General features: G+C 41.7%; 9 protein-coding genes across 10 annotated transcripts; 3 read left to right on the top strand and 6 right to left on the bottom strand.

Moving 5' to 3' along the window:
- The first annotated feature begins 70413 nt into the window (after positions 1–70413).
- Positions 70414–87146, top strand: AKIRIN2 (akirin 2). Its single transcript, XM_088519760.1, has 5 exons — positions 70414–70677; positions 81774–81917; positions 82504–82653; positions 86082–86153; positions 86465–87146. Exons 1-5 carry the CDS (start codon positions 70479–70481, stop codon positions 86473–86475), a joined length of 576 nt encoding a protein of 191 aa, XP_088375886.1. The 5' UTR covers positions 70414–70478; the 3' UTR covers positions 86476–87146.
- A 5293-nt stretch (positions 87147–92439) lies between these two features.
- ORC3 (origin recognition complex subunit 3) lies at positions 92440–125353 on the bottom strand. Of its 2 annotated transcripts, none has more exons than XM_088519762.1 (20): positions 125295–125353; positions 122116–122170; positions 119368–119465; positions 115427–115571; positions 114919–115023; positions 113970–114124; positions 113118–113251; positions 110732–110891; positions 109749–109862; positions 108334–108467; positions 107791–107854; positions 104334–104450; positions 103380–103459; positions 100720–100859; positions 97942–98021; positions 97390–97487; positions 96405–96546; positions 94318–94434; positions 93256–93335; positions 92440–92624 (listed from the first exon to the last, which is right to left on the bottom strand). In XM_088519762.1, the coding sequence occupies exons 1-20, from the start codon at positions 125316–125318 to the stop codon at positions 92519–92521; spliced, it is 2148 nt and encodes a 715-aa protein (XP_088375888.1). In that variant the 5' UTR covers positions 125319–125353; the 3' UTR covers positions 92440–92518. The 2 variants fall into 2 exon arrangements, with proteins under 2 accessions (XP_088375888.1, XP_088375889.1); XM_088519763.1 differs by having other exon boundaries at positions 97942–98024; positions 100726–100859.
- Positions 125354–125528: 175 nt separating this feature from the next.
- Positions 125529–153912, top strand: RARS2 (arginyl-tRNA synthetase 2, mitochondrial). The gene is made up of 20 exons (XM_088519772.1): positions 125529–125662; positions 126410–126483; positions 127074–127179; positions 128862–128945; positions 130983–131080; positions 132333–132388; positions 133691–133774; positions 136950–137026; positions 139593–139748; positions 141649–141755; positions 142203–142298; positions 142630–142690; positions 146178–146254; positions 147322–147446; positions 150454–150521; positions 150620–150729; positions 151202–151297; positions 152295–152369; positions 152818–152881; positions 153805–153912. The coding sequence occupies exons 1-20, from the start codon at positions 125624–125626 to the stop codon at positions 153889–153891; spliced, it is 1740 nt and encodes a 579-aa protein (XP_088375898.1). The 5' UTR covers positions 125529–125623; the 3' UTR covers positions 153892–153912.
- A 1223-nt stretch (positions 153913–155135) lies between these two features.
- SLC35A1 (solute carrier family 35 member A1) lies at positions 155136–167427 on the bottom strand. Its single transcript, XM_088519759.1, has 8 exons — positions 167397–167427; positions 165282–165459; positions 160525–160684; positions 160050–160202; positions 159317–159383; positions 156626–156802; positions 156114–156248; positions 155136–155298 (listed from the first exon to the last, which is right to left on the bottom strand). Exons 1-8 carry the CDS (start codon positions 167410–167412, stop codon positions 155168–155170), a joined length of 1017 nt encoding a protein of 338 aa, XP_088375885.1. The 5' UTR covers positions 167413–167427; the 3' UTR covers positions 155136–155167.
- A 2717-nt stretch (positions 167428–170144) lies between these two features.
- CFAP206 (cilia and flagella associated protein 206) lies at positions 170145–185902 on the bottom strand. The gene is made up of 12 exons (XM_010222648.2): positions 185795–185902; positions 183871–183954; positions 183448–183538; positions 182655–182843; positions 182242–182400; positions 180012–180220; positions 179026–179145; positions 176521–176719; positions 175623–175760; positions 174664–174860; positions 173503–173646; positions 170145–170395 (listed from the first exon to the last, which is right to left on the bottom strand). The coding sequence occupies exons 1-12, from the start codon at positions 185900–185902 to the stop codon at positions 170165–170167; spliced, it is 1869 nt and encodes a 622-aa protein (XP_010220950.2). The 3' UTR covers positions 170145–170164.
- A 15278-nt stretch (positions 185903–201180) lies between these two features.
- Positions 201181–207100, bottom strand: CUNH6orf163 (chromosome unknown C6orf163 homolog). The gene is given in 5 exon segments (XM_010222653.2): positions 201181–201717; positions 203206–203408; positions 205047–205154; positions 205701–205795; positions 206824–207100. Coding segments are annotated over 5 exon segments (1053 nt in total). The 5' UTR covers positions 206972–207100; the 3' UTR covers positions 201181–201218.
- Positions 207101–209318: 2218 nt separating this feature from the next.
- SMIM8 (small integral membrane protein 8) lies at positions 209319–211266 on the bottom strand. Its single transcript, XM_010222649.2, has 2 exons — positions 211126–211266; positions 209319–209671 (listed from the first exon to the last, which is right to left on the bottom strand). The coding sequence occupies exons 1-2, from the start codon at positions 211243–211245 to the stop codon at positions 209513–209515; spliced, it is 279 nt and encodes a 92-aa protein (XP_010220951.1). The 5' UTR covers positions 211246–211266; the 3' UTR covers positions 209319–209512.
- A 13976-nt stretch (positions 211267–225242) lies between these two features.
- Positions 225243–226046, top strand: GJB7 (gap junction protein beta 7). Its single transcript, XM_010211295.2, has one exon. It carries the CDS (start codon positions 225243–225245, stop codon positions 226044–226046), a length of 804 nt encoding a protein of 267 aa, XP_010209597.2.
- Positions 226047–230673: 4627 nt separating this feature from the next.
- ZNF292 (zinc finger protein 292) lies at positions 230674–283266 on the bottom strand. Its single transcript, XM_088519758.1, has 8 exons — positions 282964–283266; positions 257130–257284; positions 256530–256608; positions 255092–255227; positions 244849–245051; positions 241815–241951; positions 240426–240567; positions 230674–238813 (listed from the first exon to the last, which is right to left on the bottom strand). The coding sequence occupies exons 1-8, from the start codon at positions 283123–283125 to the stop codon at positions 231641–231643; spliced, it is 8187 nt and encodes a 2728-aa protein (XP_088375884.1). The 5' UTR covers positions 283126–283266; the 3' UTR covers positions 230674–231640.
- Positions 283267–288358: the final 5092 nt, after the last annotated feature.

Raw genomic sequence — 288358 nt, 5'->3', positions numbered from 1 at the left:
GACAACCATGCAGGCAAGCTCTTGGGGAGATGATGGGTCACTCCTAGGCCAGAAAGCATAGAGATTATATGGTGCTGCCTGAGGAACCTGCACGGTTGGGGCACAACTGCAGATATAGAGCCAGAAAGGCCAGCAAATCTGGATCCTGGAACTCCAGGCTGGCTTTCTGCAATGAAAACAGAACTTCTGCCCTACGACCACGGTGGACATCAGCAGCCCTTCCTCCACTCATTCTGAGTAACCAGCTGACTCTCTGCTTCCCTCATGGCCTTGGACCAGGTACTTACACAGACGACAATACCTTTTCCACCACTCTTTGAGTAGAGGTAGAATGAGGATGGAATGGGGAGCAATGTGCATCCCCAAGAACACCCTTTCAAGGTCATAAATTTACATGCCCTGGAGAAGGGTAGATTCACAGGAAAGCTCCTGCGGGTTAGAGGAGTGCTGTAGAAGGGAAAGTTCAGAGATTTGCTCAGTAAACATCATTCTTCACGTTGTCCTGCATAACAGAACTAATTGCAAGGCAAAACCTTCTTCCTTGGTTGAGGTGAACTAAAATGGATGGTGGGAAAGCTGGTGGGAGTAGCACATGAAGACAGCAGCAACTGCACACATACAAATGAAGGCACTGCTCAGTAGTGGAAGAAGACAGAAGGATGGACTGTGCTTTAAATGTGTATCTCTGGTGAGGATGTAGAGGAACAGGAGGCAGGCTTTAAGCACATGTGAACCTCTGCAGGCTGTTACAGCTTTGGAGGTTGATACTCTCAAGTGGGTCCTCAAAAGGCAGTGAGGAGTAGTTCATGTTTTTGAGCAGACTGGGAAGATGGGTAACACTGCTGCTTTCCAGGGAGGTGCTGGGCAGCTCAGGAGGGCACCAGGAGTGACCTGCTAGTTCCAAGGCAGGTGCAGACCAGGCTTTCTCAGCAGTCTGTGAACCAAGTACTATTTTTAGCTTCTCTTCTCTCTGTTAACACCTGTGGATCAGCCTCACAGGCACAGAGACAGAACACAGTAAATGTCACAACCCCTCTGGAAAAGAACCTGCGGCTTTTGAACTAATCTCCTTGTACTATGAGAAGACATCTGTGTGCCGCTGATTGTGGGCTGGGTGACCCTGGTGTGGGTCATGCTGGGGTAACACTGGCTACTTGTAGATACCGTTCCCTTGCCAGGCAGGTCTCTGCCTCTGCTCCTCCGTGCGATAGGGGCTTCAGAGCACCCTGAGTCAGGGATAACACAGAATATGCTCCTCCGAGCCAGCATCAGAGAAGGTCTCCAATCTTGAGGCCCTCAACTCATCTTCCCATCACCGTGGTGATGGATGATGCAGGTTCTCCCACCAACATCTCCAGTAAAACTCCCCAGTTTTACAATCCCACCAGCATCCCCTTTCCTCTGCAGAGGTCCTGGATTAGATTTTAGGGATCCCAACTCTCCTTAGTGTGTTTTTTTCTGCTAATTTTCTGGTAGACATGCCCAGTACTACAAACACACTTTGAAATATTCTTCTTCTCAGTATGAATTCTACGTAGGCTTGAACTGCACTCAGTTGTCAGCAGAGACTCCTTTAGGTGTAAATACTGAAGAACTGTGCTCTGAAATGTTAGATTTCCCATGCTTATTTCTTGATACCGCAGCTTCTATACAGCCCTATATCTCTACTCTGCATATTAAGTAAGTACAGGGAATAGGAGTTGCTTGATCACCATCATCTTGTTAAAATAATAGAGTCTCATTGAAGCCTTGAGTATTAGAATCCCCTTTAGTGTGCATTTTGGACTTATCCAGGGTTCTAGAAATAATGTTATCAGATACTATGGGACAATGACTTGAAGGAAATCATTTTTTATGACTCAACAAAACCGTTGGAATCAAACATATTGAGTTACATCAGCTGAAAGCTGATCCTATCCACAACTTTCTATGACCCACTTGTGAAAATAGTAAAATTGAAAATCTCAGAGTAACTCAAGCCTCTAGTATCTGGATGTTTTGTTTTCTCCGCTCATTTATTTATATATGTATGGCTCCCTGTTATAATTCCTCATCAAACTCCTCCATCTTGTGTACAGATCAAAAGCATCTTTCTCATCTCTTATTGATGGTAAAATGGTGTTCATACAGGTGAACTGGAAATGTCTGTCTTGTGCTTTAGAAATTTTCACCTCCTGAAGGTGTCTGTCAAACCAGTTAAGACAGTGTATCGGGGCAATTAAATCACTTGCCTAGAGCTTATCTGGGCTCCTCAAAACTCCTCTGAGGACTCTCCTAAACTGCATCCATAAATACTCCTGCATTGTCCATAAAGTAGCTATCCTGGGCAGTAGACCAGGACTTGCATAGAGGCTAAAGTCTCATTCCTTCATCCTGCGAGAAAAGGTGAGTTTAAATAGTAACAACACAACAGAAACGCTTTCTTTGGCCCAGAATCTTCCTGCTTAATTCCAGGCACTGGATGGATACCTCTGGATGAGGAGACTGGTTATCAGAGTCCTCTCCAACAACACAAGAGAGAACAAAAGAGAGCATCCCTAGCAGCAGGAGGGAGCTAGGTGGGTGACTAGTCTGGCAGTGAGACAGAGGACACTCTGGCACTGTCTCCTCTGCCTCAAGAGCCTAGCTGGATCACCCTCCCTGCTGGATCCTTCAGCTGGATCCTTTATCCACAAGGGACAAATCTGTAAGTCTATGTGGCAATGCCAAAGTTCATCTAACTGTTAAACGGTGATAAAACAAACCATCAAAACTCCTTTATGTAATGGCTGTGCTGGAAGGATTAGCTAGCTATAAAGCTAGATGAGCTCTGACCAAGTGTTTCCATACACAGTCGCTATGAGATTTCAGTGCATTTTGCCAGCAGCCTCCCTTGCTGCTTGCTCGCATGCATATTCATACAATGGCCTTTTATCAACACAAAGACTTTCAGAGAGAGCATTTCCAGGCTGTATGCATGTGCATTTCCTGGAAATAGAGCTTGAAATTGGGCCATGCAGGTGTTACAGCTCAAAGTCTGCATGTACCCTGGCACTGAACGAATGCCCCATGAGCTCTTCCAGACCCGGTTGGGCAATGCTGCTGGCTTGAGGAGCAGCAAATCCTCCTCAGGGTCTCTTTGAGATGAAGCCACCAGCACGGGTAAACACAACAGGCCTGGGAACACCTATGCTGAATGGTTTTGAGTAGCTGGGAGTTGTTATTGCCAGCACTGGCTGAGGATGGAGGATGGTTTGCTCCTAAATTGCTTACTGTATTTCAGTTCATCAGGGTCAGGGCATTTCTGGGTCATCTGCAACACACGGGTGAGCAAGGCTGTAAAGTTGGAATGATTTAATCATTTAAGGATCTCTGAGAAAAAAAAAAGAAAAAAGAAGAGCTAAGGCTTGGTAGTGGTGTATAGAAAAGATGGATTTTGATTGCGGATTTTGATTGCCTAATGAAGGTTCCCTGATGGATTTCACTGACTCTTGTGCTTCTTCATTAATGTCACTTTATTTCACATAGCTGGTCCAAATACTAACTAACCCAAAAAAAAGCAAATTAGCTCGGCCTTGTGACCCGGTAATACCTAACTGTGCTAATTAGATCTTCGCTTAATTTCAACCCCTAAGTAAATCCTCAATTTAGGGCGGCCCTTTGAAGTTGCACTGAGCAAATGAAAGTATCAAGTCTACTGAAGAGGAAAGTCAAGCTTCCCATTTGCAATCAATTGACCTTAGAAGCTCGCACTATCGAAGGCCACGAGTGAGCTCAGGAGCTCCATGTGCTTTACAAAACACCGAGTGCCGTCCTTAGGTCAAGGGGTGGCCTGGGATCGGCTGCCATGACTCCAGGCCCACATGGGAGCACAAGTCGTGGGCCGCCAGGGAAGAAGGACTGGGAAGGACTGCCTTGCGTGGGAGGCAAGGGAAGGATATTGGGTCTATCAATTTTCTCAGCGCAGAGCGGTAAGTCAGACGCTGCTAAAATGTGTGCTCAGTTTTAAATCCCAGCAAGGCCAGATGCTCGCTAAGTGGTTGCACTTCAGCAAGTGCCTGCGCATTAAAACGCAAAGTAGAAGAGGAAGAGCCAGCACAAGCGAAGCATTAAACGAATGCTGACAGGACGCACACGAGCGCACACAGACCGCTGTGCCCACGGCGCGGGACGCACCCGGTTCCCGTTCGCACACCCCTCATCGATCCGACCCAGCAAACACGCTGGCCCTCTCACCCACCTCGCTGCGGCTGCTTCCTTGTCCCGGCTGCAGCCCCTGGACGGCCCCACAACGAATTCCCAAACGGCGGCTGCCTATAAAACCCGGTGCTATCGCCGTCCGGGCGCCACTGACACGTCCCTCCAGCTGACACACCTCCTGCCCGCCTGCAGACAGGGGGGATCAACCACAAGCGGTTCTTCCAAATCCAATAATTCAGCATTTATGCTGCAGCTGTCAGACCACAAAACGGCAACAGATGTTACAGCAGGGCTACGGCTCTGCTGGCCCCGAAAGCAAAGCCCTATCTGGTCAGCTCTCAGCCTGATCGCCTGCAAAAACAGACACTAATGCCTATGTCTCCCACTAGTTTATTAGGCAGAAATTCCAACATGCTTCAGAGCGAATCAGCAAGATGGTCCATGCGGTCCCATAATGGTTGTCTCTTCTTTATCTCAGAGAGATTTTTAGACAACTTAGCTCATACTAGGTGTCATTACCACCTCAGTTTTGACCATCAATCTGAAGAGCATATTCCCTTTGAGATTAACACACAAGTTCTGTTTGCAAAGCTACTGAAAAGGCCACTTCAGTTGATTTTTTTCATATTGCTTTGTGTTTCTGCTTCACAGAACAGAAGGACAATAAAAATTAATTTCATGATGTAATAAAATGTTTGCCTCAGAGGTTTCTGGAAGCTGAAGCACGGGTATTTTATTTGCATGCAAAAATTCATTATGGATATAAAAGTATGAAGACATGGTGTGATTGTTAAACCTTAGGATATTGCATACTCAGAACAATGTAATCAACCAAATGAAATAGCATTTTAAACCAAACAAGGTTATGAACATTATCATTAAAAATGGTAATAAATAAGTGCACTATTTCCAACCCGTAATTGTTCTAGTCTTCATGGAGTGGGAATGCAAAAACATAATTACTGGCCCCAAATGCCTCAGGATTTGATTCCTAATTTGGGAGGTCTCTCTTTCCTGAGGTTACCAGATGTTCAAAAATACTTTCATATCATTACATGTTATCTTTGTTTCCCAAGGTTTTGTTTCCCCTTTCCCTAAATTATTTTTGTTCCATCTATAAAAACAGCTTGTTCCCTCTCTTACTGCCTGGCTTTATAACAACATGGAACAGCAATTCCAGAAATGAGACAAGTAGCATAGTAGGGTGACCCTCTTCTGAGAGTCAGAGAATTTAGCTGGAGAATGGAAAGGGAAAATAAAAATGCGGGTTGATTATTTAGTGTTACTCATTTTTTTCTTCATTTCCCGAGATACCAACTTCCTCTGTTTAGGTCATTTTGGGGTTTGTAGGAAGAGGCCATGACACAAGTCATTCTCTCTTCTTAAAAAGTTCCAAAAAGGTTCCAAAAGAGTGATTTTTTTTTTAACAACCGTTTCACTGGCAGCACAGGTTGCTAAAGCACAGAGCACTAAATTGCTGGCTGACACTATGCAGTGTTTACCAAAGCAACAGCGGGAGACAAACAACCCACTACAAGCACTCTGAAGTGTGAGGAGCCATCACCTTGCCACCTCCCATGGAGTTTAATCCAACATGCACAACTAAGGTTTACATTTGTTATGAGGAGGGCAGTAAAAATGAGCTGCAGAGCAAAGATACTGCTTTGCCATGGGCTCGTTAAAGCCCTTTGAAGTGAGTGGATGCAAGAACCACTCTTGTTGGGGCATATCACGGAGGCTGAAACACTCCCCTGTGAACTGAGATAGCTGAAGCTGCAGGAGTCACTGCCCAAGACACATGACGCAGGCAAAGCTAGGTGCAGGCAGCTCTCTGCATCCTAATGTGAATCCCAAGGGTTATTTGCTCCTTAACTAAGGTGGGAAGGTGAGGAGCCTTCGTGCCCAAGCAGAGATAGTGGGTGGAGAAGGCAATGGAGAGCCAAGGATGCAGGGAGAATGGTTTGCAATGAAGTCTCTCTGAGGGCAGACCTTTCTGCTCACCCTCTCTGAGAAAACCCAGTCCTGCTGTCCCAGAAAAAGGCAGAGATGGGAATCTCTGATTCCCACCAGAATTCCCACTGGAGATGGTGGAAAATGTCACAGCAGCAGCCAGAGAAAGTGGTGGAAACCCAAGAACCCATCAGAGAAGGACTTACAGAGTAATCCCCATGGGGAAGTTTGGGGGCCCTGAAAGTGTCTGTAAGGGCTGGGAACAGCCAGCAAAGAAACACTCTTCCCACTTTCATCCCTGCCAGTGCTGCTCACATGGACAGACTGGGCGCTGGGGACATTTCATAAACAACCAGCCAAAAGCAGTGACCGTATTTTGTGTCTCAGCAACTGCATTTTCAGTCTAACATTCCCATTAGCCAAGCTAACAGCTTGGGAAGGTGCTCAGTCCAAACCCGATGTCTAATTTTACTCATTTTAACACGGTTTCTGCATTCAAGGCCTGGCTACACAGGGAAGGCTCACCAAGTACATTAAATGTATTAGTATATGGTAATAAACCTGCTTTCCAAAGCACAGCTGGTTGGCAGCATTTTTAAAGTGTGACTGTCTTTATCTACCCCCCAGGTAAGTAGTGATGTTATAGCTGTGCTGCTTGTTTTCACGGTGTTATGTTATCTTGCTTGCTTGAGTCAGGCTGGTATGACTGGAAGCCAATAAATACTGTCCCCTGCCTTGTTTTAGCCACAAGCATTCCTGGGCAGCCCTCTATTTTGAGTATGCATCTTATGAACCCCCATGAACTTTTAGGCTTAGTGCTTTGGGAGCTGCATCATTGTTCAACCCTGCACTACCTTATTTATAGCTTAGGTCGCACTCACAGTCTTGGGTGTTTTGGGTGATTTAACTTTCCTCTTCCAGAGAGCTGCATGGTATTTGGGAGATATATGTATGAAAAGGGCCAAACTCTAGTTGCAGGTCCCTGTGGGAACGCTGGTCTACCTTACAGTTGCCTACAATTGCCAAGTGAGTTGCACTCAGTGATCCACGTGGTCCTTTCCAGCCCATGTTCTTCACTAAGCAAGAGGAACAGAGTCACAGGCAGAATACAATTACAGAGAGGTTCAGTTGTGCATATAAAAACATCTCACCAGAAGGAACAGTCTGGGAGGCAGCAGCAATATCAGGAGACCAAGCAGCGACAATGCTCTGGGGACATTAACCTTCAGTGAAGCTTGGGGACAAATAAAGATAAATACTGTTTTGGGCTTCTTCAGCAGAGACGTCTGGTTGAAGGACAGGATATTTTCTCTCTTTCACAGTAATGGCCTTTCCTCTCTCCTAAGCTCTTCCTACACATGAAAATTGCCATGACACTTGCATGCCTTGCACTGACAAAATGATACTCTTAATGCACCCACTTAGTGGTGGTCACTGCTTCTCTGAGAAGGTTTTTAAGTTTTCAGGAGTACAGAGAAGACCCACAAAACTAACGAAGAATCCAGAAACACCAGGGCAATTTGGTTATTTCCCGGCTTATGACATCATATACTTGGCACGTACTGACTTGGTCAGTGAAGGCAATTGCTGGCTGACATAGGGTGCAGAAGGATAAAGTCTGCCATAGATATTACCTAGGAAGGAGCCATCAGAGTTGTCAATGACTCTGCACAGAGAAAGAGCAGATTACCACAGTCTCTGAAGTAATTTTCCACCCAGTACAGTGGGTTGGAAGTGTCATCATTAAGGACTTAAGAGTTGACCCTGGATAAAACACTAATAAATAGTTCTATAGCGGCACAAAGGTGGACAAAATTACATAACTGGTCTTTTTTTTTTTTTAAATAAACCAAACAGCAAGAGCGATGCTAGGTATTTCTGTCTTTCTTTGAAAGGCTTGCCTAAGTAAGATTTCAAAGAATTTTCTTCTGAGAGTGTGCTGAAAATGAAGAATTTTCTTTGATAGCAGGAAAGCACATAAATGATTCACTAGAGTGCGGGAAAAAAAAAAAAAAAGAGAGCGAGGGTAATGAAGACGCTAAGCGAATGTCAATGCAAAGAGGTATTTCAGAAAGTTGGTAAACAAGGTTCCATCTCTGGAACATGCCGACTCACGAATTAGGACCTCAGGGCCTGACTTTCAAGTGAGGTTTAATCAAGTCTCTATCTCTGCAAGTGCTTATAAGAAACTGTGCCTGGGTACTGCCCTGCAAGTAAGTTTTGGCTGGAAATATCAGTAGCAAATACCTGCAGTTCTAGTCTGTGGGGAGAATCAAAAGGATGATTAACTAAAGGTGCAAGATGATTATCATAATGGTGGTATGCCGAGCTACCAGAGACTATTCTTTTTCTGCTAATTAAACTGGTTCTGGATTTTGGAACAGAGGGAAAAAAAAAAAAAAAAAAAACAGATTTCCAGATGGATGATCTCCAGATGGAGTTTTATATGCTACTTAAGGGAGATGTAGTTGCCTGTGACTGCAGGTGGACTGATTTGGTAGTCTATGAACTCACTTTGTGTCATGAGATCTTATATGCCTAACCCTGCTTCCTCCAAAGGCTGTGAGAAACACCTCATCAACTTCTATGGGGGCCGAAGGACAGGCGGTTGTCATCTCTAGGGAGGACACGGTGCTGCCTCCAGGCTCTGCACCCCTCAGGCCTTGAAGACAGCATTCAGGAAAGACTAATGTTGACAGAAGAGGTGAAATTCAGTGTGTCCAGCTCTGATCTCCTGCATATCCGTGCAGAAATGAGAGCTGGGTGTAACAGAGTGGCTCAGCTCAGTGCAGCCACCCCTATAGCTGCCACCCCTCACTGGAGCTGCTGCTCCACCTGCCTTTCTCTGCAGTGAAGGCAGTGTGAGGCTGTAAATGGGAATTAGATCAAGTCCCTGAGCTTGATTCCTATTTTCTGGGTTCAGCAAAATGCTCCATCAAAGTTTTGCCTGGGGCTTCTTTCTAGGTTTATGGCTGTTTCAGGGATGCAGCTGAAGAAAGATCCCAGAGGCATGGGGTGAATGACTGTCCTGAACCTACTAGCTGAGAGATGACTCACTCCTGTAGCTGGACTTGAAAAGAGAGGACTTTGATGTTTAATTATTATCTTCAGGTTCATGCCTTTCCCTGTGGTCCTGCTCTCATCCTGGCCACAAGCCACTTAACAACCTTTACCCCACCCTGCAACCTAAGTCCGCAGTGCTCGTTGTGAGGGAAGTGGAGGCAGCGAGCCCACACAGGCCCTGGCCAGGAATGGAGGAGGCAGGAGCTGCTAACGCCAGGGCAGGCGTCCGTTCCTGTGTAACTGGGCCATTCTTCACTGTGTTCGTGCCGCAAGGCATTGCCTTTACCTTTTGAACTTTCAGAGATGGGGAAAGGTGATAAACGCAGCCACAATTCCCCGTTCAGGGGCAGGGTGGAAGAGGCTGTTTGCAGAGGAAGTGCATAAAGACGATTAATGGTCCCTCTCTTCTTTGCACCACCAGATTAACAGGGGACATGCCTGTCACACCGGCGGGCTCCCTGCTCAGCCCCCTGCACGTGCAGCTGGAGCGGGTGACTCAGTCTCACACGCCACCTTCTGAAGGGAAGAGACAGAGCAGTGAGTCAGCAGGACGTGGTTCCAAGTGTCCTTGGTGCAGCAGTGCCAGCCTTACCAAGCGGCACTGAAGTATTTATCGAACACAAACACAAAAGGGATTGCACCTTCCTAATTTGGCAAAGCTGTCTGAAGAGTTAGAAGGCACTGTGCAGATCAGCTTAATTAAAATATTTCATTTTAGAAACTAATGATCCTCATCTAGTTACTAGAAACTCAATGAAGAAAAACAAACAAACAGAAAATAGGATGAATGAACTATTTCATTATAATGAACTATGTGACATGCTAGTAAGTACCAGTTTCCTTCTGTGATGCCCAATTCCCCTTTGGGTATGTGCCAGCCAGGAACCACATATCAGATAAAGCAAGTGATAGGCAAGCCAAGGAAATCTGGGACCTTTAGCTGGGCTAGTGGCCCAGCAAGCTTTATACTAGGAACTAAAATGGAAATGAATAATGACAGCAATAAATAACTAACATTTGGCCCTTAGGTAAGAGGTATTATATTTCTCATTGTATATGCCCATAGCTCAGAGTATTTATAAGCTACAGTAACAAATGACAGGTTTGGCAGACAAGATTCTCTTGGAAGTCTTTGGGCCAAATTCAGCAGCCACCTAGGCGGTACTTCAAGCTGAACTGTGTGGCCCCCAGCAGAGCAGCAGGATGCAATGTTGTGCTCAGAGCATTTGGAGGAAAGGACTGCAGATGAGGGTCATAGGAGGGTCTTGCTGGCCTCCCTTCTCTCTGAACAGGATGCCTTGGAGCAGTTGGTAGGAAACTTTGGGGGGGAAAGAGGCTGAAAATGGAGAGGTTTATGGCTCAATCAGGCAGGGAAAGCCTTTCCCAAAATCCCAATGGCCACAGCTTTCCTGGGTATCTGGGGCAGGAATCGGAGGGCTCATCCCCTTTTCCCTCAGACACGCCAAATTTTAAGGTGTCTTCCCATTCTCCGCTCAGTGGTCCGTCCTCCCCTCACCAGGGTATATTTGACCACTCTACAGAGGAGAGCTGTTCAGCAGATCTTCAAGAGTCATGGGAATGAACTTCCCAGGTGCTCAAGGGTCTGTGCAGATCATCTCTATGGTCACACTTAAACTGATGGTCATTCAGTGGCCCTTGAGGACTTGTACATACAGATTAAATCAGTGTAAACTGTTCTTTAAACCAAACAGCAGGTCAATGAGCCAGGTCTAACCGTGAGCCCTTTGAAAGTGCTTAGCTCTTTCCCAGGTAATTGGACTCCAAGCCTTAGCCCAAAACAGCTCTATGGATTGATTTTACCTGTTCCTGGTGTTCATATCTGTGTCATGTGCAAGGCAGAAAAATATGTTAGTAATATACTGGAAACAGTAAACATCCATTAAAAAAAAAAAGGACTGTGGATCTTTTGCCAACTAATTATAAAAGAGAGGGGTTCAACCCCTGTTTTTGATTAATTGTGGGTCCCTATGTAATTCTTGGGGAAGGTGCAGAACTCTAGAAGACAGATGCTCTACTACCAGCACCCAGCACTCGCTGGTCATCATGGGCTAAAAGTTACTGCTATGGTACAGCTGCTATAGAGAGCCTGTAGAGTCAATGTGCGTGGCCGCTTGTGTGGCTTTCAGGTGAGCATAGCAGGTCAGGAAGCTCAGAAAGCCAGAGTTGGTGGGGAACACTGCAATTATTTGGTTTTCATTCCTTACGGACAATGTGGCTCCCATTACCCTTGCGCTACACTGCTGGAGAGTCTGGACTCTCTGCCAGCCTAAGTTAGTGCTTTCTGTCGAGGGAATTTGGACCTTACTATTAGTTTATTTAGTTCTTAAAGGAGCTGCTGATATTTTTCCATAGGCAAAGTATTTCCACACAAATTACAGGCTTTCAGTGGACAGCAGTGCAGTTCCTGTGAGGGCTACACAAATGAAGAACTATCTTAGGAAACAGAAAAAAAAAAAAAGGAAGAAGAAAGAATTAAAAAAGGAGAGATGAGGAGGGAAGGGAAGGGAAGGGAAGGGAAGGGAAGGGAAGGGAAGGGAAGGGAAAATGAGGAGAGAGAGGAGAGGAGAGGAGAGGAGAGGAGAGGAGAGGAGAGGAGAGGAGAGGAGAGGAGAGGAGAGGAGAGGAGAGGAGAGGAGAGGAGAGGAGAGGAGAGGAGAGGAGAGGAGAGGAGAGGAGAACCCTGGTTTGCCTAGTGATTACAAGAGCATGCATTTCTAGTGAAGTCAAGAAGATATGCTCCTCCATCTCAGGCAACATTTACTCTATTGGCACAAGCTGCTGTAAATCTGCTATAGTGACCAAAGTATGAACACAGACCTATTGAAATGTCAAGCAGCAAAACTCACAAGCAATCAGAAGTGCAATTACCTGGAGAAGAAGTTCAATTCTTTCCTGAAAGCCAATTACTTTTCCTTCAGCACCTGGTCTCCTTGGAATTAACGCACTCTGTACCAAAAGTATGTGGCCATTGCACTCAGAGAGAATACAGAGAAGTGGTAAGTTATAAGCAAAGCTCGGCAAAATATGGACATAAACAACAGACTATGAAAGCAGGCAGGCATGTTTTTTGTGAGCAGCTTTAAGAGAGAGATGAGGCAGCATGGACGGGATATGAAAGAGTCTGAAGATGACAATACCTCAAGGAAACAGTGCCATGACATTTCTTCAGGCTCCCAAAGTCATTTAAAAGGTTAAGTTGAATTTATTTCATCAGACATTATACTAAGTTGAATCTTTACAAGTAAAATCACATCACTCTAAGACTGACCTTTTTTCTGATAAGGATTTAAAAATGTATTTTAAGCAGTTAGAAGGCAATATATTTATGAAAGGAAAATCAGCTTTTAAGACAAAATTATTTACATGAGCAATTTGGTTTATGGCAGGCCAGAATCACCAGTAAGTCAGCTTTTCAAGATTCAAATTCAGAAAAAACACATAAACATAGCTTTTTTTTCCAGAAAAATGTTTGTTTTCTAAAGGACAACTAAAATGCAATCTATTTATATATTTCTCATAAATTTCTTAGTTTCTTTCAATACTAAAAGAAGACATGTATCAATGATCCAGTTCTTCATAAGAACTAATTTTCCAAGACAAAAGAGTCTGAGTTTCTAAAAGCATTCCCCAAGAAATACAAACTTGCCAAACTGTTTTGTTTTGTGTTTTTCTATTCAAAAATATCTGCAGCAAATTTTATCAAATTCACTCTGTGAGAGGTCCTCTGAGTCAGGTTTCAGCTCAGAAGAGATTGTTTTTCCTGTGAAGAGAGTAAAGAAGCTAGTGAAAACAGAGCATAGCAATGGCCCTGTCTCCTGAAGTTTAGGAATATTTCCCGCAGGCACTACTGTAATGCGCTTTATTGAGGGAATCGGAGGACACCTTGGTAACCATGAGAACAAAGCTCAGAGGATTTGTGTGGGAATTTGAGGTGAGCATCCTTAACATGAAATATACATTACCCATGAAGTCAGGTCATTATGCATTACATTTCTGAAGGCTCTGCATGAAAATTCATGGCCGCTTCGGAGCAAGGTGGATTTTAGAAGGACAGAGTTGTCCTACCATAACAATCTGAGGTGGAAGTTCAGTGATAGAAAGACAAAGCAATTGGTGTTGCATTTCCTCGCTACCTGGGGTGGCACCAGGGACACATGGTGTGGAAACCTGCCCTCCGTGTCAGTGCTAGGGAAGGAGCACAGTACAAGCATGTCCGTGAGGCAACCCACCATCCACCGCTTACAACCTGCAGCAAGTTTCTGAAGAGAATGCTTCAAAGAGAGCTTCTGAGCTGTGCTGTCTGTTGCCCGAGGCAGCTCCAGTGACCCTTATTAATACCAAAAAGGAGAAGATGTGGAATCATTCAGAACCACACCATGGTAAAAGTCATCATCTTAGAGTAACTAAATGCACGATGTTCCTCTGCTGAGAAGAAACTAGTTAATGGAGGGAGCAATGATTTCTTCACTGGGTAGGGGTAACTGGTGGGAGAGCAGCATGGGGCAGCAGTAGCACAACCCTGGGTAGGGCCACAGCTACATTCTGGGGAAAGAGACTGAAAAAACACTGCAGTGAGTGATATGGATGAAGAGAGGCTGTAGGAAGCCACGTGGGAGTAAGAGAAGAACCACAAGGAGTTGCTTGTATCTGCTCTCACAACAGGGTTGAACTGGATGGAGAGAAGCCTGGAGAGGTGAAGATTTGCCACCACAATGCCAAGGGAAGGGAACAGTCAGGCACCCACCTCCCCAGCCCTCTAGTCACTGCTCAGCTGCTGTTGTGCCATGGGAAGGTGGGACTGGAGTGGGATGGGCAGGAGGTGAAAAAGAAAAATGTGGCTACAACAAGTCTGATTGAAAGGGGCACCTTGGAGTCTGACTGGACCTCCAACATTCAAATGTACTCTTTATAACCCTTGGAGAGGTACAGAGCCTTATCTTTAAAACATGGATCTGTGATAGATGCTACACATAGAATCACAGAATCATAGAATGCTTAAGGTTGGAAGGGACCTCTAGAGATCATCCAGTCCAACCCCCCTGCACACGCAGGGTCACCTAGAGCACGTGGCACAGGACTGCATCCAAGCGGGTTTTGAAGAGCTCCAGAGAAGGAGACTCCACAACCTCTCTGGGCAGCCTGTTCCAGTGCTCTGTCACCTTCACTGTTAAGAAATTTTTCCTTAAGTTCCTGTGGAACTTTTGATGCTTCAGTTTCTGGCCTTTTCCTCTAGTTCTATCAGTGGTCACCACTGAAAAGAGGCCAGCACCATCCTCCTCACTGCCTCCCTTGAGGTAATTGTATACACTGATCAGGTCTCCTCTCAGCCGTCTCTTCTTCAGGCTGAACAGGCCCAGCTCTTTCAGTTTTACCTCACAGAGCAAATGTTCCAGGCCCCTGATCATCCTTGTAGCCCTGCACTGTATTTTGTAGTATACTACACATCTTGTTCTCCTTCCCTTGAATACAGGATTTCTTGTCCAGGCCAACTAAAGTAACTAAAGCTAACTACGTAAAGCTTGGATGAGACTACATTGCAAACAAGCAGGCACTTTGTTTGTACATGTTTTGTAGAAATTACTATGGCAAGAGAACGCTCAAAATCAACATTAAAGCCCTCAGTAGCAACTAATGCCAAAAATTGCAGTTAATGTACCAGCACCCACTGAATTTAATACATCTTTCAGGGAAATGAGGAAAGCCAACTTATTGCACTAATAATATGCTTACATTACTTGAGCTTCTTTCATTCATCTACAAATATGCAGCGAGTCCCAGTGTCACAGCCAGGGGCAACAGAATAAAATATAGGCTAAAATTTGGACCAGTTTGTGTCTGATTTATCCCACCTGACATTAGCCATTTAAAAGTTAAACCCTCAGTCTAGTCAGTGAAGGCACTTCCAATTATCCTGTTCCAAAACAGATGAAATAACTTGCTCTCCAAGAGGTGGCCATCTCTCCTTGACTGGTGAGGAGGACAGAGGAATAGCCATTTACCAAGGAAGAAGCACCAGCTGTTTTGGTAGTTACACTTACATGAGAGGAATGTAGAAGTTGGTGCCCTTGAATTGTTGACAAGGCTGTTATTCTTGAATTTGTTGTTCAAAGCATTCCAGTTCAGTAAAGTGTACAGGATTTGGAAATCTATTCAAGAAAACAAGCTAAATAGTCTCAGCCAGGGTTAAAACATTTGTCATTAAATAGCCTTGATAGTTTCAAGCTGCAGCAACCTTATGCAAGAGGTCTCTGCTCTCTAAAAGCACATAGCTAAATGAGAGCGCGAAGAGATGTGAGCAACTGGTAAATATTCTCTCTGTCTCATTTAATCAAGATAGCAAGATTTGCTCTGGGCTGAAATGAAATCAATTTTCTGATGATAAAATGTTTGAATTAAATTTCTATTAAATATTTCACCAGTGTCTGATTTCCACAGAGATTTTAATTTAGTGTTGCAAAACCTTATGAGCAAACATAATATTCCTTCAGAGTAGAAGTAAGGTGTTTTGATTTGAAAATGCTGTTACAGTGTTGTACATAGCCTGTTTTCCTCATGTTCCTGGCCTTCCATATCACCATAGATCCCAGCCAGGATACCTCTTCCATGACATCCTGCAGACAGGCAGGGCCACACAATGGCCCTCATGCAAACAAGACCATCCTTCCTAGGAGATGTGGTCACATAACAGGCACCCAAATTGTGACACGTCATCTAGATTACTCATGAGGTAGCATATCTGATTTGAAATATTTCAAGTCTTTCTCAAAAGTGCAAGCATTTTCAGGAGATCAGTTTTCACTATCCCCCATTCACTTTCTTTGAAAAATGGCGTAGGAAAATACCTATTTTCTAGCAAGGTCTAATTTGTACACAGGACAGATCTCATTTTGATAGTAAATGTGAGAGCAGAAACCTGGCACCGTCTTTCACTGGATCCAATCTACAGAGTACTTTCCAGCTCCAGTTTCAATTAATGTTAGTAGAACCTGCAAGTACATAACACTAACAAGATTCAGGTCCCCTCAGGCTGACAAAGATCTAGTTAACTGAACAGTTAACTATGTATGGAGTTCTGGGAGAAATGAGGAAAGCTGGAGGACCATCCATTTCTAGGAGAGTTCAATTTTAAAAAAAGTTTCCAGCACCACCTGCCAGCAGAGTGCCATGTTGGCCTACCAATTTCATCCTTACTTTGGTATAGTTATAAAGCAGTTTCTATTACGCAGCTTTGAGGGGATTATAAGGAAATCATACGGCTGAGTTCTGGGTGGGGATATGTTGCTAAAAATAGCCCCCTGCAAACCTTTTGTCGTGGCCCTAATATTGTGGTTAGCACAGGTCTATAAATAATCTCCTGCGGGGAACTAACATAGAAATTTTCTTTTTGACTACAGCTGGGAGAACAAACTAGTCATGAGTTTTATGACCTTTTTAGTCTTCTTTCTTCCAGGAACTCAAGTTTTTTGCTCAGACAGGGAGACCTGCTCAGCATCAAAGCATGAAATGTTTTTTGGAATAGAAAAGAGTTTCTTAAGAAGAAATTCTAAGCTGAAGATTCCGTGAACATTTGAAAGCAATTTGAAGACAGAAGTAAAGATGCAGAGAAGTCCTATACTCATCAAAACATTTGTCCTTGGTACTGGAGTACACCATTTACTTGGAAACAAAACAAGTGGGCATGCAGTTTTGAAAAGAAAGGGGAAAAAATGAAAAAGAACAGAGCGTACTTGTGTAGGGTGAAGACACACATGACCTGTAGCTAGAATGTAGAACTAGGAAAAATTCCCCAGCTCCATTTTAGGATCTACTACAAGACCGATCATTTTTCAACCTGCATTCATGTTTTTTGGCAAGAGGACAAGTCCAGAAAAATGATTTGTGGGGTAGGGGTCTACTGGAAGGGAGTTTTTCTCACTGATGGGCAGCCAAGCAGAGCAATGTGCTCCCAATCCCGGTGGGTTTCCAATACCGGGGGATCTCATGGCATCAAAATGAGCAACCAATTCTTCAAGTCCCTCAACAGCTACAGCTTGCATCATTTTTTGTACCCTGAACACCTCCCAGAGACCAAACTGACACTTGGATACACTGGCATATATCAAGATACTTATTTTGGGAGCTTTGGTGGTTTCTAAGGAGTCACAGTTGTTAACTGCTGCTGACGATCACAAGGGCTTAAGCACGTAGCTGCCATTTGTAAACAATTTGCCAGACATAGGAAAACTTCAGCCTCAATTCTCTAGGTAAATCTATTTGTATTTGAAGAGAATATGGCAGGCGAGTGGAAGAACAGCTGCCTCCAGGAGTAGGTGCATCTGAAATCTGTGATCACAGCAAGTAACCAACTCTTGCTTGCCAGCTCCTGCATTTTCTCTGGCCATGGCATATCCCTGCAGGAGCCACACAATATTACGGAGGTGAGATAGGCTTGATGTGCTGGGACCACTGCACTGAGGATGCAGAAGCAGCAGGGTTGGAGGCAAACAACAGAGTCAGGGAGCCAGTGGAGGGCATCTGAGCTCTTGTTTGGGGATCTATGGCCCTCTCCATGGAGGAGAGAGGGGTTGGGTTAGCTTTGCCAAGGCCTCTGCAAAGACCTTGCAAACCATAGGCCTTCCATACTTGGAAAGCATGGTGGTGAGGCCAATGAAGACTGTGGGCTGAGGCGTGCATGGCCAGGATGCTTGGCCATGTAAAGCAGGCTCACAAACATCGGGATGAGTGCATGCATGAGTCTGCATGTATATCCCATGTGCTCAGACATAGTGCTGTTGTCACTCAGCCCACGGCATGACTAGCAGAGCCTTTAAAAAGAAACCACACACGCACAAATATTTTATGTGCATGCCTTATACATAAGGATGGGCCAAGCAACTTGCCCACACAGTTCTGAAATGTACCCTTTTAATCCCTCTGGTGCCAAGGAAATGTTATTGACTACAAATGGTGACAAGGAGAATTGCACAATCCAGTCCATACGTATGAAAAACAGCAGGCTGAGCATAAATGCCTATTTGAAGGAATACAGATGAATCAGTACTGATATTAGAGTGATTAGCCAACTGCCTTAATTGATATGTACAAAACCATATGTGCTTATAAGCTTACAAATGCTAACTCACGCTTATCACCATCTGCACAGAAAAGCCACAGTAAATTTCCTTTTCCTAAATGCAGGTTTGTCATTTTAAAAGAGATGGGCTAGCGGGGTAGCAAAGAGATGTGCCATGAAATGTCCATCACCACTGGTACATGAGTCTCTCTGAGACCAGATTCGTTTTAGTGACTATAATAGAGATTGGTTGCAGTCCAGGTCAGTGCAAAGACATGAGAGAAATTTAATAACCAGCTTGTCAAGCAGCAAAATAAAAGCAAGTTCTTGTGACAAATTATGAGGGAGGCCAGTTGTACACTGGCCCCTCTTCCTCCTGGCTTTCTCCTAGTTCTTCCCTAGTGTTGTGTGGAACCTACAACAGAAGGTCAAGAAAGAGCCATCCAGAAGTACCAAGGAGACTTAAAAGTCTACGGGCGTATCACTGGCCACCAAAACTTCAGAGGGGAAGGCAGTCATAGCAAGAAAGTGCCAGGCTTTTTTTCACAAAGTTACTGTGAGAGCAAAAGCCTTCAGCTGTAGGCACAAGTCATGGTCAGCACAACCAGCTGGAGTTCATGGTCTTTGCTGTACTACTGCAGAACAGTTCATGTCCTCATTCCTCCATCAGATTCAGGTAGAATAAGAAGGATTTGTTTAAAATCAAGTAAAGTGGTAGCTAAGCGATCTGCAAGAAGTAATCTAGAAAACCAAATATTTGCTAGATGAATCCAGGGCTGAAGATGCATCCCAAAGATGCATCTGACCTACCCCTCCATACCTGTAGTGTTGATGTTGCCATGTGAGTTTGCTTTCTTCCTGGTTGCTGGAGAACAGGTTGTTCTCAGCTATAAATCCTAAGACCTATTTTAATTTTATTTTAGGCTGAGGTGAGTCACAGTGGAGGCCCCATCAGCTACGTCAACCAGATCTCATTTGAGTATAGAGGGATCCCAAAGGGACTGTCTCTGGGCATTTACTCCGTCCCGCACAGGATGCTTTCCCTGCTATAATATATTCTACTCTCTGAGGCAGTACAAGCAAAGTTGGCAAAAGCAAGTCTTTTTGCTGTCACATCTTCACCTGCCTTAAGAGGGATTTGTCGATATGATTATAATAGAAAAAGTTGCATATGTTGGCAAAGTCCCGTTTTCAAAAGTAATGGGAGCTTAAAGCTGAGGTGACATATTCACTCCTGCCAGATTTGTGCATTTTTCCACCCCTTGGCAATAGAAATATGCTTCAGTTATCACAGTTACCAGGGTCAGAGGCAGCCATACTTCTGCTGATGTTAACAGAGTACACAACTACAGTGTTAATGTCAGCTCCACAACTTAGGCCTGGGAAGATAGCTGATATCCAACTTGGCATAAAATTCCCAGCATCATCTAGTTCTGCTACATGTAATGGCTTTGTCAAGTATTAGATGCTCTGAAACTCTGCAGGCCAGATCCATGCAGATATTTAGGAACCTGGAAGTGGAATCGAAATTCCACTTAAAATTAGGGAATAAAGGGGAAAGAATTACTCAGAGATCCCTGTAGCCTGAAGGCTAAATCACTTCCTTAAACAGCACAGCTGAAAGGTTTATCCTGGCTGTCTCCAAAGAAAGAGCCATCAGGTTTTCCTGTGCAGAAGTATGCCATTTTTTGACTTGGGCTTCACGGCAGAAGACTGTTAAGAGAGAAAAATTGATAAGGATTCTCCTGACACTTCCGAAACACAGAGGACATCCATGTGTGACAGACAGGTAAGTTACTTTCCTTTTAAAAATCCTGACAGTGCTGTGCATTAATAGTGCCATAAATATTGTATCTGTGCTGCAAAGGAAGTCAAGGAGTTGTTATAATTCAGTTGTCACCGCTGTGTTGTGTCTGGGCAACCTGCGGGTTCAGCATAATAACAAGGGCAATTCATCAGAGCCCTCTGGCGACAAAGTAAAGAGGGAGTATTTGACGGGTAAATGCTTTGATCATATTAGACAAGACCAAGTGAAAGAATGACTGGATGGGAAGGTGCATGTGAAAAGTATGATTTTTAACAGGTCCCAGCAGACCTCAAATGACAGTGGATTCCCCAGGTGCCAGCAATAAATGTCAGTCACTGCCAATTTAACAGGCACACCTGGAACAACTCACTCCTGAGGAGCTGGCAAGTCTGGCAAGGGAGCAAATAAATAAGAAATTGAAGGATAGCCTTGCATCTCATCTCATGTTTCATGTTTTTGGACCTCAAGAATGGCACAGCTTTAGTAGGAGCAAACTTCTGGCCATGGACATCCAGCTTGCATGCAGGTAACTGTACTGTGAGAACAGAGACACACAGTGACTGAGGGCATCATTACCTTGTGCATGATACTGAACCAAAAAAACTTGAATGCTTCTTGAGCCAAGCATATGCAGTGCTGGTTTGTCCTTTGGGGACTAGTTGCTCTAGGAAGCCCAAGAAGCCATTGTAGGTGGGAAACTGTCCAGCTGTTTTCTTCAGCTGGGTATCACACCTCCCCACCTCTCTGTGCCCAGCTGCCTCAGATTATGGAAAATTGTGCTGAGGAGGATTTCATAAACTTCAGAATGAGGTAGCAGGATGAAGCCAGATGCAAATGCTGTTTTGACAAGGAAGGATACTCACAGGTGCTGAAGAGAAATTGGCTTATATTTCTTGAAATCTATATACAAGGGAATTTATCCTGAAAAATATATCAGAATAAGTCAAGAAAAAAAATAATAAAAGATCTGGAACAGAGGAGTATTTCAGGAATTGTCTGTACCAGTACTCAAAGTAACAGGCAGATACAGAAGTATCCACACAGATATTAACACCTTGCCCAGTAGAAGCTGATGGCTAATACTAAAGCACAGAAAAGTGAGTTGTATATATCTATATATATTGACATTGCTCCAAGGCAGAGGTACCAGAAATGATGAATGTACTATATTTTCTCCCAACGCTGATGTTCAGTGTAAGGAGTCAACACATACATAAATCAGGGTACCACACATTAAATGGACTAGCAACTGATGCATTTGAAAATCACAGTAAATATAAAAGACAGAATCCAATGACAATCTCTAAAGACAGTTAGCAAAGTTTAGCTGTGATTTCAAAACTCAACAGCAGAAAAAGAGAAATATAGCAAAATAGATCAACAAGAGAACTACATGCCAACAATTGTACTATATAAAGAGAGGGCCAGAGGCACCCTGAGAAGTCACCTGAATCACCCCTACCTCAAGGAAGGATCAATTATGCTTTTATGTCCCAAGAATGTCTAACCTGTTTTTAAAAACCTCCAGTGGCTGCAATTTAAGCTCTGTACTTCTTGTCCTGTGGATGTGGCAAAGAGGTTATTCTCTTTCTCTTTAGAGATACCTTTTACAAATTTGAAGGCTGTTATCGGTCTTTCATTCTTTAGACTTTGCTGACCCAGTTAGTTTAGTCTGTCTGGGAAGCCTGTGTCTCCGAGATCTGTCAGTGTTGTTCTTCTGCTCTGCACTCCCTCCAGCTGATTCACATGTTTGAAATGCAGCATTCAAAACTGAACTTAGAACAGCAGCCAGGGCTGACCGGAGCAGGAAGGATATTTCATTTATGTTGCAGGCTAAAGAGCTGTCTATTTTCCCCAGTGTGACATTTACCTTTTTTCTTTTTTTTTTCTTTTTTTTTTCTTTTCTGCACCATATAGACATTGATGATTCACACTGAACTTGCAGATTAAAAACTCCAGTCTTTCATACAGAATTGCTGAAAAACAGGCATTTGCCATCAGATAATTCTGTAGATGGTTACTCCTTACCTCAAGTAAGCTACCTTGCTCTTTTCCTTGTCAAAACTGATCATCTTTATTTTCAGACCATACTTCTTATTTGGGAAGACAGTTTTGAATTTCTAGCCCTTTCTTCCAGCAGGTTAGCAATCCCTCCTAGGCTCATATCAGCTGCAAATGTAGAATCATAGAATCATACAATGCTTAAGGTTGGAAGGGGAACAAGCTTGCATACTGTAGTCTATCATCCAGATAATCTGTGGGAAAATAGAACAGACTTACAGCATCAATATGCTATCCCTTTATATCCGTTTATTGGGACACACCTATCATTTTAATCTGGAATGAAATCTAAAGTCATGGTCAGTAGTACTGGTAGTACTTGTATTTCCAAGTAGTGCGAATGGTGGCATGCTAAATAATAAAGTCAATTATACAAAGTAAGGTGGACCATTTTGTAATATGGCTTCATCTGAAAAGCATAGTTTTTAATATACCAGTAACAAAAAATACAGGTCATACACCTATGGGGTATGGAAATGTGTTTTGGAAATAGTAACACTCAAACCCCCACTGAACAGGGAACCTGAAGCAATAGAGCAGCAGTGCATGACAACGTCCTTGTCTAAGGAAGCAGTGGGTGGATCATGGGGTAGAAAAAACCTTTCAGAAGGGTTTCCCTTTCAAGGAATCAGAACATCTCCTACATAAACTATTTTCCAATTTAATCTTGCATTGACAATTCATTTTTTAAGAGTCCAGTGAGTAGAGCTCTTTCGGGTTTGCGCTAGGAGGATGTATGGTATGCAAGGTCAACATGATTGCCTGCTGAATGAAAACACATTTGCGCTTTCATTTGTAGAGACACATTTGTGCAGCTGCCAGATGTGAGGGTAGAATTTAGATTTGTGTGCTCAAGGCATCAGGCGGATGTGGGGAACAAGGAACAAAATGCTGTTGTCCTCAAAGGAGTGTGCAGTAATCTACTTGTGATGTCCAACGTGGTAGCTTGTAGGTGAACAAACTTTGCACAACCAGTACTTTGGAAAATTTTGAGCTGGGAGGTCTTCTTATGTATTCCAGTCTGCCACTATATATGATCACAATATTACTTATGAATTAGGGGCCAGTGCCGCTTTACAGCCGCAGCTCTGAGACTGATATCTGTTCTTCAATCGTTATTATTGTGTTATTGAATAGATATCATTGAGATGGAGTGACTTGCCCAGAGACAAATAAAAATTGAAGAACAGAACCAGGCTCTTCGGTACCTTAACCCAAAAGATTTGGGGCCGGACTATTGCTGGACTTTTAACACAACCTTTATCTGTTTTCCTGCCAGAGCAGTAGGAAAAAACAAACAAACAAACAAGAATGTATTTTCTAAGGGTTCATGAAAGAGCAAAACAGCCCATTTTAATTTCTTTCTAACAGCTTTTCAAAAACAAGAAACAAAGATTGCAGGAAGAAAAAGATGCAGCATCAGAACCCCATATGGCAATATTTTTGGCAAAAATGGAAGTTCAGAAGATGTTTGGTTTCTATCATAGGCTATCAAGGAGGTGATGACGAAGGGAGAAACTGCTTCGAAAGATGTGAGATACCCCCCATCCCATCCAGGCACTATCTCCAGCAATAACAGGTGTCAAATACTGCAGGGACTGGTGTGAGAATCATTCTTCATCCAAACTGCCTAATTGCTGCTCTGCGATACAGAGGTGAGACTACCACGCCAGTTTTCCTTAGCTAAGATGGAGCTTCGAGATCTTTATTTCTACTTTTTTAATGTTTAAACTTCTGTAGTTGTCTAATGGAATACAGTACATTTCCAGCTACTTTCTAATGTATTTAAATATATGCAATAAAAGTGTGGTTACAGTGCAATTAAACTGCTATTTCTGTTCATTTTAAATGTCAGTGTAATTAAAGTTCATGGATAATAATATTCATAAATCTGTGGAAGTTCCTATGGATTTTTTTCAGGTTCTCCATTTAATATTTCCTTAGATTTCCATATGTGAAAACTTCAGCTTCTGCTATCACTAGTGCTTGGTTAGCTGGAGCACATCTCTACTCAAAGAAGTACTGTCTTTGACCTAAGGCTTGTCTACACTGTATATCTGTTGAAAGTGATATCTAGTCTATCATGTGAAACTTAATTGATCATCATTTTTTTCAATCAGAAATCATCTGGTATTTTATAGCCCTTTAATCGCACACCCCCTCTCCTCCCAAAAAAAAGATTTCACTGAGATACAGAGAAAATGCATCCCCATGTTTACTGGAAATGGATGGAAATCCTTGAGAAACAGCAGCCGCACCTTCTGTGCTCTCCCTCTACTTCCTGCAGCATGGTCAAGCACATGAGCGTTATGGAAGCACCCTAGTCTGCATCTGAAACAGGTTGAGGCCTCCAGAGAAACCATTCCCCGCAGGAAGATAAGGAAAAGAAGTTTTCCTAGACGAAAATAGAAAGCAGAAAGAAAAGGAGGAGAGGAAAAATATCTATGGTTTTTGATACCACTCCTGGGAAGGGAGACCAAACAGTGCTTATCTTAAAGGACATGGCAGCTTTCTCATGACCACCCCACCACAGTCTGCAAGTGAAGCTCTGTACCTTTGGAGTTGCTGCAGTTCTAGATATATCCATCTCCAAAAAGGAAGCCAAGACATGGCTACATGTACTCCTGTAGACAGTACAGGTCATCGGAGAGTAAAACAAGCGACCACTTTAAGTCAATCATTAGCAGCTGACAGGCAAAGCTATAGCCACTGTAGTCCCCAGTGTAGAGAGATGTCCTGATAAACACAAGCAGAGCATGCTTTCTGTGAAGGAGCAAAATTTCCTCTACCAACATCTGCTCTGCTTAGAACTTAAAGAGCTTTTTAAACTTTACCCAATTCTGCGCACATCCAATATTTTTACCACTCACAGATTTTAACCTTGCATATTTAGTGCTATGTACCAAAAAAATCACTGAGAATATCCTCATAGTTTTGCTCATGAAACAATTAAGGATAATTAATTAAACCTAACCACAATCTCCCATAAAGTATGAAATGAGCTTTGTGCTATTGAATTTACATGCTGGTTTATGGGGGAGTTATGAGGATTGATGTCTGACATAAACCCAGTCAAGCACCTAGCTGACATATGGCTTCTGATTAGGGACACAGAGGTCCCCAGAACTGTTTCCTAGAGATATTTTCTCTGCCATATGCCTCCTCCTTCCTCTGGCAAAGGATCCCCACTCCGTGCTCTTAGATTGTAAAACACATAGGAAGCAATTACTGCATGAGGCAGACAACTTCCATTAGCCCACATTCCCCTTTCTGCTCTCTGACTGAGCCCCTAGTCATTCTCCAGGAACTCAGACATGAACAAAGAGATTCCTCCTTCCTCTCCAAACAGTTAAGATTAAAGACTTCAATTAACTGGAAGGGCAAGTGGGTTCTTCAGAGTGAACAAGCCATGGTATAGTGCTCAAAATGGTGATACTTGAATACAAAAGTTGCATTGCCCAGTTCAGAAAGTAGCTGATGTCCTGTTGCTTATGACTTTTCAGTAATATTCATATTAGTTGATCAGTTGATTCATCACAACAGTTGGGCAGGTCACCTTGCAGCACAATTGCAAAGTACTTTTATGTTGAGAAATTCCAAGTCCCTCCAGAGTGCACAAAGAAGAGGCACCCTGGGTCCCGCCAGTGCTCCCAAGAAGAAAGTATAACCCAGTCATACACACCAAAACTTTTTCCACTGGCATTTTCAACCCAAGTCTGAAGGACCTTGCAGAAACCCGCAGGCACTGCTAGGTCTCACACACCACAACTCAGAATCAGTCCCCCAGGTTGGCTAATGCTTAGAAGAAATATCTGCTTATTTTAGTCTCGTCCTCCTCAAGTGCCTGACTCTGAAGTCTCTACATGAATATATACACACTTGCAGCAGGCTGGTAATCTCCAGCTCCAAAATGCTGCCACTTTGCTACTGAAAGTGCTTGGAAAATGGCTGTCACTGAGTTTCAAAAAAATAGAACAAAGGGAAATGGGATTAAAAAAAGAAAGAGAGAGAGAGGATGGTGGAGATTATTTAATTGGGCCACAAGCTTCTTAATCTCATTACCTTCTAATACATAGAAATCACAGAAATCCAAGTTTTTTCAACCAGTGCAATTAACATGAAAGTAGTCTCATCAGCACCATGGGATTCATTTCTTCTGCTTTGTGTGTTCAGCTTTCCTTGGCCCTTCTATATGCTGTAGGCACACAGGTTCTTCAATATAGGTGAGACAGAGAGAGGCTTAAGGAAGGTGTTTTGAAACCCGATGTGTGAGAAACCTCCCTCCCTGCACTGACAACAAGATGACTCGTTTTTAGGTGGCAAAAGTAAATGAAGGAAAAAATAAATGATGATAATAATTAAAAAAAAAAAAAAAAAACTTGAGCTTGTACCAGCCTCCTGCCTCAGCTGCACTTGGAGCTAGCAAGGCCCCAGCGTGGCTGGGAGGCTCAGGGTTGACCTGAGTCCAGCTCCTGCCACTCAGGGCTGACCACAAGTGCTGAGCAGTGCCCAGAGGGTCTGGAAATAAGGAAATGCTGAGCTCTGCCTGCCTTGGCAGTGGCTCCAGGGGGCTATTGCTGCAGAGGGAGCAGGTGGCCATGGCTGCCCTGCTCGGGCTGGCGGCTGCCTCTCTCTCCCAGTGTCCTCCAAGCGCTGCGGTACCTTGGGCCTGCTGTGCATTAATGAGGTTTTCATAGCATTTCTCTGAGCTGTGGCACCTGGAAAACACAGGAGATCAGAAAATGAATTTAGGAAGTTGGGTCAACACCAGAAGGGAGGAAATGCCAGACTGTATGGGTTGAAGAGAAATACTCCAGGGATGCCTTTTGGGTCATAAATAATGAATGCACACCCTTCTACTAAAGCAAGTCTTTATGGAATAGCTCCACCTATAAGGCCTTATAATAAAAAATATTTTTATTAACCTTCTTTACTTCATAGCCATGCCAGAGGAAAAGAAACTTGTAGACAAGCAAAATGATTTGGACACATTTTTCCTGAAGACTACTAGGTCCCAAGAGAGTTTTTCTTTTTATTTTAATACAGAATGTCTGAGCTCATGAACATTTTCTGAACTGAAATTTCTACTCTACTGAACTTGCATTCACCTTCACTTCCTGTGTCTCATATCTTGGCTCATTTCATGGTTAATTCAGATGAGTCCAGAAAGAGAATCTCAGTAATTGCTTATGCAAAAAGAATCTTTTCTGTTTCAAGCACAAAGTCTGATGGAAAAGAACACACACAATTACGGAGGGCAAAATATATTTCAATTTTAAACTGGGGAAGAGTATATTACTGGAATGCTTGTTTGTTTGTCTCCTTGTTTGTTTTAGTCTGAAAATGCATCTCCTAAAACAATTAGTCATCTCAGAGAAATCAAACAGAGTAGTAAATATGACTGTGAAAAAGGTATTATTCATGCCTACATAAACCCAAGCATTCCTTTTCTTCTTAAAAGAAAAGAAAAAAAAAAAACTGTTATTTGATTTGAAAGTCTATTGGGACTAAGAAATGTAGATAACTCAAGGAGGTTCAACACTAATATGCCCTTCAGGGGTAGAGAAATAAAGTGCACATGCCAAGGCAGGAAATATATCCTTTTCATGTGTAATGTTGGGTGAAAATGGAATATTTGCACTTTCAAATGGTTGTACCATGGCACTGAATGTCAGTGCATTTCATCATAAATTGCAAAGCAGCACTCTTACAAACCTGACAGATTCAATATACTGATCTGATCTCAATTCCTACTTTATTCTAAAGCAACCAAACCAAAATGAGGTTATAGTTAAGACTAAATTTCTGTCTTAGGCCCCTAATTCTCTCACAACCCAAAATCAGAGGACTTCCAACACTAACCAATGCATGAAACTCCCCATCATAGAAAATCAAGCCAGGTAGAAGATGGGAAACCACACTGAAATCCCTGAGAAGGACCATGCACCCAGTCATGGCCCATGAATCCTCCTTAAATGTGCTCTTCATCATGCAGAGCTCGTATTCTAAAGAACTCTATTAAATCACACATAGGTTCTGACCACTGCTCTAAAAAACCCTACTTCTGCCCCTCCACCTGAGCTGATGCACAAGGCACACCGCAGAAAGCACTGACTTATCTGGCAGAAGGTAGCTTTTTAAGGAGCATTCAGTATCACAGAACTTTCTCTGAAAAAGAAACACCTTAGTAGTTTTGGTCATCTTTTAGCTTCAGCAGTTCAGCTCCATATTTTTCCTTTGAGTTATGTTAAAACCTTTACAATTATTGCTTTGGATGGTAAAGAGAAAATATCAGTCTTCAAGGAAAAAAAAAAAAAAGGTAACAAGCTTGACTCTTCCCTCCTGCATTTGAATTTTTCAGATGATGGAAGGAAAAATCTTGCCCTATTAGAAGGAGATGTCATCTCTTTAGGAGATGGCAACTTACCTCATATATACAACACTCAGCTTGAGGCTAGTGGTCACACAATAGGTGATATGAACACACTTCCTCATGACAGCAGCTGCTGGGCATGAGCAGCAAAGCATTAGCTTATGTAGACACAACTTCTAGGGCAGATTCACTACAATAACAATGAGTTGCCCTTCACAGGTGCTGTCACAACCATCAGTCTGCTCACAATCAGCCTGGCCACCAGCACCCCTGGCCAAGCCAGCACTTGAGAAGTCAACTTCAGTAGAGCAGCTGACCTTGCCTGGGTCAGTAAGATATCCAGTTGTCCAGATGACAATAATGCATGCTCCATGTAAGTATCTCCCATGAAAACATCAAAATAATTTGTCAGCTTTGAGCAGAAAAGCATCTGCTGCTGGGCATAGCAAGACAGGTATTTGCCTGGATGCTCAGGCAGCATCACAGAATATGTGACAAAAAGCCTTTCTTCATCAAAAGTCCCACTTGGAAAGATTTTCTTCCAAGGCAAATTCCACCTTCCTGCTGTAGTTTGGCCAGCTGTACATGGTAGAGAAGTCATTAAAGGTTACTTAGGAAATACTATTACTCTCTACTTTCATTTCAGAGGACAGCATGGCTAGGTAAGCACCATATACCCTGGAAGGCTGGAAATTGAGAGTTTGCTACATGCAAAGCTCAGCCCAATAACCTCATGCCTGTCCCTGCCAGCAGCCCATGTTTCACATGCACACAACTACAACCAGGCAGGTCCTGGAGGGAAAGGGCCCCCTGTGATATGATTTTAGAACCAAAACAAAAGATTTAAATGCCCAATTTTAGCAAGTAGGATCGGGAGTATGTGATGGTCCGCTTCAGCAGGCTCTTTTCAAATCCAGTCTGATATGGTGTCATTTCACTGGTTTGATGTCAGTCTGTGCATCCTCTGACTACAGTAGAGCTGTCTTGTGCTTTAGTGAGAGGTAAGAATCAAACCTTCGGTAGTCGCCTGCAAACATCAGTGCTGGAGGGATAATTTTCATCCTTAATCAAGTCTACAGAATAGCAGGGAAGCAGTTATGAGAAAGTCTCATCTGGGGTCTAAAGCCACTTGAATTGCAAATGGGGTCTGTTCTGTTCTCCTTCAGCAGCTCTTCGGCGTACATGCACATCTGTGGCTGGGAACAGAAGAGGCAGCCACACTCTTTATCAAAGATGACTGAATTCAGTATTCAGTTTAAAATATTAAAACTTCAGATGGCTTCCCAGGGGTGGCCTTTATGTGACACAATTGCGCTCTTACTGAATATCCTTTTTTTTTTTTCTCCCTATTCTTGCATGACTTTCACTGGGGAAAATCACTCTGAAAGCAACAGCCTATTTTACAAACATTATAGTCCTGGCTCTGGCTGTGTGCCAGGAATTTCCATTTAGTGCAGGATATGTTGAATATGTTGAATAAAAATACTGTGTTGAGGCCAATATATACCAGGTAGGGTTTCATTAAACATCTTGGATTTTATTGCCCTTGCTGTGTCAAGAACAAATAGCATTACCACTCCTTATCAGAAGATTTAACTTGCATACAAGCCTGCTTTGATTTTTATTGCTGTTCCTTTTAGGAATCTCTTAGTAAATTTTCAAGCTGTTTATATGTGTAAGCACCAGCAGAAGTATCAGCAAAGTGTGTGAGCTGCCTCACATGCTGCTGGGGCCGAAGGAAGGAGCAGTGGAGAGGGCAGTTCAGCTACAGCTGAAGCCAAGACATCCAAAACACTCATGAGAGGATGGAAAGATGCTAAGGGCTAAGGGCTACAGAGTTCTGTTTCATTGTTTGTTTATTTTCTTTTTTTTCCCCTGCTATTTATCTTTCCAATTCTCTTTCTTTTGATTCAAATCCTTGTTTTTCAAACACAGTGCTTCTGTGACATGTTTCAATGAAGAGTCCCTCTCCAAGTTAAAACTAGGCTGTTACTCCTCATGCCTGGGTGCTCTGTGTGTCGCAGTGGGCACACAAGGCCAAAGGCCAGACATGCCTCCTCCTGGCAGGATGTATGCATCACAGTCCTATAGGGACAAAATCATTCCTGTAAGCCTTTTATTGTTAACACAGGGTCCAGGATGGACCTCAGGGAGAGGGTTTCCTATGAAAGCCTCCAGGGCTTCTTTAATGGTCTCTTTGGAGAGCCCTGAGGCATGCTGCCAAAGCACTGTTTTTCCCACGTGGCTGAAAAATAGGCATGAGGGAACCATGAGAGGGAGGAGCTTGGTTGGTAGGGCTCTTACTTGGCCTGGGATATCTTTGTGTCCAGCCTCTTACCGCGGTCACAGTGATGGACTCCAGCATACCTTCAAGAGACGTCATTAACCTCCTGGTGGTTGCGCCATGTTGTCTTACACAGCTGCCCTTGGGGCACCAGCGCTGTGCTTTTAAGTTACAGACAAGTTACCTCAGCTGGAGCGGGCAGGTGCCGCTTCTGCACATGCCAACTGGTGAAATGTTCCTGTGGCCTATGATGGGCAGCCACAAGAGGGCAATAGGATCAAGCCTAGGCTCTCCTGGGCCAGATGTCCCCTTCAGCAGAGTCCACAGCCAGGCCGGCCTCGCTCATAAGTCACGAGCAGAAGCCGCAGAAAGGCCACATCCAGCAGCTCCTCTGTGTCCCTATGCTGGGCCCAGTGAGGAGGAGGCAAAGCCACAGGAGCCGTGGTGGGAAGTGCTGGCCCTCCTTGCTCTGTGAGCAGCAATCAGACATGCACAGAGGAGACAGCATCTCGTGCTTCTGCAAGCAAGAGCCCACAGGCATGTGGAATAGAAGATGCTGGCAACGTATCAAGATAGTCTTGTCCCTACAGCATACTAAAAGCTGAGGTGGTGGATTCTCCTCAGAAGGAACCCCGGTGGGAAGTGGATAAATGTTGCCTTTATATACGTTGGCACAGGGCCCAGCAAGTTGCTGCATCAAAATAATGAAGAAACCTGTTATTCGCATAGAGCGCTGCTATATTTTACTCCCGTACTTTCCATTTAACAACCTTTAAACCATTAAAAAAAAGAGACAAGGAACAGAGGAAGAACTGAGCATTTACACACTCTAAACACATTATGCCTTGAAAAATAGCAAAAGAATATATGGCTGTTGAATCCAGGTCAGGTCTGTGTGAGCAGTCAGTCTAATCGGCCTCATTACCAGAGAGAAAATTGGTTCTTGCTGTTGGAACTGTTATAAACAAGGGTTGCTAAAAGCTGAGTTTATCATTGTGAAGCTGGCCTGTGTTTAAAAACGTTATTGAAGGTCTTCCAGTCACCCCACAATTTTATTAGGAACCACTTAAATGATCAGCTGAAACCGTGGTAATTTCTGCATAATACAAACAAGACTTACTCTTGTGCAAGCAAACCTACTGCAGTTTTATATTTAAGGCTATGTAAAGCAGCAGTAAAGGTTACAGAAGCCTGAGACTTCTAAGAAAGCCGGCACCCCAATCACCTTTGAAAAGTCCCCTAGAAAAGTGGTGCATGGGGAACGTCATGTGCACCAGGTTAACGGGGACTGCAGCATCCCTCAGGCAGGTGGTTTTGCCCAGGCAACGGGCTCAAATCCAGACCTAGTCACTAGTAAACAGAAGTCGTTGCAAGGGATTAACGGTGCATGTTTCTGGGGCAGCTTCTGCGGAGGCCGGTGTTTACGGAGCGCTGTGGCTGACCTGGACCTTGCTCGTGTCTTGCCTCCAGGCAGGATGTGCCAAACCTGCCAGCGCAGAAGCTGCCCAAGTTGAATTTGGGTTTTGTAACTGGTTTGCAAGCTGAGAGGTGCCTCGGTGTTGCCAGGTCAAGCGGCCACGCTGATGCCTCAGCGCGGGACATGCCCTGTGCAGAGCCCTCAACCCCGGGTGCTGCATCCCCCTCAGCACACACAGCCCGCGCCACACGCGACACGTCGCCCTGCTGTAAGGGATACCGAGGGACAGCTGAGGAGGATTTTATTTCTTCAGCAGGATGAAGGGAGGTTAAGGCAGGCCACGGCTCCAGCAGCTGATTTCCCGGGAAAAGCGCCGGTCATGGCAGCACCAGGTGAAGGCTGGGTAGGATCCGCCAGGCACCCAGGTGCTGTTTACGTCTGCCTCCGAAATCCTCCGCAGCCCTGAGCTGCGTGAGGTTGTGCTCTATCCCTCTCTGGATCGTGTCAGCTCCGGGTAAACTGCCATGACAATTAGGGCGAGCGATGTGGAGACGCGACACATGTTCCTTTTTCTTCGGCTTTGTCGGGTGAAAACTGGAACTAAAAGGTACCAGGCAGCACTCCCTCGGCTTTGGAGTTTCACAGAGAGTGATTGCGAGGCACTAAACAGGCAGAAATAATTATGCTTTCACATATTAAATTAAAAACAATAAGATGATCTTGAGGATGATTTTCTTTGTGGCAACCCTTGCCTGCAGCGGTGCTTGTGTTTCGGATAAATAGAGTAGACGCTGCAAAACCTTTTGGAGGCTAATCAAAACCTCTAACACAACAATAAAATCTTCTCACAGTTGGAGCCAGAGAGCAGCATTAATATTTACTAACCAGTGGGTATATTTACTTGAAAGAAAGGATTCTAAGAGTATCTTCGATATGCAATTAAGGCAGACACATGGGCTGGCAGGAAAATTAAAAAAAAAATCTTTTTATTATGTCTATGTTGATACCTCTGATGATGGACTAATAAATATAAATGCACATGCAATAAATGCATGTCGCTCTTGCAATAGGTAGAGTTTTGCTGTAAACTTTATTTTTATTTGAGTGCATCTTCAGTTCAGCTGTGGCTTCTAAGTCGTACGACACAGGAACAAAAAGCATGAGGTTAATTACCTTAGCACAAATCTTGTCACCTAAGACCTAGTAGGAGAGCTGTGGATATATTTCATGAACAGCAGGATGACAGTAGTACTCTGTTGGTGTCCAAGGACAGAAGGAAAAAAAAATATTGGAAAGCAAAATATATCCCTTTCAACATGAGGTTACATTCCTTGAGGTCTACCCTTGACTCTGCAGTCAGAGTACAGATTGGGATGTGCAGTGATGAGCTGTGATCTGGCAAGTCTTGTAGCCCATAGGAACAACAGGGGCTCCTGTGAGGCTGAAGATGCCTGGGAGATGGGCCTGGGTTCTGTAGCACAGGACATGGGAGCACCCCACTTACACCACCTACCTTGTGGGGAGGCTCGTCTCTGCTGCACTGGCTTTTTCTGATAAGAAATGGCAAGTCTGTGCCAACTCAGAAGAATTAAAAGTCTCTAATATATCAACCCATCAGCCAACACGCTGTGGAAACCGGCACTCATGGAGGAGGAAGGAAGCTCCTTACATCTCTCCATCACTGGAACTGTTGTGAGTGGTGCAAACAGGACTTTTCCAAGAATTGCTACATTTCCAACCCTCTCCCCCTAGGGACCCAGTTATATTTGTTTTGTTTTGTTTTTCCATCAGATCTAATATGCATTAATGGGCTTATTTGTACACAGAGGCCCTACTGATGTATCTGAAGGTAAAAGTGATAGTGATATTTTGCACAGGGACACATCACTATAGCTGTAAAAAAAATAGCTTATGGATCATTCAGCCCTTGCCAGATGGATTTATAAACACGTTTTCATACAAAATGGCATCAATTTAATTATAACAGCATAAAAGTGCACATGACTTAGATACAGCATCTCACAGTTAAATGCTCTGGAGAGTCTCACTTGTGCCAAGAGGCGCCTAACCCCAAGACTGTTCTGCTGAGAGTTAATTAAGGTTTTGCTAGATCAGGACCTCAATTTAATCTTGTCACTCCAGGCATGTTGTTATACATGATTCTGTATTTGTTATTCATTTAAATTTGCACTACAGGAATATTGATAGAATATCCTGTATACCTCAGACCAAAACAGTAGAGAGATGGGAAAAGGAAACATCATCAGTGTTCAAAGCATGAATGATTTCCTACCTCATTGCCTTGAAATGTTCAAACTGTAAGGAAATAGACATCAGTCTTACCAAAAACAAGGGTATTGCATCCAGCAGTCATAACTCATTCCTTCTGTACTATTCAGGGCTCTGTTAGCAATACACTATCACCAAAAAAAAAAAAATTGCAAGTGAAGATCTTGGGCTTTACTCCTAACGAAGCTGACTATTAAAATGGAAAGAAATTTAAACATCTGATTTACTTACCTTTTTTGATTTTTTCTCTCAGCTTGACTAATGGAAAGTCACTAGCATCAGTTTCGCGTTACTGGAATGAGTTTCACTTTCATGTTGTCAGAGATGCCATATTACAGCTGCCAGCACTGCAGGGGGAGATTTATTGCTCGAAAAATAACAGTTCCCCCTGGATTTAGAAAACAATATAACTGGAAGTATTTTATAGGGCATAAGTTTCGTAAGCGCCTGAGGTGTCTGACCTCTCCCCCTGCCTTAGCATCCTTTTCCCTCTCTTCCTTCCCAGCCTCCACGGGTAGGTCTGGGACCTCTCCAAGTCAGCGATGGTCCCTGCATGAAAAGGCTGCTTATGCAATGAAAGGATAACAGCATTAACTGTCAGTCTGAGCCAAAAACTGCATAAGGGAATCTCTGAGGAAGGCACGGGGAGCAGGTACAACCAGTCTTGCCCCTTTGAAGTCAGGAAATGCACCAAATGTTCTCCAACTATCCAAGTGCAGAGCACCCCGTGCAGACCCCACACTGATCTGAGCACAGGACTCTTGTTATTTCTGTCTCCCCAGACACTTTGTTATTCAAACCTCAGATGCTAATTTTGATCGGGGCAAGAGACAAAGGAAACTTCTGAAAGACATTCACAGCTTTGGCTAGAGAACAAATAACTGACCAGGGCTGTGAAGTGCAGAGGAAAGGCAGCAAGCCGGCGTCCAGCTTTCCCTTGGTCTGTGATGCTTCCTTGTCAGTCTTAGTAACATTCCCAGCAAGCCACAACTTCCAGAAAGAAGTCAGAAAGATCTTTGGCCTACAAGGAAGCAGAACAAAGCAATCTTAAATGTACCCTAAAGGAAGAGGTGATGGTTGCCAGAGGACAGAGAAGTCCTTGTCTGGAAGCCTCTTCCCAGAGAAAGTTCTAAGTGTGGCTTTGCATCTGCTTGTGGTCAATGTTTGCAGCCAAAGAGGCGAGACAGCACCACCTAAGCTGATAATCAGCTTTTGCTTCTGACACAGCTTTAAAAGCTAGATGGGCAGGTTAGAGTGCACAAAAGGTTTGAACATCCCCAGGGCTGAATTTATGCTGGCACTAAAACGTGCTGTCATGCACACAGTGAAGACTTGAGCTATGCAGCTGCTACCAGCAAGCCCTCTGACCTGTTTGTTTTGTCCAGTGGTTATTTCTGATCTAGACATTCATCAACTAGGAGCTTCTTCAGTGAAGTGAGCTTGCCCAAAGTCACACTTCACAAAGAGTTTTCAGTTATTTTTAGAGGAGACCTAAGCAGGCACTGGTAGAGGGTCAGAGGAGATGTCATACCTACTCTGACCACTGACCTGGTCATCTGGTGGCATCAGACACTTTAACATCTGACATATTCTGGTTATGTCCTTGCTTCTCAGGATTCATATCTCTGTGATCTCTGACCTTATGGTGAAGCTGTTCATATCCAAGCCCCTATAGGTATGGATCTTTGAGACGACATCTTTACCTAAGATTTAGCAAAAAGTGAGAAAGGAGATCCCATTCTCCCAAATGACACACCACCTCCCCAACAACTTGATATTCCCCAACTAGAACATAGAGGATTTTATTACTTGTTGCCCGCATTTGGATAGCATTTGCCTAAGGTGCATTTGATCTCAAGATCAGTGGCCTGACAGTGAAATACATATATATATATATATATATATGTATACATATATATATATATATGTAAAAGACAGACTGAAAGACAGCTGCTCTGATCAGGTCCAAAATCCTAAGGTCTCTTTTTGCTGGCAGAACATCTGGACTGCAGAGTCCATCACAGCATGCTGGGGGTGCAATTAATATATTTCGTATCTACATTATTGTGCCTAATGCAGCAGAAAGATAATAAAGGACTAGAAAACACTGTCTCCCTGGTTGGTACACTGGATTAAACCGATCAGATCTGGGCCACATCACTGATGATCCTAACATCAATGGGACACTAAGCGGTAGGACTTGTCCCCTAAGAAGTCACATAATATACCACCCAGAGCCTATTGGACTGCCTTTCTGTAAAGGTTCATGTCAGGCCATATGCCCTAATATCATGTCTATGAGACACCATAAAGGAGCAGCTCACTGAGCATTGGGCAACATGTACATGTATGTGTTGCAGCTCGTGCCCTGGCTGGTTCACAAAGAGCAGCGGGGAGATAAGCCACTGTGCACATAATGCTGACAACACTAAGTATTTCACAAAGTCCTTCTTTACTTTCTTAGGAAAAGCTGCTTTCAAAGAGGTGCCAGAGGGGGTTTCCAGAGCCTTGCCTAAACCAGCACTTGCTTCACTCTGTGCTCCGGGCCATTCGGATGTGGTTTCTGGGAAGGTCACTTCCTTGCTGCTGCTCCAACTTGGGCTGGCAAGCCCAGAGTACAAAGCAGAAACCCAGCTTCTCCTTGCCTTCAGCTAAGTCATGGATATTCCAGGCTGTCCCCACCACCTTTGGACTGTCCCTGCCATCACTAGTACATTAGTAAGCCTCTGCGCACCTCAGTTCCCTTATAAGATTTATTGCTATTTGACTGCCTTGAAAAAAGTTTACAGGGACCCTTGGCATGAACCATTCCCTTGGCATGGACCTGTAGTTGTACTGTTGCAATTACAGGACCTTGGGGAGTCTGAACCAACAGTTCTTGCAGCCCAGAAGCATCTTGTGCAGGCTTTTTCCTGAGGCAATGAAAGAAGTTAATAAAATATCATTGCTTTTAAATGCTTTAAAATTACTCCTATATACACGTGCAATGATCACCAAAAGAACAGGCAAGAAGGGCTTCTTCTCCCCACCAACCACATGGAAAGGGTCTCCTTTCTTCCTAACAGACCTGCATGGGAACTGTGAGAGCAGAGGCACCTCTGAGCTGTGAAAGGCCAAGGGAGAGGAAAGCCATGGCTGGAGTCTCCCTGGAAGGAGCTGAATTCTCCAACCTGTTTGTGCTAAAATCTCAAGGGCCTTTAAACCACATGGGTTAAGGAACCCAGCTGTCAGGTGCCACTCCCGAAAGAGGTAATCTCCAATATTAATGCATATAATCCTGCTGTTGTGCTCATCTCTCAGGTTTTGCACAGTCACAGACACAGAGCTGTAGTGCCTATTGCTATCCAAGGGCTTCTATTGAGATGCTCCTCACACTGCCTGCCACACACCAGGACAGACAGTGACCTCGGATGTGTGACATGAAGGGCAGAGCTTAGACAGTCTTTAGCAGAGGCCTTCATGACAACAAAACACACTTGTCCATTTTTCTCTCTTCTTAAAACATGGCTGGTGAGGAGAAAAAGAAAAACAGAGAAAGAAAGGGAGAGAAAGAAAAGAACAAAGAAGGGATGAGTAAGAAAACAAGCAAAACAAGCTTCTTTTTCTCTTTGTAACTAAAGCTCTGTTTTCAATTTTTATGCTTTTTAGCCTGAAGTACTGAGTTCTTTTTAAAGGAATATATAAACTGCCGTTTGATAAAAGAAGAAGTTGCTCTCTAGTGGCTGAATGTAAAGAGCTCTGAAAACACAGACTGATGAAGAAAGGAAAGGTTTCACCTGATATAAGCTCCGTTGCTCATCTTTGTGCTATTAAATATTTGCTCTGTGTCAATATTTATTATTGAACAGCTACCTGTGATCAGTGTGTTTGTACCAAGGAAAAGCAAAGTGCACGGTATTGAGATCTAATCCCAGGGACTTTCTTGTTGCTTCTGGCTCTAAATGCTTCCCAACATGGCCAAGAGCTAGGATGGACCCGAAACATGAACTCAAGTCTGAAGGTATGGGGTAGCATGCTGCACAAACCGACTGTGACCTGCCATGAAAAGGCTATGGGGAGACCGCCGCAGGTGACTCCAGCTGCTGCCAGGTGGCCATAAGTCTCAGCCAAGCCTGCCCTCTGGGCCTTCCATGCAGCAGGGATGCTTTCGAGCTTCAGGAGTTAGGCATCACGTGCTGGACTGGCCTGTGCCACCAGGCAGGATGTTGAGGATGGAAGGGATTTGGGGAAGCCAAAATATTAGCTTTGAGCAAAGCAAGTGCCAAGGACTTCACAGCAAGAAGATCCAGTCCGCCCTACACAGCCACCCTCTGCCCTCCCATTTCCATCAGGAGACCCCCACACACTCCCACACCACATGTGCACCCCGGCACCTGGGATCAGGGCTGCGGGAAGAGCTTTTTCCAGGTAGCCCCACTGGCTTTAAGAGGTCAACCGCAGGTTGTCTGCTCGCCACCGCTGTTTGATCTCTTTTGCTTACAGCATGTCTGGCAGGAGGAGCCGGGCGCAGAGCAGCATTGCCGGCGTGATGGGATTAGCCACGGAGCAGCAATGAATCAGACATTGCCTATTAACAGCTAAGAGGAAAAGGGAAAACAAAGCCACAAACTGAAGCTACAGTCTCAGTGAAGACCAACATCCATCTACTTCTAATTTTCTTTTTTTTAGTATTATTATTTAATGGAAAAGCCTGTGAGATCTTATTCTTCAGCAGCCAGGTGGAGAAGGGGACAAGGCAGATGGAAATGCCAGCCAGGTCTCAAAGGCCCAGCCACTTCCAGGCCGATTCCAAGCAGAGTAATGCCAATCAGAAACAAACTACTTTGTAATTAGAGCATTGTATGAGCAAGGGGATGTCTGGGGCTTTTGTTTAATTGCTATATGTTACAGGCAGGCAGAGAAGCACGGAGAGAGGGGCCCAGACAGCCCTTGCTGAAACCAGTCAGGGTTTTGCCATGGAGCTAATCCAGAGCACAAGCAGAGCTAATGCAGGCTGAAGGATTAATGATCCTTCAGCCTTGCTTTACCATAGTGGATCCTCTGTGCAGTGCTCAGGGTGTCACAGTGGGCCTCTTCCTCATGGCACAACCAAGCTCTGAAGGATGCTCAAAGCCTCCACAGCAGAAGAGAAAAGAGAAGGAAAAGGGAGGTATGGGAAGCTACATGGTTATAAAATCCATGCCCTGTGTGTAGAGACCTCCTGCTTTCCTCTTCCAAATGCCGGGCTTAGTTTGGCCACGATACTTGACTCTCTCTGCCTCCTGACCTGCTCCCTCTGCTCATGAAATCACCCTTCATAACATAAAGCCAGAAGGGGACCACTGTGGTTACCAAATCTGATCTCTATAACCTGGCTCATTAGACTTCCCAGGACTGCCCCCTTCTTATGCAAAGGTATATCTCTGAGAATAGGTGTTTGCATGAGAAGGAGAGTGGGGAATAAGGAAAGCTCATCCCTGAGACTGAGAGATATACCTGGGAAAATCCTATCCTACAGAGGAGAAATTAGCATTTTTATTATTGGATATAATACTGAATTTTCATCTTAAAAAAATGCATATTTGTTTACAGAACAAAAACCATCATACTTCGGGCATATTTCATCATTATGGCATTGCAGCATTTTGGGTTTCTTTTTCCGAGTTTGAGGATAATAGTAGTGCAGAGGAAAAATGGAGAACCAACTTTAGAAACCAATTCTGAATGTTTAATCAGACTTCTATAGATGAGGAAGTGACTAAGTTGTTTCTGTGTCTGCCTCTGGCTACAGCATCATTTCCTATTATAAAGTACTGCACAACAGTGTGGCACAACATCAGTGGGAGCCAGATGCAGGTTTGGGGGCTCTTTGCCAAGCCCCATCATCCTCCACAGTACCTGCCATCCTCTTCCAGCTTCCTCTGGCACAACGCGCTCACAACGCGCTCTCTGCACCTCATCAGCTGGACCACAGAGAACTACTGCACTATTAATCTGACCCAGAAGGTGCCACCTTCTCGTGCCTGTGCTTGCACAGCAGGAGGTAGCGATAATATGATGGAGGATGGAGTTCAGGTCTAAACAAACTAGAGCTATTGCCAGTGGGACTGGTAAAAAAAAGACATTCTCCTTCTTGGGGGTCTTTAGTTCAAACAGGCTTGAGAGACAATGAAACGTGCATGAGCGCTGTCCTGCAAACATCAGAGCCTTTCCAGGGTGTGGGAACACCGCATATTGCCCATTCTTGCCATGATGCCTTCCCAGCAGCTAAGTCTAATTTGTGGCCAGTTTGGCTACAAAACTGAGACTTCCTTCTCCAGCTGCCCTCTTCCTCTTGCTTATGAAACAGCAAGAGTGAAAAGCCAGAAAGGCACCACTGTCATTGTGTTTTCTGATCTCCTACACAACCTGCCTCAGTGGGCTTCCTGGAACTGCACAAAGGTACATCTGAGAAAAACAGTGTGAATAACATGTTTCCTGTGCGGGAGGAATTGCCTCAGCCTTGATCAATTGTTCCAGTGACTATTACACTCATAGCGAAAGAGAAAAAAAAAAACTATTTTTTGTGAATTTGTTTATTTCCAGCTTCTACCCACTGATTTTCCTGTTTGCCTGCTGGAACTGTGAGCATTCTGCTGTCAAATACCTGTCCTCATGCAGGTAATTGTAAATAGACCAGCGTATTTCTTAATTTTCTTCTCAGTGAGCTAGGCTCTGGAGACTTCCTAGTATGTCGCAAGGAATATTTGCCAATCTTGTAATCCTTCTGTTGTTTCTTCTCTGAAGCCTGCCTCATTCTGTCTCCTTCTCCAACAGCAGTCACTGTCTCAGCGATGACCCAGACAGTGCCAAAGCTGGAGAGAACAGGACCTCCCCTTGTTCTTCTTCCCCTTCTGTCAGCTCTTAGCGGCATCCCAAAGATTGCATTAACCATTCAGGTCACTTCATCTCAGGGAAACGGTGTTCAATCCATCAGCCACATCCACATCCAGGCCAAGTTCATCAGTTCCCAGAAAGATTTTTTTTTCCTGTAGGCTGGACCTGCCTCTTCTATTCCCAAACCTGTGACTCCGTCTTAGACATATGTTGAAGCTCACATCATTTGTTTGCACCCAGCAGAACAAGCGATCACGCTGTGACCTGACCTGTGTTATCTACCACCTCAACATTATAATTCTCTGCAGATGTCGTCATCAGCAGCTCCTTCAACATGGACAACATGCTCAATAGTGAATACAAAAAAAAAAAAAAAGGTTTCTGGATAATGACTGAAAAGGTTTCTGGATAATGACCGATATCTACACTTGTGGATTGATGCTAGCCGTCTTTGGAAACAAACCTATCACTGATCATGCAGGTCAGGAACAAAGCAAGTAGGTCTTACAAGATGGAGGGTTCTTGTCAGGGAAACAGTGATCCTGGAAAGGACAGAGGATAAGGAAGCAGGTTGAATGGTATCCATGTGATACCATTACCATTATTGGCTGACCTGTCCCCTCTTCAGCGAGGAGAAAGGGCAGCTTTGCCCATCCTGGAGGCAGGAATCTGGCCCCACTGCCAGCACGCAGGGCTAAGCCTGAGCCCCCGCTCCCCACACGGCTTCGTGTCTGGCACAGCCGCTCCTGTACGCGGGCTGCAGAGCAGCCTCGTGCCCAGCAAGCCTCCTCCGGGCCTCGGGGTTGCACACACTGTTCCAAGTGAAAGGTAAAGTTGCTGCAATCTCCTGCATCTCAGGGCTCAAGGAGGCTGGCAGGGACGGCGCACAGAACGGGAGGGAGGGGGGTTCGTGCAACGTGACAGGAGTAGAAATTACATCGCACCAAGCTTTGATGTCTCCCCCAATAACCTCCCACAAACAGGGCTTTTTTTTTTTCCCAGATTTCTTTTCTGGCTGCACAGCTAAATTATTTTTTGCCTGCGGAAAATCCAATCTAAGCTTTACCAAAACCTAAGGCGCTCAGAACAGGACACACTGGAGTTAGTAGGTACAAGCTACGCTTTAGCAAAGCTGGACGTTGCATAAAGCTGCTACTTTTTAAAACAACTGTTGAATCTGAATGAATTCCTCTTTTGACCCAGCTTTCATTCCCTGGAATCTAAGGCCTTATGTCCCCTTTTCTTTAAAGGGACTTAGTTTCCTTCCCACTAGTAGTGAAATCAGGGCTGATTAATTCTGTTGACTTGCGTGTTGTGCTATGAACAGGAGATGCCTTTTAATGTAGCTCAAAATTCTTTTAAAAGTGTATCTAAGGAATAAAAGTGAATGATGAGGTTGTTCTTATGTATTCTTAGGGTTGCTAGGGAAACCATTTCCTGCCTCTATTTATCCCAATTCATCTCTCCTTTTTTTTTTTTTTTTTTTCAGGGAGGGCAGAAAAACCTTCCAAAATAAATAGACAATACTCTGAAATGAAGGTGCTTATTAATGAAACAGGATCCCCCTAGAATGCACAGCATGGGAGCTGGTACTTTTCCAGCTAGGGTCACCAGCTGAAATATATCTCAAATTAATAGTGATAGAAAATCTCTTTGATTCACTGAGTGGACAGTCAGTATTTCTAATGACCTGTGTGTAATCCATCCTAAACTGGGATGTACCTGGAGGAAGAAAAAAAAAAAAGCATTGTTTGCAGTTGGCTCTTGAACTCTATTCCCATCTAAAATTGGTTCTTCCTCACCAGACGTGACGCATGTCTGGAAAGCTTTGCCTGGGCCGTGGTAGTTTTGTGAACAGCAGGAGGAATTTGCTGTGAGAGCCCTCTCCAAAGCACCTTGCAGAGAAACTGAGCCCAAGCACAGATGCCCGCCACACGCTGATATAACATAGTCAGGATCCTTGTTCCTCTACCTGAAGAGGGGTGAACTGAATATATCCTTGGAAAAATAACAGAGCTGGAAGGAAACATGTGCCACTGTTGCTGGGTCAGTGGAAGATGAAAGAAGGCACCCATCTCTTTGCCTCTTTCCAATAATGAGTCCAATCCTAAAGAGGGATGGTTAAATCAACGATTATGCCATTAACTTAGAGCTCAGTTCTTCACTTCTCACATATTTTACAACCTCAGACTATGAAAAGTGGGCAATAGCTCTTCTCTAGCACACAGAGGGGTGAAGATTGCAAAAGATTGGGTAAAGATTGGGTAAACATTGTAAAAGATGGAAAAGAAATCTTTTAAAAAGAACAAGATGTGGAAATATCATCTTATTGAGGATTAAAAATTTAGTTTTAGTGACATATTGCCCTATGCTGTGAAAACTGACAAAATCGTATTTATCCTCCTGCTTTCTGCCCCTGACAGAAAACATATCACTCATTTTCATGGCGTGTGTTACAAATCCTTGACAGCAAGAATCTTTTTTGGATGGGATTCCCCATCCCATCTGGAGTTCCCCCTGTTCTGGAGATGAAACAGCTCTGAAGTCCTGAGTGGATTCAGGACTGCGATTCACACTAGATATGCAAGCCTGAGGAGCAGTGCTCGGGGTGCACATTTACCACCCGCATTTCCCCTGGTGAACACCACCATGGAGTGACTCTGCGCAAAAACTCAAGTTGACAAGGGCAGAGCAAGGGACAGCACAGAGGGGAACAGGTAGCTATGCTTGTCTGTCTCATGTATATTTATACGTTTACGTCTCGCTGCTATGTTTTCCACTTTGCTTTCTTAAATGGTCTTTGTCCGGACAGAGCAAGAGTTTAGTGGGGAAACCCTCATCAAGAAGATCATATGCAAATACACTAAAATCACAGCATATTGCTAGAGATGTATGTTTTGAGTCATGTGGGTGTGTTTGTCCTGTAGCTTTTCAAGCACAGAACATAGGTTGAAATCCTAGCCCTGTGAAAGAGAAGGGCATTCTCCAGATGATTGTATTGGATTCAAGAGGTAACTTTTTATGTTTATTACATGGGCATTTCCACTGATCTGAAGACATGCCTTGATGTCCTCGCTGCTTGCAGAACCCTAGAATGGGAAATGATGAAAGAGATGATTAAATTTTGGGGAGGAACTGGGCCTTCGCATGAGCACACAGAACACACTGTAATGTCTTCTTCTTTTCTGGAAATGTGAACCCGCAACCAAATTCCTGCTAGGCCTACGCGCTGCCTATCACCAATGTAACTAAGACAACTAGAGCAGTGTTTTGCAAAGGCTATGTTGTGAAAATGGTGCGAATTTCTGCAAAGCCTTTTTCTGTTTCTGAGAGAGTTTCCTTTGTTTGTCTCAATTGCCAGCAAACTTAGACTAAATCTCATTAAACCAAACAAGAATGGCAACAAAGGATTTAAATGATCAGCTTTTAAACCAACCTAAATGGAAAAAAAAAAAAAAAAGATAAAATGGTTTTAGGGAAGACAAGCCATCAGTCTGCAGATGTCATAGGCTGCGTTAAATTAGGCAGTTTCACCACACCCCTCCATTCGAGATAGCTCTGAGAGTCAGTTAAGCATGTATTTAAACCCCAAACTGCTCTAAATTCTGGGCAGAGGAGGCTGGCGCAGGGTGGAGCTGCCTCCGCATTTTCTTGGAGGGTGAGACTCCCTTCCCATGCCCTTGGCTAGTGATTGCCCCCCTGGGGCAGCGACTTGAGGCTGGGCTGGGAATGAGCAGCCAGGGGCAGGGGAGGCTGGGGAAATTCCCGGTCTGGCTTCACATGAAAGGGAACATCCAGGCGCTTCACCCTGCGCGTGGGACACATCAGAGTGAACACACAGGAGCAGAGTGGTTGGACTGGGAAAATGTCACTGCCCCAAGAGCTGCTTCGGCTCAGAGGGGAAACAAAAACTAATTGCATCTTCTAGCCCATGGAGCTGTCCCAGGAAAATTTGGTGTGCAAACACTTATGCCAGCCTGACAGAAGAGACCTTGACTGTGGGACAGCATAGCATGCAAGCACACCACAAACAGAGCTCTCAGACCCAGGAGAATGGGCACTGCCAAATCTGTGCTGCTTCTGCACAGAGCCAGGCTAGGCTGCCCCAGTGCATGTGCTGGTGCCAGAGCCGCTAAGGACAGGCTGGGCTTATAAACAGCCCCAGCATCAAGACAGAATTAGGATACCCAGGAGGAGAGTGTGCCAGAGCATTGCCAGGTAGATTAACAGCTGAGACCCGGAGGCAATCCTTGGAAAGGAAGCCTGACACGTCCTGAACCCCGGCAGTGACTTGGGGAAAGCCAAGGATATTCTTGTAAGTAAACACAATTGAACTAACTTTATCATACATTGCACCTCCTGCGTGTGGCAACCCCCAAGACACTCAAGTCCGGGTAGCTATTTGGATGACAAAAAAAAAAAAAAAAAAAAAAAAAAGGGGGAAGAAAAAAGGAAGGCTGCTAGTTGCTAGTGAGCATAGTATAGCATTGACTTTGATCCCAACTGGTCATAGTAAGGAAATCTTACAAATACTACTTACATATCTTGAGTATATAGCATGTAATTATTAAAAAAGGTTTCTATCTTGTGGTATATAAAACAGTTCTTAAATCATAACATAGTCTGTCTCTGCCAATATTATCCTCGTAACTTGCTGCTGCTCAGTGAATGGAAGGATGAAGCTGTTGTTGCTGCTTCTTGCCAATTTGCGGTATGATGAGGTTAATGAACCAGCAGGTTCATGTGTGAGGATAAAGATCAGCTCTGCAGCTCTGAATGCACACTGGCATTAAGTTAGCTGTGTAACAACGTGATGGTTTTGCTAGCTCTTTCAAAATGGCACTAATATAGTCCATAATAGTAAACAAATATCATGCTATGATGATTTATAATTCAGAGTATGTAAGCAGATGACTGTGATCTTAGATCATGAGGAGCTGAAGGGGATGTAGTGTACGGTCTAATACACAGGCCAAATTTCCAGTCATTTCATGATTTAATGACTTTGAAGTGCAAACCTGTATGGCCAGGCTTTGGCTTCTGGGTTCAGACAGGACACGTAGGGAGCCTGTGTTGCCAGCCCGAGTTGGTCTCCACAGGAGATGTCCACAACTGCACCTTTTTGGGTTTCGAAGTCCAGCGTGCGAGCAGAAATCTGTAGCTCTGTACTTGCTCAAGGTCTGGGGAACAGGAAGCACACAAAGCAGCAGCAGGGCAAACCAGGCCGTATCTGGCTGCCGGACGCAGAGTGTCAGAACAAGAATCCCAGAAAATGGGAGAGTTTCCAAGAAAGGGCACCAGCCGCATCATTCATTCCTGACACAGTTATGCAGCTGTTACTTAAGTCAGTCCTTGTCAGACCACAGTTCCCTGATAGTATCAGGAACTAGGCACACATTTGTCAAACTGGATGACATCTAAAGATAGCATTGAACCTAAGGGGAAGGAATTTAAAGGAAAACAAATCTCCATGGTTACAAGTGGGGGGTTTGAAACGCAGTGCCAATGTGTTCCCTGCATGTGGAAATCTGACTTCGGCGACCTTTGCTGATACGGACTCCTGGAAATGGTGCTAATCTGTGCAACGCCAGCAAAAGGGAAACGACGGGGGCCCGGCAGCAAGCAACGATATTTTAACATTCAAGGTTGCACAACGCAGCTGCTACAGGTCAGGCAATGCTGAGGAGTCCAAGGGCTTGTTCCCTGTCCAAGCCGAGCGGGAAGGACGGCAGGAACCGATCACACCTTTTGTAGCTGCATCAACTCTTCCTGCTGCCCCGAGCACCTCAGTGCTGCTCTAGTTTGTAGTTCACTTGGTGCTTGGTGGCCAACCTGGAGAAGCCTTTCCAGCTGCCTCAGTGGGTCTGACTGGGATATTACCTCTCACCATCACTTTTGGACCATCACAGCTACCACTGGGTGACCAGCCCAGACCAGAAGGTTCTGGGCCCCGACACAAATTATTATATTGTTGCCTAATATGGTACTATTATCAGAGTAAGTAAAAATAACATAGAAATGTCTGCCTGTCAGGCAAATCCAAAAGGGCATTCTCAGTCTTCACTGTGTCCTATGTGCCTGTTTTTCAGACCTCACAAGCACCCATTTTCCACCTCCATCTAGAAAGATGAGAAGCCAGCCAAACCAGAAGGATGTTTATATGGTGGGAATTAATATATAATCACAGAGCTCTATAGCTCTATATAATCACAGAGCTCTCCTGAGTAATGTGGCCAAGAAAACCCTGTTTTGCTGACTGGAATTCAACAAGGAAGTCCCTGCAGAATCCTCTAGCTCCTGAGTTTTTCATTTGATATTTTTGGGTAGCACGTCCTTCTTTCCCAAGGCAGCCTGTGAGAGGCCAAGGCCGGATGGAGTTTCCTACACTGCTGGCAATACTGCAGAGGGCAAATTTGCATAAGAGCATCACCTCCACGCAGAGCTTGAAATAGTGTCACATAACCAAACTGTGATGAACTGATGAAAGTTTGCTCTGATGATGTAACCCTAGCCATGTTAAGTAACAGCGAAGGGTGGCGTTTCCAGGGAAACAGAGATTTTGCAATTCTCCCCTTTCTAGCTTGCTCACACGCTTTAAGTTAACTCATCGGAGTGCATCCTTTTATTTTCAGTACAGTCCATCTTTGTTTTTCTGACTAGTCTCCAGCCGCCCACTACTAAGCCCCAGTATATCCCTTAAGATCCAAGTAACAGGCTCTGTATATAGCAGCAGCGATAAAACTTTCATACAGAATGGAAAGTTATAACTGCCTGTTTGCTCCAGCCAAGGATGGGATTTCCTCTGGTGTGAAGAAGGGCCGTAAAGATATTTTACCCCTCTACTGTGTACCTCTGTTAACATCAGCCTGTGCTGTGACTGCTCTGACGTCCTACATCCTTTCTCCCAAATGCTAAATTATCATTTCAGTTACATAAACATTAATCCAACTTTAAAAAACTCAACAGCACAAAGTATCTGAAAGTCCCTTCAGCTCTCACTTCCCACTTTTCTGACATCATCCTTTCAGTATCGCTGAAACCATCACAGATCCCGGCCAGAGCAGATGTAGAAACAGACCATGAACTTTCCCAGTATTTATCAATTGAAAATAAGTCATCAAGTATAAAGACCAACTTTTTGCTATGTTTTTAATTTGTTATACACCTCAAGACATGAGCTAAAATGACAAATGGTTACACGGTGCATAGCAGAACCAAATGCACGACTAAGGTTACAAACAGCTTCTATTGTTTACATGTGGCCACTGTGTAACATAAAGCACTCGTCCATTTCTTTCCCATAACCAGTTATATCAATACATCAGAAGGCACTGGGTACTTAGCAGTTAGTTTTCATGTTTTTTTTTTTTTTTTTTCAGAACTGTGTTGCAATACAATTTTTAGCAAGGAAATGTATCAAAAGTATTTACAGTTGGTGAAAGTTCAAAGAGGCTAGATAGGAATTCAGATTAACTGGAAAACTAAACAAATGTAAAGGAAAGTGAGGATCAGATTCCAAAAACCTTTACTTCTCATCTACATTGCAAGCCTGACAAATGTTCTTGATTTGTGCTGGTTGTTAAAGAAGTGTAAATTTCATGATAAATTGATGTAGCTCCTGGGATGAATAAAATCAATAATGTAATAACATTGACTTAATTCCTAGCTGACGTTGATTGAGAATGAGTGCACAGACTTTGAGGTCTCCTTCCATGTACAAGCAGATATTAGTAAATCAGAGCCAGATTGCCAATTAAACCCTGTTATTTCAGGGCAAACTGGAATAAAATAATATGTGATGAAGAGAGTATGCTGAGAGCAAAGCTGTTCATGTGGAAGCCGAGCATTCAGGGAGTCCATGACTCCTGAACACAAACATCTGAAGAAGTCAGTAAAGCTTTCAGAAAGGCTTGCAGAACCCGATTGATGGTCATATCTTTTCTGAAGTTATTTCTATACAGATAAAGCCAGTACAGATAGGTTAGAAGCCAAAGACCACCACTCCAAAGAGTAGGGCCCCGATTCACAGGTTAGTCTTCGTGATTCAGCTCTGATTTAGGTGTGTATTATTGCTTTCCCTCAGCACACAGTTGTTTTATGGGCCTCTTCCAACTCCCAGGAGACCTGTTCCCTGGATATGTTTTGTGTCCTTACTGCTTATATTTTACTTTTATCAGTATGGAGTCAACACTGAGTGAGTTCCAGTCCTCTCTGGATGCTCTGCCAAGAGAATCCAGGCTTAAGTATGGGAATTTTTGGTTACCGATGCACTAACATAGCCTTCAAATCACAAATAAGGTTTAGATAAGTAAGAGTTATAAGAAAATGAAATCAAAACTCAAAATAAAATTAATGTGCATGCAATGGACTGAATGAAAGAAGCCTGATCTCTTGCATGTCTTCATCTCACTCCTTATGTCTCCTCTCCCATTTGGATTCTCTATTGTCTGGTTAAGAATTTTCTCTCAGTGGAGGGTTATCTGAATCTTTCCTCTAATCCGCTCCCAATTTTCTGGTCATTTAATATAACTTTAACATCACTGCACAGAACCCTCAACAATTCTGTTATATGTAGTCAAAGTTGAGCATCTGGGTCAGAAGTTACCAGGAAGGATAAGGAGACCGATAATACATAAAAAGGGACATGAACTGTAAGCCAGGTATTTTTTTTAAATGTTCCCTTTATTATGATAAGTGGAGTGGATCTGTTTGAAGTAGGGGAGGGAGATTGAACGTGGAACTATAGGATTCTGATGGGTATCTGCAGTTATGTTGATGGATGAAAAACCCCAGACACATTGGACCAGGGTTTTTCACAGAGTAATCATTTGACCTTGGTTCCTCTTGATCCCCTGAATGTTTGCTCACCATTTCAGTGGAAACAGCAGATGAACCCTCGATGCTCCCCAGTGTTTCATGTCAGATACTCATGTCTCCTAATTGCAATCGGCTGCTGCATGTAACTCTAGAGGCTGATAAGTCATGAAGGAGAGATGTCAGACATGAATGCCCTTGAAATAAGCTATTCTCATGATATCACGCTGGGATCAAGGGAAACACATTATTCCCAAGTACATATCAATGAACTAGGGTTATTTGGCAGCTCTTTAATTCACTCATTTTTTTTCCTCAGAGTAAAACACCAAACTCATTCATTATAGTTGGCTTCAGGGCTCTTAGGAGGCGCCCTGAAAGCTCTCCATCTTCAGCATGGACAGCTAATCTAGACAAATAATTTTAAATAGTTTAAGAGACAGTTTGACCCCCTATGTAAAATAATTAAAGGTTAAAAGGACATCTTGGTGTGTATCTGTAAAGAATATAAACAGAGTTGTTTTTCCTTTTTCTCTGGACTCTTTGCAAGGTTCAAATTCAGTTTATATGCTTATCACCAAATTTCATTTTATACAGTACCTTAAACATAAACTCCCACTCAGTCTGATCAAAGCCTTTCCAGCATGAAGCGGCTGAGCTACAATCAGTTCCCTTGTTCACTTAGCCAAGTCAATGTTCTTAATCAGTATAAAAACATTAGAAGTCAAATGGTGTTTTTTAATAAAGCTGGTTTGATCAGCTTCCAAGGAGGTGGCAGAGGTCTGTGGAAAGAACATTCCTGCCAGCTCCTAGAAAATGCAGGCGAGCCCTGAAGAGTGCAGGGCATTGCGAGGACCCTGTGGCTCACTGATGACTGACCCTATTATCCCAGGAAAGAAAAGTCACCTCCTAACCCTTCACTCTAATCCACCACCAGCACTGAGTGAGTTCCTGCTCATGAAAACTCATTTATCTCAGCTTCTTCCACTGGAAAATAATCAAGCCCCTGGGCTTTGCCAGAGATCAAAGTAATGATTGCTCCAGTTGTCTCAGCTTCAAAATCTATTGCTTCTTTAGATGCTGTTGTCACTTACTCAGACAAAGCAACTTCATGCTGAAAGGAAAGTCCAGAGCAGCTGCGGATTAGAGTCAGGGCAGCATTTAGGAAGTGGCAGAAGCAGCACAGGATCCCTCTGCCTTTCTAAGCCTTCCCTCGGTGTTTTAAGGGAGGTTCCTCTGCGAGCACAGCAGGGGCCATGACTGTCCCCAGGAGCTGTTTTGTGGTAGCTCAGCGATAGTCCCCTTCTAACAGAGGGCACTCACTGCCGGGTGCCAGTGCCTCCTACCCCCCAACTTGCCCTGCATGGCAGCACATCTTGCTGAGGGTTCATGTTCTCTTCTGAGCTTACTGAGCTTTGATTCTCTCATGAGGAGACAGGGAGGTCCTTGAAGCCCCCTCCTCCTTATAGACAGACAAAAGAGCCACCCCCTGGGGTGTTTGGGCCAGGGCACTAGTCACCCTGAGCCTACTGGAAAAGTCCATCAGGGTCCAAGGTCACTGTGACCTGGGGATGTGACACTGTTCAAACTCCTCTAGATTACCAATCAGAACAATCAGGGTGGCACCATGTTGTAAATAGGTTGCTGGTGGTCTCCCAATCTTTTTCTAAGACTGCAACTAAGATTCCATCTCTTATTCTAAGAGTTTTCAAGCTCTGAATGCCAGAAACTCTCTTACTACATAAGAATAGCTTGGGTGTGTGCCCCTACGTGGTTGCAATGGAGGCCATCACCAGGAAACATGCATGGCATGGCCAGTAAGAACCACTGGGGAATACAAGGTTGTAATGATTTTTTTTTTTTAAGCTCTGTACTTCAAACATATAGAATCAGAAAATTAATATGAATTTAATTTACAGCAATTAAGTTACAACAAGAAAGAAGCAGGACCACTTTAGATTCAGGTACCACAAAAAAAAAAACACTAATGAGGATGCACTTCTGCAATCCCCTCCCTCAGAAAGGCTGTCAACAGAACTCAGTGAGGCAAATATAACTGAGAACGTTCCAGCAAGACATCCTCCTGGTGCAACCCACTCACATACACAAGTCATCAGCAAACACTTCAACTTGTAAATTCATCCAAGTTCAGCAGGAAGAGCCTTTTTCCCTTTGGGACAGTGCTTAGAAGTAATTGTCACTTGCAGGCCGCAGCCTTGTTGGGCTCTTCACCATCCCAAGGAGTTCAATCACTAAGGCCACAATCCTTCTTTTGGACAATTTGGGCAGACTCTTCTGAGAAGCCATAGGAAGCAGGAACGATATATTCACAGATGGATCTGTGCTGGGAGATGGATCTGGGAGCTTCCTGCATCCAGGAGGCACTTAGCAGAAAACTCTCATTCACAGTTATTTTTACCTTCATGGCTCACGAGTATGCAGAGAATTGATCATTTCTGAAGAACTTGAAATACAAGAAAGGAAAAGTAGCTGACCTGTCTCACTGGATTGTTCTGCATCCTGCCCATTCAGGCAAGCAGAGGGACTCTCACAAAGCCACTGGAAGGAGCCCTGGGCCAATCACAAAGCAAGAGCAGGAAGACAGGAGCACCTGAAAGCATCAGATAGTCTACACTTTTGGGGAAAAAAAAAAAAAGGCAATGCCACAGGTTCCCAAAGACAGATTTATGACCTAATTTTTGCATCCATTTGTTCAAACCTTTAGCTGATGGCCTACCAATACTCTGTGAGCAATCTCGTGAGGAACTGTATGGATCATCTCTGTTCTCAAGGCCTATCTTCATGTCACTATCATTTTTATGGAGAACTGTCTTGTGGTGGTTCTTCTCTTCTCTTCTCTTCTCTTCTCTTCTCTTCTCTTCTCTTCTCTTCTCTTCTCTTCTCTTCTCTTCTCTTCTCTTCTCTTCTCTTCTCTTCCCTTCCCTTCCCTTCCCTTCCCTTCCCTTCCCTTCCCCTTCCCCTTCCCCTTCCCCTTCCCTTCCCCTTCCCCTTCCCCTTCCCCTTCCCTTCCCTTCCCTTCCCTTCCCTTCCCTTCCCTTCCCTTCCCTTCCCTTCCCTTCCCTTCCCTTCCCTTCCCTTCTCCTTTTTTCAGCACTACAGCAGACATGGTGAAATTGAGGAGAGTCACATGAAAATGCACAAATCCCCATACTTCTGACTGCTTCCTGGTAACACATTCTCTTTCCAGCCAGATCAACAATATCTATAAACCTATGCAAGTCTAAAACGCCCAATTGCTGCAGACAGCGCGTTCTTATCCAAACTATTAAATTTAAAGGAAAAACTAAAGAATTACTGGTCAAAGAAACATGAAAAAAGCACCATTATCTCTCATTTTCACCTTGTTAAACATCCATCAAGCTCATACCTTTTGCATCTTCTATCTTTTCCTCCCCTTTTATCAGCAGGAAGTGATGAGTGACTCCAGTTTTCACCTTGAAAGTCTGCTCACCTTGCCTGTACCACTGATCTTACTGTAGCGACCAACTGTGCCCACCCACCTTGGAAAAGAGCCAGAGCTTCTCCATCCTGGTGCTTCTGCTCCACTTCTGCTGATCCCATTTGCTCATATTGCTAGTTTATGCTGTTTTTTAGTGTTCAGTTATAACTGCCATGCTGTTGAAAGACTGACAGATATTCAGGACAGGAGTTGAGTGAGGACATTTCTAGGAACAATACATCTTTCTTGTGCTACTGAACTGTCTCTAAAATGCCTGTAAATTGGAATCATTTTGTTATTGCTTTCACCAGGCAAGGTGTATTCTAATTCTCAGTAGTAAGATCTTATAATATAAATTCCTAAAAATAAAAATAAGTCTTATTCATTCACTTCTTTGTAATGTAATCAATCGTGTCTCTGTGCATGTAAAATAATTTTCATGTATGTTTTTCAGCTATAGTACAATCACAGAAAATGACTGTTCAGAGTTCTTGTATTATCATTGAAAAAGGCATTTCACAACTGTGTCTAGTCTAGCTGGCAACAAGACTTAAGAGATGACCAATTTTGACTTGTCGTTAGCTCTTAGTCACAAAATTTATTACCCTCTGTGTGAGATAGCGTCAGGCTTGATCCTGCACAATTGGGAACAATAAGGGTTTTTCCATTCATTCTAAAAAAGAAAAAAGAACAGGATTGGGGCCTCAGTTTTCTTCATGTTTGTTTCTTCTGACTGAGAGGAATCGTATAGAACAGCAACTGGAATACTCCAGGGTAAAGCCCTTACTCTTCCAAGCTTGCTAGTCACTAGTTTGTGGCATAGTTTACTCGTGATATAGTATCAGCACGATGGCAAGAAATGTCCACAGTGAGTTATTTCATTAATGTTCTCCTAAAGCATTTTTTGTATCTCCTTCTTTGATCACTGTTGTCCAAAGCAGAACACAAGGCTGGATTACTTTTTCTGCCCGCCAAATGGTAGGCACTGCGTCCCTGAGCACACTCACCAGATTGCCTCCTTTCCCTGTAGCCTCCACAAAAATAAGTCTAGGCTTCATATATCTGCAACGTGCCATGCCATGGACTGTCTCCTCCTCTATGAGCCCAGACTTCGTGCACAGCTGACTGGGCGCTCTTCGTTGGGCAAAGCAGGTGAACGCAGTACGGCAAAGGGGTGGAAAAACAGTGCTGCAGCCTGGAGAAGAGAGGGAGGTGGAAGGGTTGTCCCAGCTACTAGAGATGCAGATGCATCTATGTGTAGGGAGTAATTCCCTACCATGCGTTGTTGCCCCTGGGGCTGAGGGCTGTGCTCCTCCTGTCCTGCATCATGAATGAGTTGCCGCATGTATCATTGCCCAAGAAACTTGGAATGTCAGCATCTAAACTAGGCAGGGAATGAGGGCTGCGGGATCTCTGATGAGAGAAGGGAAAGAGGAGTCTGAGAACCAAAGGCTCAAGAAGAGGATCAGGTTGTGTCTATGTAGTTAGGTGGATAGGGACATGTGAAATGTGATTCAGACATTTTAATGAGATTGAGCTGCGTAACTCCAAGCTGGATTAAGCTGCCAGACATCTGTGCAGTTCTGTTGTGCTGTAGGGAACTCTCACACCCCTGATGCCGTGTGGCAGAGGAAGAAGGTGACTTTCCCCCCCTAGGGGAAGCCCAGCTTACCATGCAAGAGCACCCAAATTTTCCCAACTAAAGGCTGCAACAGCCACTTTTCTGGGAATGGTACAGCCACACCCCACCTGCAGAAAACAGAGGGGATTGCAGCAAACATCCCTTAAAAAAAGAGGTGCAGCTCATAAAGACTGCAGGCCACAGCAGGCCATCTTCTATCCTTCAATCAGTGATCTTCAGCGTGACTCACTAGTGAGCACTGCAGCAAGGTACCCGTAATCTGCAAAGGCCATATCTAAGTATGCATTGACAGGACTGGTAGCACCACTTTTTTTTTAAGATTGCCCAACTTCTCTTTATAGTATCCCATTTTCAGTTTGCTTACAGCTCTGCCAACCTTTTATCAGTTCCAGTGCACATACTCCAAGCTTAGTGCCTGCCTCAGGCTGATTGCTTGTTTGCTGGGCTTGGGGCTTTGGTTTGGCTAGGGAAGAGATCTTACTCTTCATTTAAATAATTCAGCTTTTTCTAAGAACAAGATTTATCCAAAAAAAAAAAAAAAGAAAACTTCATTTTTTTCCCCCTTGCAATTGTTCTCTGTAGCAGAAAATTGAAATGTGTCAGGCTGATGGTGTTCAGGTCATGGAAGTCCATTCCCAATGCTCAACTCAGTAGCTCCTGGTAGCAACCAGATGGCACACAAACAGCCTGTCACTTTTCAGTCTACGCGGTGGGTGAAGCTGCTCCTTGCAACGTCTCCTCCCGGCTGCACGGAGAGCTAGGCGCTGTCTGCTGGCACTCCAATAGCACAGAAGGCACAGAAATTAGGCTGACCCAAAAGAGCCCAATAAGAGAAGACTGGGGCAATCTATGAGACAAGTGCTAGAGCAGAAAGGAAGTGCTAGGTCACTCAGGACTTGATACAGAGGAGACCAGAGATTGACTACGTGAGTGTCTACAGATCAGAGAGTCCTTGGGGATGATGAGGACTGGTTAATCCCAGCCATTCCCAATCGAACTCCAGTTCAGCATGGTACCCACTGCCTCTTTGTGCAGCACTACACAAACATCATTGCTAACAGGGTTTAACAACCCAAGAAGCAAGTGCTCAGCTGAACTGGGCATAAGCACCAGGCCTAGGGAAGAAGGCCTGCGAGCAACCTAAAGTCAGAGTGCAGTTTTGGTCACTGAATCTAGGACCCACCCATTCACTATGAGGTTGAAATCTATTTGGATCAAAAATGAGAGACTGACCTGTGAGCCTGTCATTGTTATCTGCCTCTGCCATGAGTGTTTGTTTAGTTCAGAGAAATGAGTCCTGCTAATTTGTACAAACTAATTTAGAAAAGGCTCTAACTAATTTCTGGAAGTTAATACATTCCATATGCTCCAGGCAGATATGTGAGAATGACAGGCATGTAACTATTTTTTAGACTTGGGAGATTGTTACACCAGCGAGCCACCATCAATCAATCAATTAACATTGATTAATTAGAGGGGAGACGAAGGGCAGTGAAGATACTGTAATCCAATTTTCTGAACACTGGATCTGAGTGTGCACAAGGTGAAAGCATTTCTGAGCTTGGCAGAATAAGGTGTTTGGGGCAATTTGAGATTCTGAAGTGGACAAGTCTTGGGGAATGTGGTCAGAGGCTGTATGCGGTGGGAAGAGCATCCTAGGGAAAGAGAAGGTGTATCTTGGAGGAAGAAGAAAGGATGAGGCTTTCTGAAGCAAGAGCAGGCAATTACATGGAAGGAATTGTAATAAAAAAAAAGGGTTGGTGGTAGAAGAGGGGAAAGCTTTTTTAGCTAAAGCTAAAAAAATAAGAGCAGAGGGAGTAAAATGTGAGAGAGGCTGGGAGGTGGAGGAGGGACGGAGAGCCTCCCTGCTTCTCACTCTCCGCTGACTGAGTGAAACAAGACTTGATGGTGCTGCTCTTTCTGCCTCCCTCATTGCCTGCGCCATGGCATATTGGAGGGTCCTTCCCACAGACAGGGTGTGACAGGAAAATAGCAGAGATGGGTTCGTGAATCCCCCATCGTGGCACAGGCTGGGTCCCACAACCATCTCAGAGTTTGTTGGGGTACAGCCTGGATAGGTATTTGCAGCACCAGAGGGCACCAGACAGCAAGGAGCAGGTGCCAACCGGGCCCATGGGGCTAAAGAGTTAAGGTGTAGGAAGAGGCAGCCTCGATGCAAAAGTAGTATATGGGAGTCAGGGCGGAGATGTCAAGAAGTAAATATGTATTTTTCATTTACTCTTTGTAAAGAAGTCTCCAAATACACAGCTTCTGGAATCTGTCTCTCTGCTTTGCCAAATAAAATAAATGTGTCTATAATGCAAATTTGACTCTACCTCCTCTGAACTAGGCATGCCTGTAATACACATTCCCCAAAACTGCCTTTTCAGAAAGTGTGAAACACTTTCACACACAACCACTGTGTGAAACTACCAGAAACTATCAGAACCACTTTGCAAATGAAGCAAAAATTGAGCTGTCATCTGGATGGTCAAGACTCCTCAACAGCCCTAGAGGCAATCAGACACCTGGTTAACCTTTTAGCACTTGTACTGTGTTTTACAGCCCCCCCAAGCCTTATGCAAAAGATACTATCTACACTCCCACTAAGCCTGTCATTGAAACCATTGGCCTGGGTCATTTTCCACCTCTCTGTTAACAGTCCTGGTGGCAAGAAGGCCCGGAGGCACTCCTGGAGACACAAATCTCTGCTCTGATGTGACCACGTGAATGCTTGAAAAAATCAAGCTTCCTTTTCCCCTCTGTGTCCTTGTACCTCTGAAATTAGATTTGCCTAGATGTCGGGTAATTGCTGTGAGTCCTCTCTTTCAAAAAGGCACAGTAGTTGGCTGAGTAGGCAGCCCTAGCTCACGAGATGCATGACAGAGAGCAGTAACTACGTCTTTCATACCCAGCCTGCAAAACCCTGAGTCTTGGGACTCTAACGGAATCATGAAGGGAAGCAGCTGTTGCCAAAGCAGGTTCCCAGCCTGGGAAATACTCAAGGAAGAGAGTATCACTCCTGGCATGATTTATGGATATGTTCAGAGGAAAATTTTCACCCATTTCCCTACTACGCAGCCATCTTCCTTTTCCTCTCCCCTGTGAACAGCATCTTCTAAATCCCCCATCTAGTCTCTCTCACACTGAACTTTCAGGTCTCTTCACTTTCAGCCTTGAGTTTTGTCACACACACACAAAAAACCCTCAGACAAAGGAAGCCTCCTGTGTGGAGGCCTCACAGCAGCTTTCACTTAAATTAGCTGCTTAAACTCTGACAGCTCCTCACTTAAAGTCTCTTACTGTTCTGCCTGAGCTTTACAGCAAGCTCAGCCGCCAAGAGGGAGAGGATGTGGTTTACCAATCACACCAGAGATTAGAAACACCTTGTTTTGGAATGAAAACTTAAAAAAAAAAAAAAAAAAAGGCGAATGTCACTGCCTGAGAACAAATATTCAGAAAACCTTGATGTGTCATCTTAATCATCTCCCTATTCATGAACATGCTCTAAACCTCATACAAGGTTAAGATAAGGTGCCGCTCACCAGTGCCACAAGGAGACAAAGCGTTCTGGCTTTCCGGAGCTTCAAGTTATAACATGCAAGTGAACACTGTGCTCAGAACACTTTTCACTTCCATGTTCCCATCCAGAGCAGCATTTCCCCGTGCTAAAATGATGAACTATGTCCCGCAGCTGTGCTAGCTATGGCAGGAGAGGGACCACACTGATCGTAGAGCGCTGTCAGTCAAGAAAAGGGATTCACGCTCTGTCATGTGCTCTGTATTTCCTGTGGCCCTGTCCTTTCTTAGGGGACATAGCAATTTATGTACACAGCTCTGAAGCTAGCTCTGAAGACTTGGTCAGGTTACATGTTTTCTTCCTGCAGGTACAAAACATTACCTTGTTCCTTTAAACCCTGCTTAGCCCTACTTGGGTTCCTGTTTCTCTGCAGGGCCCATACACCAACAGAGAAGTGAAAGCAACTATTTCTGTTGGGTTCCACTGCTCCAAGTAGTGTCTGAGTGCCTGAAGATGAGCAAAGGGCCAGAGGAACACGTGAGAGGCTGAAGGAGCCTCCAGTTCCCTTTCAAAACAGAAGCAAGCTCTGAACTAACCTGCCAGTACAAAATTGCAGCTATTCATCTTGTACAAAGAGCTTGCTCTGCTGCCAGCAATGCATGGTCAGCTTCCAAGATAGCTGAACAAGTCAGGCTGGGGTTCATCTCACTGAATATTAGCTGAACTATGAAGTTCATATCATTATCCAGGCCTCCTAAGTATGAAATGCAGAGAGATGGGAAAAGAATTCCTCACACCAATTTTATACCTATTTTGGGATGGAACAAATTGTTCCCAGACTGTGCCTCTCTGCCTCCATAGGGAGTGGAGACTGACTTACGCTAGATGCTGAGCTATCAGATGGCTGGGGTTAGGTAAGATGAATCCAAGTCATCTTAAACAACTATGTTTATCTGGGTCTTTTGCCAGTCTGTGCATGTATAACTAGGATCTCCTGGTGTTACTTCCAAAGTATCCAGAGAGATGTTAGGTGGTGCCTCCAGTGACCCCATGTCTTTGTTGCTCTGTGGCTGTCTTCTCTGAAAGTTACCTCCTTTCAGTACTTGTATTTCAGTAGGAATCCAAAGGTGATGGGTTATTAGCATAACAAAAAGGGAGAAGATTACACCTTTCCCCCTTTTTTGGTGTCTGAAGAGCATCCAAGAGCAGCTTGTTGCTGTTCTTAAACAAGCAGTTCTGTTAGCAACCGAGCTAGTGACTCCTAGTTTCCTATGGGGTTGTGTTTACGGTTAAAATCCCTGATGCCTAGTAACATGCACAGGCCAATTACAGCTTCTCCTGCGCTCAGGGAGCTGATTAGGATGAACTCCCAGGTAAATTATCCAGTGGCAACCGTGAGTTGTGCCAGGGCCTCTCCTCAAGCAGAGACATGATCGGGGTTTGCCTCTTCTAGCCAGCCAGCTATTTTTCCTGCTTGGAACTGGTGCATGAGTTCAAAGGTCAGGGAGGCATGGCAGAAATATTTAGTCTTCTGGCAAATCCAGCAAGCCTCTTAGAAATACAAAGAGGGAACCCATTCATGGGTTTCTTCCTCCGCACGTTAACTTCCAGCACAAAGCTTTCTTCACCTCTGTCTTCCCCCGCTCCCCCGCCTTGCACCAAACCTTTGAAGGCACTGGTTCAGCAGGCAGTAGGAACAGAGCAGTTGTTTGGTTGCTGTTGAGGTATAGTGCATCTTAAAATATGCTAGGATCTGCTGAGTCTTGTGGAGAAGTCTTCCTAGTGGGGAAAAAAAAAAAAGTCTCCCTTCTTAAAAAAAAAAAAAAAAAAGTACTTGGAAAGATAAAGCACAATTCAGTCCTTTGTATGCTTATATCATAAAACTGAATACGAAATAATTACCATAAATGAGGCAACTAGTTCCTACGCCCTCTGCAACCTGGATGACATCCTTTTGTGTCATCAAAACAAAAGTATCTTGCACAAAACACATTACTTACTACCTTATCTCAGTTACCTGAGCTAACATGTACAAAAGCAGACAACCAAAGTCCCCTAAATCATCTCTATCTGTTAAAAAAAGGGAAATAAGAAGGTTTTAACTCTGTTCCCTCCTCCAAAACTATTGGCAGTAGGACAGCCATGTGATTTTATCCCTAAACAGGGTGTTCCTTAGGCTCTTTGCCAATTTAATTGGCTTATTCATATCCTTCCCTTCCAGATTACCTCAGGGCGATTTACATGTTGGAGGCCTATAAACACAGATGATTCAGTGCATGAAAACCAAAAACATTGTTCAGTGTCTGACAGGGTCCTTACTGTTTTTTGCCCCCAGACTAATTGCTCTTAATGCAGGGACTTAACATAATCAAACTCTGACGTCATCCTAATGTTGGAAAGACAAAAGAACTTCTAAAATACAATGGGACTGGTAGCATCTGCTTTTATTATGTATGTATGTACGTATGCATTTATTTATTTATTTATTTTTACCAGCATTTGCAGGTACTCTACAGGAGTAAGCAACAGGCTGGGTTTTCATCTTGGGAGATACAGATGCTCTCAGCCCAGCTCTTCAGGCTTCTGGCCATTTTGAAGACTCTGCCTTCTGCTTTTTCATGGAGAAACCTCTTGAAGTGAGCTCTAAAGAAATGCAAATACAGAAACAATTTCATTTCCCCTCTCCACAAAACTTTTCTTACAGCGATTCAACAGCTACTTAATATGGCATTAGCTAGAATGAAAAAGGTGGACTTCCATTGAATTCAGAGGCAGTTTCATTCCGTTGTTGAGTCAGAACTTTCTCCTATCCAGGAAATATTCTGCAGGTCAATTCAGGTCATGTAAGTTTATCTCCACCAAATAAAGCAAGCAAGTGAAGATTTATATTCATGAATAAACTGAATAGATTTCTTTTGCCATGTTGCTGATTAAAGTTAAGGCTAGATTAAATCTTTTCTTTCTGTAAGATATTACACCAGAAAACTGTACAGAACATATTTCTTCTCTATATTTTGGGTCATGATTTAAGATATTCTTGACTCAGATCTCTCGTCCCCCACCAGTCCCCCCCAAGAAAGGTCACTCAATTCCCTCCAGAGGAAGATTAGTATGCGCCGTATTCAGACACTTTTTCTCCTTAGATTGTATGACCCTGCAGTATCTTTTATTGGAAACCTCCCTGCTCCTAAAACAAATGCAATACCTACTGCAAAGCCACTAATAACAAATCCACCATCCTTTCAGTACATTTCCATTTTAACTTCTGAAAGAAGAATGTTCCATGCTTAACACACATCTCCCTAAGACTTTCAACCAGTAATTTTAACCTGTTTCACAGTAAGATTTTATAATATCCTTAAAAATATAATGTCTTTAAAAGCAACAAGTTGCTTTATATGGCAGTCCTCACCAGTCTCCTTCACAATCTTTCTGGAATCAGCTGCTAATGAAGTTTTAGTTTCTTTAATAACAGACTTTATACACTTTAATACCTGCCAGAGGATGAATACATCTCTGCCATTTCAGCTGAGGTATTTCAAAGTCCAGCACTTTTAAATCAGCACAGACACCTCGAAACTAGTTTCCCTGTTTGCACTGACAGTTGTGGTTACAGGTGTTATGCGTTTACAAGCTCTACCTAGATATTTAAACTTGCACACAAATTCATTCATATTTGCATTCACTGACTGAGGTTATCTATCTGAAAAATCTGCAGTACATTTGCAGTGCCCACATTGACTTTATATAACATGTTCTTACAAAAGTTCCAGGCAACATCACAGAACTATTACAGTCTGTGTATTTAAATGCGAATGAACCACTGTATGAAGCTTTTAATATATAATGCAGAGGGAGCAAGCATGTAATGAAACGGTGGGAAGAATGAGGGGTGAACTCCCTAGAATTAAAGCATAAATATATATCATTTCTATAAATGGCAGGAGCGCCTCACTCCTACAGAATACTTTTTAAACATTTATACCACAAAGAAACTAGCAGTAAGATTCAGGTCTCATATGAAGTTCATTATAGGGCCTGATCATTTAGAGTACTAGAGAAATACTGCCTAAACAACACATATAAACCAAGTATGATAGAATACAGTCTAACAACAGCATTGGTACTCCAGATTCACTGCAGGAAACAGGAAAGCTGGCAGCCCTGAGAATTTCCCTTCTTTGATCCGCAGGGAGAAAGGGGGGTGCGTGTACCACCCTCATCTAGATCTCACTTTCTTCAAGGCAAAGAGTTGTGCTGATTCAGGGCTCCAGCCACGGCCCGAGAGAATTTTGTTCTTATACTCCCCACACATCAGATCTCAAGATTTTCCGTCTCTTTCCCTAATTCAATTAGTTATAGTAACAGGCACCTCTTTGTTGCTTGTCACTCAAGTATTTTAAGCATTCTGAATCCCGTCTCATTTTATACGTGTTTCTAAAGGACTCAGTTCTGGCCTTCAGCTCTTTATTTTCTTTCAAAATCTTACTGAACGTGTTGTGCTCCACTGTGTTCACTTCAAGGACAGATTGCTTTCTTTTGTCATCGTAACTCTTACTCTGAAATGTCTGAAACTTATAATCAAATGCAAAAATGCAATTCTCTGTTCCATTTCTTTTCCTTGTTAATAGCATCACGATGCTGGGTGTTTCAGATAACCCCAGGCTGTGGGTCACAACGCAGAAAATGATGCTGAATGCTTGCTAGGGAGAGCTCAGACAAGAAAAACTGCTAGGGCATTTTGCTCGGAAACATCCAAGTTACAGCTATACTTTTATAGCTCTTGTTGCAGCAGGGGTTGGCAGTTGCAAAAGGTCTGACCCCCTCATGTTCTCTGGGGCCACCCTAACAGTGACAAAAAGTGCCTTTTCTGAAACATTAAAGGTAAGTGTAGGTATTGTATGGAAAACCTGCTCCTGCTTCCACTGAAGTCAAGAGGAAAACAGAACAGTCCAGGAGTCGGAGTTTTCCTTTCTTTACTTATTTAAGTGCCAAGCAGTGTTTTGTGTGGCTGTTTATTGAATAATAATAACAACACAATAATGCCCAGAGGCCTCAGTTAGCACTGGGAAGTCGCTGCAGTGGGATTGTGCGAACACGGAGGAAGGGACAGTGGGCTGGGAACGGGACGGCTCCGGGCCGCGGCGCCGGCTCCTCTGGTGGGCGGGAAGGGCTTCTCCCCGGGCTCCGAGTCACCCCGAGTAGATAATCCTGCTGTTTGCGTGGGAGTTTTATGTTACTTTGGTTTTCATTTTAGATTTTTTTTAATGTTAAGATATAGAATAACCAGGAAGACGTACAAAGAGGTTTTCTTCAAGGTAGCTGAGCATGCAAAGTGGGGGGAAAAAAAAGAGTGCATGTAGATGTGTATGCTAATTCTTATTAATTAAAACCAGAATGCCGTACAGGAGCTGTGCACGAGCCTTAATAGCTAAAATTAAAGCAAAGGGGTGATTGTCCTTTTATGAAAATTGAGCCTTGGCGAAAGTGTTTGCTGGAGTGAAGTCACTCCTCGCTCCAGAGGGATGGGAGCCCAGGAAGAGAGCGGGACCCCTCAGGATGCCCTCAACAGCCGGTAACAAAACACAAGGAGAAACACGAGGCATATGGGGAGGCCCATCCGAAGGAGCAGGATAAGAATAAGCTTGTTGCTCTTGGCAGAAAGCAACTGGCAAAAGTTAATTGCCTGGCCAGTGTCTTGTTCGGTTCTTTTTGTTTTGTTATGAAACAGGATTTGTTTTTATTATAGAGGAATGGACTATATCCCAGCCGAGAAATCTGTGCTAGATAGGCTTTATGGCAGAAGTAATTTTGTAGAGAGATCTGAATGAAGACAGCGTGGATTCGGTTCACAGGGCCGTTGTTCTAGGCTTAAGGCCTTGCAGCTCCGTAAGGAAATGGGGAGAAGAGGGTAAGGAAATATTTATCTATTGGAATGGGGAAAAGAGACAAAATAGGGAGTCAAAATGCGAAGGGGAACCAGGACTTTATCTATTACTGAACGGAGAAGGTAAGAGTAAATGGAAGCTACTGCAAGGGCACAAGTGGGCAGAGACGTAGAAGCAGATGGGGTGAGTTTATCCGAGGCGGAAAGGCGGGTTAGGAAGTAGTCGTATGTTGATGGTGCCAAGATCAACCAGAAAAGAGAGAGGGGCCCAGAAGTCAGATGCAGAGGGAAACAGGTTTGGGAGAACAAGACGTTGTCAGATTTTGTTGCATTTTGTCTCCTTTAGGCACCCTGGATGACAATAAGGATTCTGCAGCAGGAAATGAGTTAACAGCCTAGTTGAGGCTCTAGGAGATATTGCCCCTATTCTCAGCCCACATAATTAGTAGGGAATAGTTACTACATCTTGGTTGTCACTGTGTCTTGTGTTAGTTTGTTCATCAACATCCCGGCATGCAAGAAATGCCCCATCTTCACTACATCTAAGCCTGATAAAGCTGTGTATGTCCCCTGGGAACCTGGGCTCCAGCAGCATCTCGGTGGCACTCACACGACTCAAAGTCTGTTTGATTTTAATGGCTCTTAATTCACGTGTTTAATATTATTCGTATGATTAATATTTAGCCTGTATTTTTCCACCACTCCAGTTCAATGTATTTTAGGCGATTTGATTCCAATCTCCAGTTAGTAGAATTACACTGTTCCTTTACCAATGTAATCACATATTGTCCTAAAAAAAAATATATAGATATATATATTTTGGAAAGAACCTTTGTAGAAAAGAGCACTTTTTCTTTCTGCTAAAATTCTGTGGCAGCTTTTGAGGATCAAGAGGAAAGCAGTGTTTGGTTTATGTAGTGTTTTTCAAAAAATCCACACAGGTAACCTCATGTGTGTAGCTTGACAATGCAAATTCCTTGTAGGCTAAAAGTAAGCGAAAAGGGAGACAAAGTATTAGATAGGTGCCACGGAAGTTTTTATTTGTGTGTTGCAGTGGTCGAGAGGCACGTCTGGCAGTGGGGGGTGTGCAGGGAATGGATGAAGAAGGCATTTTTTGCGTTAGGTGGCAGCGACATTTCCAATATCCCGTGCGATGGCCCTCCCTGCACCCCACTCCTTTTGGTGAAGTGAGTCAAGGCTGTGGCTGACAGCGGGAGAGAGTGCTGGTCCTTGCCTAGCTGCTACTGACACTTCGCTGAAATTGTAGAGATACTTTCTGCAGTAGGTAGAGCAAATTTTACTCGCTGCTTCCTAATTAGTCTATATCCACGTCTGCTGGCACAATGCGTGCCTAAACACCAATGAATTTTCCTTTTATAGACTCAATGCATTGTCCTGGATAGAGGTGAACTGATGGAAATGGGTTATTGCTGCCTCACCTTCTTGCAAGGAGAAAGTTTAGATTCACTGTGACTTTGTGGTTGTCATCTTCTGCAAAATGACTACAAGGACTCCCTAGGTCTGTCCTGACCCCCTCATGCCACTGGAGGCAATCACATCATATAATCCTTTTTCTTAGAATATTAAGCATAAAGACCAGTCAGATTTGACTGTTTAGTTTATTTCTGTCCTTACTACTGAAAAGCTGCTCTGGAATCTTGTGCCTCTGATAGTTAGAAATCTGTCATTTCCAGTTTGGGTATAAGTAATTCCCAGTTCTTGTACCAGCATGGTCCTTAAAACTAAAACAGATCTTAAAATTCCTTGAACTTAACTGCCTCTTGTGCTTTATTATTTATTATGAAAAAAATACAGATATTTGGTTGGGCCAAACATTCCTTTAATTCCTTGCGTTAACAAAGCTTTCCATCCCTATTTTTTAATCAGCCTGGTCTACACAAATTCTACTTTGAAAGAATCTTTCTGGAATGGGTATGACTGAAAATGCCTGCAGTACTTCAGATGAAACACTGCTCCCACACTTCTGCACTTCGTAGGTCCTTACCAAGGACCCCACCTGCCCTACAGAAGGTCACCCCACGTTGCAGGTTCAGACTGTAATGTTACACATGCGGCAGCAGCGTAAATCAGTGCCGAAAGAGCTGCCCTTCCCTGACCTCTGGCTTTCATTCCTCCCCCTGTGCATCCCTTCCATTTTGCCAGCACATATTTGTGCTACTGTACAGGGAAGCAGATCGACAAAGTGATTGAATGTTTTTCTCTTGGCTGTTTTTTCCACCTGCACTTTCCCATTCCTGCACTAATCCCCATTTTCTCAGCTTAACTAATCGTTTTCCACTTGGCACCACACAGACACTTCAGTGAAATCCTGACAGATTCTCTCTGCTGCATCGTGCCTACAAAATCTGCAGGCACAGTGTGTGCCTAGCACACAAGAAAGAAACCTTTGATATGTATGACCAAATTCAAATGGAATGGCAGACCCTGCTAATGTGACTTTTCCTAAATCAGGGTGAAATGGAACAAAGCCTAGAAAATAGCTCAGCAAACTGGAGATCACGTGCAGAACCAGCTAGGGAGAAATGACCCACTGTGGGAAGCATCACCTTGCTCCGTAAGTGGGAGCAATATGGTCAGAGAGCATCAAAGAAAACAGAATGTCTGTGATGTGGACTCTGCATAAAATGAATGGGATGTCTCAAGGAAAAGGAAGAGGAAGCAGAATTAACAAGGGGCATGAAGAGAATGGGAGGAAGACAGCAAAAAAAAAAAAAAAAAAAAAAAAAGAAGAAGGCTAGAGGAATAGGGTGATGGCAGAAGGAAGGAGATGAGGACAGAAGAAAAGATGATGTATAAAGACTAGCATTCACACTGCGAGTACTTTCCTTATGGCCCCAAAGCAAAGTACTAAAACAGTTACTTTCCCACCCCATTCAAAACTGTACAGAGGCCATAATGTTGCCTACACCTGGACTTGTCCTGTTAACAGGTGTCATGCCTGAAGTGCAGATCCATTAAAAAACAGTACAATGGTAGCTCTAAACAAACTAGCCCAATCTCACTATTAACAAAATTACTTAGTGTTATTTTCTTAAAACTACGCTTATAATACACAGAATTCCAATGTCGCCCAAAATGGGACACTGCAAATTGGTTGTATGGTAAGAAAGTACAAGAAAGAACAATATAAACAGTGGTTTGCAGCCTTGACCCTATGGTGTTCCCTACCACAATGAAAGTAAAAACACATGTTCCCTGACAACCATCAAACACTTTGTCACTGCAGTTGGACATTTCGGTGCCTCGGGGCTTGTCTAGGGCAAAGCAGCCTTGGTTTAGCTGGGTTTAATTTGCTGCACGGGGCTGTGTGAATTCTGATTTTGACTTAAGTCAGACTCATTTCAGTTTAGCTTGACAAATTAAGGTCAGCTAAAGCCTGAGTAACTCTGCTGATTGGGACAATCATGTTTCTAATCAATTGCTTACAATTACAGTCCTACCTGCCTTGGCAAAGGGTTGTTTTCTAGCAGCTTATCTTGATGAAGCTTGGCCTGGCTCCTCAGACTGTCTTAATTGACTTCAAAATTGCACCTGAATGCTCCCTAGGACCTGGTGTGACTTGAGCTAACGTCACTGAATCTTTTCTGCTTCTGATGGCAAAAACAAAACAAAAAAAATAAAACAACAAAAAACCATAAACCAGCATAAATATGAAGTTCAATGGGAGAGTAATGATTACTCCAAAACCAAGTGTATTTTTTTCCCATTATTGCATCCAGACATGGACACATCTCAACATACGGATGAGGACAGAACTGGCTTAGTCCTGCAGAGCATTCTGAACTACCCAAGTGTGTCACACACACATCAAAGCAAGATTCCCTTAATTCAAAACCTCTAAGAGCAACTTCGCCTCAGTCTTCCTGGGCAAAGTGCTTGGTCAAAATACTTAAACTGTTGCATGAACACGGGGAAACCTATCTGCTTAGGGAAATCTAATGGAAATTATGAATTAAATGAATGGAAAATCAGTATCCGCAGAAGGAGTTATACCGGTATAACAATAGTAGGACAATTATAACACTGTAACAATGTCAATACACTTCCTTAGCCTCTTTATGGAGAACCTGAACTTGTCTTAGCTTTAGAAGGGCTTGTCAACTTCCTCCTTAGTGAGGAAATATTTTAAGTACTTCCTCTGCAGAGGGGAAAAAAAGATCAAGAATAATAATTTTGCTATTTTCTGTAATTAGTTTTAGGCCAAAGCCTAAATCAGGTAAACGTAAGAAAAATTTCTCCTAGCTGTTCCAACATTATCATGAGCTATCTGCCACAGAAAAAGCAAACTATTAATTTGCTATTTCTATTTTCTGTTGGGCAGAAGGGCTCAGCCAGGTCACCCTACCTCTTGGGACCCTGGCTACGCTGAAGAAATCACAGGCTCACAGAATGGTTGAGGCCGAAAGGGACCTCTAGAGATCACCTAGTCCAACCCCCCTGCTCCAGCAGGGACACCCACAGCACGTGGCACAGGGTGGCATCCAGGCAGGTTTTGAAGATCTCCAGAGAAGGAGACTCCACAGCCTCTCTGGGCAGCCCGTCCCAGGGTTCTGTCACCCTCACAGGAAAGAAGTTCTTCCTTACATGGAGATATAACTTCTTTTCTAACACAGGTGTAAGGTTTGTGTTCAGACTGTCTGCATATGACCAGGGTTTAATATTTGCCACACACATGGAACTTGTAAAGCACAAACTTCCTAAAGATGCTGAGGCTTTTTGTCTTTTCCCAAATGCCATTAGAGAAAGGCCAGCTTATTATTACTATATTTTTTCCTGAGGAAAAAGTAAATAGAGTGCAAGTGTCAATGCTTTCTGAGGGCACATTCCCTCTCTCACTTCCTGAAGAGCAGCCGCCTCGACGCTCACAGCTAGACCCACGGGGCAGGCCGAGTTGAGGCCTGGCCGCTGCTGCCGCCTCCTCCTCAGCAGCGAGCAGCTTCGAGCTTCGCTTCAACGAGGTGGCCGCACGGGCCCCTGCCCTTCCCACGCCAGCACAGCAGCTCCGCGGCCTCCGCCGCCGCCGCCACCTTCCCCAACGCACCGAGGTGACCGGGGGGGGGGTTGGGTCCCACGGGCTCTGCGGCCGCCGCGCTGTCGCGGCACCGCCTGCCCGGCTGCTGCCCGGCCTCCGCCCGCACCCCCGGGGCGCCGCCATCTCGCGCCGCCTCCCCTATCACCCCCATCCTCCACCGGCCCCCTCAGCGGCCGAGGGGGGATTTAAATCAGAACCCGGAAGCCGGCAATGCCGAGGCAAGGCACGGCGGGACTTGTAGTCCGTGAGCCCCTTGGCGGGCGCGGCGGGGCCGGGGCGCGAGGACCACAGTTCCCGGGAGGCCCCGCGGCCGCCGCCGCCCCAGGCGCGCAGGCGCGGTGCGGGGGGCTGGTTTTTGAATCCGCGGCGTTGTTATTGACGCCATATTGCTGGTGCGGGAGTCACAGAGGGGAGCGCCGCGCTGCCGCTGTCGCCATCGCTCGTCATCGGCGGCCCCGCGCCGGGTAGCCGGGCCCCGCTCCGCGCCCGCCGGCCCCGCTGCGCCCCCGCCACCGGCCAAGGGCGGAATTGGCCCGTCCGAGGGCGGCGACAAGAAGAAAAGGGCTCGCGGCGGCGGCCGAGCCGGAGGCGCCGCGGCCGGGGCCGCCGCGTAGAGCGAGGTCCGGCGGGGAGGCGGCGGCGGAGGCCCTGACGCGGCCGCCCCCTTTTCCCCGCGCCGCCCTCTCGCCCCGCAGCGCGGCCGAGGAGCCCCCGGGCAGGGCCGCTCTGCGCCCCGCCGCCGCCCCGCGCCATGGCGTGCGGCGCCACGTTGAAAAGGACTCTGGATTTCGACCCGCTGCTGAGCCCGGCGTCGCCGAAGCGCAGGCGATGCGCGCCCTTGTCGGCGCCGGCCTCGGCCGCCGCCTCCTTCGCCGCCGCCTCCTCGCCGCAGAAGTACCTGCGCATGGAGCCCTCGCCCTTCGGAGAGGTCTCGTCCCGGCTCACCACAGGTGAGGGGCCCCGTCACCCCCCTGCGGGCCCCCATGGGGCTGGTGCTGAGCTGGGCAGGCGGCTGGGCGGGGAGGCTCCCGCTTGCCCCCCTCCCCGTCCCCTTCCCCTTCCCTCTCCCGCGGCCATTTTCCGCGGGGCCGGGGCGCTCCCGGCGCGCTTGGCACCGCCGCGGCGGAGACACAATAGAAATGGCCGTTTGCAGCAGGAGAGGGGGAGGAGGAGGGAGGAGGAGGAAGGGGGGGCGGGTTGGGCCGATGCGGGCGGCCATGGCGAGGGGGTCGGCGCCGGGCGGGGCGGGGGAGAGCGGGGAAGGGGACCCGAGCGGGAGGGAGATGGCGGTGGGGGGCGGGTAGCGTGATCCGGCGCCGAGGGGGAGGAAAAAAAGGGGGAACTTTTTTCCTTATTCTTACCATGTTATTTTTATTTCTCCGAGTGCCGCAGGGGCGAGTCAAGCTGCGGAGGTGCTGGGGAGGGAGGGGGGTGTTCGTCCCGTCCCCTCCCCCCTGGGGGCCCCGGTCGCTGCGTCGCGGCCATGATCGGCGGCACCTCCTCCCCGCGCCTCAGCCAGGGAGGGAGGGCGGCCCGGCATCCATCACCCGCGAGACGCCGCCGGGGAGGGGGGAGGTGGGTAACACAAAGGGATATTCCCCCCTCCAGCCCTTTCTTGCGGCCTTCCTAAAGTTTCCTATAAAACGCGAGCGATGAAAGCGGGTGTGTGTGAGAGGTGCCTTTAGGGCAGATAAAATGGGAATTGGGAAGTGTATTCGTGTCGGAGGCATTGGGTGAGGAATAACTTTTTTTTTTTTCCTTCCTTTTATTCCCCCCCCCCCCCCCCCCCGCTGCTCTGTTCTGGTTCATGATTCAACTGGTGGCCCTGCAACCACCAGGGCTGCTTGTGTAATTGTGTCAATTAAAAATCAACCAGATTTATTTCACCAGTGAGTACAGAGGACAAAAAAAGAGGGTGGAAAAAAAAAAGAATGAATCTTGGCAGCACGCACAAAATTGATCTGCCCTTTCTATGGTTAGTGCAGTGGGTAGCTTCCAGTATGGCACTTAAGAGCGTTTATACAACATTAGGGGCCGTCCTCGTGATGAGGTGGGGAGCTGTGTCCTTTGTGTGCAGGAAAAAGCCCTCTGTGATTGTTATATTCGAGCTCCTCTTCCTGCTGCATTTGATTTTTTTTTTTTTAATATACAAAAGTTGGCCCTGGAGAATTGCAAGTATTTACCAAGCAGTACTTCCAAATGTGTTTTTTTTAAATTGCCATGTCCATGTAGCACAGTTCCTCATTTAAGTATTTTGTTCTGAATAGTATTGGGTAGCACGCTTTTTAAAAAAGTTTTTTTAAATGAAATACTCCCCAAAGTTGCTGTAGGGAACCATAGAAAGATACAGCGGACATAGGAAATACTGTTTTCTAGCCCTTGACATTTGTGCCTTGATATTTTTTTTTAAAACCTCTGGGAAAAGATGTTGGATGAGTCAGCGGTCAGGGATGAGATTTGTGAGGGACGGCACTCCCTAGTACAGTGAGGCATTGAGTGTGCTTTGAGATGCATGTTTAAAATCACAATTAATGCTTTTTAGAAGATGAGGTGTTTGCTGCACTGCAAGGATTTCTTGTGGATTGTTTCATTGGGAATCAGAGGACTTAGATTATGAATATCTAATAAAAATGAGTTCAGGCCAGTAAATACTTAATGCTGGAAGGAGACAAGACTTTCAGCAGAGATATTGTTTCAAATGCTGCTGTGGGTATTACCTACATCCATTTTAATCAGTGTGAGGCCCTTAAAATCCGAAAACATTAGTGAGATTGATCAGATAAAGGCCTCATAATGTCTTGGGAAAATTAGGGGTACAGGTTGGAAATGTGATTGTGCACTGACAAGGGTTTATTTTATATAAACCATTATGTAGTATAATGAAAAGTAAAGGATAGTAAATTAAAATGTTTCTTGCAATGCTCCCAGAAGAACTTTGTGCATACAGATTGTGCACATTTACACAGCTTTTGCATGAAGATCCCATTCAGGTATTTAATATATATATATATATATATATATATATATATATAAATAGTGCTAGTTATGTGACTGTTAAAAAAGCTTGCTTAGTTTTTAAAGGTAGTGATATTATTATATTGTGTATGTTGTTCACTGATGGTTGAAGTGAGAGCCTGTCATTTGGAAGAGGCCACTTGAAAGACTGCGTGGAATTCATCTCATCTAATAATTGCAAATGTACGTCTGAGCTAATAGTCTCAGCTAATACACCTTAGCTAATAGTTGTTTTCTCGATAGTTGGTTGGAGAAATAAATGTTTTGCTATAGGGCTTTGACTTGGGATGAGGCAAAGTGTGCCTCAGAAGTATGTGTCTATTGGAGAAATGTAAATGGCCAGTTTCTGCATAGATGTCTGCTTTGGAGTCTGATGAATCTCTCTCTGTGCCAGAAAAGAGTTCTAGTCTTATGTTAAAAGGGATCCCAAATGAGTTACTGTTTTGTTCAACCCTTATATTGAGAAATTTAGCAACAATAGCCAGAATTCCGTTGAATTTGCTTACAGTTTTTTCTTATATGACTGCAATACATGGACTTCCAAAACTTGAAAAAAACGTCTGCCTTAATTTTACTTAATGAAAATTTATGCTCACCTGAAACCAGATTTCTGGATATAAAGCCAGGTGCTGATACTTTATTATAAGCTCACTTTTTTTTTTTATTCCCTTCCCTTCTGCCTCATACTCTTGTGTCCTGTTTACCTTCGACCACTGGAGGATATGTTAGTGCCTCAACATCTGGTTAAACATTTCAAAAATGAATTATCTGGAAGCAGAATACACATTGACTGAAGGGGAGGGGTGAGAACTAAGGATACAGTGGATGTAGTCGGATAAGAAAACAGTTGTGTTTACAAAATGGTCATAGGCAAATAAACAGCATGTCTGTTCGAATGCTTATTCAAGATGAAATTTATATTTCACAAGAGTGTTTTAATATTTTGGTCTTATTTGAACAGCTGTTAGGTCACTTCCAGTTTCTCAATGAATTTGGCAGTGAAACTCTAATTGTGGCTTCACTATCTATACTCTTTGTGGACTTTGTACTTGAATTTTTCTGAGCACGATCAGTAATTTTTGGGTGCCATTGTTTGCCTCTAGGGTTATCTTTTTAAAACAGCGTTTGCTCTGAGCAATGCAGAACAGAGCTGCCTGATGTAAGATTGTTTTGATACTGAAATAATAGCTTTCTTAAGAAGGTTCCGACTTCATGAATATTACAGAAGAGTTTTACTTTCATGAACGCTTTAGTAGCTGTAAAGGAAACTTCTTTTTGGATAGGCGCCCTGGAACTAATGATGCTTTTAATGCCTGGGTTGAAACAGGAAGGTAGTTACAAATGTTTACCAGGTTGAAGTTTTTCCAATTCTGCAAATTGTCAGGGTGTGCGTTGTCGGTCAGTCCCACAAGTATGGGTGAATGAGTGGGCTCCCAAAAGGGTGGTTGGACTTGCAGCTGCATGCCTGTGGATAGTGCATTGAATCTTTACTGATTCCTCAGCAGTCTTGAGAATGTTATTTGTAAGCTGATAAATAGGTTTTAGCTAATGGAGGAGGGGAGAAATGGAGTAATTCTTTCTCTCATCCACTGGGTGTCTTAGAACACGTTATTTGCAGATTTACTGTGGAAGAGTACACTCTGGGCTACTAAGAAGAAAAAAAATTGCATTAAAGCTGTTATCTATGTTGAAAGGTAGTCAGTGTGAGAAAGACCACTGTCTGGCTATTTCTGATCCTGAGACTACAGTGGGAAATACTGTCCAAAGGAAAAAAATGTAATGTTGACCTTAGGGATTTAAATCACCTAATTCATCATGCATAGTAGCTGAGAAAACAAATTAAGATCAGTAGGTTTTTTCCATACTACTGATTCAAAGTCAGATTTGCAGCTAGTTCTTTGTAGAATCAGTGAGAATATTGTGTTTAAGATGGTGAAATCTCTTTAAAATCCCCAAGCAATCTCTCGCATCTGACTATGCATTTTTTTCTCCATCTGAAACAGCCATCTGCCCTGATGTTTCCTCAGTAATTAACTGATGTTGCAACCTCAAAGCTGCAGTGGGAAGGGCTGTTGAGAACAGTCCTTCACCCCAGGTCACTGATTGAAATCCAAGCAGAGATAATGTCAGACACTTGATGATATATGGAAACTTTTATGGTTTTGCACTATTTTGTAGTACGTTTTGCTCCTTCAATGGCAGTCTCAACAAGCGAGGCCACTGATTGGATAGGTGTGAAAAGTTAAATCTTCCTTACAGTCTTGGCTCAGAATTGAGGCATGGTGATTTCTGATGACAGAGCAGTGTTCTGCTACTGTGTCCGTTTTGTGGATAAGGCAGCAACTTTCAGGACTGCTGCTGCTTGTTAATTCAGCGCTGAATTATTAACTATAACACTCTTGCTCCCAGTCCTTAAAAAATTGCTTTCAGGGTAAGAACTAACAAGTGATAAATTCTGAAATAACAGTTTCAGTTTGCAGGCATGCATCTATCGTTTAAGGTGACAAATAGTTGATTTGAAGAGTCTCATCTTTCGTAAGCAATAATTCAATATTTGCAAACAAGCTAGTTGAATTTTTCTTTATTGTGCACTTTGCTCTGTCACAGAATAATCTGAAAAAAATAGACCCAATTAATATTATTTTTTTAAAGTTCTGCAAGCAATAATGTGGATCTGATTCAGTACGAAGAACTGTTAACTTGCCCCTGAGGTTGTCCTCCTTTGACCTTTGAGTTCCCCTCTTGAGGAAAGTTGGCTACTTCTGCCTGAAATTTTCAGTCATACAGTAGCCAAATACAGATTTGGTTTCTAAATGAACAAGCCTACTGGCTTTGGAATGGGATGTGTTAGTTACGCTTCATCTTTTTCTGCTTAATTTCTGTTTTGTTAACATTTATTGGCATGTATATCTGTAGCTAAATTACCTTGGCAGCATGCCAGATTTCTTATGCTCCAGTACTGCAGCAATCGTTAGGGGTTTAAAAGCAAAATATTCCCACCCCTTTGAAAAGGAAAAAGCACATAATAGCTGCATCTGGACTTGCTAATTTAATTTATATGAAAATTTTCTATGTAGGTGCCTGTGGTGACTATAAATGTCGAATGCTCTTGGTCTTGGATGTCATAAAATGTTGAAGCAGTTCTTTGTTTCAGTCGCAAGCCTGATAAATGCAATGTGACGTTTTTTGTGTGTGCAGAAAAAGACCTAATTGCTATGTCTAATACATTTTGCATTGCTTGATTTATCTTTCATTCCTCAATCTCTTGATCGGGGGAAGTAGAAATTCCTGAAATAATGCATTGATTTGCAAAATAGGCTAATGCATGTGTGAGTATCAGATTTGTTACAGAAGAACCACAACGTTCACCACTCTTGAGACATTTAGTAACTGGATCTCCAGAGGCGGCTGGTTCTGTGCTAGAGTTCATGCAGAGCTGCTTCCCTTCTGCGGGGACAAACATAATTTCAAAAGTTTAGTACCGAATTCTAACAGACTGTGTCTAATTAAGAAAGAAAATTACAGTGACTAATATCCATGAGCAAAGCAAAACAGAGAGGGGTATCTGGATCATTTTTCTGTCTGTGGATTGCCTGGTTAAGTAGGTACAATGAGTGAAGAATGGTGTTACCCGTTGCTCTGTCCCAGTGCTCCCTTTAGGTGAAGTTAGTGTTGTAAAATTGATATTGTGTGTCAGTGAACTGGTTGGAAAAACAAAATTAGGAATGTGGTAGCATCAAATAAATGTTGAATAAGGGAGGCTGCCTAATAAAAATGCTCTGCAGCTGAACTAGCACAGTTGTAACAGTTTCACTTCAAAAGGAGCTGAAATCCCTTTTGTACATTGTTATCTGCTGATACCAGAATAACACTTGATTGATTTGCTTAGGATAAATGTGTATGTCGAACAGTGACATCATAAACTGAAACCTGAGCTTTAGGTTCCATTTCAGGCCAGGAAAACTGGTACTCTGATTTCAGCCTATTGAGTCACCATTCTACTTGTTGCCAGAGTTTCCTTCAGCTAAATGAGGGAAGCCAAGAATTGGGATGTGAGATTGCTAGTTTAAAAATAAAGCCAGGAAAAAATCCTTCAGGGGAAACAATCAACACCTTTCTAGCTGATAAGCAATTATTAAAATGGAGAAAATAATTGTTTGCCTTGTTACCTTTTGAAATTGAAATGCTGTTTCAGTTGTACATAATTTCTAGATAATTGCAGGATGAAGTAATTAGATGATAGAACTTTAAAGAGAGTAACTTCTTGTCTCTTCCTCATGAATTGAAGTAAGAATTAGACATCATCTCTTGGAAATGAGTATTTGGCTTTGTGTGATCCATTAGTGTGACAAATCATATTTCAGGTGTCAAGCTGAGATTCGGAGTTGCCCACTTCAGGTTTCATCCTCTTTTCACTAGCTATGAAAGTAGCTGAAACATGTAATTTTAGTTTCCTAACTTATATCTTAAGTTCTGAAGGAAGGCTTGTGTGAATGCCAATCTTCGTCTTAATGCAGTATTTTATGAACAAATACATTTTTTGTGCTATCTTCATATACAGAGCTGTAGATGAAAATGAGTAACTATCCACTTTCTTATATTCAGATGTATTTAATCCCCCATGTCTTTAGCAGTCATGGTCACAGTGACACTTTCGTATATCATTCTTTATCTTAGTCTCGAACCTGACCTTTTAACTGCGGGAAGAGAAGGGGCATAGACTCTTGCCTTGCCTTCTGGCTTCATAGTCACCTTGATTTTTTGAAATGTCATTTATGAAATACTAAATCATTTCCATGTGTTAGCAGTGTGCATTTTTCTTGGTAGCAGCCTAGGTCAAGCAAGCCTCATTTTACTTCAGTCCCTTTGCCTGTTGTTTCCTGTTACCCCTCAGTGGGACCTCCAGCCAGTAGGAAACACTGAGCACAGTCAGTAAAGTGAAAATGGAAATGAAGCTGCGGATGGGCCACAGTGCTGCTTGATCATATAAGTATATTTCTTTCATTATCTTACAACATTATTACCTGAAATACAGTATCCAATCTGAACTTCAGCACCTGTAAGGTGTTGTAGGTGGATATGATGTATATATTTTTTTAGTGTTAAGATGCCCAGATGTACTTCTGTTCTCTTTAACTCCAGTGCAGTTAGTACAATTCTAGATTCTAGATTTTTAAATGTGATTTGTTAGATACACGTTTTATCTCAGTTCTAAATGGAGAGAGAATACTTAACTCCCTTCACTGTCAGTTAGCTTAAGAAACAACTGAAAAAGCAGGAAGATTTTCAGGAATAAAAAACTTTGAAGGTGAATGAGCCCCACTAATTCTAAGTTTTGTTAAATTAGGCTTAACCGTACTTTACAGCTAGATGTTTACCATATAGATGTTCTTCACAAATGGTTTGACTCTCATTGACTTAATATTTCATGGCTTCTTGGAAAGATGTTCTGGACAGAATCTGTTGGTTCATCAAGCATTTTTTTGTGGATTTATTAGAGTGGTAAATGCAGGAAATAACTTGGTGAATTTAAACAGCCTTTTTTTTTTAAAAAAAAAACTACAGAATATTTAAGGCAGATTCAAAAATAAAATTCATTTAATTCAGTTAGTTTTTCTGGAGATGCAGTATGACAACTAGAGAATACTCTTCACTGTTTTAGTAAATTAAGAAAAGGAATAAATATGTTGCCAATACTACTTATGTAAATTTGGATATACTGCACCTATATTATGCATGCCTGAAAATAACCCACTTCTTAAAAAGCATCCCTAATAAAATAGGAAAGATGTTTTTGAAAACAAATTTAATCCAAATGGAAATCCAAGTGGAAATTATTGTTAATTCAGTGTTCTTTCTTAGTGACTTCAATTTGTTATTCAGTTTTTCATTTAAAATCAGTCTTGGATGTTTGAAAGTTTGCACTTCACTTGATGGTGAAGTAGTTTTGTCTAAGTCATGTCATGGAGTGTAAAAATATGTGTATACGCTTACCTTTCTTTGATGCTGCAAGCATATGCCTGCTTAATTTGAAGCGTTAGTAGTCTGTTCATGTAAAAAATCTGTGAACAGTTTTATGTTAAGCTAAGCTAATGTTTTTCAGCTATTATGTGGGTTTTACAAATGGTGGAGGTGAGGAAGTGCAAGATGAGTCACTCTCACAGTCATCTTGTGTGCTCGCAGCTTAGGAGAGCTCTGATCTTCAGCTGCCGTCCAGCGCTCTGTGCTGGCCAATATTGCTCTACCTCCCTTCAGTTGCACTATGTATAGGCAGGCTGTTGACCAGAACAGGCTTCTTTACGTGCTTAAGTGCTTAGGCATGACTGCACATTTCAGCCTGGCTGTTTTGCTGATGGCTGTTTGCAATGTAGCTGCAGTGTCCTTTCTAAGCAGTATTTTCTCATGCAGTTGTTACAGTAGTGCAATCTGTCATAGTTTTTGCTTTGTTTTCTCCCCCCGCTTCTTTGTTTTCTCCCCACCTGCAATGTGCCGGTCAGTGTCTTGGTCAAGAGACTTTTTTTTTTGATTATCAGAGTAAGATTTGAAGATGGCAAATTACAAAATAATGCTAGACTAGAAGTAGATGGAATTGCGGTAGTATCACTGAGATTTATAGGCTCATAACTCAGTGTAGTTTTGTGCACCAAGAGTAGAAAATTTATTTAGATCTTCATTTTGTATGACAGTCATTTTTTTCTTTAATGCTACCTTTCTTTTGCTCTTAAGTGTGTTTGATTGGTGTGTTTACTCTTGTAACTTTGTCCACTGACCATAAGCTGTTTAGTTTTTTTTTTTTTTTCTTTGAAGGTTAATTTGTTTTGAAAATATTTTTACATAAAGCTAATATTAGGCAGAATTGTGGAGTGTTTATTGTTATTTATTTATCAAAGCTATTGCACCAAGATTTGTTGGAACCTGAAATTAGGAACCTGAAAAGTATGCCCAAGGTCAAGTAGTGGTGAAAGGTGCGTGTGGTGTGTTACAGTCCTCAGTTAATATAGTTTGAGCCTTTGCAGTCATGTATTCTATAGTGTAAGCATGCCTTAAGACAGATAATGTCTTGTGAGCCGTATGGGTTCCCTTGACAGTTGTGCAGTATCTCTCTGACTAGACCAACACTTGCTTCTGAGGAAAAATATGGTGTTAGTACGATAAAGCTGTTCAGAAAAGTGTTGCGATGCTGTAGGGTCCGTCTCAGAATATCCGACGTAGTATATCCATGTGACAGATTTTTCCATAGGATTCCAGTTAATTTTGGAAGTCTAATTGCACCTTGGTTTAACCTGATTTAAACATTTCTGTGGAGTATAGTAGGTATGTGTCTTACAAGTAGGACAAGTAGGTATGTGTGCCCGACCTACAAAAAGTATGAATTCTCCAGTCACTCTTCAATACTTTATTTATTTATTTATTTATTCCTCTTTGCTTACATTTACCCCCGTGCTTCTCTATCTTCTGCAGTTGCTGCTCTTTGAAACAGTTACTGATCTCCTTTTAGGGCTTTGAAAATGGTACAAGCAATGATAAGTATGTGACTGAACAGTATAAATTGCAGGGCATTTTATCAAAGGACACAATCCAAACAAGAAGCTTCTTTGCTGAGGATGCTGCTGTTTTGCTTTCAGACTTGGCTGGGAACAGTTTCCTGTCTTAGAAATCAAAAGACCCCAGGCTGCCTCCTGTTGATAAACCCTAGACTGGGAACTGCAGATATTTGCTTGTGCTTGGTCTGCCGTCGGCTTCGTCCGCTGCCGACTGCCGAGTGGAGTGCTGAAGTTGCTTGCTTCATATGGTGGCGTGTTAGCAAATGCTCTAATGTAGACCTTCCTGAGCTACGTGTATGCAAGCACTGACGTTTGGTTCAGAAATTCTCATGCTAGCGCGCTGGCAAAATGGTGAAGTAGGAAGGTGTTGAGCAGATTCCTTTGACACTCTGATGTGAACGCGTTGATCTGCATGGATGTGAGTCTTGGGAAGTTGCCTTTGCAGTGGAACCTTAGGTTCAGTTTGAGCATAGTTGAGCTTTTAAAAATAAGAATTCCCATCAGGAGGAAGTCTTTGGTGGTCCCTTCCTTTGAAGTTGTCTTGTAAAGCTTAGAAAATTCTAATTCTTTTGGTTTTGGAAATGTTTAATATAGCCAAAAGATGGCCACTTCGGCACTGAAGTCCTTGGGAGCTTTTTTGTGGCATCGAATTTCACAGGGCAAACACTTAGGACTGGCTATTTTATTGCCATATTTTTTCTTGTATTCCTACAATAGAGATAAAATTTATTTTTTTTAAGGAGCTGTATTTCGCCTGGTGCAATCATGCTGAATTACATGTTGCCTTAACTCCTTTGAAAGAAACTATTGATCTGACCAGTGGGTTTACTTAGATCTGAACCGTCAAAAACTGCTCTTTGTAGAAACCTTTGTGCTTTGCTTATCGAAAGTAAAGCAAAGGTTTTGTAAAGATTTAAAGCAGTAGTTGCTTTAAGAACATTCTGTCCATATTTTGTTCTGCCCACCATTTTACTACCTATGCGTCAGTAACTAAGCAGCCAGGATTTTTTTTTCTCTTTTTCTCCTTTGAGGTGTTTTATTCTGAAGCCTTCTGTCACCCTTAGTTATATGATCTCTAAGTGCGGTGTTGTGGGAGAGAAAAGAGGTAGCAATTGAAATCAGTGAAGGGGGGATGGTGAAACCCATAGAGATTCTAAGGCTGATGTTTTTATCCGTGTATATACTTGGTATTTCCCAGTTTTACCTGACGCTGCTTTATGTTGGCTGTATTCTGGCATTGATACTTCACCTTAACTAACACGATTTTTTTTGCTGTTTTGATAAAATCAGTCAGGATTTACCTTTCCTTTGGTTAGCTTCATTATTTGGCCTTTTCTTGCATAAAACTGGTGGTTTCTGCCAGGTGTATTTTAACAGCCTAACTTACAATTTGTTAATTGTCTGCAGTATTCAGTGTTTTAAAGGGAGATAAACTACATGCTGAAAGGTAATTATCTCATGCTTAACTGTTGTTGCTTGTATTTTAGAACAAATTCTGTACAACATAAAACAGGAGTACAAACGCATGCAGAAGAGGAGACACTTAGAAAATAGCTTCCAGCAGACAGATCCTTGTTGTTCTACTGATGCACAACCACATGCATTTCTTCTCACTGGACCAGCTTTGCCAGGTGCCTCAAAAATTCTGTGCAGTCTTGGTGTGTGTTCTTGGACTCTCAAGTGAATAATTTTTCTTAGTTTATCTGGTGTTTCATGTATTTTTATATTCTCCCTGCTCAGTGTTGCATTTTCGGCAATACTAGTATTTTCAGCTTGAAAATTCTACCTTCTTGCTGTGAGAGAGAGAGAGCAGGGCACAAAGTTTATAACACTTTCAAGAAACTGTCTCTGCCAGAGATCTTAACAGTAGACTTTGCTGAAGCTGTAATCTTTGCAAAGTATTTTACAGTAATTTTTGCTAAAAACAGAAGCCTGAATCTGTAAATACAGTACAGGGTTTGTGTCTTTTTGTCTGTCCTTCTGTCTATTTTATCATGTTTAATACACTTAGTATATACACTCTGTGCATATCATCCATTACAGATATCTTCCTTTTGAATATCCAATATTTAATAAGTGTTTAGGTGGCAGAGACAGTTCTCCAAATGTTTTGGGAAATTCCATCCATCTAAAATGTCAAGAAAATTAGATCTTAAAAAAAGTGTTTCTGAACTACTTCAAAATATTTGAGCATAACAATTAACTACTTAATCTTAGGTACTTCATCTGCAGCATCATCACCATTGAAAAAAGAACAGCCTCTGTTTACTCTCAGACAAGTTGGAATGATCTGTGAACGTTTGCTGAAAGAACGTGAAGAGAAAATCCGTGAAGAGTATGAAGAAATTTTGACCACAAAACTTGCAGGTACTTTTTGTTAAGATTAATTTGGAAACCTTTTTCTGATCCTAGTGTTACGCTGTGTGTTTTTTCTTTTTTTCTCCTCCTTCTTCTGACCTAATATGATTAAGAAACGAGATTGAATATGGGACAGAAAACCTGATGTGCAGTTTCTTTGATAGGGTGTTCTCTTCTGTGCTGCCTTGAGTAGAAGCTGTGACTCTTGAGTATTACTAATCAGTGGAAACAGAGGTTTTATTTCAGATAGAACTTTCTCTTGCTGCCGTGTTTGAATCGACCATTTCCTGCTTATTTTTTTTGTCAGAGAGACTTTCTATTTTACTGACTTAAGAGCTCTTTGTGAAGGACTTTTTTCTCCCCCCTCCTTGGGAACTGACTTCCTTTTTCTGGAATTTGGCAAGATGACAGTACCTAAGATTTCCTTTTCTCTTCCCAGCATTTGCCATTGCACTGCTGCCAGTGGTGGCAGGACTGCTAGAGTACTAGTACTTAGCTGCATTCTGAATTACTCTATTTCATGTGATTCAGCTGATATTTTTGTGCTTGATACCAACTCACCTTTCAGTAAGGGTGGTGTTAATGTGTTGTAAATGTGACGTAACTGTTAAACCCATAAATACCTTTTCCTTTTGCCTCTAAGCATCTTTCTAACATACGAGCAGTTAAGATCTGGTGCTTGCAGAGGTAGGACAATTCAGCGTTTAACTTAATACTTAGTAGTTAGTGTGACTAATAATAGTGAACACTCTGTGGCAGCAAAAAGGCTCTTGAATACATTCTGCCATTTCGCTTCCCACCCAAAACCACATGAGTTTAGAGTTTGCAAACCCCTTCAGGTAAGAGACTGAAACCTCTGCAGGGCCTGTGCCAAGAGCCACCAGGGCTTGTATCAGGTCAGGGGGTGCTTGTGAGCACCTGATCTCTGCTCTCTGGGACTGGTGATCACAAATGTACCCGCTCGGAGCTCATGATCATATATTTGTCCCAGGTGCTTCCCAAGTACAAACCCCTTCACAACAGCAGCCCTCATGGCAAGTTCCTAGTGTGCTCCTTGTCAGGCCAAAGGGAGCTGTTTTGCTGGGGGAGAGGGGAAGAGGAGGAGGAGGGACTTCTAATTTTTTTTTTCCCTGTTGTTGTTATTACAGTGGCACAAGGTTATGTTTACTGGTTGTGAGGGGCGGTGGTCACCAAAAACTTATTAAAAAGATAGTTACTACATCCCATATATCCAGCAAATAGTAGGTTTTCAGCAGTGTGTGGTAATCTAGAGAGAAACCGCCAAAAGAATTTGGGATAATTCCCTAAATAGAAGGCCAGTTATGTTTTTCTGCTGACGGAATGGTTATATTCTTTTTTGAACTATGTACAGTAGGATGATACTTGTTCTTACAGAATAGTGAAGTTATTGGAAATACAAAAATATAACTGCAAATTCTGCAATAAAATTTAAGTGAATGGCTTCTTCTAAGAGAAGTAGCTCAGTGCTTCGGTCTCTGCCGTCTTCTCCATTGCATTCTGACCTTGGGGGTTTCTTGTAACTTGCCAGATATCTCCTTTTTTTTTGTCCCCTCCTCTCCCCCGTTCTTTGTGAGCAGAGTTGCTTTCTATATGGAATGGGTATTTGAATGGAAAACACCAGACACTGTGGTGCCCTTATTTCCCCTTAAGCCTGTGCTGTGTGGAACCACCGTGTTAGCGTTAACTTGGTTTAGAAAAATCCTTTGCAGGTTTTAATACTGAAGGAGGGTGAGAGGCTGTGTGAAGCTGCAGCTCCAAGGCTGTTCTAGGATCTGGTTATAACAATAAAGGCCTTTGGTACTAGAGTTCAAGTCGTAGGGCACAGTAATGATATTTGTATACATGGTATTTAGTCATCTTTTGATTTAGAGATTTAGAGGTCATTATAACATCTGCAACATGGGATGCCCGCAGTGTAAGTAGCTTTACAAGTGTTCACTTACATTTTCAGCAGTTCACTGTAGTTTTCGCTTACCACTGGATTAACTTTCCCAAACTGAACACATGAAAATAGATTTTTAGCAACAATGGATTTTTTTTTCAAAGTCATATTTTAAACAAAGATTCTACAAAGCATCAGTGTGTTCTGACTTGCATCTTTAAAGAAGAGCTTGCAGATTGGTTTCTGGCCTTTAATCCATACTTTTAAGAAAAGTTTTAGTCACTATTCTTGGGAATGGCTTCTGGGTACCCAGTCTGCTCTGTTATTTGGTGGTGGTTCTGCTATGAGCCTCATGGCTGCAGAAGAGCCATTGGTGTCAGCTGCCCCGCAGCAGGTTGTGCCCATGGGCAGGGGCGCTGCTTGGCCCTGGGGACGTCTCCTGCGCACAAAGCTGGGTCCAAGTTGGGGCTGCTGCTGCGCTGCTTCCTGGTCACTGATGCACTGTCCCTGCAGGAGGATGGGCACTTGGATGGGGCAAATGTGTGGGCCCGGGAAGCACCGCCACCCCGACTGCGTTTTGGGTCGAAGGTGGCTGCCTTTGACCTTGCCCTTTTCTCAGACCACCCCACTTTGCTGCACGGGTGTTTTCCCGCAAAGGAGGAAGGGAATGGAGTGCCAGCTGGTAGATATTACTCTCCTTGTTCAGTTCCCTAATTCTGAGAGGTGATACCCTGCTGATGAGTGCAGTATTAAAGCTAAGTAAAACACTGCGAACGTTGTCTTTGTATGTATGTGCTGTACAGGAATAATAATCCTTGTGGGAAATAACAGCTTTTAGTTCAAAGCCAAATGAATAGTTTTCATGTCTAAATTTCATTTCAGACTACATGACAGCTGTTTTCATGAAGTCCAGAGTCAATTATGTCTCTCCTACTGTGGCTACTTTTGTGATTGAAATTAGTCAAGTATTAGTCATTTAGCCTTTCTTCCTTTTGGGTTCTTTTGCTCTGATTTCTGGCAGTCACCCAAAGAATCTCTCACTATGTGGCATATCCCTCTCCTGTACTTTTGTATTGCCATTTCACGTAATTAATTTTCTTATATTTGGTAGCTACTAGAGCAGGGAGAATTTTATTTCCACCCCAAGTGGTACTGTCCTTAATGTCCTGTCTGCTTATCTGTCCTGCGCCTGTTATGTGTGTGTAAAATGGGCGCCCTTGATCACTTCAGAGTGCAGTGTCTGAAGTTCAGTGGATGCCAGGCATATTGAGAGCTATGCATCCATGTGCAGCATTTTATCTTTGAGGTTGGTTTTTGTTACCAGTATTTCTAAGGGAAGAATCTTTTAATTAAGGGGCCATGTGCTGCAGTGTTCTTATGCATGTAAAGAAATGGCAGTTCTGAACTGTCTCCTTAAAATACTGCTAGCGGGGTGTGTGCTTAACTGATAAGACTTACATGGTATAAAAAGTAGCTTTGAATGTTTTCCAGCCTGTGTTAATAGAGTGATCCCTCTCCCGCTTCCTCCCTGCAGAACAATACGACGCGTTTGTGAAGTTCACGCATGATCAGATCATGCGACGATATGGAGAACAGCCTGCCAGTTGTGAGTAGCGCTTCGCTTCCCGTAGCGGCACTAAGCTACCGAGGGGTCGATAACTTAAATGGCTCATCTGTTGTTCAGCTTCAGCTAGGCCCCAGGCTAAAATACTTCTAAATTGACAATTTAGAAAGCTTAGGTTGAAAGGACAGTGATGTTAGATTAAAATGCCGCCCCTGCTTAAATATTTCTACACCCATCGCCCATAAAATGTTGGGTTTTGCTTTTGAAGCAGGCTTTAACATTGTCCTAAAAGATTTGACATAGACCTGGCTTTACTGATTTCCTCACTAACGTGTGTTTTCTTCTCTTTTCAGACGTTTCATGAATCACGTTTTCTGCATATGTGGGCTGCCCTATCCACCCTCTTTTATTGTTGCAAGCTGTCCCAGTAAAGACTTGCAGCAATGCCATATTTCTCCCCCTGTGAACACAGGTTATTTCAAGCTTTTGTCAGTGGCAACCACTCTTATGCAGCAACTGGTTTTGGAGTGCTCCCTGATGTCAGTACCACCTGGATGTGGACCTTTGCTACCTGTAATAATACCAGTGGCCTCATTTGCTGTATCATTACAATTTGGCTTCTTATGTTAATAAGTTTGAAAAAGTAAAGGATTAAAGCTGGTGTTCTAGAAGTTGCCCTTCACTGGTTGTGTAAATAAAAACGTAGAATGACACTTCTGACTGAAGTTAGTGTGGTTTTCATAACTGTGCACTACAACAAGGCTGTAATCACAGTTGAATTAGAATGTAATCCCAGGACAATTTTAAGCAAATAGCCCACAGTACTGCCTGTGAAATAGTGAAGGAGGGCATTTCTGTATTCCATGACTTTTTTGGGGGTTAAGAATGGGTTTATATGATTTCTCATTTTTGTAGTTTTTATTTATTCTATCAGTCTTTAACAAATGTTTATTGCTGCAATTTTTCAGTGTATCATTGTTTTACTGCCCTTGTAGTACTGGAATTTAGTTGGAAGAATAAAACATTTACTTCTAATCTGTTTGTTTTTAATATGCAGGTGGAAATTTGCTGTGTATGAATAAACTTAAATCTGAGTGTTTAAATGAACACTTTATTTGCTAGCAGGTGTGGGGTGGGCCAGAGTTTTAGATTAGCAAAGGGAGGTGGATGGAAATCTTGTCTAACTCAACAGAGGATGGGAAATCTTTGAGATTTGCATATACTGCTTCCTGTTGTGGAAGCATGTTCGTTACGTAACAGACAAGAAGCTTCTGATTTAATACATTGCAGCTGACTCGTAATACAACAGCTTCTCTTCAGACTGGTGTCCTGTCAGGGAGCCCTGCTTGTGGCAGGGCAGGCGCTTGCAGCGCGAGCGGGAGCTCCGTGAGCAGAGCTGCAGCTGCACAAGGCTGCCGCGCAGTGCGCAGGAGGCTGCGGCCAGTGTGTTCAGCTGTTCCCCCTGCTGTGTCGGGGTGGTCGAGGATGTCTCTGTAATTTTGAATACCTGAGATTACTGAGAACCTGCTACATGGCAACTGCAGATGCACGTGCTATAGGTAGAATTACTGGTTTTCAGATGACTTGGATTACATGATTTTGGGGCTTGGAGCAGTTTAAAGCAATCTTTTGGTTAAACTGTGCTTCTTCCTTAATTAAACTTGCTCACTGACAGCTCCTGGTTATGCAGAAGCCTTGTGTCATGTAGGTCTGTACCCTTTCAGCTGCATGGAGAAGAGTTTTACCTGAGATGCAAATGAAACCTCAAGTGGTGATGACTGTTGTTTCAGGGAAAGTGTGTGTTTAGCTCTCGGTGAACTTTTATTTGCAAAGCAGAGAGATACAGATTGAGAATTAAGTACGTAGGCACAGTATTCAGATAGACTGCTTCCCTGAAACCTGCCTTTTTTCAGCAGTGGGAATGTTTCTGCTGTACTATCAGAAATTTAGGAATTGAAAATCTCTGCTAGATTATCGTTGAAAGTCTTCTGTTGCTGAAGATGGAAGAAAAGACATAAAGGGGAGCTCTCATTTCTGCTCTTTCCTGTCTTACTCCCCTTCAGGGCTTCACTTCTGTTAATTTGCAAGCATAGGAAAGCAGAACGCGGTTGATCCGGGTGACCACTACTCAAATTCCAGCATCCTCATTGCATCTCCTGATCATGAGATCTTTGTTCTGACTTGATAAAAATGTGTGTTTTAATCATAATCTCAGAGTGGAGCAGAAGATGCCAACCAGCCTGGTTGTCTCTGCACCTTAGCTGATCTTATCTTTTGGGACATTAAGAGCTGCTATAAATAAAAAGTGATGTCATTAGCACCCAGTCACTCCTGTGCTGCTCCAAATTAATGCTTAATGAACAGTCTTCTGCCAGGTTAAATATAATGCCCCCATGGGTGCTTATGTATCATAACTATGGCATGCGTGATTGGTGCCTACAGTGAAAATGAGGTTGCATTTATTCATCAGGGGCTTTTTTAACTGCTGCTTGTTCTGTCTTCAGCTTCCAAGTGGCATCTTTCCCTAATCTGAGTGCTTTTGGAGTGAATTTCTGACATGATGACTTCTATGTGAAAGAAGTCTTCTTGTCCCTATAGCTGACTCTTTCCTTAAGAGGAAGAATGTTGGCTGTATAGCTACTGCTCAAAAATATTATGTGGAGTTTGGATTCTTTGAAGGCTGGAGGTGAAAAAATGTTTTGGAGAGCATTTTCAAAGGTTTTCCAGAGGGGTTTGAGTCAAGTGGAAATGGCTAAGATTTGCTAAATAACTTCTGCACTGTATTTTTGGTGGCCACACTGAGAATACTGTTTCCATTTATAGGGAGCTGGAGTTAGCCCAAAAGCAAAGTGAGTCAAGGATAGTTGATTTTACTCCATTAAGTGGCAGTTGAAATCTTGGTTAACCCAGTTTTAAGCTATCAATATGTAATTGTTTTTTTTCCAGCAGATCTATTAACTGTGAACTTTGAAAGCAGCCTAGCATATACATATTGACAGGCCTGCACACATTGATTCTTACGAGTAGGTATGAAAGGGTGTAACTAACTTCCAGCACATGACAAGGTTGCAGAGTGTAGCCTTGAGCGCTCCTGTGGGCCGTGCGTTTGCGCTCAGCCTGTGGGCAGCTCTGCAAAGCAGCAACCCCATGAGCAGCTGCCAGGGGGAAGCCGGGTTCTGTGGCAGCTCCCTCCAGCTGCAAAGGGCCAAGTGCAAGGGACTGGCTGCACGAGCCACAGCAGGGAGCAAGTGGAATGAGGCCGGTGACGCACACAGGGTTGGGGTTTTGTTCTGAATTGGCGCAAGGACCTTTGCATTGGGAGTAATTAAACATTTTTTTACCACTTCTGAAATTCTGAGATGAAAAATGTGAGGAAGAATGTTTGGCTCCAGAACAGGCAGCTGGTTTCTTGGATTTCACTGCTGCTCTAGCTTCCCTCATTTTTTTTTCATATTTATCTTGTCTCTGAAACAGTACTGTAAAGAGGTTTCAGAGTAGCAAAATAGTAGTAATACAGTAAATCAGTGTATTTGTAGCTAACTTATTAAGGTGCAATTTTTATCAGTAGTTTTACTTGGAATATGGGGGTCTTGAGAAGCCTAACTAGGCTTCTCTTTGCACGCTTTCAGGCATTTGGGGGAGCTTTTTTGTCATGTTCACATCTCATGAACACTGGAGACAGGGGAGTTGGGACTGAGCCAATTCCAATCTCTAAACAGAAAGCAAATTAGATATAATATAGCAAATTAGATATAATATTTATAAGCAGTTTTGTTGCCTGATTTTTAGCTGTTCCACCCTCCTACCCGCCTTGCTCAGGAAAAACAAATTATATGGCTGTCTTAACATTTTACACTAGTATATTGCTTTTATTATAGGGTATAGTTTATGAGGTGCCAGGTTCTGAACTAAGGGTTTGATCCCAAGAAACCACAGATCATGGAGTAAGTGTAAATGATGTTAAGCTTTAACATTCATGTTACTGGTTAAATGAGGGAGGGGGAGGAAGCCAGTTACTGTTTATTTTACTCATTTTTAATGCTATCTGCCCATTTTAATAGCTTAAAAGTCATGTGCTATTGAGGCTTGCTCCTCATATTTCCAAATATTTTACCCATAAAAGGTCTAAAATTTAGAGTTGGAAAACTAGCTCATCTTTCGTCTGCAGGGTGTAGGAAGGGCCAAGGGGACAGGTGTGTGGAGCACTTGGCTGCCTGTGCCCCTTGGTGAAGAGTGAGGCAGGGGGCTGGGTTGCTCCTCCTTTGATTTTTCAGCTGTATTTACACCATAAATAGGTCAGGTTCAGAAAAGGGAGGAGCTGTGGAGCTATACTGAAATTTCTCATTTTCCTCTCTCTATAATCTAGTGCAAGAGTTCCATGAGCAGCTACAAGGGAGGTATCCTAGTTAGGGCTCTGCCTCGGTTCTTGGAGATTTTTAGTCCCTTGTCTTGGTGCCCAGAACAGACAAATTTTTTGCAAATGCCTCCCTGGGATCCTCAGACTGTTGCTCTGCTCCTGTGTGACCTCCTGTCACTACTATTTGCAGTGGGTATGTTGAGACACTCAACAAACCAAGGCCAATAAACTTCTCATCTTCCTCTGATGCTTAATTTGTTTTACAGCACTTGGACCGGGGTCCCTTCTTAAGCTCAGCAGATGTTCATGTGTCTTTGCCAACCAGTACCTCTGCTGCAACTAGGGCACTCACAAATACGTGACAAAAATATGACTGAAGCCCTTATCTTACCTGATGGTATCTCTCAACCCCTTGCCTTTCTTGCATCTGCTCCTCCAAGTACTGTCAGGTTCTGCTCTAGGCTTGTTGTAGTGGGACTTGCACCTGTCCCATTACAGCCATTTGCTTTGAAAAAGTGATTCACCCTTTGGAGCAGCAGGCTGTAGTTTTCTATGGTGCTTTTCTTTGTGTTTTATGAGGGGCAAGGCTGAAGTTGAGGACAGCTGGGTCAGTGCAAGGAAGCAGCTGGAGTCTAGTGCCACCTGACTACAACACACTGAAACCAGTTCCTCTCTCACATTCTTTTTCTCAGCTGAGGCAGGCTGGGTTTGGGGGAGGTGAACAGTCTTCTAGAGGAAACAGAGCCCTTTGTCCATCTGAGCAAAGGGTTGCAGTTAGAAGTTCAGGCTTAGTATTTGTGCCCATAGAGCTGCAACCCATCTCGTAGCCCTCAAGGCAGTTTATCAAAGTATGGCAGGATAGAGGGGGTTGTGGAGGGAATGCAGCTTTTCCCAGGCTTAGGAAACATGGACATCAGGCCATCAACATAAATACGTTTGCTCTGTAAATACTGCAGTGAAGCTTTGAAAGGACTGGTTAAAAGCCAAGCTGCAGCTCAGCCCTGTTCTGTGTCCTTGGCTCAGGTGGGGGGGTTCCTTCCTGCAGCAGCCCTGTGCACGTGGAGCTTGCACTGTGCTGGGCAGAGAGCGGAGAAGGAGTAGCAGCTCCTGGGCTTAGAAGACTGTCCAGCAAAGCATTTTTTTTCCCCACTTAAGAGCTGCTAGAAAAGCAGCATTGTAACACTGCCAACCGCCAGTTACCTTGTTCTCCTGTTTCCCTTGTCCTATTGTGCATCACCAATACACGTTTTATTACCTTCTTCCAGTGCTCAAGTGCCATGTTCTCATTTAGCCTGTGCTGACATAAATTCTCTGGGCAGCAAGTTTGGCTGGTACAAACTAACTCTCTCTAAAAAGGGAACAGAAGGGAACAGATTAAACCCTTTGATAAGAGCAGAAGCAAAATCTGCATCTCCAAAATGGTTGTTCCTTTCCCCTTATGACAAGCCTTTCAGAGGTCTGCAGGCTGGTCTGTGTATAAAACACTGAGTGGAAGAATGTGCTCTTGCTGCTGAACATGGCCACTACTTACTTACCATCTTTTTTAAGCACAGGTCACCACCAGGTTTATTTTTAGGTATTCAAAGATCTAGAAGACGTTTTGTAATGATGACTCAAATCCCATCAGATTATGCACAAATTAACAGTGTTGCTTCATCATTTCTCTATCTTACATAGCCAGTGTTCTCATTTTGGCTTGGTAGCCTGCATGATATTGATATAGTCTTAGCTATCACACATCAAAGAAGATTAAAACTGGTAGAGCAAGCAGTATTTGAAACGTGTATTAAAAGAGCAGTACATCAGGTATGAAGGCTGTCTTATCAAAAAAAAAAAAAAAAAAAAAAAGGCATTCTGTTAACGGTTCATCAAGGCAACCAAATCTTTCATCTTATAACATTCAGCCATCTTTGCATACTGGGTCAAAATTAGAGTTACCAGAAGTTAATGTAGTAAGAACAAAGCCCTTGCACCAGGTTATAAAGAACCCATTTACTGAAGTTTGCAGCACATGGAACATCTCCGTGGGCTCCTTCCTTGGCTTGGCCACCTAACAGCCTCCCCATGTCAGCCGTGCCACGTGATCCGTTTTCTGTTTGCTGGGCTTGATGAAGCCCAGGAGCTCCAGTTCCGAAACGGCTCGAATGAAACGAGCACTGGGGGCTTCAGTAAAGGAAACTGCACCTGCATTTTAATCACAGGAATGGGTAACACCATTCTGTCCAGGAGGGAAGAGTTTTAAGTCACGGCAGGGACTGGCTGCACATAAGACATTAGATGCAATGGCAGAGCAGGGCCTGCAGCCTACAGAAACACCAGTATTCAAACTAATCAGTATTTTTTTTCTGCAGCCTGAACACAAGGCCCTTGACAAGAAAAGGGGAGGAGAATTACAAAGATTTTTTAGAGGTTTCACCAACACGGCCATGTTCTGTTTACTCACTACTGCACCTCTCACTGCATTCCTGACACACAGCTGCATATCTGGCAGTGAAAGAGAATTTAGTTTTGTGGTAACTACCAGTGGAACTTGCAAAACATGAATGGCCTTCTACTAAAGGAAAAATAGCTTTATCCATGTAGTATTAAATACTATGCTAAATACTCTTCCTGTAGTTAAACTTCCTTTTCTACAAGTATTCAGCTCCTCTCTGTGGCAACATCATTACTGCTGGAGTTAGTTCTTAATGCATTAATGAGGTATTTTAAAAATCCTAGTTCACTAATCCTGTCAGCATTTGAATGAAAATAAATACCATTTAAGAGAAAAAAAAAAAGGAAGGATACTGGATAACGTCATCCACTTGGTCCGAGACAGCTGCATCTCCATTTGGTCCCTCAACTGCCGTCACCACAGTTGAGAAGGCCTGGAAAGGGAAAAGCAGCACAGGTTTAATGCATTTTATGCACAGAGCTGCATGTAAAATGCTGATCCCCTCGCGTGGGAGGAAGGAGACGCTCGGGTGACGGTTGCTCCGCAAGAACCTCAGTTCAACAGCAGGCAAAAGAGCAGGCAAGGCTGGGTACTGTCAGGGCAGGCGTTCACAACAGAAGGGCTCACGTGGTGACCGTTTTGTGTGTCTGCATTTTAAATGCCAGTACTGTTTTGTTCCCTGACCAGTTCTCAGGAGTACAGAGCTGAAAAACATCTGCCAAGGCAGAGTGTTTAGTCTGGGGAATTAACATGGTGAGCGGTCTGTGAAGAGGCCTATAAAATTGCGAGTGACATGAGGAGGCTGTAGCAGTATCTTCTGCCTGCTTTCTTTTACAAGACACAAAGAAGGCAGCAACAAAACAGCTTTAGAATAAGGAAAAGGAGAGTGTCCTCCGCTCTGCATGTAGTTCAGCTACAGAATTCCCTCCCACAGGGGGAAGGAATTAGCTGGGGTTGCTAAAAAGTTAATTGCTCATGCAATCCAGTTGGGGCTACAAAGTGGAGAGACTACTCCAGTTTGATAATTTTTAGAGCTAACAGAGTCGTGTGGCTGAGGAGCACTTGCAGAGTGTATTACGTATCTGCACATCCTGTTCTTACACTCTGGTTTTGGTCGCAGTGAGAGGCAGGATGCTGGGCCAGAACACCTCACCTCGCTCTTCCCTAGCAGCTGCATTCTGCCCAGGAGCCCCACGCTGCAGCAGCAGCACTTGCCTCTTTCCACTGAACTGTCACGCAACAGTTGAAGTAAAAGGGAAAAGGGCAGCTTCGTGAAGCACAAAATCTGGTCTGCACTGAACACAACATACCGCGGCTGCCTGTCCTAAGGGGCGGCGAAGAGGAGCAGAGATGCAGCAAAGAGCCAGGAGCGGCGGCCTGGCAGCAGCAGAGCCGCAGTGCGCCCTGCCACGTACCTCCAGCCAGTCAACGAGGTTGATCAACCTGCCACACTCCAAGTGCAGCTTGTACGCGATGCAGACGTCGGGGGCTTTATTGGAAATGGATCCTCCGTCACTCTTCGAAGCTTGATTCTGATGGGAAAGAGAACACCGAGGCAGAAGTTTTGAACAGTTTTTCATCTTGAACGATCTCTAGGGCTAGATAACACATCACTTCAGGAAATTCACAGCTATTTTTGTAACCAGTTACTGTTTGTGCATTTAATGGCAAGTTGATGGTGCCAAGAAAAAAAACATCAGTCACCAGAAAAAAATAATTTAAGAGGGGGGAAAGAAAAGCTAATTCACTCCTAGTTTTCTTTTGTACTATTTAAGCTTCTCAATCAGCATTTTTTTCCTATTCTACATTTTCAGCATTCTCTGCAGTAGTGGCAGAGCTTTTCTGCCTAAGCTTTTTGCATTTCTCTTGCTAGTCCTTCTGTTCTATGTTTTCAAGAAAAGAAACGGATCATGATGCTGTCTGCTTTTAGTACACAGCAGACAGGAGAGTCTGTTGTCTCCCTCCCCCGCAAAAGGAAAGAGGAAGTGAAAGATCTGCAACACGTGCTGAAAAGTGTAATTGCTTCCCTCATCTCAGATTTTATTTTACAAACTATTCCCTACCCACTATAAGGCTCCAAAAGTGACGACAACAACACAATAAAACCTACCTGTCAATTAGCGAGCTGAACTGGCTTACCAGAGGCTCCAGCAAGACACGGAGGGAAGGCAGACCGAGGGATGGGGCCTTGCCCCTTCCTGAGGCAGCGAGTTGTCCGAGCTGCCCGGGGCTCCTCATGGTGCTGCTCCCTAACCCTGCCTTGCCTCTGAGGCCAGATAGGTACTAGAGCTGCGGGAGCAAGCCCGGGAACGCGGCTGCCTCCTCCTGGAAGGGTTCGGTGGGCAGCAATCACGTGCGGACGCGAGCGCTGCTCCGGGGTGGAGGGCTCAGGCCATGGATGCTGCACGGGACATTGGCTCCCCACAGGGAGGCAGCGCCGCGAGTGAGCTCTGCTGCAGCTCGGGGCTCTGCTTTGGGTCTTCGCGGGGAGCAGGGCTCCTCGCGGGAGCTGAAGTACCTCCCTACGTGAGGGCACCACTCACACAGTCCACAAATACACATCTGCCTTTTTTGCATGCACATTTCCCTTCAGCATCATCCCTGTTCATGTGCTGCCAAGTAAATGGCTGGACCTGTTTCCCCCAAGCAGTGAATTGTGTCATTAATCATTTGCTGGTACTTCACTGAGGCAGATCATCTTCTGCCCCTACCAGCCTTCTGTTAGGAACACCCTGGAGAACTATGCTCTGGTCACGACCCAGGCAAGCACAAGCCATGCAGAAGTCATGGATACTGCACAGAAAAATACTTCTTGGGCTCCTGTGGACTGACATGCTTGCAAAGTACTTGGCCAGTACTGCTGCTGTCAGAGACCACCCAAAACCCCCACCCCCTCCTCAGGTAGCATCCAAGCCACATTAAAAGAAGTCAGAGAACGAAGTGCAGGATGACAAAGGAAAATCAACTTCAGAGAATACTGGAGGTCAATACACAGATATTAAAACGTTTTCCCCACACACACTCCTGCAACAAAATACACCCTCATTTAATAAATAGTCTTGTATTTAGTCTCCTGCAAGTTTCCCACTCTCCCTGAACAGAGTGTGTGCCATACAGCAACTCCACACAGCGAGGACTAAACAACAGTTCTGTACAGCTAAAGTCCCTGGAAAGAGCCATTGACACTCTTCTTGTTTTCCATAGTGATCCCAGTCATAATGGAAGACACAAAAGCTTTTCTGCTATGTCTACAAGGATCCCAGCTAGCGCAAGCTCTGGAAAACAGCTTTCCCATCCAAAATGCTTTCCATAATCAGCTGCTTCCTTTCAGCCAGACTAGCTCTTTGCAGTCCCTAGTTGCTTATCAACAGCAACTTGCTGGTTCCCTGCAGCTGACCGTGTGCCAAGCTTCATGAAACAGCAAAACTGAGACAGGCACATCACGCTCCTGCGCAGCCCTCAGGCACTGCCCCAGCGCCACCAGCAACCCCTTGTTCCTCACCTTCAAGTAGCAGTAGGGGTTATTCAAAGCCGTGTGAAGGGCAATCCGCGGGGCAGCGTTCAGGTGCTCCCGCACAGCACTGGCTGTGTTGAAATACATTATCTCATGCAGAGTCTTGTGGTCTGCAGGGACAAGGTAATTTCTGAAAAAGCAACAGGGGGGATGGGAGAGAGCAAAGAGAGAAAAGACACAAGCTTTACCCAAGGAAATCAGTCTGCAACAACCTTATGTTTCTCAACCAGTGCAGATAAACCTGAAGAGATTAGCACCACTAACATGAACTGCTAAGCAGGGAAGTCACTGATCATCAACGTCTTTAAAGGATTCAACTTTTAGGCCAGTGACTCTAGTAATTTATTCTACTCCACAGATATTATACTTCTTTAAGTCTTCTGATGAGTCTCTGCTCATCTTAGTCTTCATATCTGAAGCATTTTCTTGGCACAGTCATGGTTCTGTCTTATTTTCTGCCTCTAGCTTCCCATTCCGTTCCACACTTTCAAGGCCTCCCCAAGACATGCCTTCATCTCCCCTCTCCTCTCGCCAAAGTCTTCCAGATTGTCTTTGGCAGAACTGCTTCAAAAATCCTATTCTGTTCTGCCTTGCTTGCTCAAACAGTTCCCAAAATGGTTATCACACTTGACATCTATACAGTTTCATAAGCAGAAGAGATCAGCAAAGATTAGGGTAAAAAGTCTGACTTTGCTTCACCACACACACTCAATCCTCCCTCAGCTTTATTCCGTAGCCAAAATAAATAGGTCAATTTATGTGCCAGTTGCTTGTATTAATCCATGAAAGAGAAATTATTATTTTTAGAGATCTCACTCAAGAAGGAATAGGAAGGAGAAAAGTGTACTTCATACTCACAGGACTGAAAATTTTGATGAGATTTCTTCCCTGTGTTAACTCATTTACAAAGTTTCTGTTGCAGCTTACAGAGCAGTATCAGACTAAGGGAGGAATATAAAACAGGAGCACCTACCTTACAAGACTGTCTATAAAGTCAACAACTTCAAAACGAAGCATTTCAAACTTTGTCATTTTCTTAGATCTCCTTGATTCCTTCAACTCCAGCAAGGTCTTGGAAAAAAAAAGAAAGTGGTGCCTAAAGCTACATGGGAGGTAGTTATTCTTTGCAAAACACAAGCTATATTTATATGAGCAATTGCTTTTGCTGGCCTATCTTCCCTGATGATGTTAGAAGCTGTGATTGTGCAGTTATTTCTACTCAGGCCAGTGTATCCAGTCCTCAAGCTGGTAGTTAGGGAAATTCTTCAAACCTCTGGCTTGAAAAAATAAGAGTTAAGCAGGATATGTAATTTCCAAGTTACCCAAGAAAAAAGAAATCAAAAACTCCTAATTCACATTCTGAAATCCTATTTCATTGCAGTTATTTTCTATCATTTTCTATGCATCAGGTGGGCCTGATGTACACACTCGCCATATGTTCGGTCATTTTAAGGATGAGTTGCTTATAGACATCCTTTACTCAGAAGTCCGGCAGGGACAGCTGTGGAGCCTACCCAAGCCTCACCTTCTGCAGGTGATACAGGTCTGTCTTCTTCTGGAGCTCCTTTTGTGATGATATGGATTCCTCTTGTTCTTGGCAAACTCCTGCTATTAGAATTAAATTTATGTTTGATAAGAATAAATCTTTCCTGAATAGTTATATAAGCCATTAACCCAGGGAAATGGAGAAGCACTCAGTTACTTCTTTGCGTAGGATGAACATTCAAGCATAGGCTACTATTAAGTAGATAATAGATTATTAAAAATAAATAAACATCCCCTCCCCCAAAGAAACCAAGAGCAGCAGTAATTAACCGAAGCAGTTCACACATGAGCAGAGATCCAGTGCTAGCCCTGTATGTCACTTGAGTTCTACTTATGTCACCCTGGGTCACATTCTCAACATTGGTATAATTGCAGATTAGTAATACAGTTTGGTGGTCAATTACCACACCAATTCTTAGTGATTTTAAATGAAAAATATATAAAAAAAAACAAGAAAGCAAAGAAAAAAAATGAAAGCTGAGTGATAAAGACTATTTCCTAATCACAATCAGCACACAAAGTAACTAGATTTCTTGCCTCACTTTTGAGCATAACAGCAAGGTGGAGAGTCCACCTGCAGATCACAGGTCAAGCTCTGAGCAGCAGAAACGTTCCCAATACCCGAAAGCCGCTTGTTGACTTGTACAAAGTGAGCTGGTATTTTCAGTTTAGTGCTCTGCATCCAGGTGACTTCACCACTGAAAATCATCCTTGCAATTTCATTGTGAACAGCAAAGATCTAGCAGAAAATGGCAACAAAACAATCCCTTTCTATTATATAATTGATAGTTCAAAATATATCAATGAATCACACAGGACTGCAAGCTGTTGCCTAGCTTCAATGAAGCACAATCCTTATTTTATTATGACCAGCCTTGATTTGTTTTAGTAATTCCCAAACTCCCAAATCTAGACGGAAAAAATGCAGGAAAAAAACAGATATTATTGAAAAATAAGAAAATGTTATGTTTTAGTCCACTATATGAAGTAAGTCCACCCTTAAAGCTCATAGACACTGCTAAACCAAAACTCATCTTTAAATTACATCTTTTTTGCTCCTGTTCACAATTCTCAAATACTTGATGTTGTCAACAGCATGCGTACACACACAGACACACCCTCCAGCAAAAATCTTTATTAATAACAGCCTCTTTTTTTTTTAAACCAACACATTCACTGCTGCGAAAGAAAAAAAAAATCTGTTGCTCTCAGAGCAATTCCAGTGCTGAACTGAAACAAGGATTTAAAGATGTCAATATGAATGGATAATGAAGATTTAATAATTAAAGATATTACATTATAACATTATCCACATTAAAATTTTCAAAAGAGAGAATTTTCCTCTCTCCAATATTACACCGATCTATGCAACTTGTGATGTTGTTAATCAAATCCTTCAGCTCGCAATAGATTCAACACAAGTCTATTAAGGTGATTTTCCTCCCCCAAAGCTCTATGTTTTGAGCTCTTTAAAATCACTAGGCAGTCTTGGAAAGGCTTTTTTAAAAATTAAGTTTAAAAAGCAGATTCTGGACTATCCCTTTACTCTAAGGGATTCTGAAGGAAATTTTGATAGACAACACTTTTTTCCACAAACTTCTGAAAACTTTTACTAAAGGTCAACACAACAGCAGCATACAGTAAGAAGTCCCTTGACTCAGCAATCTATTCATTTAAAATGTATCTGTACTTTTTCATTACACTCTCAAGTCCCTCTGAAAGCAGAGCGAAATCATCCACGAACTCATCTGGCCTTCTCTGCTTTAACAAACATCCTAAAAATCCTAACTTTAAATAAATAGTGGCTTTTTATTTTATAGTTCTGCATGTCACTAATTAAAAAAAAAAAAAAAGCCCTTCCATTATAGTTCAGGTCCTTCAGAACTGTGATTTTTCATCTTGGCTGATATGTGTAGCCTACTCAAAGCAATCTCCACATTCCTGCACTGTGCTGGTGATATCACTAGATCCATTTACAGCTACAGATAAGTAACGCTATCATTTATTCTATAGCTGTTAGGCAGGATAAAACTCCTCTTGCTTTCTTCTGTTACTGAAGTTATGTAGTGATTTGAGTTTTAATGAATTCTTCTAAATAAGCTTCCATTTCCCCAGAGTGCTACATGACTATATTTAATAGCAGACTGCATTTGGTGGCTTATTGCCTACTTGTCTAAATATAGGCTAGCAATCCCAGCCAACAAGGAACTTAAATTAACACACACAAATCAGACCAGCTGATAGCCACTTTATTTTCAAAATAGGAAGGTGGGGCAGCACTTCTTAATCCAAGGAGTCACTTTCAAAATAAATATGGCAGTTTCAGTGAGCCAGTCACTGGAAGAGGCAGGCTGCTGTTCACCTACTTTCTTAAATTTTCCAATTCATCCCCTCTAATGCCTTATCAAGTCTCAGCATGTCAACAGAGTTCTGACAACTGATTCAATATCAAAGGTCTGCTCCTGTTAATATTTAAAGATTTATTTTTATTTATTAGATATTTTTAAATGACTGCAGTATCTGGTAAAATTCTCAAAAATAATGTATGACAGAATTAGTAACATTTATCCAATTTCTTATCTCGTCTCATGCTAGTTTTTTGTGCTAGGAAAAAACCCCAAACTATTTACCATAACAATAAATAACGCATGCATTTCCTAATTTTGTGATGTACTTTTTGATAGGGTAAAAGTGATATTCATTGACTAGATGCAGATTGTTTTAAAGATGTTTTATAATGGGTTGTATGATGACACACTCTTACCTTCCAGTTTCTGAAACTGGGCTAAGAAGTCCTTCAACTTCTCTACCACCTTATCAAAGTCTTTTCCAGAAGATGACACAAAAATCTCCACACATTTCTGAAGCATGGTTACCAAGTCAGACTTATTCAACATCCTAAAAGACATAATTGTTGGCTGAAGATTAAGTATAATATCTTTTGAAATGCTTAGCAGGAAAAAAAATAACTAAGAGTAATTTGAAAACCTCCTTTTAAAGAAAAGAACCTCCAAGATTTCTTCAAGCATTAAGTCTTGCTGAAATATTTTTTAGTTGCTGCCATTAACAAAAAAGCAAGAACAACCTGCATAGAAGTAAATGCTTTTTTCACTTTCTCTACAAAATTTACAGCAAAGCTGCAGTTCAAATCAACCACCACACCCTCCTCACATATCTCCCCCTCCAGAAAAAAGAAAAAAAAAAGAGAGAGAGAATGGTACAGTTTGTAATTCCCAGGAAGATGGGTGAAAATGGATAACTGGATTAGTATAAATTCATACATTCAAAAAATTCTGTACTCTGAGATTCAAAATTCTTGTTCTTGAAATCTCCTAAAAATACAAGTTATTCCCTTCTGCCTTTAAATAATATAAAAATAACTATTAGCTTTTACTTAAGTTTTAATTGCTTAGCATAACATTTTTATAAAAGTCACCAGGAAGTCCTTAGTCTCAGCATTTTCATTCAAAAGCTATCGAAATAAATCCTTACAAATATCCATAAACAAGCACCAGAATTATGGTCACTGTGTCAAGTCTGGAATCCTTACACACGCTTGCCATGATTTTCAGTCCATAAATACCATGATTCTGAACAGTAATGACACATTTGTAAGAGCACTAAAGAGCCCTCGAGGAGCTTTTCTTTTTTCTTAAGTACAAAGAAAAAACGATAGACTTCAGAGTGGATCCAAAAGAAAAGTGAGGGAAGGATGAACATAATGAGTATCACTGGGGCATGGGACTACTGGAAGGCAAAGGTATTAACAAATAGTAACTCACCTGAGCAAAGGGGGAAGGAAAAAGGATTGTGAATAGAAGGAGAAAAATGTCATTTTATCAGCTTTCTTCTAAAGGATAGCAGCAAAATCCTACACATAGAAAGCAGAGACAAGTTCAAGCAAAAACCAAAATGGAGCTAAAGTGTGTGTTAGAGTTGGCAGGGGGGAGTCAGGGGAAACAGAACATCCAGAAGCTGAAATCCCATAGCTGGACCATCTGAAGGAGTTATTTCATTAGAAAAAAAGACAGAATTGATGAGGAGAGAGGAAGAGTTCTCTATTAAAGAAATCACCCTGAGCACTGTCTTTCTACCAGAAGTTCTCTGCAGGGCAAGTCAGTATCAGAGAAGAAGAGAGACGAGCAGATAGTCAGAATAAAGGCGGAGGCAAGCCAGAAGTTAATGGCAGTGTTAACCTTGAGATAGGAGAAGCACAAGAGCTCAGGCTGAAAGGAAGTTAATCAAATGTAGGAGAAGCAAAAGGAGAGAAAAAGCAACAGAGTTGTTAGGGATGGGAGAACAGACCGTGCAGAAAAGCATGGTGACACATTTGTGGGCAAGGGCTGATGGGTGACCGAGGGGTGTTAGATTAATGAGAGGCAAGAACGAACTTGGAAGAAATGATGCAGAAACGACAGCTCAGGAACGTAACCCCTTAAAGGGATGAATGTTAAAAAATATATATGTATATATAGTGAAGCAGCAGTGCAGGAGAACAACTCAGCACAGCAAAGATACAGTTTGTGGACTATGTTTCTTTATGTATATGAGCCCAGAAAGTCATCCTCCATATTCCATCAAAATGTTGTCTTTTTCCATCCAATTTCACTGTCAGAGACATTAAACCTCACACACCTAGAGACTGAAAAGGCAGTTATGGTAACAGCACTGTATGCCAGAACCAAACTGTTACTTGAATGGCTGCATGAAATAGTCATCTGTCATGATAAGGCATGTATAGAAGTTTATAGAAGTAACATTACAATTGAAGGGTTTTCCATTAAGAAAACTGGCTGAGCCGACTTTCGTATTTTAACACCGACATGTAACAGCAGTGTAAGTTCTCCTCAAGTCTTAAGCTCACAATAACAGGAGCCATTTACCCTTCTGTGGTACATAAAGGTAGGAGAGTTTTCAGGGGGAAAAAAATAAAAGCACATGAAAATAAGAAAGGCCTCAGCTATTCATTTGAACCAGGTTATAGTTTTCAAAAGAGGGCAAAATATAGGCCAACAAGAACGCATAACTTGACTGAAAAACTGCTAAAAAGAATTTATAAAAAGATAGAACAAAAATATATGTATTAGAAGATCTAACACAATCACATTTTAAAAGACACTTAAGAATTGTTTTTTAAAGCAGGTTGCAGAAGTCCAGCTGATGTTCCCAGTCACACAAAGTAATCTCAATGGATTGAAAAGAAGCACAAGAGATACTAGAATCTGGTTGGGTTCCACCGAAAGGAGTTGAAATAGAAAAAAACAGCATTCAACTATAATTGCAAACAATCCTACAATTAACTGCAAAGCTTACAAATGAACAGTGCTTTCACTTCAAAGTTCTAGAAGAACAGATGACTGATATTCTTATGCACCTTCAATGCTATTAAAACAAAATGGAAAAGGAAAAAAAAATCACCTTGCTAGCTGAAGAGATGACTCATAGTCCTCTGTCTCCCACACTCTGCTTTCCAAACATGCACAGTGCAGCTCCCTGATCTGTTACCCGGCAGGGGAAAAAAGGACAAGTTTTACAAACAGTGCAATGGGCAACTCTTAACAAAAAGCTTTTCAAAGTAATAGGCAACTCCTTTGGAGCTTGCCTCCCAGAGAGGCAGAATGATTGCAATAGAAATTGAGAACATCGAGAGCTCCGTTCAGCAAGACACTAAATGTGTTTGGATTCAGTGTGTTCCCCTGCACCAGGTTTCAAATAACGAGGACTCAGAGGAAGAGAAATTCAAAGGCCAGAAAGAATCTCCAATCAAAAACCCCAACTGAAATACTGTTTTATTCTCAACTATGGCACAGTTCACACTGATTTTACAACTCGGGACAAACTCTAATAACAGTGTGCAATACATTGAAAATTAACAGACAAGTGAGCACGCACAGAATTTACTGTTCTGCTAATGGAAGAAGAAATTGCTCAGCATAAGAAGGTGGATTTAATGACCTAAGAGCAATTTGGCTATCAAGAGCAATTATCAGTGTTCCCTTCTTATCATTTTATTCTGCACAGAAGGTTGCTAAATCTCACTCTCATCATCTGAATTTGCCTAATAAGCTGATAGGTGGTAGTCAGGGTACATAATCTGCAATGCCTACAGAAAATTCCAGATCTGGGAGAGTCAACCTGCATAAACTCTTGCTGATCTGTGCAGCTGCTGCCTCCTACAAATTCCTTGCAGTTGAATGTGAACGAGGTATGATCCAAGCCACGGCAGAAACTGCCTGCTGCTCTCTTATCCATAATAAGAATACACCTGCCTCTACTTGGGAGGCAGGGGACAAGCATCAGAATAGTAGAAAGAGAGCCAATACACTGAAACAAAAATCTCTGTTTCACTGAAATGGAGTAACAATACTTCACCTGTTTGCCCAAAGGATACTTTGGAAGAGAAGATGTGAAAACATGAAGGCACCTCAGAACTGGCACATAGTTCTCGTGGTAAACATGCAAGTCTTCCAGTAACTTCTGTACTGCTTCCTATAGTAACAGGATAGTTGTTTTCAATAATTCTGATATTCATTTATTTAAAATTATCACGAAGTACCTAAAATGAGTCTGAAGATCCATCTTAGTGTTCTGCGATTTAAATCACCAGTGTTAAGAGTACTGTCTGCAGTCTATAAAAAAAAAAGCATGGACACATGGAAAAACTGTAAGTATCACTTAAATTGTTAGTCAGACTGCAAAGATTGAAGGTATCAGAGGTACTTAATTCTGCAGAGAGCTTTCCAGGACGTTAAAGTCTGAGGCAATTTAGAATATTAAAATATATTTCTCCCCATAGCCTTTTTATTCATCAAAATTTAAGGCTCACTGATACAGCTTATTTAAATGACTTCCAAGATCTTATGATACACATACATGAGTTCATATTTTAATTTTAAGCAGGATCATTAGGAAGGGGGGAGGGATGGAGTTACCCACACTATGAAAAAGCTAAAAGAAGAAAACAAGTTCTGTTTAACACTGCCAAGGCAATCTCATTCTCCCAAAGCCAGCACATTATAGCAATTGTATATCCCTTTTCTTGTTTCTCAGGTAATTCATACATGCATATATATGTGCATAAATACATGCATGTATGTGCAGTAGGACTGTGTAATATGCCAAATAAAGTTGTAAGGCATATAGTTTCTCCCCTTCGTTCTGTTTTAAGAAGTCCTAAGACTTTTAGAAGTCCACAGACCAGCACTTTTTGGCCTCTGTAAAAACTTATTATCACAAGGTCTGTAATGATCTCTTGATGGCCAAGCAAACATACAATAAAGGTAAGGCAAATAAAACAGGATATTGATTTAAAGAAAGTCTTGAATATAGTTATACCCAAGAGTTACATTTCCTAAACTAGAGAACTGGAGCACTGAAACTACTTGTGCTCAGCTATCCATAGCTCTTCCCAGAGGGGAAAGAAAAACCTCAAACAATTGTAGGTTAAGAGAATTTTAAGGAGCCCTTTCATTCCAGAGCAGTGCAATGGTGTCCTTGGGGGAACTGTTTTAAAACCTTCTGCGACTCCCTGTCTTTCAGGAGTCCCCGAGAAGGTCTCCCTACTCTCATTATTCTCCACTCTCCTCTGGTACCCAGGGGAAGTCAAGCCCCCGCAGAGGCTTCTTCATCCCCTCAAAGACCGCAGTAAACTACAAGCTTCCTGCAGCTCTTTACTTTGTTCCCATTCCCATTCCCATTCCCAGCCAAGTTTCCCTGAGGCTCTCAGGCTGGGGGCTGGCTCCACAGCCACCTCCTCCTGGGGGCCCAGCTCTGCCCCCTCCTTGCAGTCTCCTACCTGTCAGCTCCCCAGATATCCTCCAGCTGGAGCACTGAAACCCCTGCAGCCAGAGAGAGCTCTTTGAATCCCTTGCATCCGAGGCTGGCACAGATACACACAAGTGAAAAAACAAATATGCCATACTTATAGGGTAAAGCTTCCAGTAGCCATAAACAGAAAAAAAAAATCCTTTTTTTCAATTCCTTTTTCAATTTCCTTTTTTTTCTTTTGTTACATGAATAGAAATAAAAACAAAACAAAAAAATCACTTTCATACAGTCACAACCAGTTGCTGGACATCTCCCCAGTCGACACAGAAATTAATTAAACAATATTCAGCTACACAGGGCATAAGTCTGCATCTTCTCTCAACAGCAGTCCATCTACTGAACTTTTTTTTTTTAATAAAAAAAAAACTAAAAAAAAAAGGAAAACTTAGTAGCTGGGAGCTACCTCTCTTAGCAGCTATGAACATAGTTAGCTGTCCCTCAGGTTATGTCATCTTTATCAAGAGACCCATAAAAATTTACAAAAGTTTGTAGAGACGACAGTGCAACACGTATAACGGATGAACAATCTATTGATGCCAGTATCAACATCTAAAAATGAGGAGTACCACCTGCATCAGTGGATGGTGAAATCAAGAGCAAATACCTTGCATCTATACACAAGTCGCAGAACCAGAATTTGCATTTTAATGCTCCTAGAAAGCATTCTCTCAAAAAAACTAATACAAACAGCATTTGCTTTCTTGATCCATTTGAAAATAATTTTTAGTAAGTTACATACATGGCACATTTTTCAGAGCTTATTTAAGAGTTGTGTAAAAATAGCATCCTTCACTTTAAATATCACTTCAATTTAATTCAGTGTCTCTCATCTTGTGATGATGGAGAATTTATTTTCTTCAAACTACTTGTACTTTGTGCAAATCTGTCACCTTCCTGTAACTCATTTATCTCTTCTGGACAGGCACAGCCTTCTCATTCACTCCTTTGATACAGTTCTCACCAAATCTGTACATTTGTATTTGCATTTTCATATACTGCCTTTACTTACTATCTGAATTTCTTCCAGTACTCTCTCCACGCACATACACACACACACACCAAGCAAACCAACTAATAGCAGTATTGCTAATTTTAAATAGCCACTCTAATACTTTCAGAAGAGGATGAGCCTTCTTGCAGGAATTCCTGTGTCTTTTCTTCTTCAGTCAGGTTACATTAATTTGGCTTCTTTTGACTCTATTCACAGCACAGCCACACATGCAGCTGTGCCAGCACATACTGCTGAGGTGTAATTAGACAGCATGGGAAGAGCAATAGCTTAAGCTATTACTGCCATTAAAGACCTCAGAGATGATTTACGCATGGTTTTAGGATCTATTTGACTAATACAACTGCACTACACCTGCAAACTTGTGTGCTACCAACTTCTCTAAGCATTAACGTTGTTCTTCATACTTGGAGCAGACCTTTCAGCCCAGGAAGCTCTGCCAGTACAGCTTTCTCTTGTTTCATCTCTGAAAATGCAATTTGCCATGACAGGCTAGCTCTATTTGAGATGAAGAGTTAGCAGAAAACCTTTATCCCGAGGGATGTTTCTGCTGGGTATGTTCAGGTCATGAAAACAACCAACAGATCTTTCTTTCACAGCATGGTGAATTCCTGAAGTGTTCACAATACTAGTAGCCTGGCTTTAATCTCTTGTAAGCCTTCAGATAAACATCTAACATAATAAAATATTAATCCTACACACTGTCTAGTGTGAATGCGCACCTAGGCTGTCCTGATTCCAATCAGAAACTGAACAGAGAGTATTGAGAATTAAGAGCTTACTGAAGTAACCTCCAAGAGTACTTTCTGCAAACACTTCAGTACCTTTCTTGGAAAGTCAGAGTAAACCTTAAAAGACCAGGCCATAAATAAGCCTTCTTTTACAGGAGTCATGCTTGTACACACAGCTAAAACTTGATTCTAGAAAAGTTGATACTACTAATTTTGCAAGTTATTTTTTCTCTCTGAAGATTTTTTATTTAATTTTACCTACCTTTAAGAAGTTATCTGATGTCAGCAGGGCAATTTGTTTCTCTGATTCCTGACTTTCCACATACCTAATCACAAGAAAACAAACAAAACCAGAAATCATAACATAAAGTACCCTTAAGAAATATAAGATTGACAAATTTGAAAAGTTTATGCTGCTGTAAGGATTACCCAGAAAGATTCAGAAAGGAACAGTAAGATCCAGCAAGTTGCAAGGTCACAACAAAACCCAAGAGATATGCTGCAAGTCAGATTAATAAACTGAGAAGTGATTTGTAGCAATTTGTCAGAATAGGCTGTTTCTGTGGTAAGGATGGGGTGGGAGTAGTGCAGGTGATATAACAATTTACACACTACAGAAGCTATATTCTGTAGACAAATAAGAATTCCTGAAATTACTTAGATTTTGATGGGTTGTCATTTTAATACATTTATTTATGCTATGTGCACTAATATACATTTTCCAACATGTTACATTTAGAGATTTTTTTAATATATTTTTTAAAGTTGTCAGAGATCGTTCAAAAAAACTTACTTCTCCCTTTACCTTCTAAAAGATGGCAGTCTTCGAATATTTTCACACTGACTATGTGATAAAGAATTTACTCTCTTCTTAGCTTCTGAGAGTTGACAACACAGTACACTAAGGGGTTGGGAATAGAAGTGTTCCACAATACAGAGCTGAAAAAGAAAACAAGAACCTGCAGTGTTAATAAAAATCCATCTTCCTTGCCATATCTACCCTTTAAAGTTTTCCTCTTACTAAACTGTATATGATACAATAGTAGCAATGGCATTTCTTAACTACAATCTTAACTACCATTTGCAGATATTCTACCAGTCACTAAAGGATACTGATTATTCACTTCTAAATAGTCACATACTTTTCTTCTTCTATATGTACTATTCAGTGCCTCATTTTTTACCCTCTTAAAAGTATTTGTCAATATGTTGCTATTGTTTACTCACTTATGAAGAATACTGCATTTTTAATTATATATGCAGTTCCAGTATTCACAAATAGGAAAGACTATCTTTCACGATATGAAAAGTGACTGTAGCACAAAAGCAAATTATCACGTCCTCATTTCAGTTTTTATTTCATCTATAAAAAAATCAATGCTAAGGTCTTTGCACTCATACAGACTTGCTTTATTGCCAACTTCACTTGGAAAAAAAGTCCAACAAACCCACAATATCTCACTAATAAGTTAAAACAAACACTATCAGAGCAGAAAGCAACTTTCTGCCAGAAAACTTATTGTCACTCTTAATTTGTGCGTCACACACATAAATAAGATATTGACCTCTTATGCACTGCTAACAAATTCTGAACTTCTGAAATTACTTCCTTGTTGAGTAGTTCAATGCACAAGCAGACAGCCCCATGCTGTCAGAGCCAGGGCTTTTGTTTTACATCTATGAATGGAGAGTCATTAAAACCTGGCAACCTTTTCAGATGAGAGGGACCCATCAATGAGCTCTGCCTGCAGGGCGAAGTACAACAGGGGCATCTTTCCAGGCCACATATTATCAGGTGGGAAAACAGGGAAGAGACACTGCTGCAGAGGCTACTCATAGCTTAAGAAACTCAGTTCAACAAAGATCTGGCACAAAAATCAAAGCAGCAACATGCTACACATCCAGCTGGGGGAGCTCTGCTCGGGTTGTTAAAAAATACAAACCAAACCACAGAAAATAAGTGTTCCTACTTTTTTTTTTTTTTTTTTTTTTTTAACAGAATAAGCTGACTTTTACCTGCTAACAACCTATCCTGTAAGTTTTCCTTCAAGACTTTAATACAGAAACAGTATCGTTCACAGACCTGAATTGTTTTCAGATGTCACTTTTCCATCAAATTCAATTACAGCAAGGATAGGAAGGAAGAAATCTTCCTGTGTCCACTAACCACCCTTCCCCTCACCACCAAACACAATCTGTGTTCTTTCTACCATTGCCTACCTGAAATCCCTTGATAAAATTCTGGACAGAGAAATCATGGTACAAGAATATGTTGATGAGAACCTGCAGAACTTTCTCACTCAGCTTAAAGGCAAATTGAGTTGTTAGAAGTAGCTAAGGGAGACAAAAAAGGTCAAAAAATAGTCATGGCAGAAATTCCTTCACAGATTCAAATTCAGCAAAATTCATACATGCAATCTGGTACAACCTTCAGTATGTGTTGACATTCTACTGAATAAGATACTAAATAAATTGTTAATATATAAGAAAAACAATGTTTAGTTCTAATAAAATTTAAGCTTATTTCAAAACATTTTTGTTTAAAATGCCTTTACTAATTATACAGTGTTTGAAGTTAATTTTACTTAATTCTGTTTTGGAGTTTCCTTTTAAAGTTATTAACAGCAGAACAAAAATTGTCTAACAGTAGGAATCCTATTACTGTCTGCATACATGACAGTGAATTTGGAAATCTTGTAGAAAGAGGTGTACCAAAAATCACACTGCGGGTACAGTATCTATGTTACTTGATCATTCAGATATCTGCTATTTTTTACCAGAAGCAGAATTCTGGCTGAACTGTTTCTGTGCCTTTTGTTTGGTTGGTTTTTTTTTTTTTTTTTTTAAATGTTTAAAGCTATCCACTTCTGGGATACAGTAAAGCTTACATCAAAGTACCACTTTAACTGAAGAGGTGGGAATGACAAAGTATAATTGTTCAAATATATAGGCATCCATATCAATATATAGACATACATGTCAATGCAAATGAAAAATAAAAGCAGGTGTGTTTCTCAGTGCATGAAGAGGAAACTCTTGCTGTTAATAAGTTACTTCACAGTTTTGAGTAAAAATATCCAGAATATACAGCTGTTGGAAACAAATTCCACTTCAAAAACTATAAATAAACCTACTTTTAAAGGCCACCCATGCACATTTTTCTTGAATACACACACTCTTCCCTCTCTAAGCAAGGGAATTACCTTGTCAATTATAGTAGACAGGTGCTCCTTGCAGGAAAGGGACTGGAAAAGTTCTATGCACAGCAGAGAGGAAATAGAGTGAGGAAGCAAACTGTGGATGATCATTGGAGATGTAGCAATTCCAAAAATCAGTATTATAGGTAATTCATGGATATGTTGACTAGACCATGCAGAGAAGAGAGAAAAAGGTAATAGTTACATTACTTTGAGCTCAATGCTGCAATAAGAACCTCAGACAATCAACCTAGTTGCAGAAAATGGTAAGGTAAAAGAAATGCTGGGAGTAACGATTTTTTAGTTAGGGTAAAATGAAAAAGAACAGAAGCTATATAAAGCACAAAAGCAGAAAAAAAAACCAAATGAAACTATCTTTTAACATTCAAATTTTAGGGAGTAGCAAAAAAACATCTTTCCTTCAGACACATTTTACAAAAAAAACCTATTCAGAGAATTGGATCTTATAAATTAATTTTAAAAATACATCTTAGAATAGTCTTTTAAGTATAAACATCTAATCATCTCCATATTTACATTTTTTCAATCATTTATTCAATGAAAAGGAGATGCAAAAACCTTCTAAAGTTCTATGTTGCCTCTTTTACATAGAATATTTAAACTTTTCCAGACTCAATCTTCCTCTTCAAATAATTCTAGTTTTTGCTTTGAGAACTAGTAATCGGGACCGAATGCTGCATTCATTTGTCACACCATACAATGTCTTAACGCAAATTTCAGTATTTCCAGCATTTTTTAAAGAGTTTCAAAGAAATACAACTTCTGCTAGCTTAAATCTCTTCTAGGATATTCCTTAAAAAGAATGTTTTTACCATAGCCATTTTTGACTGTTTCAACTTAGTTCCTATAATTACTTCGTATCTCTAAACTCCTTAAAAATCCTTGCTAGAGACTTCAGAAAAAAAAAAAAAAAAAAAAAAAAAGTAAATTTCACATATTATTACTATTCTCTGTTGGTAACCTCAAAGAATTCCAACAGAAAAAGAGAAACAAACTTCACAGAATGAGGGAGGTTGGAAGGGACTTCTAGAGATCATCTAGTTCAACCCCCCTGCTCCAGTAGGGACACCCAGAGCATGTGGCACAGGTGCGTTTTGAAGAACTCCAAAGAAGGAAGATCTTCCTAGATCTTCCTTAATAGGAAAGATTTCTGTCCTACGAAGAAAACAGGAAAAACCCTCTTATATTATTTACTTCATCTTTATAATTTAAAATTGCACATATTTTGCACTGAAATGCAGGAAATAAATCTGTTCTCTAGGAATTTCACCAACATTTTTTTCAAAGTACTAAGCAAGCCTGGCTAGCATCTGTTCTATCCATCTTCTATTTTAACTAAAGTTAACTAAGTTTAACTATGAAAACCTTCAGTTACAAGTCACTTGTAACTTGTAAGTCACTTTCTTTTTTTCTTTAACAGATATAGGCTATTTAAAAAGTGTATGTTAAAATAATTGACTGAGACAGACTTGAACTACACTTCATCTATTTTCCACATGCTTGTGACTAAGCATATTTCCTTGCCACAAAAAGCAAAATAAAATACAACATTTAAAAACAATTCAAACCTTGTTTTCTCCTGCCCTACAGCCTAATTATTTCCAGATATTTGTAAATATCTCTTTTTACTACTAAAAATGTACTCTAGATAATCCATTTGCCAAATTTAAAGTAGAAAAGATTTTTATTGTGGGTTGCACAGAAGAGAAAATTCCTGGCCTTGTTTCAGAGCACACAGCAGAATTAACTCTGTGACTGCAGCATGGATCCTGCTGCACCCCCAGTGCCAACTTGGTGCCCAAGTATAAGGCTTCTCTTTGGAGAACAGCAGGGTTCCTGACTAGTAAGTTGGAGAGAATATAAAGGAAGACACAACTGAGGAAAGACAGAAGCACAGGAGCGCTTGAAATGGTCAGCTCTTTATTACGGGTCCTGGCCAACATCGCCCAGAGATTTTTCTGAAATTCTGTATACTTTGTAAGCTATTCAACTTCTCAAGTGGCCTTTCTGCAGCATTACATGAATAGTTGTACAAAAATATACCCAGATCTAGAAAAAAAAAGATTTATATATCTCCATCTCTTTATATCTTTATGTCAATAGACAAAAGATCTACCAAAAAAGACTCACAATCACAAATTTTGTAAAAACTAGTACCAATAAATTATCTTACCTAAACAGTTAAATAAACCACTCGATCAATCAACCCTGCCCTCAAGCACTCTGCTTCAAAGTCCCAAGTTAGCTTTAGCAGCAACAAAATTAATCCCAGTTCTCCAATGACAGAGTCCTCTCACTGTTATACTTCAAAATAATTGCAATTAGAAAAATGAGCAAAAGAACAGAAGAACAAAACCTCAGGTCACATTACCTGCTGATGACTATGAAGTCTTGAAGTACTTTTGTGGTGAAACTTTCCATATCTTTGAAGATGACCACAACTGGAGGAAACTGCAAGTGTCTAGAAGATGTTCTTTTTCTGCTTGGAGTTTCAGAATCTGTTTTCTTTAAGGCCATTGGTTATACACCACAAAACAGAAGACAAAAAAAAAAAAAAAAAAAAATCGAACCACATTAATATTATAATGCTCCAAAGCGACACAACTGATTTTTTGCTATGATGGTACTTAGCATATAGAGTAAGCATTGATTATTTTCTTCAGCACACTACTCCAATCAAGTCATAAAAAATAGTTCTATCTTTATTTGATATTGAAAAAAAAACTCAAACAGCATTCATTAGCTTTATTGCATAAAAATATATATTTAAAAACATTTAGAAATCATTCTCACTCCCTGTCAACATTGTACATGCTGTAGATGACATATGGCACATTAATAGCAATATGGAGCCTTTCCCCTGAATGGCTGTTCTTAAAGTTTTGTGTTTACAAACACAACATCTTGGCACTTGGCAGGATGTTGACCCTGCATTTAGGCTGCTGGTTCCAATGGAAACATACCATAAAATGCTATTTATTTCTTTTTGTTCATTTTTTTTTCAGAATTCTGACAGAACAGTAGACATGCATATCTCAGACATTAACTCCAGCCTGCTACAGATTTTTTCTTATATTGAAAGCACCTCGGTTGTTTCTTAGTATTAAATTAAAAGCTACTTTTGACATTTCTTTGCGCATATAAACTTGAGTTATTCAATTTCTTTTATAGAAAAATCTAAATCACTTTTGTAAAGTAACAATACAAAAAAAAACTCCCATACCTTTGTTATATTCTCATACCAGCTGATAAGAGAAGTAATCGAACAACGGATTCTGTTCTGGGAAACCTGAGCACAGTCCTCCTCATCCGATGAGTCCACATCTACACAGCAGTTCATCAACTGCCCCATCAACTTCTGCATCAGATTTTTAATGGCTTCACAACACATTTGCAGACACACAGTGAAGAGACATTTGCTTAGTTATCTAGAATTGTTAATCTTCTCCAAACCCATTCTGTTGAATCCCCCAAGTTATTACTTCTTATTTTTCACTTTTATTCTCTTTCTCTCCCAAAAACACTTATATGCTCCAGGTACCTTGAAAGTATTCCCAGTATGCATGCTGTAAAGGCAATTAAAAAAATCCTATCAATTTGCCAAGACAGCACCAATTCAGGAGAAAATGTGGGTCATTCACCTTTCCTAGACTCCAGCCACATGCTATTAGAGGTGCCCAAAAAATGAAAAGGTCTATCCAGAGGTCTGGGAATGCCACCATGACTGATTTGCATCATATTGAAATAATAAAAAGCAACTGGGGAGGGAAAAGCTGGGAGAGCTGTTATTCTATCTATTTCTTCCCTGAAACAAAGTCACTGTTAGCATTTAAAAAGCGGAATACATCCATATATTGTCTGGTCAAACAAAAGGCAAGGTGATCGGCAGCACCAACATTACGCCGCATGATCTTGACATTTATACTAAAATGAAGTAGTATTTCAATCTTCATTATTTTAAAACAGAACCATCTCTTAAACATCTCTTACATCTTAACATCTCTTAAAATACAGTAGGTATAGCTATTACATAAATATGGAACTGAGCACATCTTCAGAAGGTTTTCAGGATCCCTCCATCTTCAAATTCTTAGATTTAGCGACAAAAGCTAGAACTTCTAGTTACTTGACATCATATTCAGATGAAGAAGCAAAGCTATTGGAGTATTTACCTGGGCAATCTTTGGCTTGCAGTGAGGCTACATAAGGAGTAATGTTATTCTGAATGACTTCTGAGAGGCTTTTAAATGTCAAGTCATGATCTGTAACATTTACACCTAGAAGACAAAGAAACTAAATATGCTTTTCCTGTGGATTGTGACCACAGTCACTCAATGATAAATTGAACAGCAGACAAAACAGAAGATACCAGAAACATTCAAGTAAGGAGTCAAAAACCATGTACGAGGAAAAATAAAAGACACAGCACAAGTTTAGACATATGCATTAATACTAAATGAAATATATATATCACTACCAGTTGCCTAAGGCAGCCCTTTAGGGAAAGTGTTCCCTTATAGCACCATTATGCACAGAGACAAAACAGAAGCAGATCAAATCCTGCTTCCTATTCTGAGCCCACCAATCTCTTATATCAATGTTTCTGAAGCTGATGTTTCAACTTTAAGCAACTCGAAGAGAACTGATGGACATAACACAAAATATCTTTTAAAAAATTACCTAAAACAAGAGCTGCAGTAGGGATTTCTCTGGATTTTGTCCGACAAGTCCATTCTGTTGCCTTTTCTCGGAACTCACAATGAGATCGTCTCAGAAAACTTACTAGGTTATCAAAAAACTGCTTATTCATGTCTTCTTGTACTTGCTGTAAACAGAGAGTTTGTATTTATACAAATGGGGAAACACAACAGTATCTTCCTTTTTCTACACCCTTTCCTGCATGACAATTTTTAAAAGCTGAAGGTAAAACTTTGTATAACACTGGTTATTTGTAAATGATTAATATGATAAATTGTTCATATAGGGCAAGCAGAAATATTTCCTGCTACCTTGGAACTTTTGGACAAATACTTCAATGGTATCTCAGAGAGCAAGCGCATCTCTGCTCTGCTGCATGGTCACACAACAGGCCTTAAAGGACGAAAAAAAAAAGAACCCCAAACAGACTGACAATCTGTAAGCGATCATAGCACAAAGAAAACAATGCACACTTTCTGGAAGTGTGTTTTTGCAAACTCTGTTTACTCGCTCTTGGCTGCAACAGGCAAGTCCTGTAATTCAAAATGGGAAAAACAAACGAACAAGCAAATATAATGATAATGGAAAGCACAAGGTATGCAATATAGAAAAAAAAAATAGTGAACTGCACAGCTGCTCAACTATCCTTTGCCCTTATATTCTACATATCAGAATACAGTGGGAGTGGGGACAGAAGGTGCTGAGAGGGGGAAAGAGTTTCTAACCCTACAGTAGTTATACACTAGCAGATTTTTTCTATTTCTTTTATTATATTTGTGCATTTGAAGTCTGTCACCAACTCATAATATCCTTTCTATTATAATAGACAAGGAAATTGTCCTCAGAAGTTCCGAATATCAATCTAAACTCTAGAACTTAGATGTCAGAAACAACATGGAACCTCTGCTGTGATAAAATCATCAGCCAAGATTTTTTGGCAACCAGAGTGCACATACACAAGAGCTGTGAACCTGATTCTAAATGAGGTTGCAAAGGTTGTCCCCAACAGTATGGATGAAGCAGCCATCAAAGGAGTTAAGATCACATCTCCAGGACTGCTCTCCTCAATAAGTGATACAACTGCATACAAAAATAATCTCACTCTTTTTACCGTCTACTGATTCAAAATATTCTTTCTGATGTTCATTGCCCATCTGTGAATTCAAAACTGATATTTTTCTTGAGCTGTCATAAATATAATTTTACATGACATTTTAAAAAGAAGAGTTTGTCCTACCAGTTTTACAGCACTATCCTAAAGGCTTCTGTATTATCATACATCCCATAGGAATCCTTAGGTATCTTTACTTTGATTTTTTTTTAACATTATTGTACAAGAAATTTTTAATAAGCCTATCTAAAAAGACCCTGATTCCTTTTTTTTTTGCACAGTTATACTGTATTTCTTCCAACATGCATTTGTGAATAAAGAACTCAAGTCTTTTCTTGTCAAAGCTTTTTTTTTTCCCCACAAAATTTAGTCTTAGTAATAAAGACTTAAACTGTCATTCAATAATGTCAACTAAAGTAGTCTTAAGATTTTTACAGTGTGGAGTAGGTGGTTATTTTGTGAGATGACCATTCCCTCCAGCTCATTACTTTCTAATCCACAGAAGTGCCTTTTTTTTTTTTTTTTTTTGAAATACGGCCACTTTGCTTCAGCAATGGGTCCCTATGAGGTACTTGGCCCTGACCTTTTTAAATTACAGCCAAAAATTCCTTCTAGTAGTATTTACTCTCTCATTCTGGTAAGTAGTTGGTGACAAAAACCCATAGTAATGACCCCAATGATGAACAATGCTGATTTGCTTAAAAGAAAAAATAAATTGCTTTCTGTTTTCAGGGTCAAGTTCAGAGTCCTGACTTCCACATAGAGCTTTACATAAAATAATAAAAAAAACAGCCATAGAATCATAGAATGCTTAAGGTTGGAAGGGACCTCTAGAGGTCATCTAGTCCAACCCCCTGCACACGCAGGGTCACCTAGAGCACGTGGCACAGGACTGCGTCCAAGCGGGTTTGGAAGATCTCCAGAGAAGGAGACGCCACAGCCTCTCTGGGCAGCCTGTTCCAGCGCTCTGTCACCCTCACTGTTAAAAAAATTTCAGATAGGAAAGTTATCTACCCAAGCATCTACGTAATTTGACAACATTGAGTTATTAAAAATCCTTTCTATTTCTAATCTTAAATATTTTCAATTGAGGAAAAACTCCTTAATTGCTACAAAGACCAGCCACTCATTTTAAAAGGCTATCTGTTGTGGCCTATTTGAAAGAGCCAGACCAGTCAGAGAGGAGAAGTAACCCCATCTTCTACCCAGTAGCACAACCCCCGTGTTTACATTAACCTTTTTTTAACATAAAGACTACGTAAAGGATGAATTGGCCATTTGAGTGAATGCACTCAGGGCATACTTCTCGCAGCCTTAGTTCACACTTCTTTGACAGTCTGCCAGAATCACTAAACTGTTCTGCATCTCAAAATGGTCATCTGATCTACTTTCATGATCGGCCTTACTCTGGAAAAGTTTTAACAACTGGTAGTTCAACCCCTGCTAAGATACTGACATCTCTCTAGTTTTTGTCATAGTTATCTGTTGCATGGTCTGAAAATCAGCAGCTGCATATTAGAGCTAAAATAACCAGACCACAGCCCTGCCTTTGGCTTTGTCCAGGATCCTTGTAGCGCTTCTTGAATTCCTCTCCTTCTGAATGCCCTCAAGAAGATGCATGATAAGAACATTTACAAGGCTGCAGCTGAAATGACAGTAAACAATAAAAGGTCCTGAACCCACTGTTGGCTGTCTAGAAGGACTCTTTCAAAGTCCTTCATACAACACTGTACCCCAGAAAGATGTTCCAGAAGTTGCTTTGCTACATCCGCTTCCTCATCATCCCACTGTGTAGCTGCCAAAGCAGTACCAGGAGCATCTGCCAACATTATTGCTAAAACTGGTGGCTAACCTAGCAAGCTGAAGCAGTTGGCTGAAGCATAACAAAAAACTCCAAACTTCTGTGTATTCTTCATGATTACCACTATGATGTAGTGCACCATTCTGCACAGTTTGGCTAGAAGGGGTTTGAAAGGGCGCTGATTAGTTAGAAGTGAGTTGGGTTGTGAAATAACAGGAACAGAATTAAAGGCATTTGAGCTTAGCCCAAAGGTCCAGATTTTAAGCTGCATCCAGCTGGCTTTCACTGTATATCCCAAAGCAAACTTCAGAAAAAAAAAAAAAACCCCAAACTCATAATGACTGGTGCCCAAGGGCAGGCAGAGGAATACAGAATACATGCCCAGAATCCTTGACTTTGAATAGAGGAGGAAATCCTTGCTGTACAGAAGCAATTACTCATACTGTAACACAAGCCAGCTGGCTATATGGCCAAAACAACAGCAAGCCACTTAATGCACTACAGTGGCCACGGTTCGGGATGAGATAAACACCTGTTCCCACCAGACAAGCCCACTGATACAGTCCATATCAAGTCAATAAACTAAGCTCGTAGCTCTGCCAATCAGGATTTGCAGTCTGTGCAGTTGGAGTCACATAAAACCGTTGTGAATCTTGGGCTGCTATAAACTCTGAGGTCAAGAGCAGTCTAAAATCCTTGCAGGGCTGGCAAGCACACAAATGAATTACAGGCAGAAACCAACAATCTGCCAGGAGTTAGTAAAAATGACAGTGAGTAAAAACAGAAGCTTGAAAGAAGCTGCTTGAAGCATCGAAAGCATGTACCTCTGTAATTAACAGCAATGTATAAAAAATATATATCCTGAACAGCAACTTCAGTCTTAGTTAATATTTCTGACCCTCTTAGTGCTTTAATGAATTGCGTTCTAAGCATGTGAAACGTCTCCAGAAACAAACAAGCACCAGTGTTACAAATTCAAACTGCTGTTTTAGTATTAGCAGCAAGACTCACCTCTGTTTGGGATTTGATCTGTTTCCATAACGACTGACAAGTAGCAAATCGCAACCCACTGTCCTCAGAATCATTGTCTCCTTCTCTGAAATAGTCAGCTGGAGAGACAAAAAGCAATGAGAAGCACAAATAAGATTATGAAAACAAAGCCTTTTTTTTTTTTTGGAGGATAAATTGAAGCATCCAACTGAAAAAGAAATATTATCTTTAAACATTTCCAGGATCACAACTCTTAACCAGTTAACTGCAGGTAACTAGTAGCACAAGCTAATAAATATGCAGAATCTGTTAACCCAAGTGTGCAGATACAAGGCTAGAGCTGGCTTCACCTCAAGTTTCAGATAAGCTAGAGGTTCAATCAAGGCAAAGAGTTATTATAAAAACAAATAAAAAAAAATCTTTCCCTTTTGAAAACTTTATGAGTCTGCCTCTCCATCACATTAGTCAAACATGAAGCAGAAAGGGCTTGGTAGGATATATATATACATATATATATATATATATATATATATATTTATATAAATCTTTCCCAATAAAGATGCAGCTAATATCAATTTCCTGAAAACAGTAAAGTACACTTATCTTAACCAACACAACTATGCCAGCAGAGCTGTTAAGCACAAACTAGGTCTACATTTTTGGTTCATCTCACTTCTGTGAAGGCTCCTTATGAAAACTAAACAAAGGTGCCAAATGTCTGAGCTTCACCTAAAAAGCCATCAAGCCTTCAAGATCAGATCAGTTTTGGTAACTGTCTATACACATCCCCTGAATGTATCCAGCCTCCCAAGTGCTGCTCTGTCTCAAGAGATAGGAGTACAGAGCACAGAACCCCTCCACCTGTTTCCAACTAAGAAGCAAAGACTAGGCTGGAAAGGAAATGGTAGACTGAATCAAAAGTAAAAAATACTGAGATTTTATTAATTTTGCTTTTTGCCCCTGGCACATTCCAGCAGTCTACATTTCCTCTCTGGGAAAAAGAAAAACGCATAAGGCTTGGAACCACCTTTCTACACCCCCAGCACACAGTTAGAGGGTCCTGCCTAGCTTTCAAAGTTTGGCTAACACAAGCTTCAGGCTTTCTGTCCTTCCAGGTAAAGCAAGCAACCTGCCAAATGTTGCTAAAGGTAGTAATAAACTTAGCCAGTGTTTTTCCTACTTATAAAGATGGGCAAACAAACAATCATAAGAAGGTTAATTTACTAGCTATGCAGTGGAGTACCAACTGCAGTCTCATCTCTATGAAAGAAGCAGCTGATAGGCACATAACATTAAAAAAAGAAATCTGTAAAGGATGAACAAGAGCCCTCCTTTCCCCATTTCCTTTGCCACCCCTCAACACAGAGATGTTGGTTTTATCTGTAAATCACCTAAAACTGTAGATTACCTAAATAGATAGTGCTTTCAATACACAGCCCTTAGGCTTTCAATGAAGCAAAACAAAAACAAACAAAAGCATACAATATCATTCAGGTATTACACCAAAGAATAGTATTTTTCATGCTATCAAAATTCAGACAACAGGCATAAAAGGTACAAAAGGCCTGTGTGGAGTGCAAAAGTATTATCAAATACAAATAAAGCTTCACACTTGCCAGGTCTGGGCTTCCAAACTGGACATAGGCACATCACAGATGCGCTTTAGAGTATCATTCCAAACAGCTACTTGTTAGTAGTCCTCAAATTAGCTCCCCTCTGCCTGGCTTTTAGGAGTAGCGTAGTCAAATTCTCTTTTCTATCACAAAGTGTTTGCTTATTGGAAAAATACATTTAATGGGATTTATCCAAGCATTATTAATCTTAGAAAAACCTATTTCTCAGTAAATGGTAAGATTCCAACACGTTTAGGTGCACAGGTCTTGCTTGTTGCTTTATTTATCTTTCGACGATTTGTGGTGACAAGTTGGGTTATATTTCCCCCCTTCTCTTTTCTTGAGCTACAGATGTACTAACTCTTACAGAAAAACAATTATGGATTAATTTTAAGGTAGGTGTTGTAGTAAGTCCCTCTGGTAATGAATGAGCCTGTGGTGATTTCAAAAAAAATGGCTTAATTACTTCCCCTTCCTCCTTTTTAAACAAGTGGATGCAACTTTTGATGGCTCTGATGCTGCCAAAAAAAAAAAAAAAAAAAAAAAAAGTTTAATCTGGGAATAAAAACAGTAAGTCTCCTGAGCAATTCTCAAGCACAACTATTTAAGCAACATTAATTGTAGCTCCAGCAAGGTTCAGTCCTGTGCAGACTTTCTAAAATAGCAAAAGACTCATCAACACAGTATATATACTTTTTTTCCTCCAATACATATAACAAGGAGTAGTAGATAGAAGTCATGGGATCTTCACAAACAGTTTATTCTTTTTCTGAAGAAACTTGGGTAAGCTACTCAAAATATAAACAGTTTTCCGAATGGGTTATCATTTCTGAAAACTTGTAAGGGGCTTAATCAGCCTCTTCAGAGAGTATACTAAGTATTTATCGTAGCATGGAAAAAGAGTTCTCTTTTTTTGAAAAAGAAAAAAAAAACTAAGTTATGAGAGCAATGCTGTCAATTGCTGAGGTTAAAAGAACCACGCACACTATCCAACAGCTTGCTGAGGTTTCCCTAAATAAACAACACCTTGCAGTGTCGTACTGACATCAAGGAGTAACAGAAACTCTCAACACTATTATCACAGAATTCAATCCCAATGGAAGTTTGCAGGATGAGACCTTCTAAAGCATAGCAACTTACAGCAAAATGCACTAACCTGTTTCTGGAGATACCCTTCTCTTCTTTGGACTTGGTTTAAACACAAAGCAGCCCTAGAGAAGAAAAATACAAACTTGAAGATGAACATCAATCTGACCAGGGCTCCTGAGACCAGAGCAGTAACTTTATTTTCCTTTAACCTCAGTGTTCCATTAAACCAGCAAATGAAACCCAATGTCTTCTTGATGGAGTTCCTCATGTACTAACTTTCCATGCTGTCCCTTTACTTTCCTACTTCAGGCTGTGAAACTAGTAGAAGTCATGTTACCTGTACTTGAGAGGGGCTTTTCCACCATTCCATTACATCTTTCAATGTAACCTACCAGCTCACGCCCTTCATCTCATCTTCTCATACACCTTCAAAAGGTTTGAAATTTACAGGACAAGGGTCACCTCAAGACATCTCAATAAAGCTCTCAGTAGAGTATCAGTTTTTAAAACAAACAAACAAACAAGGGGGGAAAACAGTTAAGAGGCTGGGATGCATAGAGAAGATCTAGAATAATACAATTAATATTAAGTGACTTATAAAAGTAAAGAACAACACCCTACTACCCAGGGCAACATGTGCATCCGAAACAAAGCAGGTTTTTGAAGAAGCAAATATGGTTAGAAGAATGATGACAAAGAGTTTGGAAAAGTCTTCAGGTAAAAGACAACTCTGCTCCCAGGCAGCCTTACAAACAGAAGCCATTGCCTATTTAGGTCTCAACTTCGGCAGGAAAAAAGAAGTCAAACAACTATTCAGCTTTGAATTCCAAAGATATTTTTCCACTTTCCTCTAGAAATTTTGAAAAGTCTCCCTCCTCCAACAAAACTCATCATTTTGAAGAGTCGTAATTTCCTGTAGATCCAATATTACTTGCTTTCCTCAGCTCTCACTGTGAGAGGTTCAGTGCAAAAGGGGAAGAAAACCACAAATGCCCAACATGCATAAACAGATTGATTCAATCCTGCATTTCCCGACAGAGATGCTTATATAAGCAAAAATTATTAAACTTGGCCAAAGCAGCTCAACTGCTATTTTGAGAAAGATCTAGTGGAAATTAAACGCAGACACACGTTCAGTTTTGATCACTGTCTATTGAGCAACTTCGGACAAGTTCTTTCTCTTTTGATACAAATGTGGAAACTGAAGGAGAACATCAATAATAACATTGTCCTCTGAGAAGGAGCTTTATGAACTGGAGAGCAAAGCTCTTATGAGTAATTATTGCCTTTGACTTCTAAAATAAGCAGCAGCTAAAAATAGTAATAATGTAAAATCTGAAAAAAACAATCTTACACCTACAAAAAAGACAACAGTACATTAACAAAGCAACAACTTAAATATGCATAGCACAAAAGGCAATCAACCTGTTACACTTCATATGTTCAATACACAGAATGTATTAAACAATTATAAGGATTTTGACATTGCAACTATGTTCATGAATATCCTTGGATATTTTCTATTTTACAACATATACTAAAAACATCTAAATATTGCTGGAGAAAAGTTGTGGTTATTCTACATATGCTAAGTGTTCTGGAACAAACAGACTGGGAAATTTAATCTAGAATCTCATTTATACACATATCATGTCAGAATAGTAATTCATGACAGTTTTAACTGGAATAAGCCAAAATAACTAATAATCCACGTATGTGTAAGAATACTATCCTTAAATGAAATATAATTTAATATTTTGTAAGCATCATGTTTCCCTATACCATTCAACAGAGTAAAGATTGTACTATAAAATGGAAAAAAAAAAAAGTGTCAGGTACAAGACACAGGACAAAAATAAGGGACTTGCAAAAGAGTTTGCAGAACTATTTAAAAGTAATATCCATATTTAATATGAAAATCTGCCTGTTTTGGATTAAGTTTTATCTTTGTTTGGAAGTCCTTCCCTTTAACCTGACAGTAATAACATGCACAGTGACTTGCACACTGAAGGATCCAGAAGCCCATCACAAATCATAAAAAAAACAGAAACAAACAAACAAAACGACAGCTTGAAGGAGTCTTCCTGTGAGGGAAAAAGTAATAATAAGAAGAAAGGGTATTCCAGTTCGCTGGAAAGGATGGCTGTTGTGCACTGCTCGTCCAGGGAGGACAGAAAATAGAGAGTTTAATGTCCCAGCACCACATTTGAAGCCTCTCTTTACACTAATACTCCCCAATGAACACATGTGCCCTAAAGCCAACGCTAGCTACAAGCCAAATAGAAACTTTCAACTAAAAAAAGTAATTTTCTTTCAAGGCAAAAATAGAAAATTAACATTACATGTAAATGTCAGCAAAGACTGTTTTATTTATATTTCACCATTAATTTCAGGAAGAATAGACAAAAAGTGCCACACAACAACACGAAGCAATGTCAATGTTATTTCAGCTAAAAATGGAAAAAAGCGCAGACATAACCCTACTGCTCCATTCAGCTGTGTGTGAATTTTAGTTCATCTGCAAGAAGCAGCAGAAAGGAAACATGTATTTTGATGGATTGGACTAGACGATCTCTAGAGGTCCCTTCCAATCTTAACCATTCTGTGATTCTGTGAAACACCAAAATGCCTCGGATAAAACAGGACTGGGTGGATATGTGGGCAGAGATTTGAAGAAGAGAGCCCAGGACCGACCATTCCAAGGAAAGGGAAAAAAAAAAACAATAAAAAGGGGCAACTTGGGAACAAGCATCCACGGAAATAACATTGGATAAAAATATAAAGAGACGCTAGAGACAAGATTTGTCAAGGGAACTTGAAGCAACAAGTGAGGAATAACTAATACCATAGATATCAATGTGGATCAAATACTAGTAAAAAGGGGGGGACAGAACTACACACATTAGAGAGAATGGGGTAAAACAAAACAAAACGAAACAAACTTTCAATAATCACTTCCATCGCAGCTGGAGGTGGAATCTAAGTGGTAGGGATTTCTGAGGGGGGATAAACACCACTCCTCCCATAGAACAGCCCCGAAGCCGAAGCTGAGGAGTCGCTGAGGACAGGACAGGCTGGGCTGGGCTGGGCCGGGCTGGGCCGGGTCGCTCTGTCCGCCGCGCCCCGCGTAGTTCCCCTGCAAAACGCGCGCCAGAGCGGCGACTGTTGGGGAGTAACGGTTGACGAGTAACGGTTTGGGGAACGGCGGTTGGAAGCAGCGGCCCCCCCGCCCCCGCCCCCGCTCACCTTGGAGACGGAGCACGTGCTCATGTCGCCCCTCGCGCGCACCCGGCGCCAACGGCCAACCCGCCGCGGTCGGGGGCGGGGAGGGGAGTAGCGCGGCGCACGCGCACTTGGAGAAGGGCGCCCCCGCCCCCTGCCTTCCTCTCGCTGTCCCCCCCTTCCCCGTGTAATGGTGCGCTCCTTACGCCGGCCCTGTCCCCTCTCCACCGCTCGCAGCAAAGCGGAGCGCAGGGCCTCCCCCGCTCCCGAGAATGGTGCGACCCGCCCCGGGCTAGAGGAAAGGGGCGGGGGAGGGGGAGGGACAACTGTGTCCTTCCGCCCCCTCCGCGGCCATGGCGGCCTGCTCCTTTCGGCGGAGCATTGCCTCCCAGGTACGCTGCCCGCCGCCGAGCGGGAGAGATCGCTCTGCGGCGGAGGGCAGCGCCAAAGCCGCGGCGCCCCGTCATCCCCTTCCCAACCCCTCCGCCCCTCTCCGCGAGTCTCCCGGTTGGTACCGACCCGTTGCCGACAGGCGCTTGAGCCCCCGCCCCCCCCCCCCCCCTTGGGCGTCTCCCGTGGCAACGCCCCCCCCGGCCGCCCCCCGTGCGCGAACGCGGCGGCCGTTGGTGCCGTGCGGACCGTTGGTGCGGGCGGCCCTGGTGCCTGTAACTGTCCTTTAAACGGCTCTGTTCTGGGGCCGGCCCTCCCCATAGCCCCCCAGCTCGTGAGGCGTTGGGCGGGGAGCTTCGTTTTGCTGTAATGCGGCTACGCTTGGTACGGGGCTTAGTTCTCTGCGTTCTGCGTGCCTGGTGACCTAAGGAAGATGCAGAGCCTGGGGCGGTAGAAAAGGCCTCTGTGGCAATAATAGGGTTCCACAAGGAAAAAAACAACAAAAAACCCATGTATGGTGTTCGATCTGGCCTTTTCTAGGGCACCTTTATTATTTCTTTACCTTTGTGTCCCATTCTTTCAGGTAGTGACCTTAAATTAGCATTCCTTAATAAGGTTTTACTCTTTTTTTTTTTTGTCTGTGTACAGTTTCATATCATACTACTATAAAGCGATATATATATAATTACATACCAAAAAAAAAAAGTATATGTAATTATGTACCCTTTTGTTCTTCATTTCAAATTTAGCTTTCAAAAATTTTGGATCTACCACCAGAAAACCTAATAAAGTGCATATCTGCAGTTCCTGTCTCCAAAAAACGGTAGTGTCATTTTATATTACAATGCTATACTATATTGTTTTATATTTTCTTTTGCTTACTAATTTGTCATACTATTAGTATGCTTCTGGCTAGTATTGCATATGTTTAACAGGAGTTTGGGGGAAATAAATACAGAAAAGCAAATCTCAGCTAATATGCCAATCCAAGTATAAGGAGATACTTAAATTATTTAAATCACTGTGTTTTTTCTTTTCAGCAAGCTCAAAACAAACTTAACTAAAAGCTATAATAGTCAGATTGAATAGCAAATGTTACAGCCTGAAGGAGCTCTGAAGGGAGACTACCTAGAACACATGCAAAGTTATGGATTTTTTTTTCAGTATTGTACTTGAGAACTGTGATGATATTATCAAGTAAATTCAATTTATTCATGAGTAATGAACTTTAAGGTATCTGAGTGGTTTATGCTTGCTCACTTGTCTTGCGGCACGCACAAACTGAGCTACATTTGGTACGTGCCACGAGACCAGTCAGCTATGCTTGCTGATTAGTCTTGTGGCGTGTACCAAATTTCCACATCATTTTTATAGGTTTTTTCTTGATTTTAAACCATTCTCTTTTCTTTTTAGGCAAATTGCTGATTTCCAGCTTTCCATTGATTCCATAACAGAGCACGGTTCTAGTGATCACTCAGCAAAAGATCTTCAGCTTCGAGCTCAGACGTTAGCAGAGAAGGTACACTAATATGTTAATCTCATATATTAGCAGTTATGAGTTTACACACTGGAGATGTAAGAGCCATCATAATGTTAATTCTTTCTTTTTCTTCTGGTTATGTTTGTGTGGAATGGTGATTACAACAATAAAGAAGAACATATTATCAACACAAGCCCTAAAATTGAATAGCCTATGATGCTTAAACAAAGGAAAAAATACTGCTAATCCATTAGATTGCTTTTGTTGGCTGGTAGATAAAGAAGAAACACTTGATATAATTTATTTAGATTGATCATGTTATCCACAAAGAAGCTAAGTAATGTAATGTCACCATAATATCATTTGGCATTGAAAAGTGGTGAAGAGATAGCAAAAAGTAGTAAATTTTATTGTGCTAAGCAGTTGATGAAGTCCCTCAAGATTTAATGGTATGTTATCAGTGACTTAGGAAATGAGAATTTAGGTTAGGCAGAAGAGACCAAAATTATTATTGTTGTCTGAAAAGGCCTAAATAATAGGACTGTAACATGATGCTGAACGAAAGAGAATGTGCTGTGGAGTGCTAAGAACTGTCTGTCAAAGATTGTAATTGTCTTTTTTTCCACATGCTTTTGATTTCCTCTGGCTGATTCTTGTCTCGTCTTTGGACTGTTAGTTCTTTGCTGAGGGGGCTTTGATTTTTATACTTTTGTACAGAATAGGGGTACAGTGTTGTCCAAGTGGTACATTGTAGTCCAAGCCTTAGGCATGAGGAAATCCAGTTACTAGAGAACTATGGGGTGTGTGGAGAAAAGGCTGGTAAAGCTCTAGACAGTGCCTATGAGTCTTTAATGAGAGTGTCTGTAACACTCTTGTTTCTCTTGGAACTTCCTAAGGCTAAGGAATTTGAAGGCTAACCATAACCTCATTGCATGTTTGAATTAGTGTGTAAGCCTGAGAACTGACATGGGGAAAGAATTTTTTTTATGCTTATATTCTTCTGTAAGAACATGACTTGCCTCTGTCAAAGACAATAACCAAATGATAAAGAGATTTATGTTGTCTTTTATATGCTTTCCATTTTTTCTTTTCTTGAGAAAGTTTCCTGCCTATGAAAGGCAGTCAGTTAAATAAGGAGGACGACAAACCTGTCAGCCTAGGTGGAGATCAAAATTCATGCAAGGAGGAGGCTGACGTTAAAGCCTTAGTGCCCAAATATTCCTCATGGGTTCAGAATTTTCAAAACGAGTGCCTTATGGAAATTTTAAATGCATTTTTTAACATATTGCCCTTTAGTGTATTTATTTTATATCATTGGATGCTGCAGAATGTTGTTTGTCATGAAAGTTGAGAGCTTTAAGAAACAGCAGCCCAAAACTTCTGTCTCAGGCTTTCTTTAAGAGGTTGATCTCGATTGTTATTTTTCATGTGCTGTCCTTTACACTGTAAACTGTCAAATATTCCTCAGTTTCTGTGTGTACAAAGGGAACAACTCTTGCTCCCAGTCAGAGGAATAAATGCAGACTGGATATATGGAGGGACTGAAGCAAAAAGAATGTAAAACATTTAGGACTGAAATTCAAAACTATTAAGCATGGATTGGAATAATAAAATCTTCCCTTTCTATACAGGATGGATTAAATGATCCATTTGTGATTGCTTCCATTGTATTAAATTAGTTAATTAACTGTTTTTATGATGGGGTTTTGCTTTTGTTTTAGCTACAATGTGATTCTGTAGTGAGTGAAATCACCGCTAGTCCAGGAACAGTGAACTTCACAATAAACAGGGAATTACTAGCAAAGGTAAGTACTGTTAATATTTCAGTTGCACTAAGGCAAAAATAAATTCTTCGGTGCAAACCTGAAAAATACTTAATGTCTTGAAAAGACTTTTCTGTATACAGCTCTTTCTTTCATGAGTTCCCTCAGAGATTCCAGTTACTGCTTTTTTTTTTTATGTAGCCCCAGAATTTGGGATTAGGGTCACAGTAGTTTATTCTTTAAAAGTATGTGAGAAAACAATATATCTACTTTTAGTGGATAATCATGACTTGGCATGTGCTTTGAGTTTCTAAAGTATAAACTAAAGTTTTAATCTTGCATGTAAAGGCTCTCGTTTAAATGGAAGAAGGTTGATAGATACGTGAAAATAGTGAATACAGTTTTGCCATTGCCTACTTTGCTGCAAAACAAGGGAAAGCCATGTGCCTTGAAGCCCAGGGCCTGACCAAAATTGAAAGCTTCATTTGTTAAAGCAATAACATGGTGAAATGAAGATGCCACTCAGTCTGAGAAGACTGCCTTGACTGCAGTCTGGGATATTTGCAAGGGCTTTGGGGAGATAAGTAGATAGCTTGCACCAATAGCCTGGAGTTCTTCTGCTTAGCTTGGATTGCATGGATACTTTGCCAGTCTGGTTCAGTGAACTTCTACAGCAAATGACATTGTGATGGGGTTCAAAGCATTGCTATATACGCTGGGCAGTCCTTAGGACAAATTGTGGTCCTGAAAAAAAGACTGCACGTGAACTGGGGGCAGCAAATCAGATTCTAACTAATACTGGCGATGCTTTCTTTGTGCAAAGACCTTTACCAATTTACTTATGCTTGTAGCGTCTTTTCCTGACAGATTAAAGTTTTTCATCTTATGAATTGCTAGTGCTTAGGCATTGCTATCAATTAGTTGTTCTATTAATTGCCTAAAGCCAATTCCTTTAATTTTGCATTTGCTATTTCTAACCCATCTCGATAAGAATATAGCAGCTGACTGTTCACAGAGTAGTTTTGATATTCATTTTTATTCATGGACAGGGTTTCACAAGGCTTTCTGCCTTTAGTAGGGAGATTCAAACAGAACTATGTGGCCTCAAAAAGTATGCTGGAAAAATGTGGAACTAGAATATATAATTTTACATTAAGTCGCTAAGGGAAAAGAAAGAGATAAGATTTAGCTGTTACTATCACCGTTAAGGAGAACAGATTTATGATAAAAATAAAGAGGAGGGATGAATCTCATGTGTCCCAAATGGGTCGGACCTGTGATCTGGCTGTGCCATGTGCTGTGGGAATCTCCTGCACTGTAAACATTCCTTGACTAAAGCCTGGGATCTGAGACAGGACTCAGGAATTTCAGGCAAGCAGCCAAACTCTGCAAAGTCTTCCTTGACAAGATACAATTTTTCTTTTCGAAGCCCAGATGTATGTTATGTAGTTTTCTTATTAATTAAATAAAAGCCTGCCGAGAAAAATTTGCTACACAGTGAAGTAGATTCTCTAGTCAGGCCTACTCATAGACTATTCTTTTTCTTTCATTTTTTTTTTCATCCAGATCTATGGTCTTAGTTCTCCAGGATAGCCTTTATTTTAAAATGTTTTATCTGAATAGGAGAGGTGAGGATCCTGATTAGAGTAAGATGAGTCATCTTTGGATGGGGACTCCCTCGCTTTATATGAAGTTACTGCCCTACACATGTTCTTGGACAGACTCTCCCTTTTTGCTCACTAATTAGCTCCTGATGACTGTTTTGCCCCTTCATGTTACCTAGCTAAGCAATAATTTTGGTAGAGTATGTATCTTTCCCCATCCTTGCAAGTTTTCAACAAAATCAGCCTAGTCTCTGCTTGGAGTTTCACTTTTTTAATTGTCCAGATGCAGCTTTTAAAAGCTTACGGTGTTTTCCTGTGCGTATAAGATTTTGTTTTCATAGCAACCTAGCAATCTAATCGCTTATGTGAGTGCAGGCTGTGGGAATGACCCTTGAGTGGCTGGTAAACAGTTCTTCTGCTTCCACTTTCTGTTGTTGAAAAACATTTTCCTCCCATTTCCTTTGTTGCATTTTAGACTGTGTTGCAGCAGGTGTTGAAAGATGGCTCAGAATATGGAATAAAAAGTGAACTCTTTTCTACAGTGCCTAGACAAAAGGCAGTGATTGAGTTCAGGTAAGCGCAAAACTGCCTTGTCTGCTGATTGATATTCATTGTCGTAATGTATGATGCCTGTGAAGTAAAACCATATTTATAGGACTATACTGGGGTGTATTTAATATTCTGACATATTTGCCTTTTTTTGGTATTTATCGAGTTCAGCCTTCACGGTGCTATCCACTAAGAATATTCTCATTTAGGGGATAATAACTTTCACTTTGTAAGCAATCTTATTTTTAATATTTTTATTTTATCAAGAAACAAAATCTAAATTTTCAGCCAATAGCCTACTTCTTTTTTCGCCTGTGTTTCGTTTTGTTTTCCAACTCTGCATACCTACATCTTGACTTGTTAGAGCAGCCAGACATATATCTTGCTAAGGTGGTTTACTGGCCAAGTGCTTTTTCTCACTAGTTCCATTTTGTTTGCATTCATCTGCTTGTGGAAAGGCTCTTGGCTTGGATCTTCTTATGTATAAATATTTTTGTCCACTTAGGCTCCTCAGTGGGTTCCCTGAGTCACAGAAAGTAAGCACTTGAATTTGGGAGCAGAATGTTTGTAGCTGAACCTCCGTATTATTGTCAGAGACAAACAATTGTGGAGGGAGGGTTTTTTCTTTTTTTTTTTTTTTTTCCCCCACTTTGGTCAGTAAAGAAGAAACTACAATCTGTAGATGAGTTCAACTATTTTGCAAGCCTTTTCAGGTAAATGCGTTAAGACTAATAGTTTACTGCCTGGGGTATGTTTTAAACTGAGCTGAATTAGAAATGTCAAACTGAACAAAACGTGGCCACATTAAAAAGCAGTGTTGGAGATTGGTATGAAGAGATACTATTTACCAGCTTTGAAGACAACAACATTTGTTGAAGAATTCCTGACTGCAGTTACTGATTCTTGCCCACAAAGTTCCATTTTCTAGTATCAGATTTCTCTCCAGTAAAAGTATGAGGATAATAATGTATTTTGCCAAAAATGTATAATGTGAAAAGATAGCATGAGTCTTTTGTTACCTGCATGATTCTTTTTTGCTTTTGTTTCTTTGTTCATCTGTTTCCTCCTGAGTAACACTGGCAGTAACGCGTACAGGAGGAAAAGTTGTTTGGATAGGAAACTTTGTTCTTAGCTACAGAAGCTAATCAGGGAATTTTAAAGGAATATTCAAAACTCTGCTTTTATTTCAGTTCTTTTGCTATACACTATTTGATATCCGTTGACTGAATCTTACCTTGTACACTGAACAAACATCATTTGTGGAAATTTGTTACAGCTCCCCTAATATTGCCAAAAAGTTTCACATAGGACACTTGCGTTCCACAATAATAGGTAAGTAGGCATTTAACTGTGACTTAAAGTTAAAAAAAAACTGTGACTTTTTGTCTTCATGTTTAAGTTGTTGGGGGAATACTGCTGACTTTTCCTTCTCCCAGTGCAAGGGCCATGTCAGGCTCAACTTGCTAAGTAAGCAGTGCAGGAAAGATTGTGATGTTTTGCTGGTAGATTTATTAAGTCCCACATATAGTTTTATGAATATGAACATTAGATGATGCAGCTTTAAATGGTTCAACAAAGACACCCGGGGCAGTTTTCACTGAAGTGTTCTGAGAGCCCTTTGAATTTTAAATTTCTAATTTGCACCAGACTGCAGAGCAGTTGTTACGTTTTAGCAGTTGTCTGGCAAGAGGTTTGCTTTTATACTACAAGTACTGTATGCCCCGTGTTCCTAACATGGGAACTGTCATCTCTAATGGAGTAATTAGTTAATTTATTGTTCAACACTCTAATGGCATATGGAAATCATTAGTTCTCCCTTTTCCGTGAGCTTTCGATCTTTCATTATAAAAAATACTAGGTTATTGGCAGAAGATGCTAACAACATCATGGAGCTAATATCATGAACAGAACGGAAAGTGACCACAAGCTGTAATGCAGTATTACAGTAATAGAAAAAGAGAAAGTTTTCTTCACTTTTCTACCTCACTGTTATAATCCTATGAAGTGCAGAAAGCATCCTTGAAGCATAGGAAAACAGAAGAAGGAATGTGGATATTTCTTCTTTGTCCTTTTGCGATGCAGCTAAGCTGAAGACTGGAAGGATTTTGCTGTAATAAAAGTTCAAATCACAAAATGCTCTTAGGTCATAGTAAGTTTGGACCATAGCGAGCACATGATGCATTAAGTGCAGAGTTCAGTACTGCCCCAGACATTCAGGACATAATGTTCTCTTTATCTTCACTAGTTTGTGCATTTCAGTCATTGCTTAACCTCCTAGTGTGAGGCAGCCTGACTAAAAAGAGGTATTATGTATGCTCCCACACGTGAGGATACAAGGAGACTATAAAAAGTATTTGCCATGTTCAGATACGTTGCAGTGACACATATGTCACTGCATATGTGATGCTTTGTGTGTATGAGATGCTTTATAGCACTTTTGAAATGTACAGCCCTTCTGCTGAGAAGGTTACTACCTGAAGAATTCTAGCACATTCCATGGAGTAATTGATCTGACTATAGTCACAATGAAAAAGGAGAACAGAAGCAGGTTAATCAAGAATAGAAAAGCAATCTGTTGGGATGAGAGAATGTCTGCTACTTTGTAAAATAATACTAATTTTGATTACTTACCAGGAAATTTTATAGCAAATCTCAAAGTTGCTTTGGGACATCAAGTAACAAGAATAAATTACCTTGGCGACTGGGGCATGCAGTTTGGTATGTTTTCATTTTGATTTCTTGTGTTTCCTTTTCTACTGATAACATGGTCTGGGTTTCCTTTTTTTTTTTTTCTTCAGGCTGTGTTTTCCCTGGGCTCATAAAGAGTAATATTGTTTTTCCATACATGTAACATAGTCTTCTCAAAATAAGATTAAAATTTCCCAGACTGATTGATCAGCAGTATGAGCTATACTACTGTCTAGTCAGCATGGGGAGAAATTTACTTAGGAGGCCCCTATTCCTCAGTAGCTCTTCTCCGTGATCTTCTATGGGTGATCTGAGGTCTATTTTTAAAGGGCAGTGTAAGTTATTTCCTAAGAAATGTGAAAACATAGTAGTGAACAGGCTACTGCTGCTGCCTCTAGATAAAATGCTGGACATAGGATCACAGCTGGCATGTGTCTGCTGTGGTGCTGCCTCCTTAATCAGATTTTCATACATAACAGTTATGGAATAGTACACTGGCTAGCCTGTGCAATGCATAATGATGGAATAATTGTAAAGAAATGTACCTTTTTATTCTTTGCTTGGTTACCCAACCACAGGTTTCGTTTCTTAAAGTCTATTGCTAATTTTACATTTTAAATTGACCCATATCCCTTTCTTTATTTCTAATTTTGCCCCCAAAGCTATTTTTGAAACACTTTCGGCATTTAAAAAATAATTGTGCTCACTTGTACAGAACTTTAAAACTGCCCTACTTCTTTTTCAGTTGGTTATGAAATCAGTGTCAATATTTTTAAATGGCAAACAAAGCTGAGTCTACGTCAAGCAGTAACTTTTGCTTATTCCAGCCTTGGTGCTGCCTCCTTCAGTTGTGCTGGTGTAACTGCTTAGGGGGATGCCAATGAATGAGCTTTGGGAACTGAGCTGGGTGGAAAAAATAGCAGAAATAGCCTCTTCTGCTCCACTTATGTATTCAGATTCAGCATAACTCACAAGGGTTCTGTTTTACTTATTTTCCATTCTAAAGTAAATTCCTGCCCTTTAGACAGTTGAACATTTTTATGACTGTGAAAGCAGTAATATTATTTTTTTCCTCTGTCAAATTATTTCCTCCTTTGTTCCCAATTCTGTTTCTCATCAAACACTAGTTTCTAGCACAGCTTTATTCCACTTAGGATTTGTTTCATAGGAATTGAATACAGGATGATTTTTGCTTAAAATTAAATGAATTTCATCATATTCCGTTCATTTATTTTTGTACAATAGGCCTAGTTTTATCACATGATCTTGTGTAGCAAATGTGGCAATAACAGTTAAGCAATGAAATACAGCGTAGTTAAAGGACTTTTCAACTGACCTCATCCACTCTGTCCTTGAAAATACTGAATCATGCTCATAAGTCTGAATATCAGGAATTTTTGTTTCCTGAAAGCACAAAGATGGCAAGGTTATTGACTCGTGAATCTGTTACCCGCAGCACAGCTGTTCAATCAGACTCTTGCACTCGAAGTTCGAACTGTTGCTTTCGAAATGGAAGCTCCCTGTTTATGTGTGCTGGCTCAGCTAGAATATCTGGCAGGTTTTATAACAAATATTATAGCACTGCTTCACAAAATTACAGCATAGGAATATTACTGTAATAGTCCTTTCCCAGAAGCACCACTATAATTAATGATCTGTCAGCATTTCTATTAAAGCTGCTATTGTCAAAGGCTTTAAAATATAGTAATTGAAATTGTGGTCTCCTGAAACGTGGCAAAGGTGTTCTCAGCCCTGCAGCAGGTTTGGGGCAGGTTTCTTAAGGTAACAAAGCTTACACAGCCGTTCTGTCCATCCATCTGTCTTTGTCAGCCTGCTTTAACAAATTTTTGGTTCTAATAAACTGTTGGCAAACTTCAGGCAGATCGGACAAATAGAAATCATAGAATCATAGAATGATTCATAGAAATGCCTCAGAGAACAAATTTCTCTTAGTTTTGTCATCCTTAGCAGCAGAGCAGGGACAGAGATAGGGCAGTGACCTGTGGGAGAGAATGTTAACTTCTGTGTTTAGCCTACTAGCTAAGCAGTCAGCAAGTGTAAGTCAGAATTGGTCCCAACACATGCTGCATCTTGCCACTAATTGGTAACTATAGGGCTGGGAGTATTTTGTGAAGTAGAGAAATGTATGGAAGGATGCATTTGGATTGGGGAGAAACTGGAAGTATTGCAGAAGGTTGGAGCTTGGAGTGAGCCTTGGAAACGGAGACATATGCACTAATATGTAAGGTGAATCATTAGGAAATCTAGCTCTGATTGCTGACACAAGAAGTTACCCTTTGAGAAACTCTTTATGAATAAGATTAGAGTCATTTTATTTCCTAAATCCTCATTTGTTTTGCTCATCTAAGTTGACCAAGCATTTCTATCGCAATCCTTTTCCAAGATGGAACAGATTAGTTCTTGAGCTGGTGCCACTTGTTTAGCTGCAGCAGACTTTTCAAAGGGAGTCCTGCATAGCTAGTCCTCGTATGCCGTCTTCACCTCAGTCCTGGGCTTTGTCACCTCAGAGGAAAGAAATGGCCTTAAAAAAAGCCTCAAATAATCAAAAAGGCTATGGAGCAGTATTGATAGACTGCTGAATGGGTTAGTGGGCTCCTTTGTTTTAGAAAGTAAAACGAGGATTTGGATTTCTTGCTGTTTCAGATGGCTTTTGCAAAGTATTGAAGCCAAATCAGATATTTTAAAAATACTGCATGTGCTCAGCATACAGCAAAATGTTTCCTTGAAAATGTTGCATGAGTGGTATTGTGGAATACCCTGCTGTGTCCCAGGTCCTGCTGTCTTTGAAATGGTAATTCCTAAGGGAGGGAGCAGAAGAAGAGGCTTTGGGAGTGCGTTCCGCTGCTGGACAGTTCTGCTGTGTGGTTTCATGTTTACAGCTGATTGCTATGTAAAAGGTTACTGGACATGTCCAGCAACATGAGTTCTAACACTTACAATGAAAGAAACTGGAAAATCATCATAGTATTTCATGCTGCTTTCTAGCTATTACAGAGTTTTTCATGCCCTAGAATAATGTTGTGCTTTTAATTTGTTTTTATGGTAGACAGTATTACACTGCTGAAGTATGTAAGGCATGTGTTCTATTGTGTATGGTGTTGAGACTTGCTTTTGAAAACAACTTAATCATGAGAGCAAAACACACTCAGCTGTTGTCTAACTCTGTGTTTAATTGTTGTTTAAGGCTTACTGGGTGTTGGTTTCCAACAGTTTGGCAATGAAGAAAAACTAAAGTCCAGTCCTTTACAACACCTTTTTGAGGTAAGTGCAGAAAAAATTAGCTAAGGACTTTAGAAGACAGTGCATTGAACTTAGCTGTTAGCTTGGAGAGAGTACTGTGCCTGCAGGCTCATGATTAGACACACATGTTAGATTTAAACTGGGTTTAAAGACCAGTGATAAGGTGGGCCATGGCAGCCAAGACAGATTTCAGTGGGTTTTAAAAAACGCCCCAAGAGGCAGGTAACTTTATACTAGGCCTCTGCTGGTTGCCTGCGCCTGCTTCAGGCAGTTAGACCTATGTCAGTGCATCAACTGCTTGAGCTAGGTGATCTTTAGGTTGACGGTACACGTTGGCTGTAACATGTATACAGCAGGTTATCAGGAGCAAGAGAACGTGGGCTATGACACTTAATGTGCAAATCTAGCTACTGTGAAGACAGATGGACAAACTTTTTGGTGTGACTAATGTTTCAGCCCTCATCCTTCAAAATAAAACATTTCAATTGTTTTAAGTCTTGTCGCGGATTGTTGTGGGACTCTATCAAGAGTTCTCTAGTACAAAGCCAACCTGTGCTCTCTGAGCTGGTATGGGACCTATTAGTAATGGTGGCATTTGGATGCTAAGTCACAAGTTATCTATTTTATATAAATGCGTTTATTGGCTCGGGAACAGGGTGTGTTTGAATGCTCAGATATGCTGCAGTTAAATATGTACTAGGCAGCTTATTCATATGACGGAGAAGTTCCTTCTGAGTCTGTCAGCTTCTTTGACGTAGGTACATTCTGTTCGCTCGCTCCATCATTCTGGAGGCCTCCTCAAGGAAATGACAGATTCACAGCTTAGAGTTGTTTAGAGCTGTGGAATTTCAAAAAATAACAAGAAATTACACTTTTTTTTTTTACACTTACATTTTTTCCCCCTCAATCTGTCTTATAAGTGGTTTGGTACGTGGGTATGCATTACTGCGTATTACTTAATTTTCACTTGTAATTTCAGTCTGTTCTTATGATTTTGTGCTAAAACTTTCAAACATCATCTATCTCAACATCTTTATGTTTATGACCTAAATTAAAAAATATACCTTCAGATTTAGAGCAGTATTCAGTCTAGCTGTTACAGATTCTAGTGTAGTAGTTGTTTGAGATTAAAGAAGAATTTCTTATACCCAGTTTTTAATGATCTACATAAAAACTTTGCATGGAATTTTTCATGTTAAGCAAACCTTAGGAGAGATCAGTTTCGCACAACAGCAGAAGGGCACCACTTCGGAATTCATGGCAGGATTTGATATTAATGAGGAGCAGAATTGAACAAATAGTTAAAATTTTGGCATATATATAATCTATCATTGAATATGCTTTTCTAATGAGCTTTGTACCTTCCATTCTGGTCAGGACTCAGGTGCAAGTTTGTCTTTTGCATTATTTTTGCTCTATAAAAATAATGACTGGGGAAGGAGATGTTAGGATATGTGAAGCTGCCTTTTGAGAAACGGGGAAAATTGTTCTTGGAAAGAGCTGATTTTTTCCTGTCCTTTAGATTTCTTTTTCATGGCAGAACTAAACAAACATTTAATCTTTGAGGCTTGTCAGCAGTACTGTGTGTTAAGCTCCATCTCTGAAAATCTTGGGGTGCAAAAGGAAGGGAAGAAGTTCAAGTTCAAGAGCTAAAAGGTGTAGGATCGTTTTTATGGGCTGAACCCATTACAGCTGGTGTTTGGTATTGTCTAACTCATTGTCTGAACGTTGCAGGAAGTTTCTGTTTTCTGTTAAGGTAAGCTCTCTTACAAAGGCTTAAAAGTTAATTAGTGTTGAACTATTTGGGTCTAAATACCTAGTGTAAACACTGATTAATTATTTTTACATGGTCCTCTAAGTTTTCAAAAATTTTCTGTGGGCTTTGAAGATGCTACATCTGAAAAGAAAGGAATCACAGTCTGGGCAAGCATTTGGCCTTCTGGACTATAAAGGAATTTGTTAATGAACAGGAGAGTCAAATTCAGTGTAGATCTGTAGGGTTGGCTAATAAAATTATTTGTAATGCTTCTAGCAAATTTATGACAATTAATCTGTGAGTTTTTAGTCATATGCTGATATTCATGTACTTGACTTCAACCATACCCAGACAGCAAAGGAATATTAGGAGTGCAGACTAGTATGAGGAGGTGGCTTTTGCATCCGCACTGTTTTTTGGAACTTCTACAAAGGTGAATCCATCTAGGTTCTTGGTGCTTCATTTGCAGCCTATTTTTAGACTGTGGATGGTTAAATATACCGCCATTATGGTCCTGTGAAAATGAGTCTCTGGTGTAAAACTCTGTGACAGTTTTCAATCTATGCATGAATTTGTTCTATATTCTGCTACTGCACTTTTTCATGGTTAAGAAGAGGATGACAGCAACACTAGTAAGAAATTATGGCATTACTGTCTTTGAGGATTCATTCTTTAAATAGGATATGTTCTCTTTTAAACAGCTTTACATTTTAAAGATTTAAAATGTCATCTTTAAACCTATTTGTATTGTTCTTGTAGAACTTGTTCTGCTTATTTTTATTTGTGGAGAGATTTATACTTCTGCAGCATTTTGATGCCATTATATTTTAGGTGTATGTACAGATTAATAAAGCAGCAGAGGATGAAAACACAAAAAAGCTGGCTAAGGATTTCTTTAGAAAGCTGGAAGAACATGATGAGCAGACATTGTCACTTTGGAAACAGTTTAGAAGCTTCAGTATTGAAGAATACATCCGGATTTATAAGGTACAAATCATCTACTGTTTTTTTTCCTGTATTGTTGGTTTCTGTGTGTTGCTCCATCAGTCGACCTAGTCGCTGCTATGTAGCCATAGCACTTCTTCATAAAACGGAGTTCCAGGAAGTGAACCAACTCAGGAACAGAAGCTGCTGTGGTGTTGTCAGTTTGTTGTCTTTACAGTAAACTCACAATGTTGTGGAATAAATATTTTAAAATATGCCAGTTCATGGGCCTGTTTGGGAAAGGCTGCTAGTTTGTTTAACATCCAAGCATAGAATCTCCTTAGTTGCTAAGAAGCTAGATACATTTTATTTAAAGCAGTCCATCAAATTGGCCATTTGACTAACTCTCCCTTTTTTAAATCCCTGAAGCTCAGAGTCTGGTGCTAAGCAACAAAGCGAATCGATGTCAGATAAATATTGCTCAATTCTATTTTATGTTTGAAGCTGGCAGCAACCCACTAACTAAATTTAACAGTTTCTGTGTTATAAATTTTATTAGGAGATAAATCTGTTTTCACATTTCTAATCTACTGTTATAATGCAGAGCTGTGTATGTTGCACATCCAATTGAGTGTAAGAAATTATAGCAATTGGGATTTATAGTAGTAATTGGTGTATAAGTTCCCTGCGTGAGAGTACAGCTAATATACAGCCATCTGTTGTATACCGTAATCTCATGAATGCAGCTGTGCACTGACTGCTTCATGGAAGAGGCTTGTGCTACTGGCCACAGAAGGAGTGCTGTGATTTGGGAAATAGGACTGATGTGCCCCTTCTGCCATTGAAACCAGTCTGCTGGTGTTAGTGCTATAAAATCTGAAGAACTGTCAGAGGTCCATCTGACAGCCAGCTGGAGTTTTGCTTTCCTACATTTTTGCAATGAGGTTCTGGAATAGATGCCTAGTTTTGAGGGATTTAGAAATTTTTTGACTTTTTTTTTCTAATTTTCAACCTCAAAGTATTCATAACTAATTTCATACCACTTAATTCTGGTAGCATTATTCTTCAGGTAGCATTTCCCCATCTTTCTCCATATTATGATTTACAGAAAGTGGTCATGTCTTCTTTCATTCTTGTTTTGCAAGGTTCAATAGAAGTGGTCTCCCTCACTTCAAGTAGCCTGTCTGTGTTTTAATTTCTTTCCTGCAACTTATCCCTGAATTTGTGCCAAGTGCTTCAGGTTAAGGTCTCTTAAGTGAGACAAATTCTTGATAATTCTAGCAGAAACTTACCTCTTAGGGTAAGTATCGCGCTGTATGCGCAGCCAGATTGCTCCCAGGTTGTTTTCCAACTAGCAAGTATCTTGCTGACAGACTGAGAATTCTCGCAGTTCTCTTTTTCTCTGTTAAAAATATTATCATTTGTACCATTGCGTTTCACCGTGTTTCAACAGTTACAGTTAACCTATCACTGCTAGATGTACACTGAGCCCTCCAGTAATGGTGAGGTCTATGTTGAACAAAGTTTATGAGCAGATTTTTTTTTTTAAATCTCAAAAAAAGATTTTAAAGAAATCTTATCGTTTTAAAATAGGGCTAATTTCCAGACTGAAAACTTTCTCTGGTTATAGCTGCAGCACAGCCTGCTATTTGCTTTCTCCCTTTCAGCCAACTAATTAACCTCAGGATTTTTGTACTGAGCACTGTCCTCAGTTTGCTCCTGATTTCTTGTGTAACTGATGTCTGATGGTATATTCAACTCTGGGAGATTAATTGTAACACACAGGCAGACTAAAAATTCCAAGTATCCTTTCTTTTTAACAACACAGTAATATTTCCCGGCATAAAATCCCTTTGCTCTCTCTATCTGACTTCTGACACAAACCCGTCCTCTGAGTTAACTTGAAGAAATGATTAGGCTTGACCTAACAATGTTTCTCCTCTTTGATATTCTTTCTTTGCAGAGATTAGGAGTGCATTTTGATGAGTATTCTGGAGAATCGTTTTACCAAGAGAAGTCCCAGGAAGTTCTGAAGATTTTGGAGGAAAAAGGACTTCTTCAGAAAACAACGTATGACCTTTTTTGGCTTTTGTGGTTTTCTTGTGGCCAGCACAGAAGCCTGGCAATGCCAAATTGAGTTCAGTGATAGTGGCTGGCTCCTAATTGCCTGGTAAGCTGGTGATTAGTTTGGTAGCTGCGTGTACCATTTCACAATCACAGATGAAATCTTTGCCTCGATGAGCTGCCTGTCTTAACTGGAACAGAAGCTCTATGAACAGAGTACACCAGGATGTGAGCAGGCAGCTCCCTGGCATCAGCAGAGCTAATGGAAAACCAGGAATGGTTTTCGGAAAGGCTTAAAGGAGACAGTCATTCAAGAAAAGAGTGGGATTGCCCAAAGTTGCTGGGTGACATGACCAGAGGTCTGTTGTTTTGGTTTTGATCTTCATCGTCCCAGAATTGCCTGCATTTCCGATGTGGCTTGCAGTCACCTCAGTGTTTTCTGTCAAATTACAGGAAAGGGACAGGAATTGTGGATCTCTCAGAAAAGAAAGACCTTTCATCATTTTCCACTGTCATGCGTAGTGATGGGACATCTCTGTATATAACAAGGTCAGTAAGTCCTTTTTTGCTTATTGGGGTTTGTTTCATTAGTAAACTTCTGCACAAGTAACTGATAGTGTGGATTTTGAAGCATTTTATTTCTGGGTTGGGACACCTTGACTAGTGAGTAGTTTTAATGGAAACTGGCAATGTAGCTATGACAGGTCTTTGAAGTGACTGGCCCTCAGACTTGCATACACATGTGCACACAGAGGGGAGAATTCATGGATCCTTCTCTGTATGGAGGAGAGAGAATCGCCAAACTAGTTTTCCCAGGCAGCAGATAATGAGATGCGTAGTTCAAAAGAAAGTCCAAATGGTTTCTCATTATCTCTTTCAGAGATGTTGCTGCTGCTATAGATCGAATGAATAAACATAACTGTGATACTATGATGTATGTGGTAAGTAATTCTAGATTCACTAAGCCCTAGGCCTGACTTTTTCCAGTAATCCAGGGCGCTCTTGATCCCTATAAGACTTTGGCACATGGTATTTTCGGCACTGTAATAAACCATACAGCAGATGTGCCTTAATGTGGCAGTGTTTCTTGATTCTCCTTCAGTTTGTGGCCCACAAATGGCTGAAAAAATAATCTCTGGAGTTATTTGCTGTCTTAAACTCACTGAAAATTGTTTTAAAAGAACTTATACTTATCTGACATTGAATTTTATGTCATTAATATTTAACCAAGTTATAAAAAAGTGTTAATGTTATAAGGAGATAAATGTTATTAATGAATGTTCTAAAATGAATCTAAGAATATGTTAGAGTACTGATGTTATCAATAATGTAGATTTTTATAGCTCTGATCTAGATGGCAGTTTCATTAACTAGGACTTGCACATAAAGTCCTATGTAATCAATCCAGACAAAGCAAATGCTAACAGGGAGTCTTTGTGTTTCTGGATTGGTGTTTTTTTAACAATTCCAACAATATCAGCAATGAAAACTGGATTATCTCACTTGTTTGAAATTTCTTTGCTTTAGAACTATCAAGGACATTTCATAGGATGCTTTTATACTCTCTTTTTTTCCAGATTTAGAAAAAAAATCATAACCATATATTTAATCTTCAGGAAGCTTTCATTAGCTTGACATTTCCACTTGTGATTCTAGAACACAAGTGTTTGTTTTTCTTGTTTTTTCTTTTTTGGTCTCTGCCGACTGCAATATCCTTCAATCTGTAGCATCAGAGAGCAGTGTAGCTCTGGAAGTGCATTGCGTTAGGAGCTAAGGAGCTTCTCGTCTAGTTCACGTGTGTAGGTAGTTATCTCTGTCATGCCATGAGGTATCCAGGACGAAGGAAGAAAAAATAATTAGAAAGAAAATAACAAGGCATTTTGTCAAAGTTAGGAGGTGGGCTGAATGTTGGGCTAATAGAAAGAGCAAGTGGTCTTAAGTTGGCTGGATGAACTTCACTTCCCTGCGTGGGTCTAGTGTGGATCTACTGGTCCACATAAAATATGCAGCAAAACTATCCTGTCATGTGATTTATGAACGTGACATGGATTGAAATGGCCATAAGTTGGTGGCTCTAGTCCTGTTCCCTCAAACTTGCTAAGTTTTGGGATAATGTGGTTAATGTTTCTGCTGTTTCCGACTTGGCGAGAGCCAGTAAAGTGGGTCATAAAGCAAGAGTGAGAGATAGGTTGCCTGTGAGTGGAACTTAGCCTTGCTGCTGCTTTATGGCAGGGCTGTTAGGGCGCTAAGATTCAGCTGAATTCAGTGCACTTAAAGCAGCAACTGGAAACTCTTTTTGGACATTGGATATAATTTCCACTGTCAGTCTGCAGTCTGCTCATGTAAAGGTAACCACTTAGTCTGCTTAGCTATGTATTTGGATATATAAGGAAAACAGGGATATTAATCATGTGAAGCTTCTCTTGTGTTATTTTTTGTTATGCTATGAAGCTGTGCAAAAGTAGTGTTATATGAAACTGTAGTGTCTTCAAATTCTTAATTCACATACTTTTTTGTTTTGTTGTTTTCCTACTTATGCATCCACTTTTTGAGTATTACTTTTAGGCAGAGCTAAAGTGCTGTGGTACTACTGTGCTTTTCCATCCTTCTTAGTGTTTTTGGATTTCACACAATTTTAACTTTAGCTATAAATAACACTCACTATTGCTGCTTATGGTATCACACAACATCCAAAGTGGGGCCTGATGCCTAGTTTTCAGGTGTCCATTTGAAACCTGGAATTTAGCTTGTACTGCCTGATAGATATTTTCAACTTGGCTTCAGTTTTAATATCCTTATTTTCCTGAGAATTTATGGGATTCTAAAAATAATCTGCTATACTATTTTTAATACAGCTGTTAATATTTTGGATGTTCTTCTGTATGCTGTTCCTGTGTACGCTGTTGAGATAGGCGATTACAGACTGAAGTCAGATTGTGGTTTAGTTATAGCTGAAAACTCTGCCCTGTGAACAATCACAGGGAAGCAATAAAGTCTTTGAAGGACTGGAGTCTTTTGTGAGAAGATATGTGATGATTCTTCTCACTGTCTGCTCACAGATGGCTCCAGTTGTGCAAAGAGCTCCTAAATGCTCTGACCACAGTGCAGGTTGTGCTGAGGGAGGTGCTGTGTACACACAATACAAAAGCAGTTTCTGTCACAGCATTTACAGTCTCTCCTACAACATGGGAAAGAAGTTCAGACGTGGCAGGGAGCAGAGAGAGCAGCCAGCACTGGTCAATGCAATGAGCTGGCCTTAACCTAAATTTCATGAAGTTTTTTGTTAGATATTTTAGCAGAAGAGAGTTGGCACTGCAGTGGTTACAGAACATTTCTCACATGTGTTGAGGTGCTGGAAAAGAGCTTTGAAGGACTCACTGGAATGGCTGACAACTGTAATTCATTTATCAGCCTTGTGGATCTGCACAGTAAAAGGTGATACACAGGAAAAGGGTATGTTTTGAGAAACTATGAAAATAGAGGCAGATACTTCAGACTTGATGTAGAAGTCGGCTTAAGAAGCACAGTTAAGCACTTCACTCATTTCTCACTCATTGTCCTGAAACACCAGCAAAGGAAGAAATACATTTATTTAAAGATGACTCTAGTTTTGTTTTTTTATTCCTTTTTAATGAAGGATATGGAAGAGTCTGAGTGACGTAGTCCCTAGAAGGGAAAAAGCAACACTATTAGTTGGAAACCCACAAAAATCATTTTTGGATTTGAAGAATTTCCAAAAGAAAACTGCCTTGGGTCATGGGAGAGAGTAACTGGAAGCTGAAGGGTGCACAGGATGCATCATTAGTATGAAAATGTGATCATCTGTGCTATTTAATTATGTATCTGACTTACATGTAATGCCCCACAAGTCGTGTGGGAAACAACAGAAACTAATGGGTTCAGTGAGTTTAGCCCAATGAAAACCTTTTGATTTTCATTGGAAATCATGTTAGCCCGTGCATCATTGGCAGATACATCATTCTGTTAGTTATATTATTGATAGACTTTAACAGGTTGTCTGTCCCTAAGCCAAAGGAAGCTCACGAGGTTTGGTCTATAAAACATGAGAACATATATCAAGAGCAACAAGGCTCTGAAGTGAAAATGGAGGCATCTTATCTGAAGGGTAGCTGACAGATTATGTGAAACTAAAGAACATCAAAGTTTCAGTTCCATTTATGGCTTTGTATTTAGGACCTAGGAATAATCAATTTCAAAGAGGTAGGTTGCTTTTTCTGAAAAGATGCAGAAATCTGTTTTCAAGTATTTCAATATTCCGAAGATTTTCAAATATTTTCCAGGTCTTGTCTGTTTTCATAAGTCTTAATTCTCCTTGCAAGGCCATAATGACAGCGCCTTGGTGTTCTGTGTTTGCATGTTAAAAGCAACCTGGGCTGTCTGCTAATATACACCAATTTTATTCTTCAGACAGATAAAAGTCAAAGTAATCACTTTCGACATTTGTTCCAAATACTGAAGCTAATGGGTTATGACTGGGCAGAAAGGTATGTATATATGGGGCTTAATTATATACTACTTTGTGGGTAAAAATGGGTGCATGAAAATTAGCATTTTAGCTGAATATACTTTTGAAGAGATCCTCACATTGTCTCCACCTTGTGTGCTGTAGCACATCACACAAGCATTTCAGAGTGTTCTTACTTGCAATTGGAGACTTTCCCCTGTTTTTAGGAGAAGGGAAAAAGAGAATAGCCCTGTCAGTCATTTAATGGGCCTTCCATGACTTTTTACTGTAAAAGTGGGGAAAAAGGAAAACAACTTTTCAGATTCTGTGGCGTATAGCCTTTGGGGTGATGGGTGTCCACATACTGGAAGAATGCTTGGAATACATTTTATCACTTCTCAAAGACCCGAATTCCTCATACTTCAAACTTGAAATATCTAGCAGGGTTAAGTATCCCCACTGTTATTCATTGTAATTACCAACCTTCTTGGCAGCCTGAGCAAAGGTCGGTATTGGATCTGGAGACTAAATCATTCTGCTTTCTCAGAGAGACCATGGGTCTTTTGCAGTTAAAGGTTTTAGCTTTCAGGAATATTAGTCTGCCTACTTTCTCTGTCCTGAGAGTTGCATTAAAATGCAACTTTCTGCATGGGTCCAGACTAGTGCTTGAGATTATTATGAACAAAAACAGTGAATGTTTTATTAGTAGTAGTGATTAATTACACTTTTAGTTTAATTGTAGCCACAATAAAATTGTTATGACTTTCTGATGTTATTAAGAGATTTGTGTTGCCACATAAATCTGATCTGTCTACATCCTGAATTTATTGCATTGAGCACTGGGCATTAAAGCTAGTAGCAAGAGAGGTTCCCAAGAGCACACAGCTGACCAGGTTATCATAATTCTGATCAGAACTTCCCCATTCTGTGATGCGTATGGAGTTTTGGTTGCTGAAGTAGGAGTTGCTGATTGTATCATCAGGCTTCCCACGTTGGAGCACTGTTTATTCAGCTGTTATTGCTGTTTCTTGGTTGAAACCAGTTCTGAACAAATACTGTGCACCTTTCTATGGATTAAAATGTAATTCCTGCTGCTTTTCAACACAGGTGTCAGCATGTGTCTTTTGGGTTAGTTCAAGGAATGAAGACTCGGAGAGGAGAAGTTATTTTCCTGGAAGATGTTTTAGACGAAGCTTGCTCGCGGATGTTACAGAACATGGCCTCTGCAAAAAGTTAGCTATTTCAGATCTTACTCTGTTCATTTGATGTTCTGTGTTGGTCAAAACCCTGTCGTCTTTTATGCTCTTCACTCTCCCCTTAATCAGACCAATCAGTGATACGCTCTCATCTTTGCACTTGCTCCATCTCCCATTATATGTGTGGTAAAATATATATATAAAACTAGCCAATAGTGGAGTTGGGATTGCATTTCAGGGCACAGTAAGCTTTTTGCCAAGGGACCAGCAGCTCTGACACATTTCTCCAGCAAGATTAACTCGTCCGACTTGCTGACAAGTAGTTTGCCTGGGCCTCAGCTGTCTTTTCATCCTCCCAGCCTGTCCCCTGCGTCCCCATCAGGTCGCTTCCCTGCAGCAGCGTCTGCATGAGGGAATGTTTGTCTGCACTCCGGGCTGTGGCTCTAGAGCTGCTTCCTCCTGGAGCAAAGCTGATTTAAGCAGCTCCTGGTGAAGTGCTGCCCCCTCTTGTGCTGGACTGAAATGGTGAACTGCAGGGGTTAAGGGATGCAAGGGTGACCTGCTATGCAAACCAGCGTTACTGCAGAGAGGGAGGTAGCTAAAGCTTCAGCTAAAAGCTCAGCATCGGAGCTGAGCTCAGAGGCAGCTCGTTTTTATGCCACACTGAACTAACTGCACGAGCAGTAAGCAGGGGAGCAGCCAAAGGAAGCGGTGTGTTCAGCTGACCCTGTAGCATTCCCCACAGTTTGTCCATAGACCCTAAATCATACCCGTGCTCGTGAAGGTTTTCCCCTTATGTTCGAATTCCTGCCTTGCTTCCCTTTTCCTAAAATGGAAGTTGCAAGTTCCTGATTCACGGTGTTGTCTTCACTGTTTGCAAAGTGTTAGACACACAGTGGAAGATACTATAAATACGTGTGACAGCAAGATGCCTGGCTGTCATTGAGAGGCTTTGGGAGCTGAATATCTAACAGCCAGTGCTGGCTTTAAAAGTCATGCCTGTGTGTAGCTGGTTAGTCAAATACCGCTGTCTAAACTCTGCCTTTGCTATTAGATGTGCTACAGTTGTTCCGCTATTTAAGTATCCATTACTGGCATTCTTTTTTTCTTTCTTTTTTTTTTTCCTTTTTTTCTTTTTTCTTTTTTTTAATTTTAATGAGCCCTGTTGTCCACATAAGCCCTCTCTGTAATGTCACTTCTTCGCTTCTCTTTTTGTAGATCCTTTTGTCTATGTCCCATCTAGCATCTCATCTAAGAGTGCCACCAGAATGAATTTTCTGTGACACAATGGCACAGTATTTTTAAATTGTAAGTCCACTGCTGACTCAGTTATGCAAAATGTTAGTTTTCGTCTTTAAGAACAAAAACAACAGCAGCAGGAAAAAAAAAAGAAAAAAAGCTGTTATGTTTGTTTTGAAATAAGTCTCTGTTAGGAAACAGTGTAATCTAAGCATATTTGTCTGTGTAAATGAATACACAGCCTGAGACGTCTCAGCGCTATAAGCTATGCCTGCACATTGCAATCTTAGTCCTTTCTAAATTTTGTACATAGCAAAGAAATAGCACAAATGCTTCAAAATTGTCTCCATTGGTTTTGCAGACCTGGCTTGAAGAAATATCTGAGCAAAAGGCAGGGATCTACAGTACTAAAACTGTACTGCAAAGTTGTCTCCACCTAAATCAGGTCTTAAGGTGACAGCTCCATTCTCCATCTTCTGCTGTTATTGAAGGATCAGCTGGGGCAGCAAATTATGGCCTGAACTCCGCAAGTTTAACTCGCAGACCGCAATTGAAAACTCCACTATGGGCCCTGCCAGAGCAGAGCAGAATTGCCTTGCGAAGGCAAGTACAGATTCTTGTTTCTCTTCAGAAGACCCAAGTAGGAAGTTGAGGAGAGCCTGGCAGAGTGCTGGGATCCGAGTTTAAAAGCAGAAATCATTGCGAGTGTCAAAAGCAGCACCATTTCATTAGGCAGGGTCATGGTGTTGAGACACAAGCAGTTGATTTCGGTGAAGGTCTGCATGTAATGTGCTGTTGATGCAGGCAGGTTTACAGAACTTGTGGTGAGCTCTTGCGCCAACTTGGCCCCGGGAGAAGGGCAGCGAGCTCAGCAATCTTCTCTGTGCATCAGTGTGCTGCTTGACTTCTGAAGGATGTCCCTGAGTTGTGGAAAAGCTGGGAATATCTCTGCAGAGGTACCTCTGCAGCCGTTGGGAGGGTGTTCTCTCCCGGGCTGCTTCAGAATCACTGGCTTTTGTAGTGACAGACTTCAGCATGTTTAATGTTTTTTTCTAAAATGACATGTTTTTTCATGTTTCAGCATGTTTTTTCTAAAGCTTTGGAGAGGCTCCTGCCATGTCTATGCCTGACAGAAGGGCTTTAATCAAAGAAATAGTAATGCTTAGTGAAAGAAGGTAAGGTTAGGTGAACTCAGTGCTCAAATAAAGGTAGTATTCACACAGTCTAATTTTAGCCTTTTTTAGATTTGGATGCTCCAGCTTGTCTTTGCTCAGCTGATCTGTGGGTAAAGCTAGTTCCCTCCCTTGGCTCAACAGAGAAATCCATCCGCTCTGGGGAGGCTCTGACTGCAGCCCATTTAGATCCTCCGCAGGTGGTGGACGTGCTCCCTAAATGCACTCCTGAGGAGGAGTCATTGGCTGTTGGAACATTTTATTTTCTTGGATTATTCAGGTCTCTCTTATCACTTGGGTCTTTTAAATGTAAACTGAATTCTTTTATCATTTTCTTCCTGGCATTAAGGATTGGCTGGCTGAATCATGAGAAGGAAGTTAGTGTAATCTAGGCTGTTGCAGTGGACCCTTCTGACTGTAAAATCTGTATCACACAGGGGAAGGAGAAGAAAGCTTTAATTATAACTTCTAAGAAAGTCTTCTATCCTGGACGTCTTGCTGGGTGCATCCTGACAATTTCTGTGCTGCTAGTTAACAGTTTTGCAAGATCTTCTGTTTCATTGTCATCTCCAGGTCCGAGTAAGGGAATTGTACTACTACAGATCAGAAATTCTGTTTTTCTTTCTATTCAGCAACCAAAGAGCTAGAAAACCCTGTAGAGACAGCAGAGAAGATTGGTCTTGCAGCACTAATAATCCAGGTGAGTCTGAACTGCTTCTGGGCACGTTAGCACCTTTTGTGAGAAGTTATACATTTGGAGCCATATCTGGATGACACTGACTTGAGTTACTGTCCTAGGACTTCCAGGGCCTTCTGTCATCTGATTACCAGTTTAGCTGGGATCGAGCTCTTCAGAGTCGGGGAGACACAGGCGTGTTCTTGCAGTACACACATGCCAGACTCCACAGGTAAGAGGAAGATTTATATGTGCGAAATGGGTGTCAAACAGTGCACTTTTAGCTTCACTGACCTACTGTTGGAAGAAGAGATTCTTCTCTAAATACAATATTCACTCTTGCAGCTGATTTGTGAGCTTACAATAGGGATTCATGAGACTTCACAGAAGAGTAAGCCGATTAAAATGAAATTTCTACCTCATCTCCATAGGGCTGAGCTAAGCTGGCCCTCTGCTTTATAGAGCCAGCTTCTATGTGTGGTTGGTATCAGAGCCTCTGCAGCATGCATGTGTCTGGGCTTTTAAACTTGTTGAAACAGAAGGTCTAGCTCAAATTTGAAAAGACATTTTTTATGTTGGACTGAAATCAGCTGCCTGTCTCAGATGCTTTATTTAGTTTGAACAAAAGATCCCTACACTTTCTTTTTAAAATACAAGTTATTGTTGCTCATCCAGGATTTGTTTTTGATTCTTATGCTTTCTAGTTTAGAGCAGATACATGGGAATGGGCAGCTGACTGATGTTGATGTGGCATCCTTGCAAGAGCCAGAGGCCATCTCAGTTCTTCAGCATCTTCTCAGGTTTGTCTCATTTCTGTTCTAAATACCAATTCCCTTAAAATAGACTGAAGAGGTTTGCTGCCAGCAGGCACAGACTGCACTATCACAAGAGAGCGGCAGTATTTGGGCAGTGTCTTTATCCCTTGCACTGTATTGAGTGTGACAGTAACCCTCCCTTGAAAAATTGGCGTAAGAAGAGTAAATACCTGATAATAGCAGAAGTGTTCTTCATTAACTCAGTCTTCAGGCTGAGTCGCTGCTGTTTGCACTGTTTCATTGGGGTGACATTAAAGTATGGAGACTAGGAGAGCTGCCCATGCCATACAGGCCAGGTTGGAATTGGAAATAATTAAGACTTTGAAAATTCCTAATAGAAGTCTCGTTGGCTGCTTTGCACTCTCAGCACTCCCAAAGAATCCTTTGGCCACAGCAAGACTTTCTCGAGGGCACCCTGTTAAAATTTGGACCTCGAAAAGTTCATTGCTCATGGCGGAGTCTTTCAGGCAGAGGTTCTTGCTCATTACCTGTGCAGACCAGTGAGCAGTAGATGAAAGGTTGCATGTACATCCCTGCAGACATGGGACTTGCTCACTGATAAATAGTCTAACACATTGTTGCACTAACATGGCAGGTGTGTCCTTCATTTGATACTAGCTTAGTTGTTTAATACATATGTTTTGCTCCTTGGAACTTAGAATCAGTGTTGAAATGTAAGACCAGACCTAGTTTTCCAGGATCAAATACCGCTTTTGTGTTTTCTCGGCCATAGCCGTGCGCCCCCGCACACCAGCTGTGTTTATGTATGTGTTGGGGCATAGCAGCAACCTGCCTACCACAGCAAGCGAGTGGGGAGGAAGAGGGAGGTGGGTGCTAACGGCAGAGCTTCAGCCTCGTTCGGAAGAATCCTGTTAGCTCTGCGGTTGTGCTGGTGTTTGTGCTGAGTTTAAGCAAGTCTGATGGGCCTGAGAGGGCAGCTTCCTCCTGCCGTAACATCAAATGGTCCCTTCCTCCCCCTCAGGTATGACGAGGTCCTGTATCGCTCGTCTCAGGACCTGCAGCCCAAGCACCTTGTCAGCTACCTCCTCATGCTGAGGTAAGGGCACTGCGAGCACCTCCTGGGAAGCACAGGCAGAGCGCTGAAGAGCTCAAATGGTGCTAGGATGCAAAGGTGGGGGGCAGGCACACAAGGCACACATACAGCAGCACAGCAAATAATATTATAAATAGGAGGGATTGAGCTTGGAACCTAGGAACAAAGGAGGCAGGACCCTCTTCAAAAACTAACTGCTCTTCAGCCAAAATAATCTCTTGGCCGTCACCCAGCGCCTAGCCCTGAAATGGCACAGAACTAATTGTGTCCTAAGGTGCAGCTCTCTGCTTCAAGGGGGAGATTTTGTCCAGGTACCTTGTACAGGCGCAGCTGAACCTGCATGTTGAGGGACAAAGTGGGTGCGTAGGAGCCTTTAAGAAGTGGGAGAGGTCAGTGTAAGGAAGGCCGCGTCTCAGGAGCAGCACCTCTTCTCACTGCGCTTTCCTTGCAGCCACGTGGCCGCCGCTGCCCACCGAGCCCTGCCCGTGAAAGGCAGCGCCCATGGCCTGGCCCAGGTAGGCACAGCCCGGACACCCTTCCTCCTCACCACCCTCCCCTGCGCCCTGGTTTGCAAGCAAATATTTAACTTGCTGGTTAATTTCTCACCTTTTCCTTTAGCTTTTATGGGGAAGACAGAGAATGAGGAGGTGACTGAATTTCTCCTCCCTCTCTACACTTGGCTCTATTGCTGTTGCAGCCAGTGCTAGCTAGAGCACTTAGGCTGAAATCTCTTAATACGCAGTTCAAGGAGAGAGCTGCAAGCTAATTTCTGCAAATCTCTCAGGTGTTTGACCCCTTAACTTCTCAGGAAAAAATACACACTTAAAAATGATTTCAAAAGCAATTACCTTACCTGCTTTTGTTAAGAAATTATTCTTAAGCGTTAAGCCATATTGGCGAGGAGGGGGAGGAAATAACTGAAAGTAATGAAGCTGCACCATTTAGTTGAGTTTAGATCCTAGAGCTAGTCTTGCCTTTGGAGATGGTCCCAAATATTCTTGGGAAGTTGAGCTAAAATGAATCAAGCGACAAGGAAAATTGCAGCTCCTTCTCCTAACTGTCCTGCAATGTGGCAGCTTCAAGAATTCTTCTGGGGGACAAGGTTGGGTAGCACCTTCCCAAGCAGACAGTTGTGTAACAGCCACGCAGACCCTGACAGTGAACAGTGAAATTTCCAGAGCAGCCCCTAGTTCTTTTGAGGGCATCTAATGCAGGCGGGATTTCAGCCACCGGAACCCTGGAAAGGCCTCCAGAGCTGGCCCAAGTTCTACCAGCATTAACTGTTACCCAGCCCTCAAAATCAGTCTGAATCCCAGTGTTCCAGCTGGGGGCAGAAAATGGGAATAACAGTCTTAGATGGAACAGGCTGCTTCCGAGCGCTGTCCTGAGAGGCGTGCCCTGGCACGCAGTGCTAAGTGAGGGTGTTGCTATTTTGCAGGCAAGGCTCTGCCTCTTCCGCGCCGCACGCTCCGTTCTCGCTAATGGAATGAAGCTCCTCGGCATCACACCTGTAACACAGATGTAACAGAGCTGTATGCAGCGTAGAGCCAGACACCTTAGTGGAAAAGGTGGGTTTTGCCTTTTTCCAAGAGGATATGAATAGGCTGCTGTGAGTGCCTGCTGATGCAGCGTGGGAGCTCCATGTGTGCGCGGAAACGCGCGCAGCGTCACACCGAGTGTGGAGCGGGCAGGCGCCGCCGCTGCGGCGCGGCCTCCGCCTCCTTGTCACCTCCTCCCAGAGCTTCATGTCACGAGTGTGCGTGGACACCCGTGTACGCAGCAGTGCCCACAAATGGGCTGAGCAGGGCCTCAGAGTTGGGGGGGAAGTGGGAAACTACAGACTTGGCACTTTTTAATTAAATCAAAGCCTTACATTACAAAAACTGTTTTCAGGTATCACTTTGTAATGCACAAAAGGACTCAGAGACAGATAAAAATCAACTAGTCCAATGCCTTGCTCTGATTCCTTGTTACTAAGCAGAGATAGGAGAGCACTTACCTGCATCATGGTGTTCCTCTGGAGTTGTTTGACAAGTAGCACAAAACAAAACCCTCCTCTAAGAGCAGCAGCAGGAGATAGTAAGTTGCATTCACTTTTTAAATGATTTTAAGAGTAATACCAGTTTTTCATTATTACTTTTCAAATCATTTAAAAATCATTTTCTCATAGTTAGCAAGGGCCACTTCTGATTCCTTCTAGGTAAATAATGCACGAATATGGCTGAAGTGAAGATGGCCTGACTTGGCTGCATTTAAGAAATATTTCACTTGTGTTTTCATTAATAGTGTATTCTGTTAATGATGTGTATTTACCTATAAGGCAGACTTTTCCTGTGATCAACGAAACTGCAATTGCCACATGGTGTAAAGAAAATGCTGGCAGTAAGTGCTCTTTTTAATAGAGTTTCTAGAAGCTTTGGGGCATTTCTGCCCTCAAAGGGCAATATGAGTTATCAAACACACAGTAAGAACCCCATTTTCCTCCAGTATGTGCAGTATATACAAATGATGTTCAGTTCCTTCATTCTGTTTTCCTTGCAAACGGGACTCGCTGTTGTCCCACGCAGGTGAAGACGCCTTTAATAAAACACTTGTCCACATCCTTGGCAACAACGTAGCCTCAGCAGCAGCCACTGGAAAAACTTTGTATGTAAAACAGAACTAACTTCTGCTTTTATTCTATCCCACTTAAACTGTCTCATGACTAGCTTAAGGCTATTTAAAAAAAAAAGATCATTTTTTTTTTTCCAGTCCATTGGAAAAAATGGACTATTTTCTGTGTCCTTTTGTCACGGACAGTGTCACACAGTAACCAGTCTCTCTTTGGAGCTCTTGGTCTCTGAGGGCTCGATTTTTGTAGTGTCTTGTCGAGGTAATCCATAGAGGTAAATAGAAATACACACCAGGAGAGCACCCAGGAAGAAGGTAAGAGCTGAAAAAGAGACAAAACGGGAAAATTAGCTGTTAGCTACTTTGTAAAATCTAGAATCACTGTCTGAAAACTCCTCAGTTTCTCTGCCATTTCAGTTAGCTGCACATCAGCAAGAATGGGGTGAGAAAAACCAAGCACAGACCTCTTGTTGCAGCTCGAGGTGTGCTCTGCCAGCTCTCCACATCTCATAATTGTATTAGAATAAATTCATGATAAGCACAGTGGGATTAAAAAGTCTGTCATAAGGCATTCTCCATGCCTTTACAAATCTAGACACGTGACAAGTATTATAAATGAAGTTTCTGCAGAAAGACCATCAATCCGTGCTTTATTTGTGTCAGCCATCAAGAAAATGTTTCTGTTCAGCCGGGTTTTTAGAACTGCTTGTGTTTTTCATCACTTGATCTAAGGTGCTACTTTTCAGCAGGGCTGTGAGGCTCTTCTCTTTACAGCAACTTTGGTTAAGTGTCCCCTCACTAACGCCGTATCAGAGAGCTGCTCCTTCCACCATCACGCAGAGCCAAAAAACAGTGAAGGACTGAGCATGATATCAGACAGGGAACTGAACAAGGAGAAAATCCTTTGAAGTTGCACGACAGCCCAAGCCTTTCAGCTGTTTCCTCTCAAAAATATTTCCTATATAAATCTTGACCCCCGTCACCACGGGCACAGCAAACGGGAGGGCTTGCGTAGCGCTGATGACAGGTAACACTCAGCAGAGCGGACTTTCAAGCTGCAGAAACGCACCCCAGAGAGCGCCCCGGCCTGCCTGAACCCCGCGCGCGAGACCGGAGCGCTGGCCACAAGCTACTTACTGATCTGCAGCCCAAAGAGGACGACGGAGGCGATGGTGGAAAGGACGATGGCTGCAGCCGCGGAGAAGCCTTTCATGATGTTATCTGTGTACTTAACGACCACAGATGTGTAGAGGCCGCCCACGCTGGCAAGAACTGGAAAGCAGAGAGCAGAGTTCTGTGAGCGAAGGAGCTGGAGGTAACACAAAGGGATATATTTCATTCCATTAATACATTCCTTGCCTGGACTATGTAGTCCTAATAGGCAATTTAAGCAACACAGCGAAACTAGAGGCCTATTTGACGTCTAGCAGGTAAAAACGTGACTCAAGTACAGATCATCTCCTTGCTACTCAGTGCTGTTTCCAGACACTGAAATTGAGCAAGTAATTCCAAAGAAAATAATAATTTAACAATCTCTCAAAACAGGGAAAAGCAGTGGGCCAGACTGAGCTTGCAGGTTCCATCACTTGGACCATAGGTGAATAAAAGCAAACCAACGTAACCAGAGCCTAAAGCCACAGCCTACTTACATATGACAAACCAGACGTAGGATGTATAGCCGTAGAAGAAGCCTTTCTCAAGAACTTGGGCTCCTTCTGACATGTAGACACCGCATAAAGTCACCACAATCCCAGACAAGTACATCTGAATATTCCTCACCCATAAGGAAGTATCTGAACTCTTCAGAACCTTTTCAAAATAAACTCCTAGGAAAACAAAACCCAACAAATACTTTTCAGTAAAGTTGTTTTAAGTCCACACAGGATCATTAAGTTCACACAGTGTAGGAGGCCCAACATGTGCCACAAAGGCACATCCTTCAGGGCAGAATGAATCCTTTCACATACATCAAAGCATAATACACTTTCCATAACATCAAATGTTGTACACTCTTCCATAACATCAAAAGCACACTTTCCTTTCACAGTTGTTTTTGGTTGTCAATGGCTTCCCTGCTGGAATCACTTCTCATTTCTGTCTGGAGTTGCCAGGTCTGTGATTCCAGCCAGGTGTCTCACGGGCCTTTCTGCACTAGAAAAACCATCTACCTTGGCACCTGTGCTCTTAACCTCGAGGTATTAGTTAGGTTTTCATATGGTGTGCAAGGATTTCCTCCCCCCGCTCTGGATATTTTAAAGTATCAAATGGAAACCTTCACAAAAGGGAAACTATTCTGAACAAACAGCATCAGCAGTTCTACTCTTCATCTAGTCACAGTTACCATTTATTCTTCTGGTCCTAATAAAGGTCAGAGATATTCTTAGCAATTTAATATTCATTAATCATTAATTTGACTTGAATTTTTCAATTTTATTCATCCCCAACAAGGGATGTTGAACAAGGGTAGCACAGAGATTAGGCCTTTGTATTAGAAGACCTAGACACAAATTCCTCCTCAAATAACCAAGTTGGTTTCAAGGAAGGTCTTGATGCTCTTAAACTCATTAAAAGCACAAGAAAGAATTCAATATGATATATATTAAATACATTTAGTGAATAAAATAGAGAAGATATTCATAGAGGAGGTCTTCAAACACAAAAAGCTGCACAAGGAAAGAGAATATTATCTCATATGAACACATTTTTGCAAGCCTAAACAGCATCAAAAACCCTCCTCTTGTTAATAACTGTAGTACTTAAAAAAAATCCTCAGCAGTCTCCCTTGGGCTCCCTGCCTCAAAGGAGAACTTGCAGAGCACAACAAGGTTCAGTCAGTTTGCGAGGAATTCAGCTCCAGTGTGAAACATACAGGTAAATGTTGTGAAGTATGAAAATAGTAACTAAGCCAATGAAAGGGCGTTTTCAGCTTTCTAAGAGAAAGTAACAAAAAAAAGGGGGAAAAGGTGGATGATGCTTAAGAGAAATTGCTCTTCAGGGCTGTTTCAAGTCACAAGGGATGTGTCATTCTGTATTTGGCCAAAGCCCTTCATTGTTGGGCCCTCAGAAATCACATGGAAATCATCAGCGAGTCAGCAGTTTGAAGGAAGATTATTTTCCATCTCCAAAGGACAAAAAAAAAAGTAACTTTTTGCTCTTAGTTGGAATTACATAAACCACTTACTTAACGGGGTCTTCACATAACTTCTTCACATTGTGGGTGGGGAAGGAGCAGGAGGAAATGAGGGCTCATGTTTTCACCATGCAAACGCCAAGGCCCTGTGGGGCTGCGCTGCGCTTGCTGGAGAGGAGAGCTGCAGCTCTGCGCTCCCAGAGCTTGCGAGCAGCTGCGGCAGGAAATTTTGCTCCTTCCAAGGAAAGTTGAGTGAGCTCTGCATGGTCTCATTGATAATTTTTACTCCCAAGTGGTCATTTCATCTGAAAAAGGCCAAAGGAAAAGCAAGCCTGGCTCCCTTCCCTCCCTGCTGCTCAGCTCAGCATGTTCTCCACGTACATGCTGCAGAGAGTGACCTGCAAAACCGTGTAGTGCTAGAGGTGGGTGGCAACACCTTGTTCTCTGGCAGGGAGAGGGGAAGTCTAGCCTACAGCCAGGAAAAAAAAAATGTCCCTGAATTCTGTAACAAATTAAGTAGTAATTGCATTCCTTAGTTTTGAGCACCAGCTCACTTGTCCTCAAGTTCTTGCCTCCTGTGTAAGTAGGAGACAGAGAAACTACTCTAAGGAGAAGAGCTGTTTGGAAAGAAACGCTTCATGTAGTGCAGCACGGCCTCCTCCTTCAACTTACTTGTGGCCTCACATCCCAGATAACCACCTGCAGGGCTCCTGCAGACTGTACTGGTGCATGGTGTGTGCTGGGGGGTGGCCAAGCAAAAAAAACAGTGACAAAAAAAAGTGAGGAGCTCAATTCCACTCCCCCTAAAATGCAAGTGTTTCGTGCGATCATCACTGTGAGAGAACTATTCACTGTGAAGCCAATTTTATAAAATGTGTGTGCTAATAAGCTCACTGAGTGAGTCACTGAAGAGGTTCCCCTTAGTCAGGACCTGGAAGGTTCCTCCACTTGCAAACCAGTCTCCAGTTGGTTGCAGCATGTAAAGGCAGCAGCCCCTGCTCCCAGGCATTTGTTTCACAAGTACAGTAACCACGTCATAAGTCTGGTTTATAATTACCTCCCACAGAGGGTAATTATGGGCAGAGGGGATGAAGTCCTTATTTATTTTGCTAATCAACAGAGATAGCTAAGCACTGTAAAGTGTCCTGTTCTACACATTGTGAGTTGAGCCAGGGCTCTTGATGAGCTGTATACTGAATTAATACTTTACCTGCAAATCCTGAGCATAAGACAGCAACAGCAATTGCTCCAAATCCTAGCCAGGGATTCTGCTCCACCTGCAACAGCAACCGGTGTGTTAAAAAACGCAGCACTTACTTAGTAATGTATCAGCATCCCTTCCAGAGGCACTCTGAGCCCATGACAACGATAACCCTCTGGTTACGTGACGGCCCCGGCGGCGCGGGCTGCCTGGCTGCGGCCCTGCAGCTGCACAACCTTCCTCTCCTGGCAGCGTGATGACCAGCGGCCAAAGCCTGAGCAGCAGCAGCAGCCTCTTGCTTTCTTCCCAGGATGAGGTCAGTGTCTCCAGCAGGGTGTGCTCAGGCCCACCCCCATGCAGCTGCTGTGGCCCAATCCCTAGGCCTTGATCCCAAGTTTTCTGCTCCAGCAACTGCAGCGCTACCAAGGCCAAGTGCTGGAAACAACATCCTGCTCAGATACTGCTGTGATGTTCATTGCCACTAGACTGATGTGGCCCACTGGGGTGATTTATACTAACTGTGGCAACGCGTGGCTGAACTGCCTGAACTGGTGCATGGTAGATTTGAAAGTAAAAGATCAAGCTCATGTTTCTGCTGTAAGTGAAGTGGCTGGGAATAAGAACTGGATCCCGCTGTGTGCAATGTGAGAGGCACCACTTTATTCCCTAGCTACTGTGAAATGAAATACAAGGGTCGAGGCAGCTTATTCTGTGTCACGCAGAGGTGCAGCCAGGCCCTCACCTGCACCTTGGTAGCCTGAGCAGGCTTCCACTGCACGAGCGTGACGCCGCCGCACAGCATGAACACCGAGAGCCACTGCAGCTTGCTCAGGGAACGGCTCAGCATCAGCACTGTGCACAGGGCTGTGCACGGGATCTTCAGCTGGTACGTCACCTGAAGAGAGAGGGAAGAGCCCCCGGCACTGTGAACCCCTCCTAAACGAGGAAACGGACGATTCAACTACAGAATGACAAATGCAATTTTATGCTCGTTGATTTTCCCAGGGACCCTTCTTTATCTTTGCCATTTTCCGTTACAGCAGGGTGAATTTTCAACCTCCATCAGTTCCAACAAGCAGAGCACTACAACAGCTCAGCACACAGTGAAGCACCCCTTCGCTTTCAAACCAGGATTGGAGGGGGAGCTCTGTGTTGGGCACGTGAAACCGTAAAAAGAAACAGATTCACAGATCAGTTACGTAAAAAAAGTTCATTACCTGGTAAACTGCTGCATCCAAGTTGCTAAGAGCCACAAAAGCCATGTTGTTTTGGAGCGCATACACCAAAGATGGAACGCTTAATTTTAGCAATTCCTTAGGACTTCCCAACACATTTTCTTTTAAAGATGTCATTAACCTTGCGGGACTTCCAGTTTCTCTGCAAAATAAAATGTTAACATAATGGGAGGCCCTCTTCCCCTGGTATTTGAAAACCAAAATCAAGCCAATGAATCCTTCGGGAAAGCTGAAATGTTTTTCTTAATAATCAGTTATACCTTATGCTGATTAAAAGAAAAATTAACCTGAAAAAAAAAATGAGGTTCTCAACAAGTAAATCCACTGAAGGGGGAGGGGGGAAAAAAGACATTCTAGAGTTGGGATTTTAGATGCGTACAGCAACCACAAACACTGCAAACAGGGGAACAAGTAAGTGCATGAGGCAGGAAGAGAAGGTTGCCACTTGTTTTCTTTTTCCCCCCATATCTGTGCCTTACGCTCCACATTTGCCACTTAACCTTGCTTGGCCATTGGATGTGTGGACCCCTTGTTGGTGTCCTCTGCCAAGGTCACTCGGTCCCGCCGAGTCACGCTGCAGGCTGCTCACCTGCATTCCTTAAACATACCTGCATTCCCCCGAAACCTAACGCTCCTTGGGCTTCCCCTGTCCCTCTGTATGAACAAACACAGGGCTCATGCCCTCCACAGAGCCTGAGAGGCCAGTCCCACACATTTCACTCATATGCCACCCTATTTCCTCCTACAAAAGCACAGTTATCTACCTCCCAAACTCTTAATATGCAAAATTTATGCTCTTCCATCATCCCAGGCCTATAGGCTCCTCTGCAAGCTACCCATTCCTGTGGCCTCTCTATTCCTGATTCCTCTCGATTCTGCTGCAGATTCTTAAACTTTGCCCCTCAAGATTTCTGGGCTCCATCATCTCCTGATCCTTCCATCCAGCTTCCTTTCCTTTCTTGCCCTACTCAGTGTCTGATGCCCAGGACACATCTCCTTTTCTCCCTTCCTTAGTGAGTCTGTTTCTGGATACAGGCAGCTGCAGAGAGCGGCCACGAAAACCAATCAGTTGGAGCACATCTACCAGAGGCAAGTTTGGTTTCCTGCACTTCCCACTGCACAAGCAAGATCACATGGAAAACTCTATCTTAATTTAAGGGTGCATTTGCAGAGGGCTGACACTTCTGCCAGACAACGCGCTGTTTACAGGGGACAGCCCCAAACACAATATCTGCAGAGCAGACACCTATTAGTGTCATCAGCTCATTGATTCCTCAATAATTTCTCATACTGCTTGCCACTGGGAGATGAAGATCTGTAAGAAAAGCAACATTCGATCTCAAACCACAGCAGTAAAAGCTGTCTCTACCTACTTGTGACTTCTGCTGTGGGATTTCATCAGTGAAGAATAGGGAGTGCTCCATGAGCACCATTTTCACTCCAGTTTTGGGGAACACGAAGATGAACCATCTACATCTTTGCAGCGGCTTTGCTTTCCGGAGCATGCACTTACCAAGAGCTCTCACTGTACGTTCAATACAGTACAAAGACCATGTTTCGATCAATTAAAGATAATCTTCTCGGTATATATCTTATAAGGATTAAAGAAAATCTTCTCGGTATATATCTTATAATATACCCAAAGATTACACTGCAAAACCAAAATGAGGAAGTAAAACTCATCTGGCTTGAATTCAACTTTCTTGATGTTTCTTTTCATTTGACTCGGAAAATTGATTTCTTCACAGGTCTGAATACGTAAGAGATTCCAATAGCAATCACTTCTGTAACTTAAATACACATTTGTTTAAAAAGCTCAAATTGAAACTAGCGTTTGCAAAACAGTTCTGTTTCTCTTGCTCCATTGCTAAGAAATAACATATCATCTAGGAACAAAGAAAGCGTAATTACCAAATGGTCAGTTAAACTTTAAGTAAATATGAGAAATCAAGTCTTTTTCCGTAGCGTACAGTTGAATGAATAACTACACAGCTTAAAACAACCGTAAGCTTCCCTTTTGAAGCACAACCTTTTGACACTCATTCATTCACTCACTCAATACACCCTGCAGGAGAAACCCCAAAAGTAAACACAGCAGAGGCATCAGGAAAGAGTGCCTAAGAAAACAAATTCTGTAACTGAACAATTTGAGAATCAAATTTCCTCCATATCCCATATGAGGCCGTAATAGCACTGGCTGTTGCAGCAATAAAAAGGTAGTCAAATGTACCCAACAGTACCAAACAAAAAGACTGTCTTATAGCTTTTAACTACCAAGGCACCTCCTCTCACACGAGACAAAGTAAATGTTTATAAATTTAAAAGCAAGCTGTCAAACAGACACGGCAAGAAACTATGCTGGAACTTGCACTGTTAATGTATCCATAACTGGCCTAAAATGGGAGATTACCAGCAAACTGGTGTTTTTTGCTGCTTATACTAAACTATACATGACAAGGAGAAGGCGAATTTAAGTGCAAAAGGGTCTCCTGCTACATCAAGTAGAATTCACCTCATCACAGAAGCCATTTGAGCAACAGCTTTCTAGTCATCTCGGCAGTAAAGGAACGAAGCCAAGCCCACCAGCAAGTGAGACATCCTGCCACAAGAGGTGAGAAAGTAGCTGCCTGGGGGTGACCCCTTTCTCCCTGTCTCTCAGCTATTGGAAAAGACTGCCTGACCAGATCAGAATAGATATATAACCGTTACAAAGACGGGTTAGTCAGATTAGTCCTGTTTTAAGTGACAGGTCTCTTAAATGGCAAACAAAACTCAAGTGTCAATACACAAGAAATAATCATGGGAGATAACAACCCCAGAGCAGAGCAACCAGCCCTAAACCATTTGTTGACCCATGGGTAAAAAAGATGGGAATACTTCAGCACAAGGGCCAGCTGGAGGCCCAGCTGCATGCACAGAAACGAGGAGAATGTTACGAATTCCTGAGGAAGGAAACAACACCGAGACAGAAGGCATCTGTAGTGCTCTGCACAGGGCCACAGTGCCTTCAGATCCTGCACACTGCTTGAGGCTCTGGCTCCTGTTTCAAAGGGCTGCAACAAAACTGCAAGGCCGGGTGAGAAGGAGCCAAGAAGGATCACCGGGAAATCAGACTAGGCCTCCTTAGCTGGAAAGAGAGGTAAGTGATGAAAATATAATTCAGATCTAAGGAGATACAGACGTTTGAGAAAATAGAAATAATATGAAGGGGCAAAAAATATTCAGTATGTATTTTAACACAACAAGAGAGCATCCAGTGAAATTATGAAGTAAACTCCTTACATGAGAGTACTTCTCACTCACTGTATAATCACACTGCAGAACTCGCTCCCAGGTGTTACAGGGACTAACAGTCCGAAAGAGAAACGGGGCAGTGTCTCCGCAGACAGGATCACCTGGGGCTGCAGCCGCAGCGTCACCCCCCGGGCTGTGCAGTGCCACGGCCTGGGCCTGCCCTGCTGCCCGTGCGCCCTGCCCAAGGGAGGACAGGGCCTTTCGGGGACTCGTGCCTGTGCGGGGCTGCTCTGACAAGTGTGACAGACTCCTGCGTCAAAAGCAAGGGCCTTTTACATTATTGCAGTCAAAATGTCAATTCATACTTTTAACGAAACCAATGTTATCGACCCTTAATGAAAGACAGGTTACTGCTACCCAGCTGCAACTAGGCCTCTTGGGGACACTGTGGACAGCCAGGGTCCCACGTACACAAGAGCAGATTTGGGAAATTACACAGGGACATCTGGCTACCAAATCCCACCCACGGGTCCTGGGCTGGTCAGAGACCTTGGCCGCTGAGGCCTCCAGGACACAGCCTGGATGGGGATCACCGGATCCACACTGGCCACAGCACTGTGAGAACCGCAGCGCAACCACTCAGCAGCAGAGACACCTCTGGTAACATCCTGCGTAGGCCCAGCGAGGAGCCTAGGGAACTGCTCTTCCAAATCTGGCATCTGTCACATTTGCCTTTTCTAATGCATTACATTTAACAAAAGATCTGAAAAAAAATTGCCTCAGCTGCTCAGTTGCAAGTAAAATACCACTTTCATGTCAGGAAGAAAAGATCTGGTAAGAAACAGAAATACCCCATGTGAGCTCATGATTCTCTACCACAAAACAGACAGGCCTTCTGAGGTACCAAAAGTCACAAAGAGGGAAGTAGAGACCCTAAAAGAGCAAATTCTACCAAAATAGTAAGTGCTGGGATTTGGAAATGTCGGGAGCATAAGGATGCTTCCATGGCTGGCAGCCTCCGTACATCCTTGGGTGCGCACACGGGGACACCACTGCTAGTCCTTGGTGGCATTCTGGATATCCCTCCATCCTTCAACTTTATTCCCCGTGTTAACAGAAGCAGCAAATTGTCTGTCTGCCTGTAATGTCATTGGGGGAAATTCTGTAGTAGGAACATTTTGAATTTCCGCAGCTCTGCAGGTCGCAGCCCTGCCGAGCTTTCAGCTGAGGGCCCAGCACACCGTTGATAATCCCCACTGACACGCTGAACCCACTCCAAGCACACGCACACAGGAAGCATGCAGGAAGGACACACCTGGATATTGTGCTGTTTACACTGCAGTTTCAGTTGAGGAGGTTTCACAAACTCCCTGAGCTGCTCTAAAACGGCCCCTCCAGAACATGATTCTCCAGGGAGGTACGCAAACCTACCCGCACTGCAGGCACCTGGGAGCTGAGAAGGAGGGATTCGTTGTCAAAACACTAATGAGCACTCGCGCACTTACTTTGCCAAGATGCCCACGCTTAGGAATAGCTTGATGACTTCAGTGATGCACACAGCCGTGGTGGAGAAGTAGAGCTCGGTCTCCACGGTGCGTGTGTACCGCAGGGCTACGGTGTACGTGGCAGCAACCAGGGTCATCACCGTGAGGCAGTACAACTTGAAGGGCAAGCTGACGTTCTCTAAAGAAAACAGAAACAGCTCAGCCTGTCCTTTGGTTTAACTTAGGAACTGAAAGGGGATATCCTTCAGCTGGAGGATTATACCAGATGCTATCATGATAGCAAATAATAACTTCAATACCAAAGGGGATCAATCCTGCAAATTGTCATAGATGAGGCAGCGTTTTCCTCCACCCTGTTCTTTGAGGTTAGCATGAGAAAAAGGATCCCCTTGGAGCCTTGATGGGGCTTCACACAAACAGGCCTTTATTTAAAAAAAAAAAAAAAAAAAAAGATTCCCTGCAGAAACACTAAGGTACTGCAGTAAATTAAACAACTCAAAGCTACACATCATCTAAGTTATCTGTAGGCCGTTTGCATACAGCCCCCCATTCTAAATCCTGAGTGTTTCACTGCATGGACTGGCACGGTCTGGCCATGGGGTCAGAGCGCAGCAAAAACTACATCCATTCTGGGAAACACAACAGTGCCCAGCTAAGCACAACTTCTTTGTGGAAAGCACCTCCTAACACATCAGAAATCTCGTGAACATGTAGTGTAACTTAGCGAGTAGTGTCTACAAAGCCCTTTTTTTTCAAATTAGGGGAGTTGCTCTTGCTACGTACAGCATCTGGTGGATGGATGTTGCTCGTTCAGTAGCATCTCTGTGGCATTATGTTTTGACTATTCTAAAAAAAAATGTAATTTAATTGGCATAAGTTTATGCTCCCCTGTTGATTAAGCGATGAGCTGACAGTATGTCACTCCAGGCAGACTGAGAACAACTTTGTTCATTTAGCATGGGTAGGAATTGCTGGATCCAGTATGTAACGATTTGGTTCATTTTCCTTTCAAGGCAGTGAAGTCCTCCATTGCATAGTATTTCTGCAAGGTACACTTAATACATCCTGCTGCTGCAATTATTTAAATTAGCTCCTTCCTTGTAGATAAAAATCTTATCCACATCAGTAACCACTTTTAAAAGGCAGAGCCAATTAGGTTTTGGACTAAGGATGTTTAGAAAAGACTTAGAAGTTACAAGCCATTTTAAAATTAAGTTTGGACTGCATTACGGAGGCAGGGGGAATCCAAGGGCACAGAAACCAGGAAATGAAATGAACCCAGTCCAGTTTTACTTAAAGAAAATAACATGCAAAACAGATACATAGATAATAAAAAATACAGTTCACAACACTGTACTTGACAGCAGTAAAACAGCATTAACGGCATCCCTTAGTTATGATACATCAAGATTTTATGTCTATTCAGTGCTGAATAGGATATTAAATTCAACGCTTGTCTCCACTAACTCCTCTAACGCCAACAACGAAGTTTTCTTTTAAAGCCCCGATTCCGCAAAGTTTGCAGATCCGGGTCACCGCGAGGCACCCGGGCGAGGCAGCAGCCACCACAGAGCTCTGGCAGCTCTGGCAGCCCGCTCAAAACGGGGTCTCGCTAAGTTTCCAGCCAGCTCATCCCGCAGCCCGGGCACGGCCCGAGCGCACCGACACCACCGGGTGCGGGGGGCAGTGCCGTTTTCCCGCTGAAAGCCCGAACCAGCACCAGAAAGGAAGATGCGGAGCCGCCACAGCGCGAGCGGCTGCCTCGCCGCGCGGGTGCGGTGGGTCACAGCCCACGGACACGGCAGAGGGCACCGGGGCGGCCGGACACGCGCGGACAGCAGCGCCCGGACGGGCTCCCCGGGGAGCCGTTACCAGAGGCGGGAAGCGGCGCCCGCCGAGGGGGAGGGGGCGCCCCCCGCACGCGCGGTGGTCGCGCCCAGCGCGGCCGCCCCCTCCCCGTCCCGCGGCCGGGGCGGGTCCATTCCCGGCGCGAGGCGGGGGGAGCCGGCGGCCCCGCCGCTCGCGTGTTTCCCCGCGGGGGTGGGCGGGGTGGTCCCGCTCGCCCTGCCGAGCGAGGGCCCCGTCCCCCCGCGCCGCGCCCGCATCCCCGCTCACCTTTCGGGGCCGACATGGTGCCGGGGCAGGCGGGGAGGGAGCCGCGAGCGCGGCGCCGCCGCCGTGCCCCGCCGCGCCGCCCCGCGCACCACAGAGAGCGGCGGCGCCGGCTAGAGCGCCCCGCCCGCGCTCCCTCGCCGCCGAGTGCGGCGCGCGGCGGCGGCCGCCATGTTGCGCCGCGGCCCCTCCAGAACGACCCGCTCGTCCCGTCGTTTCGCGGATAACGGGCACAGGGCCCGGGCTGTACAGAGAGAGGGTAACTGCTTCGTTATACGTGTCCGAGCTTACCTTGGCTGCCAGAACCAGGAGAAAATATACATATATACACATATACATAAATACTAATAGAAATTATTGAGTTATTCCAAGTTAAAAAAAAATCATACAAGACACCATTGTAGGTAGCTGTGAAAAGCAGAAGTGAGAATATTTGCATTACCCCTAAATATTCTTACTCTGCCGAGCATTATTAATTAGCATTAATAGTCATCAAACATCTGTCAGCAGTGTGTTCATTTTTAGAGCAACAATTAGAGCTGCTTGTTTTCAGCATTTACCTATTTTACACCTAAAAAAAAAAAAACAAAACCACCACCACCCGTCAGGCTGGTGTTAACCTGCTCCGAGCCCCTCTGTCACGGGGCTGCGAACCCCCAGTCACAGCCCTCAGGGTGAGGGCACCCCCCAAGTAACCCCCAAGGGACGTTAGATGGGGATCAGGTGCCAACTACAGGCTTGTTTCTCTGCAGAGCAACTCTGTGAGGGGGCTGCACTGCTTTGAACCAACGTGACTTAAAAAAAAAAAAAAAAAAAAAAAAAAAAAAAAAAAAAAAAAAAAAACCTTAAAGGCAGAAGAGAACCCTACAGATGCTGAGAGATGCTTAGTAGGGGCATTTCCATGTTTTCTCCCAAAAGAATCGCAATCTTCTTTGCGATTTAAGAGGAAAGCCAGAAATAGGACTAAGGCAGAAGACTTATTAATGAGCCTCTTACAACTTTTTTTTTTTTTTTTTCTGACTTGTACAGATGGAACATAAACACTTTAATTTTCATATTTACTTCTCCTCCTGGCCTTTATTCTTTTATTTCCCTGCTCTGTAGGGGATGCCACCTAGCAGATTCTTCATTCAGATCACAGGCAAGTCTCACAATACAGAGCAGTAACCTGGGATTAAACACAATTCAATTAAAAGAGGCCATATATGATGCATTGCTTTGGAGACTGAGGTGACTTAAAGGGTATCAAAATGATGTGATATTTTGAAGAAAAGTCATAAAATCACCAGGTCACTGACTGAACTGATACATGCGGCCGAGTTCAGGAAATTCATATGAAATATTACAGTGCAACCTATGCGTCTCTTCCTCTGACCTGTGCTTCCTGAACAGCAAAACCTAAAAATAATAAAAATAATAATAATAAAAAAGCCAAACCCCCCAAACTGGCTGTAAATACAAAGGACTCCGATGTGAAAAAAACACTGCCATCACTGGAAAACAAAAAGGAGCATCATATCTGGCTGGTACTATTTTTTTTTAAATGTCCTTTGTATTATTTCCAGCTGTGTATCTTGAAATGTCAGGCCGGTTAGGGCCTTAGGGCCAGAAGGTTAGGGTACAAGATGCTGGACAACACCACAGAAGAGACACCTGGCAGCCTGAATCCTCTCACTTCATTACCACAGAGTTTGTATAGCAATGGACCAGGAAACAGCGACGCATCGTGTTGCACCTGACCAAGAAGAGAGTCAAGAAGCAGCCAGCACAACCACACACTCATACCACGGTATTTTCCAGAAACTCTATTCTGGACCTTGTTGTTGGGAGAAGTTTCTCTGTTTCATTACTCCTTACTTCGAGAAAAGATGTTTCATCCTAAAGCTCAAATGGTTGCTTTTCACAGACAGAAATACAAGATGCAGCTGAGTTCATCAGGCCTGCAGCATATTTCACTGCTGCAACAAAACAAAGCTAACGGCTTTACCTGGTTTGCTTTTATTTATTTATCTAAACACAAGTAAAGCAGAGCTTTTTCAAAGTGTAGGCCCTGTTGTTCCTCATGGGCTCCCCGGCACACTGTTCAGCCAATACACAGGGAAACTGCGAGTATCTAAGGGACTGCCAGAGCCACCAGGATCGTTCCCTGCCCTGGGCCGCCCTGCCTTGGCCTGCACTTCTGAGGAGCATTTCCCCACGGAAGGCCCGTGTTGCATGACCGACAGTACAAGGGGGCAGGCCCAAGGAGCTAAACCACATCTCCTTTTGCTAGTTTTACCTTCTTGATGCTGCTGCTCTGAAACTGGAGGTGTGACGTTTGGGTGACCGGCTGTCCCGAGATTCTTTCTTCACGTCAGTGGGAGTTATCCTCTGCAGCAACTGCAGCATTGGCCTTGGATCTCCTACCAGCTCTTTGTCTGGTATTTTACTTCTTACATACCATTCAAAGATGCGGCTCTTCAAGATAGTGCTACAGCAAACAATCACTGTGTTAAGTACACAAGTTCTCAAAACACACATCTCCCATGAAAATGTTAGTTCAAGTCAAGCATCTTCAGACATGCCTCAATTCTCAACTGCTTTTTAAAGACGTTTCAAGCTTCGAATTAGTATCCACTTAATGCCATTCAGCAGGCCCTCGCAGATAAGACAACCACTACTACTGCTCCTGGCATCAACAAACACAGCGAAATCTGCTGTGCTTTATTTGGAAACACACTGGAGATTTTACACACACAATTATTTTATGTCTTTAGCTTTCTCATTTTCAGCTAGGTTTCATCTACCGCTCTTGTTAAGTCTACTTGGACCATGTGAGTTGTAGGAGAGGATCCACCTCGGAGGCCTTCCAGGAAGACGCGTGGTCGGGGCACGTTGCTCGAGCTCTCGCGCTTCGTCTGGGTGCCAGCGTCCTTGGGCAAGTACACCTGGGTACAGCTCTCTCTCCTCATGTGGCTGAGATCAGTCTGCATGGCACGGGTTAACTTGCGGCGCAAATTGGCCTGAACACACACACACAAAGTCAGGTTAAGCATATTTTTCTTTCAACATTTTAGTGCTGGTGTTTTGTGCTCAAGTGTTACACATTATTGTTTTGCATCGATGGGCTTCACAAAACCCGTAACGCGGCACAGCTTGCCCTAGCACCAGAACAGCCTTGCAGCTGTGATTCAGTAACTCCTGAAACCAGACTCTGTCAATAGCAGCATATATAGCTATTATAGCATTTTTATGTTTATTTTTAAGTTTCCTACTGCTTCTGTGTTTTTCTGTGGTGACTGTTTTATTTATTTATTTATTTATAGTGCTGAAGACTTTGTAAGAATAAAATGTTCTGTTCTCATGTTAGGTTCTTCTAGTGCTTCCGATTCATGTGGATCAACCTGGAAGCAGCCTGAATGTGACAGCAGGCAGATAAATCTCCCTGGGCACTTACAACCTAAGACAAGCTTGAAGATCCCAAATAGTGAGACTAACTACGGTTCAAGATTAAGCCCTGGGCTGGTCTCTGCCAAATGATCTGAGGGACTGTGTCACAACACATCACATGAAAGGGAAAAACGCTTCCCTTTCAATCACTGCTCATTATCTCCTTGGCAGGGAGTAAAACGTAAAGCAAATTCATGACTGCAAGTAAAAAGCCCTGTTTAATCAGAGCAGCTGATGTAGATATGCCTATAAAAACACCTCTTATGAAGAGTTAATATTACAAAGTCAGCACTGAAACACTAAATATATGTTCCTTCTTCCACTGAGCATCTCATGTCAGCAATGATGCAAAATAATATAAAACATACAGCATAATATTTGCACTGGAATAGACAAAATACAGTCCCACCTTCGTGCCCTCACAAGGCAGGGGGAAAGTCCCTAGAGCCCAGCCCAGTCAGTGGAGGTGGGAGAGGGGTTAAATTGGCCAAATTCACATGTTCCTATCAGAATTGACCAAAATGTTGCAGATAGTTAGGGAACGGCGGCCGGAAGATATCGTGCTGTACGGAAAGATAGGGCCCCTAATAGCCAATAGTGTTTAGTCTATGGTGTAAGCAGACGGATGTGACGTTGTAAACCTAGATATATAACACCTTGTTTCCCATCAATAAAGGCCATTTGCCGTCCACCACATTGCTGTCAACTAGCTGATGGCCTGAGTGGTTTGGGGGTGCTCGCCGTGCCGTCCCTGAACCAGGTCGCTGCAGCCATTTGAACTGCAACACCAAAATACTCTCCAGACTCCACCAACCAGCACTCCACTGACTGTAATGGAAACCAAAACCCCTGTGTGTAGACGTATTTTGGTTCTTCATCTGCAGCTGTATTTTATACACAGTGTCATCAAGAAAAACAGAGCAGGAAAAATAAAAATGGATTTACAAAAGGGATGGCATATAAAGAGAGTTTTTTGTTTGTTTGTTTGTTTTAAATCAGAGGAAGCTATTTACTGACAATTAAAGCAAGACTGCACCTGAAATACTGTCTCTATTAAGCTCATCCCTCTCAAGAACCGAATGAGCACCTCTGCAAGCAATACTGTATGCCTGCAGAGACACAGGTGTAAATCGTCATTTTTACCTTCTAACACCAAATAAATGTTACAACAAAATCATACTCTTAATGCCTCATATTACTGCAAGTTTTCTGGTGCACTATGATCAAGAGAGAAAAAACAAGTAAACAAACAAACACACGAGCATCTGAGCTTATCCTAAACGAAATTCACAAATGCACCCTTTCCTCCCCAACAGCCCCCCGATTTACAGATGAGTTGGTAACCTACTGGTTCAGCATTTCAATTTTAAAGATTGTATTGCTTTGTATTGTTTGGCACAGTCAGCATCAACAGATAATTCTGCCTGGAGCCTGGAATGATGTCTCAGATGGAGCATCTCTCAGCTGATAATAACACACCTCTAAACATTTCAAACTAATGAACTACAAAGCTTTTACTAAAAGCTCTTGTGAACAAGTTAACACTGTCAAAAACTCTCACTCCAAAGTTTTGTTTTCCTTATACAACCTTGGAGAGATCATAGCCAAACAGCAAAAACAACAGCAGAAAGTAAAGAGGCTGCACCGCAAACCAGAAGGCTCCAAACTGCATCGTTCCCCAAAATGTCCCAAAATGTTCCCAAAAGAGCGTTAGTCTGGGCTCAGCTCTTACTGGTAACTACTAGGAGTTCCCTTTATTAGGGCTGGCTGTAGCTGTTGCCTGCAGTATCGAGCCCACTTTAATCGAACGGTGAAAACCAAGTGGTCTACCTCAACAACTGCTTGCACTGCCAGGCCCTACAGAGGAGCTTTGTAAAAAGACACCGTTACTTTCAGAGCTTCTGTACATGTGACACAGAGACAAACTGTGGCTTCCAAACTACCAGACTTTCACCCTGTGTAACAAACGTTTCCTTCAGGTGCTGTGCTGCATGGTAAGCCTTCTTGCTCTCCTACCTCTCCTGGCTAGAAACAAGAGGAATTTGGATAGTATGAAAAATATTTCATTATGCAAAAAAAAAAAAAGGCTCATTATTGGTGTCTTCATGAATAATTTAGCTTAGCGAATGCTTTCCGTGGGGTCAAACATAATCATTACTAACCATTCTATCTGCCACTTAATAAAACCATACAATATTAATATAAATCACTTAATGTGCAGTGAAATTTTGCCTGACCCAAGGCCACAACATTTCTCTACAACAGAAGTACGTAGTGGTCCTTTTCAACTGCTAACATTATTTCACGACAGAGAAAGAGCCTTAAAATTCACTGCTAATCAAGAAATTCATCATGACAACTAAATAATTTAGAATCCATATGCAGCATCAGAAGAATGGCTCAAAAAGCTGTTTGGAGAACAAAACACGGAGAAAAAAAGCAGAGGAATGAGAAGGAAAGTCTGGAAAAGAGAATTTAAAAATACCCTCCTCCCTCCCCCCAACAAAAAACAAAGAACCCACAAAAACCCACACACTCCAGAAAAAACCTGGACCATTTAACAGGAGTGTTTATCTTTGGATACATTTAGCTGTATTTATGTTAAAAGGAAAAACACTTTACAATATTTTAACCTGAACTTTGGTATCCCACACATGAAACTGGTAATACCAGTACAAACCAGTTTTATAGCTTTTCTTCTCAGTTCCCATTCATTCCACTTGTAGGATGTCACAATAGTTGGGGGCAAGATATGAGTATCAGTTTGAGTGCTACTGTCACGTTTTGTGATTGGTTTCATCAAATATTCATCACCGTCTCTGACCTGGATTTAAAAAAAAAAAAAAAAAAAAAACTTATATTTGAATTCAGACGTTTCAGTAAAATGTCGTATTGACAAGACGCTTTTTAAAAGCAAGCAAGAGAGCAACAAGTCTGAAAATAGCAAGTGAATAATAATTTTTAGAGTCAGCAGTGCTTTTGTCTGCCCTGTACAGTCTCCAGAAAAAAAGTAGAAAGAAAAAAAGAAAGTATTTGATACAGTAATGTGCAGAAAGGGTTTTACACACAGGCCAGAGCTGAACCTCAGCCTCTCACCTCCTGGATGAGTGCTTAATCATTGCATTTTGATGAAAAGGGACCCCCCCACCAGCACATGTGTTTTATGAGGCAACCATCTCAGTTTATTTCCAACAATGGGCTCGAGATCACAAATCTCAATTAGAAGAACAGCGTACATCTCCACCAGGGCTGGGATATCAGCCATATCTTTCTCACCAAGGACAACATCAAGGCCGCATTCCTTGCATCACTATGTAGCTAGAAATCTCAATGCATCAGAAAAAGCCTGTGCATCCCCGTCAAGGCTGTGGATTTCACAGGCAAGCACCGTCGCATTCATTAACAACGCACCCTCTCTGACAACGTTATCTGCTCTGGAACTGCTGTGCCCAGACCCCACCAAGACTGCGCCCACACGCGCTGCCCGACTCACAAGCAGGAGCTCCAGGCCCTGTGCTGCTGCCCGTCTCGGCTTCTGTAGCTTCTGCAAACTGCTTTTGCAAGAAGAGGACAGGCAGCATCACGACATCAGCCACAGACTGCTCCTAGGCTAAGGACAAAAGCTTTCATCATTGCCGCAGTTCTTCAGGCAGAGGTAACACGCAAACTGCATTAGGAGGTGGCGGTCCTTATCTATACCCTAAGGACCTCGAGAGATGGCTCTTCAGACACCCTGTACAATAAGCAGGGGACTGTACTTTCTGAAGATGGGCATCGAGTGTTCCCTTCATGTCCTAGAAAGGGCAGGCAGAGGAGTGACCCAGCAAGAGGGAATGTGTACCTGTGCACCACATGGAGCCAGGTATTCAAGCTGGTGGTGAAGCTCAAGCAGCTGAATTAGCTCTGCGTGTTGCTTTGCTTTTTCTGTATTCAGCTGAATGGATTTATCGGGATCTTGAGCAAAAGCATATGCAGCTTCTTTGGAACTGAAGGCGTAATATCCGTCTTTGTGCTTCAAAATTCCAATAGCAGGGTTTCCTAAAGAAAGAATAATAGCAACACAATGAACCAGTATAATATGCAATAGAAGCAGCACTTGTAATTATGATTTCATGTTTCCCTTGAGTCATTTTTTCCCCTTTTTCCGTCAGAATAAATCAGAATCAATCCCTGAATGGAAGCTTTTAAGTACAGATCCATATGTTTCTACAGGCCAGCACAACTGCTTTTGTAAGTTCACATGCAGCACGCCTGAGCCTAGGTGAGGCTCCATGCCTGAAACAACAATAGATACAACTCCTATAGCAGGGACATAAGTAAACATGCACTTCCTCCTCTCTACGCTGCCCATACCCACAAATGTTTGCCCTACAATCTTCAACAAATATTTGCTTGCAGCTCAGCTGCCCATTCTCACCAAGGGGCGTAATGCTGAAATTATCTGAAGAAGGAGATTAAGCAATTGAGAAGTCCAACAATAAAGTAACAGGAAATTTCAATGTCAATAAAGGCCAAGTAACACATATAGGAAAACAGCGCAAGCTCAGGGACACTGCTAAGCTCTGCTTCGGATATTACGGCCGTGGGAAGACGTAGCAACATCACAGACAGTGCCTTGGAAATGCTAAATTGCAGCATCCAGTGGCAATGAGAAAAGCAAAAGGCATGTCAGTATTAGGACAGAGGGTTAATATTAGTAACAGAGGGTGCAAAGAGGGAAGCATTCAGATCACTGCTTTACGTTTTGACTGGTCCTTGTGTACTTACACAGGAAGAAAAAGGTCTAATTACAAAGCCTACCTGGCAGGATGAGGCCTTTCTCACCAATTGCATGTGCACAGAAACCATGGAACTGGATGAGCAACTGATCAAAATTAGTGGTGGTCTCTGGAAAAAGCCATTCTCGGTTCTTGAAATCAGAAACATTTACTCTGGTTTCTGCAAATAAAGGTTAACAATGGAAGGATGACAGTAAAAAAAAATAATCTCATGCTAAAATACAACTATGCTATAGGATGACTGGACTGACATTATCTTCCTAGGATGGCCTAGGAAGTGCTAAGATGCCAAAACCCCAAACCTTGACCCTGCCTTAAATGAAATGAAAAAGTTTCACTTCATTTCAGGATCTTAGTATCAATTTACTTTGGAAACAGGATTATACAAGAAGATAGTGTAATTCTACTTAGTTTTCATGCACTCACACATTACAAATATCTCAGAGTCTAACTTGGTTATTTGGGATATCATCTTACAGAGAAATATTTCTAGTAACAAAAGTCCCATTAAATTAGCTTTCTATTCCCATTCCCCTTTACCCCTCTAATTTCAGAATCACAGAAGTTCCAGAAGTTATAAAAAGACATAATAAAATGTGAAGAAACTTAAATTTTAGAAATATTCTTCTTTCTGTTCATTCTGCCATTTTTATAAAGTATGTTTCTACTTAGTAAGGAGATATCTATATACTACATATATACACAACTAAAGTGTATTTTATACATATTACATATAAAATAAAAGCTTGAACTACACCAGATAGATAAAAACATTAAACCCATGTGTTACTAGGACTTCATTTTATTAAACTATATGTGAACTCCAGTTATTAAATGTGTAGCACTTTCAAATAGAATTTAAATTACAACATCTTGCAAGGACTGAAAAAAAAGAAGAAAAAAGCAGTAATTTTTAGTACCCATGGTTTCTCTTATCCTTTCCTCATCACTTTTCACAGTCACTCCTTCCAGAAGAGATGTTAGCACCTCCTCAGGGAAAAGCTCTGACTGGATTTTCAAGAACTGTTGCAGGTTACTAGCCATATTTGTGAGCAAACTTAGCAGCAGTATCTCATCCTGAAAGCTGGTCCATAGGTTTGAAAGTGCAATGAAGAGAGGCTAGAAAATAAAGAAAATTATCTGAATCCACAATTGCTTATGCCTGTAACATAACCCAAATGTTGTTCTCAACAGTCTCAGCTATGAATGAAGAAGGTTATCTAAAAGGCCTTCAGCATCTAAAAATGGAAGTTATGTATGTCCAAGCCTCAGAGAAATAATGATTTTTCATTCAAGTCCAAAGTCTTTCCAAAAATAGGTTACCCTGACACTATACTTTGACTTGAGAGCTTCATTGCCAATATAGTTTTAAAAATGAAAATAAGGCATAAAGAATAAGACGGGGCAGAGAGCCAGAAAAAAAAAATGCAACTGTTTAGCTACCAAGTGAAGTAAGAACACATCTATATGTAAAAAATATCAGACTGTCTCATTTCCCTTGCTTCAAAAGTGACCTAGAATCACAACTCCCAAGACATGACACATGCCGCAGGAATGGAGTGCGAGCTTGGGAGGGCACAGCGTCCAAGGTGAACTGGAAGTGCCATTCCCAACAGCTGCTGACGGGATGTGCCCACAGCAGCTCCTGACCTCCAAGGTGAAGGCTGATTTCTGGGTTAGTGACAGAAAATGTGCCCTGTGACTTCTAGACTCATGGCACATTTAGTAGAGATCCAGTGACCTTGAAACACATGTTGACAATGATTAGCCCTGGAATGCATCAGCATCACTAACCTAACATTAGGGTTACCAAAAAAAAAGGAAATTAAAGGAATTAAAGGAAAAGAAACAAGATCAAAAATATGCTTGTTAGAATTAACAAGATAAATACACTATGAAAAAAATCTGTTGTGTTTCCTGTAACAAATGTTTACTCTAAGTAGAGACCTTATCCTACATTTTTTTCATTGTAGAATGTCCTGCTTCTCCACATTCCTGCATGATGTAGCTACTCAGAAACTACTTGAGTACAACAAGAACTAATATGTATTCTGTCACAGCAAAATCTCTTCCTGCAAAAGACCTGAAATTAAATAACCTGATATATTCTCGAAATAATGAAGCAGCAAAGAAGAAAAACCAGCAAAACAGCATGAAGAGAGAAGAAAATCTAGGAAGGAAGCAGAGAAGTGCAAATAGATTCTACGGAAAAGGGTGATAAATATTCAAAAAGGTTAAATTCAGGTCAGTCACAGCCTTGTATCGCATAGAGGAAGAGACGGACTTTTCCAGAGCAAGCTGAAAAACACAGACCTAGCTTCCTTCTCTGACCTACCCTGGAGAGAAGCCCATTCACCTCTTCCATCTCCTCCCTCCTCTGCCATTATGACTATTTTACAGTGCATCCCTGGCACTTAAGCCCCATAAAGATGGAGAAAAAGAGAAAGAACTGCTTCGAGCAGCTGGACAAAGGGAAAACATTCTCCAAAAGGAGGAGGTCTGGCTTATAAAAACACAAGCATCTATAAACAAGAGCATCAGGCTATGCCCAAGAGGTATCTCAGTCAAAATGTCACTCATAAATTTGCAGCACAAACGCCTTTAAGGAAAACATAAAACATTAAAAAAAAAAAATCTCTGAGTAGGTAGTGGGGGATGATCTCCTTCCCCCTACTCTATGTTATATTCTATTTATTTATCCCAGCTGAGCACAGAGTTAGGCTAGGGCAGGGCTCCCTGCCTGCTTGCTGGCCAGGCAGCGCACACAGACCGCCCGGCTGGAAGGAGAGGCTGCTGGACACGGTAACTGCGGCAGCGCCACTGCAGACTTCAGCTTAGGAGGGTTCTAATGGCACGATTGCTTATCTTCACAAAACTTGAAGAAAATGAATTATTTTAAGATCTCGAAAAATCTGGCTGAAGCTTGGCCAACAGGTCCAGAGCAATTTAGAGGACCAGAGAGACTAAAAACCTTGCTAGAAACCTACATTCTTTCAAAAAAAAAAAAAAAAGTTATCCAGGAGTCATCCTGCAATTACAGAGTACTGCTACCTGAAAGGACTTCAAAAGAATCATGTGCTGTTATCTGTTATTGCTACTGCCATTTCTGCAAGAAACAGAAGTATTTATACAAAACAAGAAAATATGACAATCTACATTACTGACAAATGATTCAAGACACAATAAAATACTAGTTAATTCCTTCTTCCCTTTTCTGCCCCTTGCTTTTCTTCTGTCTAGAGATGCAATCTTTATTTTAGCTGCCCCTTCAAAAATCACTTGAAATTACTGTTATAATAGGTAAAAAATACTGCAGCCTTTTTCTTCACATCAACTATGCAAAAATATTCTGATAAAGTATTTTATAATAGTTTTCTAATCTTTTATAATTAAGAAGAAATAGGTCTTCCACTCAAAATACTTACAAAAACTTCTGTTGTACCCACAGAAACCTTATTCTGAACTGTGTTTTTTAACTGCTCCATTGTTGCTGCAAACTGCTTATTTGTCATTTCAACTTCTCTAGCACTTGTAATTACTTCAGACTGGAAAGAAAACATGTTTTGGGTAAGAACTATGACAGCCAAAAAAATAAGCATATGACAGTCAAAAAAATAAGATCTCCTCATTTAACTATTTCCAAACATCTATTTTTTAAAAACTGAAATGCACCCTGAATGAAATACACTATTCCTCAAGTACTTGGGTGTAAAACTAGGCACTTCTCTCAAACGTATATAGTTTTGCTTTTTTTTTCTTATATAAAATCATTACACTTTTACAGTAAAGAGAATGGAAAAAAGAGAATGGAAAAAAAAAGAAATATTCTTCACAGCTTTATGACAAACACAGAAGTAATAAAGAGCCTACAGTTTCTCAAAAAAAAGTCTTTATAAAGAAAATATAAGTTTCCAGAATTTAAGTGGCATTCTTAGAAGACTTCTGATCACTCAGTATGGATCAAATCTGAAACTGATCAATTACCTTATTTCAGGTAATCTGGCTTTTATTGCAAGATATTTTACAACAGAATTCAATATTACTCTCCAGTCATCACACAGTGTTCAAGCAGACTAAGTATCAGTACACAAACAAGAAAAAAAGAGAATTCTACTTTTTAAATTCTTTACTAATAAGGTTAAATTAGGAAAAAAAAAAAAAAAAGGAAAGGACTCTAAAAACGAAACAGAAGGCTCAAAAAGGTCTGCTTTGTCTTTCACCATACAGTAACCAAACCAGCAAGCTGGTTACGAGGTTTGCATGACAGATTACGTAAATTCTCTTGTACTGAGATAAATTTGATTTCAATGGCTTCTGAATCAGGCCCCTCATTTTTCCATCCTGTACAAGCAGGTAGCTTGAATATATCCCATGTGCAATAAAAACAGGCTGCAACGTGACGATATCTCACCATGAGGACGCAAAGGAAGGCTTCATATTGTCTCACGTTGAACAGTGCTTCTTTTAACTTTAGCGAGCTGAGCTGCACGTGCCTGTGGCGATCTTCACTCATGGATTCCAGGAGAGCTGTGTAGCAGGGGGCCAGAGCATGGCAGGTGCTCAGGGCCTCATCAAGGGCCCGCGTAGCTGACGGAATAGCTTCATTCAGAATGGCTGGCACTGTTTGAAGAGCATAAATATGAAATACACACAAAAAGAATGACTTGAAAATGATTACAATACAGTTTTATGAGCAATACAGTCTCACAGCAAAGCTTCGATTTCTACTTTTTATCCTGATATTCATGCATGTCCAAATGCTTGCGTACCACATCCAGTGAGGTATCTCACTAGCCAAGTGGTTTCAAAGAATCATAATTGCAGGTGCACAAACATTACAGTCAAGGACTGTGAGGAAATTAGCTTTATAATAGATGCAGTTCAGTTGCTAACACTGGCATGGGTTTCCTGAGAGGCTTTAAATAATTTCCATAATTCTCAATTCTCTGTTTGTCATATTTTACATGTGAGAAAACTATAACAGGCCACACATTTCCTGAATACTTAGATATCTAACAATAGTCTGAGGCAGATTGCTGTTATACATTGAAAAAAGGTACTATGCAAAAAAAATTATCTATGTAGTTACTAAAATTAAATATTGGTACTTTAAAAAAAATAAAAATAAACAAAACCACAGATTCTCCAAACTGGCACAGGTCAACCTCAAAATACTTTGCTGATATGAAACATTCACTAAATAATTTATTTTTTAAAAAAATGCATTATCAACAGAGGACATCCATTACACCCCATGTTTTGATACGCAAGCACATGTTTGAGCAATGGAATGATACAAGGAGGTCCAGGCACTTTCCTGAATTGCACATTGCAGACATTTGTTGTTTTATTCCTCTTCAGATTTAGTTTTTAATACAAGCAGCAGCCACGTAACTAGAGCTCTGGTATATCTAATCAAAACCCTGTGGGCACAGATAGGCTAGATCTAACAAAACTGAGAAGCAAATTTGCTCAGGTATCTGAAGTGGTCTAACCACAGCAATAGAAACCTCAGCTGATTTACTCTTTTTAGAAGTAGGGTAAAAAGCCAGTGAAGATCCCTGCCCCAGAAAGATTTCTGCTAAAACACCCTGAACTGTGGCATAAAATCAAGTATTTTGATTTCCGTTTTAAGAACATTCATGCTGTATTTTTACCCACTGATTCAAAAGTGATGCATAAACAACCCAATACAAGAGACAGTAAGCTACCAAAGTGCAATAGGACTAACAAACATATTACCTACTTGAAAAGGCCACCGAACACAGATACTACAGTGACAAAGGCCACAATGTGTTGTACATCACACCTGTTTCATAACCACAATAGCTGAGTATCTGGGCACACTGTAACCCAAGTCCCTGTGAGCCTAGAGCAGAGCCAACCACAACACAGAAAGGTGGCATTTGTGGGAAAGCATGTGTTACAAAAACAGAAATATAAAACTGGAAATATAAGAACCCTTGGCATAAGACTTGAGAAATATTCTCAAAACCATTTCTACTGAATAGCCATTTATTTGATTATTACTTGTGAATTATCAGAACTAATGTTGACTTTTGGGGGAGAGAGAAAAAAAAAAAACTTTAAAAATATGAGAAACAGGAAAGTTTTGCCCTAATCTGAACAAGGTTTTTGCAAAACTTCAGGATAACCATTAGCTTTATTATTAAACAAACAAAACTGGATTCAAAAAATTTTATAACATGATAAGAACTGTATGAAGTTTCTCTAAATTATCAGAATACAGGTAATACCCCATCAACTTTTATCACTTTTTGTTACATATACTCAACAGAAAATTTCAGCTGGACTGACAGTGTCCTTTTGAGATTTTAAGTAACTGTTTTTAAGCAATCATTACACATTTCATTCACTTAGTGAATGATCCCCACAGGATCAGGGGCCAAGTCACGAGGTAAAGTAATGCATGAAGTTAACACAGACAACCCTTCCACATGGCCTGCAAAGGGCTCTTAGTTAAACAGCTGTCTACCTGGCACCCTATATTCAAATAAAAAACATGTACAGAAGTACCTCCAGGTTCAAAGCAGGTATCATTGGAACTACACTAGCAAAGAAGGCCAGGACAAAATGATTGGGAATTCATAACCAAAATACCGCTGCAGTCTTTGACTTACAGTCATCAATGCTGCTTCCTCCCTTCCCACGGTCCTTGTTGAACAACCGAATTCCTGTGACAAGCTTGGTGAGAGTTTTCAGCTGCTGCTCTTTGTTCTTTTTACTGAGTGAGGTGAAAGCAGCCATCTCAGTCTGAGGGAATACGCTCTGCAAGGCAGCTAGGAGGATTATAGAAAGTGAGGAAGAAATTCGGTTTGAGGGAACAAATAAGAAAATCATTAAACACACAAAAATACCCTCTCCTGAACAACTGTGGAAAGTCTATGGTAGATTTTGACTTCAAGGCTGGGCAGTGGCAGTCTGGATACTCACCATTTACCACAGTTCACCACATCTATACCTAAAGATCAGCAAAGAGAAGGCAAAATTTTCTTTTTTCAGTAAGAAAGTTCACTACTGCAAGTTTACTGACCTGCTACCTCCCTGACAACTTCAATATCCGTGGGGGAGCCAAGGCCAGAGCGCAGCAGCACGTAGCTGACGATGCCTCGATACACACTCTCCATTTCTTCTTTCACACGAGGACGGCTATCTGTGATCTCTCTGACCAGAGGGGCCAGCCTTCCCTCCAGAATACGATGCTGCTCACTGAGGAATTCAGCTAGGAAAGAAGAACCATGAGAAAGGGCTACTTAAATTCACTGCAATTTGGGGCGCACAAAGGGAAAAATGCATCTCCAGAGTCAGACAGCCTGCTCAAGGTTTCTGAAACACAGATATGTGAACTAGATGTCCAAGGAACCAGGCCATCATAATTTACAGCAGTAGAGTTTACAATGAGCATAACTGGCAAAATTAACAGCAGTCAGTAGAGCCCAGAGAACTACTTAGCCATCAGCTCTGACTCTCTGGACTCCACTGACTACAGCAGGACCTAACAGATACAGAGTATGCCCCACACCCTGAAGTTAAACCTGAACATTGCCCGGAGCCTCAGATTGTTACTGAGCTTCCTGAACTCAGTCCACTTCACTGTTTTGAGCCTGTGTGAGGTTACCATTGGCCAGGCCAAACCACCATACTTGGCTTTGACAATATGTAATGTGATTAATACTAAAATCTTTGAATCCCTAGCCAGGGATTTATATTTGCTTTACCGCCAGCAGTTATTTAACAGGAGTCATTATTCTCCCTGCAGAAAGATATTAAATGCTGAGCTCAGAATCAGTTTATTCTGCTAAATAATATATTTGTATTGAAATTACCTCGTTTTGCATAATTCATATAAAAGTACACTTGCATCTTAATCGTGTCCAGGGATGGGTTTGTTGTGTCAAGCAGTCTAGTAACACAGAGCTAAGAAGAGAGGCAGAATAAATGAATTATTTTAAATCACTGGAGAAACTTCTGACCTGTCAATAACCGTGACCCAGGTTTCACAGCAGTAAGAGAGCCCCCTTCTGTCCATCCTCCCACCATGCAGGGAATATTACAAAGGGTAAAGCGTTACCACCAGGAAGGAACAGTCACTCCAGTCTTTAGCGACAGAACCATGAGAATACGGTATCTTCAGGGACTTGAAAAATGTGCATATCACAAATGTTATTCTAGGCTCAGGAATAGGTAGCAAATAATGCTATAGTCTTAGCTAAGTACTGACAGATAATTCAACATCACGTCAGAATTACCTGGATGAGATTTTGCACATCGGGTTTTGTAAGAATTCGATCCACATTGAAGTCATTTTTTGGATCTAGAACAACAGCTTTCACCTAGAGATTGCCAAAAGAAAGCTATTAGTTTATATCTCAACATACACTGTATGGGACTAACCTTTTTTTCTTCCTAAAAATTCTCAGATGCAGACAATATTTCTTTAGCTTAAAAAAGAAACAATTAAAACTAATTCTTGCCATCTTTACTTTTGTTACCCTTGTGAATTATAAACAGCTCCTATCCTGTAATCCTTCTTTTTTATTGCAAGCCAGGGTGACACATATTCATGAGGTTTTCTGACAGAGTGAATAGGTTTGTAGGAACAACAGTTTACAATGATTGGGTCCAACAGCTGGAGAGTGCAATGAATACGAACTTTATACATTTATTGAACAAAAGTAACTGTGACAGAGCTACGGTTTAAGAGAGAGAGTGTAAAGTCACATTTTTTCCATCTGGAAGATTAGTACCTTACTTTAGGTTATTCATCTGTGCAAATAATTACTTGATTAAATTTTTGAAAGCAAATATTATCTTTACTATTCTTTTTTCCGTGGCAATCTTTGATGATGAAACAAAGTTACTGCATTTCATGCGCTGCCAGTTTCAATTTCAGTTCTCTGACATAAGTGGGAAAAAAAAATCTAACTTGGGCCCCAAATACTGCAGAAAAATATTTCAATACAGCTCCTTTAAAAGTTACTTAGAAAAAATATTTTCCTGGAAAAAAATTATAAAAAAAATTCAGGTTTGTTCACACACTTCTAGGTTGATGTTGTTTGCACCACTGTTACGCACATATTAATAATAATAATAATAAATAAAAACAGCCACTATTTGGGTAAAAAATTCATAGTATTTTTGCATACAAAGAAATATTTGCATACTTCGGAGTATTTTGCCAGCCATGTGAGGAAGTTTTCATTCATAAGACTTTTTGTACTTAACTGATACTACTTTTGAGCCTAGGGTATTTTTTTTTTAAACCACAGTGTCATCTTCATCTAGGAAGAAAACATAAAAGACAGACTAACAACACTGCTATGCAACATTTACACTCCTATAAAATATTACCAGAAGCTTATCAATTCCATTCATGACATCCCAAAAAAGAAGTGTCACCCTCCTACACACCAAGTTTTGCAGATGTATTTAGGTTATATTCTGCAATGCTACTGTACTTTGTTGCAATGCTGCAATGCTTTGCTGTACAGATGCCAAGTGCAGAATTTTTTAGCACACATACAGTTGCCTATCAACGACAACACTGAGATTGCCTTCTTTTCTAAATAAAGAAAAAAAAAAAGGTTTATCAGCCTATAGAAGAAAAATGAGAGAAGACAACTCTCAGGGTTTAAGCAATTCTGAGGGCTCAAGACCCACAGTCTTTCCAGTGTCTTATAGTCCCATTCAGCAATTCAGAGGGATAAGGTATTTCCTTAGGTTTTTAAGGCCCCATATTGAATATCAATGAATGTCCCTTTAAAACTTCTCAACCTGTGCCATCAGAAACAGAGATTATTTCGAAGTTCAAGTTGCTCTCAAAAGCCTCAGCTGCAGCCAATCCAACTGTGGCACCGTGACACGAGACTGACATTTGAAGTTTATTATTTTTAACACCAAAAGAATGATTTATGTCTTTGCTTAACATCATTCACTCTGACTAGTGACTGCAGGGGAACTATTCACACTGTGTAAAATTAGTCTTTACACCATGAAGGTCTTAGAGACAGGTTTGGATGCCAAACCAAAAGCTCCCAGGTTTGAAAATTCTGATCCACAGGCTCTCTTATTAAAATATACATATTTGTTAATATCTTATTGACCATAAGAGAATTTGAGCATTAGAAAAAAAATAAGTAAATGAATAAAAAAAAATGAAATATTTAATCTTACCATGAAAGCTACCAAGGTTTCAGAAACAGTTTGTCCTTTGCTGGCACATTCTTGTCCTATTTCACGAATGATTTTCCTTATGACATTTTCAGTTTGGTAGGAAGACATCCTGAATAAGCAAGACAATGACAGGCTTGAGATTCACCATCATGTATTTCAGATTTGTCTTTCAGTGTTTCTTTTCCCCAGTGTACTATTTGCTGTCAGCAGCAGCAGTACGTATTTTCTGCAAAGCCTCTCAGGCTTTCACATTTCTACAAACCACTTGCCTAGCGGTGGCAGAGATGATTTATGGCAGGATGGACAACAGTCGACATGAGTATTTGGTAGTAATAGAACTTAATGCAAAACAAGGTCAACAGGAAGAAAAATGAAAGCAGATTAGAAGAATATCAGTCTAGGTAGTCTTTGTTTGAGAGATGGATTATTTATTATGAAGTGATTAATTCAGCTACTGACAAGAGGTGAATAGCAAAGTCAGGCAGCTCTGTAGGAACAAACTGCTATTTCCAAACATACCTGAAAGCCAACATGAGGCTTTCATTCCCACAGACACCTGCTGGACACAACACGGGCATGGACCAGAACCACGAAATCACTGTTTATTTTGGATTGAAATGAACCTCTGGAGATAGCTGAATCCAAGACCTCGAGCAGCACCACATAGCACAGGTTACCCAGGGCCGTGTCCAGGCGGCTTGGCGCATCTTCAAGCACGGAAGCCCCATGGCCTCCCTGTTCAGGCGAGAGAGCACCTGAGTCCCCGAGCACTCCTGGGGCTCTTCGCCGGATACGTCCCTGTCTCTGCGCTACCGGAGGCGGCGGCGCAGCCGCCCCGCACTCACCTGCCACGGCCACGGCCCGTGGGGCCCGAACCGGCCCGAACCGGATCGCACCGGCCAGCGGCGGGAGCGTCCGCGCGTTGCCATGGCGCCGCCGCGGCCCCGCCCCAATGGAGGCCCCGCCCCCTGCTGGCCCCGCCCCCGAGAGCGGCCCTGCCGCGTGTGCACGTGAGCATGGGAAACGTGCGTGTGCGCATGCGCTTGCATGTGGCGCTAGATATGTGTTTATATACATAGACACACACACATATGTATTCACACACGCATATATTCACATACACACACATACATATTTGGATGCTTCTCTGTATGCAAAACGTGCATATATACAAAACATATATGTGCATATACACACAAGTGTATAAGCACATGCACCCAATGAATTCATATATATGTATACATATACACAACATATACTGTTGTGCATATCATATGCACACTGCTGTAGAAACACAGGCACGCAATGAATGGATATATATGCATACCTGAAAATACATATGTATATATAAATATACATTATGTGTATATGCATAAGTATATGTATATGCAAAACATAAGGGGATAGGTGTGTGTATATATAGAAAAAGCATATAGAAATATTGGTATATATGCAAAAATATATATGAACATATATCTGTACATGCAAAATCTTTATATGTATATACAAAACACATGCTCTCTCTATATGTATACACAACACATATATACATACTTGCCAAAAGAGATTTTGAGTGCAGGAGGTGAGAAGAGTGGCAGGCACAGATTTATGATTTACTAATATGTATATTTGTATTTATATACAGACATGCAGATATATATGTACACATGTACACGATACACACACATATTTTATATATATGAGAAATCTCTCTCAAAATGGATCAGGCTGTGCACACGGGGCCCCAAGGTCTGCCCAGCTCTGTCAATACTCACTTAACTTGAGCTTTCCCGTGGCAGATACAGGAAAAGGTAACAGCGGCCGATGCAATTTAAAAGCCATGTTCCCAAAAGGCAATCAAGTGACCATTAATGGTATGTGGCACGCAGGAATCTGAGCTGACGGCATACACCAGTTTTCAAATGACTGATTTTTCCCCCTCATTTTAAACCCCCAGATGCAGCGCAACCTGCTTAGAATCATGATGGGAGCCAAAACCGACATTTTTCCTGCGTGACCTCAGACAAGTCACTTACTCCTGACTGTAAAGCTTGGGTAATGTCTTGCTCTCTGACAGCCCGTGGCGGGATCACAAACAAGCCCGTGTGTGCCTTGCACGGTGCGGGGAAGCCCAGCACCGCCCGCGGGAGCCGCTTCGGGAAGATTAGGAGGCAGGAACACAAACAAGCCCACAGAGACTGTCCCAGATCTTGGGTTCAACCCTAACGCCACAGCGAATGGGACTTTTTCATACGTCTTCCGCATTCCCGCTTTTGAAAAATCAATACTTTTAAGTTGAGCAAGACACTTACGGGAGAGCACACAGCAGCTGCAGGATGGCCTTCAGTTTCCCCCCGAGGAACGCAGGGCACAGGCTCAAAGGCTGCTCCACGATGCAAAGCTGAGCAGATCCAAAATAAAACACACCCACACGCTCACCCCTTTAGATTCAGCAGGATTCACGATCATCCGCTTGCTTGCTTGCATCTCCGGGAAGCACAGGGAACTGCCATTCCTTGATAAACCCGATTTTGCTGTTGTCAGTAGGGCACCTGCAATCCAAAGAGCACAGGACCTGGAAGACAAAATGCAGAGAATTGGGATTGTGAGTGACTCGATCATAAAGTGGCTGCATCCCTTTCGCACGTGTTAAAAAGACCTTTTCACACGTGTACCAGAAGGAGACCCTATATTTTTGCTTGTGTGATCTGAGAATGGCTGCTTCATTCTTCTCCTCTAGTACTTCCAACCTGCTTCCCGCACACTCCTGGGCTGGCAGCAGGAAAGTCAGAGGGGTGTCTGCAGCTTAACTTACTGGGGACTTAGATTCTAGGGATCTGGGTAGCAGGGAACAGTATCTCAAATGGCACTAGAATTGAAAAGTTACAAACTGCCAGCAGTTTTCTTGCTCAAGAACAATGCAAAACATAGCTGCTCACACCCTTCCCAAAGAAAATCCTGGTTTTGAGGGGAAAAGGAAGTTAGGGTCTCTATTAGACCACAAAAATTCATTTAACTTTTGGTAAGCTACAGATTAGTTTGCAGAACACGGTTTAATAACCAAAACATCTAGATTCATCCCCTGGAGTTTGTGTTAATGCCGGGCTCCAGCACAGCTTCTGGGAGTGGAGACAGAGCTCATGCCTTGCTCTTGCGACTGGAATTAAAGACCCTTCCTTGTCCTTCCTCAGGAATCCTCCAAGTGCATCCTCACTATGTGTTTTGTACCAAGGTGAAATATGGACAAAATCTTCCCTCTAGTGGTATGTCTGAGGCATCTACCTCTAAAAAACCTGGTGCTCAGGATTCCTGGGTTTGCAATAGGCAACAATCTTCAAAGGCTCTGCACTCCCTATATCTGATTGTTACTGTTTGCAAAAGGTAGACACCATTGCATGTAGCAGAATCCCAGGTGACACCTGCAGTGATTATTCAAGGTATCATTAAGGTCCTTCCTATTAAAATATTCTTGAGGAACATTAGACTCCCCTTATTTTCGTCTTTCAGCTCCACTGTTTTGCGGCACTAAATAAATGTCCAGGTCTCCTGCCACTTCTCACTGCATCAGATTGGCACTACCAGCCCGTGGAGCGTGTGGCCAAAGCAAGGAGCTTGGTTTGCTCTCACACACCATGCAGAGCTCTGGAAAACTGACAGTCGTCGCCACGATTAGAGGGTAAAAGTGCTAAGTCGCCAAGTGCCTCAACTGGAAACTCCAGGAAAAAGATGCATTATTTGGCTGTATCGGGGTGAAGCACTACCTACGGCTCCTGAACACCATTTACATTAGCACTTCAGTCAAATGCATTAGTAAAAATAACGCAGATCAAGAGCTTTCTACATTAATCATCACTCAAAAGAACCCATCGAACAAACAGCTGCAAGTCAGTCCTGGGACTCAGCAGTGAAACTACTTGCTGTAAGTCAAAAAAGCTGCAGTTTGGTCAGAAATACACAGTGGTATTTTCATGGGTTGACTAGCTGTCCTCATGTCTGTATAGCCAATACAAACCCAGAAATGTTAGTACTCTTCTTAGAGGGGACCACGTTCTTGTGAAATGCTAAGATCAGTCATTTCAACAGCCTCTCCCACAAAAGAAGAAAAGAGAAAAGTGATAGAGTATCAGAAACTGCTGCTGAACAGCATCCCGGACTGGTGATGTTATCTTAAATTCCTTTAGCCTCCCAATCATCAACTTCTTCAATTGTGCAAGTCTTGCTTTAGAGCATTTGAAAGACTAGAAGTCATCTGTGTTTTCCTTTTTTTAACTGTGCTGGCGGAGAAGAGAAACTTGCGTACAGCAGGCTGAGAAGGGAGAAGGTCCAGAGATTTTATCTGCCCATTTGTTGGAAGCTACAGCCTGGAGACACTTTAGGATTTAAATGTAAGTGTGCAACTTCAGGTCTCACAGCTTCTTTGCAAAGCTCAATTAGGGAAAGGATCAATTAAAAAAGAAAGTAGCCTTTGGGTTGAGATTTGAAATTCAATAAACGTTCAGTGTCAGCACAAGCGCATAGCACCAAGCGCATAGAACTCAGGCTTGAAATTTGGCCTGTGCTATCAAAAAGTAGTAATTTATGTATTTCTAAAAATGGACACTTTGGGCAAAGCAAGGCTTTTCATGTCAGTCCTAAGCCTGATGGCTTTACTTGATGGGGTTCTTCACTTCAGAAGGCTTTTTGTTTTTCCATCGAGCTGTACTGCTTGGCAAAAAAGAGAATATCCTACTTTTCTTTTTGTTCTTTCTCCTCAAGGAAGAAATCTCTCACTAGCATCAGAGGTTCCTTATTTCTAAGTTATGTGGGTAACCCTGAATGGTGAGGCTCTGAAGCTCTCAGAAGTACCTCTGCTAGCATGTCTTTCTGAAGGATCACTGGCCATTACTTTGGCCTCTCACTTGCCCTGAAAGCTTCATGACACTCTAGATAATGGACATCTAAATGGGAAAACAAATATATAATATCAAGGGTACTTATATGAGTTTGCAGCCTGCTAAAATCTGAATCCTCTCTACAATCAGAATTCTTCTAGAAGTTCTGGAAAACACCTATAGCATGAAACTTAACCAAAGGCTTGAGTTAATGCACATATATCAACAGGCATATCACATATCTAGCAGTAATGTCTATGTCCAAGCCAGGTAGAGGCTGCCAACACCACACCTTAAAATATGAAGAACAGATCAAACATTTACACAATACCAGACAGCAATGTTATTGTGCTCAGAGCAGGCATGAAATTGCCTCCTGCTTTGATGCTGCACCACGTCTCCTATTTCTGATAGATAAAAATATTCTAGCACCCTAGCAGCTTCTGATCAGAGCAGGAAGGCAAAAGCTCTTTCAGTCCTCGGCCCCTGAATCCTTTGGTCCAGCTAACGATGGATAGCAAAGAGATGTTTTCCTCTTATCAGTACTTGCAGTAGTTGAGTGAAAACCTACATCATTTGAATCAGGGAAAGGAAGAGGAAAATGTAAAAGGTAAGAGAAATGGGCAACATATTCAGTTGGGAGGAGAATAAAGCTAAAGGATGAATTTGTTACTCCTCAAAGATGCTAGATTGCCAGCTTTGACCTTTCTCCTCTGTACTGGTGCTGTTTTCGCTTGACTTTAGCCAACTAGTCAAAGCCACTGAAATAGTTCTAAGTAGTATTTGGCTTCTCCCCTCTGCTGTGCGTGCATGGACACACTCTGACATGCCAGACTGTCCCTTCTAAGGGAATGGATAAAGAAACTGCTGCCAAATGCCGTTCAAGAAGTTCCTGCCTCAAGTGTACATCAAATAGGGTGGCTCTTAAACTGTTGCCAGTCCTTTCAGCAGTCTCAGCTCACGACTTCTCTGGTCCACACACACCAGATGATTGATCCAGACACCTTGCAGGGAAAGGGGAAAGGTGAAGAGCTTTGCCAGCCCCAGTGGAACGTCACACTGAAACCAGGTGACATCCAGCTTTGCCAGCACATTTAGATGACTGGCAAACTTTCAAGATTGACTCGGGAAGCACGATTTCCACTGCTAAAAAGATAAGTCACTAGAAGGTGCTATAAGAGCACTAGTGCTAAGAAGCCTAGCAGGAGATCTGCAGCAGCACTGCTGAGCATTGGCTGCAGGGACAATGCAGAGCATGTTTAGGCTCAGATGCTCCTTAATGCCGCACATGGGATTCACCAAAACATTTGGTGCTTGAGGGGAAAAAGAGTCTGACAGGAATGCACTGAAATTCAGGAAAAGCCACCACTAAGTAGCAATTGCCAATTTTCCTGTGGGGCTGTAATTATTCTTGCTCTTCCCCTGGGGTTTAAGGAGTAAAAGCACCTCTCAGATTCTCCAATCTACTTCCTGCACTGATACTTAGGTGAGAACAGGTCAGTAATTTGCAGAATTTCAAATCTTTTCATCCTAAGTGAAAGGCAATTAAAATAAGATGCATATTGATTAGATGTTCTGGATGACAGTAACAAAAAACATCTTTTTTTTTTTTTACTAGAGGAAAAAAAATGTTTTCTAAAATGAAAAATAGATATTACTAAAAAAAAAAAAGGGAGGTGCAAATGCAAAGACTTTAGAAACTGCGTAAACTGCCTATAGAGTTGAACCCATATAACTCACTTCACAGATGAGCTGAGGTCTTTAAAGCAGTCTTTCAACGTCTTCTTTTTCATTCATCCTCCAGACTTTCAGGAACCACTAACAAGTCGCTCAACAGAGAGAGCAGGCACAGGAAGGGGCAAACCTGAGGCTTTCAGAATTGTGCAGTGTTAGAAGCCTTTTGTTCGGGAGGGTCTTTGAACAGTGTACGCTCCAGCATCTTAACCTTGAATTTAAAGCTACAGAGTTTTGGGGCTTATCCTTAATGCGTTCTGCTGGTGTGCATAGGGAATCTCAGGTTATTTCCCTGCTGAATTGAATGAAAGAGAGTTTTGCCCGTTGTTTCGACCGCTTTCCAGGAACACTCTGAGGGATGAAGTTCAAAGCAGTCCCACATCACCCCAGCTTTCATTGCCCCCAGAGAAAGCGCTCGGAGGAGGCTCCAGGGGTTCAGGTCAGGGCTGGCAGGCAGGGAGAGCGTGGGCCTGTCTGCACAGCACAGCCACAGGTGAAGGTCTCCATCACATACTTGTATATCTAATTTGCCCATAATAATGTTGCCAGTAATTACAGTGTGTGCCTCTCATGTGACATACCAGGTGGTGGCATTTCTATAACATTTTAAGGTTCTCAGCACAGTCAGCCATGAACTCTCTTAACAGCCTGCCAAAACATCCCGTTTTTGCAGCAGAGAGCATTGAAGAGGGCATTAAGGGCATCAGAAATTTCCCTTGGAAGGTACATTAGTAATTCTGAGCTTTCAGTTACAAGTTCAGTTTACTGATCCGAAATGAACATGACAGCATTTTTCATGCTTTCACATGCTGTGTGAGATCAAAGCACAGGTTTAGATCCTTGACTCAGCTACCACTTTCATCTAACATACTTTGCACCAGAAGAAGAGAGTATTGGTCCAGTTCAAGATGCAGATTATCTTCTTCTCATCAGCAGGCAGAGTATTCAAACCATGTCTCTGTCCAGAGAGGCCCGTAGGTTTTGTATAGAGTGATATCTCTTTAACAAACGAGATTGATGATACTGAAGGCAAGTGTATCCTTGATTATTACTCAGTTTCCATTCTCAATTATCTATAGACAAATTGCTATTTATATTTAATCAGCCCCTGAATGGAACGGGTAACTAATAAAAGCAGGCTATAAGAATAATGGCTTAAGAGTTGCTTTTTGAGACTGATTGAATTCACCGAGGAATGGGATAGACGGCTATTTTTCATTTCTTTGAATAACGTACTTTTTCCTGCCACAATGATGGAGTCTGTCATCTTCAGTTTCTGGTTCTCATTTGTCAGCACAAGGATGCAATGTTTGGGTTCAGCATGTTTATAGATCAAAGTCAGGAGCCAAACACATTTACAGTTTGCTTTATTTTCTTTTGTGGAATTTGGTGGTTGTCCTTTAAAGACACATTCCTCAGGTAGGTGACTTTACATCTAGGCTCAACCCATTACTCACAAGTGATGAGCAGTGTGACTTCTAGTGTCTAGCTGAGAAGCAAGTTTTGTAAAAAATGAAGTCAATCATGGGTAGGAGGGAGTTTTTAGGAAGAGCTCAGTGCAAACAGTGCAGCAGGGGCCAGCGTCTCCCCTGCATTCCAGGTGTGATTGACGATAACACGTTCAACTTGCCATCATCTCTGTTGATACAAGAGCAAAGGTCCCGTTTCATAAGGGGTCTTCATATACTTGTGTCGTGTCAACTCCTCTCTTTTAAAGCAGAACCAAGTCCCCTGTTCAGTTCACAGCACGGCAGCAAAGAGCTGGCCCAGTGTGAAGGAAGAGGGTGGGGAAGACAAAACTTCAGTTCAGCTTCACCAGAGACACTTTATGTTGTGAAACCATGGCCTTATTTCACAATAATGGTGATCTCCCAGCAGGGAAGGGGCTGCATTTCTTATCTGATTCAGAAAGTGAAGAGGAACATCTGCTTTCAACAGGCAGCTCCCAGCCTACACTAATTTTACATTTTTAATGAGCAAACCCTCCTTTCTTACCAGTGAAAAGAAAATAAGAGATATCCACCCTATGACTCCATCCGAAACGCTCACTTTTAGCCCTGCAATCCCTTGAAGCGCAGCGAGGCCAGAGTTTCTGTGCTGACTTGGCTAGCGTTGAGACAGCAGATTTATCAGTGTTGGGAAAGGGCTGCTGAAGTTTTCATGCACAGGTCAGCACCCTGACATGCTTTAGATGTGTGCGCTCTTCTCTTGTTTTAAGTTAGTGAGTTTTCAGGCCTCAGAGATTTTCTGAAGCTTTCCTCAAGCATTTGCCATCAAGTCTTCATAAAGCACTATTAAAGTTACATTTTCCTTTTTCAAGGACTGCCAATCTTCAGATGACTTGGTGCATGTTCATCTATGACATCTCCTGCTATATCTTGGCAAGAACCTTTACACGTTTCTACAACAGATTTTTCATACTTTCTCTGCTGAAGGAATAGTTAAACTGTACAGATTATTCATTTCCAATGCATGAGTCTGCACCTCCCTGTGTTACTATAAAGACTGTAAAGTATCTCAGCCATAAAACACCTTAAATATGTTGTGAGTCAGTGCCCCAAGGGTAAAGCTCTACCTTTTTTTTTTTTTTTTTTTTTTTAACAAGCTAAAAAGGATTTGAGAGAATATTGGCTTTGAGAGTGAAGTTTCTCAAAACCCTGTGTCATGGCTTGGTTTTTACTTAATGATAAACCAGTGCAAAGACTCAAAATAGCATTATGATTTCCTTTTATAATACCTTTTAGGTATTATACCTTCCTCATCCTCAAAAAAAAAACCCCTACAGGGCTCATTTCTTGTGTATTGTATTCCATAGGCAAATTTGATTAAAACAAGATTGATTTCACTCACATTCAGACAACCGCATGCTCACAAGCAAGCAGCAATGCATTTATTCACAGATAGTACATTACTCGCACTATCTAAGTACCCTTTATTTGAATTCATGTTCCATGGACCCCTGCTGAACACCCCTGAGTTAAACTTTGAATTTAGAAAAGATGGCTAGGGACACCTTTTAACTGACCTCCTTAAGCTAACAAGAGACCTCCTGGTAGCTCGATCGTTACAACAGTGAACTGAAGCCAGGAAGAGCAACTATTTGGCAGTGAGGAGGCAGAACTTAAGGGAAGAGCTTTGGTACCTTTACCTTTTGGTGCTGGGTATAAATTAGGATTAACATTCCACTTAGGAGGCTATCAGATACTTACAAGGGTGCAAAGTTGGCTAACATTTTAGATAAAGAGCTAAGGTATGTGAGATGCTAGCCTCAGAGTTGGACCACTCTTTTTCAAAACTACTATTTCCAGTACATGCAGAGAGCGAAAAATAAACAAACAAAAAACAACCATCAGGAACCACCGTGGAATCCCATACCTGCACAGGAAAGGGGCAGCATCTTCTGTGGCAAGCAGCAGCAGTGCCCAGAGCCACGTGGCTAATGTCATATTAGTAGTCTGAGTTACAGGAAGAGAGGCCAGAATGAAGTGGAGCTGAACTTTGGGCAGCAATATTCCCTTTCAAAGTGGTTTGAATTTTCAGATGAGCAAACAAAAAGCATATATGCCTTTTGAAAAATTTGTAAGAGGAGGGAAGTGTATAATCCTAAGGAAGAAATAACGGAAAACTGTGGTGCTGAGACACCTTGATGGATAGGATTTTTCTCCAGACAGCCAAGAAGTTGAAGTTTTAGGACAAATCTAACAAAGTGCTACAACTGTATATTGGATAAGTTCAAGATTATGAAACGTAGTCACAACTAGGCAAGAAGCACAAGGCAGTCATACCTTTAAGAGAAGCGAAAACAAAGACAGGCTAGAGACAGGCTTAGGAAAGATCAGGAGAAAACTATCCATGTTCAGCTACAAAAGACTCAAGATTTGGACACGCCATGTCATAGCTGGGATACAGCTCTTTTATTTACCTTTCTACTTGGAATCACTTTGTTAGTGTTTGCTATTTCAGCTGCTTGTCTAACTCTTGCTTATCTCACTGGAGCAAAGAAAGATAAAGTAATTGTAAGGTAACGCTAGAAGGTGTCACCTTCCAGTCCTAGCGTCTTCCCTGGAGAAGACATGGGTTTCTTCACTGATTAGTATGTTTTTATCAGTATTGCTGGCCCTTGGGGACCTTGCTGGCCTCGACTTGTCCCTCCCCCTGGACACCCTTGCTACTTCCTCAGACAAAGCCCTCTCCTAGTTATTCCAAGAACACACGTGTAACTTATGTGCTAGCCAACATTACTAACATTAATACTGTTAATACTAGTTGTACCAGCATCTGCATCCCCCACCAGTCACTCGATGCAGTTTATTATTAGTCACTCATATTTCCTTACTCCACCATGTTTTCACTATGAGCAAACATGACACTGAACTGTCGCTCATCTGGCAATCTGCTTCTCCTCCTCTTAAGATGCTACAGATCCCTTCCTTTGAGGCAGTAGCCAGCAAGATGTCCCTAGTTTATTAATTAGCTACTTACCAGCCACATGCTGCAGCTCCCCATTAACTCAGCTGCTCAGCCACAGTAATTAAACAAACCACTTTTCAGTCTTTTGTAGCTTTTTCTTCAACAGAAGGTTTCACTGTTCCTGAGACACAAAAATTCTGGTAATTTTAAGAGTGTCCTCAATGCCTGATAGAGATAACCTGCTTCCTGCGTTCTCCGGTAGAGCATTACAGTTTCCCGTGGCTTCGTGTCATACACTCAGGCATCACCGATACCCTCCTGTCCAGAGGGGAGTTCTGTTCAGCCTGGAGAAGGCTGAGAGGGGATCTAATCAGTGTCCTCAAGTACCTCAAGGGAGGCAGTGAAGAGGATGGTGCTGGCCTCTTTTCACTGGTGGCCACTGACAGAACTAGAGGTAATGGCCACAAACTGAAGCACCAAAAGTTCCACAGGAGGAAAAATTTCTTGACAGTGAAGGTGACAGAGCGCTGGAACAGGCTGCCCAGAGAGGTTGTGGAGTCTCCTTGTCTGGAGATCTTCCAAACCCGCTTGGACGCAGTCCTGTGCCACGTGCTCTAGGTGACCCTGAGTGTGCAGAGGGGTTGGACTAGATGACCTCTAGAGGTCCCTTCCAACCTTGAGCATTCTATGATTCTGTGATGTTATCTGAACGGTTCTTCATTTGCATCTTCCAAACAGACATTCCTCATTCCTGCTCTGATGCAGCATTCAAGTGAGGTGGGCAGGGTACTTCAAGCAGTCATCGTTCGCAAGCAGAAGCAAAATCAGGCCAACAAACACATGTTGTCTCTGCTCCATGTGATGAAAGGACTACTTGTATGTGTGAAGTCCCAATTTTTATTAGTCACCAACAGCTAATGCACTCACAGATTTCATTGCAATTAAGCATCTGACATGCAGAAACCTACATATAGGGTATGACAAAGTTTTATTTTTGTTCACTTAGGGCCATGGTTAATACTGTACAGTGAGTACAACTAGTATGGAAACAAACAAAAAAAAACCACCAGGCTTAGCTAGATGCTTTACTTTCTAACATATTTCCTTAAAATAAACAGTGCTCATGGTAAATGGTTCTCCAGGCCCAAATGTGACACTGCTGCTTGCTCCCTTGTCTATCTACTTATACCGCAAAGCTACCCACTTATGGATATGCTTGGAAGCAGCAAACAGAAGAAAAATGGCCTTTCCCAAAGGGCAACGAGTAGCGACACAACTGTCCTACAAATTGCTAAATGCTGTGTGTACCTCAAGGAGTGAAGCCTCCCCAGAGTGGGCCCTGCATCCCAACCCCATGCCACGTGCCTCCCAGCGTGCCCCAAGAGCAGACCCCGAGGCATCTACCCATCCATTGAACCCCAGGTAAAAGGTGGCCTTACCCTACAGGACAGGCAAGGAAACGCGAACAGCAAGGCTTTGCAGGCGTGTGATGACTACCTTCTACCCTTCCTACTGGAAAAGAACAAAAACTCCACTTTTCTACGGTTATAAGAGGGCATGAAATGCTTGCTGATGAGCGGTTGAAGCGCTTCATCCTCAGCTTGGTTCTCTGACATGCAAGTTGCAGGATACGTGTTTGGACTGAGTGTTAGGAGTTACTAACTCCCACAGCCCACCTGAGGCAAGCCTGCTGCAGCGCCAGGCCCATGCCCGCCGGCAGTGAGCTTGAGCATATATTCCCAATAGACACACACACACACACAGACTACATATATATATATATGCACGTAGCCAGCCATATAGATCATCACAGACTGAAACAGCACTTATGAAGACACAGCACCATCCTGTGCTCATCCTGTTCTTCTCTCTGGTTGATCAGGATGAAAGCCCATCAGTGGAATATACATATAAAATGTAGCTGGTCCGGACTTACAACTCATCCCCCCAGTTGCCAACCCCCAGGTCCATCATCCATCCAATTTTCCCCTCTTGTTCCTCCCCAACCCACTGCGATTTCTGCCTTTCCCCACCTTTGCTTCCTCCCTGAAACATCCCATAGTGTGTTGTGCAATCCCGCTATGCTCTTCCATAGAAGTGCCCCGTTCTGCCCGTTCTCCAGGGGGGCTCTTGGGGGCCCCCTCAGCCAGGGTGCATCCGCATTGCTCCATGTGCGTGGAGGTGAACACTTCATCCCGTAATCCAACTGGGAGCGCTTGGCAGCTTTCCATATTACAGGATGCAGCTGCTAGTACTTTAGTTCCAGTATTTTGTCGGTGTAGTTCCCAACGACCTTTATGCCTAACACACATGTAAAGGGTTTTTTTTTAATAATTTTAGGGAGTTTATGAATGTTTCAGACCACAGAACTTCAGGGCATAAGCAGGAGTTTTATCTTGGGCTTGTGCAGCTTATGCATTTGATTAGGTAAGTGTGAAAATAAAGTTCAGATTCTTTTCATTTGAATTATAAGAAGGGCAATGAGCACAGATCATTAGCTGTGCAAAAGAAGCTTCTACAGTTTAGTGAGGTTAAGCTTTTGCAGACACTTACGTCAGAAATAGTGCCAGAGCATGGCAAGCATCTGCTTGAAACATTCTATATAAATTAAACTGTTCTACAAGAAATCTGTTACTTCATTTGTCTTCAGTTCTTCGTTTCATAGAGTGATGGAGCTCTGTGAGATGGTTTTCACTTTTTGTTTTCTGGATTTTTTTTTCAAGCCTGAGGAAAACAGACTGCAGCGACTATGCTTTTAAAAGTTCCTCTAAACAAGATGAATGCAGAGAGCTTTCTTTAACGTACTCGACTACAGAAAGGGAAAGACAAGCTCCTTTGAACCCCCGAGCTCATACTCTGAATGCTACACAGTGTTTTCAGATTAACAAGTAACAAATAAAATACAAAGCTTTAGAGAATATTCAGCAAAACGCTTTGAAAAAGAATTTTAAAAAATACACAGTGAAGGCAAATCAGACATTTAGGCAGGCTGCATCTCAGGTCCAGTACTGCCGCTAGAGAACAGTCTGAAGCAGCCCGGGCTGCAGGCGCGTGTGAACAGATACACCTGAGCTGTCCCCCAGGCAAGTGCTCTTTGCCTAGGTGGTGTCCCTCAAACAAGATGTGCTTTCAAACACGTACCTCTCGCTTTCAAAAATGGACCTGGGGAAGGAGCAGCTGTTCAGCATCTAAGAACCCCAAAGATCTTGCTTGAAGCAAAGAAATGGCCAAACCCCCTTTGCTCTGCAGTTGTGGCTCAGCCGTATCCTGCAGCCAGCAGGCAGGAGCAGTGAGCCGAGATGCTCTGCCCTCACTGCGGGGAGACCCTTGGCACCGCAGAGCAGGAGCTGCAGAGCCAGTGCCAGGCCAGGACGGCACCCAGCAGCCTTGCAGGAGAGACTGGAAGGATCTGCAGAAATCTAGATTCGATCACGAAATACTCAGTCCTTGTTTCCAGACAAAATGAATCCAGACACTGAATAGGAAATCCTGTGAGGGAACAGCTGATGCCCTGTTTCCTATTCCACAAATACTACATATGGTCCTACAATTATTTCTCAAAGACAGCTCAACATTCAAGCTGCAGATTGTATGTATCAGGGTAGAAATAGGGACTCGACAGAAGTCTCTTTCCCCTCTGTAGACAAACCTATTTTTCTGTCTAGTCTGTATTGTTGAATCTTATTTTTAATAGTAGAAGATTTCACATGCATAAATATACACTGCTTAATAACTGTCGATAGTGTAAAATATCCACAGCACTCTGGAAATTTGGAGAACCCTGACAGAAAATCTTATGTGCTCCAATTAGAAATTTAATTTAATTTAAAAACTGAAAGGCAGAAAATCATCAGAAAAAAAAGTTAATGCAACACTGATGTTTTAAATTTGGATGAGAGAATGGAAAATTTATCTTTGCCTTCTTTATAATAATACTTCTTTTAAGACTATGGCTGTCAGTAATCATTCTGTGTTTTCCATATTCTGAAACAGAGCGAAAGTTATGCAATAATCCACTTGCATACACCACAGTGTTTTTCATTAAGATGACACTGAATAAAATCTTACCACTCTGCAAGCCGCAGAACCCAAGTGGGAGGCATTCAGAGCCTGTGTCTAACTGCACACTGGAGAAGGAAAGGGGCACAGCCAACAGTCCTCACAGGCCGAGCACTTCACTGTGAGACAGATTTTCTGAACCCTCCTCGAGTTCAAGAATGGGACCCTCTTCATGTGCTGTATGTTCCAATCTCTGCCCTAGCACTTGTAAAATAATGATTAATGGATAGTTTCTAAGCATGGCGCATAATATAGTTATTTAAAATAGCAGGGATTATTTTTCTCTGTCTCTTTCTAACCACAGAGAGATAATTTAGTGAACAGAAATGCATTTATTTTTTCAGTATTGCCTATTTGCAATTCTAGGTTACCTTCGCAGTGAATGTTGCACTTCGAGTACCAGCTCTCTTATATTCCTTGTCATTCTCCTCTGCTTCTTTTGGGGTATCTTTCTCTTGCAATGTTGTTCTGAGTGGCAGAATAAAGTCTGCTTGTCCTGGAGACAGGTTAGGAAATGTGGCATCAATATACTTTTGAAAAGCTTGCCTCGTTGCTTGTATTTCAGTTTCCAGACTGTCCTTCCAAGCTGTCATTCTGTCCAGTTTTTGGATGAGAGTCTTCACCTGGTCTTCTGCTGCATCCAGAGTCATCATCACTTTTTCCAGCTCATGATGATGTAGGGACTCTGCTTCTCTGAGCTGTTTTTCAGTTTCACACTGATTCTTCCTTTGTATGATATCCAGGGCAATATTCATCTCCTTATTTTTTTCTGTCTTTAACTGCTCTATGTTCTTAAGATAAACTTCCTCAGCTAATATACCTGCTTCTTTGAGTTTGTCTGAGTGCTTTCTATTATCAAAGGAAAAAAAAAAAGAGAGATTTGTAGGAAACACCTGTTATCAAAGATTATACATTAAAAATAAATAAAACAATTCAAGTCTATTTAGGTTACTGTAAAAACTTTTCTTATTCAACTACAAATATACATGAAATCAGAGCTTCCTATAAGACCACAGAAATTGAATAGCAGAGCAGGCTGCTAATGACAGAAAAACGTAGCTGGGTGTCCAGTTGCAAAACATTCTAACTTTACATGTTTCTCCATGATAATATTTTAATGATGCTTGTTTCTGAATGAAAAAATATAATGTAAAGAATTAGTTTTTTTTACTAACTAAAAGACTCCCAGCAAACAGGAACATTCCTGAAGAGCTGATCTTTTCACTGTGGCACACCAGGGCTATTCTGCTAGTCGTGCTGTCAAAAATAAAACATGTTCTACTCTTAAGGGAGAAGGCTGTGATGTTATTGTGAAATCCGAGCTGTTTAATTACCAAGGGTGTATATAACGAGATTCTTCCACAGCCTCTAGTTCTCCATATAAACACATTTCTTCAGGTTTTGCAAAGATATCATGAAGGGCCCAATAAGCTCATGAGTTCTTTATTGCTAAATATGGTAAATCAGCCTTAAGAAAACAAAACAAAACAAAACAAAACAAAACAAAATAAAACAAAACAAAACAAAATAAAATAAAATAAAATAAAATAAAATAAAATAAAATAAAATAAAATAAAATAAAATAAAATAATCCTTAGATTTGTGATAGTGGCATTTTGAGACAAAATATACAGATTTAAGTCTACATGTACAGTACAAGAGGGATGTGGAGCTGCTGGAGAGTCTCCAGTGCAGGGCCACAAGGATGATCAGGGGCCTGGAACATCTGCCCTATGAGGAGAGGCTGAGGGAGCTGGGCCTGTTCAGCCTGGAGAAGAGAAGTCTGAGAGGGGATCTCATTAGTGTATATAAGTACCTCAAGGGAGGCAGTGGGGAGGATGGTGCTGGCCTCTTTTCACTGGTGGCCACCGACAGAACTAGAGGAAACAGCTGGAAACTGAAGTATCAAAAGTTCTACATGAACTTAAGGAAAAATTTTTTAACAGTGAGGGTGGAAGAGCACTGGAACAGGCTGCCCAGAGAGGTTGTGGAGTCTCCTTCTCTGGAGATCTTCAAAACCCGCTTGGACGCAGTCCTGTGCCACGTGCTCTGGGTGACCCTGCGTGTGCAGGGGGGTTGGACTAGATGATCTCTAGAGGTCCCTTCCAACCTTAAGCATTCTGTGATTCTGTGATTCTATTATTCTATGTGGAGTTAGTGAGAGAGGGCGCCTGGAAGTCTTGCCGGTCACCTTACATTTCCAAGAACAGTTTTTCTAAAGGGTCTGTCCCTCTTTTCCCGGAAGACCAGCCCCTGACCAACGCCGCTGCGCGAGCCTGGCGGGTTTCATTAGCGCAAGGTGTTTGCGAGCCAAGGCCCAGGAATCCCCGGGACCACCTTTGCTGCTGGGCGGTCTCGCTCCAGGCCGCCTCCCGCTCCTGCCTCCTGGCCTCGGCCACGGCTTGCATCTTGTCGTGGGCGCACTCGAGGAGGGCCCGCTGGAGCCTGTGCAGCATGCGCTGCTCCGCTGCTTCCACTTCCCTCCTCTGCTCATCCGCCATGGCCTCCTGCATCTCGGCCTTCGCCTTCCTCACCGCTTCCTTGAGCAAGAAGGGTAAAAAAAAGGACTTCAGCAATATATCACAAGCAATGACAGTGTCTTTTTTTATGGTCTTAGATTTAAGAGAGGCCAGAACATAGTTAGCAGCTCAGTATCGTAAGATAACAGAGGTGACCGATGTCACCAGCAGGGAATTTTGTGTGGGGGGGGGTATCCACAGTAATTAACACTCTGTCCCTTATATGCTCCAAATAAAATGTTGAAACTATTTTTAAAATGCCTGTAAAAGCCCTGGTGTCTTTGTGATTGCAGGCTGCCAGTTCTGGTAGTGAAAACAGCAATTTTAGCACCATGCTTCCTAGTTGCCTCCGTGCACAGGCCCCTGCTCAACACCGGTCCCATGGACTGACTGCACCGGGCCCTTGAGCACAGACCTTGCTCTGTGTTACCTGGGGCTCCTTGGCATCCTTAGTGTCCAGCAGCAAGGCACTAACCTCCCTGCTCCGACCTCAAAAACAGCCTGGAACGTCATCCTTGTTTTCTATATAGGCAAAAATGCTGAATTTCGCTGAGTTTCGTATCGGCTCTTTAGTTCTCAGGTACTGGAGCTAATTTTATCTGTACAAATAGTGTGTCTAAATCCCGAGCAGTTGGGTCTACAGAAATAGTTAATAGGCTCATGGAAAGTGCTCCAACAGTTAAACAAGAGGAATTGATGCTCTATTAACTATCCTCGGCAGATGCTATGACAGCAAACGACAGAGCTTTCTTGGAAAACAGCTCCATACAACGGAACAGGTTCTGCCAGAAACTTAAGACCACTGTAAAGCTAACTGCTTTTTCTCTTGAAATGCCAAGCACATTGCTTTGACTGCTTGGCAGTATAAACAGATAGCTATTTAGGAACTTGTATAAAATAAAATTCCAAAGCAAAACACTCCAGCAATTCTCTGTGTGTACTTCAAGCTCTGGGAGGAGGCTGCAAGGCTGACGATGACAGTGTAAGACTTACTGCTTAAGGCCTCACTGAAGGGTGCTCAGATGCTCTATCGGTAAAAAAGCCCCGTGAAACTGTGCAGAAAGCAGGAAGGCTCCATTCCAGAATGCAGTCGCCTTCCTTTCTCTTAGTAGGTGTCTTTGAGTCTTTTCTCAGATATTTAAAAAGCCTTGGAAAGCATGTGTTGAATACACATAGAATTAAAAACTAAAGATGTGCTTAATTTAGAAATATGTGTGTTATATTGGCATTTTTCCTTCAGCACCACCCCATCCAGGCTACAGGTTTGGCAAATCAGTTAAATGCTTGCCTAGCTTTGATGTACAAGAAGCTTTAGAACAAACTTAAAATTAAGCCCATACATTTAACTGCCCTTAGGAAATGCACTTAATCATGTTAAGTGGCTGCCTGAATTGAGGCCCAAAAGTGAAAATTAGCTAGAGAACCAGGTAGATGAAGGTCACATCCTATTTGGCACAAGTTAAAAAAACCTACTGGTGTAAATCTTTCAGGCTCTTCGCTTCACCTGACACTAAAGTTCAAATCCGAGATGAATGAAGATCATGGATATGTGCAAATATTAAAATAAATAAATAAATAAAAAATAAAGTCTGAATTGTTAAAAAGATAATATTGTCATGCTGGCTATTTCCACAATAATGAAAGCAAACCTGTTCATACCCTTAATTCCTGTCCATGTTTTTGTTTAAGGTCTTGAACAAATGCATTGTGGTTTGCTGCTGCCTCTTTAAGCGCTTTCTCCACCATATCTTCTGTGTGCATTTCAGCCTTTAAAACAAGCAATTATTTGAATATAGTTGCTAGCATTCTACTAACATGCTATAAAGATGAAGCAAAAGTTATGTATCTAATAGTTTTGTGATTTAAAAAATTAGAACAAGTTAAATTTAAATGTAGAGGACCAAATGCATTTTGGCCTATTTGACAGTATTATTACAGCGACTACTGTTAAAGCTGGTCACGGGAGTACTGAGCTGCCACAGTTGTAATCACTCCATGTAGATATAATATAAAGAGCAGTTTGAGAATCTTACATAGCAGTATATGGAACAGATTTACCAGCTGTTAACTTTTGGGTGCTTTAGAGGCCATTTTCTGAACAGACGTAAAATTTGTTATTAATTCAGGGTACGCTTTACTGAGATGAGGAACAGGGGAAATCTGTGCACATCCAAATCTATGAACAACGCACAGGCTGAAATTAATGGCAGCTCCAGAGCAATAACCTCAAAGATTTGTATCCTCTCTTTATGCTACAATGAACAGTCCAAAGAATCGTCATCATTTAAATGACAGTAGTGCAATTAAATTTACCTGTGTCCAAAGTTCAGCCTTCATTTTTTCCATACGCTCTTGTATCTCTGCTTCCTTCCTATTATGCAGCTCCTGCTGAATGCCTGCTCCAATCTCTGTACAATCAACATGATTGGGTCGTGCACAGCAAACAACCACAGAGAAAATAATGTAAAAGGAGGCTTTCTAAGGCCTTCTGATTGTGTTTTACATTGTTTATGTCAGAAAAGTCCCGAGGCCTTGTGTCGTGAGATGCGTACAGCCTTCATTCGACTGCGCTTTCAAAGACCTTGATACTGTTTAAAACAGAAACCAAACACACCCCTCTTGCACTGAGCATTAGGTGAAAAACACAGCCCGATTTCAACAGAACTCCCTACTGCTGATCGGAAACGTCTATGATAACTAGGCCTAGCGTATGAAGTTGCTTCACACTCTTGCTGCTTTCTTGAACATACGAATGCTGCCATATGTTTTCCTTCATCCTTGAAGTTTCAGCTGCGGCATGCTAGGGAAAGCAAACCTCAGCTTTGCAGCGTGTTTATGTCAGTATGGCATCCCACTCTGAAGAGTCAGCTGTTTGTTTAGCCTTTTCCCACAGTGAAAGCGCTAGCTATGTTTAAATTATTTTTTTTTAAAGTTATGCTCAGCACAGCTGTAACGCAGAGACTTGAGATGGTAACTGTGCTAAAACTAACACAGAAAGAAAAACTTGCTTTCTCAGTCCCAACGGTACTGATAACAAGGGAAAACTCTGATGATTTACATAGAGCTTGTACCAGGCCCTGACGGACTTTCAAGATCAGTCACTGGTCAGGGTCAGATGGGAGACGGTAGGATTCAGGATCGAGTATCCCAGCTGGGCCCTGCTGCAGGATGGGGGGATGATGCTCACAAATTTTTGTGCAGTCTAGTTCTCTGCAATCTGTATGAGCCTTAGAAAATGTTTGCATGTGCAAATCTGAATGCCTTCACGTGCGGCAGTGCCGTTGGCTCGGTGCCCCCATCAGACGTGCAGAAGGACAGTGCAATTATTTCTTACTGAAATGTGAATTCTTCCACGACCCTCAAGACCGGACAGGTATAGCAGCCTTTCGAGAATTCCTGAATCCCAAATTGCGAGGAAAGGATCTCAGAAACTTACCCAGTATATCCTGATGAGTGTAATACCGTGTTTTGAAAGGCTTATACTCCCGAATCCGATCAAAGGTAGCAGGGGAAGGTGGTGTTGATAATATTTTTGAACAGAGAGCACAGCAAACAAAGCAGCTGAAATCTGGGTTTCTGATCATTGCGGTATTCTAGCCTCGTTCTGCAGCACCGTCGCTAAAACGTCAGGACTCTCTTCTGGAGAGCTCTCTTGCTGGCAGGCAGGCTGCTTATTGTTGCGACAGAAAACACACAAGCCAGCGCAGAGAGAAAAAAAATCATTGATCATTATTTTTCTCCCCCGTTATCTGAAACGTTGGCCTTTGGGTTAAGATTCAGCCATGCTGACAGGTCAGTCACATGCTGCAGGCAGGTGACGAGGGGGGTTTCTATAAAGTGACCCCTTTTCAGCCTTAGTGCAACTTCGACGTGGCAACCGTTACCAGGCAGAGCTCGCTTTGCTCACAAAGATCGCAGGTAAGCGGCACCGCCTGGGGCCTCGTGCCGTTTTTTGTGTGTTTTTTTCTGAATGTCAATAATTCCCATTCCAGGCATGTCGTCGTCTGCAGCGATCTTAAGAATGGGGCACTAGTCACTGTTCAGATACTTGAACTGCAGCATTTTGTTGCTGTAGGTGGTAAAGAGCATAATGAGGAGATGACAAAAAGCTGAAAAAAAGTCCCTGCCCAGGAAATTATTTTGACGTACAAAAGTTCCTGTCAAGCCAGCTCTCATCTCTCATAAATGTTTATTACGATACTGAAGATAGAATTGAGAGAACCAGGATAGAATAAATCGTACTGTGTTGCTTGCCTATCCTCTGTATGCATAAGGGAGCTTTGCCTCAAGAGCTCTGTGAACAAGTTTTGTTGCTGACGGTTTTGCTCGGGTGGGAATTTTTGCTTTAATCTCAACACACAGTTTTTATGTGTATAAAATAGGTATTTAAAACAACAAATTCCCATATTACTACTTTAGTCTCCATTGACGTTCCTCTCTGCATTTGCACTTGTATAATAATTGATTTTAAACTTTTTATGAATAATTTCTGTAGCATTAAGAGAGTTACCTGTATAGCAGCTCCCATGATAAAGATGAAGAATCTTAAAAATAAGAACAAGTGTGAACATTCACTCTTCCTCCAGGCAGGACTGTTCTGGATTAGTCTGGTCAGGGAGGCATTGCTCCATCCACCAGGGCACAGGGCCCCTCTGAGACACATTTTTATGAAGCCCATTCCCTAGGCTCTGCCCAGGTTGGTCCTAGACCTTCCTCCTTCCCCCTTTTTTTTCTCAGTACCTTCCAATGATCCATATTCAGTTCACGAAACATAATTTAAGGATTTAAGGCATTTAAGGAAACCGAACCCCACACTATTCTCAAATATTTGAAAATGACTGATTGCGCTTCTGCCCGCTTTGCTCAAGGCCCTGCGAGGCAGGCAGGTCACGTGTGGAGCACCTCATGCGCTCAGTAAATGCCACCACATCCCCTCGTCCCCTCCAACACACAGGCAGTAACTGAGCTTGTTCACATTGATGAATTCTTTTCTTCATGTGCCCATAAGGACCCAGTGAACACAGACTTTCCATATCCCAGTTCAGTGACTTATAATATATTAACGTTATATAAGGTAGTTTGCAATTTGGAGGAAAGTGGTTTTTGAAATGCAAATTAGAAACAAGAAGTTACACAACTAACAATGCTTGACTTCTCACAAATTTGGACCTTCTCCTACTTAACTCTTCTCTTTCAAAATCACCCCTTTTTCTGTGTAGCTCTCACGGCACCACCGGCTCCAGCCCAGGTCTGTCCCACGCAGCGCTCTCCAGTTCCAACCCCAGGGCCCTGCACCGTTCACCCGCCGGTGCTGAACACGCTGCCTGGCGAGCCCGTGCAAAGGCGCTCGCTGCTCTGCTGCGCGGTGGCTGAGTTCTTCCTTGCCTCTCTTGGCTGCAGCACTGCGCTAAGTTTTTCTCCTCTACCTGGCTATTTTTTTAATAAAACTTGCTGGGGTGTATTCTTGTTTCAAATCTTTTCATGAGAGCTAGACAACTGATAAAGAAAAGGCTGAAGTTTCATTTCCTCAGAAAGTGAGGAAAAAAGTAGTTCAAAGAAGTAAGAAAGGTTGTCCCATATAGTATGGACTAATCCAAGGATCTTTTTGGTCTGTATTTTACAATTTCCTTTATTAAATAAAACGCATCAGCAACATCTCTACATCTCTACCAAATCTAACATTATCTCTAAAAATATTTTAATTGCAAAATTATAATTGTCATCTTTCAGCAGAACAAGACATCACTGTTATCCTTTTCACAGATGATGTAATATACCTCCTGTTCAAAAAACAAAGGACAAACCCTTGCTTTCACCTTAATCAAACAATGAGTTGAATTATCAAGTACATTCCTGTGAGCATTTACTTCGCTAGTCTGTACATGAGAGTCAAATGTGTCTCCACTAATGTGCTTATGAGCATCCCAGGCAGCAAATATTAAAATCACTTTACTGTTTGCATATATCTTAATTACAATTTATTTTATAGGGGGAAATTTAAAATGAAACTTAAATTGGATTATATGCCGAGAGACATTTATCCATCATTTCAATGGACGGAGAAAATAATGGTAGTTGCACTGAAAATCTCTGTGACTGATTTGCATATATCCTTCCTTCCTCCTTCAGTCCCACTTGGAAGTTTTCCTCCGCATATATCTGGATCCTTCACTGTCAATTGCTTCATAGAGGTCATTTTTATTCTCTACTGTTGCATGCAAATAACCAAGGTAGGCCACACAGAGGGTAATTCCTACAAGTCCAAATGCCATCACAGATTTGTTCTGTCAAAAAAAAAAAAAGAGATTAGTATGCATTTGTACTCAAAACATTTTCTTCTTCATCACAAACAGTTTCAGTCTTAGATTAGAAAGTGCAAATCAGTGTTATTTTATCATTTGCAAAGATCGTCATTGCTTTTTTGGTAGACTGATCCAAATGGCTTGGATGAGAAGCAAGAGGGAGACCTGACTTTATGACAGCAACAGGAGCCCCCTCTGAAAAGGAGGGCTCTCCTTTTCTGGACACAGAACACGGTATTCACCAGAGTGCTGTCCTTTCCTGGGTACAAACACTGCTTGAGCATGAACGAACTGGCCAAAAACAGTTACTGCACATGGCTGGTGGGAGCTTCTAATAACATTTGGCTGCACATACTTGGGGGACAACGCACTATGCTCCTGCCAAGTGACTTTATTTCTCTGAAACTGATCATATATTGTTGTCACAAAGTCTGATTTATTATATACACAGAATTTGACCCAGTTTTGCTAATAGCACTGAGTTCTGTAGGTGTGAATAAAACAAGTATCACGAATTTAATTATAAAAGCAAATATTTTAACAAGAAAATGGGCTGAAATGTTTAAATCACACTGCTATCCTACATAAAAGTCCATTTAAAGTACTCTGCCATGTCACCCTCCCTCATCACAATGGTTAATAAACTCTGCATCAGGAACAGTAGGCAAATATTGCCTCACTATTTTTCTGTTAACATTTAGTTTTTTGAGTTACCACCTTATGAATGTTAAGAGACAGTCGGTGCCAGAGCTAGTAATACTGGTGGGATTTCTAACAGCATGGAATCAGGTGCCTCTGATCAGTGAAATGAGCTGAGTACCTGCTATCAAGCAAGATGAAACTGGTTTTTTTAAACAGCTATTAACTTCTCTAATAAGCAAGATATTAATTGCATATGTATATATAATGACACCGACAAATATAGAAAGCAGGAGAAAGCAAGCATGCTACAGGACACAAGGAAGGGCACCAACATTTTTACAGACTCTTAAAACTCTGGGTATATATAAGGAGAGAGAGACAGAGAGAAAAAGAAAAATCTACCAAATATTTGGAAGCTACAAAAAATTCCCGTTCATTATTATTAAAGAACATGTATTTTAGATTTTTTTCCCTTTTCAATATTTATGAGGATTCATATTACTCAACCTGTCCGTGATAAGGACAGCATGTCTGTAAGCAGTGTTCCTGAAAGAAGTTCAATTAGATACGAAAGGATCGGACAATATAATGGTGCAGTAAAAAACGGATATAAACAATATAATGTTCTGGGCACTTAACAATCAGACTGTAAAAAACCAAACATTTTTAGTTACACTACTGTGTGGTTTGCATAACAAGAGATGCTTATATAATGCACAAAGAATCGAGCTTATTATTTTAAAGCAACAATGTCTCTCTAAGCGTATTTAGCTGCTCCTGAAGGAGCCTCTTACAGGTTTAATGAAGAGCTCTGGGTTCACAGCTCGGAAGAGGGTGGTGGTTCGAACACCCCTCAATCCTGGGATTCTCTCTTTAGGTGTTTCATTTTCATTTGACGGTTTGGTGGAAGGCATTTTAATTAATTTTGAATACTTCCTAAAGACAAAATAAAAAATACAGGTCATTTTCTTCAAACAAACAAACTAGACTCAGTGAATCTGACACTCAGATCTAAGTGAATCTGAGCTGACACTCAGATTTCATTCTTCCAGCACAAACTTGTGTATACAATAACTATCCCACTTGATGTTACCTAACCTCTCCACTTTAAGCATGCAGATTTTCAAATCTTTTCAGTTTTGTGCGTTCTAAAATGAACCTTTGGAGATGAAGATCTTTACAGAGCAAATGTAAACCTCACGGGCTTATTATTTCTAACTGGCACCTGAGTGATGCTTAAGCTGTCTGTGGACCTAACAGTAGTCCACATCACTGAACAAGCAAAGCCACAGCAAACGTACCAGGGCACATTCTTCGTTTATTAGCCTTAGAGCCCATGCCTCGTGCAGTGTGGCCCCAAATACGGCCCCCAGAGTTGTCCCAAACTTCTATGTCATTTTCACGCCGGAGGAGCAAAACACACACAAAAAAACGCCCACAAACAAGCTGAGTGAATGTGAGCCAAACAAGTCTTTGGTTTACAGCGCTTACTGGAGAGCTGAAGAGAAAGTCTGCCCTGCTATGCAGGCCCCTAGGCACAGTAGGGACAGCAGGTCAGAACAAGGTCACCCAAAGGCGACCAAGGAGGTTAAGGCAACACCAAGGTCACCCAAAAGTAACCAGGGAGGCCAGACCCCAAGCTCGGTCAAAGCAACGCAGGGGCCCAAGGCACTTCAGCCTTACGGCAGCCGGCCCCAATACGCTAAGCACAAAGCCCCAACAGCTCAACCCGTCTCCCGGGGCTGCCCTTGAGCAGCGGCGCGCCGAGGACAGCCACCCTTGGCCTCGGCAGGAGCTGGGGCGCTCCCCGCGACCACCGCTCCGCGCTAGGCCCCGCTCGCGGCTTTGCGCCGCGGAGGAGGGGGTCAGTTTTCCCGAGGGAACCAGCCTGGTCCTCCGAGGAGGGCCCGGAGGAGACACAACCCGCGTAGCCACCAACGGCTCCAACGCTGCGGGGTGGGCGTTGGGCGCGGGAACCGTTAACGCTCCGCGCCCCGCGCGCCCCCTCCCCCCCACTCACCGCGCCCGGGCCGGGCCTCGCGCAGGCGCCGCGGGGGGGAGGGGCGCCCCCTCGCGGGCGGAGGCCGCGGGCACCAACGGCCGCGGGGGCGGTTGGGCGCGGCTGCGCCGGCCGTTTGGGGCGTCTTCCTGCCTGATAAAAAATAAATAAAGCGCCAAAAATACAACCGAAAATGTAACCCCCTACCCCACTGCGGGCCGCCGCCCCGTCCAGGCGGGTGCAACGGCCTGACAGGCAGGCAGGGCTGGTCGTTGATGTGCGGGGGAGAAGTGGCGGCGAGCGGGGGCCGGCGGAGGGAGCCCGCGGGCCCCCAAAGAGCAGGAATTACCTCAGAGATGAGGCGGAGGGTGGCTGGGGAGGGCGGCCTCGGTGGGGCTGAGCCGGGGGACAGCGACTGGGGACCTGGGGGGCCCCAACCTGGTTTTGTGTCTGCCCACAGATGGGCTGGGCAGTCCCTGCTGGTGTGGATTCGTGCATAAGCAGGTACAGGAAAAGGGAAAAGAGAAGCGAAGGAATTGTCCCGTTTGTTGCTCCCAGGTTCCTGGGATCCCAGCACATACAGCATGGAGACAGGTGCCTCTGGAAGCACTGTCTGCTGGGACATGGGAAGGGTTTTGATTTAAACATCCAGTTTCTGGTGGTTGGACCCGTGTTCCTGTTGATTTCAGGCATCTAAAGACTCCTGCTTACATAAATGCTGCCGTGTTTTCTATTATTCGTGAAATTAATATAACCACCTGCAATAACGTGAGGGTTCTTTTTGCCTGATTCCTGCGGGAACAAAGCACACACAGTGACACCGGCTGGGGCCCCGCTTGCCGTCTCCACCGACTTTGTTGCTGCTGGACAGTTTCAGCTACCTTATGAAGAAGGGGAGAAATTTGCAACTTCGGCAAATCAGTGTCTGGACAGTGGAGAAGGACACAGATGAGCTCTCCTTTGGGTAACAGGCAGGCAAAAGTGGGAAGGATGTGTAAAATCACAGAGATGAAGCTAGGGGCAGATGGCCACGTAGTAGACAGCTCTGGACTGAGTGTCCTCACTCACCTGCTCGTGCACCTCTTCCTACCTGCCAATGTTGTTAAGGTTGTCCCATCCGTCAAGACAAAACTCATGGCTTTGGGTCAGGGTAATATTTCCCAGGGGTTGTGGTATAAGCCAAAAGACCTTTGCTTGATAATGCAACCACTTTGCAATAGGGACATTGGCAAAATTCATTAGAGTGCTGATGATTCCCTAGTACTTTCCATAAAGGACAGTTAAGTCCCAAGTACTGCGTCATTGACTGGGAAGGAAGTACAAAGAATAGATTTGGATAGAGAAAAACATACATTTTGCAGGAAGTTATATGTGACAAAGCCTTATACATACCGAGAAGAGAGCCAGAGAGGAAATTAGAAACGGTGTACTTCGCGTAAGCTAAGTGAGTGCAAAATATCCAGCTCAGCTCTGCAGTAAAATGAAAAAAAAAAAAAAAACACGTTTGGACTGCTTGCTGTTTCTTGTTTGCTTCATGGCTGTGGCAAAATATCTTACTTTACCTTTAATGTGAACATTATTTTGCTATCTGATCCTAACAGGCTGTGGAAAAGCTTGGTCATTCATGCTCCTTAAGTTATCTAGCATCTTTGTGCAGAAGATGATACTCTCTAAATGGCAGCACTCTAAGCATCCGTGGTCTTTCTGATTTTTCACAAAGTCACTCATCATCTTAATATCTCAGCGTCTCTCCTGAGAAGTAAACATTAAAAAACCCCTCCCCTTCCCAAACCTAACACTGTTACTGCGATTTATTTCCCTTTTGAATAAATTCATTGGGGATTCCACGTTGGCCGTTGCGCTCCGCGCAGCGTCACAGCAGCTCCCGCCGCGGATAACGGGATCCGCGTCCCGTTACCGCCGGCGCTGCGGGGCGGACGTGGCCGCGAGCGATCCCCGCGCGGCGCGTCCCCCTCAGCTCCTGCCTCCCAGCGCCGCGGTGCCTTCCAAACAGAGACCGGGCACCTCGGGCTTCTGATCAGCTTGTCTCGCTTACAGAGACACACAGCCACGGATCTATAGGGGCACAGAAACCTCCTTTTTATCTTTTTTGAGGTGGATTGTTTTTCTGAAGCTTAAACACTGATATGAGTTGTAGTGAGAGAGGCATCGTTCATTACATATTTGTTACATTTTTCATACTTGTCTATTGCTTATTCATATTCCTGCTTTGCCAGCTTTTTGCAATCTTTTATGCTCCATGAATGTAACAATATTTTAACTGGTTTTGACAATTGGGATGTAATTCTGTTTGCATAACAGCTCTGGGTGAACGGACAGCGAGTGGAAAAAGAAAGCAAAAATGATGAATTCTGAGTTTTTCCTCCACCTTATTCGCAGCTAACGGAGAGAGGAATAATTAATCCACTGAGGCATGTAAAACAACATTGCCATATTAAGGAAATAAATTCAGGAGAAACCAGCTAACGTCCAGCTAGGCAGAGGTGCTGTAGAGAGCTTTTTATATCCTTGTAGCTCAGTTCACGTCAGTCTCAAAAGCCTTTCAGCTGCTGTTGCTCATCTGTGTAGTACTTGTTGAAAAGATGCAGAGTTTTAAAACAGCCTGTGCGTGTTGGGAACCCTCTCCTCTCTGCTCATGATCTAAAAGAGTTTTAAGCCAATAAACATTAAAAAAATGTAAACCTGTTGAAAGTGAGAGATTTTCTTTTGTTTCATAACATTATATATATTTCTCCTTTAACACTTGTTGTTCACCAGCGTTGTCTCTGGGAGATGGACTGATTGCCCAGCCGTGCTTTGCAACACAGATTAGAACAACTGCTTTTCTTCAGGTACTGAACAAGCTCGTAAATCTTTCAAACTCAATTTTGTAATGGGACAGAAAGAATACTTTGGTTGGTTCTTCTTTCATTAATGAATGTCACATGTTTCATTGGCTAAATGCAACACTGCAATTAGGAACAGAATAATAACAAAACTGAAATATCCCCTCAAATGAAAAATCCAGTTTCTCCTGAAAAGGAAGACAAACATCTACAGTGCTAAATTTCCCTTATTGCTCACTACAGCAAACAAAACCTTTCTTCTCAGCTCCATGCCTAGGAGAGGGATTTTGTAGTAACCTTGAGCACTTGCTCCAGGACGTGCGTGGCGCGTGGGGAGGCCTGTCCTCCCTTGTGGTTGCTGTGACCCTCCTTGCACGAGCCCTCATTGCTCAGCCCTGGAGTCTGCAGGGTTTGCTCCCTGCTCCAGCTGAAAACCAGCAGTGCCAGAAAAGAAAGAGAACAAAAGTTAGTTGGATCAGTGAGAAAACCTGGCTGTGGTCACTGCTAAGGCCCTGGAAGTGAGGCCAGGAGCAGCTTGTCTGTGGGCCTGGGTTTCCACATGAGCGTTAGCTCTGCCCTGTGTTACTATCCCTCAGTTCATGCTATCCCTCATAGGCACCATCCAAGTCACTTCTAGGAAGACTGGAAATTCCACAGTTTTCACAGAGGAAACTCTTGCTGCCACCTTTTAATATACATATAATAGCGCTTAATGAAATACACTGGGGAGTGGCACGTCTGACATTTATATATTGACAAGAAGGAGATATAACCGTGGATGTCATGAAGACACTGAAGAGACTTTGACCTTTAGCTATCTGATCGTAACCAGGCAGCCGAGATTAATAACAAATGGGCTGTTGGAGCTGGCTTTTTTTTCTTTTGTTTTTCCTTAACCTCTCTATAGGACACTTACAATTGCTTACAAGCCTTTTAAAGCTATAGTAAAAATCAGATTTATGTTAAATCTTCCCCTTCTCAGTGGTATAGTGACTGCTCGTCGGGTAATCGCAATATTCCTAAAACGATTTTGGCCTTTAAATTAACTGCTGTGAATCTGCCCCTTTTTCCAGCAGAATGTGCCTTTTACCTGGGCACTGGGCAGCCGTGCCTGCCCTGCCGGTAGCTCCCTGCAGCAGGAGCAGCCAAATGAACCGTCTTTGAGCTCCGAGCTCTTGCATCTTACTCATCCTCTGGAGGCATCAGCCTCTCCCCGGCGGGTACCGAGCTCTTAATTCAGGCACATAGATGAGCCCTGCTGATACCCTGCTCTGCATGAAACTACTGAACAGTCACATAAAACTCCCAGATAAAAATCCCAGTAAATTTAAGATAAATGAATTATATACCATGAAGAATTCATTTAGCAAGCAACGAGTTCAGGCTTTCTCTCTCTCTCTTTTTTTTTTATAATGTTATTTAGCAGTATAACCGCATCCCAGATAAAATGGCTTAACAGAATAGGACAAGGAACTGATGCTTGATGAGATGCATTAGGACAGGCCATATACGTTTATTTGATTGCTTATTTACTAGAAAATAAGTGGCTCAGCTGCCTGGTCCAGAGAGGGAATTATCTTGCACAGTAGACAAAGTATATTGCAATAACAAAAACCGGTTCCTTGAGAAACAAATTTCTAACAATCCCAAACGAGTTACCTGGTAAAAAAACATTGCAATGTAAAAATTTAATAGGAAAGTTTGAAAGTTTGTGTAATCTGTTATTATGAGCGCTGTGTCCCTAGCAGAAGGTTCTGCTTTGATAATGAGGCAGAACTTAACGGCGCGAGAGAAAGCAAAATACCAGCCTGACACAAAATGCTGAAGATGTGAGGGGACATGGGGGACATGAGGTCATTTAAATGCTTTCAGCAAGTTTACCTTAAGTGGTGTAAAGTTTTTCACATGGACAAAAGTTTTCTTAAAAAAAAATATTAATTATTAAGGTGTTTTCTAAGAAAGGAAGAATTTCCTGATGGCCTTTCTGTGCTGTTTTGATCTTTCAGTAAAGTCAGTGCTGAGGAGGCAGTATAAGTTAGACGGGACACAAGTTAGTAATTAAATGGCATCCGGAGTGGGGAACCAGCTGGATGTTTTAGTTATTGCCTTCGGGAACGGCACGTGAAGCCCTGCAGCCGGTGGTCAGTGTGTGTGTGTCCCGTGCGCACGCGCGAGGTTGGGGTGGTCACGTCGCTGCGCGTTCACGGGCACGCGGGGGACGTGTCTCAGCCCATCGTCCTGTCTTCAGGGGCGTCCGAGCTAACGCAAAGCCACAAAGTCTGTGACGCTAGAGCAGGTGTCGAGGAGCCCTCGAGAGAGGTAAAATAAAATCTGTGGCTTTAAATAGATAGCAGCGTGGTTCTCATTTGAATAGCGCCCGCAGAGCGATCAGGTTTTGCTTGTGCAGTTGGTATTGCCTAGGAGACCAGCCCGTTCCCTTGGGCAGTACCTCCCTTTCTCGGAAATGAATCACTGGGCGCTCATGCCACTAGAAAACTGGGGTTCAGTTGTAACCACTGCTGCGCAGGTAAGTTGGAGTTTCTTGTTATGAAATAGGGTTTTGCGGAGCAAGAAATTATTTTTCTAACATCAAGGCAGGCTTGATAGGAGCCTCATGAAAGTGTCCCACCAGCCAGGATAGAACACGGATATAAACCCATTTTCATTGCGCTGTTGCAGCACTTTATAACTGCTAGAGAGTTACAAACTGTACCGTAGCTGATACTCTGCTTTGGTTTTCATTGCTGGTTCTAAACTGGGCATGTTTTGCCTTTGCCAAATCACTTTAAAAGAGTTGACGAAAGTGGTACAATAGTAGCCTAGATGCAGGAGCAATGCTGAGTAATGTTGAAGACCAGTTGCTACAGAGTTTTTGCTTAAATCAGGAGGGCAGGAGAACATGGAAGAGATGAGTTTGGCATGAAGTCAATGAGAAATGCAGTGGTAGTTGCGTGATGAAATACAGACATCATGACCAAACAGATTTTTAAAGGTAGTTCTAGGTGCTTCCAAGTTTAATTTAAAATAAAATTACATAATCTACCAAAGCCACAGAGGAAACGGTGAACTCCCTCTGCCCTCCCTCAAGAACTATCTATCATCTCTCCATCTCTCCATCTATCGTGGAGGAGCCGAGAGCCATTAGCAGCTGGCAGGAGGCGCCCAGCAGCTCCTGGGTTGTTAAGTAGTGACCGTGGCTTTCCTGAATGCAAAATGAGATGGGGTAGTGCAATGACTAGCTATAAAAATGCCAAGAGTGGTTAAGATTACAGTGCCTATTAAAGAGGTGGTTTATAAACGGTGTTTTCAGGGAAGTGACCATTTGGCAGCTCAGGTACTGAAGCCCAAAGAGGAAAGGTTTTCCCCAGGCCGCTCAGAAAGCCGGTGCCAAAGTCAGGCATAAAACCCGAACTAGCAACACCCCCCCGTCTAGTGCTAGGCGACCCAAAGAGCCATCTTCCATCTGAGCTGTCTTGCCGCTTCTGAAAGACTGTTGGCAAATGAACATCTAGGCCGGTTTTACACACTGTATTTTTATCTTAGACACTCTTTAATAGTTTATGGAGTTCTACCTGTAATACTCACCTATCACGGTACCCAGAGATTTACTTCTCAATATTAAAAAATGACATTTTTTGGACATTTTTCCTGCTGCGAGGAGCTTAAAAGCTAGCAATAGGCATGAAATAACGAGAGGTTGAAACCAGTAAGCTGAGGAAGATGAGGGCAATGGACTGGGGTTTGACAGACCAGGGCTCTTTTTAGCCCTGCCTGTGATGTGCTGAGGGATCCTGGATAAGCCACTTCTCTTATGGACATACCCCCTCCACAGCATGTGTTTCCTGTACCAACATTGTGGATATTTTGAGGAGAGCATTAAATTTCTTATTAAATATTAGCGAAGGGTTTACACCAATGCTGTTCAAACTTAAGAGTCTGTGGATTACTTTTAGCGGATCCGTGAGGAAAAGCTGTTGCCGTGAAGGTTACATTTACCATTCGAGGGGGCTCCGCTTCCACTGGGAGGGTGTGCAGGATGAAATCAATCAGAAGAGGAAAACTTCTGCCTTGCATCAGTCAGAGACCCATCGGCTGCTGCATGCGGCGGGCAGCAGCAGTGGCAGAGCCAACAGCTTGGCCAGGAAGCCGGTCAGGGTGGCTGTTTGACTGTGCACGGGTGGTCAAAGTTAAATTGTATTCGTTTTATGATAGAAGAGAGGTTGTCTGAAGAGTATTAGGTTGATTTTTTCTTGTCTTTGTATTCTCCTGCTGGCTCTTTCATAAAGACCTGGAAATTGGCACTCTTGGTGTTGAACAAGAATCCAAAACATGGCAAGGTTAGTGACTTGTAGCAATAGTTCTACAGCTCCCACTGCAGATCCTCCACTGTTGGAGCAGCTGCTGCATGTGCAGTTTAGGAGGGTGGCGTTGACTGGGATTACGCTGGATCTTGGGATCTTTGTGTTCCAGGGAGGTTTCCAGCTGCCTCTTCTTTTGCAGCAGAGAAAACACAGTTGCCAAACAAACATCTGAAATTATTTATTTATGGAAACGAGTGTGCCACATACTTTTTTCCCTCAAAATACTGAGCTAATCCTCAGTGTTTTTTTTTTTAAATGATAACCTCTTGCAATTATTTCTACCTTTGTTTTTTAATGATCCTGTATCCTGTTCTGTCATTCTCTACTTCTGCTCTCTGCTTTAACATCTGTGCCACTCTTTTTGGCTCTCCTTCTTTTCCTAAGGAAAAAAAGTAAGTCTTTGGTGCCACCAAAGTCTCCCAGTAGCAGCGTTACTCAGAAAAAGAAAGTGATTTTCCATCTCTCAGTCCGGGTCCAATGAAACCAGTTCAGTTTGCTTCAGTATAGATTCATAGATTACAGTTCCCAGGGTCACATTCTCTTTCTCACTATCCCATCTTTGTTTTCACTAATACATCTTCTTTTTTTCTGTAATTCTCACTCCTTCCTGGTTTCCCCCTGACAGCAGCTCTAGACCCCTTTGCTCCCCTACCAGTGCGGTCACATTCCCCACTGCCTCTCTTCTTAGTAGGCTGTCTCTGTATTTTTTTTTACTCTTTTTTTTTTTTTACTTTTTTTTTCCTTTGCACAAGGATACTTTCTCTGCTTTTAAGGTAATTAAATTAGCAGAGCTGATGATTGAAATCTAGGTGAACTAATTCTCTGTGCTTTTAATAACACTGTGCTTTTCAGTGGGTGCATTATTCAATACACATTAGGCAACCTTTTATAGCCCTCGCTGAACAATAGAAATGATTATTTGATGAATATATTCATCAACAATAGCATTATTCAAACACTTCACGCAATAAATTACATTCAACACTCAGAAATTAATGGTACATAGAGGTAGCTCGGTTTGCTCAGCAGAGTGTGGGTGCAGACTTAAGGGAGATATCAAAGAAGTCATTTGTGTCTATGAGGGAAATACAGTGTGTGGGGGCTCTTCTGGTCACTTGTGTCTTTAATGAACAGTTTGGCGGGGTTGGGGCAGTTTCAAGTTACATCTAGGAAACAAATAATGTCCATGAAGAGGAGGAGGGATCACCTGCTCGTGGCGGCAGGAGAAGCGGCCCAGGCCTCTGTTTGATGCTCGTGTTGCGAGGAGCCGCCGAGGGAGCTGGGGTTATTCAGGCTGGAAAAGAGGAGGCTCGGGCTTGTCACTCTCCACAGCCACCTGAAAGGAAGTTGCAGTGAGACGGAGGGTCGGACTCTTCTCCAGAATAACTACAGATAGAGTAAGAGGAAAAGGCCCCAAGTTGCACCAGGAGAGGTTCAGGTTAGATATTAGGAAAAATTTCTACATGGTAAGAGTGGAGAAGCCCTGGAGCAGGCTGCCCAGGGCAGTGGTGGAGTCCCTGTCCCTGGCAGTGTTCAAGGAACATGTAGGTGACACGGGTTAGCAGGCAGGGTGAGGATGGGCCTGCAGTTGGACTTGATGATCTTGAAGGTCTTTTCCAAGCATAATGATTCTGTGAAATGAGTACAGCAAATCAAGGTACCTCCAGTTCTTAACTTTTGTCCGATTGGGATTGCATGTGTGTGGAGTGTGGGCAGGGAGGGTGATGTAAATGTAACCTCTAATTCCTGCTCTTAAGTTTTTGTTCCCATCCGTATTTTCTTGAGCCCTTGGAGCAAATGATTCTTCTTCTACCTCTTAAGGCCTTCTTGTGCCTTTGTAATTTCCAGAAGAGGCTAAATCTTTTTGGAGCCTATTTCCATGGTGCCAGATAGAACCCCTTTTGACATTTTTGTTGATGTCTTTCTTAAACTGCAGAATCATTTGTTTGCCTCAATACTGGGTGCTACTTTGATGCAAAATGATGTCATATGCATTCTCTTTCTTTAGCCAGCTACCCTTCCTGACCTTCTTTGGTTCATTCTGCACAAAATAACTCTCCTCCCACTAATCTCAGCTTTGAAATCTACCTTTAGCTACAAGGATTTGGCCTTCCTTTAGTTAGAATGTAATTTTGCTCGGGTGCTGTGCCCTGATACTACTCTTTGTATCTGCTTCAAAATGTATTGCTATTTATGGAGCAGTGTCCCAAAAGCCTGCATGACAATGTTTTTCCTACTGCAATTTTGCGTTCACTTGAAAATTTCATTTCTCATTTTTTGTTGTCTTTCTGAGTCGTTACGTTGTGCTGAATTCCATACTGCCTGCAGAAAGTCTGCAGCTTCTCTAGCCTCAGTCAATGTAACCTCTCCTTTCTTCAGCATTTGCCTGTGCTGTTCCATGAAGTAAATTCTCCCTTCTTCATCTGTTAAATAACTCCTTATCTTGGAAGTCCCCTCACTCTATTTTTTAAACAAGTGATCCGTCCCCTATGTTCTTAGCAATGCTTCAGTGAGCTAGTTCAGCGAAACCAGCAGCATCAGTTACACTCCATGATCTTCTATAGCAACGGCGGTGCATAAAGCAAACACAGCCTTCTAAAGGTACGTTTGCAGCTCCTTGGAACAGAGCTGCCGTGCTGGTTGCAGCCCAAGGAATGCCACAAAACCAGCTCTGTGGCCCTTTGGGCTTGCAGATGCCATTTCTCAGCAGCAAGTGGAGGCTGCAGGTGGAAACAGTGAAGTTCGACAGGGTGGTGTGAGAGGAGCTCCCCTTGCCGCAGGACCTGCAGTCCTTCAGGTCCATTTCTCATCCAACAAGACCACTTAAAACGGGAGACATCTGTCGTTCTGCCAAATCCCCACTGCCTCAGGGCTAGATTTCATTGCGTTTTGCAGAAGCTTCCTAGAGATTTCATCCTTACAATTCTTTTTTTTTTTTTTTTTGGTGTCTGTCTGGCTAGAATTTGCTCATTGCTCAAGACCTACTTGAGAATTTGTCGAAGACTTTTTCAGTCCTTTCTTTTCCCTTCACATCCTTCTCCTAAGCAAGGGATGGACAAGAGCAGGTATGAAGGATGAAGTTATTCTCTTCTAATCCATCTTTCTGCTGAGGTAGCTCCTGGCAAGGAAGCATCAGCTCAGTTGTGGGAAATGAGGCCTAAAAGTGAATTTCTCAATCTATATTAGATATATAGTGTAGCTTTAACTTCTGACCGAGGTTGTTCAGCTGCATGCTCAGAACCGGTGACCTTCCAGTCACTTTTTAGGTGCCTGCAAACATTGTTTGATAAGTAACACAGGGCTTTTTACATTAGAAAGGGATGGTCACTGTTGTTACGGACATTAGCAAAAGCCCATTTACAGCTATACAGATTTTCAATGCAGTAATGAAATCCAGCCTTCCCTTCCAGTGCCTGCACACATCATAAATCCTAAAAAAAGGCCTTTGCGGCTTTCCTTCGGTAAGATAACCCTTCTGGAGAGCAACTCATTCACAGTCTCCATTCATACCCGTTACTGTTCATGCATGTTGATATCTGGATTTTCCATACTAGAATAGGAACTACATAATGCTAGAAAAAGGAACAATAATTGCGAAGTGTTTCATCTCCTGGCCTGAACTTCACTACACATCTTCATGCCTCCCTGTTCAGCTCCTTTGGGGCTGATGTCGTGTTGACTTATCAGCTAGAAATCTTTATAGCCACAGCCCTTAGCCTGCAAGGGCTTGGCTTGAACATCTGCTTGAGCTCTAATTGCAGATATGGAGATATGGACAGATACGGAGATATGGACAGAACAAATCATTTAATGACAAGGTCACCGGTCTGCCAAATAAAAGCACATACCTGATATGTTATAACCAAACTGTCACCCCCCTCTTATTGTCTTTTATATGGCATAAAGGAGTAGTTTGGCAGTGATTACTCCCAAGAATATATTTTTCAACACTGCTAGCAGTATAAGTCAGCAATATATTCATTCCTGTACCGGTACTTTAGATCCTCACGGTAAATCAACAGCTCTAATGGTAGCCAGGACGAGATACCCAGATCAGCAACCTGACCTTTCTGGAGAGGTCTGCCCAGAGACACAGAGCTCATAGGGCTGCCCCACGCGGGAAGGGGACTCTCATTTGCTCTTGGGGAGAGCAAGGCCTTAAATCCTCTTTTGACTGGGATGAGAGAGAGCCTTGCTGTGAAGCGCTCCTGAGGCCGCCCTTCTGGAAAGGAGGGATCCAGAGCTAGGGCAGGGGAAGGCTTGGGTGGAGGAGAAACTACAAAATAAACCATTCTAGGAAGGATGTGTTTTATTTTTTTAACTCAAATGTTAAGAAAGAGAAAAATACTATTATCAAGAGAGAAAGTATAGGATTTAAAATGTAGCATAAATTGACTGAGAAGTTAGCACACAAAAGAAAATCATTTGAAATTTGGTAGTCAATTTAATTTGGGACACTTGGCTCCTAGACATAAATTTGACTGTGAGATTTGATTTGACTGTAATTAATATTTGCATCACTGACAGTGCTAAGTGGAGGGTACCTGGGTGGTGGCATAGAGAGCCTGAAATAGCTAGAGGAGGTTTTACATGCTGCACAGGAAAACCTTTGGAAAAACAGAAATAATATGCACGCATGCTTACCTAAAATGTGAATGTGAAGTAAGTGAGAGGGTATTTTTTTCTTCCTTAGCAAAGGAAGGGAACACCCCTCTCTGTCCCGCCAGATGCATGGTGTACCTTCATTTATTTTAATTTCAAAAGTTCCTCTGGCCGGATACATGTCTAGCCGCAAGGGAGATGGGCTGGAGGCAGAAGGAGCCTGCGGTTGTCCCTGCTGCTGTTTGTGAGGCACCCGCTAAAACTGTGAATGGAAATCGCGGAGGAGAGAAGCGAGGAGATGCCATGAAGATCTTCCAGCTACAGGAACAGGAGAGAGCCTTGCTGAGAGCACCTTTCTGCTTTCATTAGCTTGGTCTACATAAGTTTCCCTTGTAAACTATGAAACAAAACCTTCTGTCAGCTGGGATGAGACCTAGTCCATTTTTTTTGTATACATCCATCCCTCGTTATCCAGGGCTCTGCTGTCACGTGGGTTATGCCTTCTGGTTATGACCCCAGAGCTGGCACGTTGTTTCCTAATGCCAGGCGATTGCTGTGGCCGCTGACCAAGCGCGGCAGCCCTGGGGACACGGGCAGGGAGGCGGGCGAACCCACAGCGCTCCTCTCTGCCCCACTGAGCAGCGCCACCTCCGCGCTCCCAGCGGCGGGGTCGTTTAAAGGGCTGTCACCCCCTCCGCTGGGATGTAGCTTGGAAGCTGGGAGGCCCTCAGCTCCAAAGGGAATCCGGAAGCGCGGCCTTGTAATGCTCCTTGCTTCGTGCTGGTAAGAGGAGGGCTGTTTTTCAGTAATAGGGAGGACTGCTCAGAGGACAGTTGCACAGAACTACGAGGCTTCAGCCATTGACAAAACCTACCAAAACCTATTTTAACAGCAAATAAATTTTGTAAAACAGCCTCAGAAGGCAGAAATTTTCAGAACTAAGGATTTTTTTTTAAACATCCTTAACCATTTCAAATTGTTTCAGCTACTGATTATATTTCACCTTGGATGTACTTCTCATTTTTCTTCCCCCAAGAGGACGCATCTCTCTGATCTTGTGTTTCTTTGATACAGCATTTCCATCCTTCCTTGAGGAGAAAAAAATGAGCTGGGGATTTCTGCGAGATCTGCTGAGTGGAGTGAATAAATATTCAACAGGAATCGGAAGAATCTGGATAGCAATTGTATTCATATTCCGCCTACTTGTTTATGTTGTGGCAGCAGAAAACGTCTGGAAATACGAACATGATGAATTTGAATGCAACACGAAGCAGCCGGGCTGTGAGAACGTCTGCTTCGACCACTTCTTCCCTGTCTCCCAGATCAGGCTCTGGGCTTTGCAGTTAATCACAGTGTCCACTCCGTCACTCTTGGTTGTTTTTCATGTTGCCTATCGAGAGAATAGGGAGAAGCGGCACAAGCAGAAGCTTTACAGAAGTACGGGGAAGATAGATGGCGGATTGCTGTGCACTTACCTCATCAGCCTAATTTTAAAAACGGGATTTGAAATAGTTTTTCTTGTTCTGTTCTACAAATTGTACAATGGATTCGAAGTCCCACATCTTGTGCAATGTGACATGAGACCATGTCCTAATGCCGTAGACTGCTATATTTCCAAACCCACGGAGAAGATGATTTTCCTCTATTTTCTGGTGGCAACGTCAGGTGTGTGCATTGTATTAAATGTAAGTGAACTGAGTTATCTCATTTTCAAATACTCCATAAAATGTTATATGAAGACGTCTAGCAAGAAACAACACAGCTCAAAAAGTGATTGCCACAAATTAAGAACTGTTGGTCACAGCAGAACAGCAACTGCAAGTGGGGTTCACAAATCCCCATCCTTGCTTCTTAATATACAAGATAAACTTGAAAAAAAAGCTGCCACTGACTTGAGAGAAGGCTAGAGAAAACTATTCTGCAAGCTGTTTTTGAGCAATTTTTGTATTCTGATCAATGCTTCACTGAACTGAAAGGGCAGTGAAAATATTTAGATTGTTATCTAGCAAATACCCTTTCTGTATTAGCTCACTTGCACAGATAAATTCACTTTCATTATATACGTCATACATAGAATTATCTAGATCTGTTCCTGTTGAAACGAGGTGCAGAAGCCTGACATTTTCATGAATTTGTAATATAAATGTAGATGATTATGATAAATTGTGCTGAGACAATTGCTCCAGCAGTTGTATTTTGAATATTCTGCGCAATTGGTTTGGCACAAGAAAAAAGAGGTTTTTAATGTTCAGTTGAAAGAGGCTGGGATTGGTTATGCTGAAGGGGACCCTGAACGGAAAGGGGATTTACAGCATTTCCCATCTGGGTGGATCTCATAAGAGCGGTGACCAGAAAGTGTCAGTGGGCAACGGCCACAGCCATCTCGGAGTGAGCCTGGGAATCACGAGCCCGTTCCACCGGCATCCTGTGAAACACCAAAAATACAACAAAACCAGGCAAAACAACAACCTCCCACCCCCGAGAAACTAAATGTATTTTAACTGTAACTAAGCCCATGGTGATAAACACAGACTTAGTTATTTGGTTCTGTGCCTCCCTCTGCGGGTATTTGAGCCGTCCACAATTTCTAGGGTATTTATCATCACAACACAGCCTATAAGGGCTCCTATAGAGCAAGGAAAAGTGCTTGCCCAACCTTGGGCAGGAAGAGTTAATTCCTTCAGTAAGGCTGGAAATACTGCTCACAAGGGTAGGTCCTTCTGTGGAGGATCTCCCTACTATTGAAGAAACTGGGAAATCTAAAGGTACAAAACCTCCATCAGAAACAAAGTAAAAAAGAACAACCCTTTCTTTGCCCTCTACAAATTTGAGTGGTATTTCTTCTTAATCAGGTAGACACCCTGTTGTCTCAAACAATATGCACCTTTGCTCTGTGTTACATATGTATCTTGGGCCAAAAGGAAAGTCACAGGCATTAGCGAAGTATAATCTTCTGTTGAACCCAGGGGAGTTCTGAGGTAACAGGTACTAGTTCCTAAAAAAAAAGAGCTATTTGGGGATCTTTCTGTTGTGAATGAAGTCCTCCAGACGCCGGTGCTCAGCCTGATGAACACCCGCTCTCTCAGGGGAACCTGCCTGGACTGAGCGCTTCTGCCCGTGTGCTGAGCCGAGTTCACTGCTTGTGCCACGACAAAGAGGAAAAAACAGAAGCAACAACCTGTTAACTACAGGGTTTCATTCACAAACCCAGCTGAAGCCTTTCTTTTATGAGCACTGTGGTAGCAATCACAGAATTAATTCTAAGATCTAATGAAAAGACTATGTATTTTGTGATTTTCAAGCTCACACAAGCTGTCGTTTTGCTAAACTACATCTGCTTCTAGTAAAGGTGAAGATACGTATTTTTTGCCGCTGAATCTGGTAGCAGCAGCTGCCGGTCTCAGCGACTAGCTTGCCAGCTTGTGGCCAGTTAAAGTTTTACATCTTTCATGATGCCGAGTCAGTGCGCGTAGAAGGAGCGAACGCGCCTGCAAAATTCTGAGCCTGTGCCATGAGATCTCTCCATGATCTCTCCATGCACAAAGCAGGGCGCATGGAGGACGCGCGGGTAGGAACTTGGGCAGCTGCTGCACAAACCCCGCGCAGCCCCGCGGAAGCCAGACGCTGCCAGCAGAGCAGCCCAACCGCTGCCTCGCAATTTGAGTAACTGAGAAAGAAAACCAAACGGATCTGGGGCCTTGGACGGCCTCACACGCAGCTTCTGAGACAATGGCAACATTTCCAAAATAAAAATTTACTTCAAAAATTTTGTAATTGTTATTATTTGTAATTATTAACTATTTTGTAATTATCAAGGATGGATTTTAAGACAGCAGATTAATAAAAAAGTATTTATTAACTTCTTTTAAAGCAGGGCTTATTTGAGAGAAAGAGAGAAAAGCAAACGTAGCTTAACACCAACACAGGCTTCTGATTAAATCTGTGCACTAGCTGCTCTCTGATGGAAGAAGTAGGTTAATCCAGGGCTTGGAGTTTTAGGCCACCCCTGAAAGTTGGGCAGTCGCGTGTCCCAGCTGGACCAAAGCATTTCCTGTGAGACACGGCCTCTGTTTTTTCGGAATATGCGTTCTCACTACCATGTGCCTTCAAAGATCATGAAAGGATTAATCTAATTCCAAACTGCTCTGGGTTACGGAGCAAATTTCGGTTTTGACAAATTCGTACATGGGAAATATTCTGCAGTTATTACGGACCGACTCTAACCTCGTTAGCTCCTGACTCAGGCAGGCGGCCTCTGCCTCGCTGCAAAGCGAGAGGAGCTTTTAGCAGAAGAGCTAATAAAAAGGAAACAAGCACCACACAAGCCGGCTCTGTCAGAGATTACTTGACCTGAAAGGACAGAAATGAACCTCTCTGCCATCTCACCCTCTGTTCTGGGCCAGTTTCTGCTTTTCTACCATTTCCACCCCCAACCTTCTTGGAACGGGGCAGGCTGTGGCGCGAGCTGGGCCCAGCCAGGCACCAAGCCACAGACGGGGGCATTACTGCTTCTTCAAGCACCTTTCCCTCGTGCCTTAACGGCTCGGGACAATAACATCCCATGAGGATCCCCATGAGGGCCAAGTCCGCGCTCCGCGGCGCGGGAGGGCGCAGGCCCCGCCAGGCGAGGCGGCTCCGAGGGAGGCTCCTCCTCGCGTGAGGCGCCGCCGCGGCCGCGCAGGAACACACCACGCGAGCGGAAACAGCGAAATGAAAATACCAAAGTTTATTACATCAGGAATATTTTTGTCGGTTGCTTCACCAAACTAAAATACCCTCCGCAGCGCACGATATCTTAAATCGAACCCACTTGATGTCCCTTCTGCCCCCCATTTGGAGTTTAAAATAGTTCTCTTTTTAGAGGAAAACCAGAAGTCCCTAGTGGATCACCTGTCGGACAGGCTGTCAGTATCCATCGAGCAGGGATTGTGCAAGGAAGGACAGTGTCTGTACTGGCACAGCACCCACTATGACGTTCACAAATTAAAATTGCTTTAATTGGGATATAAGAATAATGATGGAATGTTATTTTTTTCAGAAACACAGATCCCAAACAGAAATTATTTCCTGAATGTTTATTAAAATTGGCTCCCCCCCCCATCTTTTTTAAAATAGCATCCTAGTATAGCACTGTGTACCTAAATAGTTGTATGCTATTCTCACGTAGTCTAAAAAGTGCAAACGTTGCAATATATATACTTGGGAATGTTAATGTTGAGACTATTAATTTACATAACAAAAAAGGTATTAGCATATATTAAAAAAAAAAAAAGCAATTTTGAGGTCTGCTGACAATGACTGTAACCGTTCGGTGCATCTGAAAAGAGCAGATTTCAGGTGGAGTTTCTGGATCCTTTTCCAGATGAGGTTGGCTGCTCTCTGCCCTTCCTACAACCGTGGCCGTTTCCATACGGAAGGAATTGATGCCAGGAAGACCGCGCGGTCTCTGTTACGCTGAACGCAGCATCACACAGTTACAGCGATCCTCTCTAGGGTTAAAACGCTGGCACTTGTTCTGCATTCACCACTGGCAGATCACACCTTTGCTTCACAGATATAAGAGATTAGTCAGTCGGAAGAGAACGAAACTTACAGCAGCTAATGGACTCAGTTCAAATAGAAGCATGTCATTTTGTGAGGAAGTCGGCAGTTTAAGACCAGATAGCCAAAAAAAAAAAAGGAAAAAAAAAAAGAGACTGTTCTCAAAGCTGAAATGCTGTTTTCCTTCTGGCTTTTCATACAAAGCTCTTCGCTCTTGGAAAAGGTCACTTTGTTTGGTTGTACGAATGTGCTCTCTGAATTAATATTCAAGTAAACTGTCAAAGATTACAGGTGGATAGTTTAAAAGCAATCAAGGTAGCATTTAATGCAAGGTTCACATGGCAAGACAAGTTAATAGAAAAAAATCAAGCCGATCTCTCCCAAGATAAAGACTATTTTCTATTACTGAAGGTAGGTCACATCCAATAATGAGAAGAATCCAAGTAAAATTTTTGGTTCCACACAATCCGTCTGGCTTGTCCCATTTGAGTTAAGCATAATCATATATTAAATTTAAAAACAACGTTGTAGATTCTTGGATACTGACAGTTCCCCCTAATGTATTTATTCTTTTGGTTACTAAACAAACTGGGTACCTGTCGTTTCAGTTAGCAGCATACACAGAAATCACTCCAATCCCAGTTCCTACAAGCGGCACTGCTTCCGAGGCTCGTTCCAGTGTGGAAAATACAGAGGCGGGCGGCAAAGCGTTGCCCAACACAGTCAGCAGAGGAGGAAGAGCGCAGAGAGAACCCACGCCGCCAGCAGAGTGCAAGCCGTGCGCTCATCTGCGCCATCGCCACCTCACTTCCCGGTCAGAAAGCGCCCTGCTTAGTCAGTCTGAAACGGTATGGCATCAGGACTCATGTATTTTATAGATAGATACCAAATCGGTATTATCAAAATAAACCATCTGTTTTATAAACCCACTATTTACAAAAACGGTTTCTGAGTTTTTTTTTTTTTTAACAAAAATTAAACTATACACCAATCTAAGTTACAGAAACAAAAATAACCTTTATAAGATCACATGTATAAAACAAGAAATGAAATGTGATTTTATTTAAGGCAATACTGGGCTACTTCACAAATCACCACCTCAAATATATACACTGCTCCACACTACTAATTTTCTATCACATTCACAACGGATCTTTAATACCAAATATTGTTTTAAATCTCCAATGTAGCAAACTATTTTTATTCACATTTCCATTTTTATTATGGAATCATAAATGCTTTGTATCCAATTAAAAGCAATGAAAAATGTAGCTATAAGAAAACTATTATATTTATGAGTTAACTACATATGAATTATCATCCAAAGATACTGGATGTTAAGATTTACAAAAATGAGGGTGCGTCAGTACATGTTTAATCTATGAAATGTGATCTTATCCAGCTCCTCTCCTGTAAATAAATGCTTTATGCAAAATAAACTGGATATGGCAGACTTACCTAGTTTTAGTTCAAAAGTTCTTAATTTAAAATGATTAAAGCACAGTTTTAAAAACTCGATCACTTAGTTACAAATTAAAATTCCGAATATAAATGTGTCATTTAATAGTTTAGACTTACAGACTGCTGGTGGCAGCAAATGATTTACAATAATAAATATATACAAAAAGATGTATCTACAAATAAAGAGTACTGTTATACATGAGCAGTGACCTGGTGAGAGATACCAATCACAGACGATTCACAAAGATTTAGTTCATGGAAAGGACAGTTTGATAGAAAGTTGAGGTTTTGATCAAGTATTTACAAAACTGAAGCATTTTTTCTGTTCCTCAAGTCCCATAGGGATAAAAACAAATAAGAAATTTACATGACGAATGTCATGTTTTTTGCTAGATTAAATCACTTCCAAATAAAAGAGCTCCACGGTTACCAGCAAGCTTGATGGCTTCCTATTCAAAATAAAGATGTATTACAGGTAATGGTTGAACACATTAGCTTTTCAGTATTTTGATGCCCCTTCCTCCTTACCCCTAGCAGTCCCTTTTGCAGCGGTAGCCCCCGGATTATCCCCCCAGCGTCCTTCAAGTTTTTGCAAGCAGACGGTAGGTTTCATTTCCTGAAGTTGCTTCAACACAAGCTCAGTGCAGTCTTTAAAAGCCTTGTCTAAAACTATTTTTACATTATCACCACACTGAAGTTGTGACGGATTCGCAAACTGTACAAGGGTTTCGGTTTCAGAAGACGACCAAGTGACATTATTACTTGCTACGGAGGTTTTCTCGTTGTTTTTTCGTGAGTTCGAATGAGACCCTTTTTTGGTTGCACTGCTGTGGTAGTCTCTGTCCGTGTTTTTCTTTTGCTTCACGGCAGACTCTTCGAGGAACTTGAGGAACGAGACCTCAAAGCCCATGGGCTTAAAGGAGCTCCAGTCGAAGGCTGCGGGTTGCTCCTCAGCCGTCTGAATGGCCACGGCCGTCTCGTCCTCCCTGTGCAGGCTGCTGGCCTCGACGGGAGGCGCCTCCTCCGCTTTCTCAGTCCTCCTCCTCTTACTCTGGGACACGTTCTTTTCTTTGTTTGCTCTTTTTAAGTTATTTGATTTTTGCTTTTCTGAGGGGCAGGAGCTGTTTTCCTGCGAGTTGTTATTTACACTGGAAGCGATTTTTGCTTGATTTTCAGCACTTGAGCAATCCTCATTAATCAGTTTAGTAATGAATAGCTCTGTCAGTTCATCCACTTCATCCTTCTCACCTTTTTCGGTTTCATTCTGTGGTAACGCAGATGCGCTTGAATCGTTACTGCTCACTAACAAGGTTGGTTCAGCCTCTTTCACGTCACTTTTCTCATTAGTCTCCTCTTGCTCACAGGATTCTTCCTTTACCTGTGGCACCGAGTGCGTTTTAGATACAATGAGGAGATTTCTGTGTTGTGAAGTAAATGCCTTGGACAACTTGTGACATTTATAATGTCTTATGATGTTACTTTCACTTGTAACTACCGAGGAACATCCCTTTATCATACATGGGTACTGGGTTACAAATCTGCTGGTACATTCAGATAAGGCATCATTTCTAGCCTTGATTGAATACACGTGCTTTCCACGCTTCAGCGAATAAGCCTTGTTTTCTTGGACTTGCATTCCTTTGGAATTTTTGCTTTCCAAACTAACATTTTTCTTCCGCTTTGTTTTCACCGAGGGCCTGTTACCTTCTTTTCCCGATCGGGGTTTCAGGCCTCTCTGTTTAGACTTCACGGGTTTCTCCTGATTCGCTTTACTTGAAATGTTTTCCTGACCTGGTGTCAGTCGCCTGGGCCTTATTAGATGATCTTTATGCTTGTCATTATGTTTATTAAAAATATGCCTTAGGAGGTTAGATCTGGTAGCATAAATACGGTCGCAGCCTTCACAGTCACACTTGAATATTCCGTCTTCCTCCACTTTGTTGGGCTTTATCTTAACACTGTGATCTGTCTCCAGATGTACAACGTAGTTAAGATACGCCGTAAACGAAGACTTACAGTGAGACTGGTCGCAGGAAAACCTTCCCCCGTCCAGCGCCGATTTCATGTTTCCGATTTCCTCGGGGCTCATGTCATGAAGCTTCACATAGTGCTGGATCAGGCTGGTAACCTCCTGAAATATCCGCGAGCAGTCGCTCACCTCGCACCTGAACTCCCTGACGGCGGCTTTGCCTTCGGCCTCGTCGCGCTCCTCCTTGCTTGCCTCGTTCTCCTCCTCCACCTCCGCCGGGAACGCAGGAAGGTCTGATTTGTGCACAGCTTGGTAATGCAGAATCAGGTTCTGCTGTATCGTGAAGGCTGCAAAGCAGCCCTGGTGGACGCACCGGTACGGTCTGTAAGGGCTGTATCTGGTAGGAAGCTCCAGAGATTTTGTTACAGGCTTCCTGCATTTCCTCTCCTCCTTTTCCTTTCGGTACCTCCTGACTTTGCGCACTTTTGGCTGCGCCTGAATATTACCCAGCAGTGCTGCGTTATGCTGGTCTGGCGGAAGGGAGACCACCTGGGGAGGCATTTCCAGTCGTTCAGGAATACTTTTCTCTGGTAGTAGTTTTTCTGTGATCTTTACGGGCTCTACAGCTTCCTTTATCTGCGCTTCTTTGACCAATGGAGCTGCAATTTTATCCTCCATTATTAGTGTCTGCAAATTATTTATTTCAACAGGTCTTGGGGCTGTGTTTACAGTTTCATTTTGAGATCTTCTGCCGTAAGGTCTTTTAATTTTTAATTTCACCATCTCCTCTGTTGTAAAGTGATGCACAAGCTGACAGTGTGCTCGGAGATTGGAGTTTCTCGTGAACGTTTTTGGACAGGTAGCTACGACGCACTTAAACGGGGCATACTTCAGCTGATGTTTCTTAATTTCTAGTATCATTTCCGCAGTGTACTGATGAACCTTGCCATAGTGTTTAAATAACGCATCCTTTGTCATAGCACTGTAACTGCAGCCCTGGTCCTGGCACACAAAAGGCTTATTGACTTTGTCGCTAAACTGAATGGCGCTGGTCTCTGAAGACGCCTGGATGAGGGGTTTGCTCTCCGTGGACACAACGGGAAGCGCTGGGGGCAGCGCGTCTGCTGCAGGGCACTGGGGAACGGCCTCAGAGACCTGAACGGCTGAATCGTTTTCGAGTTTCAATTTCTGCAAGCCCTCCAAGATCTCCAACATCTGCATATCGTCCTTTTGGGACGTCTCCGGCTGGGTGGAGTTACCCCTTGCAGCGGGGACGTTCCCTGCACGCGCTGCCAGCTGTGCGTGAGGGGGTAATTTCACATTAAGCGAAGAACTTCCTGAAGAGGTCGGTCCGTTACTCACTTGCGAGTTCGGTGCTGAAGCTGTGACAGGATCCTGAATTTCAGTTTTCACTTCAAGTATTTGCGAATTCATGGCAGTTTTGATTATTTCAAGAGTTTTTTCAAAGTTCTGAATAACATTGTCTTCTGAAACCTGTTTGCCAGAATTTGCTTGTATGCAAGAATTTAGAGCCATCATTTGCGAATCCCCGTTTTCAGTTTTCACTGTTAAAGGGGTTAACGTTGTCCGAGTCTCAAGATCTGTTTTGAAATTCTCTTTGATACTGGCCATGAATAATTGATTGTCAACATTATTTAGCTTCTGCGTGAGATTTTCCACCACTACTTGCGAATCACAATTTGCCAGCAAGCTTGACTGAAAATTTTCTCCTTGTATTTGCACATTTGCTTCAGTGCTTTTGGCCATAAGTCCTATTGTTGGTACATTATTTACTACTACTTTCTGTGATATGTTAGGGGCTAGCAAGGGCGTAGCTGCTTTTCTCTTCCTCTTTGAGGTGCTGGTTCCCTTCTTATCCAAGTTACTTGATCCTGTGTTATCGGGACTACTTATAACTGAAACTCGTGCGCTATTCCCTGCAAAATTTTGTGCTGCTGCAATGGTATTAGAAAAAGAGCTAGAACATAAATTATTTTCAATAGTCTTTAACATTAAATCATCTGTGGCAAAAACAGGCAAAGTCTTGCATTCATTCACTGAAGGAGTTTTGGCATTTAGGGTCCTGTTTTGGTCTGTTAGCAGGGTATTTGGGCTACAGACTGTCTGCAGCAGAGGTGCCACAGTTGAACTGGGGAGAAGGGCTGCATTTATTTGCGTGGTACCCGTGACACAACTTGTTGTAACTACACGTGGAAGTACTGCTGTGTTATCAAAGGTACTTGGGATGCCTGCAGTTTCCAAGGCTTGCTTTATAATTTGATTTCCTTCCTCATTCCCACTGCTATTAAAGTTAGTCACATTGGCCCGTGGAAACATAGTCTGCAGTAAGGCTGTGGGTCGATTTTCAGTCGCAAGCAACTGCAGGAATGGTGGATCTTTAAAGCATGATTCTGGGTTGAAGGTGGACTCCTGCGGCTGTTGCAAATTCAGTGAATTTGAGGAAAGAATCATACTGGCAAGCAAAGACTGTCCGTTCGCTTGCAGAGCTTCCGAGGAGATTTCTGATCCTTCAAGAGGCTTGCAGTAGGACCTCTTTGATAAGTGACCACCAAGTGATCTAGGATTAGTGAAAACTCTGAAACACCTGCTGCAGATGAATTTGCCATCCCGAATTATTGCTGGCCATTTAGCCCGCTTGTTGTGCTTTGGCTTCTTTTCTTTCCCATTGGGACCCCGGCCCTGATCTTTTTTCATCTTGTCTGCAGATGGATGGTGCGAACTACTTTCGTTGAAGTTATTTTCACTGCTCACTCGTGAGGGAAATATAGAATCAACACTTTCTTCTTTGGGGAAAGCAGAACTACTGTTTCCTTCTAGTTGTGATGGGAAGTTATTTGTATTATTTTCCAGTTGCGAGAAGACGGAAGTTGGAGCACCCTCTCCTGGCGAAGGAAAGAGAGACATCGGACCATTTTCCACAGGCAAAGGAAGAAAAGGATCTGAATTGCCATCAATATTCAAAGGCATCACTGTTTTTGCCAGATCTTCCAACGGGGTAGATAAAGCTGCACCGGACAAATTCTCCATTTGGGAACATAAAATACTCTCAGGCTCGCTTTTAATGCGAGTAGACAAACTTGGATTTATGACACCTTCCACTGTAGCCAACCCAGGATTAGTCAAATTTTCCAGGTGGTCTGGGAAGAGCGTGCTTGAGACATGCTGCACTTGACTGGAACAGGTGGGATTCAAGCTAGTTTTATTTTGTGCAGCAAAAGCAGCACTGCTCGGATTGCCCACTTGCGATGGCATCAGATACACAATCTTCCCATCATCTGGCGTATTTTGCGAACTGCTGGATTTTCGAGGTTTCTTGTTTTTACGCTGCATTTTAAAGGCAGCATATTGATCAGGGTGGGCTGCCTTCATATGTTTGCCAATGCTCTGTGATGAGTTGTACGTTCGAGTACACCCTTCAACTTGACAATTAAATTTCTGAACTGGGGTTGCTGCTGACACAGCTGGAACTAAAGAACTATTTATGCTAGGCTGTGATGGAATAAACGTAATACTCTCTAGCGTTTTTAAAGGCAGGTTGTATAGATTAGCCGCAGCCTTAATACTGTCTTCAATTTCAAGTTTGGAAATGGGGATGCTGTTTCGATACCCTGTCTGATTCTGCATGCTGAATGGATTTACAACACTCACTTGTCTGTCTAAGCTTTTGGGTTCAAGAGCTTCGGGTTTTAGTGCTTCTGAACTTACAGAAATATTTTGAATATTCTGGGACTGACTGAGACAATCTTCTTCCTTTCTTTCTTGGAAAACTGGAAGACAAGGATCAACTGATGAACACAACTGCTGGCTTCCAGATAGAGTGGTATCTATTTTACTGGGAGTAGCTGCCAATTTACCTCGTTTTACAAAGTTCTCTCGGAGCTTCTGATTAACATCAGAGAGTTTAACACTGCTTGCTGGAATTGCCGCTTCTGTCCTCACTGAGCTGGTGGCAGACTGCTCTGAGGCCTCGCTTTGCCTCGGGATGCTCGCAGGGACGCTGGCGCTCTCAGGCCGCGCTGGTTCTGCTTTGACTTGATCCCAAACGGGGTTTTCTCCTTCGGTAAAACTACTCAGATGGTCAGCTGGAGGAGATGTCAATTCTTCTTTAACCTCAACGCCGTCGGCACTTGCTTTATCCTTGCAAGGTTGGCTAGGATCACTTTGGTTCGGCTGCTCTTCAGGCTGCAGCGCTTTTTCAGGCTGCTTGTTGTGATCCCCCACATGCTTCTCCAGCTCGTTCTGAGAACGATACACCTTGCCACAGCCAGTGAATTTGCACGTGTAAGTATTATAGTGTTGTGCTTCATGATCATAGAGTAAATACGCTTCGGAAAACACTCTGCCACATTTGGGAAACATACACTTTGCCCTGAAGACTTGATGCTCTTTCCTGTGAGTCAGCAGCTCAGCATAACTGTTAAAGCCAGCCTTACATTTCATCTGGATGCAGATGTAAGGCTTGCTGCCACAGTGCATTTGCAAGTGATCGTTCAGGTGAGTGACACTTACGAAATGTCGTCTACAGTACTGGCAAATCACCTTTTTGCTTTGCATTTCAAGAAAACGCTTAGCTTCTTCATTGTCTTTATGCCCCTTTGCATGTGCTATCAGATTTTTAAAATATTTAAAGCCTTTTTTACAAAATGTTACAGGGCAGGTGAATTCATTAACAGGTAGTGTCTTTTGAACTGGCACGATCTCTGGTACATAAGGTTTATCTTTATCATCATTTTCATCATCTGAACCATCGTTGTCATTAAAAACAATGAAGTCTGTTGAATAGAGACTGTTTTTCTTAATGGGTCGCTGATCCTGTTTGGATATGGATTCAGTTTTCTGATTCTCATTGGTAGTTGCTATTTTAGGAGGTCTTCCCAACCTTCTCAGTGGTTTCATAGCAGCCAATCTCTCTTTGCTGGATTTTTTAACATGCAAAGTTACATGAGGAACAAAGGTTTCTTTAGAATTGAAATTTTGGGCACAAATAGGACAACTGTAAATTCCATCTTTATAATGTTTCTGCGCATGCCTAACTATTCTATGGCCTAGAAATTCTTTGTCGCATAACACACAATACTGCATATAAGCTTGCCAGTTCCTAAATCTAGCTGATATGAACCCCCTCTCTCGGAGTTTTTTAATTTCTCTCTTTTTCTGCTTTTCATCTCTGATACCTCGGAGAAGGCTTGTAGCTTCATCAATACTGCCAGCAAGCCCATTCAGGGAAGTTTCTTTACTGTCTTCTTGGCAATCCTCCACCTTCTCGTAAACTTCGCTGTCATTGAGTTCATCTATTGAAGACACGATGGACGCCTCCTCTCCCATCAGTGCAAGACACTGACGCTTTAGAGTTTTCCAGTCCCAGAATTCGGGATCAAAAGGCCACTGAGTTTTCAGTACAAGTAAGAGCTCACAGCGCAATGAATTTGGTATTGGAAGATTCTCTTCATCATACTTCTGGTCAGGCTGGTTATATAGCATTTCTACAGCATAATATGCATCCACAGTAGGTTCGAGAAGAAACTCACTCAGCTGACAAGCACGTTTAACCTCCAGATCATCTGGAAGCAAACAGGAGATAGTCTTGCAAATAGATATCTTGACATCTGTATTTTCACTGGCTTCCAAGCGTAGTGCTTTCACACACAGCTCAATGCAGGTTGCAAGCCCAGCACCATCAATCTGTAGAGCAGGAATAAGTTCAGTAAGTCAGCTTATCATAACCTTTTTTATATTCACAAATAGAAGGTGTCAGTATTCAATCTTAAATGTCAGAAAAATACACCTGGAGTTTTATAATAGACATTTTAAGAGCATAGTGATTGGGCTTTAAATGCTGTTCCTTAAGTTGCATAACTTGTCTTCAGGCTACTAAAAGAATTTAAAAGTTTACATATAACTAAAATACATATTATCAGCATGTTCTGTTTGCTTTGATGACTTTGGGATTGCATGCTAGAGTTGCTAAGAGTTTATATTAGAGCACCATTGAGCCTGTGGCACCAAATAAGGCTGCCAAGTATGTCAAAATTATTTGAGATGAGTTTCTATGGGGCATTAACTTATCGCTAGGAAGAATTCAAATGATAGGAAGTCCTACTGCAGAATTTTTTGAGAAGCACATGATTTGCAAAAAGCCCCAGAATCAGGGCATCACTTACTTGAAGAGTAAAGTTTATTTTTTAAAGATTATGCCACTTCCAAGTCAAATGACTTTACGTAAGCACAAGGCTTTATTCCCACTGAAAATATGGTATAGTTAAATGTTCCATCACTTAAAGGCCTCAAATGTCATTTCTCACGCATATCTCCAGCAAACTAAATTACTTCCCACATTGCAGTCCCTTTAGGCTGCCAAGGAAGTTCGGAGAAGCTCTGGTATACATGAAAATAAAGTCAAGGGTATTTACGAATGCACAACACTACTACTTTTGATATGCCTTCAAATTTCTGCCATCAATGAAAGGATCCACTGCTCACTGAGGAAAAATCAGTATGACATGGAGCATATAGAACTCGAAGCATCACGAGCCTCTGTGAAACTATTTTCCTCCTCCCTCCTATTTAGTTCAAGTCCTTGGAAAAAATCATCTCTAAGACTGGAAAGTGATTAGCCATACCAGAATATCACATAAGAACATTCTTATTCTTAGAATAAATATACAGAATTACAGAATTTCTCAAAACAAAAGGTTAAGAAAAAGCTAGATTTAAAATGACAAATGTTAAGTAGCACATATATCATGAGAAGAGATTAGGAAAATTAGATGACAAGATTAGTTGAGATATATGAACTGAGCTTAGAATACAACATAAGAACTAAATCTACAAGAAGAAAGCATCTCATTTATCAAAACAAACTATATTTTTAGGTGGAGACCAAAAAGGATTTTTTTCCCTTTTTTTTTGTTCTAGTTTTTCTATATGTTAATGTAGAGCTTTCACTTCCTCTCTTCACAAGTGTTTTCTTGCCATTTTCTGTAATATCTGAAACACCAAAACCTCTCTTTGCCCAGCTACAGCTGTAGCATCCAGCTCTTCTGTTGACACTCTCCCCCCCACCCTTTTTCTTTTTCCTCCAAAGGAGTATAAAAGTTGTAATGACTCAGAATGAATCAGATTATAGTTTCCCTACACAAGGATGTTGCAAAGGTCTTTCTTAAAAGCAATTATGAATTGCTCTAAAGCTGATTCTACACTAAGAAACCAAATGTCTAAGAAGCTTTAATAAGTCTTTCTGTTTAAGAGTTCCATAAAAAGTTTCATAAAAGTAATCTTTCAGGAGTTTCCTTACCTCAGAATTAATTACTTTAATCAGGAAGAAAATGTGATAAACAGTCTTAGTTAATACAGAAAGTTGACGACATCTCTCTAGATACACTGAAATGGAAGGCTCTACCCTTTGCTGTAGTTTACTCCAGAAAAGAGTCAGTTCCCTAGAAAAAGAGACAAATATTTCAAGAACAGCAATACAACCACAAAATCTATTCAAAAGAAATACACAGTTTCTGTGCTGCCCCTTAGAGAAGAAAAATCTGAATTTCTTCATGCCTTCTTTTATAGATTAAAGCTATAAAGAATATAACCTCATTATTAATATCCAATTTTCAAAATTACCTCTATGACTCATTTCTAGAAGGATAGATCAGAATAAAACCAGAACTGTGTCAAATTATACTTTAGAATTTACACATACTGTATTGAAAAAGTCTCACCAAGTAGTTTACTCTCTACTCCCCAGACTTGAATTTTACATTTCTGAATTTCTGATAATTATCAACAGCTACAGTAGGATACCGTTTCTCTGTAGGAGATACATTTTTCTTCAGCTGCTCTTTCTTAAGAGTTGAATCTAACTGTGATTGGTGTGAAATTAATCCCAAAAGACCTATATTACTACTTTATCTACATTAACTTACAACTTAATGCCAAAGTAGTAGTTTCCCAAATGCTAGGCCCTCTTTAGGTATAAACAGCCAAGAGTGTTTTATATTACGTGGGATGGTGTAAACCCCCAAAGCTTAGCAGAATCTGGTGATGCAAAACCCTGCATTAGACCTCCTACTGCTGCTGCAGTGCAGAAGAAGTCACTGCAAACCCATCCAGAATTGTTCAGGTTTGGGAGCCCAACTAAACCGATCGCAGTTGGAAATTCTAACGGCTCAAATGTCTTCCAACAAACACCTGCTACTGGTTCCCAGAGGAGGGAAATCAAGTCCTATACAACAAATAATTTTAGCAAGCCTATTACTTTTGTTGTAACCTTCTTTCCAGAAATTTCTCAGAGGAAAGAATTCTGTGCTACAAAATAAGGACAGAACGGAAAAGTATCTTATGCAAAAATCTATTTTTCCAATGCTAGTCTTCTATTCTCAGTGCAGAAATTCACCAGAATGTTGACTAGCTGCCTGCAGATATTAAATTCCTCATTTCTACAGCACATTATTATTGTCAAGAAAATTTATTAAACAGCTACTGTTATTGATGATACGGTGCTGCCTTCAAACTCTCATAATAGAAGCTAATCATGTTAAATACTTTCTTTTAAGCTTTCCAAGAGCATAATCTTCCTTCTGTTAAACTCATATATTTTAAAGAATGAAGAATGTTAACTTTATGGCTTATGTATCAGCTATATGTTGCCAAAACTGATTTTATTTCCATGAGCAGAAAGCAAACTCACCAGGCACAGTACATCTCTCCTTGCTGCAGCTGGCGAGATAAAAATGCTGCACATAAAATTAGAGCACTTTTTTCATCTCCATCAGATTCTAGGTTACAAATCATTTCTAGAGCATCTTTGCAATCTACTTCTGCAATCTGGATGGGAGGAAAGAAAGTAAGATTGAGACTAAGCAAGTGGTTTCACTTTCTGACAAATGTTAATCTGATTCCTTATAAAGAGAGTAATTCAGAATTTAGTGAATATTTTCAAGCTTATCTCTTGAGAGAGTTAAATAAATGAATGCTTTTCCAGCTGAACTAAGTGTCAAAAGTGATTACGCCACCAAGAAAAAAAAATTATAAACGGAATATAAAAGCCTGTGTCTCAAAGACATTAGACTTGTATCTACTGTCCCACTCACCTACAAATTTTAAAGAAAAGTATTAATCACAAATAGAAAGAGCAGAATTAGAACTTTAAGTTGCAGCCTACTACAGAAAGACTTTTACCTCAACCTCCCCATCTCAACCACTTTAGCAGTACAGCCACTACCTGTCTAATGCAATCGCTGGATGATTAATGACCACTAACATGAATGTTGCAGGATTTTCCAAAAATCAAAGATAGCAAGACAAAAGAAACTGTATAGCAAGAAGCAAGTCAACTGAATGTTTCTTTCTAGAAGTATGTTACTGTATGTGTAGTGTAACTCATTTGTTCGAGCCACATTTTAAGCACTAAAGTTTTATAGGAAAACAATGGAAAAACCACAGTCACCCAGTAGTACTAGACAGAAGTATTAGTACTGAATGAGCGTAGCTAATAGAACAACTACTGTCTATTTTGCCTCTCAGCAGACTGATTTGATTACATCAATTAGCACATGTGGCAGGACAAGCTTGTACTTATTCTTTGACACTGGCAGTTGAAGAATAACAACTCTTCCAACAAGACTGTTAGAAGTCTCTTGAGAAATCATAAAAAAAAAAACCCAAAGAAAGAAAAAGAAATCCTAATCTGAATAACCAGACACTTTAGCACTTGGATAAGGCAGCAGTAGAGTCTGTTTTAGCACCGTGGCACCCAGCTGTAGATCCAGCAATCAACTTTCCGTTTTGAACAGTACAGCAGCTCAGGCCCTGAATTTACGTTTTGTTTCTATACTAACAACCCTTCATTAAATATCACTTGAGGCTTAATAATCTCAAAGTCACCTTCTAAAGAAAAATGCAATGGATAGAGGGATGGATAAACTTGAGCGCCATGCATTGCTCAGCACCCTGTCTCAGGGATCATTCAATAAAAGCTTAGGGAAGAAGATGAGAACGTAGCCTTATAATAACAGGATACTTTTTTTCTTTTTTTTTCTCTGAAATGTTCTTCCAGACTTTTAAGAGTTTCTACAGGACCCAGTTTACAGCAAAGGTGTGTACACGTCCAGTCACCAAGTCTGTCAGTCTGGGCATTTCGCATACTGCCAATTTGAATTCTTCACATTTCTGAAGTGTACTACTTTCCTCATCCAAGCTGAAAGCAAGTTCAAATACTACTTTTCTGCCTATTCTGAATGGATATCGATTTTTCCATACCACTAACGAGTGAGGTGTACTTCTTCTATTTACATTTGTTGCTTACTTTCTCCCCTTCTATGCTATGAAATAGCTATCTTTCTTAGTTCAGGAATCCACTTTGAGATGTTAACTGTGTATCCGCCTTCAGTTTGTCAGTTATAAACTTTGCAGGCTAATTAGTACTACTACAAACAATTCTGCAGTTGAGGCTGCAAAGCTAAGCAATCCAAGACTGGGAAATACCTGAATTAGGTTATCTGTGACAACCCAATTCCAGCTTTCCTGTGTGTTATGACGGACTAAGAGACATGGCTATTCGGTGATTCGCTTCTTTTCTCTGTGGGATCCAAGGTTCATTCACCGACCAAGTCCATTCAATTTGGGAAGAGGGATGAGTAATGAAGGAACTGTGTTTGAATCCCCCACTTAAAGCGTGAGTATTTAGTAAAGGAGCACAAGGTTGCGCAGGCCTGGGCACATCTTCTCCTATGGAACTCCTGCTGGGATTCCTCAGCCTGCTCTGGCAGGGCCCCGAGTAGCCTGTGCTGATCTGGCTCAGCTTTGCTTGAGCACATCCTTTACAGAGGCAGATCTTGGCATTTAATCTACATCTAGAGAGTCTCCAGCAGGAAAGAAAATGCAACTGGTGCATATTCAAAACAGCTGTGAATTTGGCCAAATGTAAATAGATGTCGGAAGCTTTTCTAACAATCACTGTGTAATTTCCACCCTTCTAATTCTTCAAAAGCAAGTTCAGCGTGCTTAATTGCTTACTTATTATGAACATGAAATGATGACAGAAACAAAGAAACAATAGAGAGATTCATACAGGCAACAAAAGTGACAACTGCCGAAGCAGAGCCTCATCAGCAGGGAAGAAATCTCAGGTTCAATTTTGGATGGTGTGAGCTATGAAGATGCCAGCTAAAAGATGATGCAGAAGAGCAAAGTTGTCATCTCTTCTTTGACTTTGGAATTTGAGTAAGAAGAATTTCATATTTCTAACTATATATCTAATTATACCTTCAATTTTACCTCCTAATAGAAATAAACTAATTTCCTGACATAGGCACTTGGGTCAAGAAAGGCTGTATTTATTCTGTATTGAAAGCAGCACCTAGACCACCACATTCCTTGCAATAATTAGTATGCAAATTTTACAGTTCAGATAGTAACAGTGGGCAAATCACTATTCTACAGACAGGAACCGAGGCAGAGACAGAAGAAACTTTGAGCAGAACCAAATGTCATGCTATGGCAGAGCCAGAAAATGCCTATTAGCAAGCTAATACTACCCTTCCACAAGGATTTTAATCAAGAGTCATTACTAATCACTTCAAGAGAGCCTAAAATGAAAAGAAAAAATATTTTAGATAGTATTTTAAAGCAAAACTTCTTCTAAACAGAAACAGCCTCATCGTGACTAGTGTCTTTATTCTTACTTAAAGAAGCCTAAAAAAAGTTACTTATTTTTTACTTACTTCTTCCATTAGCTTTTCATTTGGTGATCCTGAACACAGACAGACCAGGTAGGTTTGCTTGAAATTGCCTTTTGCACTTATTTCTGGATGATCAGAGCACAGTTTTGCCAGGGCAGTAGCTTGTGTTAATTGCTTTGTTTTCATTAGGTGCTTAATACGCATATCCAGCAGGACAGGGCCTTCAAACACTAAAAATTCATTCACTTCAAAGAAAAACAAGCCAAAATATTACATACTCATTTGACAGAGGGTTATAGAATTAACATAATATTTATACAAATCAAAAAGGTAGAAAAGTTATAAAGCACAGAGGGTAAAAAGAGCGTTTGAGAAGTGTACTTGTGTTTTATCACGATTCCTTGCCGCAGGAAACCTTCTATCTACTTCCTGGTTTTCCTTCATTCCAATTTCTTTTCAAAATAGCTGAGCAGGTAACTGAGATTTACAGAGCAAATAAGTTTAAAATATTTAGATACCATTTCTGTGGAAAGACATATAACACAAAACCACTATTTCTACATCCTTCTTTATGCTTTTTTTTGCTATGCCTTTGGAACAGTTGCCTTTTAAAGACCTTGCTACGGAAGGATGAATGTGACAAGCATAGATGTAGCTAAACTTCTCTGTTTTTTTCATTTAATATTATCCATTCATATACTGCAGTCAAACTCCTTTAAAAGTTCTTCAACCAAAGTAAATCTTCCCACAAAAAGAGGCTAGTCTTGTATTCCTTCAGTGGAAAACTGAAGAGAGCCCTACAGAAAAGGCAAGCACAGCTTAATGTTTCTACTCCTATGAAGCGTGAGGTTTAATACTTCCTCCAAAATATTAACAGTTAATTCTTAAAACTACAAGGACACCAAGCGAATCATTTTTGTTTAATACTTTTGACATCAACAAATCCCTGCGACAGCCATCTACACAAGTGAGTTTTACGGTGTGTGAAAAATTGTTGTTGGCTTTCCCAGATCTTATTTTCATTAAACATTTCCTGATTTCTTAAACCCAAGAGAAATTTCTACTCTTTTCCTTCTCTACCTTCTCTCTGCAATTCTGTAAACAATAGATTCAAGATATCCTTTCAATCTTACAGGAAAATCTTGCTCTTCTTTTAAAGGAGATTTTTTTCCAGCTTTTGACTATTCTAATCACCTTTCCTGAAGCCTTCTGGGGATTTCAGTTCTCACTTTTTGATACATCTTAATAGAAACACTCATTATATTCTTCTGCATTGACTCACCCTGAATTTCATTTAAGTCATGCTGTCCATTCACCTAATTTGTGTTTCCCCGACTTTCAAAGTCCTGCTTGGTCTTGATGAAATAATTAATTTCATCATCTGTAAAATTAATTACTTCAGTCTCGTATTTGGAAAATTAGTATAGTGAACATGAAGTTTATGGGCAGGGGAAAGAAATAATTTCATTTTATTCCTTGTTTCCCCTCATCCCAGTTAGTTTTTGATTCATGACTGTCTTTCATTTTATCTCATGATTTCTCGTTCTTCTATAGCTATTTATGGAGGATATTACTAAAAGACCATTCCACAATCTAAATTAGGTCAGAGATTTTCTTTTTTTATCACGCTAGCACACAGAATTTTAGGATAGAAAATACGGCCTTTGCAGAAACCAGAGCTGTTAAAACCTTTCATTATCTTTCATGCATTAAGATTTTTGGTTGAATTATCATTTCAACGAAATTGCTAGTTATTTGTTCAATACAGTACACTCGTATGCACTATTACGATGATCATCCATGGCTCACTGATATATAAGAACATTCAGTCAAATAAGAGGTCTTCCTCCCTCCCTCCACATCGAGGAGACCATAGCCAGTTTTTTATTCACATAGGAACAAAGGAAAACCACAGCGCACTAACAGACCCTTAGTAGATGGTAGCCTCTTTTTTTGTATTTATGATAGGACATAGTCTTTTTAAGTAGCGGAAATGTTCATTCAGTATCTTATCCTTTCCACGATCTTATCAGAAACATTTGTACCTTTTTCAACCCACAAATGACCAGTCATTAATTACATTAACAGTTTTAGCCTTGCTCTTCCACCCACCAGCTACCACCAAGTAATCCTTTCACCCACGGTGTTTACTCTTTCTGTCAGTGTGCGTGAAACAACATTGGAACATTTTGACTGTATTTCTGCAATATGATACAAGCAGATCTTAGTCTTTAAGCTATTTGGTAACCCATGAGGTTTTAATCTGATTTAATATTACAATTTCTACATTTAATATTTTAGAGATGTTGTTCGATCTGGGAGTTCTCAGTAATCCTTTCCTTGAGCGTTTACTGCTTTAACATCCTACCTTAGATAAACATCAGAACATTTTCCATTTCCTCATTAAGACATCTGAGGGCCTCAGGGTTAAAGCTACATATTAGCTCTTAAGTCTTTATTCCAATTCAAGTGATCACCTTCACTACAGCTAATATTTGAAAGCTCACTCAAAACAGAAGCTTTAAGCACAATTTATAATTGGACTACATAGTGTATTTTAAGACAAAAAATGGCACCAAGATTGGACAAACAAGCCCATGATGTCTGTGTGGGGAATCTTTAGTGTAAGCTTTTTCTGTATGTTTTCACTTCTTAGAAATGTACTTCATAATTTCATGGCTATTAAAAAAAGTTATTTTAGACAAATTCTTACTTAGTTTACCATAACAAATAGAACTTTTTAAGAACCTTGAGATCATACAGCTTTTCAGCACAAGTCAGTACCTCTACAACATAAAAATTGATGTATGTAATGAGAATGATACAGTTAGTTAATAGCCTGATTCTTTGAAGAACAATTAAATGCAGTTTTTGTGCCACCATTCATTAAGATTCATAAACTACTCCATGTGCAAAATTTATTTAAAATTTTTGAATTAACAGGAGAATAAAGGTCTAGCAGGTGCCCAATTGTACTAAAATCTGGGCAATAACCTGGAAAATACTGGAATATGGTTCTCTAGTTCTAATCTTTCAGATTTGGATTTCCTGTTATTCCTTTAAATCCCACAGTTATTGAGTCTTAGGTCATATTACCAAGTAAGTGACTCCATAGCAAGGCAGCAAGAAATTCTATGAACTTTTATTTCAGGAAATGCTTGGATTTATAATAGGAAATGCATGGATTAAAAGACGAAAAGGTAATCCTCAGATTAGTAGTACACACGAACATGAATAAGCTGTAAGCAAGTTTGGAGCAAGATCTTTAAGGTGGACAGTCCACTTGTATGTTACATTTTGGCTGATGGCAGGCCTTGTAGAGCACAAAGTGAAGAATTTTTGCTTTACTCAGAGAACCCTTAACCCTACTACTCAACTCTTTGCCAATTCTTGGGTAGGTATAGTTTAATGTACCACAGACCTTTATTTCCTCTCAACTTTACTCTAAGGAAAATGGGAAGTAGGAGGTGAATGTACATGTGGACTATCCATCTCAAAGAACTTCAGTTACTAGTAAGGAACCTCTTTATTCATCTTCAAGTGTTAGTCCACCATGTGCATTCACAGCGTGGGTGACTCTGAACTGTACTCAGTCCTTGTGTATTTACCTGGAGCTGGGTCTCAGAATCCTTCATGCAAACAATATCTCAGCACAATTCTGCTGAACACAGCACCAAATCCTGGATGCTTCTACGATGGCATACTGTCTGGTGAAGGGGCAGAAGAAGTTCCAGGTGGCTGCTTTGCATATACCCAGGACGAAAACACTTTCAAGGGAGGCTGCTGGTATGATTTGACCTCTGGTGGATGGCACTGTAGTTACTTCCAGGCTGGCTGGAAGTATTTATGTTTGAACCTATTATCCACCTTGATTATCTCTGCATAGTGATAGCTGTATCTTTGAACCTCTCTTCAAAGAGACATACTCAGGAGATTGCCTACTACATTCAAACCTATGAAAAATTCAAGACCTTGTTCTTGACAGCTGGGTTGAAATCTCTAAGGACAATCAGACTCAGATTCTGGCTTTTTGTAGGATTATCTCACATCCTCTTCCTCCACACAGTTCTTTCACTCCCCCTCAGTGCCACCTGAGCTGGTATCAGCTACAGCACAGGCTTAGTGGATTTGGAAGATTTCACCATCTCTGCAAGGATACAACCTCTAGGATGGAAAATAGATTCATGCTAAAAATTGCAAGTCACACTGACAGAAACTAAAGGTGAAGTACGAAAGTATGCCACGTTACCACAGTACAGGTTAGTGCATATCCCAGATCACAATTTTCAATCTTATCAGTACCAAGAGGCTCACTAGGTTTGCCATACAGCTTCAAGCATGGTAAATTCTGGGTGTCAGTGAATTCAAATTAGCTATGTCAGTGCTGACCTCAGATTAAGACAGTAGTTCAAGGAGGAGGCCAATAAGATCACTATAATTTGAAGAATCACAACACAGTCTTAATAAGGTGGCATCCCCTAACCAATCAAGGAAGCAGGAAAACATAGCAAATTCTTCTTTCTTTACAAGCTTTAACTGTTTGTAAGTGTTCTGACTGCAATCTAAGAAATAAAAATAGCCATGCAGCTGGAACCCGAGGTACTGGCAGGACCACTCTACACAGAAATGCAAAGCAATATCTCATAAGAACATGAAAACGGGTGCTGAGTGCTAAGGCACGTTAATTGTTTATTTTCAGATAAGTCCATGATCATGGCTAACACTGGCATTTTGAATTCAGAAATGTGTATGAGATACTCAGTTTTCAAATGTCTAGGACATCTTTCCAATTTCTTTCTGCTTTGATCCTGGGACCGGCTGTTCCCACTGTCTGAGATTCAGAGAAACTGCTTCACTGATACTATAGAACAAAGAATTTGTTACCAACATATTCATAAAGGATTTCAGAAAAGTTATATGAGAAGATTGATGCTTTGCTATCAACCTTTGCTTCATGACCCAACCAGATCATGTAACTTTGGATGATCTCTTAAGTCCAAAATGTCCATGATTCTATCTAACAAAAACTCAAAATCCATTCAGGACACAAGAGACAAAGGTTTAGTTGGAAAAAGGAAAGAAAATTCACAGGAACAGAATAGTTTACAGCTCCTGAGTATCCCTTTAAGCAATAACCTTGTCTAAGAACTCAGAAGTTGCAGGTTAGTCACTTAATTGCTGTGTGTCCCATTGAGTAAAGATATGGACCAGGAGCAACAGAACTAATAAATAATAAGATCTGAGAGGAACTTAGAGAAAAACTTCTTTTTCCTTACTGAATTGCTCCAAGGGACAGAAGATCGCATCGGCATTCTTCAAATGAATGTATATTCATGACAGTACAAAACAGATTCAGAAACTCCAAAGGTGAAGTACTGCACAACTGCTAGCATCTGCCAGGAAATCTCTCAGGTGGCAGCTCTCAATGTCTACCTAGGAGGCTTTATAAGTGACATCTGAAGATCCTGCTGGCAATTTGATTTCTGCAGATAAACCAGTCACAAATTACAAAAATATATCCCTCTGCTCATGAGGAATCATAATTACATGGCAATTAAATTTAGCAATACTGAAAAATAAAGGATATTTATCCAAAGAGTCAAATCTCTCTCTTTTTTTTTTTTTTTTTGCTTTTGTAGTAATTCAAGTGAAAGAAGGAAAAAGTGTATGAGATAAAGAGTACTAATTCATGGAAGAGCTACCAGAATAGGTATGTAAGACATCTGAAATTAGGCTGGTATAAAAAGAGAAAGTGCAAGAAGGGCTGAAAGGGACTTCAGGGAAGAGTGGGAAGGATGTGAGGGGGAGGAGAAAAGAGTTCTTATTCTCTGGAAGAAAAAAAAAAAAAAGGCAGGTGGTAGGGAAAAGGAATGTGACGCTGATGATAGAAGTTGCACCCGTAGAGTTCTCCGTAAGCCGAAAAACTAGTTGTGGGAATTAACAGAATCCAATAGTGCTGATGTTCTACTTGGTGAAAGATTGAGATTCTTTAGAAAAAAGTTTGTGGCATATTAGTATTAAAAGGGTTCCCAAAGAGAGAAGATTTATTCTGTGACATCTGCTGCACAGAATCTGATAACTTAAACCAGATTTCCTAAACTCCACTATCAGAGAGAGCCCAATAGTAAGAGTATTGCCAGTGTTTGGCTAGATCCTAGGACTCAAATATGTGACAAATCATATGATTTGAGAATATTTCCAATATAAAGGGATTTTATTTGTACACATATGTGATTTTTGTGTGTGTACATGTTTCATAGTACTGTGCAAAGGGTTCACAGTACTGTATGAACATCCTGTAGTAATGCAATAGCATCTATCACCACCATCAAAGAAATCAGAGAGAGGCATGTTGTCCTTGTCAGTGCTCCAAACATCTATGAGTATTTCCTCTACTTCAGTTTGAGCTCCTTAGTTCATGTATTCTGAGCTACTGATGTTCATCAGAAAATTAAGCCTTGCCTGGAGAAAGGAAACCTGCACTCAAGGATAGGACACTCTAAAAACAGTCTTCCTAATATCTTAGGAAATGGTTGCCCATATTTTAGGTGGAACCCATGCAACAATCTTTCTCAACTCTGGGACAGAGAAAGAATAGTCCTGTATAGACAAGTCAGCATTTGCTGAAGCATAATAACCAGAAACCAAACCAACTATGTTCTGGGGTCAATTAAATTGAACTGGTCTATCTCAACTATGTTCAATGTTTGAACACTTTCAAAACAGACCAGTTTAAAAGGATCTTTGTTACGAAATGGACACTTAGTTGTGCCCAGTTTCCTGCAGAAGATGCAAAAAGACAAACTGACCTTCAGTCAGCAACAGAAGGCTTTCAGCAGAGAGAATCACCCAATGTTCAGCAGATATCCAGTTGCATCAAAGATTCTGTATAGGTTATAATCTATTTGGTCCTGTCCTAACTAAATCTGGCAAGACACTAGTAAAATAAAATGAAGATGAAGGGAAAATTAAAAAGATAGTCAAAAAAAAAAATTAAGAGCATGGAGCAAGTTAAAAATATCTCCAGTCTCAACTGTCTCATCTCTAATAGATCAGCAATCTGCAAATCATTACCAAAAGCCTGAATTAACCAAATTTGACAAATTACAACATCCCAGTTCAACAAGCTGACTTGTTTGAAACAAGTTGGGAAGTTCTGTAATAGCAACTGGTAAAGGTAGCACCAAAAACATAATGAAATCCTTTCAGTAAAGTTTACAAATATTCTGAAAAGTTAACACAGAATAGGAGAATTAATGTTGCAACCTGCTGAGAGACAGACACTCACTGAAAGAGGGCTACAATAAGAGCCAGTAGGAGTGCTGGATTACAGACAAGAAAACAAGCTCTCTGTACTTGGTAATTTGGGTATTACTAAAATCGTCTACAAACTAAGAAGACAGAAAACAACGCAATATTACAGAGGGGAGCACTACCTGGAGAACTGCTTATAATCTAAGTAAAAATATATGGAAATATAACATGAAAATCTTGTCATTGATACAAAAGAACCCACCAACTTATCCAGAGGAAGGAAAAGAAAAAGCCCAGGGCAACCAAATGATTCATGTTGGTTTAATTGATGAGAATATGGTAAAAAAAAAAAAAAAAAAAAAAAGGAAAGAAAGAGATGTAAGGACATGCCTAACAATCTCCAAACTGGATACATCCCCTAATCCACCAACCTGGACTCTAAAGTTGAACAGAATAAGGTTACAATGACAAAATCCTGAATTTATTGACAACTCCCATTTTTTTTTAAAGAGCACACTCATCCTTCCTCAAAATGTTGAACACTTCTTCACTCAGTCCTCTCCTTAAGAGTTAGGCAGCAGCTTTAGCTGTTTTAGTAAGACAGAAACAAAATGCTTCTATTTAATGGCATCAACACTTCCCTTAGACTGCCCCAGAAACTGGGATCAGCAGTGGTCCCAGAGCGACACACAACGAATACCGAGGGAGCTAACCTGGAAATTGAAGTAAATACTAGAAGAAAAACAACATCCAGGCTTGTTGCATTGCAAAAGCATGAAAATTACTGGTACAGATGTCAAAAATGGTTTGCCCGTTGCCATTGCTTCCTGGATTAAGGGGCACAAGTGGCTTCCAACAGAGTCAGAAGAACCCACCAGCACCAAAAATACCAATATTGGTGGCTTCGTTATCAGTATCCCAGCAGCCAGCACTCTCAGTCAAGGCACTAGTCAGTGCCTTTACCAGTTTCTTCCTCCTGAATATCACGTAAACTAACACTTGGCAGAAGTGGTTGCTCTGCTTTTGAAAACATTTTATCAGAACATGCAATCTTGTGCAATTTAGAAAAGCAGCATTTTCTACCCTCATGACATGTAATAACTGTCACTACAAGGCAGAACCATCTTTGAGTAAACAACACTCAGGACTAAAACAAATCCTGAGCTGCCAATAAAAGATGCTATCAGAAAACACAGACAAAATGCATAGTCATGATGACAAGATTCCCAAGGAAGTTATAAATAAACCAAAATATAAGGCAACTAAAATATTAAGTTGACCTCTCTCTTAAAAGTACCTTAATATTAAGAGGATTAAGCAGCAACAGATCGGAAAGTCAATTCAAAACAGTATTCAGGGGATTTCTGAGAACTCGTATCAATAAACCTGATGTCTGTATTAGAGGCACAACAAATACTAAAAGAAGGATCAAAAAGACAATCTTATGGAGGAGCAAGCATGACTTTTGTAAAAAAAAAAAAAAAAAAAAAATCATATTAGACATTTATTGGACTCATTTGAGAGAGTTATGAGAATGTGGATAAGAGAGATGCAATTAATTTTCTAAAGGCCTTAAATGAAGTTCCTCAAAAGCTCTTAAAGATACTGAGCTATTCTGGTATTAGAAAGATGACCTATATATGGATAAATAATCAGTTAAAAAAGGAAAAAGTCTCAGTAGGTTCCCTGAGGATCTGTACCAGGACTCTGCCATCCAGCTTTTTAATGAATATTTGAAAAAGGGGTAGAGGAGAAGGTGACAAAACAAACTGATAAAGCAGAGTGGGAAACAAAAAGCCAATTGTAAAGTACTGAATGGGATTTCACATCATAAATTGATGTAATAGATGAAATTCAAAGGTTAATAAAAAATGTAAGTAATTTTCACGGAAGACAAAACAAAACACAATTCTAGCTTTATACACACACACACACAAAAACACAAACCAAAAAAACAGCCCTGTGAAATAATACTGAGTAAGCAAGATGGGACTATAAGAGACAATTTTAAGAAAACATTGATTCGATACTCACTCAAAAAATCAAATGTTAGGAAATATTATGAAAGGAGTACAGAATAAAGTGGAAAATAGGCACGTCTACAAGTTGACTGCTGAATAAGCTTTTGGTTCCCCAAATCAGAAAGGAAACATTTCTGTAAATGTAAATTTAGTAAAGCTAGAAGAAGGTAGAAACAGACTAAAGACCCTACAAACAGAAAATGCAGGGATATGATAGCAGTCTAATGAATCATGCTTTACTGAGAAGACGTATTCATTAGAAGATGGGCACAGTAATTCTCTTTTTAATAAGCGGAGGACATCAGACAAATCAGGCTGAAAGGAAGCACACAGTAAAAGGAACTACGTTGCCTGGTGTAAAATCTGTGGAACTCACTGTCACAGATGCTTAAGTCACGACAGTTCATATACATTCAAAAACCAATTAGATATCCTCACAAAAGAGGATCTTATCTGTCAAGGCTTGTTAACACAAGGACACCAGTTCTGAACTGCAGATCATTAGTTCATGAAGTAATATATAGGGAAAATAACACTCTACAACACCTGTGTTGTTCATATACTCTTCCCCATGCAACTGCTGTTAGCCAAACTGTGATCTAAGTGACTCCTTGGTAATGATCCTCTTTGCCTTTCACAGTTGAATAAAGACCATACTAATATATTTTTAAATATATATTTTTTATTTTTGTTTTACTGCATCTCATCCCATCATAAAAAAAAGCTGTATGTCATTCCCCTTTGCAGGGAAATCAAAAGACCCATCAAGAAAAGAAAGAAAACCAGTTACAATTATGCCTTAAGCAAATTACTAACATTAAATTATTTGTATATTCTTAGGAACATACTATTTTAATAATTAAGAAAAGTCTACAGGTATACTTTATTTATATAATTTACAAACTTATTACATTAAACATATTTAACATAATATTATTATCTGTCATAATACTATTTCAATATATTATCATAATGAGCTGTATTTTCCCATACATTGTTTTAGATTTTACCTTTATCTGGATCCAGCTGTTCCTGGGAAAGAATACTACACAACACTGGGTTCTTCCACACTCCCTTCTCTTGAGTAAGTGTAGTTAAAATATGAAGTTCCTGGCTGCCATTTTCCATCAAGTTTTTATGCGCCACCTGAAGGATATGTTTTATAAAACAAAATATGGTAAGACAAGCAAACAAACAACAGAGAAGTTTAAGAACATATGAGCTTTATACCTTATGTTAAAATAGAAAAACTCAGACAAATAGTAAAATGTACAATATAAAGACCTTAATGTTCAGTCTGTATAGGTGTTATCTCTGCCTCTCGAGACGTAGACAAAAAAACCACAAAGGATGAGCGTCCCAAACCTTGAGATTGTTAATTGAGCCATTTCTTAAATTTCTGAAATGCAATTTTAAAATAGGCCTCTCTTAAAATGAAGGATGAGAAAATATTATGGTTCACATAATGGGCTGGCACCAGCAGATTGAACTGTTACTGAAGGCCAAAGATTTGAGCTGTTACAGCTCACTTAGTCACTGTATGCAACTATGATGAAGGTAGACAAAAGTCCCCAAATCAATTAAAATAACTTCCACTGCATTTAGATTGCAATTTTAGAGAATCAGAGGGATGTTTGGAAGCAAAATAATTACTTTGAATGTGGGTTAAATAGTAATCCACAACTAACACCTCCTGAAAACAGGAAGGGATCATCTAAATCTTTTCACTTTTTTTAGTTTGAATTTGCTCTGAAGGATGCAGAACCTCTCGTACAAAACACATCTCTTAAGAGTTATAAATATAACTGGCAGCTTATAATAAAAATGTACTCTAAAAAACACCCTTGTATTTTCCTATGCTTAATGTAGGCTGAGAATACTTAGAAGAAAGAACTTTTCTTATGCTTAACAGAGGCTGAAAAAACTCTTTTTCAGCTATTTCTCCCCACTGCACACACTTTTTTTCTTATAAATTCTAGACAGGACCTCACACCACTTGGTTTCATTAATACTGAGGAACTGAACCACATCCTTCTCCAAAGTACAGCACTAATCCTTAAGCTATTAGTGCCTTTGGGAGATCCTGCAGTACCAATAGATGTTTTCACTCATATGGAACCTCAAATGTACAAACAGTAAATACCAAAGAATGACTCATGAAATTACTTCATTTCTAACAGTACTAATAGACAAGTATTTTTTTTAACATTACCTTATTTCTAAGTATCTTAATATATTACTTTTCCACAGCTGCTACATGACTGCAAGGACAAGTGATCTGACTGACAACTTAATTATTTCAGAGTACACGGAATTTCCAGCTGAAGGGCTTGATATTTATCACGCAGTAAGAAACAAGTCTTTGGACAGACCACATACTTAATACCCCCTAATTTTCCAAACCTTTTGTAAAAGCTGTTAAGTCTTCATTTCATGAAGCAAACTCACCTGTACAAAAGCCTGAAATTCTTCCCATTTACTTTCAGGTAAATCAAGAGGCAGACACAGTAGGAGTTCAATACAGCTTCTAGGAGATAATTGAAACGGAATTTCAGGCAACTTTTATTTTTTAAGATGTGTAATATATAGCTCTTTATTCCATTTTGAAAATACTAATTTGTCTGAAATCACAAAGAGTCGCAAAACGGTTTGTTTCTCTAAATCATATAAAGAAAAGAAATACTGGACATGAAACTATAAATGCATGGTCTCTACAACACACTAATTCCAAAAAAAAAGAAAAAAAAAAAGGATTTTCTTTTAAAGTCCAACCCCATAGTAACCCCTGAGTAACTAAATGCACTTTCAGATTGCATGAAGTAAACTGACCATTTCTAACAAGGGATGTCTAATTAGGGATGTTTGCTTGATCCAGAACCAACTCTTGGAGAGATTCCTCCATTTTCAACAACCAAAGATTTTTTTTCTCAGACACAGATCACCATGAGGAAAAAAGGTATTTTCCACCTTATTGAGAATTTTTATAGATTGTGAATTCAACTCAGAAAGCATTTAGGCAACGGAAAGTTAATAAAGAAACATACTCACAGTGCTAAACGTTCAAGCACAAAGGCTACATTTTCACACTCAGAGGTAAGAAAAGGTCGTGCTTTAACATAGCTTCGGATAGCCACCGTGTACACTTCTAACAATGGCAGAGGATCTTCTGATGTTTTCCACTTTTCTGCATATTCCAGCAAAGTCTGTATGGAAAGAGAAACAAATTTATTCTGGAATTTTGGGTTTAAGTTCTTAATTTACACTCTTCACTAATATCCTTTTCAATGATTTCTTTTATGGCTTTAAAATTAATATGTTCCCCAAATACGCCTCTTTTTCTTAAAATTTATTAGTTCTTTCATATGTTTGACAGTGAATCCCTCACTAAAAATTTTTCTCTGATCACACAAAAATGTTGTGACTGACATTTCTGCCCACTCATATGATTGAGTTTCTGTGCACATTTTCCAAATGGGATTTATGGGAACATAAATATTTAGCATTTTTTTTCCCAGAAATGCACAATTAAGGGACTGAAAATTCATTTCTTTAGACACTCATCTCTAGAGTTCAGCTCTGAAAGCAAATAAATCTGAGAGCACTAGTCTCTATTTTCATTTCTCTACTTTCAAGAACTATTTAACATTTCCTCTGCTTTGCCTTCTTGCCATTGTAGGTATTTTTAGGGTACAAATGGTCCGTTTAAATGATCTGTCCTGAAAGGGATATGAACTAAACATTTTAAAGATAGCGTATAAACACCCAGAACAGTTTAGTCAAAAAGGTGCTTTCCAATTTGATACAGAAATACCTCAGTGACTTAGGAATAAAACCAATTACAGAGATGCATACTCAGCTTGACAGAGATGAAATCACCACCAGCACCAAAGGTAAAAAAGGCTCCCACTCATTTCAGTCAGGAGATTTAAACACAGATATACACGTGTAACTGCAGTAGCTGGCAAGGTTCTTGGGCCAACGTACAGAACGTGTCCCCGTAAGAGCTGTGCTCTGAAGCCTTGGGCAGTTTAACAGCTTGTAAACCAACCCCTGCACTGTCAGTTTACAGCCTGTCATATTAAGACTGCCAATTTTGCCACTTGCTTCTTACGTGAATAACAAGTAGAAAACTCTGAGTAACAGTAATTTATGTTGGAAGAGATCTCTAAACCAATGCCCTGCTCCAGCCTGGGACATTAGAAGCAGCTGTCTACAGCGATGCCCAGTGGAGCTGTATTTCAAAGGATGGAGATTCCCCACTTCCTCGGTAACCTGTTTTTGTGTTCGATTACTCTCTATTGTTTTTCCCCCTGCTAATATCCAATCCAAATTTCCTGTCTTTAAACTCATGCCCATTGCCTCTTTTTCTGTCATGTGCAACTCCAAGAGCGTGGCTCTGGCTGCTCTATATCCATATACACACAAGCTGCATGATGACAGCAACACAAATCCCACCAAGAGCCTTCTCTTCTTGATGCCGAACCCCATTCTCTCCACCTCTCCTGTGCTCCAACCGCTCATCATCCTGGTGGTGCCCCACTGGATTCACTCCAGCATGCCAAAGCCTGGCTCGCGGCGGGGAGCCGCACACTGGACTCAGTTATGCAAAGGCAGGGCCCAGCAAAGGGGAATGACCGTTTCCCTCGGCGCACAGGCAACACCCATGGCTGCTGTTGGCCCTCTGCTCCCACCAAGCTGCTGTCATCTACACACTCACTGAGGGTGAATCCAGCTCCTGATAAAGGAGTTACAGACTGTACCAGGATCAGTCCCTGTGGGATGCCACAAACAGGCAGCCACCATTCGGCTTCATACTGCTGATCACAAGGCTTTGAGCCCCTTGTTGTGGCCACCTTACACTGCCTGCATTAGCTGACTCTTTGAGGAATTGGTCTATAAAGATACTACTACCTGAGACCATCCCCAAGGCCTGCTAAAGTCAGGCAGACAACATCTGCTGTTCTCCCCCCATGCACAAGCAGCTATTTCCTCACAGAAGGCAGTCAAGCTGGTCAGTGTGCAAGCATTTTACACAGCTCACACTATCAAGGTGACTTAGCAAAACTTACATTTTCCCTTTTCATTAATTTTAGCTGTAATTAAAGCAAGTTTGACACTATTGGTTCATTTCTGACAGTTTGTTCTGGTCAGGAAAGCAGTAACATTCTCAATGAGCATGTTATACCTGGGGCATAATGCAACTCAAACTATATGGAGGCCTGAAGTACGCTGTCCCTCAGTTTATGTATTAGAAAATAAAGGCAAAAAAGAATATTAACTTTTCAGGAAAGTTCACACTAAAAGGCAAGAGAAAATAATGTTTATTCCAGTCTTCAACTCTATTGAGTTTAGTACATGTTAAACTATATACTGTTTCACCTCTGTTAATATCTGTACTGAATTAGCCAGCAGTGCTGAGAGCATATTTAAAATTAGTACATTTAACCGTGATCAAAATAAACATCTACCAAAATTTCAACCATATTCTACTGAATCAGGAAACTGTTCAATGTGGTTACTCAGTCACAATCCTGCAGCCAGGTCACAGCACAGACAAAACACCATGGACTAAGGGTATCCCAGCCAAGGACACAGCAGGGAAGCAGCAGGCAACTGCCTACTAGTTTGGCAACTAGTTGTTTTAAAAGAGGTTTTAGTTTGAAAAGAAGTCTGAACACATGCTCGCCTTTTTTTTTTTTTTTAAAAAGTTACATACTCCATGTCTCTGATGCTGTAGAAGATCTCTGTTGCAGCATCTAACTGCAACTTTGGCTGAGATGTTGCCTGTTTTACTCTAACATGAACCTTCTTCTAATGGTAGCAAGAAAGTGCCACAGATTGTGGTAGAGTAACCAAAGAAGAGCAAAATTCAGCATGCAAGAAGAAGTGGTGAAGATAAACAGCCCAAACAAACATTTCAACAGACATCTATTTTTGTGTCCTTGCTAATTTTGACCAATGTGAGAGAATAATCAGATCAGAACAAAGCAGTGTGCTGCACAGTCTCAAAGGAGGCTTCAGCAAAAAGTCTCCCTCTTTACAAAGGCTCATGTAACTAGATGTACTATGATTTCTATTTTTTTTCCATAAATTACATGTTTAAGGATGCCAGAGGTAAAGTAGCAAAGCTGTAGAACAAAACAGTGCATAAAAGTATACCTTACATCCTTCACTCTTTGGGTCAACAGCATTTGTTTGGGCAGAACAGCCAGTGTTTTCTTCCCCCAGTGTAACCGATAAAAGCATTCACATTAAAAGAATGCAAGGGAAAAGCTTTAGCTTGACATGAATGCCATACAAGTCTTGTACAACAAACCACTTGATGCTGTTCCCTTCTTGGCAGGGATAGAGCACAACCACCAGCGCACCTTTCACAGAATAGCAGCGTACAAAATTTTAAAGATAAACTATAATTTTTTAATCCTTTTTCTGCAGATAATATTTTTTCTCTTAAGTGCTCAGATGTGACTTTTATTTTTGCATTGCAGAAAAGTGCACGCAATCACTTTTTTTGTTACAGATCAACATCTCAGCTTTATTAATTTCATACTTGCTTGAAAGAGACAATTCTCCCTCTGAGGCGAAAATATGAAAGCAAGCTGCTGGTGATATTATCAGTATGACAACTGATAAACATGGTAATAAAACATTCAGTGTAGTTTATTATTCATATGGCTTCGTAAAACAGACAGGAAAATTCTTTGCATTAGTAGGAAATGCCACCTAAGTTAAACGAGCGAGTGAGTGCCATCTAATTGGAGAAGGATATTTAAAACGATGTTGTCATCACAAATGACTTTCCCTTTCTGATTAATTTGAAGCAATCAATGTACTTCTCATTTTAGACTAAATATTTAAACAAAAAAATATCAAATAGTAGTTAACATACCAGACCAAGGCAGTAACAAGTTTCATAAATTGCCATTTAGTTTTGTCCAAAACCACCAGAGCTGACCTGGCCACCATAAATCTGCCAAAAAAGCTTCTGTCAGTAAGATAAGTACATATTTAGGAAGCCGATACATCCGGTCATGAACTCTGTTTAATATCAGAAACACAGAAGGTTTATCTGTTAATGACTTAATGTAAATCTCATTTTGAATGTATGGCTCATCTACCTTTATTCATGTCCTTTCCAGAAGCCCACATAAAGCAGCAAGATTAATACAAGCTTTGACATAGCAAAGGACATTTCAAAGCCAGCAAACCAAGACAGCGCATCTTTCCAGTTGTGAAGTGCTAAGTTGGTCAGGGAAGTGTTTAACAGGAGAGGGAAGAAGAAAGAGGGTGAGGAAAGAGAGGGAAATGGGGCAGTGGGTCATCTGAGAAGCACATCTATAGAATTATATAAAAGGATTGTTACTAGCTGTTGTAAGGACAGAAAACAACACTAAAACACGAAGAAGAAACCAACTGCCTCAGCAAAGACAGTGACTCAGAAAACACAAGAAGTGTTAGTGCAGACCTGTAAAAAACTATGTTAGAAGCTGTCTTTTGTGGAGGACCGAACAGAGGGCTTGCAAGGAGCTGTCATGCTGGAAAATCCCCAAATAACCAGTATCACAGCCCTGCTGGAGCAAGGGGAGAGAGACTGACCCCCAGGACAGAAGCCCAGTGAAATTCTTCCCAGTAATTAAGAAATATCACAGAGTCCCATGGCATGTAGCAGAAAACTGGACTGAGGAGGAGTTATAAAAACCACTTGCTGAGCCTATGAAAGCCCAACCCATACTATTCCAATCCAAGTCCAGACCAATAAATTGAAGCAAATTAAGTTCAATTTTGAAAATAAGAGATTTAGGCATAGTTAACAACAACAAATAGGCAGAATCATAAACTGGCAAATTCTCAGAACCCACCTAACAAAAATTATTTGGCACACTGATGAGTTGTTACAACTGATAATCACAGAATCACATACTTTAGAAGAAGCAGCTATGGATAAAAACACATTGTATAAAGCACACAGAGAGGTTTGCCCTGTAACACAGTGACACTAATTGCAGCACTAAATAGCACTATTTTTATCTCATATATATATATAGATCGGCCACTTCCAAGTCGTTACATGAACTATATTAAGTGCCTCCTCCCACCACACCCTCTCAGGCATTCCTCAGCGCAAAACACTTGCTTGTGTGACTGTCCCCAAAATGTACATATAGCACTGCTGCCATACAAAGAAAATCAAATTTATTCTTCTTTGCTTAATGAATCATTGTGGTGCCCCGCTTACAATCCTAAGAAGGAATTTTACCCCCAGCCCTGGGCCTCATGAAGCTATTTATCTCCCTAGTCAGGACACACTTGTTAATCAAGTCAAGTACTGTATTCAGGACACAGAAACAAAATTTTGTTTATCTGAGATATTAAAACTGCATTTTGCATCAGCTGCAGTTTACAAAGTTAAGAATGCTCAAATACAGAATCACAACAATTTGTACAATAAAAATCAATATGTATTATATACGCAATTTAAACTGTGGAAAATATTTAGCCATGGGTAACGTTCAGACAACACATTTTATCTCCTTCAGTCAGACTGCTTATATGCATGTTTGCACTAACTGTGCTCCCAATGGATGCTGCTTTTCCACTTTCAAGAATCACACAGAGCAACAGTCCTTGATGAAACTAGTATTACAGTATCAAGGTGGTGATGAAAAGGTTTCATACTAAATGCAGCAATTTCTTACTATTAAGTGAAACTTCACATGTACACTCCACGCCTAGATGTTTTTCACCTTTTAAAAACCACATTCTTGGCCTTGTGCAAAACTGGATGCTGACTTGACTACCTTAATGTGTTAGAATATGCCTGAAACTGTTATTTCCCTTCCCTTTCAAGCACAAGGGAATATGAGATAGGGAAACGACAGAATATGGACAGGTAAACCGTGTCCCTTGAGTCATTCTGTAACTCGCTATCTGAGTGACTATCCTCATGCTCCCAGAAGAAACAAACTAGCGGAACCTCTCTTTAAATACCCAAATACTGAAGTCCAGGACAGGGCAGGATCATAACTTCTAGGAACACTATAAAAGTAAATAAGTTTATTTGCCTAGCCTCATTAATTATGTATAATCCACACTGTGAATACATACAGAGGCTGTCATTTTAAAAAAAAAATCCCTTTCTGATCATATTTTTCTTTCACTAGGGCTATGATGGTTTTGCTGTTTTAAAAATATATATATTTTGGTAAACTGAAAGAAATTATCCAGATCAGCTACACAACCAAAGCAAATACAAGTAAATTTAAGCAATTAACATAATTTCAAAGATGGAACTCCAGGTGTGTTGTCTGTAAAGTATTTCTATATCAGCTCAGAATATTTGAGTCTCATAGTTCTTCCATAAGCAAACCAATCCTCTATTTCTGAATCAAACATTATCAATTATTCAGAAAAACAAAGACAACGTCTGAGCTTTCTTACGTCTCATAAACCAGCTGAACAAAGTTCAAAACTAAGCTTCACATCATCTGAAAAATTTATGCAGCAAAAGTTTATGCTCTGTGGTGTATAAGAAGGTTAGCAATACTGAGTAAGGCAAATCAGAGTTGCAGCACCTCAAAACGTATGTACACGTCTGGGGAAGAGAAGGACGACTTGAGATGTCTAATGGTGGTGGAGACAACAGGGACTAAACGTTCACAACAGCATAAGATAATCTTAGTTGTGGTTTCTTTCAGGGACTTCTAAACTTGGCATGTTCTGAAAACACATCCTGCTACACAGGATGCAGAGGAAATGCAAAGGAATTCTTGTCACACTATCATAAGAAACATGATCTTTATTTGTATTTGTATCTGAGTTGCTGTGCCAGTGTTCCTGCTTTCACACATTAAAGCTCTGGTGTTTCCCCTCTATGACAAACTAGGACAACTGAAACCCCAACAAAAAAGCAACAAATTGCCCAGTATCTATTGTGCACGTGGAGGTAGGAAACACACAGGCATCACCACAGGACATGAACATAACACCTTCACTCTTAAACAGGACAAACCCTACCCAACCTTCATATCATCAAAATAGCTTAGCTAAATGGCATTACATCCTTGCTGAAACAGCAACATCAGGAAGGTCGTGACATCTTTTGTTAAGTTTTGATACTGCCTTCATCTCTGTCCAAGTATGGTTAAATACCGAGCATATCAGCAGGCCAGCTAAGTCGAGTTCAAAGCCTGGAATCAAAACTCAGACGTACTTTTTAATTTTAAGCTAGACATCTTTCCACCTCATAACATGACCACTAAAGTATCTCAGTGTGAATATGAGATACATGTTATTCTAAAATGTGAATATCGAGCATTTAACTCTTGATATCAGAGTACTTCATACGTAAAGCATTCTTTTTGGTAGGCTGTCTAAACCAAAAGCCACTGAGACTTTTGGCATTCTGAAGAATTTGCAACCTCATGCCACAACCATTACCACAACACTTACTGTAAATCTTCATTAAACATGCTTTGATTTCAGCATTAGCAGCTTGCAAAAATACTTGTTTTGTTACTGCTTGTACTATCTTCAAGTTCTAGACTTGAAACAGAGACTTAAGAGCACCTAAAAAACAGGGTACCTCTGAAAGAGGAATTGAGCCTTTATTTGTGTGTGTGATTCCTCATTCAAACATGTGATTCCTCAGCACTGTTTAATTTATAAGATAATTTATAATACTCAATACTTATTCATACTCAATTTATAATGTGATCTATAAAGTCCTAAGCAACCTTTGCGAGGTTCAACATTTGCAATACAATAAGGATCCTCCAAGACACTAGCTCTGAGTTACATATAGTGCCATATTACAAGTAGAAAAGAGGTAAATCTGCATTGGAGAGATGTTAACGTCCCACAGTACAGACATGCATGCAGAAACAGAACCAAAGTCAGGTTCCAATACGCTGCTCCAGGCCAGAAAATTAACTCTGGAGCAGAGCCTACAGCCAAGGAGCATCAGCTCTGATCCAAAATAAAACTATTTCCATCTCTCGAGTACTCCTTCCCGCAGTGCTAGCTAGTAACGACAGGTTATCTGACTCCACAAACTCTACAAACTCCAAAACACCCGCTTCCATCCAGATGCTTGAGGCAACCCTGTGAACTCAGCGCCCCCATTGCCTTGCTGCTGAGAGAGATGCTGACACTGTTTCCAAACAGAAAACCTCAGAGGCAGCAGGAGGAAGGAACATAGCACAGAGAACCCTATAAACTTAAGTCGGTAGTTCAAGTTTCTTGCATAGACAAATACCACAACCCTCACTACTTACAGCTTCCAACTCTCCATGGGGGAAACAAAAACAAGGTTGCTGCCAGCTCCCACATCAGACCAAGACATGCAGAGCAGAGATGGCCCCAAGTTACCACCCCGTCTTTCTGTCTCCTCCAAATTAATGGCACAGTAAGGGGGAGGAAAGCAACTGCAGAGGGGAAAGTGCAGTTTTGCTCAGGTTTAAACAAAATGAAAAGAAACAGCTTCTTCAATTTCATTGTATTTTGCAAGTTCTTTATATCCTTTAAAGGACAAGGATTGAAAATACGTTAGGAGTAATTTATCCAGTGCTTCCAATGACAAAAATGGCTTATACCACTCCAGTGAGCTGTAGTAGTCCAAAATCCTGATCTGCATCTTCACCCATAAAGCCTGCATCCAATTCCCATAGAGTGTGCAATATTTCCTTTCCTTTTTTAAGCATTACTAACACTACTGATAATTCAAAAACTTCTAATTCTGTTTTCTACTAGCTTCACTTGTACTCTATAGAGCCATTTACTGGTCTAGTTTTTGTCATTATTTTTTATTAACATTTACAGAGTTAGAAAAATCTGAGAAACCCTGAGAAAATCTACAACCAGTGGCAATCCTTTACCAACAAAGAAACAAAACAAGTTTTAATTCCTGTTAGTGCCACCTCCCTCCCCCCCGCCCCAAAATGTTTAGTATGTAGACTTGGATGCCTGTACCAGCAGTAGGCAAGGAGAGCACTTTCTTTTGGGGAAAATGTCTCAAGCCTCTCCCCACAGAAGCATGAAGTGAGTGAGACAACATCAGCAGATTTATCTGATTTCTGCTTTGAACACCAGTAATATCAATAAGCAAGCAAGTCAGGTTAACTGCCTTGTAGGACGCATGCTCTGTTCTCTAATTTTATCCTTTATACACTAATAATTGTAAAATGTGCAGCTTAGATCTATTTTAATATTTTTTTTAAATAAGAAACCAGATTCTTCTCTAAAATAGCATGAAAATTAAGAACTAGGCATAAATGTTTCATATAGCTAATTTATGAATTGAATAGGACTACCAACTAAAACACAAAGTTTTCACCAACTATACAGTTCAAATTCCTCCCTTTGCTTCCTTAAGAGTCTTTGGGTTGATTTTCTGAATCCCCTTATGCTCCCTTACAGCCTTACCATGTTGCTACACAGCTCACCTAAAAGCAAGACAGTTGCTGGTTCTCTTGTAGAAATTTTGTGCTATCCCAAGCAACTCCTCCAGGTGCCACTCTGAAAGATTACCCTCGTACCAGATAACTCCCTCCTCTATTTTTGTATAGTCCTTCTGTTGCAACTGCTTTATTTCTCAATTTTCAAATCAATCCTGTGCTGAAAGTGTTACATTCAAACAGCTTTGATAAAAGTTTCATTATTCTTAATTTAGTGAACAATGCATAACATTGAACTGTACATTTTTTTTCCTCCCGTAACAGATTATAATCTAGGGAGGAGAGACTATAACGGGCAGAAAGGCAGATGAGAAAAAGACTTATCCATTATTTCTATCTACATTTGAATCTATGAAGTTTGCCCACTTAAGGCTATTTAAGTTTACAGAACTGCTAAGGAGAAAACTTCGAACAATAATTCTCTCTAAAAGAGAGAACTAAGTTCAGAAACTTCAACTGCCAAAACCCTTTCCTTTCCTTTCTAAAAAAAGTACATGAAGATGTACTTTCAGATGTTTCTTATCAAATTCCTAAGTAACTTTTGAGACTCTGAGAAAAGCAGACAACCCTCTAAAAGTCACCTTAGAATGGAAGAACTGTGAGCATCATACAAAAAATGCAAACGATCAGTCTGTATCCTGAAAGGAACTTTCATTTGAAGGAATATATCATCTTACTGTGGTGATGCTATTACCTTACTATAAGGCAAGAAGAGCTAGACATGCAATGTGATATGATTTAATTAAATGTTCTTTGGCAACAGCTGTCATCTATATGACATCTTGTTATAAATACAAATCTATTGGCACAGAGACAGTATATGAAAAACATGCAGAGCAAAGGTGAAAAGGAGCAGAATTTGTAGCACCATGAATTGTTTGCCCAACATAAGTGCTGCTGAAGTGGTACTCATCACCTGTGTAATTTTCTTTTTCCATATAAAATTGGGAAAATCTAACACTATGTGTTTATTTCATTTGGTCACAAAATATATTGCCTCTGGTCAGCTCCTGGATGGCACAGAAAAGACCAGATTCTTAAAGCTATTAATCTCTACATTTTCATGTTGCTATCTGCTTGCAAAAACTTCAGCTTTGTTTCCTAAAATGTCTCATAAAGTTATTCAGATGAGCTCTGAAACACACAGAGTGGTATTTTAAGAATGTAGCACACCACAGTAAGTTAAGATACCTTCTGCTTGTCGCTGTTTGAATGACTAAAGCATGCAATGATGTGCCAGGTTAACTAAGTGAAGTCAGACAGGCAAGCTGTAAGGCAAAGCAAAAGCTTGCCATACCTATTCAGAGTCTTCCTGTGCTAAGTGATTACTGCTAAATGTGAGGAGCAATGACAGTGCAGCTACATTCACCTGCAAAGAACAGAACAACAGAATTGCTGATGCCTCAATTTTGTACTATTAGCACAATCCTTTCTCTATTATAAAATTAAAATTTGGCCCTGAAAGTAAGCTATAAGACTTTTACAAAACCTTTAGTGAAAATAGAAAGGTAAATATCAGCTGCTGTATCCTGAATATAGAGTATTGCATTCACTTTGTTATTCTTGCACTGCCATATTTTTGCTTTTAAGTTGACACTTCAAACATAATTTTACTGAAGCTCAGACAATGAGGTTTCCTGTATTTCCCTTGTCAAAACATTTCTTTTTCCTTTTGTGCATCTGTGCTTATTGTATTGTCTTTTTCACTCATCAGTGTATCTTGAAGACAATCATTAATAGAAAATAAGGGTTTAAAGTCAGATTAAGAGGTCTAGACCACTCTTCCTGTCCAATACAGAGATTATGCCTGAGGTTCTATCTTTAAGGATCTGCAAACTTCCAAGTCAGTTTTCCCTCACAACAAACAAAACTTATCTTCTTCTTTTTGAGGATACGCAAAATTGTGCAAGCGGACTCCCACTGACTGCTACAACCGTTAATGAAACAAGCACGCCACGAGGATAACATTGCTCCAATTCCCGGAAGGCAGGTAACAGTCTGCTTTTAAGGCACAATTCTAGGATAGGTTACAAACCAATCAGAACTTCTGACCTTGAGCTCTGAAGCTCCAGCTGTATGTCCCATACCTTCCCTGAGAATCCCTCACTGAGTTGCACTCATACAATAATAGCATAAACTTGTAGGCAAACGAACAAGCCTCCTGTTTTGAGAGAAACACTAATCCCTATTTCCGATGCTGAACTTTTCCCTCTCCTTCAAGCTCTCCCTGTTATAACATGACTCACATACTAGTAGGTATGTGAGACTGATGACTAAAAGGAGGTACTCTGGGCACTGAGCTCCATAGCATAGAAGGCGGTCCATGAATAATTTCCAAAGGCAGCCCAGTAAAGGAGCTCAGCAACACAGCCTGTGAAGCCTTTCCTCTGTACCTTCAGGAAAGGGGACTTACTAGTGGGAAATAGACTTAAATTGTTTTTTTTTTTTTTTTTTTTTTTTGAATCAGGTAGTCAGTGTTAGGATATCTGAAGATGAAGCGGTCCAGTTCAAACACTGTGAAACTCCAGACACTTTGGTATTGAAGCATAAGTATCAGATGATCTCTCTTTGTGGGTCTCACAGCACACTTGAATTTCAAAGGGGCACCAAAAAAATCTTAATAGGGCTTGAAAGGCCATTTTTTCTCATCCTCAAAGATCTACAGAACTTAGAAATGAAGACCTTTTATTTTGTGAACTCTGTTTCCCTTCTTCCTTGCTGATGGAGAACAAATCTTTCATTACATAGAAATCTGGAATCTCTTGATGAGTAGTGAAACATAGCTGTAATCTGCAACTTTGACACAGAAAAATAAGCAGATTTTTAGAAAGAAAACTTTAAGAGTCCCATGTAAGGCACTTAAATTTGGGTTCATAGCTCTAAGGGACAAGTGGATAAGGAGGAGTTAGGTTGCAGCCAGCATTTATGTCCATAGTTTATGTTTGTAAGAGGACAGACTACCCAGGAGATGTCACCTGAATGGATTACTTAAGGTTTTAAAATTCTCCACCAATTCTAAAAGTGATGCCAATCATCCTGAAGTAATACCAATTTTAAAACAAGTCTACCTTAGATCAGTATTTAAGACATTCTAAGCAACTACTACGACTTAGTTATATAAGCATTTTAAAGATGAAGCCAAATGCCTGCATACCATATAAACATTACTCTCACCTCATTGCCTATTTTTATAAAATAGAGGAAAAAAAATAGGTGAATTTCTGTTCTTTTCTCTGTGATATGTCTACCCTCTTAAGACACTTTTTCCCTAGCACCATAACTGTAACCCATCTACTTCCCTTTCAGCTTTGTCTCCAAAGCAGAAGCTAAAGCATAAACAGCCTATTTCCACTTTGCTTTTTGACTTGGGATGTTCTACATGTGATATTTCGACTAGAACAAAGATGAGGTAGAGAAGTACGGCTATGTGAAATCTCTCCACTACAACTGTCACCAGGCAGAGCTGCAGCTGATAAGGGGCTGCCATTATTCTCATGGATTTTAGCTCCTGCTAAAATAAAGAATTCAAGTCACATCAGTATAAGTTAACAATTTTTTTTTTATTTAGATTTGTGCATGGAAGGGTCAGTTTACAAGAAGTCAACACAAAATTGGACTTTACTGTATTTCCAAAGGAGTTTAAGTAAATTAAAACTGTTATTTTTAATTTATTCAGTATATTAGCAATGTTTAACATTGTTACCTTTACAGCTAGGCAAGTGCTTCAAGAGCAGCTTTCATATGTTTGATATTATCACACAATATGATCCAGAGCAGAACAACAAACTTTAGCAGGAACAGAACATGAGATTGCATTTATAAAAGACGACACGATCAAATATGAATTACTATTTAAATTCTGGTTAGGACCAGTTCATGGTCAAAGAACAAATTCTAATTTTTATTCAGTTACAGCTTTCAAAACCTTTCAAGACTTCAAGTCACTGGTGTGCTCTTTGAATGCTTCAGAATTGTTTCGTTATAAAGTTGTTAAAGCAAAGTACAGCACTAGAAAGCCAATATGTCTTTGGCAAAAGAGTAAACTATGTTTCTTAAATTCAGATGGAGATACTGACTTGTGCTCAGAAGGACTGAATCTAGACTTTTAATTCTATCACTACAATGCTGTATTTAAGTAATTGTTTTCACTCTCAATTTCTGCTAGTATATTGTAGAACTTTCCAATTCTCTTTTCTATTACTCCTGTTGTTCTCCACTGATAGGTAGCAGTTCCAGTCTTCCTCGCTGCTTTTTTCCTTCTCCTTCAGACAGGAAACTCCAGTTGCTTTTATATTTTACACTCCCTCCCTAACACTGGCTGCTCTATCCTGCAGTTAAAACCGAAGAAAAGCCAAGATTAGCCAATACCAATTATTTGTCCAAGAATTATTCAAAAAGCTAAGACTAGTTCACAGAGGTGAAACTCAACCAGCAAATTTTAGAACTACTCAACACTTGAGCTTGCAAATAAATGCTAGTCCACAAAAAAATTCTCAATGCCTAGGGCACTTTGGTGCAATGCGCTGCAAAAGGAGTGGATTTGTACAACACAAGAGCTGGTACTGAGTACCCACATCCACTCTGTATCCATCACACCTCTCTAGCTTGGACTAGTTTCCACGTGATTCCATGTACTGTTTTGGCAGATGCCAAACTTTTACAGCCATAATACTTGAAAACTGTTTTTCCAAGTAGTTACTTTCTTGTTCACTTACTGAACAAATTTTTCTAACAGTTTTATTATACTGTAAAAGTATGTATGTTAATATACTGTAATCTCTATTACATTTTTCCCTTCAACCATTAAATAAGTAGTACTCAGGGGGAAGTACTATTGATAAGACAGCACTGAATTTTATGATGCATGCTGTATCCAAACACAGATAGCCATCAGTAGAAACCAGTGTTTAGCTGTCACCTAAACACAGAACCACTAGCTCAAGTACTCAAGTACTAGTTTTCTGAACCTCTTTAAATGTAATCTGTGCAGCAGTCTTGCAACATTCTCACCATCCACAAGCTTCAGGCAATTTTTAAATAAACACTTTCCTCTTGCCATCCTCCTCATTTCCTCTTCAGTTATAAGTTTTCAAAACAACCATGTAAAGCTGGAATGTTGCCTATCAAACCAAAAGACAAAGGCTAAACTGCATTACAACTGCACATCTTTCTGGTGATAGAAATGCAAAGGTAGAGAAAGACATGAGAGTTTTAGTCATCTTGCAGTAAGTCAATTAGCCTATCCGTACTAGTACCTGAAGAAAGGCTGCCCTTTTGAAGATTTTCAGAGGCAATAATAAATAAATTTAGAGAAATCACTATTTCCACAGATAGGTAAGTGTTAAAAATACAATATTAACTTTTAGTTGATTTTGATGCAATAAAAGAAATAGACTTTGCTGGTTCAAGTAAATACCTTCCAGATCTGTTAATTCTAGGAAAAATTCTAGGCATCTTTTATCAAATCTTAAATAAGAAAACACATGTCCAAAGTGACCAACTACTCTGCAACTAATATGATTCATTTCCTCATTCTGTTCCACCCCAACAAATTCATTCATCAAAACTTATGATGGTTTATTATGCAAAGTATCTTTCCATGGGGGGGGGGGGTGGGAATAAACAAATAATGAACAAACAGATTTCAATATTGTTAAAGATGTAGAGTATATGGATTATTGAAACTTCCCCCTTCTCACTCTATATTTATTTACATCATGTAAGCCTTTAGTGATCTCAGGATCACTACAGCTATTTCATCGTAACTGCGAGTCCCAAGATTTCCCATCTTTGGAAAAGACACTTCAGACTAATTGCAGGAACAATTCATGTAATGAATGATCTACAACCTACAGAAGCATGTTAAGGTTAATGTTAAATATCAACCATTAACCATTCAATTTACTTAATGATAAAACAAATTATCAGAAAGTTATATTTCAATTTCTAACGACGCTCCGACTCTTCAGCACATGAGTGTGTAAAGTTGGCCATGCCTTTAATCCAACTGCTTCTATTTGACTAAGCAGATAAAATAGCAAAAAATTAAGTAAAATTCTAACAGGTCTTCTAATGCACGCATCTAGAAAGCAAGAAAGTACCACCACTCTTAAATTTACAGCTATGAAACCTAAACAAGGTCTACATGTATTGTGCAAAGATATATTGGCATCTCTAAGTCAGAGTGTACATTCGAGAAGACCTTGAAACAGATACAGAAGAAAGGCTAGTGGGCCTCAAGGCTACTACAACTCTCAGAGGAATAATTAAAAGATCTTCCATAATCACCAAGAAAAGACAGCAAGAAACACAGAATACTGCCTCTGGTAAGTTAATTAGCAAAATTTTGAACTTTGTTAATTGTTAAACAGGTGTCTCACCCCCCTCAGCCTCCCATTTATGTGAAAAAGCACAAACAAATTGTACATTTTCATGTGGGTATGATGAGCTTGCTGGATGGGCTCAGATTGCTCAAATTAAGAGTGGGCAAAATAAGATAAATCACCATGGGGCTATTCCTCCCATTATTCTTCAGTCACTATTTTGCTTAAAATAGTTTTAAAATATAGCTAGTTTCTAGAACTAGAATTGCCTACAAAAACTTATATTCATAACCTGTTTCAAAGAGTAATTATTTAAAATACCAAGAAATTACTTCATTAAGCTTCATGCTTTGTCACACAGAGTAGCAAAAATTATCCTTCCTCAGACTTGCCTTTGATCTTTTATCATTTTGCATTCAACATGTCCTTTCCAATTTTGTCAGCAGTATAAATTTCTTCTCTTTTATACTTATAAAAAAAGTGATCTTGTTATAGTTCTAGGCTATATTTCTCTCCGTTAAAGTCTTCAATTCTAGTCTCAATTTAATGTTGTCATCACAATCTTCATATTTTAGTCAGTTTCGTTAAAAACAATATTCAGCAGTTGGCTATTAAACAGGCATTTCAGGAATGTGGTGGGATGCTCATTAGAGTAAACTTTGATCCACTGCCAGGAAATCTAATTTACCTATTCTTTTAATCATCGAACTGGCATATGGACAGATTAAAAACAGGATGATAGCCAGAAATAACGGCATGTGCATTTCCTAGAATACAGGTGACTTGAACCTACTCTCTTAGTCAAGTAAAATGAGAGATTACAAATATTTTTGCAGTTCATCTGCATTACACATTCTTATTAGCCATCTCTTCCAGCTGAGCTCAAATTTCTCCCAGTGCTGTTTCACCCTGTTAATTCAGATAAGAACCTAATTGAAAAGCTTCTCCTTCAGCAAAAAAATAGTTACATAATTATCACTTTAAGCTTGTACACTCAGCACAATCACACTAACATCCCAAAGGATGTTTCCATCTAACCTGCATTTTGTGTTGAAGGAAGAAGCAATGGCCATCTAGCTCACACAGCCTAATAATCAAGCCTGTCCTTATGTCAGTGCCCAGCTACTGCCACTGAGTCCATGTGAAACGAAGAAGAGCAGCCAAAATTATGCTTTCTCTTGAATATGAGAACCACGAGAACTGGGAGCTGCTGCGGTTCATGAAGGCTGGTTGGGTGTTCAAGAGTATGGTGCTCACTATCCCATACTCTCACCAATTTCAACTTGAACAGCAGGTAGGCTATAGGCCCGTAGAATTCAGACATACAAGTTTTATCATCTTTATTGCTATGGTTTCATAACTGTAAGTTACTTTTTAATCCTAATTATTCTTTAAGAGCTACCCTTTAATGATTTAAGAAAGAAATTCAGATTACATCTGTGATCCTAAACATTTAATCTCTTCTTGCCCTCTTCCTTGTGTTATAAAGTAATGTATTGTCAGCAGCTCCTGAGAAAAGTATGAATCACAATACTGTGGAGCTCCATACTCCTAATTTGATTTAATGCCCGATCCCTGATAGTACTTTGCTGATTCATCAAAACATTATTCAGTGCATTATATCCCCAGTATCAAACAAAAATAATCTATTCATCCATATTAATTATCTTCATTTTTAATAACAGAGAAAGGAGAGTCCTCCTGAATTCTGTTCTTTATGATATACAAGTGACCAAGAACGCAATGCTATACGTACCATTAATGCAAAAGGAAACTATATTCAACCAAAAAGATAGAACAGAGTTACAAAATGAAGAGTGATATCTAAAGACTGGGTTTTTATACATTGACAATGCATCATACTAAATCCCAAAGAGTTTTACTCCAGGTAGTTAAGTTTTTCAAAGTAGCAAATACATTTGTCCAACAGTTAGGAGCAAGAGCACATTTCAAGTTGGTGGGTGAAACTGGGCAGCAGCTTTGACAGAAGTTTTCCCTATTAAGTAAGTCTTTATGAGGGCTAACAATCACTACTAGTTCACAATAATACCAAAACAAAACAGGAACTATATTAGTATAGATCTAACCAATTCTGTGATGAAAAATTAATTATTTTGTTTTAGCCTCATACAGGCAGAGAGAGAAATATTACAAACCAGAAGACTGTGCAACTGTCACAGATGGGAAGATCAAGAAGAAATTGAGAAAAAACAAGTCTTACCAAAAATTAGACACATTTTTGCCATTTAGTCCAGTTTCCTATACAATCAGACATATTTTAATAATGTTACGAAGCTCCGCTGTATTTTCTGATGTTCTATACACACCTGCTTTCTGAATGTCTCTGTTTTGCCAAGTGTTACTGGTTTATTTTTTCCTCAAATAGAAGCAGTGCAGTTTATCCTGTTAGACGAAAGATCCCAGAAATAATATCATGGAGATGTCTATAAGGTATATTTGGAAAGATGAATAGAAAGAGTTCAAAAATCTCAGAAAAATACCTACACACTTCTCAAAATGTGTAATATATATTAAGAACGCTAAGATCTTAGTATATGCCAAGGCCCAGACCTAATAAGATGAGGACTTCTATTTCAAAACATGGTTTCAAGTCATATTATTTACCTATTACTTAAATTTAAATTCACAGGTACACCTCTATTTTAGAAAAGCTGATGGCATAGAAATGTCATGCTGCTTTCTTCATGAAAACTAAAGAATTCTATAAGCTGCACTGTAACTACTCAAGGATTTAAATGGAAGCTTTCATTAGATGCCTTTAAGTACAAAGCAGCAGTAAAGGAAGTTTTTGATAGACATAAATTAATGCCTAGAGCAGCATCTCCTGAATGCGTGCTCCATAGGTATATGAATTGGAAATGTTTTCTGTGGCTGTGCCACAGAACACTGAACAAACTGACGTGTTGAAGAAACTGCTAACGATTCCAGTTTGATACAGTTTACCCAATTTAGGCAAGTTCTTATGTCATGTCACCTAGTAATGCAGCGTGTAGATGTGACGCCTAGAGCAAAGCACCTACAAAATAAAAGGGGCAGAGTAAATAGTTAACGACCACATGAAATTCCTTTAGCCTTAGTGACCAGAGAAATCAGATTCTCTGGAATATCCCATTTTCTGCCGCCTTTCCTGAAGATACGTGGTCGTGAGTCATTCATTTTCCAGCAAGATAATCCATAAAACCTTTCAAGACTGTTCAGGTCTGCACAGCCGGAGATACACATCTGCATTATCAACAAGCCAAGAGACAAAATGTGGATGCTCTGATACAATGACATGCCTTACTGAATACAAGAATTAAAAAATAAACTTCCTCATACACGTCCTGCAGAATAAAAAGGGCGTTTTCCTTGGCCAGTATCTTACATCTCTTAAACAGTCAATCTTAAACAACTGCCCTTTTAGAAAGCAATCTAGACATAAGAGATACTTCCAAAAGGAAGAGGAGGAAAAAAAGAAAAAAAAAAAGTATTTGTGGTAAAAGGTGAATGAAAGAACATATAATGTTACAGCCAAATACTACAGGTAAACTAAAGTCACACAAAGGTCTTCAGGATTTTCTATAAAAGGTAAAAGACTGGATAAAAAAAAAAAAAAAAGCCTCAACTTCCATATGGGCAATAAGAATCAAAGATCTTATGAACCAAAACTAATTCCAGTCACACTTCATACCCTTTAACTATTAACCTTTGGTTAAAAGTGCATCTTTTTAGTGAAATGGTAATTTGCTGATAAGAGGAGTTTTCTTAATAACTTTGGTAAAAATGTCAAATACCCATTGTTTGATGGGCAAAAGTTACCAGGGCAACAGAAAGTGAATGTTGATCTGTAAAGTACTGTGAGGAAAAAGTAATATTTTAGTCTAAGAAAACATTTAATTTAATATATATTTTAGTATAGAGCACTTTAATCTATAGACCTCTTACCAAACCTCAGCTTTTTATTTAAAAAAAAAAAAAAAAAAGTGAATCCCTCAAACTAAATTTTGTCATCTTCTTAACTATCTTACCTGACAAGTACATCGCCATGGCAGACAGAAATACTAGGAGTAGGCTTGGGAGTGAAAAGCGAGAACAGATAAAAAGCAGCTGACAACCTGAACACATGAAAATGTTACACTTCTGGAAAAAAAGAAGTATCCTGCGCAATCTGGAGTCTGAGCAAGCAGACTATTCTCTTCAGCGAATAGCTAGCCTCAGCTGCAGCACTGACTGGGACACCACAATTCAAGTAAAATTCCTGGCTTGATATTACAAGAATATAGATCAACGTAAGTACCTGGAAGATGAAGAAGGTAACAAACAAATTTGGAGAAAAATCAAAGACTGCAAAGACTGTTTTTGTTCAGAAAAGTGAAAAGTGGAGGAAATTGATAGATAGCCTTGAAAGCTTAAGCAGTGCTTCCAATAAAGTCAGAATATGCTACTTTTCATGTCTGTTGAGACAGAATAAATCACAATAGTTTTTGCTTGCAGTAATAGATTAGAAATTAAGTTAGACAATGGGGTGTGTAGTGAGGGAATCTTTAAAGGCAAAGTTAACTAAAATACATGACCTAGGAAGATTTTAGAATAACAGGTCAAACAAGTACTTTTAGCTGCAGCTTACCAATAACCAGTCCTGTCTCAGAACCATGGCCTAGATGATCAAGCTCTCTTCCAGATGCACTTTTTGTACGGGGGAAAATACTGGCAAACCCAGCTAGTTCAAAATAAAACAACTCCCCTGCCCCAAAAAGAAAAAAAAAAGACATCTATGAGACCAAGTTGAAATAGAATACAACAGAAGCAAATCACAAAGATGGCAACATCAAAAGAGAAGCTTTTAAGGGTTAGCTCAATGAAGAAATCATTCATTAGACTCAAGAGAAGTTTTCACTTCACAAAGTAGAAACAAAAAGAGTTGAGGAATTCATGCATACTGAAAAGAGACAAACTCAGTTACACAGGCAATCATTAAACTGAAAGCTCAAGAAGTAGCATGAACACAAAACATTTCACAGAAAAAAAAATAAGCTATTGATGGTTGATGCATAAAAGAAAAGCATTTTAGTGGACTGGATCTTAATCTTCATGTTCCAGTAACGTCGGTAGCATCAGCCAATGATTTAGAATTGCAAACATATATGATCTGGAAGCCAATGTGATCTTAAATTATGCAGAAGGACCAGCAACCTACTAGATTCATTATTAGGTGTCAAAATCAAGGACGGTTGTCTACACATGTAATTAAAATTTGGTGAATGTTGTCTGAAAACCAGATATACTACTAAGAAAGAGTGGAATGCTTCTTCTAGTTCCATTAAATGTGTATTTAGCTGATGATTCTTTTCACTACCAATTTTATGGCCATATCAGATGGAAAGACATCACAGCCACAAGTCTCTCACGAAATCGTGAGCAAGCTCTTCAAAGACTGTTTGAGGTCCTTATACTCAGAATCCCTCTTGGCAAGGCATCATACTCAACTCCTGCAGGAAAAATAAAGCCTTCTGAAACACTCCTTTGTCACTGGATTAAGACAGACTGGATTTGGGTAAATTCAGAGGTTGTAGCTAAAGGGTTTAAGAAATGCGCTATTTCAAATTCTGTGAAGAACTGAAGAGGACTTCTGTCATCTTGAGTCTGAAAAGAAAGTCGAGAAAAGGAAGACAGAAAAGCGAGGAAGAAGTTGAAGATAGTGAGCAGAGTGACAGCATTACAAAGTTGCAAAGAGGAGCAAAGAAAGAAAGACGAGTAACAAGGTACAAGAGAAGATAGGACTAATCTTTAATAGAAACAAATCCTCAGTGAAAAATTCACACCCTCTTTGTATATTGATTACAGTTATGTAATAAAAAAACAGTCTTTTGTATATAACTGATTGCTTTTAGCAGGGGTCATCTTAAATTCAAGGTCATCTGCCTTTCAAGTTAGGGTGATATGTATTCCTCAACATTTTAAAATCCATTCTAGCATGTCAGCACTGTGTAAGGAGAAAGATTAGGGTAGAACTTTAATGCGTTAAGGCAGGACCTACAGGCACATGGTCCCAAATCAATACATCACCAGTACCTCAATAAACATGTATATATATTTAAAAAACGGCATTTAAAAAGTAAAGGAAAACAAGAATGAACTCCATACATTCATATAGAACTAAAGGGCAGCAAAAAACCTACTTTAAAAAAGTTTTGATAAATAGCGAAAAAACCTTGCATACTTTACATTTTTTTTCCCCATCAGCATTATACTTATGATAATGGTATTAGGAATACCTTAGGTTAATTACTAACACTAATTAAACTGTCTACTCTTAAAAGATATGAATGTTTCATACTAATGACTAAACACACTTAACATGTTTCAAAACAACAATTTTTCCAGAACAGGCAGCCAACAGATTAGACAAGAAGTTCTAGCAAAGTGATTGAGGAAGAACAATGAGACAGTTGAAGTATTTTCAGATGTTTGGGATATAACTCACTATTTTTCTACTGACAACTAGTAAGGCAGTATAAGAGAAGAGACAGGTTTACAGCTCTGGAGAATTTGCAGCACCCATCAAGTACAGTAGAGCACAAGACTAAAATACAGATTTACAAGAGATCAAGAGTCCAAAATAACAATTGAGGGAAGACTAATAAGATCAAAGATAAAATGCATAAACCACTGAAGAACGTTCCAGGGTAAGTATATACACCATAAAGATTTCACAAGCAACAAGATCCAAAAGAAGCTGTTACCAGCTTTATATTTGATATTTAAGAAAGGTTACAATGAGAAGAGAACACCTCCTATATTAAAAAGCTCTACTAAACCCACTTACATTCATCCAGCTCCCTGAAAAAATAAAACTTTAGTCTTTTTAACTGACTATAACCTACACATTCTCTTAAAAAAAAATCTGACCAGCCACTATGCAGCAAAAAGAACAATTATTTCACTTTATTTTAAATTTTTGCAAAATTCATTTTCAATTTATCTTCATCACAGTTGAAGATGCTTATTTCGTCTGTCCATGTCTGCATATAAATTGCTTCTGACAAAATGAATTTGTTATGGATTTGCTAATTACCAAACACCTACAGAGTCATAAATTACAATTAGAAAGTCATTTTACATATCCATACTAATGTGAATTTTACTGGACCACAATTTAAGAAATGCTTTCTGTTGCACACTGACAAGGACACAAATACTACATTTATGTAGATACTGTACAAGATTAAGGGTTTAATCCACTTTAAATTTAAAAATAACTATAACATTTCAGAGTGCAAAAATAATGAAGACAAAGTATAAAAGTATAGCTGATGAAATGTTGCAAAGTAAAGAGAAGAAAACAGTTCCACAATAAAATTATTGTCTTTCAAGGTACAAGGGTTTGTATTTTTTATGGGTAGTATATTTTTTGGATCATATTTTTTTACTGTTGGATTATAATATGAAATGGTTCAATTTTCAGATTTCTCAAAACCAGCTGAGGGATTTGTCTGTACAACCACCCCTTCATTTAATGAGTGGAATGCTTAAATCCTTTATTCATCTTTGAACCTAAGGATCTTTCAGTGCAGTAATGCACATGTTATAGCTTCTTTCTTATTTCCTCAAACATTATGCTACCCACTTCATTTAAAATAAATGAATCAATTTCTGGCTACCAACTATGCAGTTGCTGGGCTCTGGAATTACTACTACCTGTCAAAATAAAATAAGAAAACAAGAACTTCAAAGTTTGCATAGTTGTTGCATGCTTAGAGACTATGCACCAAAAATGCAGGTGCAATGACACTGAGATAAATGCCAAAATATTTCTTCAGGATTGCACTTCCAGACTTAGTATGTAAAGACGACTGTCAGTTTTGAAAACTTGACCAGACAAATTACTCTTTAATATATACGTATTCAGAGACGTTATTCTAGAAATCATGGCAGATGCCTTTAAAATGTTATTTTAAATACACACTTCTGAAACCACTTCTACAGCTATATGAATTTTCTGTAGCCTCTATAATGCAGTGAAAGCTAAGCAGCTAATTCTACTCATGATTTTTTTCCCCGGTAAAGCATTAAAACTGCAGATCAAGTTACACAACTATTTTGGCACCACCAGTATAGCTGAACACAGTAGAAGATCTCTGTTGAACCAATAACTATATATATATAAACAAACATAAATGACCCACCCAATGACATTACTTATTACATAAAGCAACTGTTTAGACCTTAATATTTGAAAAGCAAGGACTTCAATATTGAGTGGCATGTCTCAAATCCTGCTGTTATGCAGCCAAGTCTCTGGACTGTAAAGGCAGATACAGTCTTTTATAAATCTTGGTATAGAAATGACAGAAGCCCATTTTGAAAGAACATGAATATATACGTAAGCTCATATAACTTGTATGCTTTGCAACCAAGATCAGCTTTGTTTTTAGAAGCTGTTCATTTGACAAGGTGTAAGTAAGTTTAGGCCTTAACAGGAATTATAATAAAAAAGTTAAAATAATAATATTGGTTTTGCTAAACTTTAAGTAAATTTTAAAAACTTATAAGGCCACTCACTAACTACACAGAACCATAATTTAGTGATAAACTTGCTTTTGATAGCACTGATTTATTCTGTACAGCACTGAGGATGTTGTTTTCATTCCCACTTACCCAACTACTTCAGCTCAATGAACTGTTCATTCAGAAGCCAGCAGTCGGGTCGGAGCCAGAAAAGCCAGATTGCCATCCCCCAGTGCACGGATTTAAGAAAGGAGGCACAAAGACCAAGCTGACTATGAATACAGCTATCTAGGCCTACATAAACCAATCTTGTTTCTGTGAATCTATGGGGTCATTGCATCCAAGAACTATACTGTACATTTTGACCAGAGAAAAAGAGCCCCAAACACAGATTCATGTTTTGGCGAAATAAAATATGAAAAAGGGATATGCCTGATGCATTTAGTAGCCAGTCCTGCCGGTTAGCAAGACATACAACCCAGTTTAATCCAAAAATGACAGACATATGCAAATTAGCACACTGCAGTGGCTATGGGCAAGAATCAACTACTTAAGGAAACAGTTACAAAATCACAACTAAAATACAGCTAAAATCAACCCAAACAATTCATTTCCAACCATTCCGCCTTTTCAAAATGTGTCTGTTCCAAAAATAATTGAGAGCAGTGCGTAAACAAACACTATTACTTTCACCAGATTTCCTGATCGCTAAGGTCATACTAAAGCTATGGAAGCGATTTCTGCAAATTTCCGCAGCCTGAGCGTGAAATAACTTGGAAAGTGTTTTACGCGTTGTGTCATACCCAATGTTAGTGAGGAAAGGGCACGTACGAGAAATCAGAGCAAGGCACAGGCCTGCAGGGTAAAAGCAATGACTTAACCGTAGCGTTTATTTTAACAGCAGAGCTAGCCCGCAGAAGTGTGTTTGGAAAAAAAAAATACTCGGCAGGATCTCTCGCATCAGGAAGGGAAAAGAAAAACGTCGAGGAAAACGGGAGGGCACCTGCACACACGGCCGCTCCAGGGACGGCCCCGAGGCCGCGGAAGCGGCGGGCAGAGCCCCGCGGCTCCACACAGTCGCGCTCCTGACAGGGAGAGGGAGCTGCGAGCGGCACCGAGCACCCCGAACACCCTCCGGAGACCCTCCGCTCCCCGCTCCGGCGCCCAGGACGGGGGAAAACTCTGGCGGGGCTGCAGGGCACCAGATAAGGAAGGAGAGGGAGCTTGGGGGCACCTCGAGCGGGGGCCGCGGAGCACGGGGCCCCGTCACGGCCTCGGGGCCGCCGCCGCTGCGAACAAAGGGCCTCTCGCTGAGGCGACGAGCGGCAGAGCGCAACAAAGGCGCCCGCGGGCCGCGAGCGGCGGCAGCGACCCGCCCGCCCCACCGGGAGCCGGGCCCGGAGCGCTAACTCCGGGCCCCCCCTCCAACGGCCGCGCCAACCGCCGCCAACCGCCGCTCCCCCCCCGCCCCACACACACACGGAGCCCAGGGCGGCGGGGGCGGCGCCGCTGCCGCCCGCCCCCCGCGCTGCTGCTCGCCGCGGGGGAGGGGAGCGAGGCGGGCGGCGGGGGGGAAGGGAAGGGACGCGGCGGCCCGACCTGGCAGAGCTGCTTGCAGTACTCGGTGGCCGCTTGCACGGCGGGCTCGGCGCTCTCCCGCAGCGCCGTCTCCAGCTCCAGCAGTCGCTCCCGCAGGCGCCGCAGCTCCCGGAGGTCGCCGCCTTGGCCGCCGCTCTCCGCTTCGGCCTCCTCGTCCGCCATCTTCGCACCCCGCTCCGTCGCGTACGCAGCCCCCCCTTCCCCCCCCACCTCCTCCGGGCCGGGGCCCCCCCCCGCGCCGTTCCAGGTCACGTGATTACACAATGCCACGTTCCGGGGAGGGGTCACGTGCAGGAGCGCGCGCCGCCCCCGCCCGGCCCCACCGCCCGTCGACTCGGCTCGGGGGGGGGGCGGGGGGCGCGCGCGCGCCGCTCCGTCACGTGACGCGGCGCCACGTGACCGTCCTCCCCGCCCCGGCGTTTTGGCGGCAAATGGCGGAGGTGGCCGCGAGGCCTCGTGGCCTCGTTCCCCTCCGGCGGGCCCCGGTGCGGCCCGCGCCGCCGCCCGCCCCTCGGCGGGCCCGTCTGTGCCCCGAGGCGCTCTGGGGGCGCTGTTGCGTCCCGGGGCCTGGCACTGGGAGGCTCTGTGGGCCCCCAAGGGACCTCCCCTGTGTCACGCAGGGGCTTGGGGATCTTACTGTGCTCCACGAGTGTGACAAGGAGTGGAGGTTGGGATGGAGTGCTGAAGCTGATGGGGAGGGTAGGATGGGCCTTGTGGGGCTGCGTTGGCTACTGAGACATGACTCGCTGTCTGCGGCCCTTCCCACATGTGAGCGGCCTCGGGCGCCCATGGCTGCCTCGTGCCCCTTCAGCAGGGAAGTAGCGACGAAATGAAGCCTCTTACTGCAGTGACATCAGTCTGTCGGGGCTGCATGATTCTATTGTACCTCTTAGCCAGCTCCCGCTGAACTAATCTGCTCATTTTCCATCACCTGGAGAACTAGGAACATCTGGGAACTGTGCCCTAATTTAAATTGGGTACTGCTATCTGGAAAAGATTATAGCTGCAGACTCCCCAAAAGGTTGTACTCAGTCTTGTCCAGGCCCAGGTTTAATGTGATGCTCTACACCCACTAACTAGCACGGCCGTTGAGCTGGCATGATGGTGCTGCCATCTTTTCTTGTAGGGAAGCGAATGTGGCGCTGTGTGTGTGCTGCGCACGGCTGGAAGCTGCAGTGCGGGATGGAATGGACACGGATTGCGATGCGGGAGAGAAGGGGGTCCTCTGAGGTGGCAGAGCCCTTCCCCCGTGTGCAGACATTTGTAGTGACAACACTCAATATGCAAAAATATGGAGACCTGGTCATAACACTAAGCCCATATGAGGTGTGTCTTTAGCTTCCAATGTAAGTAATCAAGTAAATATATCATTTGCAAGCCTAAAATCCTTTGCATTTCTGATTTATAGTACATGTGAAACCCATTAGAAGCAGATAACTTTTTTTTTTCCTCCAGCTTTCCTCTCTGATGCTTATTTGGATACCAGAAGTATCTGACAGGTTGCATGTATTCCTCACTACCACATGTGCCACCTTGCTGCCTGTTACACCAGTACTAGAAACAACTACTATAAACAACTACTGCAAATACTAGAAACAACAACAAACAAAGACCTATTTAGTCTTTCTAAATCGCTTAATTTATCTGTATGAGCTCAGGTAGGATCTCCCCTGGATAACTCTTGCAGTCCTATATTGTATTGTTTATAATTATTTTCACTTAAGGGTAAACCACAATAGCCAAATTCATATTCATGGTCTGTCATTGTTTTAGCTTGCTGTCTTGTTCTTCCTTGCCCAGAGGGTTTTCTGAATTGAGCACAGGCCAGGAAGGAAGGAGAGACGGGGAACATGAGTTTCTTGCTTATACAAAAGGTTAGGGCTCAGCGATGTTAGAGTAAGGGTTGTTTGTTTTGTTCTCCTCAAGATCAAATGGAGAGGAGCCTGTCCTTCAGCTGTCCTATCTTGAAGAGGCTGTGCACTAAGGCCTGCAGGGCATTATGCAAGGGAGGATTCCTGCCTTTAATCACAGTTAACAGGCAGTTAATTGCTAAGCTTAAACGTAAGAGACCTGCAGAAAACAGAGTTAGTACCTGGAAGGAAAGACAGCGAACAGTGGTATTTTAAGGGTTTTTTTTTTTCACCTTTTTTTTTTTTTTTCCCTTGGCAACAATGCTAATGTGCTGACAGCCACTGAGGCAAGTGTAGCTGTGACCTGAAGAACAGGGGGAAAAAAAAAAAAAAGTGCTGAGTATGACCAGACTCACCAGACTCCAGAGGCTGTGGGATTCATCTCATCTTTAAATCCTGATAGAAACTGCAACGTGGCAGGCAGAGCTCATATAGATAGAGGTGACAGGAGAGAAAAGAGATTGCAGAGGGAAGAGGAGCTTTTCAGGGGTTCGTTAATTCCAAGAGCTTGTGAGGCAGAGAAAGAACGTGAATGTAAGATGGGACAGAGTGACAGGAAAAATGTAGTTAAGGAAGGCACTTGCTATGGTGGAAAATGCAGAGGAAGAACAAACGGAAATACATGATCACAAAGAAATGGGAGTAGGAGGAAAGACAAAGAGTCTTGCAAGAAAAAGAGAGGAAAAAAGAAAAGGTGAGAGTTCAAGAGGAGGGAAAAAAATGACAAGATGGAAGAGGAAACAACCTAAAGTTCATGCCAGTAAAAAGATGGAATTCCTTGTTAAGAGGAATTGACTGGCTTATTACTGGGGTGTGTCAAGAATAAAAGTTTAAGATAAGAACTTGTGGCTGAAAAGCTTCTTCCACATCAAAAATTCCTTTGGGGTTCCTCCCTTTTGCTGCTTCCTTGCTGGACCTACTGTTTCTGTACTGTAGTGTTTCCTTAGCTCTCCAGTTCTCATGTCTCATATCAATCCATGCCATTTAGTTACAGAATATTGTATGGCTCTTAAGCTACTTTAGTTGTAGGTTTGGGGATCCTAGACCTGATTAGAGTTAGGTGAGAGGAAAAAGGAGGATCCTGATCTAAGTTCCCATGTGAGATCGTGGGGTGCTTACCTTTCAATGTCTGGAAATAAATTTAAAATAAGAAACAAGTTTGGGAAATGCTTGTGTTAAATCCAGCTGTTGGTTTTAAGAGACTGGATTAGAAAGAATCAGGTAAATAGGAACAGCTGAGGTCAGAGAGGGAAAGCAAGGAGAAAAGGTTGGAATACTGATAATCTGATGGATGTTAATCTCATAGGCTACACAGGAGGACTATACATCTTCCAGACTGAATGTTGTGCTAATAAGAAACAACTGTGTAAAACACAGTTGTATGTTAATAACTAAAAACTGTGATGTTGTTAGTATATCTTTAGAGCCGGGGCAACAAAATCAGAGTGATTAAAACTCTCTCTTAAACTAGGTCTTTTAATAGATAATAGGAAATAAGGAAGGAAAAGTAAAGCAGTTGTGGTGTTTGGGAGGGAAAAAGGGACTTTGGGGTTCAAGTCTATAGAGAAAGAGGTTTTTGTAAGACTATTAGAGAAACAGGACTCGGAGCAAATTAAATTGATAAAAGTTCTTAATTTTAAAGGTCAAACAGAAATCAAGGGAACTCTAGATAGCTACATTTAGATGGTCAAGGACATATGTATGGAAAAAGCTTGGCATCTATTTAACGTTATCTACAAAAATATATCTAGAATTTATATCTCAAACAAGAGAGACACTCAGTCCCAACTGGATAGAGAACACTTCAAAAGGGGTGTTGGGAACAAATAAAAGCCTGGAAGGAATTGAAGAAAACGATTGCTTAAATATTAAGAAATGTAGGGATGAAGTGAGAATTGTCAGAAGTCCAGCTGAGTTTCCTTACAAAGGAAATTAAAGCAGCATTTAATGAGAAAGAAGATAGGAAGATGAAAGTTACCGTGTTTGAGATGGAAGCAGAAAACTTATTGTATACTCATCAGAGACATCAGAAGATCTTTATTCAGCTAGGAATTTTCATTAATGATGTAGGTACAAAATCTGAGTTGGAATAATGAAATTTGCTGATGACGCAAAACGGTGAGACATTTTCGATGAGAGGCAGATCAAGACTCGATGACCTTGAGAACCTAAATAATACAATGGGATTAATTTTAACACCGTAAAGTGCGAGGAGACTGATGATACTTTCTGCTAGCAGGGAAGGCTCATCAGTTCAGAGAGACACTGGAGTAGAAAGCCCTTATTGTATTAGTTGAAGATAATTAAGTCTAAACCTGATCAGCTGCAAAATAAAAAATAAGACATGACAGGTCAGATATTTCCAGTAGATACTGAGGATAAAACATCAGTCTGCTCTCATCTGAAAAAAACATCTGCAATTTTGGTCACTGTTCTTCAGAAAAGATTAAGTCAGGTGCAGAGAAGGGCTGTGAGGATGGTCAGTAGGCTGGAGAATCTGGTTTAGGAGAGGAGGAATAAAAATGGTTTGTTCGTCCTAGTGAAACAGAAGGTGAAGGGTTATGCTTCCAGTCCATGAATGCTAAGGGGAGTAAACACGGGAGAAAAAGTTACTTGGACTATAAAAGCTGAGGAAAGTGGCTGAAGAAAAATTGGTATTAACTGACTGTTGAGTACATTTAGGTTGCAATGGACATAACTATTATGTTAATAGTATTTTGAGGGCACATATATGAGCCTCTACAATATTGCAGAAGCTTTTTAGAAATGGTCGACTTGTACAAGGCAGCAGTAGAGGATCTGATGCTGAAAATTGATTTCAAATGAAAAATGAGCTGCAAAGGAGGGAAGAAAATTAGTCCCGTGTATTTCCATCTTTTTCGTCGATGCCAAGGGCTTCAGTGAAGGCTGAGGATATTCTCACCTGTGGTCAAAATCATTTCTGTAAGTCTGTGTATCCCTCAGTAATTGACATGGTTTAAGTGTTGCTTGCCAGAAGAGAAATGTGTGGAGAGTGTGGTCTGCAGGTTGTCTTCTAGGTGAGCAATCCCTCTCAGTGGGGAGGAGGAAAGGAGACAGTTTTCTAAACAAGCTCTTCAGCTTACGTAGAAAACCTCTCTATCCCAGAGGGAGCAAATTGATGAGGGAGGGCAGGACCTTTAAAAATAGAGACTGGGTGGTGGGTTGAACATTCAAGACTCGAAAGGGAATCTCACAGAGAGTTTCAGAGCAAATTTATAAGCAGGGCAGGGGTTACATTCTCATTTTACATAATTAAATACAAACCATAATACTATTGCTTGTAATTAATGATGCCTTCCTACCTTTTCATCTTAGGAGATCCCTATAGAAATGTTTGGTTTTGTTTGTGTGCATGTGTGTAAGAAGGAAAGAGCTGTATGGGCATCAGAGTAAGGCAGTTTTGCCCTTTTTTTTTTGGGGAGGGGGTGCAATTTAAAATGTCTGTCAAAATTCTGTTAAATGTG

This window comes from Tinamus guttatus, unplaced genomic scaffold (genome assembly GCF_059628265.1).
Source record: "Tinamus guttatus ecotype Peru unplaced genomic scaffold, ASM5962826v1 Tinamus_guttatus_pri_ptg000070l, whole genome shotgun sequence".
In the NCBI taxonomy this organism is placed as follows: domain Eukaryota; kingdom Metazoa; phylum Chordata; class Aves; order Tinamiformes; family Tinamidae; genus Tinamus; species Tinamus guttatus.
The sequence above is the reverse complement of the archived record's forward strand: the minus strand, read 5'-3'. Positions and strand labels throughout refer to the sequence as shown.

Coding starts and splice junctions, on each gene's coding strand:
- AKIRIN2 (XM_088519760.1), top strand. CDS start 70,479: ATGGCGTGCGGCGCCACGTTGAAAAGGACTCTGGATTTCGACCCGCTG. Junction 81,918..82,503: donor CACTGGACCAGCTTTGCCAG/GTGCCTCAAAAA, acceptor ACTTAATCTTAG/GTACTTCATCTGCAGCATCA. Junction 82,654..86,081: donor TTTGACCACAAAACTTGCAG/GTACTTTTTGTT, acceptor TCCTCCCTGCAG/AACAATACGACGCGTTTGTG.
- ORC3 (XM_088519762.1), bottom strand. CDS start 125,318: ATGAGCACGTGCTCCGTCTCCAAG. Junction 110,892..113,117: donor GACTTCATAGTCATCAGCAG/GTAATGTGACCT, acceptor TGCATGGTCTAG/TCAACATATCCATGAATTAC. Junction 100,860..103,379: donor TCATCTCTTCAGCTAGCAAG/GTGATTTTTTTT, acceptor TATGTCTTTTAG/GATGTTGAATAAGTCTGACT.
- RARS2 (XM_088519772.1), top strand. CDS start 125,624: ATGGCGGCCTGCTCCTTTCGGCGGAGCATTGCCTCCCAG. Junction 133,775..136,949: donor CGACTGGGGCATGCAGTTTG/GTATGTTTTCAT, acceptor TTGTTGTTTAAG/GCTTACTGGGTGTTGGTTTC. Junction 142,299..142,629: donor ACATCTCTGTATATAACAAG/GTCAGTAAGTCC, acceptor TATCTCTTTCAG/AGATGTTGCTGCTGCTATAG.
- SLC35A1 (XM_088519759.1), bottom strand. Junction 160,685..165,281: donor AGCGTGGGCATCTTGGCAAA/GTAAGTGCGCGA, acceptor TTTATTTTGCAG/AGAAACTGGAAGTCCCGCAA. Junction 160,203..160,524: donor TGGATGCAGCAGTTTACCAG/GTAATGAACTTT, acceptor CTCTCTCTTCAG/GTGACGTACCAGCTGAAGAT.
- CFAP206 (XM_010222648.2), bottom strand. CDS start 185,902: ATGTCTTCCTACCAAACTGAAAATGTCATAAGGAAAATCATTCGTGAA. Junction 175,761..176,520: donor AAGGATAAGAGAAACCATGG/GTACTAAAAATT, acceptor CTTTATTTGCAG/AAACCAGAGTAAATGTTTCT. Junction 170,396..173,502: donor GAAGAAAAGCTATAAAACTG/GTTTGTACTGGT, acceptor GTGTGTGTTCAG/GCCAATTTGCGCCGCAAGTT.
- SMIM8 (XM_010222649.2), bottom strand. CDS start 211,245: ATGCCTTCCACCAAACCGTCAAATGAAAATGAAACACCTAAAGAGAGA. Junction 209,672..211,125: donor CAGAGCTCTTCATTAAACCT/GTAAGAGGCTCC, acceptor TTTTTTTGACAG/AACAAATCTGTGATGGCATT.
- GJB7 (XM_010211295.2), top strand. CDS start 225,243: ATGAGCTGGGGATTTCTGCGAGATCTGCTGAGTGGAGTGAATAAATAT.
- ZNF292 (XM_088519758.1), bottom strand. CDS start 283,125: ATGGCGGACGAGGAGGCCGAAGCGGAGAGCGGCGGCCAAGGCGGCGAC. Junction 245,052..255,091: donor ACAGCTGGATCCAGATAAAG/GTAAAATCTAAA, acceptor TTTTCTTTGAAG/TGAATGAATTTTTAGTGTTT. Junction 238,814..240,425: donor TTAAAGTAATTAATTCTGAG/GTAAGGAAACTC, acceptor CCTGCTCTACAG/ATTGATGGTGCTGGGCTTGC.